Source organism: Microcebus murinus, chromosome X (assembly GCF_040939455.1).
Source record: "Microcebus murinus isolate Inina chromosome X, M.murinus_Inina_mat1.0, whole genome shotgun sequence".
NCBI lineage: Eukaryota > Metazoa > Chordata > Mammalia > Primates > Cheirogaleidae > Microcebus > Microcebus murinus.
Window position 1 is genome coordinate 15,633,959 of NC_134136.1, and position 288,358 is coordinate 15,922,316.

Below are 288,358 nucleotides of genomic sequence, written 5' to 3' on the forward strand. Positions count from 1 at the left end.
TAGTGAAATGCAAATCAAAACCACAAAGATGTACCACTTCACACCCATTACGGTAGCTATTATTTTTGTAAAAAGCAAATAACGAGTGTTGGTGAGAATGTGGGGTGGGGGGAGATTCGGACCCTTGTGCATTGCTGGTGAGAATATAAAATTGTGGTTTGTCACTGCAAAAAAAATGTTTGGTTGTCCCTCAAAAAGTTAAACATAAAATTGCCATACAATCTGTCAATTACACTTCTATGTATACATCCAAAGGATTGAAAGCAGGGACCTAAATAGACACTTGTAAACCCATATTCATTTTTCACAATAGACAAAAGGTGGAAACAACCAAATGCTCACCCACAGATGAATGGATAAACAAAATGTGATACATACATGCAATGGAATATTATTCAGCCTTAAAATGAAATGAAATTCTGGTACATTTCTCAACATGGATGAACCTTGATTACATTACGCTAAGTGAAATAAGCCAGACGCAACAGGACAAATATTGTATGATTTCATTTATAGGAGGTACCTAGAACATGAAAATTCATGGAAACTAGAATACAAGTTATCAGAGGTTAGAGAGTTGGAAGAATGTGGACCGATTGTTTAACGGGTACAAGAGTTTCAGTTAGGAATGATGAAAAGTTCTAGAAATGAATAGTGGTGATGGTTGCACAATATTGTGAATATACTTAATGCCACTGAATTATATAGCTAAAATGGTTATTATGGTAAATTTTATGTTGCATATATTTGTTACAATTTTAAAAATGGAAAAATCTTTCTAAAAAATGGAAAATTAATTCTTTGACAGAATTATGTATTTTCTCTTCTCTTAAGCAATCTTTGATTTTTTATCCTAACACTATGTAGTACAAAGATTAAGAACTTAAAAACACTGACTCCTAAGTGAATCTATTTCTTTGTACCTTAGAATTTGTGTATTTAGTCCCATTCTAATGGAAAATGGAACTAAATATTTAAAAAGCAAACAGATAATTCTGAAATTGTACATACATAATGTGATTGAACAAATAAGTAAATGGATGATGAATGGTGGGAGCCAGATCTCTCACTGTTTAAGGGGAAGATTTCAAACAAGCAAGGGTAGAAGGCTAGAATGGAGTGCTGTATTAGAGTTGGACGTCTTGGTGTGAACTCATGTTTAGCTTAATAAATACAGATGGATACATAGAGAAATATTTATAGATATGTATATATATATATATATATATATATATATATATAAACAAATTAGTATTTGTATATATATTTTCTTGCTCTGACAGCTAGGAGGACCTAGAAGCAATGACACCTCCCATTAGTAATGAGCACACCTAGTGCCCAGAAATTGGTTTCTAATACCATTCTTCATAAAAAGAACCAAAGCTCCTTAAATAAGTGGCCAATTCTTTGGCTGTAGCAGGGAACATCAAGACAAGCTTGGAGCATTTTGTAGGGAAGGGAGTAAGAGAATGCTTAAAACTCTCTCTCCTTTTCTCTCTCTCTCTCTCCCATCCCCCATCCCCTTCAACAGTGAAGGGGGTGGGTATTTCAAAGGGATGCGTGAGCCACTTGAAAGAACTACCAATGGCCAAAGCTAAAACAATTTGAACAATACAATAAAGTGGTATAAAATATGGTACTGGATTATAATCCAAAATATAAAATAAATGTCTATGACTCCATACTGAATCAAATAAATGATTGAATAAATAAATAAATGGTTAATAGATAAATCTCCCTTGAATAATAATTTCAAATAATTTACATAGATGTTCTGCATTCAAAGGGTTGAAGCATAATGCTTCACTCGTTAAGTAGGTTAGGTTGTGCTTAGTAGCTTGCTTTCAAAGAGTATAGTATGAAAAGGTGGAAGGGGGAAAGTAACTTTACAGTGGAGATATACGACAAACACTATGTTGGGCAGATGATGGAGGTTGACATAATTAGTAATAAGTGGTAAGTCATGTTGATAGCATGTACTTTTGATGTGATGTGTGGCCACTCTGTGGTCATCCTCCCCAAAACCGTAACCTCAGTCTGACCATGAGAAAAGCATCAGATAGACACACAGTGTTGTGAGGAGTCCCACATCACAAGAGACCACATGTGAGTGCTCAAGCTGACAGTCCCAGTCAAGGTATTGACTGACAGTAAGCATTAACCACCAGATGGAAGAGTAGATAAGCCTTGCAATGATTCCAGCCTCCAGATTTCTAGTATTTCACTTGATGTTCATTGTGGAGCAGAAACAGACCAACTCCTCTGTGTGCTGTATGACAAGAAACACATAATCCATGAGCATAATAGGCTGTACAGCCTAAGTTTGGGGGTAATTTTTTATGCAGTAATCATAACTGAAACAATCATAAAATTGAATTTCTTTTTTTAACAGCCTTATTGAGATATAATTTATATACCATAAAACTTATCTCAGTGTTTTCTTCAAATGTGTTAAGTTAATTTTTGTGTGTGATGTGAAGTAAGGTTATAAGTTCATTTTTTCTTTTTTGCATGTGGATATCTAGCCTCATTTGCTAAAAAGCCTATCCTTTCCCTAGTTGATTGCTTTGCAACCTTTGTAGAAAAAAAATTGACCATAAAATCAAGGGTTTATCTCTGGATTCTATTTTGTTCCACTGATTCATGTATCTATCCTTAGGTCAGTGCTATATTGCTTTTATGACTGTAAGGTTTTCCTTTTTGATACAGGGTCTTGCTCTGTCATCCAGGATGAAATGCAGTGGCATCAGCATAGCTCACTGCAAACTCAAACTGCTAGACTCAAATGATTCTCCAGCCTCAGGCTCTCGAGTGTTGGGACCACAGGTGTGCACCACCACACCTGGATAATTTTTCTTATTTTTTGTAGAGGTAGGGTTTAACTCAATTGCCACTTGTCTCAAACTCCTGGCCTCAAGCAATACTCCTACCTTAGCCCCCCGAAGTACTAGGATTACAAACGTGAGCCACCACACCTGGCATGACTGTAGGTTTATAGTAAGTTTTGATATTGGGTAGCATAGCCCTCCAAATCTGCTCGTCTTTCCAAAATTATTTAGCGATTCTAGCTCTAGGTCATTTGTGTTCTCATATACATTTTTGAATTGGGTTGTCAAGATCTTTTTCAAAAGCCTGCTGGGATTTTGATGGGAATCATGTTGAACATATTGGTCAATATGGGGAGAATTGTCAATTTAATAATTTCGAGCCTTCTAATTCATGAACATGGAATGTCTCTCTAATTATTTGAATCTTCTTTAAGTTTTCTCAGCAATGTTTTTAGTTGTCAATGGATAAGTTATATGCTTCTTTAAAAAATTATTTCTAAGTATTTTATGCTTTTGATGTTATAATGATAGAATTGTATTCTTAATTGCATTTTTGGATTGTTCAATACTTATATATAGAAACACAATTGAATTGTGTTTCATTTATCCTGAGATCTTTCTGCATTTGCTTATGAGTTCCAATAGGATTTTTTGTTTGTTTGTTTTTGATAGACTATACGGAAGATCAAGTCATCTGTATATAGAGATAGTTGTACTTCTTTTCAAATTTGGATGCCTTTTCCTTCATTTTCCAGCCTTATTGTACTAACCAGAATTTCCAGTAAATATTGAATAAAAATGGTGAGAACTTACATCCTTGTCTTATTACTAATTTTAAGAGGAAACATTCAGTCTTTCACAAGTAAGTATGATATTAGCAGTAGAATAATCATATTGTAGTCCACCTATACATGAGGAGTCATTTATTTTTTACTCCTTCCAAGATTTTCTCTGGTTTTGGCTGTTACAAGTTTGAGTATGATGTGGCTATATGTGGATCTCTTTGTGTTTATCCTACTTGACATTACTTGGCCTTCATTGATATGTAGATTAATGTTTTCTACCAAATGTAGAAAGTTTTTGACCATTACTTCTTCAAATACCTGCTTTCCTCCTTTCTGTCTTGCCTCCCCTTCTTGGATATCCATTGTATGCATGTTGATATGCTTAATGTTGTCCTATAGGTTGCTGAGGCTCTGATCATTGTTCTTCAATCTTTTTGTTATCTCTGTTCTTTAGAATGCATGATTTCTATTAATCTATATTCAAGTTCAGTGACTCTTTATTCTGCCATTTAAAATATGCTGTTGAGGAAATATAGTGAATTTTTCATTTCTGTTATTGTACCTTCAATTGTAGAATTTCCATGTGGCTCTTTCTTAAAGTTTCTATTTCTTTTTTGAGAGTTGCTATTTATTGTGTTATTTTCATCATATTTTACCTTAATTCTTTTTTTATTTCAGTATATTATGGGGGTACAAATTTTAAGGTTTGAAATAATGCCCTTGCCCTCCCTTCCCCCACAAGTCTGACCTTCAAGCATGACCATCCCCCAGATGGTGCACATCTCACTCATTATGTATGTATATACCTGTCCCCTTCCCCCCTCCCCCCTGCCAATGGGGAGAGACAAGTTATCAAATCCTCTGGGACACAGCTAAAGCAGTACTGAGAGGAAAGTTTATTTCCATAAATGCCTATACCCTTAATTCTTTAAAGAATGTTTTCTTTAATTCTTTGAGCATGTTTATAACAGCTTCTTTGAAGTCTTTGTTTGCTAAATCCAACATCTGGGGCCACTCAGGCAGTTTCTATTGACTATTCTTTTGTCAGATGTTGGATCACTCTTTCCTGTTTATTTTTATGTCCTATAATTTTACTTTTTGAAAACTGGACATTTTATATAATATATTTTAAGAGATCTGAATTTTTTTCCTGAAGGTAATTGTTGTTGCTAGTTTTTCTTCATTTATTAGTAACTTTCCTGGACTTAATCTGTGGGATTTGTCTCTCCCATGTTTTGGGGCCTCTGATGGCTCTGCTTATTATCTTAATTCTCATTCTTGCTTTTTAGCCTAGCTTCCTAGGGGTCATCCTTGTGTTTACATAATTTAATGGTCAGCAAATGACTGATCAGAATTTGTGTTCAAAGAACTTGAGTCATTAAGGCATTGCCTTAGTCTGTTTAGTGTTGCTATAAAGGAATACCTGAGGCTGAGTAATTTATAAATAAAATGATTTATTTGTCTCATGATGTTGCTGGCTGGAAGATTGGACATCTGGTGAAAGCATCGGGCTGCTTCCACTCATGTGGAAGGCAAACAGGATCTAGCATGTGCAGAGATCACATGGTGAGAGAAGAAACAAGAGAGAGAAGAGAGAGAGAGAGAGTGTGAGAGAGAGAGAGAGAGAGAGAGAGAGAGAGAGAGAGAGAGAGAGAGAGAGAGAGAGAAGGTGCCAGGCTCTTTTTAACAGCCAGCTGTCATGGAAACTAATAGTGAAAACACACTCATTCTCACCCCAGAGAGAGGATTAATCTACTAATGAGGGATCTACCCCCATGACCCAAGCACCTCTCATTAGGTCCACCTCCAACACTGGGTATCAAATTTCAACATAAGGTTTCAGGTGATAGACATCCAAACTATAGCAGACATCCACCCACTTCGGATGATTTGTGTGTGGTTTTGTTTGTATATAAAAATTTAGGCCATTGTCAAATACCTCCTACCTTTTAATTCTCACCAGATCCTTTCAGATCTTCGCTGTGCATTCACACAGCCTTCTAGACAGCCAAGAATAGCTCATGTATGATTCTCCCATCCAGAACTTCCCTGTTAAATTTCAGCTAATTGGTGGTCTGCCATTGACACCAAACAGGGCTACACCCTCAGGCTGGCATTACTGTTGGCTTTCCTTGCTTATTTTCTACCAAATTTGTTACTTTTACTGACAATGACATATAGTTTTAAATCATAAAATCCAGTTCTTTCACCCCAGATCAAGTTAGCTCCTGCTGCCAGTGACACTGCTGATTTCTATTGCTAGCTCTACTGTGATAGAACTACCTTACCTATTAATGCGGTGGTGAGATGGGAGCAGACTCAGACAAAAATACCAAAGACTTTCATTGTTCTTACTTGAAATTCAATTATTCATGAGTAAATATTTCTCTATTTTTGTTTGCCTCTATTCATTGCCAGAGCCCTAAAATTATGGTCAGCTTTTAAAAAAATAATTGTCCCATTTTATAATTATTTCAGAGCAGAGTATTTTTTTAATGTCCCCTGCACTATACCATAGCTAGAAGTTCCTACATTAAAAAAATAACTTGTAGCTTTGAATTTTTAATAGGTCTTGGGGCTTCTACCTAATTAGTCTGAACTAGTAAGGTATGATTATTCAATATATCAAATATTTGTTGAGCACCAACAGTAGGATTAACTGGGATTACATCCCTAATTACAAACACAAACACAAACACAATGACTTCTCCTACTATTACAATTTACTGTGTCTAAATAACAAATGGCCATGGTTCTGGACTTCAGTATGATCTTTAGTATGATTTAGGTGATCTTATGAATCACCTAGAGTGCCTACTAAAATGGAGATTCCTAGCCAAAACCCCAGATTCTGATTCAACAGGTTTAGGATAGAGTTCAGGAAACTACATTTTTAAACAAGCATCCTCAAATAATTCTGATGCAGTTGATCAAAAGACTACACTGGAAAAACACTGATATTAATATAAGAATGAAGGCTGTTACCTGAAAAATGGGCAAATATTCCAGCTTCTTTTTATATAGAATATCCAGATAATTGACACTGAAATTATTAACTTTGGTTTTTATTACACTCATATATGCCCTTCTTACACTATCATTTAAAAAATATTGATATAGTCTATTTTTTTAGCTATAGCTTTTTTCTGCTTAACATACTTTTCTCTTACCTTATCCCACCTCCTGTAATAGAACCTTTATTGTCAGGTTGACTCCTCTGTCTGACCACAGGAGTGATAAGATGAATTAGGCTTTTCCAATGGGAGTATCTCCTCTTGGCCAAAATGTTTAATCCAGAAATAAGCAAGTGACCTAAGCCAATGAGGAAAATTTCTAGGACTCTTAATGGACCTCAAGAAATTATATCTCTGTAATTGAGAAATATAAAGATAATGTAAGCTTCGACCTGCCACTACCGTGGGAGGAGATTTTCCAGAGGACAGAGCACACAGAGAGGAAATCAGAGTCAAGGAAATAAAGAGAGAGACATTCTCTGAGGGTGTGAAACCAGTCGTGCTTGAAGCTCTGAACTTTCCAATTACACAAAATACTATAATAGATTTCCTTATTATTTAAATTAGTTTGAGTTGGGTTATTCTTCATTTAAAACTGAAATTGTCATAATATATCTTGCCTTTGAGTAGGATATCCTTCTGCTTCTCTCATACCACCAGTTCCCTGCTCCTGGAGACACACACACACACACACACACACACACACACACACACACACATCTTTCAGCAGTTCTGGGATAGCTTCCATTTGAAAAGGACATACTGAATCTTACTTTCTTAGATCTTAATACAAATTTATAAAATAGAATTTTAACAAAAATAAACTATGCTATAACAATTAATGTCTGTAGATGATGTATGAAAGATTAAAATTCCCGAATTTAATCAAAACTGTACCCTCAGTAACTCAAAAGTTAAGAAACACACATATTTCAGCTTCCCCACCATTCTATGCTGTTGCTAGTGCTCCAATCTCTCTCACTTTTCTTAAAGCTTTAGTTGTTTTGTCTCCCCAGCCATTTCGGAACCCAGGTGTATCTTTCTGAATTATGGCACATCCTCATCTATAATCTGATTTCCTTAAATTACTTCACAGTGCCTTGTTCACAGTACCCTAATTCTGGAAGAGAAGAAGGAACCAAGTTGTAATTTCTTTCTTCCTATATTATTCCTTTAAAAAAATAGCATGACTCATCCTTAATCCCAGGAACCTAGAAAGACTTCCCCCATCCATCCATAAAAGCTTCTGTTGGTGGTAACTTGCTAATTATACTACTAGTGTCCCTTCTCCACCAATTCTACATTTTTGCAGTTATTCATTTATATAACTTCCTGCGTCCCTCCATTTCTCTTAGTTCTCCCTCCCTTCTTATAGATACAAAGTTCTATAAATAACAATATTTATGTCTGTTAGCTTAATCTTTTGCATGTTTCCAATAATAAAAGAAATATATGAGATTCAATAGCATTCATTCTCATAAGAATTTCAGTTCATTTCAAATATAAATAAATGAATATTTTGGAAAAAACATAAAATATGTCTTTCATAGTTGGAAAAATTTTAGTATAAATATAATATTACCTTTTTCATCACCTGGTCTTAAACAGGAAAGCTCACAGCCCTATCAAGCAAGAATACAATGACATTAACATTTGGACCTAATCAAGAAATGAAGCAGTTTTCACTTTGCTAGCAAATCATGTGCAGAAGTAAAATGTATTTCAATAAAATATCATTTTATGTTATACTTTAATTACTTCTGTTTTTATTAAACTCAAAACAAAGCAATGTGTTTTTTTGTGGGTCAATGAAAATGACTTTAAAAAATAAGGAATACATTAGTGATGGAAGTGGCACTTGGTCTGGGAAACATCTGCTGCTCTATCACATATCGTTACAGCTATATTTGATTTTCGACACAGAAAATTGTTTGCACCTGTCCTCAGCATTTTTTCCAGCACATATTTACAGCATATCATTAACACTCACTGTTTCCTCTGCTAAGCTACACTTTACACTGTTGAATCAGTGCTGCTATGCATGTCAAAAGAAGATGATTTAGCCATTTATCATTGTTCTGACAGCATTTAGGTACCTGGACTCAGGTATTCTCCTTAGAAGGCATTAGAATGGACTGTATGCACTGAGTACTATCAACCAGGCTATATAATTAAATCAGACAGAATAAACAATTTGAGTTGCATACTGATATTATGCACTTTCAAGGATACACTGGCACCAATGGTTGCATTCTATTGCCACATTATATCTGATTAAAGTTTAGAGCTGTTTGGAAAATATGATCTTCATATGCTCATTTTTGCACCACCAATTAAGCTTGATTAGCTCCACTTAGCTAAAATTTTATTATTTTGCTCGCTTCATAGTATCTTTAAGCATTGAACAGAGTCAAATCTCTTGCATTAGGTGAGGAAGAATGTGATCTATCTCTTGCTTCCTGGATATTATCCAGACTTCTTAGCAAACAACTTGGGCCTAATTGATCTAGTTTCCTGTTAGGACCCAGTTTTCATGGGCAAGATGGCCCACTTAAGATAAGACTCATTTAATTTTTGCTGAAATACTAGACTAGGCATTCATTTATCTGTTGGTGTAGTATACTCTGTGCTTCTCTGTGCACGTGAAAACTATGCTTACAAACCTCTTTCTCAGCAGCCTACATTATTAAACTAGAAGATTCTAAATATGAAATATGTTACTTTCTCTTAATGGAGGTCAAATAAGAATACTTTGCCATGGTGAGGTTATAGATGGCTTATCATGGCATTTCTACTCTAAAATTATTGGGTAAAAAATTCTACAGAAATTGTGCAACTAAAATTGTTCATTATGTTTTGCTTTAAATAAGTGAGCGATCCACATCAAAATCAAGCATTTGGCTACTATTCTCCCCTTTTAACTTAACCCCCTGAACTACCATCAAATGAAGAAGTCATTGCAAGGATGATAGGGAAAAGGACATAGAATGTGGCTACTATGCATTTATATTTATTTATTGCTTTTACAAACTCCAAATCACTAAAATTCCACACATTTTAATTGCCCTGGCCTTCGCACTAGATTTTCTGGATTCAAATCTTGGTTTTGCCATTTAATGTGTGATATTGGGCAAGTTACATAACCTCTCTGTGCCCATTTTCCTCATCTGTAAAAATGGGTAATAATAATACCTGCTTTCCTGGTTGAATTACTGTATACAAAGCACCTAATGCCTGTTCCAGAGTATGTACTGTGTGTTAGCTATTGGCTAATTATTGGTCTTAGTAAATCATAAAATCTAATTAATATAAGTTAAATCTTTATTTATAAAACACATATGCATTTTCTAAAGAGAAGGTTGTTTTGCTTGTTGTGCTTTTCCTGTTAACTTCATTTGTTAGATATTTCTTCTTACCTCTCCCCTGCTCTCAGATTGAGATTGTCCAGAATTCAAAAGTCTCATTTCAATAGGCATATATCTACCCCTAAGCACGTTAATGTAGAATGTGAGTAGCATTTGTAACATCCTGCCCATGACTCATTGACCCACTTTAACTTGGGTTCATGCCTAAAGCTGCAGTTGGATTTGGAAGTACTTTTACTGATGATCGATTTTAAGAGGCTATCTTCTCTTGAAATTTTACCAGTCTAAACTATATGGAAGATCCAGGAAGGAGAGTAAGTAAACATTTCCTAGCTGATAAAATGTGTAGGAGTTAGAATACTGTATTTTTACAAATAATAATTGTACATAGTATTTTTAAATTTTTTTTATTTCAGCATATTATGGGAGTGCAAATGTTAAGGTTACATACATTGCCCATCCCGCCCTCTCCCCTCGAGTCAGAGCTTAAAGTGTGACCATCCCACAAACGTTGCACATCTCACTCATTGTGTTTGTATATACTCGTCCCCTCGTCCCCCCTCCCACCTGCCTGACACTCGATAAATGTCATTCCTATATGTCCACTTAGGAGTTGATCCGTTAATACCAATTTGCTGTTGAGTACATGTGGTGCTTGTTTTTCCATTCTTGAGATACTTCACTTATAATGGGTTTCAGCTCTATCCAGGAAAATACAAGAGGTGCTAGATCACCATTGTTTCTTAAAGCTGAATAGTACTCCATGGTAAACATATACCACATTATATTAATCCACTCATGGATTGATGAGCACTTGGGTTGTTTCCACAACTTTGCAATTGTGAATTGTGCTGCTATAAACATTTGAGTGCAGGTGTCTTTTTCATAAAGTGACTTTTGATCTTTTCCATAGATGCCCAGTAGTCGAATTGCTGGATAAAATGGTAGATCTACTTGTATCACTTTAAGGTATCTCCATATTGCTTTCCACAGAGGTTGAACTAGTTTTCAGTCCCACCAGCAGTGTAGGAGTGTTCCTGTCTCTCTGCATCCATGCCAACACTTATTGTTTGGAGACTTTTCGATAAGGGCCATTCTTACTGGAGATAAGTGATATCTCATTGCAGTTTTAATTTGCATTTCCCTGATGATTAGAGATGTTGAGCATTTTATGTTTGTTGGCCATTATTCTGTCTTCTTTTGAAAAATTTCTGTTCATGTCCTTTGCCCACTTTTTCATAGGGTTGTTTGATTTTTCCTTGCTGATTTTCCTGAGTTCTAAATAAATTCTAGTTATCAGCCCTTTATCAGATGTGTAGCTTGCGAAAATTTTCTCCCATTCTGTGGGTTGTCTGTTTGCTCTCTTGACAGTTTCTTTGGCTGTGCAGAAGCTTTTTAATTTGATCAGATCACATTTATTTATTTTTGTTGCTGCTTTGATTGCCTTTGGGGTCTTCTTCATAAATTCTTTGCCTAGGCCAATATCTAGAAGAGTGTTTTCAACGTTTTCCTCTAGAATTCTAATAGTTTCACACCTAAGTTTCAAATCTGTTACCCAGCATGAGTTTATTTTTGTGAGAGGTGAAAGGTGTGGGTCCTGTTTCAGTGTTCTGCATGTGCTTATCCAGTTTTCCCATCACCATTTATTGAATAAGGATTCTTTCCCCCAGTGTATGGTTTTGTCTGCTTTGTCAAAGATTAGTTGACTATATGAGGATGGTTTTATATCTGGGTTCTCTGTTCTGTTCCACTGGTCCATGTCCCTGTTCTTGTGCCAGTAACAAGCTTTTTTTAATTACTATAGCCTTGTAGTATAATTTAAAGTCTGTCAAATTGATACCTACTCTTTTGTTTTTATTGCATAGGATTTATTTTGCTATACGGGGTCTTCTCTGGTTCCATATGAAGTGTAATTTCTTTGCCACCATACCAGTGTTAAAATGATCCATATATGAAAAACGGATCTTCTTATTTAAATAAATTGTGTGTTAAGAATTCTATGATTTTCTAATAAAAATTTGTTTTGCTAGAAGATGTTTCAAATCCAGCCCTCTATAGCTTACATAAACTTTTCATTTATATTCTTACCATTTTAATATAACACATCTTTATTTTGTTGTAATTATTCAATTTTGATCTGAATTCAGAATGCACAATTTATTTAAAATACTACCAAATGTGTTTTGTAATTTAGAGAAAACAATAGAGAGTTTTGACCTACTTTAAAGAAAGAAGACAAAATTGACAATCTTATAAGGCCTCTTCTAGTAGTAGGAGTTTATTTCCTTAGGTAGCATCTTTATTACAGGATCATTTATTGAGGTATTAATTTGGGTTTGTTCTCATAACCTGAAGACATTTTCTCTTCCTCATTCCAAGAAAGGAAACAAACTCTGTATTCTGAGTTCTGAGAAACTTGTTTCAGAGGATGGCAATTTTTAACTGACTTTGTGTTGATATAGAAGGGGAATTATAAGGTGTAAGATGTAAAGAAAACCTAGAACTGAAGCTTTGCTGAGAAGAGCAGATACATTATTCTAAAACACACAAAATTAAAGATTTAAAACAACAAAATTAAGAAACCCTGAGATGATTAAAACATAGTTTCTGCTCTCAAAGAGCTCATCAGTCTGTTAATGAGACCTGCAAAACTAGGCAATGTCAATGCTAGGCAATGTCATAGAGGTATAGAGAATGTACCTTAACTTGGCACTTAGCCTAGACTAGGAGTAACAGGAAAGGCTTGTGGAAGAGACGATGCCGAAGAGGCTTGATGTAGGAGATACCCAGGCAGAGAAGGGCATTCAAGAAAACAGAAAGAGCATGTGCAAATGCATAGAGGCAAGAGAGAATGTGACACCTTCAACGAACTGCAAATAATTCTGAATGATGGCACATAGACTGCAAAGGGTAGGGGTAGGGGTAGTTATTCGAAAGATGTTAAAATATTTTAAGCAGAGGAAGACGTGATTATGTTAGCATATTTATTTGTTAGAAAGATTGTTCTGATTGTACTGCATTAAAAAGATTGTAGGGGACCAAAGTGGAGGCAAGCAAAGCAGACCAGTTAGTAAGCTATTCTATGGGTCCAGCTGAGAGGTAATGATGTTTTTGGACCAGAGCAGTTGGAGATATATTCAAGATAAATGTAAGAAGTAGAAATCACAAGCATTTGGTCCAAAGAATTGATGAAGGTAGTAAAAGAGACAAAGGATGACAGGATGATTCCTAGGTTTCTGGTTCTGGTAAACAGGTTGGCTTCATGTAGGTGCCATTCATTGAGAAATAAGGGGTAATAGGAGAAAGAGAAAATCTGGGAGTAGGACGCTATGAAATGCTTCTTTTGATTTTGGTCAAGTTGAGCATAAGGAGTCCCCAGGGACATTTAAGTCAAGATGTCCAATAGGCAGTAAGATAGAAGTCCTTAGCAGATAGAGAACAACTGAAGCCATTGGATGGGATGGGATTACCTTGGGCGAGTGCGTAGATTGAGAAGAGGGCCTAGGAAAGTAGCAGAGGAATGAAGCAATCTAGCACGATGTATCATTGTCAACACCTCTCTTTATTTGTGGGGTGGGCTGATTTCCAGATTTGTAGTTTAGCCATACTTTTAAAATTCTCTTTGTAAAATGTGACTTTTCAAACACTGGTTTTGGCACAGGCCTTTAACTTATACAATGAATGGTCATAAGAATTTATTTCAAAGGGAAAACTTTCAGACATGGTTTACTATTATATTAATATTAATATACAAGAGTTCCCAGAGAATTAAAGACATAACTCTCCACAGTAAAATATAAATAAAAATAAATAAATAAACCTATCAACTTATTATAGTTAAAATATTAATATATATATTTACAATGATAACATTATAAGGCTTACTTTTAATATATGTTAAATATCCAAAGCATTAACAAAATGTGCCCATCGATGGATGAATAAAGAAAATGCAGATATATGCATAATGAAATACTATTCAGCCTTAAAAAGGAAGAAATTCTGTCATTTGCAGCAACATGGATGAACCTGGAGGACATTATGTTAAGTGAAATGAGCCAAGCATAGAAAGACAAATACTGTATGATTCCACTTATATGTAGAAACAATAAAAGTAAAACTCATAGAAGCAGAAAGTACAAAGGTGATTACCAGGGGTTGGGGGTGGAGGAATAAGGGGAAATGGAAAGATATTTGTCAAAGGGTGTAAAATTTCAATTAGGCATACATTTCAATTAGGAATACATTTTTGAGATCTATTGTACAGCATGATGCCTACTACAATTACTAATGTGATGAATATTTCAAACTTTCAAAATTGCTAAGAGAATAGATTTTAAATATTGGCACCACAAAAAAATGATAAGGTGATGTGCTAGCTACATTAATTCACTTGATTTAATCATTATAATGTGTATACATATATCAAAAATCACAGCATGCTCCATAAATATATAAGATTATTTGTTAATTAAAAATTTTTGAAGTATTAACAAAATAAAATTCACTCCAAATCCCACCACCTAGAGCTTACTACTTTAACATATTTCCTATACACCTCATTTCCAAGTCTTCTTTTTTTACCTATGTGTATTTGAACAAAATTAGGAGATACATTCACACACAATTTTTTTATTTTGATTTTTTTTCATTTAACATTAAAGTATGTACAGTGACATTTTGATAGGGTTTCTTTGGTTTGTTTCCAGGGACTGTTTTGATAAACAGCATTAATGGACTGTAGATAAGTCTACTTACAAGGAAAAGCAAGACAAGGGTTTTGTGCTATTATTTTAAAATAAATCAAAAACAATTTCACAGATCACCAAAAGAAGTTGCAACTGGAAGCAAAGAATACTCAGCATTGGCTACTTTCATGTCACATGGTCACCCTTATCTGGATGTGAGAAAGCTTCCATAGTAAATTAAGGCAGGGATTAGGGGGTTTTGAATGGCTTTTGAGTAGCAAATCTTCAGTGTTTGTCACATTAGATTACATTATCTCACAAGCTTTCACTGAAAAAAATGTTAAAGTTTTAAAATCTTGGATCATTGCATTGTCATTTTTACTTATAAACTGTAAACCTGTCACTTGGGAGCAATTTCAATGACAATTTCTCTTACCTTCAATAATAGTCACCTTTCAGTGACTGTTTTTTTATTGCTTTATTTTGAAAATTATTTGAGGATAATGACTGTCATTAATTTTCCCCATGGTGAGTGTGTTATGTGAAATTAAAGGGTTTAATACAATCTATCTTAGTCAATTTAACTCAATGAAAATTGAAATCCCAGACAAGAATTGTGCTAGAGATCAAGCTGGAAACTTACTGTCTAATGCCATTGAGGAGTGCCAAGTGATATATTTTCCCAGTGATATAGACACCATGGATCATCTAACCTAATTCTACTCTGAAAATGATAGTTCTAATAACAAAATGTTTTTCTGGGGTACACTACTGCAATTTAGCAAACTCCTTAACGTCAATGATAGATTTTGCAGGAGACAGGAAACTGAGGGTGCACACATGAGACTTGAGTGACTTAATTGAAACCTTGCTCCCTCACCTCCTCCTTTTCTTTTTCCATCCTCCTCCTTTTTATCCTTGTGTTCTTTATAGAGACCTTGAATCTAGTGCCTTATTATCATGAAAAATCTTGGGAAAGTCAAATTGATTTCTTGGAAAATTATAATTCCAAATAAATTTGAGAACATCAAGTTTTCTTCCTCAAAATGATAATATATCCTTCAAATATAAACAAGAGAGGATGAGAGAGGGATTGAGGGAAGGAAGGAGGGGGAGAGAGAGAGAAAGAGACAAGAGGGAGGGAGGGAGAGGGAGAGAGAGAGAGAGAGAGAGAGAGAGAGAGAAAGAGAGAGAGAGAGAATGCCTCGACATATAGTGGATTAAAGTAACTACGTCTTTTGGAGGAAAAATTCAGAGTAATGTAATTAAACAATGAACAATATTTATTAATAATTTCATAGTATAAATATTTGAAAATAAAGCTGAAATATCTATGCAAGATTAACCATAGTTCTAAAGCTGAGAAAATACAGACTAATAAGATAACTTTAAACCATTGCTGCTTTGAGTGACATTAATAACATATTTCTAAATGGAAAGAACTATTAACCACTGATCAGTCACCAGCACAGAATCATAATTTCTTTAGAGCTGTGTAAAACTGGAAAACTGGGCACATGTCATTCATAGAATTTCTTGACACATTAAATTTTTCTGAGGAAGAAACACACATTCAGTTATTCCTACATGTTTGAAATAACATTTATTTAGGGTCTACAATATGCCATATATTTTATATTAATTATTTTTCATTGCTTAATTCCATCATAGCAACATTATGAAACAAGTATAATTATACTTATTTTACATATAAAGAAACTGAAACTCAGGAAGGTGAATTCACTCAAAGTCACATAGCTAAGGAAGTCAGGGAGACAGGATTCAAGCCTAAATCTGTCTCACTTCAAAATCTCTGCTCTTCCCACAATATATTGCTCCCCATGAGTTTACATTAATGGTGTATAAATTACATTAATTGAGATTGCATATTTTTAATACACATCATACACATAATGATGTGTATTAAAAATATGCAATCTTAATAATGTTTTACAGATAAGTTGTTAAAAATCTCACTTGAAGTAGTATAAGGAGGCAAATAACAAAACCACATGATTTTTTCTTATTGATTTGCTTGAGTTCTTTATAGATTCTAGATATCAGCCATTTATGAGATGTATAGCATGCAAATATTTCCTCCCATTCTGTAGGTTGTCTCTTGGCTCTAATGATTATTTCCTTGGCTGTGAAGAAGCTTTTACATTTAATCAGGTCCCATTTAATTATTTTTGTTGTTGCTGTGATTGCTTTGGGGGTCCCCTTCATAAATTCTTTGTCTAGGTCTATGTCTATAAGAGTTTTTCCAAAATTTTCTTCCAGAATTTTTATAGTTTCATGCCTTACGATTAAGTCTGTTATCCGTTGTGAGTTAATTTTTGTGAGTGGTGAGAGGTGCAGACCCTGTTTCCGTCTTATACATGTGGCTATCCAATTTTCTCAGCACCATTTAGTGAATAGGTATTCTTTACCCCAGTGTATGTTTTTGTTTGCTTTGTCAAAGATCACATGGAAATTTTGGATGGTTTTATATCTGAGGTCTCTGTTCTGATCCATTGGTCTATGTCTCTGTTCTTGTATCAGTACCATGCAGTTTTGGTGACTATACTCTTGTAGTGGTCAATTGAAGTCTAGTAAAGCAATGCCTCCTGATTTAATCTTTTTGCTTAAGGTTGCGTTGGCTATATGAGTTCTTCTCTTGTTCCATACAAAGTGTATAATTATTCTTTCTAGATCTGTGAAAAATGGTGTTGGTATTTTAATAGGGATTGCATTGAATCTGTAGATCACTTAGGGTAATGTAGACATTTTAACAATATTGATTCTACTGATCCATGAGCATGGTATGTATTTCCATCTGTTTGCATCCTCTGTTATTTCCTTCCTAAGTGTTTCATAGTTCTCCATGCACAGGTATTTCACTTCCCTAGGTAAATACATTCCTACATATTTTATTTTCTATTTTGCTATTGTAAAAGATATCGAGTCTTCAGTTTGGTTCTCAGCTTGACTGTTGTTGGTGTATATGAATACCCCTGATTTGTGTACATGGATTTAGTAACCTGAGACTTTGCTGAATTTATTTGTAAACTCCAGGAGACACTTGACACTCCTGACACTTGGCAGAATCTTTGTGTAATTTCAATCAAGAGCATATGATAAGCAAAGATCAAAAATTTGACCCTGTTTGCCCCCACTTGGATATCCTTAATTTCTTTCTTTTGTGTGATTGCTCTGGCTAGGACTTCCAGCACTATGTTAAATAGAAGTGGTAGTAGTGGGCAATATTGTCTGATTCCAGTTCTAAGTGTGAATGTTTTCAATTTTTCCCTATTCAATATGATGGTGGCTGTGTGTCATGTATGGCTTTTAATATTTTGATGTAAGTCCCATATATGCCTATTTTGTTAAGCATTCTTATCATAAAAGGATGCTGAATTTTGTCAAATGATTTTTATGCATCCATTGAGAGGATCATATGGTCTTTGTGTTTGCTTCTATTTATGTTGTGAATTACATTTATAGATTTGCATATGTTGAGCCACCCTTGCATCTCTGGGATGAAGCCCACTTGGTTGTGATGAATTATCTGTTATATGAGCAGCTGAACGTGGTTTTCTAGGACTTTATTGAGAATTTTTGTATTTATATTCATAAGGGATATTTTTCTATAGTTTTCCTTTTTTGTTGAGTCCTTTCCTGGCTTTGGTAACAGGGTGATGGTGGCTTCATAAAACGTGTTGGGAGAAAATATTTGCTCTCTAAATATCTGATAAAGGTCTGATAACAAGAATCTATCTAGAACTTAAAAGAATCAACAATAAAAAAAGCAAACAACCCCATAAATAAATGGGCAATAGAAATTAACAGAAACTTTTCAAAAGAAGACAGAATAATGGCCAGGAAACATACAAAAAAATGCTCAACATCTCTAATCTTTAGAGAAATTCAAATCAAAACCACAAAGAGATATTACCTAACCCCAGTGAGATTGGCCTCTACCAAAAAAATCCCCCAAAACAAATGCTGACAAGGGTGTGGAGAGATGGGAACACTCTTACACTGTTGGTGGGACTGAAAATTAGTGTAATCTCTGTGGAAAAGAATTTGGAGGCACCTAAAGGAGCTAAAAATAGAAATACCATTTGATCCAGCAATAGGACTATTAGGCATCTACCCAAAAGAGGAAAAGACATTCTATAATAAAAACATCTGTACCCGAATGTTTATGGCAGCACAAGTCACTATTGCAAGGACTTGGAAACAACCCAAGTGCTCGTCAATTCATGAGTGGATTATTAAAATTTGGTATATGTATACAATGGACTATTAATTATAAGAAACAACAGTGATCTAGCATATCTTATATTTTCATGGATTGAGCTTAAGCCCATTATCCAAAGTGAGGTAACACAAGATTAGAATAGGCTCCACTTGTACTCACCATCAAATTGTTAATGACTGATTAACACTATGGTGCTCACATGGCAGTAATATTTTCCAGGGATTAGGGGGTTGGGGGTAAACTCATAACTAAAAGACATGGTGAGGATTATAGAGGGGAAGGGCATGTCTCTAACCCTGGCTAGGGAGAGGCAAAGACATAAAATGAAATCAAAATATTTGTACCCTCATAATACCCTGAAATAAAAAAAAAAATGTGTTGGGGAGGATTCAATCTTTTTTGATGTTATGGAATAATTTCTGCCGTTAAAAAGTGGGGGAAGGACATTAACAGAAACTTTTCAAAAGAACATAGACTAATGGCCTACAAATATGTGAAAAAATGCTTAATATCTTTAATCATCACGGAAATGCAAATCAAAACCACAGTGAGATATTCCAGTGAGAATGGCTCACTTAATTCCAGTGACAATGGCTTTTTTCAAAAAAATCCCAAAACAACAAATCTTGGTGTGGTTGTGGAGAGATAGGAACACTCATACACTGCTGGTAGGACTGCAAACTAGTACAACCTCTATGGACACTAGCATGGAGATATCTCAAAAAAATAAAAATAAAACTACCATTTGATCTAGTAATCCTACTACTGGGTATTTATCCAAAGGGAAAAAAAAGATATTCTATAAAGAAGACACCTGCACTTGAATGTTTATAGTAGCACAATTCCCAATTGCAAAAACGTGGAAGCAGCCCCAGTGCCCATCAATACATGAGTGGATCAATAAAATGTGGTATATAGGGTCTTCCCAACATCTTCTTCTAGAATTCTTAAGGTTCGATGCCTTAGGTTTAAGACTGTTATCCATCTTATCCATCTTGAGTGGATTTTTATGAGTGGTGAGATGTAGGGACCCAGAATTAAGTCCATAAACCAGTAGCAGCACCCCAGTCCTTGACAAAGTAGCCTGATGAGAAAGAATCAGCAAAAGAACACAGGAAACATAAAAGATCAGAGTGAAAAGTCAGCTTCACAAGAAAATATTTGATCTGAATCAATAGATACCAACTTACACAATATGATTAAACAGAAAGAGGAAGAATTCTGAATATGGATTGTAAAAAAAAACTCAATGGAATTGAAGAGAAAATAGAATCCCAACATAAAGAAACTATAATAACAATTCAGGAAAGGAATGAAAAATTCTAAAGAAATCGAAATACTATGGAAAAACCAGACATAAATCTTGGCAATGAAGAAGGCATTCAAGGAACTTCAAAATACAGTGGAAAACCTCAAGAATAGAATGGATCATGCAGAGAAAAGAATCTCAGAGCTTGAAGATAATGCTTATCTGATAGGCAAATCGGATGAAGAAAAAGAACACAGAAAGAAGAGACAAGACCGAAACATACAGGAAATGTGGGATTACATAAAGAAGCCAAATATAAGAATCAGTGGAATTCCACAGGGAGAAGAAGAAAATACACAAGGGCTGGAAAACTTATTTCATGGAATACTGTAGAAAAATATGCCTGGCCTGGCCTGAAATCTTGATATCCAGATAAAAGAAGCATATACAACTCCTGGGAGTCTCAATGTGAAAGGCAATGACCACATCACATAGTTAATAGGTTGGCCAAATTAAATACAAAAGAAGCAATTCTCTGAGGAATGAAGTGAAAGCAACAAATAAACTACAATAGGAAACCTATCAGACTAACTAGATTTTTCATCTGAAACCTTACAAGCCAGAAGGGCTTGGGTGGCCTATCCTTAATCTTCTAAAACATAATAATGCCCAACCTAGGCCGGGCGTGGTGGCTCACGCCTATAATCCTAGCACTTTGGGAGGCCGAGGTGGGGGGATTGCTCAAGGTCAGGAGTTCGAAACCAGCCTGAGCGAGACCCTGTCTCTACCAAAAATAGAAATAAATTAATTGACCAACTAAAAATATATATACAAAAAATTAGCCGGGCATGGTGGCGCATGCCTGTAGTCCCAGCTACTCGGGATGCTGAGGCAGTAGGATCGCTGAGCCCTGGAGATTGAGGTTGCTGTGAGCCAGGCTGACGCCACGGCACTCACTCTAGCCTGGGCAACAAAGTGAGACTCTGTCTCAAAAAAAAAAAAAATGCCCAACCTAGAATTCTTTAGCTAGCAAAATTAAGTTTTATCTATGAGGGAGAAATAAAGACCATCCCAGACAAGCAACCACTGATAGAATTTCCAAGGACCAGATGAGCCCTACAGGAAGTACTCAGAACTGCATTACACACCAAACAGTGCAATAGACACTCTTCAATGTAAAATCATTCAAGAGATAATGGCTAGAACTTGTAATTCATTATGGTTCAAGGAGTAAAACAAAACAACAGGATTTCACCCAACAATATAAATGGAAATGTACCTCGAATTTCAATTCTCTCAATAAATGTGAGTGGCTTAAACTGTCCTTTGAAGAGACATAGACTGGCAGAGTGGTTAAAAATCGACAAACCTAGTATCTGCTATCTACACGAAATGCATGTAACCCACAAAGATGTCTTCATGCTTAAAATAAAGGGATGTGAAACAATTATCCAGGCAAATGGAAGTCAAAAGAAAGCAGGGGTGGCTATACTATTTTCAGATAACATAAGCTTTAAAATAGCAAAAGTAAATGGACAAAGATGGACACTATATAATGGTGAAAGGGAAGATCCAACAAGAACAATTTACAATTCTTGATATTTATACACCCAACTTGGGAGCACCCAGATACATAAGGCAAACTTGTCTGATGTAAATAGCATTATAAACAATAATGCCATATTAGCAGAGTACATCAACACCCCACTGAATGAACTGGGCAGATCTTCCAAAGGGAAAAAAAGAAAGGAAATAATGGACTTAAGCAGAGTTGTAGAACAAAAGGGTCTGACAGAACTCTACAGAACATTCCACCGAAATAAAGTTGAATATACATTCTTCTCGTCAGCCCATGCAAATTTCTGTAAAATTGACCCCATGTAAGGCCAAAAATCAGACCTCAACAAATTCAAAAAGGTAGAAACTATACCGTGTGTCTTCTCTGATCAAAGTGGTATAATATTAGAGTTCAATTCCAACAGAAAGACTCACCACCTCACAAAGACATGGAAATTGAACAATCCATTGTTAAATAACTACTGGACCAAGGAGAAAATATATAGAGGAAAATCAAGAGTTTGTTTGATCTAAATGATAATGGAGACACAAGTTATCAAAACCTGCAGGATACAGTGAAAGAATACCTGGGGAGAAAAATAGCATTAAATGCTCAAATCCAAAAGACAGAAAGCTTAAAAATCAACAATTTAATTAACAGTCTCAAGGTATTGGAAAAGAAAGAGCAAATGAATTCCAAACCTAGTGGAAAAAAAGAAATAAGTAATATCAAAGTGGAACTAAATGTAATTGAGAACAAGAGAACTATACAGAAATCAACAAAACCAAAAGCTGGTGTTTCAAAAAGATAAACAAAATTGACAGCCCTCTTGCAAGATTGACAAGAATTCAAAGGGAAAGAACTCTAATAAACTCAATTACAAATGAAAAAGAAGAGGTCACAACAGACACCATGGACATACAAAACATTATTTTTGATTACTAAAACAACTTATATGCTCAAAAACTACATAATGAGGAGGAAATGGACAAATTTCTGGATTCATACAACCCCCCTAAGTTCACCCAGGAGGTAATAGAATTTCTGAATAGACCAATCTCAAGCTCAGAAATAACAGCAGCAATTAAAAGCTTCCCAAAACAGAAAAGTCCTAGACCAGATGGCTACACTTCAGAGTTTTACCAAACATAGAATGAAGAACTCATACCTGTACTACAGAAATTATTCCACAACATTGAGAAAGATGGTATCCTTCCTAACTCATTCTACAAAGCCAATATCACCTTGACACCAAAGCCAGGAAAGGACACAATAAAAAACGAATTCAGACCAATATCCCTCATGAATATAAATGCAAAAATCCTAAAGAACACTTTGTAAAATCGAATTCAGCAGCATATCAAAAAAGTAATTCACCATGACCAGGTGGGCTTTATTCCAGGGATGCAAGGCTGGTTCAACATATGCAAATCTATAAACGCAATTAACCTCATGAATAAAAGAAGGACAAAGAAAATATGATTCTCTCAATAGATGCAGAAAAAGCATTTGACAAATTTCAGCAGATCTTTATGATAAAAACTAATAAGAAAATAGGCATAGAAGGGTTATACCTTAAAATTATCATGTCCATTTATGATAAACCCATGGATAATATCATACTGAATGGGGAAAAATTAAAATCATTCCCACTGTGAACTGGAACCAGACAAGGTTGCCCACTAACTTTACATCTATTCAACATTGTCCTCGAAGTCCTTTCTAGAGCCATTAGACAATAGAGGGGAAATAAGGGTGTCCAAATGAGGGCAGATGAGATCAACCTCTCGCTCTTTGCCAATGATATGCTATTATAGCTAGAAAACACCAAGGATTAGACCAAGAGACTCCTAGAATTGATAAATGAATTCAGTAAAGTCTCAGGATACAAAATCAATGCAAATCAGAAGCATTCATATATGCCAATAATAGTCAAGCTGAAATTCAAATAAAAAACACAATACCTTTTACAATAGCCTAAGAAAAAATTAAATATCTAGGAATATATTTAACGAAAGATGTGAGAGACATATACATGGAGAACTATGAAACTCTAAGAATAGAAACTTTAGAAGATGTAAACAGATGGAAAAATCTACCTTGCTCATGGATTGGTACAATCAATATCGTGAAAATACCCATGCTATCTAAGGTGATCTATAGAATTAATTCAATCCCTATCAAAGTACCATCATCATTCTTTACGGATCTAGAAAAAAATAATTCTACACTTTGTATGGAATCAGAGAAGAACCTTGTTTAGCCAAAGCAATATTAAGTAAAAAGAACAAACTCGGAGTTGTAAGTCTACCAGACTTCAAGCTGTACTACAAGGATATAGTAACTAAAATAGCACGGCACTGGCACAAGAACAGAGACATAGACCTTTGGAACAGGACTGAGAATCTGGAGATGAAACCATCCCCATATCGTAATCTAATCTTTGACAAAAAAGACAAAAATATACACTGAGGAAAGAATCTCTTTTCAATAAATGGTGCTGGGAAAACTGGATAGCTACATGCAGAAGAATGAAACTGGATCCCCACCTCTCACCTCTCATACAAATCCATTCAAGATGGATAACAGACTTAAACCTAAGGCATGAAACCTTAAGAATTCTAGAGGAAGATGTTGGGAAGACCCTTTCAGACATCAGCCTAGGCAGATAATTTTTGAAGAAGACCTCCAAAGCAATTACTGCAGCAACAAAAATAAATAAATGAGATATGATCAAATTCAAAAGCTTTTGCACAGGCAAGGCAACTATCATTCGGGCGAATAGGCAGCCTACATAATAGGAGAAAATATTTTCTCTCTACACATCTGATGAAAGGCTGATAACAAGAATCTATCTAGAACTTAGTAAAGTCAACAAGAAACAATCAAACAACCCCATAAATAAATGGGTAAAGGTAATGAACAGAAACTTTTCAAAGAAGGCAGAATAATAGCCAGCAAACATATAAAAAACATGCTCAACATCTCTAATCATTAGAGAAATGCAAATCAAAACCACAATGAGATAACACCTAAACCCAGTGAGATTGGCCTCTATCAAAAATCTCCCAAACAACAAATGCTGACTAGGGTGTGGATAGATGAGAACACTCTTACACTGTTGGTAGGACTGCAAATTAGTGCAACCTCTGTGGAAAAGAATTTGGAGGTACCTCAAATAGGTAAAAATAGAAATACCATTTGATCCAGCAATAGCACTATTAGGCAACTGGCCAAAAGAGCAAAAGACATTCTGTAATAAAGACATCTGCACCTGAATGCTTATGGCACCACAATTCACTGTTCCAAGGATGTGGAAACAACCCAAGTGCCCATCAATTCATGAGTGGATTATTAAAGTTTGATATATGTATACAATGGAATATTACTCAATTATAAGAAATGAGAGTGATCTAGCACCTCATATATTTTCCTGGATAGAGTTTGAGCCCATTGTCTCACGTGAGGTATCACAAGATTAGAATAATAGGCTCCACATGTACTCACCATCAAATTGGGACTGACTAATCAACACTATGGTCTCACATGATACTAATATTCTCTAAGGTCTGGGGGATTGCGGAGGGGCAGTAAACTCACAACTAAAGGACACAGTAAGCATTGTAGAGGTGTTGGGCATGTGTCTAATCCTTGCTTGGGTGAGGCAAAGACATAAAACGTAATAAAAATGTTCGTACCCTCATAATATCCTGAAATAAAAATAAATTAAACAAATGAAATAAGAAATCATTCCCATTTACAATAGTTACAAAAAAAATCCAAGGAATTGTCCCGGCCCGCGGGACCTTCTGTTACTCTCGGGGGCGAGGGGGACCGTGCCTGAAAGAGATGGGCAAGAGAAAGAAACGAGACCAAGCAAATGGTTGTCAAGGTCTACTTTACTTGGATTTTTAGTAGGTTTTATATACAGAAAACAAGGAAGTAGAAACAGAAAAATAGAGTGGGGGGATGATGAGGCTTGGGTGTGGGCTAATCAGCCCCAATCAGCATCTCAATGGCACCGAAAGCTATAATGCATTCTTCTCGGAACTATAGCTGGAGGGCTGGGTGCTATTTTCATCTTAGGCTATTTTCCGTGCGTAGGAAAAGTCAGGACAAGTCGTTGGAATGTGGAGGGTCTTAGTCTCCAACATCTCCCCCTATCTTTATTAATATGAGGGAGATTTACACAGGTTGGTGGAGAGCCTGTCTTAGGCTACGCGATGGGCTTCCGCGACCAGCACCCCAAATATAAGATCGGGCGATCGAAATGTCGGTGAGGCCTCTGTCTTAGGCTATGTAGGTGGCATCCAGCTCCGGCACTCCTGATTATGAAGTGTGCCCCCGGGCATGGACCTACAATATTCCTGTCATGGTGTTACCTCACTGCTGGTGGGGGTGTGCACCTGGTACGCGGCATCGCGATAATCCCGTCATGGGCGTCTCCACAGCTTTTGGAACCAACTGCGTTCTGTGTCTGAGGCAAGGTTAGAAAAATTTAGACCCTCTGTGGCTGAATGGGGAGACTCTGTATGGAGGTCTTCTCTGGAGCCTCTTTGTTCTAGCCGTTGGTAAAACACGGAGACCGATTTTTGTGTGGCTGCGTCTACCTGTGACTTGACAAAGTTGGTTAGTTTTTTGAATGCCGAAGGCCCAAAAGTGAGAAGCAACAAAAAACCTACAAATGGCCCTAAGACACTGGGAAGCAATGTGGATAGCCAGGGGGATGTGGAAAACCAATTTTGATACCATGCCTCACTTTGTTCCCTCTGTTTCTTTCTATTTTCAAGGCTTTGTCTAACTCTCTCAATGCTATCTTTTACCAGGCCTGTTTTGTCTGCGTAGAAGCAGCATTCTTTTTTAAGTGCTGTGCACAAACCTCCCTCTTGGAGGAACACTAAATCTAAGCCTCTTTTATTTTGTAACACTACCTCAGAGAGTGAAGCGAGGGACTCCTTAAGATATTTTAGACCTTGCTGTAGCTCTTGGAGGTCATTATCGATGGCTACAGAGAGCTGTAGGTATTGTTGATTGGAGGTGACTAGAGAGGCTATGCCTGTTCCAGCCCCTGTGGCACCAAGGCCTAGAACAACTGCGAGTGTTATGGCCGTGATGGGTTCTCTCTTTACCCGGGGCATTGTGGTGCCTCGCTCCCAAAACTGAAGTAACTCATTAGCAGGATGTACAGTGAGTCTGGGAAAGAGCATGACTAATACACAATACTCTCTATGCTCAAGAAACGTTGCAGTGACTACATATGGGGTAAGGCCAGAAGAACAAGCAAAATAGGAGGTGTTAGATGCCTGAATATACTGAAAAGTGGAGTTGACAGTAATTGACTGATTGCATATTTTCTCTAAGGGTGCGGGAGGGAGCATTCTTGGGCTAAGAAGGCAAAGACCTAGGCCTGTGACTTGGCTGAGCGTCAGGCCATCATGGGTCTCTAGACCCCATCTGAGTCTGCTGGTGTCATTAGTAAATAATGGCTCACCAAAAGTAGCGACGCCTTCATAGAAGGGAGGCCGGGGGGGGAGTAGCATACCCAACACTCCTGATATTCTGAATTATTGGCCTCTCGGATGGTCCTGATAGAGGCGTTGACTAAGGAGAGAATTAGTTCTGCCGAGGAAGGGAGCCCCTCAGGCAGGGTAGGTTGGTATAGGGAGGTGCTGAGCAGAGGAGGGGACACAATTGGGGAGGAGGGTAGGCCCCTGGAGGGACCGCGAGGCCGTGGTGGGTGTAGGTTGTTATTAGGGCCTAATGCGACCGTAGGACCTCTAGGGAGGCTTTTAATTAACTTGATTTTAAATGTGAGACCAATATCTCTCTCAGATATGTAAAGTCTGAGCCCCCATTCAAATCCCCTGGACTGGTCCCAAGGGACCTTTTTTCCAGCTTCGGTGAATGAAATTAACAGGGGTTTGCACCATTGGTTGTTACACTCTTTCTTAAAGGGGACTGGACCGCTGTTGAGGTGGTATGGGGGAGGGGATTTTCTTTTGACTGTTATATAGTCCCAGGAGGAGGAGGGGCTCCAGTAGGTATCACCCGTAGTCTCACAGCCCCAGGAGGCACAAAAGAAGTCAGGGGCATAGCCACACGCTTCAGCAAGAGAGCGGTCTCGATGAGCCCCAGGGCAAACATATATAGGGACCATGGTTAGATAGGTTCTTCGAACCCCAGAGCTACAGCCTGGCCGAGAACTGGTGTCTCGTTCTCCCGTGTTAATGGGTTTTACCTGTGGTGCAAAATGTGAGGGCGTGCCCCAATAGTCATGGGCTCCAAGGGCCAACACGCATAGGTCAACTTCTAGTGGATCCCATGGTGTAGTGGCGGAGAGGTGCGAGGAGGAATTGGCAACGTCTCCTGCCTCATTAATTATTTACCATGTATAGTTGTAGATCTGATGGATGTTGGTTGCGATGGTGCTCTTGATCATGACTAGAATCAGGCATAGGAGAGGCAGGGCCTTTTCTCGGGGAGTCATTGTATTTCTGGAAGAGAACAGAATTAGGAATTATTCTCAGGGGATTCCCTGGGTGGGTTATATAACTTAATCGCTCTCTCTGGTAGCCATCTGGCGTTTCCTGCCTGGGTATCGTAGATGCAGGCATGTCCTTTTCCCCATATGAGGACAGGGTCAGGCCCCAGCCATTTGCCTGTAAGCGGCTCCTTCCATAAGGCCTGTGCATAAGTATCTGTGGTGGATGGGTGCCAAAGGCGGTCGGCGGCCGTTTTACCGGCAGTGTCAAAGGTGAGAAAATTTAAAATGAACAGGGCATGATTAAGCAGGGTTTTGGAATTACCTGTTAAAGGGTACAAAATTCTTCCTCCCGATTGTAGTTTGGAGAGCATATTTTTTAACGTCTGATGAGCTCTCTCTACAATACCTTGGCCCTGAGGGTTATATGGAATGCCTGTAATATGCTTAATGCCTAGCTGAGCACAAAAGCTTTTGAAGTTAGAGCTGACATATCCCGGGCCATTGTCAGTCTTAATAACTTTAGGCTGAGGGAGGGAGGTGAGACAGGCTATAACATGGCTGATAACGTGGCGGGTGGCCTCGCCTGTTTGTAGGGAAGCAAAGATAAATCCACTGCAAGTATCTATAGAGACATGTATATATTTAAGCTTTCCAAAAGGGGGGTAATGAGTGACATCCATCTGCCAGAGCTCCCCAGGGATTAGGCCACGAGGGTTGACTCCTAGGTGTGGCTCAGGGAGAAGGGTAAAACAAGCCCTGCATTGGCAGACGATTTCTCTGGCCTGTTCTCTAGTGATGGAGAATTTAAGCCTGAGGGTATGAGCATTGAGATGGTGTAAATCATGAGCCTGGCCTGCAGCGCAGACAGGATCAACAGTGATATTGTGAACAGCGCCTGCAACGCGAGTCGCCTGATCAACAAGATTATTTTCAGCTACTAGAGGCCCAGGAAGGCCAGTGTGGGTGCGAATATGGCCTATAAAAAAGGGCGCGGAACAGGAGTGAATGAGTCTTTGTAGTTGCTGGAACATTTGAGTAGTATTGTTGGAGGGCCGAATATGAGGCACAGTTTCCAAAGAGGCGACAGCATGAGCAACATAAGAACTATCAGTATACAAGTTAAATGGTGACTGATCTACGTTTTTGAAGACTGCAACTAAGGCTGCTAACTCAACGAGTTGAGCAGAGGAGAATCTGGTGGGAAAACTGCGGACCTGGCCATTAATGCTATAGGCCGCAGTGCCTGAGGAGGATCCGTCGGTAAAGACTAAGACGGCTCCTGGAATGGGGGAGACTCTTGTTTTTTTGGGAAATATTACAGGCGTCTGATAGAGGAACTGAATTAATTTATCAGGGGGGTAATGATTATCTAGTTTGCCCTGGAAAGACGTACAGTTAACCGCCCAATCATCATCGTTCTGTATTAGCCACCGAATTTGAGAAGCATTATAAGGGAGTATTATGATATCTGGATCCTTTTCAAAGAGCTTAAGGGAGTTTTCTCGCCCCAATCGAATAATCTTAGCTACTAAGTAAGGGTAGGTGGGAAGGACTTTAGGGGAGGAAGCCGATAGGTGAACCCAAAAAAGAGGCTTGCCCTGCCAAAAGAGTCCTGTGGGAGAAAAGGGGGTGGGGAGGACAATGAAGTACAAGGGGGAATCTGGGAAGAAGTAGCCAATGGCCTGGGCATTTATGGCCTGCTCAACCAAATTAAGTGCTTGCTGCCCTTCTTTAGTTAGGGAGCGGGGAGAGGTTGGGTCAGTATCTCCCTGCAGGATGTCAAATAGGGGTTTTAACTGTCTTGTGGTGAGTTTTAAATATGGGCGAAGCCAATTAATGTCGCCTAGAAGATGCTGAAAATCATTAAGGCATTGAAGAGAGTCTTTCCTGATCTGTACTTTTTGGGAGAGGACCTTATTGGGGAATAATTTAAAACCTAGGAACAGGTGAGGGGGACAGACCTGAATCTTTTCGGGGGACAAGCGGAGGCCTCAAGCTTGTAAGGCCGAGACAACCTGCATAGTAACTTGATGTAGGGTTGCCTCGTCGGCTCCGGCAAAAAGAATGTCATCCATATAATGAATTATATATATTTGAGGATGTTGAATTCTAAAAGAATCAATTGTCTGAGCTACATATTTTTGGCAAAGGGTAGGGCTGTTGGCCATGCTTTGAGGCAATACTCGCCACTGGAAACGCGGGGAGGGTCCTATACAATTTACTACCTGAAGACTGAAGGCGAAGTGCTTACAGTCATCTGGGTGCAATGGTATGGAGAAAAAGCAGTCTTTCAGGTCAATGACTATCTTATAGTAGCCTCTGGGGATAGCTACGGGTGAAGGCAAACCAGGCTGGAGTGCCCCCATGGGAACCATAGTTTGATTAACAGCCCGCAAGTCTTGTAGCAGCCGCCACTTGCCAGTCCTTTTTTGAATGACAAAAATGGGGGTGTTCCATGGTGAAGTAGAGGGCTCTATGTGTCCGGCAGCTAATTGTTCCTGAACCAACGCTGTAGCTGCGGCTAGCTTGTTAGATGGGAGGGGCCACTGATTGATCCAGACAGGTGAGTCACTTTTCCAAGTGATTTTATCTGCCTGAAGTGCAGGGGGATCAATGGCCCTTACAAAAAATGTTCTTTGAACCCTAGTCCTGATCTGTCTGACTTAGGGGGCGTGGTCAGGGGTGCTCTTAGTCCCTGACCCTCCTTGCCTAAGCCCTGTCCTGGGAGGAATCCCTGTTTAAGCATTTGGCTGGCTACAACTTCATTGGGGCTGCACATAATGACATTTATTTGTGCAAGGATATCATGCCCCCATAAGTTAACAGGCAGGTTTGGGACTACAAAGGGTTGGGTGGTGCCTTTGTTTCCCTCAGGGTCTTCCCATATTAAAATTTTTGAGCTCTGGAGAGTATTATTAGACTGTCCTATACCTTGTAAGTGCGTAAGGGAAGGCTGCAGTGGCCATGATTGGGGCCAGGCGTCCTGGGCAATAACTGTGGAATCGGCACCAGAATCAAGAAGGCCTTCAAAAAGTTTACCATCTAACTTTAACTGCAGGGTGGATCGTTTTTTGGTGATAGCTTGGACCCAATAGAGATCAGAAGAGCCAGGGCAGGAAGCACCTCGGTTAGAGGCGATGGCTGGGAAGGATGTATTAAGGGGCAAGGGCAACGCCTGAGCTAAACGCTGTCCCTTAGAGACACACACAGGGCCGGTAAGCGCGCTGGCTAAGATGTTAATCTCCCCGGTAAAGTCACTATCTACTATGGAAGGGTGGACTATGAGCCCTGCAAGAGTAGAGGAGCCTCGGCCCAGAATAAAAAAAAACATATTAGCCGGTGGGGGTCCAAATGAGCCAGTAGGCAACATTTGAACACCATCTTCAGGTTTTAATATTGTGTCGGAGGAGGCACACAAGTCCACTCCTGCACTCCCTGTGGTCGCTCGAAGGAGTCTAGGGGCTGGGGATCCTCTTGTCGGCTGTTCCCCGAGGCTGACTGAAATTGAATAGGACAAGGGGCCCGGGGCTGGCCCCTCAGGCCGTTTCCCGAAAGGGGTGGCAAGGGATTTCCAAGGGCATCGGTCTTAGAACAGCACTCACTAGCCCAATGGTATCCCCTCTTGCAGCGAGGACAGATGGAGGGGGGCCGAGTTGGCCTGCCTGGTGGTCCACTGAGGTTAGGGGCAGCAGAGGAGGTGGCTAAGGGACACTGTCTCACAAAGTGCCCTGGCTGACCGCACTTAAAACAGCCTCTCTGCGCCGCAGTGCCTTGGATGGCGGCCCCAACCGCAAGCTGCACGGCCTGCGACACCTTATGGGCGAAGGGGTCAGCATCATTACACATTCTAATCATGTCATTAAGGTCTTTATTTTTGAGTTTGCCCCTGAGGATGGCCCTGCAAGCGCTGTTAGCATTTTCATAGGCCAATTGTTTAATAAGTTTATTATCGCCATCCTCCTGTCCGAGGGTCCTCTCAGCAGATTCTAAAAGCCTACCTACAAATTCACTAAAGCCCTCTTGAGCTCCCTGGGTGATTTTTGTCAGGGGAGTGAGAACAGATCCCGTAGAGGGAAGTGTTCGCCAGGCGCCGAAAGCGGCTGCGGCGGTCTGAGACAAAAACCCAATAGGGAGTCCCCTTTGGCGCTGTTCAGTGGCAAACTTCCCTTGTCCACTAAGTTTTTCAAGGGTCCAAGAGGCAGAATTGGGTTTTTTTAAATTATTAGTAGCCATAGTTTGACAGCGGTCAAGAAAATCGGCTTTCCACGAGAGGAACTTCCCGTGTGAGAGGACTGCCTGAACCAGCCTGGTCCATTCTCCGGGGAGCAGGTAGCTGCCTCCCGAGGCTGCCTCTAGGAGGGAGTAGGTAAAGGGTGCATTTGGGCCCATACGTCCTAACAGCAGAATTTAATTCTTTTAAAGTCTTAAGTTTTAGTCTGCGGAACTCAGTAGGCTCTGCAGTGGGCCCCGGGACTGCCTCCTCTGGGGGGTCATCACTATCACTTTCCCTTTCTCTCCCTTCCCTATCCTCATTATCTGAATCTTGGGGCGGGGACTGGCTCGAAGAAGGGGCGGTAAGGTCTCCTCGCCTATTAGATCTGGTAACTACTGGGAATGCTAGGGCTTTATGGGATGATTTTAAGGATTTTTTATGTAAGGTGACATGAGACTGGGCGGTCTCATGACGCGGGTGGCTAATGAAAACCGAATCTTTAAGCATATTTTGGAAGGAGGACAAGTCTTTGGAAAGCTGGGCAAACTCTTTCTGAAGTTGTAAAACATCCTTTAATTGCATAACCCTTTGACTTAAGTCTTCTTTGGTACGCAAAAGTAAGGGCATTGTAAGGGGAAGCATTAACGAAGGTGCGTAAATCTGGGGCGTGTAAGGAGGAGGCCATTCGGGATTGTGATATTGGGCCGATTCCTCTCTGAGGGTTGCCTCTTCTGCGGGGTCGAGGGACTCTCGGAGGGGTTGTTTTTTGAACACTGGGTAATTAAATGCATGAGGGGCTGTACCCTCGGGTAAGGGAGGATAGAGGGTCTTGGTGTCTGGCCTACTAATTGGGGGCTCCTCTCTAGATGTTTGGAGCTCAACTGAGGGGTCCTGAGGGGGCATATTAATACAAACTGAGGGGCAAGGGGAAGGACATGTTGGTCTCTTGAAATTATTAGAAGCTGGCCCTTCGGCTGTCTTTAAAGACGTTCTCGAAGCGGACCGAGACACGGGTCGGAGGCATAATTCTGCTACTGAGAGCAGCTGCTTTTTATTGGGGTCTGAATCTTCCCCTTCAACAATATCTCTGATTAGTCCCCAGTACGAAAAAACAGATACAGGGACAGCATCTGGGCCCTGATTTAGAAGTAAATCATTTAAATCTCTACCTACTTTTTGCCATTTGTGTGGGTGAATCTCAGGTCCACCAATAATAAACCAAGGACAAGCACGATCAATGAACACAAAAAACTTTACTAAGTCTTTTTTCTTAAATCTCTACCTACTTTTTGCCATTTGTGTGGGTGAATCTCAGGTCCACCAATAATAAACCAAGGACAAGCACGATCAATGAACACAAAAAACTTTACTAGATCCTTTTTCTTAACTCTATTCCTCTCTCTCTGAGTGAGGCCTTAAGATCCTTGATAAAAACGGCCTCTTTAGACAATGAATGGCCCATCTCGATGGGGTGACAATGTAAAAATTTACTCACCAGACCGTCGACTCTGTGAGTGGCAGAACGAGGGTCTCTGTAGGGTTTCCTTCGGCCGAAGAGCACTCCGCAGCGTCACCCGACAAAGGTCCGTACCTCGAGCCCCACGTTGGGCGCCACTTGTCCCGGCCCGCGGGACCTTCTGTTACTCTCGGGGGCGAGGGGGACCGTGCCTGAAAGAGATGGGCAAGAGAAAGAAACGAGACCAAGCAAATGGTTGTCAAGGTCTACTTTACTTGGATTTTTAGTAGGTTTTATATACAGAAAACAAGGAAGTAGAAACAGAAAAATAGAGTGGGGGGATGATGAGGCTTGGGTGTGGGCTAATCAGCCCCAATCAGCATCTCAATGGCACCGAAAGCTATAATGCATTCTTCTCGGAACTATAGCTGGAGGGCTGGGTGCTATTTTCATCTTAGGCTATTTTCTGTGCGTAGGACAAGTCAGGACAAGTCAGGACAAGTCAGGACAAGTCGTTGGAATGTGGAGGGTCTTAGTCTCCAACAAGGAATAAATTTAACCAAGGAGGTGAAAGACCTCTACAAGAAAAGCTATAAAATACTGATGAAAAAAACTGAATAGCACACAAACCAATGGAAAAATATCCCATACTCAGGGATGGAAAGAATTAACATTGTTAAAATGCCCACACTATCAAAAGAACCTACAGATTCAAAACAATTCCTATCAAAATATCAATGAAATTCTATTTTTTCTTTGCCAATAAGAAATTTTGATTTTTATATTTATAAATTAGTCATTAGTTTGCCTGCTTTCTCAAACATTTAAAATCCTAGAAACCCATTGTAACTAATAGCGTATTCCCAAGATACATGTGCCATTTTTGTGTGTGGGGGGTGGTTGTTTTTGTTTTTGTTTTTCATTTCAGGGTATTATGGGGGTAAAAATGTTTCATTTATATAAATTGCTTTTGTATCATTTGAGTCAAAGTTATGTGTGTCCTTCCCCTGATAGTTCAGTGACATTTTTTACAGAAATAGAAATAACATCCCTAAAATTCACATGGAACCAAAATACCCTCAACATCCAAACCAATACTCAACAACAACAACAAAAAATCTGGAGGCATCATATTAAGTTTCTTCAAATTATATTACAAAGCTATAATAACCAAAACAGCATGTTACTGGTTTACAAATAGACACATAGACCAATGGAATAGAATAGAGAACCCAGAAATAAAGCCACATGTTTACAGCCAACTGGTGTTTCACAACGCTAACAAGAATATACATCTTTTCCAATAAATGCTGCTGGGAAAATTGGATTGCCATATGCAGAATGAAAGTGGACCCCCATCTCTTACAATATAAAATAATTAACTTAAGGTGGATTAAAGACTTAAATATAAGACCTGAAATCATAAAAACTCTAGAAGAAAACCTTGGAAAATTATTCTTTACATTGGCCTAGACAAAGAATTTGTGATTAAGATCCCCCAAAGGTAACTGCAGCTATAACAAAAATTAATAAATGGGAATAAATTAAACCAAATTGCTTCTGCACAGCCAAATATATAATCAATTGAATAACTATACAACCTACCTAATGGGAGAATATACTCATAAACTATACATCAAACAAAGGACTAATATCCATAATATAAAGGGAACTCAAACAACTCAACAGCAAAATCTATATAATCCCATCTAAAAGTGAGCAAAGGATCGGAATGGACAATTCTCAAATGAATATATACAAATGGCCAACAGGTATATGAAAAAATACTCAATATCACTAACCATCAGGGAAATGAAAATCAAAACCACAATGTGTTGTCATCTTACCCCAGTTAGAATAGCTATCCCATTATGTTCTGAAATTTATAAATAAAAAAGACAAAAATAACAAGTCTTGAGGAGGATGCGGAGAAAAGAGAATTCTTATACATTGTTGGTGGAAATAAAAATTAGTATAGTCATTTGGAAAACAGTACAGATGTTTCTGAAAAAATTAAAAATAGAACTACTATATGACCCAGCAATCCCACTACTGGTTATTTATCCAAAGGAAAGGAAATCAGTACATCAATGAGATACATGTACCACCATATTTATTGCAGCACTATTCACAATAAAAAATATATAGACTCCACCTAAGTTTCCATCAATGGATGAATGTATAAATTAAATGTGATATATATAAACAATGGAATAGTATTCAACCATAAAAAGGATGAAAGCCTGTCATTTGTAGCAACATGGATAGAACTGGAGGTCATTATGTCAAATGAAATAAGCCAGGCACAGAAGGACAAATATTGCATGTTCTCACTTATATGTAGGAGCTAAAAAAGTTGACCTCATGAAGGTAGAGAGTAGGATGATGATTATCAGAGGTTGGGAAGGATGTGAGTATGGGGTGATAAAGGCAGGTTGGTTGATGGGTACAAACACAGTTGGAAGGAATAAGTTCTAGTGTTTAATAACACATTAGGGTGACTATAGTTAACCATATATTATATATTTCAAAAGAGAGAAGATGTGAAATGTTCCTAACATGAAGAGTTGATGAATGTTTGAGGAGATGTATATCCTAAATACCCTGATTTGATCATTACATAGCATATACATGTATCAAAATATCACATATACCCAATAAATATCAATTAAAACAATTTTTTAAAGTATAATAAAATTTTTTAAAGACATTTTGGGACACAAGGAATTTTTTGGAATAAATATAAATGATATTAAAGAATTATGGTAAATTGTCTTAAATGTGAAAATGGTATAAGTGGAAAAACCAGGATTAAAATCCAGATCTCTATGACTCTAAACTCCTAAATACAACACTGTCTTTTTTTTTTTTCAGCTGTAAGTCTTTTGGACAAGTTACTTATTCTCAGTTGGGCTCAGTTTTTCCATATATAAAATCAGGAGATTGCTCTAGAATTAAGCTTTCCTCCAGCTCAATCATTTTAGCCATCTTTCTTCTTTCTGGCATAATAAAGTCAGGCTTCATCCATGTCTTTGACCTTGTATATTAGAGATGCTCAGAAATATGTTTCCTAAATGAATGCTTTGTGACTGTTTCTTGTGATGTTCTTTCTATATAAATATTTAATGAAAAGAGCATTGTTTTCCTTATCAGTACATAATAAATAGAGCTAAAATGGGCTTGTAGATACACTGCATGGCTCGCCATCTTGGCTCTGCTGTATCCTGCCAATGTGTTCCTGCCACCACACTCACATACTGAGAGTGAAGGAGACAAAGGTAGGGATGTTGTGGGGTAGCAAAAGCCACCCCAATATCCCAGGAGAGACTTTTCAGGATCTTATGTCAGGAGACATAGTTTTGGGATCCCACTCATGGCTCTACTTAGCCCCTTAAATCTTTTTAATCCTATTTGTAAGTATGTATTGAACACTCATGATTTATGACATTTGTGGAAGATATTATTTCCTTTTTGATTTCCGAGGTTGGCTTACTCAGGCAGCTTTCCTGGGTTTCACTAAAGATCTATGTTTGCTTATTTATAACCCCCAGACCACATCTTGAATTCTGTGGTCTTACAACTTACTTTTAGACATCTAAGAAAAAGAACTATCCACTATACAGTGTTTTAGTCAAGAAGATTGTGGCCATGTGGTATTAGTGAAAAATATGAATAAAGAGATAGTTTTGAAAGATAATTTCACATAGACTTACTGGGGCAATCTGATATACATTAATAAATTATTTCTCCTATTAGGAGTGCACTGTATTCCCCAAATAATCTTCATTTTACATGCAACACACTTTATGCTAAAGATGCATTCCTGCAAAGTTGTGCTCAAACTGCACTTGTCAATCCATATCTTCCCCTTTACTTCAACAATTATTTTGGAAGTGCCTTATTTTCAATTTGATCTTCATTTGACAGTGTTTCTACTGTACCACACCTACCTCTCTTTGCCTAAAAGTTAATAGTATATGAAGAGTTAACATATACCACCTGGGAACTCCTAGGCACTCCTACTTAAAAGAAATCTAAATTCTTTAGTGAAGAAGAGAACCACTTTGTAATGGGCACAGTCACCCTCCAAATATGTGCTTTTTATATGTATGAAGATCTTCTTATAGAGTGTTCTTTTAAAACAAGATATGCCTGAAAATGTATTAGCATCTCAAGTCCTGCAGTCACAAATTATTTTCAAAAAATCTGCAAGACAAATGATATTCAAAGTTCAGCTTATCTGACCCTACACATTTCAAGTCAGGATTTAGAAAACGAATGATACTTCTTGTAGCCAATTATTTAAGTCATAATAAAAATTAATAGAGAGCACTTTTAACTTCTGCACAAAATTTTTTGTTGTTATTGCATAATCTCAACAAAAGGAAACGACTTTCTGGTACATTGCCCATTTCTGACTTAAAGATTCTAAACATCTTAGGGTATAGAACTTAGGGTATATTGTATGCTTTGTTCACTTACCTATCTGTAAAACTATTTTAAATGTTTTCATATTATGCTAATAGCTTCCATACCAACAAAGGTGGATTTCTGCAAAACCTTATATCAAATTTGAACTTAAGAGCAAGCATTTGAAGAGTCTTATTCCAGACATCACTTTTCAAACATATTTCTAAGGCAAATCCAAATCAAAAAGGACAGTTTCAGGTCACATGTACCAGAGGCATTAGGTGTAGTTAGCTTCACTATACTTGACTTCCCTTTTAACAACAGTTGCTTTTTACAGCACATCCCTATCAGATGAGTACTGCCTCTCCCATGGTTTTTCTCAGGACATTTTCATAGTGGTATGTTCGAAATCTATGAGATATTTCTCTGCCAAAGTTCTTCCTGGGTGTGGATAGATATTGGCTTTCTTCATTGTTTTATTCTTCCTTCTGCATGGAGCTTTGGACCTGAACACTTTATGACACTACTTAATCAGTAAAAATCCAAATCTGCACAATACACAAATGCATTCAGAAACAGACCTATCCATAGTGATATGTGTGACTAATAAAGTGAACATTCAGAGGGGCCATTGCTCGGTGTATTCCACATTGGTCACTTGTGGACAGTAATCTCATTCAAAGAGAACAAAAGTTTCAGACATCTGACTAATTTAGGTTAAAAATAGGATGAAGGGGAAATAAGAGAACAGGATATGTCTTCTCCAAAGAGTGCGGTAGTTGATACCAACAAATCATAAACAGCTTGACTTCAACAAGGAGTGATCTACATGCGATAGGGTCCGGCAGAACCCACAAAACTCAGTGTGTCCACAGAAGACAGGCTTATGGTATGGACCAATGTTTCTACAATTTAAGATGAACCTTCTGTCCTCAGTTAATAGTGAAAATATTTTTTTAAAATAGCTTCAGCCTTTGAAGAGTAATTTTCCTGTTCCCTCTGTGCAATGTTTGGGATCAAATTTGGGGGCAAGTGTCCTGTTGGGGAGAGCCTTGGTTTCAGGACTTGAACATGTGCACAGTTCTCACCACCTAGTGCCAGCAGATGGGAGTTGCTCATACATTTGCTGCCCTTGATGCAGGTGACCATGCGCCTGCACTCAAGCAGATGAAGGCATTTTTGGAGGTTCTCATAATGGAATTTCCCAGAAGTGTTTGTTTAGTTTAAATGTTTTGTTTGCAAGTACCAGAAATTCACTTGAGTTTCCTGAACATCAAAGCAGGGGATTTGATTATAAGGATACGGGAGTGTCTCACAAAACCCCAGGGCAGGAATGATGCTGGGCCTCAGAAAGGACAGGAACTTGGAATTAGAAAGCTCTCAGAAACCAATTCTAGGTTCACCTGGTAGTCCTGTGTCTCTCATCACTGCTTCTTTTTTTATAAATTGATTTTCTCTGCTCCACTGTCCACATGGTGGAAAATATGGCTGCCCATAGGTAGAATTTTGTGTTCTGGGTCAGGTACACAGAAAGTCAAAAATTCTTTATGGGTCCCAATGCCAAAGCATGTCAGTGACCTGTCCCCACCCTAGATCAAATCTACTGGGCCAGGGGAGCAGGGCTATGCAGGCAATGCATAGCCATGAGCTAGCCATGAGCTAGGAATTTTTAGGTGCTAAGGACAAGGATGAATGGCAAGGTCTCTGCTCTTAAGTTGCTTACTGTCTATGAGACAGAAATAAAATCAGAAAACTTAGAATCCAATGAAGTAAGGGCTGTGTGAACAGTACTATTGGTAATACAGAGGAAAAAGTAACTTTGCTAAATATTAGCAGTTGAAGTAAAATTAAATCTGGGTTTAAATGCAGAAAAGAAGTTTGTTAGGGGAAAAGGTGTGTGGTGGTAGCAGAGAGAGGTTAGAGCATTACAGAAGAAGAAATGATATATGCAATAATGAGAAGTTCATTGTGTCAGAATAATAGAATGCGAGGTGGAGAGGCAAATAAAATGACAAGAGATGAAGCCAAAGAGGAACATTTTCATTTGGCAGAGGTGATCTTATATGCTATGTTGAAGATGTGAGATTGTACTTTATACACAAAGGTTTTTTTTTTTTTTTTTTTTTTTTGAGACAGAGTCTCACTTTGTTGTCTAGGCTAGAGTGAGTGCCGTGGCATCAGCCTAGCTCACAGCAACCTCAAACTCCTGGGCTCAAGTGATCCTCCTGCCTCAGCCTCCCGAGTAGCTGGGACTACAGGCATGCGCCACCATGCCCGGCTAATTTTTTTTTTTTATATATATCAGTTGGCCAATTAATTTCTTTCTATTTATAGTAGAGACGGGGTCTCGCTCTTGCTCAGGCTGGTTTTGAACTCCTGACCTTGAGCAATCCGCCCGCCTCGGCCTCCCAAGAGCTAGGATTACAGGCGTGAGCCACAGCGCCCGGCCTACACAAAGGTTTTTAAGGAGTGATATGATCAGGGCTCTTATGGGTATTTATTTTTTAGATAAAACTCTGCCACTAGCAAGGTGAGCAAATACAGTTCATTATGATGAGAAAGAATATAATCTTACTACTAGTGGGTCATAAATATATTGAATTCAGAGGAGCAATGCAAGCCTTCCTAACTGTGTGACCTTGAACGGGTCATTTTATCTCTTTATGTTTCAATTTCCTTATCGAGTTCCTCATCTGTAAAATAGAGAATGATAATAGGACCTACAGATTGTTTGTGGTCATAAGTATTAATACTAGAGTTCCTGGTACATAGTGGGCACTACAAATGTTACCTGTCATTTTTTGCCTGCCTTCTGTGTCAGGATCCCAAGCTCTATCTTGTCACAGCCACATTTAGTGCAGGCTAGGGGATACCCACTCAAGAGTTTCACTCTCACTTAACTGTGGTATATTATTAAGCTTACTGGCCTCCTTTATGACAATTGGTAAGCATGAGAAGGAACCCAAGCAGTGGTTTCTGCCTCAAAAGGTAATTGGAGTGGAACAGAGAGTCTGGTGTCAGGGAGACCAATTATAATAGTTAATCTGAAAGAGAATGAGAACAGTGGATTGAGGGAATAGAGAAGAGGAGGCTGTGAGCAGGAAGATATTTCTGAGATAAAAATCAATAAGATTTTGTGCTCAACTGGATGTGGGAGTTAAGGAAGACTGAGAATTTGTAATATAACATGTGTATAAGAAAAATTAATAGATCTTTTAATTCTACTGAATCAACTACTTTGATTTTTAAAAAGCTCTTCGGAATTTCAATTGATTTGTTCATTTGTTCCATTGGTAGCTCTGGTTGGATAAAAATAACTGCATTGATCTCCACTCAGTAATAGCCCTTCAAGAAGGATAGGACATCTACTGCCCCATCAGTGACAATTATTGACAGCAACAGTGAGACTGACAGTAAAACTAGAACTATATATATTTATTTTATTTTTTCCAGCTTTATTGAGTTATACATGACATATATAATTGTATATATTTATGGTAACAATGTAATTTTTAAATATGTATACATTGTGAAATAATCTAATGTACAGCATGGTGACTATAGTTAATAATACTGTATTGTATACCTGAAATTTGCTAAGAGTAGAACTTAAGTGTCCTTACCGCACACCCATACACACATGGTAACTGTGAAGAAATGCATATGCTAATTAGCTTGATCATGGTAATCATTTCATAATGTGTACAAATATCATTTCACAACGAACTATATTTTTAATATAGGACAAAGATTGAATTTTTGATGTGGATAATTGGGGTGTGCCATATGGCACAATATAAAATTTTAGCCTAGTTTTTAAAAATATATAATCATATTCAGCAGATTCTCATAGAATAGAGTTGCGAACCCAAATATGTACAGGTATGAGGAAAGTTTCCTGTATGAAAATTAGTAGCAGCCTCCATGTTGCAATGTCTAAAAACTGCCTAGATAGAAACGTTTTCGAAGTTAAAAACTATTAACAATTTTATCATTGATATTTGTCTAATTAACAAAGTGGTAATAAAGTAGGCAATCTAACTTACAAGAATATATATTTCCCCCACTCCATGATGCTGAATAATGTTATTTTTATTTTTAATGGGAGATAGACTCTGTAGAAGTTTATTCTTCCTGAACTTGCCGTTGTGCCAAAGAGTTTACTCAATAAGACTGACTTGCGCTCCCTCTCTTCCTTTATCCCTCTCTATCTTTCTCTGTGACCTATAAAATCATAGACCATAATAGGTAACAACTTCAAATAGGTGACCCTTAGAGCCTGTGGTTTCAGAACATTCTAAAACAAAGTGTGTAAGACTGAACAGAATGCTATAAGTCCTCCTTTTCCAAAATAGGGAAAGGTAGTTATGTTGTAAAGGAAGATGCAATGTGTAGGCAGGTTATTGTTATTATTAATCTATAGACTCTTATCTGTTATTTAAAAAATTACTATGAAAAATTTTAAACACAAAAATCAGAATAGAAATAACTTCCTCATATTTCATAACCTAGATTTAACCATTGCTACCATTTTGTTATATTTTTTCATATATTTTAAAAATATCTAACATGTTGAAAAAAAATTATCACACCCACACAGTTAAAATGAATTCCTTAATATCAACTAACATCCAGGCAATGTTTAATTCACTTTGTTTCAATGTTTTTCTTTTTTTTAAAGGGATTTAATTTGTTCAAATCAAGGTCCAAACAAGGTCAGCATGTTGCAATTGTTTGATGTCTCTAAAATATCCTTTAATCTGTAAAAATGCTCCTTCCATTTATTTTCTGTGCCAGTTAATTGTGGATAAAATTGGGTCATTTTTCCTGTAGAATATTATACATTAAGTCTTCATGGTGTTATTTAACATGCTCTTCTATCCCCCTCATGCCTATAAACTGGTAGGTAGATCTAGAGGCTTGATGAGATTCAGGTTATTTTTTATTTTTAATTTTTTTCCTTTTATTTCCTCATATTATGGGGGTACAAATATTGCTGGGGTTACATATCTTGCCCCTGCCACCCCTCCCTCACTCCGCTATGCCAGAGCTTCAAGTGTGTCCAGCCCCCAGGTGGTGCGCAACGTACACATTATGTAAGTACACACCCTTCCCCTCCTCCCCCCTTCCACCTGCCCACCTCCCCATAACAGTTTTTTTAAGGCATTTTGATTACAATGTATATCTTTGCCTCTCCCTAAAATGGGTTAGATGTAATCCCTTCCCCCCCACAATGCTCACCACATTCCTAAGATGTGGGTCTCCCCCACCAAATCCCTGGTGAATATTACCATTTTTTGAGTACCATAGTTTTAATTAGTCAGTACCAATTTGATGACGAGTAGATGTATAGCCCCTTTTCCAGATCTTTTGTCGCCTCACTTTGTATAACGGGCTTAAGCTTAATCCAGGATAGCATAAATGGTGCTAGCTCACCATTGTTTCTTAGTATTGAGTAATATTCCATTGTGAGCATATACCACATTTTAGTTATCCACTCATGAATTGACGGGCACTTGGGTTGCTTCCATGACCATGCAATAGTGAATTCTGCTCCCATAAACATTAGGGTGCAGATGACTTTATAATAGAGTGACTTATGTTCTTTTGGGTAGATATCCAACAATGCTGTTGCTGGGTCGAATGGTATTTCTATTTCTAGCTGTTTGAGGTATCTCCAAATTCTTTTCCACAAAGGTTGCACTAATTTGCAGTCCCACCAGCAGTGTAAGAGTGGTCCTGTCTCTCCACATTCTCCTCAGCATTTGTTGTTTTGGGATTTCTTGATACAGGCCATTCTCACTGGGGTTAGGTGGTATTTCATTGTGGTTTTGATTTTCATTTCTCTGATGATTAGAGATGTTGAGCATTTTTTATATGTTTGCAGGCCAATATTCTGTCTTCTTTGGAGAAGTATCTGTTCATTTCCGTTGCACATTTCTTGATGGGGTTGTTTGATTTTTTCTTGTTTATTCTTTTAAGTTCTAGATAGATTCTTGTTATTAGACTTTTATCAGAAGTGTAGAGAACGAATATTTTCTCCCACTCTGTGGGTTGTCTATTTGCTCTAATGATCGTTTCCGTGGCAATGCAGAAACTTTTTAATTTGATCAGATCCCATTTGTTTATTTTTGATGCAGCGGTGATTGCCTTGGGGCTCTTCCTCAAAAATTCTTTGCCTAGACCAATATCTGATAGGGTTTTCCCAACATCTTCTTCTAGGATTCTTAAGGTTTCATGCCTTAGGTTTAGGTCTGTTATCTATCTTGAGTGAATTTTTGTGAAAGGTGAGAGGTTGGGATCCTGATTCGCTCTTCTGCATGTTGCTAACCAGTTTTCCCAGTACCATTTATTGAAGAGAGAATCTTTTCCCCATAGTATATTTTTGTCTGCTTTATCAAATATTAGGTTACCATATACAGATGGTTTCATCTCTGGTATCTCAGGTCTATTCCAGATATCGATGTTTCTGTTCTTGTGCCAGTACCAGGCTGATTTTGTTTTATAGTACAGCTTGAAGTCAGGAAGACTGATGCCTCCCAGTTTGTTCTTTTTACTTAAGATTACTTTGGCTATACGTGGTTTTCTCTGGTTCCATACAAAGAGAAGAATTATTTTTTCTAGATCTGTAAAGAATGCTGGTGGTATTTTGATGGGGATTGCATTGATTCTGTAGATCACCTTAGGCAATATTGACATTTTAACAATATTGATTCTACCAATCCATGAACACGGTAGATTTTTCCATCTGTTTAAATCATCTGCATTTTTTTTAGTGTTTCCTAGTTCTCCTTGTATAAATCTTTCGTATCTCTCAAGTATACTCCTAGATATTTAATGTTCTTTGGGGCTATAGTAAAGGTATTGCATTTTTTATTTAAGTTTCTGCTTGATGGTTCTTGGCATATATGAATGCTTCTGATTTGTGTATATTGATTTTATACCCTGAAACTTTGCCGAATTCATTTATCAAACCTAGGAGTCTCTTGGATGAATCCATGGGGTTTTATGATTCTGTCAATAGATGCAGAAAAAGCATTTGACAAAATCCAACATACCTTCATGATAAAAACTCTTAACAAAATAGGCATAGACAGCCCATACCTTAAATTTATCAAATCCATTTATGACAAACCAACTGCTATATCATTTTAAATGGGGAAAAATTGAGATCATTCCCTCTTTGAACCGGAACTAGACAAGGATGCCCACTATCTCCTCTCCTATTCAACATAGTGCTCGAAGTCCTAGCTATAAAAATCAGGCAAGAGAGGGGTATTAAGGGCATGCATGTCAAGGCAGATGAGATCAAACTCTCACTCTTCACTGATGATATGATATTATACTTATTTTTTATTTTTATTTTGGTAAAAATTATTCCCAGGTAATGCTGTATACTTCCTATTTCAGTACACCAGGAAGGAAGCCTATAATGTCTGATTTTCTACTTGTATTAATTTAAGATTCATCAGTAGGTTCAGGTGATGTCTGTCTGCATCAACCTTTCAACTAAAGGTTTTAGCAGCCATTGATAATCATTGCCTAGGTCCACTTTTATACTGTATTTGTTTTACAAAATGGTGATTTTTCTAATTCTGTCATTCTTCATGTGTTTATTAATTGTGATTCTTCTATAAGAACTTTCCTTCAACAACTATTTGGATAACCTGAAATACACTCTTTACAGGAATTATAGGAGAATTGCTTTTTTCTCTTTATTAGTCTCTAGAATAAAAGGTTAGTGCCTTAGCAATCTTCACTGCTGGTCAGTGAGGTTCCTTTGCTGTTTTGGAGTTTTGTTATAAACACTTGATGTTCAAATGCTTTCATCTATGATCAATGGGAGTTCCTTCAAGTTGTTTCTTGTGTCTTTTTGACATGACACCAGTAGCCTTTGCCAACATCCTAGCTAGAAAATATGTATTTTTCAGAATGAGAAAACTCCATCTTGAATTTGTATTGATTTTGGGGTTGCAGTTGTGCCTTTTTAAAAGATGAGCTTTATTGAGGTATAATTGATATTCAAAAATGCACATATTTAATGTGTACAATTCGATCAGTTTGGACATATGCATATATTGATCTGATTTAAATTAAAGATCACAGGGTTTTTACTTATCTTTGCTCTTATATTATCTTTTTCCTGTTCTGAATATTGGTTAATAACCATATCAACATAATTGATTTATCACACCATAAATATTATCACTATTTCCAAGATCATTAAATGAAATTCAAGATTTGTGTTGTCTACCCCATCTCCATCCCTTAGGATATATACCTAAATCTAAATACTGTGTTTTAAGTTCACTTGATTCTCAATATAGATATGCCAACAGCACAGTACATGGTTATATTCAATGGTTTCAGTTTGTTTTGATATTTTAGGAATTGTTTTTGACTTCAAAATCAAAACTATCAAAATCAAAATCAAAACAAGGTACAAAGACATCTACCTTCCATCTCTGTGCCCTGCTTCTTCCCTTTCCCAAGAGGTAACCATGTAAATATGTATGCTTTTTAATATTCCTTCCCTTCTTACATGAAATGTAAATATACACATACTTCTGTGTATAGAATTCTTGTGTCACTTAATGTTATATCCTAGAGATTGTACTACAGCATTTGCTTCCTAATTCCATTTTACAATTGCACAGTACTCCATTGTAATAGATGTATCATAGTTTATCTAGTCACTTATTATTACCTGTCATATCTTAACTGTACCTTATAAAAACATTAATGTAATCCAAAATACGCAGTCACTATTTTTGGAGGTCCTATATACTACCCAGGAATTTGGTGTTAGATTACTAAACAGATTAATCTAAAATTTTTAATAAAGTGATACATTATCTTATAAAAAGTTCTAAAACAAAAAAAATAAAATATGTAGAAGTATCCTTTTATTCCTCCTACTAATCCTAATCTCTTTTTCCAACATAACTAGTTACCAGTTTGGTATGTATACTTTCTAAACATTTCCTATGATGTACACATATATGCATGTTTTAATTTTTATACAAATTAAAATACTCTGTGACTTGCTTTTTAAACATGTTGGAGATACATTGCATATAGATGCACCTCACTTTCTTTAGCAAGTACATGGTATTCAAAACTATTAAATGCATGCATTAACAATTTAAGCCAGACTGTTTTTAATGAACATTTATTTCCAAAATTTAAAAAAATGCTATAGTGTGGAATCTTATATTTTGTGTACATATATAAAATATTCCATAAGCTAGATTTTTAGAAGTGGAAATGCTTAGTCAAAGGCTATTTGCATTTGAAGTTTTGACAGGTTCTGCCAAATTACCCTTTGAAAAGGCTTTAACCAATTTATATACTCTTACCCACAATGTATGAGAGTGCCTTTCTCTCCTCTGACTGTTATCAATCTTTTTGATTCTATCAACTTGATAAGCAAAATATACCTCCTGGGTTGGTCTGCATTTCCTTGATTGTTATGAAACTGGAAATTATTATATAACCTTAAAATGTTCATTTCCAGAGCTTTAAGGGTAGTACTGGAGTATTAAAATGTGACTTCAGTGAAAACCTGGGCAAACTTATTTTACTCTTTTAAAAATAAAAGATGCTATGTTGATAATTCTTTTTATTTTTTTATTTCAACATATTATAGGGGCATAAATATTAAGGTTGCATATAATGTCCTTGCCGCCCTCCCCCCAAGAAGTCTAAACTTCAAGCGTGACCATCCCCCAGACAGTGCACATCTCACTCATTATGTATGTATATACCCACCCCCCTACCCCCTCCTACCTGCCCAATATCCAATTAATGTAGTTCTTATGTGTCCACTTAGGTAATTAGTTAATACCAATTTTCTGGTGAGTATAATGTGGTGCTTGTTTTTCCATTCTTGGGATACTTCACTTAGTAGTATGGGTTCCAACTCTATCCAGGAAAATACAAGGTGTGCTATATCGGAATTGTTTCTTAGAGCTAAATAGTACTCCATGGTATACATATACCACATTTTATTAATCCACTCATGGATCGATGGACACTTGGGTTGTTTCCACAGCTTTGCAATTGTGAATTGTGCTGCTATAAACATTCGAGTGCAGATGTCTTTTTTGTAGTTTGTCCTTTGTTCTTTTGGGTAGATGTCCAGTAGTGGAATTACTGGATCAAATGGTATATCTACTTGTATCGCTTTAAGGTATTTCCATATTGCTTTGCACAGAGGTTGAACTAGTTTGCAGTCCCACCAGCAATGTAGGAGTGTTTCTGTCTCTCTGCATCCATGCCAACATTTATTGTTTGGGGACTTTTTGATAAAGGCCATTCTTACTGGAGGTAAGTGATATCTCATCGTGGTTTTGATTTGCATTTCCCTGATGATTAGAAATGTTGAGCATTTTTTCATGTTTGTTAGCCATTATTCTGTATTCTTTTGAAAAGTTTCTGTTCATGTCCTTTGCCCACTTTTTGATAGGGTTGTTTGATTTTTTATTGCTGATTTTCCTGAGTTCTAAGGAGATTCTAGTTAGCAGCCCTTTATCAGATGTGTAGGATACGAAAATTTTCTCCCATTCTGTAGGTTGTCTGTTTGCTTTCATGACTTTCTTTGGCTGTGCAGAAGCTTTTTAATTTGATCAGGTCCCATTTATTTATTTTTGTTGCTGCTGTGATTGCCTTTGGGGTCTTCTTCATAAATTCTTTGCCTAGGCCAATGTCTAGGAGAGTGTTTCCAACATTTTACTCTAGAATTCTAATAGTTTCATACCTTAGGTTTAAGTCTGTTACCCAGCGTGATTAGATTGTTGTGAGAGGTGAAAGGTGTGGATCCTACTTCAGCCTTCTACAAGTGGCTATCCAGTTTCCCTAGCACCATTTATTGAATAGGGATTCTTTTCCCTAGCTTATGTTTTTGTCTGCTTTGTGGAAGATTAGATGGCTATATGTGGATGGTTTTATATCAGGGTTCTCAGTTCTGTTCCACTGGTCAATATTCCTATTTTTGTGCCAATACGAAATTGATTAAATCACTACAGCTTTGTAGTATAGTTTGAAATCTGGCATATCAATACCTCCCATTTTGTTTTTATTGCCTAGAATTGCTTTTGATATATGGGGTCTTATCTGGTTCCAAACAAAGCGTAAAATTATTTTTTCTATATCTGTGAAAAATGATGTTGGGATTTTAATAGGTATTGCATTGAATCTGTAGATCAGTTTGGGTAGTATGGACATTTTAACAATGTTGAGTCTGCCACCCCACGAACATGGTATGGTCTTCCACCGGTTTATGTCCTCTGCTATTTCCTTCCTTGGTGTTTCATAGTTCTCCCTGTAGAGGTCTTTTACCTCCTTAGTTAAGTATATTCCTAGGTACTTCATTTTCTTTGTTGCTATTGTGAAGGGTATTGAGTCTTTGATTTGGTTCTCAATTTGACTGTTATTGGCGTATAGGAATGTCTTTGATTTGTGTGTATTGATTTTGTATCCTGAAACTTTACTAAATTCATTTATCAATTCCAGAGTCTCTTGGTTGAATCCTTAGGATTTCCTAAATATAATATCATATCATCAGCAAACAGTGAAAGTTTGATCTCTTCTGCCCCAATTTGGATACCTTTAATTCTACTTTCAAGTCTGATTGCTATAGCCAAGACTTCCAACACTATGTTGAATAGAAGTGGAGATAGTGGGCAGCCTTGCCTGGTTACAGTTCTAAGTGGGAATGCTTTCAATTTTTCCCTATTCGTTATGATGTTGACTGTGGGTCTGTCGATAATTCTAAAAAGAGCAACAGTTTCTAATATATCCTAGAAATGGAAATAAAAAATTAAGAGCTAGTATTTCATCTTTTTATGCTCTCGAACAAATCCTCTAGTGAATTGGTGTGCTTTTGCTATATTTTACCACATATGAAAATACTGAATAGAACGATTCACTGATGCTTCTAGATCAGTTACAGTATCCACCTCCAAAAAATGTTTCTTTTAGGGGCCAACTGTCTCATTGATAGGAGGCAGATTTACACATGTAATTCCTATTAATAGAAGTTACCAGCATAAATCCCCTGCAGTGAAAGGCGAAATGACCCTACACTCTACCAGGATCCAAATTCTAATGATTACCTGTTAAATGGTCCTGAGAGTCATCACCAGAAAAATCAGATGTGGCAAGGGCATCTTATTGCAGTCCCACAGCTAAACTGTGCATTAAAGGAAAGAAAAGCAGCCTTCAAAATGAGACTTGAGATGTTAAGTGCTAAACCACTTAACCAGTGTTTTAAAGAGCCTTCATTAAAGAAGGGAATTCAAACATTAAAGCACTTGTTTAAGAAAAAATATTTTGAATATTGTATGAGCTCCTAGGTGCTTGAAGGATAATACGACCACTTGTTTAAAAATTCAATTAACCTTATCTTTCTTAAACTTGATTAATAATCTCACAGATAAATTGCCAGTTTTCAGATTCCCGTTATCTTTTGAATGTGTCCTGACTCAGGAGCTTTAGAAACCACTTTAAATTGACAGAAAATGTCAGTCCGCTTTAGTTGATTCAATAACAAATCATAGTTTAATGATTTCTGCATAAAAATAACAGCAGTAATCTCATGTCTATTGCAAGTAAGTTGTTGGGGACTCAAATCCCTCAGAGGAAAACATTTCAGGTTCTCCTTCACCAAATAAATATGCAAAACATTTCAGATTCTTATCCTCTGAGATGTGAAAATAGTTTGTAGGCAATTAATGTACTGTAAAGTCATAGCCCATGCCTCACAGCCTCCAACAGCACTGATTTAAAACAGAAAAAAAGTACTAACTGATCAACACTGATGTGCACATATGTATTAACATTCATCGGGTGTCGGGCAGGTGGGAGGGGGGAGGAGAGGTGGGTATATTCACACCTAATGGGTGCGGTGCGCACCGTCTGGGGGATGGACACACTTGAAGCTCTGAATCAGGTGGGGCAAAGGCAATATGCGTAACCTAAACATTTGTACCCCTGTAATATGCTGAAATTAAAAAAAAGAAAAAGCATATACAGAAAAAAATAAAACAGAAAAAGGTCTCATTCACTTTTGATATTGACATTAATGCAGGCATCTAGAACAGTTCACTATGTAAATCAAATCAATGTATTATTTGATAGCCTTTCTCACAAACTTAACACAGTTGGCAGATTCCTTGAAACAAAACCAAATATACAGCTAGACAATTAACTGAGTATTTAATAGTCTAATCTCAAAAAATAAATCGGGTTCAGACAATCTTCAATTTCTTGGCACATATATAAACTTTTAATATTAAAAAAATGAAACCATGCGTGAAAGATATTGAAAATCTTTATTTCCTCTGATAACTGTTACAGTGTGCTAATTATGAATAATCATATATTCATGCTTTTTGAAATACATATAAGAAAATTGAGTAAAAAACCAAATTATTCAATACCAACAGCAGTAAATAACTTATTCACAAGAAAATTATTCTAATTCATACTTTAAAGGATCATTACTATTTAGCAATTAAATTTCAACACTTTTTTTTGGAAGTCTTTAGGACTTTAGGCAAAGGGCTGCCAATCCAAGGAACAACGGCAGTGACAAAAGTTAATCATTTATATGGCCATTATTTTAGACAAAGAGCTGCCAATCTCAGAAACTAGGAGAATTCTATAAGTTACCCATTAATGTGGCCATTTTACTATGGACAACAAAATATTATTTGAGATGAAGAAAATTGTAACTTCATTTTCCTATAGAAAAATATATAAATTGATCTTAAATGTATACAGTATATATATATTTCTGGGCAGGTACACCAATTATAAAAAATACAGTAGCAACACAGGATTAGTTATTGGTTCTCATACTGATCATTAAACTGAGTGGTATTACCATTTTTGGTTAATAAGAAGCATGTATAAACATTTTAAATACATGAATCAAAATTCTTTGATAATAGCAATTTTCAAAATTTTAATTTAGCTACTGAAAATTTTGCACTAGGTACAACATATGACTGCAAGCTTAAGGTTTTACAATCAAAAGGTTTTTCTTTTTTTTTTTTTCACTTAAAACTACAAAAACACTTATTTGTAGTAATTAAGATAGTGGAAGAGAAAGCTCTTAGAATAATTTCTATTACATTCTGAGGCAGTAGGAAATATCTAAAGTTCTCTAACAAGGTTTTTAGCAGTTGTGCAATATTTTAATCATCACTAATCATATTCAGGAGCTTTTAAGCATTTCAACAGTATTTAATAAATAACTCAGAAGATTCTGATGCTGGTTGATGGATAAAACAGGGTAAAATATGGCCTGCAGCATGAGACAACAAACTATTTTCTTCATTGTGCTACATATGGACAGCTGCAGTAAGACCATCAGAATTTTTCTTGTTATTCTAGGCCTACTCTGATTGTCTGATTACATAAATGTGAATGCTGTGTTCAAGAGGCCTTAACTCTACCACTATAACAAAGTACAATATCTTTATTAACACAATTTACCACAATTGTATTCAGACTCAATGCCTTCATCTATTGGAAACTTTAATATTGCTGGTATTGAGGGGCAGGACTATACCTGCTATACTCATAGATATGTATGAGGCATTTAGTACATGCCCTGACAGGTTTCAAGAAACATGATTTGACTTAAGAAAGATCTGAATTCCTGTAGCAAAGTAGGTTATAATGTGATTCTACTGTCCCTGATTTGTGTGACATTATAAAAGGGGAAGAAAGGGAAAGAGGACTAAAGATACAAGGGAGGAACAGCCTGAGAGGCTGGGAAGTTTTCCTTATTTTCTGGATTCAACAATATCTTTGGGGATTTGATAAGTGAAGCAAGAGCAACATTTCTTGGTACTTTCAATGTTCCATGAATCTGTGACCTGCTAGTTTCTTTTAAGATCTTCTCTGAAAGATGCAGCTGCAATGTGTAAGGACTATGGAGCTTTCCACTTTATCCATGACTTCCCAACAGGCAATACTGGCTAGACTTTGAGACGAGAAACTTCAAGTTTGTTTATTTATTTACAAGCAGCTATAAGTGTAAACTATTGCTCAGAAAAAGTAGATCATCAGAGCTTGGCATTTGAGAAAATTTAAATATAGGCACTGTCACTGCAACTAGATTTACTGACTATGTACAGCCCTAACATTTTTATGTGGAGTGTATATTAGGGTTTACCAACTGTCATACTCTATTCTAAGTCCTTGGTGGTTTCAGTTTACCTACCAGAAAAGGAATATGAAGAATTTATAGACTATTTTCTTTAGTAAGATTTCAAAAGCACAATTCCATTTGTTACGTTTACTGGTCCATAAGACTAAAATACTCATTTAAGAAATAAATTTTCATTTAAAAAGCTTAATGCAATAAAAATGCTGTGATCTATTTTGTTCAGAAGTCGACAGCCAGCAATTATTTGCTGCATGAGATTTTTGATACTCATCTCCAAGTCAATGGGAAAATTCTGAAAAATTTTTTCTTCCACAAAACCATACTAAGAATGGTATTGCATTTATCTTTATAATAATTCTCATAAAGTACAGGGGATACTACTATTTCCACTTTACATAGGAAGAAACTGAGGCTCAGAAGTTAAATAATTTGTCTAATATCATCAATTGGATTGTATTGCCTAATACAATAGCAATAGAATAGCCAGGACTAAATTAGGCCTGTAGACAATTAGGTTAGTACTCTAGTTACTTGACTAGATAGAATATTTAAATACCAATGAGCTTATGAAAACCTTTCCCTTCATTCTTTCATTTCTTCCTTATTGAGCTTTCCCAGTGTGGAAATAATTCACATACAAGTATGTGAATACTTGCTAATATTAAAAAATACTATTGATGTTTGTAAAAAATGTCTAAACACCTCAAAATTAGCATTTTCAATAATTCTTAACATAGAAAACAAATCTGTGTTTTAAGCATAGGCTCTTGCCTAGATCATGATACTTAAGATTATCTCAGATGAATCTATGTATGCTTTTATCATTATATCATGATGTTCATATCCTTAAGAAAAATATAATTGTAATAATCAAAGGAAATACGTGAATTGATTCTGAAGATATGGCTGTCAAACAAATATCCAAAGTGGCAAGCAAAAGTTGTTGTTATTCAATAGAATGATTAACAATGCATACGGTAAATTTCATATCCATAGCTCTATTCCTGGGAATCCTTTTAAAATTTTTATCTGCTAATCCCACAGGTTTGGTATCGTAAAACAGGCAAATCAATGTGCTTTACAAGTGTTCTGTGTTCTTGGAATGTCCTCCTTAACAAAAATCCCCTTTTGGATATCAATGATTTTGTTTTTCCTTGTAGTTCTGTATGGCAACTGGCTGCTGCTTTCTAATATTTTTCAAACATTCCTTCCATCAAGACTCTGAGGCCAGACGGAATATCCAAAGTGGGGTTTCCAGTTTGTTGTATATACATTATTCAGGGGACTCCTCTGGGTTTCCCAAGTTTGTGCTTTCCTTGGGAGTTTCTGAGTTAGCCTCTGGTATGGCACTGGATTCTGAAGCCTCTGATTGTAAACTCTCTCCATCAAGGACAATGTCTTCAGGGTTTGGTGGAGGGGGACAGAAGTCTTCATTGGGGCAGATTTGCTGGAAAATTGTTTCAGCCTGGCCAGGGAAGAAAAGACAAAACAGTTTGGGGATATCAGCTTTAAAATGTATGTGCATTTCTGGCACTATCTAAAAAAATTAACTGTCACCCTTAAAAAATTCTTTAAGCAGGTAAAAATACTTTACTAGAATACATGAACTTCTAAAAGTCTGCTTTCATAATTCTATGACTTTTCTCCCTCTAATTCTATACATGCATTCAGGTCTACTTTTCAAAGATGGCAGTACTTGATCAGGTTCATTATCAAGTTCAGATTGTTGAGAATTTAAGCACATTTGTTCTATACATCAACAGAAATTCAATTTCCCTTGATATTCTTGATATAATTTCCCACATAGCCTATTTGTGATATTCATACAGTCTAATTTAACATATAATAATTTCAGTAAGTCACTGCCCAAATCAAGAAAATTCTTCATTGTTTGCTCAACTATGTGCTTTTCTGATATAACATCCCTCCTCCCCTGGGCTTTAAGGTGTTTAAGCTCATGGATTCTGAGTAGATATAGTCTCTGTGCAAATGCTGGCTCTGCTAATTAGCAGCTATGTGATTTTGGAAATGCTTACTCAACTTCTGAGCTTCCTCATCCATAAAACGGCAGAGAATACAGTAGCTATTATCATTATTACTAATAATAACATAAGTAAAAATGTCAAAATTTAAGCTGAGCTTAGTATGTTAGGGTAAGAGGAAAAAAGCAAATATGTTCTTAACAAAAACCATATATATATATATATACACACACACACACACACATATGTATATGTATATATGTGTATGTGTGTGTATATATGAAGTAAATGTAGCAGATAGCATTGTTATTCTATTCTAAACATACTCCTGTTTTTTGTAAGATGAATATACTTCATTGTGGATAAGGATCCTTCCTATGCTAGGGAGCTTGCGCTCTATCCTACTGGAGTCATTAAAGGATTTTACATCATGTGCTTGTTTTAAAATCTATGTTTTTCTGTACCTCTCTCCACCCTTCTTCCCAAAGTACACACAAGGTTATCCATCAGGCAGAGTTGACAAACTATATGGTCCACAGGCCAAATCCAGCCATCTCAAAGTTTAACTGAAACACAATCACATTGATTTGTTTAACTATTGTCTATGACTGCTTTTGCACGATACTGGCAGACCTAAGTAATTGCAATAGAGACCCTATGGGCTATAAAACCTAAAATATATACCATTTGGCTATCTACAATTGATAGACTCCTGCACCAGGTGATTAAAACTGATATTATTTGTGGATGAGTGGAAGGGCAATGAACAAAAGCTTTTGCACTTCGATATGGATTTGAAAGAAGGGACAGGGAGAGGAAAACAGTTCCTTTCCCTCTTAGGTATGCTTCAAGGGTATGTTTTTAAACATGCTATTTACTATGGATATATATATATATATATATATATATATATATATATATATATTCTTTTTTAATTTTAAAATATTTAATTGACAAATAAAAAATGTATATATTGTATATATTCAAAGCACGCAACATATGATTTGATATACACTGTGTAATGATTACTAAAATCAGTTAACATACCCATCACCACCCATACTTATCACTGGGTATGTATGTTTGTAGTAAAGATATTTAAAATCTGCTCTTATCAGATGTCATGTAAACAAGCCTGTTATTTGTAACAACATGAGTGAACTTGGAGGACATTATGGTAAGTGAAATAAGCCAGGCCCAGAAAGCTAAATACCACATGATCTCACTTATATATGGAATCTAAAAAAGTTGAACTCATAGAAACAGGGAGTAAAAGTGTTTGCCAGGGGCTGGCGAGTGGCGGAAATAGGTAGATGTTGGTTAAAGGGTATAAATTTTCAGCTATAAGATGACTAAGTTCTGTGGACCTAATGTACAGCATAGTTAATATAGTTAATACTATAAAACTTCATTGTTTACTAAGGATATTTTGAAATTAAACATTAGAAATATCTGCTTTGCTCTCTATCCCAGGAATTGACCATATTCCTTTGCTGGAGACACTTAGCCCCTACTGTAGAAGCAGGAGGACTTAGGTCAAAGCCCCTACCTCACACTTCAGATCATTAATAGTCTTTTTGTCTTATATGTCTATCTTATCTATCTGTAGAAGTTCTCCCTCCTCTTTACTCTTTGGTTTGCCTCTGTAATCCATCTCCATGCCACCTTCAGAGGGGTCTTTGAAAAATAAAATTCTGTTTATTCGCTTTCTGGCTTAAAATTCTTCAGTGACTCCTCATTACCAACAGGAAAAAATCCAAGATCCCCACTATGGCATACAAAAGCCTTCAGGCCTACCTTCTCTGGTCTCATCATCTACCACTTCATCCAATTTCCTCTCAGACTTTTTGCTTCACTAATACCTGTTTATTTTTACTTTCTCAAATACACCATGATGTTTACATCCTGGACTGATGCAGAGGCTATTTTTACACCTGGAATGTTTCAATTATGCTGTCTTTGATTTGGATGGAGTCTTGCTACTCAACTATTATATTCCTCTTTGTAAGGTTCTCTGACTCCTAGATAGAGCTCATTAATCTTCTGTGTTACTTCTAGTCTTTTGGATATTATGATATATTAGTGCATATACCACACTACACTGTCATTTGTTTACATGCTTTTCTCCTTTAATGACAGTGATTCCTCCAGAATTACAAGGATGTTTAGTCAACTTTGGATCCTTAGTATTTGGCATAGAATAGAATGTCAATAATCTTTTTTATTATATAAATGTAAGAACTTTTAACTTATATAAAATTATATTTTATATAAATATTGTATATAAATATAGTAATTATTCTAATTATTACTACTACTACTTTTACTTCTACGCCAGTTCCTCTGTGTCTAGTACCTTGTCTCCCTTTTGACTCCTCCTCATAGGATAGATTTTCCCCTGAATCCCAGTCTCTGTGGCTGGATCCCACTACTTATGTTTCCATATATGTCTGTCATGAACAACCTGCCTAAGATTGCCACCAGTTGCAAGCTACCATACTACCCTTGTGCTCTAGCTGCTTATAGAATTCCCACCTTCAGCCCATCTGTCCTTGCTCTTGCTGATGCCAATTTCCTATAGCTAGACTCCATCACTTCCCAAGTCTCTCCTCTCTCTAACTGTTGGAACCACTTAGGCCGACTGCCAAGCTGTGGAAGGTCTATTACATTAATTCTTCTTGATCTGCTACATTTCATTTGCCAACTAAACCCAGTTCTAAGCCCAGAGTAGTTGACTGGCAACTTTTAATCCTCCTAACCCTTTTAAAGCCAGAAGTTAGCTCAAAGGATGAAGAGTTTCATGTGCTTTAAAATTATAAACGGCCAATTACATTGTGACTTGGTATCCTTATACTGGGAAGTACAGAGAGGACAAAATGAATTATCTAAGATATTTCTGTTTATTTAACATATATCTACACAAAACAAAAATAAACATTTTGTCAATCTGGCACTTTCATTTAGGATGTATCCTTATTGCTAAGTTGAAAGTAGCATAGCACATTGGATGAGTGTTCAAACACTGGCATCCAACAAACTTGAGTTTATACCTTCACTCAAAAACTTTCTAGCTATGTGACCTTTGGACAAGTTATTTAACCTGTTTGGGCTTTAGCTTACTCATCTGTAAGATGAGAAAGCCATGAATAGTTACCCCATAAGATTGTTTTGAGGACCAAAGAATATATATGAGACACTAAGGATAGTGTCTGACACATAGAAAATGCTTAAGTGAATGGTAGCTACAGAAAATATGACTCTGTAAAAATTGCCCTCTCTGTCAATGACATGAGAAAGCAAATGACATTGCAGTATGTGACCAACTTGATAGTTCATACAATCTATAAAGCTAGCCCTCAACTTACTAATGGACTGTGTACCAAATGTTATTGAGTTACTAACCTGTCCATAAAACAATGTTCTAAATGGTGGTTAGATTGCCAGCCCAACCCTACATCAGTCAATTTAACCCATTTTATACCTGAAGTATAATATCAAGAACATGGTATCATTTATTGTTGTTCTCATGGTAAGGACAGCTGCTAGCAGTTGGGGGCTCCTAAAGGAGAAGCTATCAATGTCTTTGGAGTGGGGACTATGGACCAGTCTGTTCATTAGTATGGGTGGGTAAATGGGACGTTACCTTCTATCAAGAAAAGAGATGTCAGATGTTATGTTCAGAAAAACACTGAAGTAACATAAACTAGAAAAAACTAGCAAGTCACAGAAGGGAGCACAACTATCACTTAGCATCATGTGGTGACAACAGGCAATGTCTTGGTGTGCTTCTGCACACAATTTGAACTTTTGGGTATTAAACACAGATCACTTTATTATTTTCAGTGTATCTCTAAATCATAAATACTTTCATATGAACACAGGGAGTCAGAAAGAAATCTGCAGGGGCTTGTATTTTCTACACAGACAAAACCTAGGTGAAGTTTTGAGAGCTTTTATAGATAATATTCTTCATTTGGAAAACAGAAATCATCAATTACTGATTGGACTAATTGCAAAATATATTAAAATTTCAATGCAGTTTATCTGAATAAACTGCAATAAATATTACTGATGCTCTTTAAAGTAGACATTATAATAACTTTTCCCAAAACTGAAATATGAGGTTAAAAGCTATATAACACATTTCTAACTACTTACATTTAATAGCACATAATAATTAGCACCAAAATTAGTATTATACTGTTTTCTACTATGATAACACTTTATCCCTGAAGGGTATCTTCTTAGGAAGCAAATTACCTCATGATAAAATTATCCCTTAACTATAATCTATGATGCAGTTTAGCTTATAAGCCCTTATTTAAAAGGCCTTACACTTTGGTTGAAAAAATTAAGTTCATTCAGAGATAAAAATAAACTAAGTTACCTGGCTAAAAACTAGTTTGCAATTTCTCCTTGCAAAAAATTGGAACATCAAAGTAAAAATGATTTGATTAAATCATAAATGCATACATTGAGCCAACTTGGATTCCTATTACACTAACAGAGTGAATGATGGATGAGATGTGACTTCCTGCTTTTGTTTGGTGTCACTGGCTACATGTGATTATCCAGGATTACCATTAGACTCTGAAGAATTCTGGCAAAAATCTGTATATGTCTGGATCATGGTCATAGTCATAGCCTTGCTGCTATGACTAAAAAATAGATTAAAGGCTCAACAAGGTCATTTGTGACTATAGGATCCTTGCCACTGGTGAGAATGAAAGTTCCATCTGTGATCTGAGAACAATGTTAAATTACCCATTTATTGACTCAATCGACATATGTGTCAACTTTACCTGTGAAAAGTTTAGACTTATGCCTCAAAAAAATATTTTCTGCTTTTTTCTTCCTATCAAGGACAGGAATGTATTTGTATATGCATCTTCAGCTACACCAACCTTTTAAGACAAAACTGAGGAACACCACTGCCTTACCTGTTTCACTGCATTATCATTTCCTAAACCACAGTCTGGGCCAGAGCAGACATAAACGTTGGATGGTAAATCATTGTAACAGTTTCTGCTGATGTCTGAAGAATCTCTCATATTGAAGTAAAGAGCCCACAGAAGTCTTGGCTTTTCAAATTCTTCATTTTCTAAATATAGAAATAAATTTTATCTACATTCCAAAACACAATGTTTGTCAACCACAACACTCTATTAACAATTAAGCCACAACTAGACATTGTAGTAAATCAGAGCTTTGTATGTAAACAATTAGTAAATTTGAATCCACAAATTCTAATATACATGTATGGCTTTTCAATCTAAGATAACTTAAATTTTAAAAATTTGGGAGGCCGAGGTGGGCAGATCCTTTGAGCTCAGGAGTTCGAGACCAGCCTGAGCAAGACCAAGATCCGATCTCTACTAAAAACAGAAAGAAATTAGCTGGACAACTGAAAAAAATATATATACATATATGTAAAAAATAGCCGGGCATGGTGGTGCATGCCTATAGTCCCAGCTACCTGGGAGGCTGAAGCAGGAGGATCGCTTGTGCCCAGGAGTTTGAGGTTGCTGTGAGCTAGGCTGATGCCACAGCACTCTAACGTTGGCAACAGAGTGAGACTGTCTCTAAAAAAAAAAAAAAATATTTTGCAAGCTCTGCCGGGGATGTGTGGAAAAAGGAAAGTTTTCACCCCTCGGTGGAAGCTCTCAGTGGTCTCCAGCTGCTCAAGCGCTGTCAGTGAGGGAGCGGAGGAGGGAATGAGCTCGATCCTCCACGTATCCTCCCCAGGGGGCTGTAGCGGCTCAAGCTCCACTGGGGACGCTCGGAAAAGGGAAAGTTTTCACCCCTTGGCAGAATTGCTCAGTAGTCCTTGGAAGCTCAAGCGCCACTGGTGAGGGAGCTGAAGAGGGAAGGAGCTTGGGGAAGCCTCCTGGCAGACCCCAGTGACTGAAGTCCCTCCAGGGAGGGGAGGGAAGAGAGAGAGAGATTGCTCCCCAGGCGATGTCCCCCGGTGAGGTCAGGCAGTCCCCCATCCCATCCAGCTGCCTCTGTTTTGCGCTTAATGAACAGAACCTGCCCTGGCAGGGTGGATCTAGGAAAGAGAGCGATTTTCCAGCTCTGACTTGGGACAACCGTACCCCCAGGCACGTTCTGGGGTTTTGAGCTAGGTGCTTCTCTACAGACTACACCCCTGGGTGGAGTAGTGAAACAAGCCATTATTTAAGCTGAAACCAGAGGCTGGACTGTTATCTCCTATTGCTTAGTATCCACTGCTGGCCTGTTTTTTGCCAAAGGCCTAGATCCCTCCCCTGAAAGGGTTTAGTAACAGCTTCTTTAGACTGATACCCAAGCTGAGACTCAAGCCCATCTCCTGGAGGCGACAGGGCCTTGGTAGACAGGGCCTTCAGCCAAAGGATAAGCCACTAGCTCTGGAAGTGCACAGTGGTGAGGGAGTCTGCTTTTAGGGCTAAGACTGGCTGGGATGTGGAAGGTCTTTGTCTGCGACCAGGCCTCTGGTATTCTGTAGGGAAGGGCCTGACCCCTCATATGCAGGAGCAGAGCATCCAGGCAGGTTGCTCTCTGTTCTGTGTCCCTCAGCGCCCCTGGGCAAGGCCTCTTCAACAGCACTCAGTCTTTTACTTCACACCAACCAGATAAACCCCATCCTTGGAGGGGTGGAGTAAAAAGAGTTGATACCCTACTACAGCGAGTTGGTTTGGATCATCTGTTAAAAGCAGAATACAAGGGCTTGTCCTTGGTATCCAGGCAGTTGCCAAATTATAGGCTTGTGTTCTGAGAAGGAAAATCTCAATGAGAATCCCTAAAAATTGCACCAAAAGACACTTTCCACCAGGAGCTGCTATACATATGCAGCAAATGTTCTCTGAATATCTTTTTAGTAGCTCACCTCTAGCCACAGATCAAGCAACCTCTGAAGTAATCTCTTAGGTTTGCTGATACCTATTGCTTATCTCACCCCAACTAAATAGGTAACAAGGCCCAAGGATCCCCTGGGAGAGGCACGGTACTCCCCAAAGGCTGAGAGTCCTGTATATCACATTTAAGGGTTTAGAGCTCATTACGTAGGTATTGGAATAGCTTGATAACCGATCTTTCCACGTAAACCACAAGCAACAAAAATAGAGAATAAACTCATAAGTCATCACAGTGCCTCTCTCTTCATACTAGTAGTTGATAGGGGAGTCACGCTCACAAGAGGAATATAATTCCAGGGAGTCTAAACAAGGGATCCAATCTCACTAATCTCTATTAAAATATGATGGAAAAACAACAGGTCAAAGATAACCCAATACACTCAAACTTCTCTAAGACATTACAGACCCAGAGCAAATATCCCCAGATCTGCCAAATCGTCCCTCTGGAATTCCAGATTTTAGATCATAATTGAGTCCTTGCACCTCCGATCCTTGATAAAGCACCCAAATGAGAAAGAACCAGCGAAATATCACAGGAAACATGAAGGAGCAGAGAGAAAGGTCACCTCCAAAACAAAGTACTCATTCTCCATCATCTGACACCAAGTTACAGGATATGAGTAACTGACGGAGGGAGATTTGTGAATATTGATTGCTAGAAAACTAAATGGAATTGAAGAGAAAATAGATTCACAAAATAGAGAAACAACAAAACAAAACAGGAAATGAATAAAAGCTTCTCCAAAGAAATTGAGATTATCCAGAAAAAACAAACAGAAATTCTGGCAATGAAGGAAACAATCAAGGATCTCCATAATACAGGGGAAAGCCTAAAGAAGGGGATGGACCATGCAGAGGAAAGAATCTTAGAACATGAAGATTATGCCTTTGCTCCAGACAAATCAATGGAAGAAATGGAACACAGAAACAAGAGACAAGACCAAAGTTTATAAGAATTGTGGGATTACATAAAAAAGCCAAATCTCAGGGTGATCAGGATTCCAGAAGAGAAGAACATTCACAAGGGCTGGAAAACTTATTTCACGGAATACTGGAAGAAAATATGCCAGGCCTGGTCAGAAATATTGATATCCAAATACAAGAACCACACAGAACTGATGGGAGACTCAACATGAAAAGGCAATCACCTCGTCACATGGTTTTTAGGCTGACCAAAGTAAACGTGAAAGAAACAATTCTCCGTGCAGCGAGACGAAAGCAGCAAATTACCTATAAAGGTAAGCCTATCTGCATAACAGCAGACTTCTCATCTGAAAACTTAAAAGCCAGGAGGGATTGGGTGTCTATCCTTAATCTTCTAAAATAGGACAAAGCCCAACCTAGAATTTTTTATCCAGCAAAATTAAGTTTCATCTATGAGGGAGAAATAAAGTCCTTCTCAGACAGGCAATCACTGAAGAAATTTGCAAAGTCCAGACCATCCTTACAGGAAGTTCTCAGACCTGCATTTCTAACCGAACAGGGCAATAGACACTCCTCAAAGTAAAATCTTCAAAGAATTAAAGTTTAGATCTTGAACTACATGATGATGGCTCAAGGAGTAAAACAAAGCAACAAGTCTCAACCCAACAATATGAATGGTAATCTTCCTCCAGTTTCCATCCTTCCAATAAATGTAAATGGCTTAAACTGTCCCCTGAAGAGACATAGACTGGCAAAGTGGATAAATATTCACAAGCCCAGTATCTGCTGTCTACAGGAAAAACATCTAACCCACAAAGATGCCTTCCAGCTGAAGGTCAAGGGATGGAAAACTATCATCCAGTCAAACAGAAGTCAAAAGAAACCTGGGGTAGCTATACTATTTGCAGATAGCATAAGCTTTAAAATAGCAAAAGTAAAAAAGGATAAAAATTGCCATTTTATAATGGTAAAAGGGAAGATCCAACAAGAAGATTTAACAATTCTTAATATCTAGGCACCCAATATAGGAACACTCAATTACTTAAAGCAAACATTGTCTAATCTAAACACCATGTTACATAACATTGCCATAGTAGCAAGGGACTTCAACACTCCACTGATGATCTGGATAGATCCTCCAAACAGAAAATAAACAAAGAAATAATGGACCTGAACAAAGCCCTTGATCAAAAAGGTATGACTGATCTCTATAGAGCATTCCATCCAAATAAACTTGAATTTACATTTTTCTCAGCAGCCCACGGATCCTACTCCCAAACTGACCACATCCTAGGCCGCAAATCAGATCTCAAAAAATTCAAGAAAAAAGAAATTATACCTTGTATCTTTTCTCACCATAATGGTATAAAATTACAGTTCAATTCTATAGAAACACTCAACGCCTCACAAAATCATGGAAACTAAACTATCTATTATTGAAAAAATATTGGGTTAAGGAAGAAATTCAGAGGGAAATCAAGAATTTCTTCAAACAAAATGATAATGGTGATACTTCTTACCAAAACCTGTGGGATACAGCAAAAGCTTACCTGAGAGAAAAACTAATAGAAAATAATGCTCACATCCAAAAAGCCGAAAGCTTAGATACTGAAAACATAATGAATAGCCTCAAGGAACTGGAAAAAGAGGAGGAAACAATTTCCAGTCCTAGTAGAAGAAAAGAAATAACAAAAATCAAAGCAGAAAGTAATGAAATGGAGAACAAGGTAATTATACTAAACATCAACAAAATCAGACGGTTTTTTTGAAAAGATAAACATAATTGATGGCCCTCTTGCTAGATTGACAAGGACTCAAAGGGAAAGGACTTTAATAAACTCAATAGGAAATGAAAACAGAGAGATCACAACAGACACCACAGAAATACAAAACTACAAAACATTATATTTGACTATTATAAAAAAGTATATGCCCCAAAACTACAGAAGGAAGACAAAATAGATAAATACCTGCATTCAAACAACCTCCCTAAATTCACCCAGGAGATAACACAGTTCCTGAACAGACCAATCTCAAGCTCAGAAATAGAAGCAGTAATTCAAAACCTCCCCAAATGGAAAAGTCCTAGGCCAGTTCTACCAAAAATACAAAGATGAACTCATACCTATAATACAGAAACTATTCCACACCATTGAGAAGGATGGTATACTTCCTAACTCATTCTACAAAGCCAATATCACCTTAATAACAAAGCCAGGAAAGGATACAACAAAAAAGAAAACTATAGACCAATATTCCTCATAAATATAGATGCAAAAATCCTAAATAAAATTTTAGCAAATAGAATTCAGCAGCACATCAAAAACAAATTCACCATGATCACGTGGGCTTTATTCCAGAGATGCAAGGATTGTTCAACATACTCAAGTCTATAAATGCAATTCACTTCATAAATAAAATCAAGAACAAAGACCATATGATTCTGTCAATAGATTCAGAAAAAGCATTTGACAAAGTCCAACACACCTTTATGATAAACACTCTTAACAAAATAGGCATAGACAGCTCATATGTTAAATTTGTCAAACCCATCTATGACAAATCCACTGATAATATCATTTTAAATGGGGAAAAATTGAAATCCCTCCCTCTTCGAACCGGAACTAGACAAGGATGCCCACTATCTCCTCTCCTATTCAACATAGTACTTGAAGTCCTAGCGATAGCAATCAGGCAGGAGAGGGTTATTAAGGGCATTCAAGTGGGGGCAGATGAAATCAAACTCTCACTTTCACCGATTATATGATATTATACCTAGAAAACCCCATGGACTCATCCAAGAGACTTCTAAATTTGATAAATGAATTTGGTAAAGCTTCAGGTTATAAAATCAATATACACAAATCAGAAGCATTCATATATGCCAAGAACCATCAAATAGAAACTCAAATAAAAAACGTAATACCCTTTACTATAGCCCCAAAGAACATTAAATATCTAGGAGTATACTTAACAAAAGATACAAAAGATTTATACAAGGAGAACAACGAAAAACTAAAAAAAAGAAACTGCAGAAGATTTAAACACATGGAAAAATCTACCTTGTTCATGGATTGGTAGAATCAGTATCATTAAAATGTCAATATGCTCTACAGAATCAATGCAATCCCCATTAAAATACCACCAGCATTCTTTACAGATCTAGAAAAAATAATTCTTCACTTTGTATGGAACCAGAAAAACCTCGTATAGGCAAAACAATCTTAAGTAAAAAGAACAAACTGGGAGGCATCAGTCTTCCTGACTTCAAGCTACACTATAAAGCCCAAATAGTTAAATCAACCTGGAACTGGCACAAGAACAGAAACATCGATATCTGGAATAGATCTGAGATACCAGAGATGAAAACATCAGTATATGGTAACCTAATCTTTGATAAAGCAGACAAAAATATACAACGGGGAAAAGAATCTCTCTTCAATAAAATGGTGCTGGGAAAACTGGTTAGCTACATGCACAAGAGTAAATCAGGATCCCAACCTCTCACTTCTCACAAAATTTCACTCAGGATGGATAACAGACTTAAACCTAAGGCATGAAACCTTAAGAATCCTAGAAGATCTTGGGAAAACCCTATGAGATATTGGTCTAGGCAAAGAATTTTTGAGGAAGAGGCCCAAGGCAATCGCCACAGCAGCGAAAATAAACAAATGGGAACTGATCAAATTAATGGGAACTGATCAAATTAAAGTTTCTGCATAGCCAAGGAAACTATCAGTAGAGCAAATAGACTACCCACAGAATGAGAGAAAATATTTGGTCTCTACACCTCTGATAAAGGTCTAATAGCAAGAATCTATCTAGAATTGAAAAGAATAAACAAGAAAAAATCAAACAACCCCATCAAGAAATGGGCAACGGAAATGAACAGAAACTTCTCCAAATAAGACAGAATAATGGCCGGCAAACATATAAAAAAATGCTCAACATCTCTAATCATCAGAGAAATGAAAATCAAAACCACAATGAGATACCATCTAACCCCAGTGAGAATGGCTTATATCAAGAAATTGCAAAACAACAAATGCTGGTGAGGATGTGGATAGACAGGAACACTCTTATACTATTGTTGGGACTGAAAATTAGTGCAACCTTCGTGGAAAAGAATTTGGAGATACCTCAAACAGCTAGAAATAGAAATACCATTTGACCCAGCAACAGCATTGTTGGGCATCTACCCAAAAGAGCATAAGACATTCTATTATAAAGACATCTGCACCTGGATGTTTGCGGGAGCAGAATTCACTATTGCATGGTCATGGAAACAACCCAAGTGCCCATCAATTCATAAGTGGATAAATAAAATTTGGTATATGCTCACAATGGAATATTACTCAATTCTAAGAAACAACAGTGAGCTAACACCATTTATGCTATACTGGATTAAGCTTAACCCCGCTATCCAAAATGAGGCGACACAAGATATGGAAAATGGTCTACACATCTACTCACCATCAAATTGGTACTGACTGATTAAAACTATGGTGCTCAAATGGTAGTAATGTTCACCAAAGATTAGGGGAGACTCACATCTTAGTGATGTGGCGAGTATTGTGGGGGGAAAGGGCATACCTCTAACCCTTCTTAGGGAGAGGCAAAGATATACATTGTAACCAAAATGTCAAAAATGCTCTGGCACGTCAGGGGTTAGCGCTGCGGGGACAATATATGTAACCCTAACAATATCTGTACCCCCATAATATGATGAATTAAAAGGCAAAATAAAACAAGAAGAAAATTATTTTGATCAGTAAGTTAATTAGATTTAAATTCAATTATACTGCCTTGGATTTCTATTACTTCTCCTCATGAGTATCAAAGTGCTTATGATCATATGCATCCCTAAATTATCCCTATGAAGCAGGAAGATAAGATAAGTTGATTTTCTTACGTTTCAAATGGACACACTTCATAAATTAAATATTACATCAATGGTGTGTGTGTATACATATATGTTTTAAACTATGTATATATATATATTAGCAATATATATTCAGAATATATATGGGAAATATATATGTGTATATATATGGAATGTATTTGTTTTATACGTATAATATCCAAAATAAGCAAATATACAGAGACAGGAAGGAAGTTAATTAGTGGTTACCTACAGCTGAGGGCAACTGCGGGTAAATGGGGTGGTAATCACTAATGGGTATGAGTTTCTTTTGGAGGTGATGGAGGAGTTCCAAAATTGACTATGGTTATGTTTGGACAATTCTGTGAATATAATAAAAAACTAAGTTTTTCACTTTAAATGGGTGAATCATATGGTTTATGAATAATATCTCAAGAAATATTTAAAAATTATATATATATATTTGATTAATGCTTTGATGTCATAACTCACATTCTAATGCTTTGTCTTACTGGATTATAAAATTAGTGGTAACCAAATAGCAAAGATGAGGTCATTATACTGAATGTTATTTTGGGCACATTTCTCATTTAACTGCAAGCTAAAAAAGTATGCTATGCATGAGCTAGGATCTAGAGAGGTATGCAGATGAAGATGCAGACTTAGTCTTGCCCTCCACTCCCTTTCCTTGGTTTCCTAATACAGGGTCTAGCACACAACAGGTGATAAATAATTTCTGAAATGATTTTAATCCTCTTTTCAGGTATAACCAAAGTATGTAGCCATCCATTTTTCCCAGCACCATTTATTGAATAAGGATTCTTTTCTCCACTCTGTCAAAGATCAGATGGCAATATAAGGATGGTTTTTATATTTGGGTCCTCAGTCCTGTCCCACTGGTCTCTGTCTCTGTTCTTGTACCAATACAATGCTGTTTGGTTACTATAATCTTATAGTATAGCTTGAAGTCTGATAAACTGATGCCTCTCAATTTGTTCTTTTTGCTTAAGGTAGCTTTGTCTATATGGGGTCTTCTCTGGTTTCATATGAAGAATATAATTATTTTTTCTAGATCTGTGAAAAATGATGCTGGTATTTTAACAAGGATTGCATTGATTCTGTAGATCACTTTGGGTAGTACAGATATTTTAACAATGTTGATTTTGCCCATCTATGAACATGGTATGGTTTTGCCCATCTATGAACATGGTATGGCTTTCTATCTGTTTATGTCCTCTGGTATTTCCTTCCTCAGTGTTTCATAGTTCTCCCGATAGAGGTCTTTCACTTCCTTTGCTAAATATATTCCTAGGTATTTTATTTTATTTGCTGCTATTGTAAAACGCATTGAGTCTTTCATTTGGTTCTGAGTTTTACTGTTGTTGACATACAGGAATGCTACTTATATGTGTACACTGATTTTGTAACCTGAGACTTTGCTGAATTTCCCAGCAGAATCTTTGGGTTTTTTAGATATGTGATCATATCATTAGCAAAGAGCAATAGTTTGACCTCTTCTGCCCTCATTTGGATGCCCATGATTTCTTTCTCGTGTCTGATTGCTCTGGGTAGGACTTCCTACACTATGCTGAATGGAAGTGGTGATAGAGGGCAACCTTGTCTGGTTCCAGTTCTAAATGGAAATGCTTTCAATTCTTCCACATTTAGTATGATGTTGGCTATGGATTTGCTGTATATAGCTTTTAGAATTTTTAGGTAAGTCCCATCTGTGCCTATTTTGTTAAGCATTCTTATCATAAAAGGATACTGAATTATGTTGAATGCTTTTTCTGCATCTATTGAGCACATCATAATGGTCTTTTGCTAGGATTTTATTGAGAATTTTTGTATCTATATTCATAAGGGATGTTGGTCTGTAGGTTTTTTGTTTTTTGTTTTTTTTGCTGAGTCCTTTCCTGGCTTTGGTATCAGGGTGATTTTGGCTTCATAAAACATGTTGGGAAGATTCCTTCCTTCTCGATTGTTGTGGAGTAATTTCTGTGGGACAAGAACCAGTTCTTCTTTGAAGGTCTGGTAATATTCAGGTGTGAAACCATCTGGTCCAGGCCTTTTTTTTAAGGAAGGTTTTTAAAAATTACTGCTTCAGTTTCAGTACTTGATATTACTCTGTTCAGGAATTCTATTTATTCCTCACTGAGCCTAGGAAGCTGTGTGCTTCTAAGAATTTTTCTATTTCCTCCACATTTTCAAGTTTATGTGCATAGAGATTTTTATAGTATTCGCAGATGATACTTTGTATTTCTGTGGTGTCAGTTGTTATTTCTCCTTTGTCGTTGCTTGAGCTTATTAGAGTCCTTTCTTTTATCCTTCTGGTTAATCTAGTGAAAGGCATGTCAATTTTATGTTTTCAAACAACCAAATTTTGTTTTCTTAATCTTCTGTATAGTTTTTTGTTATTAATTTAATTTAATTCTGCTCTGATCTTGGCTATTTCTTTTGTTCTGCTGGCAAAGTTGGATAGCCACATGTAGATGACCATAACTGGATCCGTACCTCTCAACTCTCACAAAAATCAATTCATGATGGATAACAGACTTAAACCTAAGATGTGAAACCATAAGAATTCTAGAAGAAGATGTTGGAAAAATCCTTATAGACATTGGACTAGGCAAAAAATATACAAAGAAGACCCCAAAGGAAATAACAGCAACACAAAAAATAAATACATGGGACCTGAGCAAATTAAAAAGCTTCTTCTGCACAGCCAAGGAAACTATCATCAGAGTGCATAGACAACCCACAGAATGGGAGAAAATGTTCGCATGGTACATATCCAATAAAGTGCTGATAACTAGAATCTATACAGAACTCAGGAAAATCAACAGGAAAAAAAAATCAAACCACCCCATTAAAAAGTGGGCAAAGGACATGAACAGAAACTTTTCAAAAAAAGACAGACTAATCGCCAACAAACATATGAAAAATGCTCAACATCTCTAATCATCAGGGAAATGCAAATCAAAACCACAAGGAGATATCAGTTAACTCCAGTGAGAACGGCTTTTATCAAAAAGTCCCAAAACAACAAATGTTGGCATGGATATGGAGAGATGGGAACACTCTTGGTGGGACCACAAAATAGTACAACCTTTATGGAAAGTAGTATGTAGTACCTCAAAGAACTAAAACCAGAACTACCATTTGGTCCTGCAATTCCACTACTGGGTATTTACCCAAAGGAAAAAAAGACATTCTATAAAAAAAGATATCTGCACTTGGATGTTCATAGCAATACAGTTCACAATTACAAAGATGTGGAAACAACCCAAGTGTCCACCAATACATGAGTGGATTAACAAAATGTGGTATATGTATACCATGGAGTACTACTCAGCCATAAAAAATTATGAACTAATAGTCTTTGTACTATCCTGGATGGAACTGAAGCCCATTCTTCTAAGTAAAGTATCACAAGAATGGAAAAGCAAGCACTACATGTACTCACCATTAAATTGGTACTAACTGAACAACACTTATGTGCACATATGCAAGAAACATGGGGCACTGGGCAGGTGGGAGGGAGGATGAGGGGATAGGTAAATTCATACCTAATGGGTATGATACATGATGTCTGGGGGTTGGGCATGCTTGTAGCTCTTACTTGGGTGGTACAAAGGCAATATATGTAACCAAAGTGTTTGTACCCCAGTATATTCTGGGGAAAAAAAAAACAAAAAACAAAGTATGATGTGCTTGTAAGGTCCAACCTTATTAACTTCAATGCCTAAAGCCTATTTCTTACTATCTTGATAATAATTTCTCTGCCTCTCTTTAGAAATGTTATAATTTTCTTTGGTTGGAACATAAAATATTGTTTTTAATATATTTATTGTCCATAGAGTTTTCTACAGTCAGCTTGAATCTGAATAAAAATCCAAATTCTGTATAATAATAATAGATGTTAATGAACATCACCCAAGACCATGAGGTACCTTGTGAATCATAAAGAAAATGCTAAAGGTATAATTATCTAGTTAATTATTGTTATTATTAAATTGGTAATCAAGGTCGTTCTCCTAACTGCAGTATTCAATTTAACCAGAAAGCCCTGTTCCCCAATTCAGGACAAATAGGATTTTGTTATATTTAAAGTGTCTCTATTGAAAGAACACCAAATATGCATTAAGTATTTTTCTAGTTCATCCTAAACAATCTATAATTATTAGTGTGATAAGATGAAGAATCTCTGAGTAGAAGAAGTGATCTGTTATAGTGTTCCCATTCTAAAAGCTAAGATCTATGAGTCTAAGATATCACTAACTTCATGTTGGCACACATTAGGAGGTAAGATCTATTTACTGACAAAATAAAGGAACATAAGGAATTCCTATTTCATAGCTAAAACCATATGGATATTAGTAAATTGACTGGTGAATTTAGTCTCACTAAATCTTTTGGAGAAGATACTTAAACATACCATCTATGATATGTGACACTAGATGTGTAGAGCATTGCTGAGAAGTGGGCTAAGGTCTGGAAGGCCTTTAATACTGCCCAGCCCATTTCTAAGCATATACTAGGAGAACTTATCTTGTATTTCACAAAAGATTTAGCTCAGAGAAGTGCTTTCACTCAATAAAATTGGAGAAAATGGATGTTAATAGATACCAATAGATCAGGGGTCCTCAAACTATGGCCCATGGGCTACATGCGGCCCGCTGGGTGTTACTGCCCCCGCTGCCTGTCCTGCTTGGCAGCCAACTTGTCCTGGGCCCACTGTGCATGTGTGAAATGTGCGCTGCAATCTCCAACAGCCCTCCAACGGTCTGAGGGACAGTGAACTGGTCCCCTGTTTAAAAAGTTTGAGGACCCCTGCTAGATTATAGGAAAAAAATTCATAGAAGTTGAGGCTTTGAAAAGAAGCCATGAGCAAGGTAAAAAGTTGACACAGGCTGAAGATAAATGCTCTGGATACAAGGGAGTTATCAGGCTTTGACCTTAAAACCTTTAAGAGACATATAATTGCTTCATCTTTCTTTGAGGTCAGCTGGAAAGCAGAGAGATAGCTGGAAAAATAATATACAGTTGTGAAGTGCACAGTTGTCAAAAAGTATTACAGTTACTGAGCTTTGGCTAGGACTGCATCCCAAGTTGCCAGAAATAGAATTGGTTTTCTGTAATAGCCCATTTCATTCAATTAGACAGTATAAATGACTAAAGATGAAATAGGTAGTTTACAATAAGATCTTGGTTAATTTAAACTAGAGTAGGCATATAGTAAGGTAGGCAGAAGAAAAGCAACTATGGCACACCAAATAAAAGTAAAAGTGGTCTACAGTGGCATGCCATGTTCAGGGAGTAGTGGGGATTGGCATAGGCCTGACTGAGTCTAGACACAATACACACAAAAAGGAATTAAGATATGATATTTGCCTTTGCAGCACAGTAATACTTACTGTTACCAGCCACCGACTTCAAACTACATCTATAAGGGGAATTTCTGTTTTTAAGTAGTGCTGCTCTTTGAGATACGAACTGAATGAGATGGAAAGAGACAATTCCACATGCCGTGTGCAAGGAGGGAAAAAGAGAAAGAAGACGGTGCAGTGATGATACGACATTTTAGACATTTCAAGGTACAGTACTAATGAAATTCTTACTTCAGTTTTTATTGAAAAATCTCAGTTTTTTACGTAAAATAAGAGACCTCTTAGGATAGTTCTACTAGTGAGTCTGGAATATACTGCTCATTTTACAAACCTCTCTCAGTTCTTTAAAGGATATCTGGAGCCTGGAAGAATTAATGTACATGAGCGGTAAGGAATCATCTCATTTTTTCACTGCAGAATCAGGTTAATTAAGCATAAAACATCTGAAATTTTTTGAACTTAGAAGCACAGAAAGGTTTAGAGACCTTTGATTCTCTTAAAGGAGCCTGATAGGGCTATTAGAAGTATTAGTATGACTGCTTCTTGAGCTAGAGTGTATCTTGTGAGCTCTGGCTGGTACCTTAAAAGTGAAAAAGTAAGGAGAGGGAATACCTTCAGAACCCTACTGGAATTTCTCAGATACATTGGCAAAGTACTGTAGTTGAGAAGAGAATATCATCTTTTCCAAGAAATGAACTTCCTTGCTAGGTGACTAGGCTGACTTTCACAAAGGCTTATGAAGGACAGTACCACACAGAACGCAGAACTCAAATAAAAAGAAAATGAGCTCAATAATGTTATTCCTTTGGTACATGTTTTAAAATAAAATATTTACAATGATCTAAAGCATAAAGTTTCATATGATTGTCACATAATCAAAATATAATAAAAGCCATCAATCTATGAAAATATAGGCTTCTGCTACAGAGAATATACATTAATGTATTAAAAGTTCATATTACCCATAAAGTTCCCTCTTCTTCATTTAGGCAGGATAATGAATTGAGTTCTCTTCTCCAGGTGACTTTGCCTCTTTGACCTGCCATGGCCCAGTGCTCACTTTATCTGGTGATTCATTTTCAATAACTCCAACAGTATTTGTTCTGACATTTTAATTAAAATATGACCACTACCTCATCCTGATGATAAAATGGCCTATGTGTCAGTGAAAACTAGCTTTTCAGTGCCTCAGTGCACCTGAGGACCCCTCTAAGCACACGGTTCCTACTAAAGAATTTCACTCAGGTTCTAAACAATACATCATTTCAAAACAGGATCACTTTAACCATTAAGATTTATGTTCAAAAATCTAAAATGGCTAGAGGATGCCAAGTAATGAACATGTAATTTTCCCAGCTTGATTTAAAAAAATATTACATGCATTTAAAAAGTGAAAGTACAACAGAAAAAGTATAAAAAAAATTCAGAAATGATAAAGAAATTCAAGTTCAAGGTATAGTGGTAATCAAAGACAAAGGATAAACTATGACTCCTTATTAGGTTAAGAATATCATCATGTATTACAACTTTGTGATTAAATTTTTAACAATAATCCAAACATTTATATGAGACTTTCAAATTAAGAAAATATAAATATGAGACAAATTTAATTCAACACTAAAGTGAAGTTTTCAGATTGAAGGACTTTATTCGGGCAGTTCACAAAAAATGAATTATATTGAAATAAGCTCCTGAGAACAGAATAGTCTCTTGCCTTGTGTAACTATAGATGCCCCTTTATGCACCATCTCTGCATTAAGAAAACAGCACACATAGGAGATGAGTCTAAAGGAAATAGAATAGGTAGGAGGAAATAATGGTTGCCTGAACAACTGTAACATCCAAAGAAAATGAAGACATATGAATCAATTGTAAATGGGATTTCCTGACAGTCATTTCTGTGCATATAAGTATGTATGCATATAAATGACTTTTGCATTTACTTATGTTTTCATGTGTATGTGTGTGATGTATATTTTTCCCGGAGATTATAGAATGAACTTTTCCCCCATGTTTGGGCAGACAGTGGGCTCAACTATCTTAGTAAAACATGTGAATTGTTGTTGAATACATCACATTTCAGTTCGGGTTGCAGAAACCTTCACTATATACCAAAGAGAAGTATGATGGTTATATTACCTTTCTATCATGAATCAACAATTATTTTTCTTACCTGTCTCCATTTCGGTATATGGAATAAACAATTTCTGCACAACTGGTTCTAGATCTTCTCTTGCTGTTTTAGAAGATGTACAAGTCAAATGAACCAAGTCTGTTAAAAAAAAATATTTTGAGTTTTTGCTTATCACAAATCTGTTTTACTCATATTTAAGGAACTAAGCCGGTATCATGGGTAACAGAGGACTGAGAAGTAATGGCTCGTGTCTTTGAGGTGTTTATAATTTAATGATAGGAGGGCATGTAAAAACCTTAACATTGTGCTATATATGTTGAATAACAGCTAAAATGTGTTAACTAATAGCTAAAAGAAATCACACTAAGACCCAAGAAGTAACAGTTGATGTTAATTTTGTAAAACTAAGAGTAGAAAAGCTTAGAAAATCACTTATTCACAGAAAAGAACTTAAGTTATACTTATGATATTCCTAAAGAAGATGGATAAAGGATGGCTGAACAAAATATTAATAATTATGTAAAAAAAGACTGAAAACAGAGTACTTAACTAAGAGAACACACTTCCTATACTTCAGACAGAACCCACTTATACATATGCTTTGCTGATAAGTTAACAAGAAATCATTTATGCATTACAGGGTTCTATAAAAACCTTTTGGGGTAATACTTTTGGCTTAGTTTTAATAACATATATACTTGAAAGCCCATAAAATGGCACAGATCAAAACAGTCTATAATATTTTTAGGAATTCAAAATCACTTTCCTTTTTCATTTACAGATTCATGGGGCCTGGACCCTGGAGAATATTTGCCTTAGAGAATACCATGTACAAAAACGGCCCTTCACTTCTGGTGAAATACTGTAGCCTAATTCTGTTAGAACTCCTAAAGGCCTATACACAAAGGTGAAGGAAGGATGAAAAGTTCTATGTATTATAAGAAATGATTAAGGGCATCCCTAAATAAGAGAAGTGCTTAAGGTTCCAGAAAGGGCTCACTTGGGGTGGGATAGAATAATGGCAAAAAGAATATATTAGAGAAGAGTAAATACTGAGAAATTCCTCCCCCTACTATACCAGTAAAAAGGTCCACCCACTTCTTTCCCAAGAGTTTATTTTCAACTATTAAAATTTTTTTTAACCCCAGGAAGATAGGTCGAATTTTATCATGGAAGCCATTATTCGAATAAGACTCTCATTATCAAAATTCACCCCATATACAGCTACTCTAAATTATATCTAAGCATAAACTGAGGGACTCTTAATAACCAAGGAGCTAAAGTCAAATTTTATAGATACTCCCCTCCCAGGTCCACCAAAGAAAGTAATATTCTAGGATGGTTCCTGAATTATTTATGGCCTAATAAAATATCTACCTTATTTAAGCATGTTTTAACATGAATTTAACAATGATTCCCATTGGTTCTGAGAATGTAGGATATATGGTACTAATTATTTCAAAAGGAACTTTACAACAAAATTATTCCTGATTAAATTTTTCAAATGCTGTATGACTTTGGTGGGGTAGGGTTTAAACTCCCTGGATAATTACTGAAACAGGGTGTGCAACTACAAAGGTCAGAAATCCACACGAGTGAAACTGTCCTGTCTCTCCTCCGACAGTCTCATAAAATACCAATGCTCATGCCAAAGCTCTCAATTTTCCAGTTCTTTCCTGTTTGATTAATGTTTGTTAGGGAAAAAGCTTATGAACATGGATATAAATAACTATATTTTTAAAAAAGATCTTAATGGCTAAACTATTGGTTCTGTGAAACAGGATATATATTTTAAAGAAAAACACTTAAGCATATCCTTATGTTTCTTACCAACATAACGGAGTTCAGTTCAGGTAATGGCAGCAAAAATTTCTAGTAGTGAAGTCAAATTACTATTCTGTGATTAATAAATTTTACAGCATTTCTTAGAAAGACAAAGATAATCATAATCTGAAATCTAATGTCTGTACCTTGACTCTGCTTAGAGGGTACATTATTGATCTACGAATTTAAGGCATGAACAACTATTTTTCCCCCTACACTTCCTGCTTTTCCTATTACCTAGGTTACCTCCTTGTGTAGGTTACTCTGAATTAATTTTGGTCCTCTTCAAATTGGAGGTTGTTGATTGTGTTTAACTCAGATTATTTTCAAAATGTATTTATTAACCTTCATACCTCTTGTTAGTCCTTTGCTAGCTTTAGAATTGACTTTTCTTGTCAAATTCAACTTACATTTACAGTGAGTGTCCAATAATTGTTTGTTGCTATTAACAATTCACTTCCCTATTATGGACAAATATTAAATATTCACATGCTTAAATAGACATGCATGCACACATCGATATATCTATGTACATAGACTCATGGGGAATATCTATTTTCTGGTATGAAATGTAGGCAATTACCTGATCTACTAGGAAAGAGTCAAGGGAAGTACCATTAGATAATCTTCAGATTATTTTAATATATCTAAGAAATGCTTACAGATACATTAAGATATATCTATAAAATTCCCAAAAGAATTCAAATATCTAAAATTGACTATATAGCTGACATGCATATGTCAGACATTATTCTAAGTATATTACAAGTATTATTTAATTTCACCAGTGCAACAGCCAATTATTATCCTCATTTTGCAGATGAGAAAACACAGGGACAGTGAGTTTAAGCAGATTTCCCAAAGTCATGAAGAGCTAGGATTAAGAGAACTGGAATTCAAGCCCACATTGTTTGCCTGTAGAGTACCTGCCTCCAGTGGCTAAATGGTATTGTGTAATTGTAATAATCTCCTGTAGAAGCTGTAGTCAGTCACTTGTCAGCAGTCTTCAAACTGGGATGTGCATGAGGATACAGGAGGACTTCTCACAAGGAATAATAATTACAAGGGAGTTACCAGACGCTCAATTCCACCTCCTTCCATTTTATTCAGTAATGTATTTCAAAAAATTTATTTATTGTGTTTAATAATTATTTATCTGTTGAAGGTTAGGGTCGAGACACGAGAACCTCAGGAGTGGGACAGGACTTTGCCAAAGAGCAACCTGTGGACATGTCAGTTCACAAAGGCTGCTCGACCTTGAGGGGGACATTCCACCTATCAGGGATGTCTGCAAACAGACCCCCATCTGAGGGCTATAGCCTGGATGTCTACAAACAGTCCAGGGTTGGGCTTATAATCCAAAGGGAGAGAATGATCAAAGGATGTCAGCCCAGTAGATAAGAGCAGTTTGCTATTCTAAACCTGAGGCAATGTTCCTATCTCTCTCCAGAGTTCATGTCTCAGTAAATGAGGGACTGGATAAAGTAGAAAGAAGTTGGTGGTCTCTTTGTTCCCGTTTAGATTATACCCTTTACTGCTAACCCACAAGCTTTTCACATGAAATCATTGTAATCTATAACATGAAAAAGAGAATAAAAATGGGTGCTAGACTTCAGTTAGTACCACCTGGCTCATAGGAATGCTGGTGGTTCTGTGACTTCTCCACACCCTTTCACCTTACTTTTTGTGTCCATGTCTTTTGTCTCTCCCATGTGTAGCAATGAACACTGCCTGGGGATACAGTTATATGGGGGGGTCATGAACCCCCAATATTTATCAATATTGCTATATATTTATGAAAGTTGGATTAATTTTATATAAATAATAATTGTATTAATTGTATTAACCAATTACCTATTGCCCTAGGAAATATTTAAAAATTCTATTTCTATTTTTTAAAATGAGTGATGGTGGGTATCACATATTTCTGGTACTTAGATACCACTGAATACATTCAAAAGAGTGCAACATTTATAATGTTAGAAATTATATTGTCATTATTTGAACCTTCTGATGAAAAATTATATTTGTCAATTTACAAGTATTCAAGGGGTACAGGAACAAAAAGTTTGAAGACCTTAAGGCTATCAGGTAAATGCAAAACAAAACTGTAAAACATGTTGTCACATTTCTACTAAAATTTAACTCTCTATGTCAAATACTTCTTTGCATCCTGTGACTTTAATTCTTTTCCACAAAATTAACTTACTGAATAAAGGCTAACAATGACCATAAATTAGATCAACAGGCAAATGCTTTCCTAAAAATATCACATTTCATTAGTACTAGTTGACAACTATTAGTAAAAATTGTGCAGGATGCAAGAGAAGTGGAAACATTTCCCACAGGCATCATGTGAGATTATAACTGATCGAAAAAAAAAATTAAAATCCTAACTCTACCTTTTGTAAACTATGTTCCTTTTGCTTCATTCAGCAACTGCTTAAAGGACTAAAGGGCTAAAAAGATTACAAAATTTATTCTCTATTATAATTCTTCCATTGGCAATATACTTAGATTTGTATTGATATTAAAGAAACCTTTATGTTTGCTTGGATTCCCAGAACATAAGGGTAGTCCTTAAGAAACTTTGATGAGTGGAGTGCCAATTATGATTAGCATCATTGAAAAAAAGCACCTGAAATTTAGAAGTCAGAAATCACTGAATACAAAACTAGAAATAACAACATATTTTCAATTTTCCAAAACTTGAGTTTCAAACACAGATCTCTCTCACAAGTTGCTGTTTTGAAACAGTGAGAAGTGGGATTTCTATTGAGAATTTACACAACTATAATAATGAGCACATTAAAAGTGACAAATCTAATGTTCATAGTATAGGATGGCTATGTGGGTCTGGTATTACTTCTTTTTTTACATCTACTTGGCCAAGTCAGTGTTTATCTCTCTGGCTTCAGTGTCCTCTTGATTAAATAGAAGGGGTGGAATTAATTCATCTGTAAGATTTCTTTTAGTCTTAAGTTTTATGAAGATAATTCCTTACTCAACAGCCATAATTCTTTCAATGATGACAGGTTTTAAACCAAATACTAATGGCATTACAATGTGAATGTAAAACCAAGGAAATGCTTGCTGAAAAGGGTAGGAAATCTATTCCTCAAGTTTGTGAGGTTTCCACGCACAGCAGTCATTTACTCTATACGAGTAGGGGAAATTGTTCCAAATGTATTTAAAGAATCTTTATGTAAGGCTGGTCATCAAGTGTGTTTTGCTGTGCAACCTAACTAGAAATACATTTATAGAGGGATCAATGTGGGTCATAATTTATCTTTCCTGTAGGAATAAAGGCCATATGCAATTTATATAACAGAAGTAAGAATATATATCAATAAGTTAGAAAAGGTCAGAAACACATTTTCTTTATGGTACCAATCGAGGAACTGAGATTGATGATATATGGCATATAATTTAATTTTTGAATCCAACCATGAAAAACTTCATAGTCTGCTTATACTTTCTCAGTAGAATTTAAGAAAAAAGAAAAAAAAACTCAGAACGTCAACCTAAGATCAGGAGGATAAAAGAGTTCACTTGCAAAATCAAATCTATACTAATGAAAATAATTTAAAATGTCACAGTTTCAAAAAGCAAATAGAAAACAGAAAAGGCACTGATATTGAATTTAAATCATTGTCTAAATTCATTTTTATGAAAAGTATATAACATTTTCTTAATATGGCTGTAAAAGCAGAAAAGAGTACATAAACCAGTACCTACATAAAATTTGGCTTATTATTATATATTCATAAATATCATATCACAGATAAGTAACAACCTATAGTATCAAATCCCAAAATAAAACAGCTGTTACTGTTTGATTATATACAAAATTAATTTCAAAATGCCTAGAATAAGTACTGTAAAGAGTGTGAACTTTAACGTCAAATGGAAGGGCTGCAGAGATGATATTTTGCTCATTTACAAGTGATTTTAAAAGAAAACAAATCTAATATTAAATTCATTTAAGATATAAAGTGAGTAGAAAATAAATATATAAGGTATATCCTGAAAGATGAACTATGTTTGTGAAAAAATATGACTTGTTTATCTTGTAAAAACACAATAAATAAATAAATAAATTTAAATATTTTACAATCTCAATAACTTGAACCAAATTAGCTGAGAGGGAAATTTAAGTTGATTTATAGATTAAAAAAAAATGTAACTGCATTATAAAAAAGACACAATAATTAGGCTAACCCAGGATTTCTAAGAAAAACCCTGCATTACCAGATAACAATTATTTCCTACCAGCATATAAAAATACCAGCTTAAGCAATATTGGCCTGTTTATATTGCTATTATAGTAATACTTCACTTATTCAGAGATCTTTGACATACAGCCCAGAGCCAGGAAGTGCAACTCACCCTCTCCCCAATTAGGCATTTTAACAACCAAGATAGATGTTACAATGCCCATACACTAATATAATCACCCATTCAGGACTTAGTTATGTTAATACTACATGCAATTTTTATAAGCTTTATTATCCTGTTTTCTGGTCCTCTGCAGATTATAAGCAGCAAATAAGGGTAAAGTGAGGTTAATAGAAAATGCTGTCAGAAAGATCATCATGCCAACTGAATGGAAATAGCCTAACAGAGGGAAAGGAGGAAGACATATAAAACATAGACCCAAGAAATGATAAAAGCACAATAGTCATTTAGCATAGTATCAAATAGACCTAAACACCTCAATAGGCCTCAAAGGCATTACTGGATTATAAGGGACTATAATCAATGATGTTCCTGATAACCCTGTTATAAAGAAAAAGGTTGAAATATGTTTAGTATATCCAGTAGAGACTGGCAAGGAAATGTGACACATGCTAGAAAGGTAATTAAGAAAAAAATTATTAAAATAACATTTCAGGTTTAAAAGGATATATTATAGCTATCTGAAGAATAGATTTGGAGAGACATTTTTAAAAGGAAAATATATCTTTACATATAGATTGCCATGGCTAATGAAAAATGGACTATACTAGGTTTAGATATAAATTAAATCTAGTACTTAAAGGTACAAAAAGACTTAAAGTTTTACTAAAAAACTCCATATTTTCTCTAAAAGCCATTATTTTGTCATAAGTATGTCTTATAAATAAGTTAATTTGTTCACGAATAATTTATCTTTAAAATACATTTCTTTATTAAACAACTGAACTCTAATTAAATAACCAAATTCATATCATTTACTTTCTATACATTTCATTTTATTGTTAATATCTTTGAGGAATAGGTACAAGTCACAGATTCTCATTGATACATATTTAGATTATATTTGATTTACTCAGGTATAACTGTGTTAGTTACAGTGGTTGCCAACATTTGTCAGGTGATTCTTCCAACAGGAAGAGTGATGAGTTTAGTTCATGATTTCATCATTACAACCTCAATTTTAAGGGCAAGTGAAGGCACTTGGTTCCACTCAGCTAGCAATACTGATTACACTCCTGTCACTTATACTATTGGACCAAGTCTAGATGTATTTGTCTATTTACATAATTATTTGAAGGGAAAATAAGTCACAACAAAACTCAGTTAATGATTTAAAAAATATAAAACTTATACAACATTTAGAATTTAGTCTTCTTAAAAACTATTTTATTTTTTGATTTCTATAAAACCATGAGCAAATGGATGATCATTAACAATTTAAGATAATTATTATACTATTATTATAAATATGGGAAATACAACATAGCTAATCTAGATATATAAAAACAAGAACATTCAAATAGAATGGTAAAAAAGCCTTCCATCAAGAATTCTAATTGAAACAAATTCTTCTGAAGATGCCTTTTTTCCTAAGTATGAGTAATATCAAATTCCATACACCCTTCCTTCAAAAGGTGGGCTCCTATGCCACAAATAATCATATTCAGTATTGTCAGGTTTTTTTGTACTTGACATGGAAAATAATGAAATTATGTTTCTAAATTATTCTGTGAAGAATCAATTGTGTAAATTAAAAAAAAAAAAAAACTATTCTTTTGTGTTCAGGATATCCTTTATTCAAAAGGTTCAGGAAAAAAAAATCCTTAAAAGAGACTTAGAAGTAAAAGTAATCAGGGAAGAGAATGATTGTGTACTATTCTAAATGAAGTACTTTGCCTATGATCAGGGAGCTTCAAAAGAGGAAAATAAATGAGCTAGGAATAGGTTCGGATACATAAAATAAACACATGGTATATTTGCCCCCCCCTTTTTTTTTCTTGAAACAGAAAACAAATCAAGAGAAAAGAAAATGGTAGTTTAAAGCCTTCCATGATATTATCAGGCTAGCTCTGTTTCAGAAGACAGACCAAGAACAGAACAACTTGCAATTAGTTGTGACATCAATGACTCTCAATTAGAGTAGCAGCAGGAAAATACACCATTAAAGACCTTTAATGTCCAAGTTACAAACTGCCCCTGAACTTTTGTGAACATGCCCAAAGCTTACGAAAAGAAGGAGCAAAATAAAAAAGAAGCCAAATTTTAATTAATAAAAGCAAATGAATGATAAAAATGTCAATTTCTATCTCAGTGTTATTTCTTAAATTTTGTTATATATTACATCAAACATTAACTTTATTATAACTATTAACTGGGACTTTTAAAATAATGAATGTTGTAGGAAGAATACATAAAAGATTTAAAAATGAACATGAACTTCTCTTCCTCTGGAACAAGGCAAAGTACAAATAATAAATTTGAAGTTATTTCTTTCAGTCAACCTTCCTAGTATAAGCCTTACTACTGAGAGGCTAAAAAACCAAAGCCAGTTCATTTGTATATACTGCTGGCTTTGTACTAATAAACTGATTAAATTATAGTAAAGATCATGGAGAGTTTTATCACAGAAGAAACAAGTGATAAAACTGGAGTAGGAGAAGGCTGTAGAAGTAAAAGGATTTTAGACATTTCACTTAAAATAATGTTATATATCATCAAACATGCATGCAAGACTGGTGGCTTTTCCCACACACATGTAAAATGTGAACCACTGAGGTTGTTCAATTTGTATGGGATCTTTCAAAATAATTTAGACTAATTTCTAATGAAGAAACCAAGCCCCAAGAAATTAAGAAACCTGTCCAAGGTCAAATAACTAAATTGCGGTAATTCTGTAGACTCCTAGGCCAATATTCCTTCCACTATACTAATAGTCTCATTAAATTCATGGAAAGTCAAGCTAGAAATTGATTCCCTCAATATTAGGTAATGAACCAAAAACAAAACAAACACCCAAACTTAAAATAATTTTTCGTTATGATTTCGTAACACATAGAAGGCTTCCCAGAAACTATAGTTTTCGACTTTATGTCACTTTAGAAACAAGACTTTGACATATACTTACATTGTGGAATGATTAAATCATGCTAACTAACAAATCCATTACCTCACATACTTATCATTTTTTTGTCACAAAATCATTTAAAATCTACTCTTTTGGCAATTTAGCTTAAGTACTAAGGATACAAGTAGTAAGCCATGGCTCTGTTCCTCATATTGGACAAGAAATACAACAATAATGATTACTCTGAGAAACACTATAGCATGGTGGTTAAAAATGTAGGCTCTAGAGCTAGAACACCTGGGTCTGCTTCTCCCTTATCTACTTCTATGACCTTTGAGAAATTATTTGACTTTTCTTTGCCCCAGTTACCTAATCTGAATAACAGAGAAAACAATGGTATCTATCTCACAGAACTGTTATGAGGAATAAATTGAGTCAACCTATGTAAAGTACATAACAGTGCCTGCACATAATCAGTGCTTAGTATATTTTAGTCATCATCATTATCAAAATAGAATAAAGGTCAACTGTGAGGAAAGTACAGGGATCTATCTAAACAGAGGAGCAAAAGCCCAACTGCATGAATGAGTCAGGGAAAGGCTTGGGAAAGAAAGTAGTAATATTTGAACTAGGAGCTGAAGGATGATGAGCCATTTAAGTGGTTGGCAAGGCCACTCTAGATGAAGGGAACAGTATGTGCAAAGGCACAAAGGTAAGAGAAAACATGGTACTACAAAAAAAATATTTTGCTATATGTAATATCCATAATCTAGCATATTAGCAATGTATTTTTATTATTAATAACAGCTGCTATTTATGATATGCTTACTCTTTGGCAGGCATTGTGTTAAGTGCTTTATAAACAGTGAATCTTTACAAAAGCCCTAATTCACTTATATCCACTGGCACACAACATTTATTGGGAGCTCAAATATTTGTTGAATGACTATGATCACAGAATTTTAGGACGTTGTTTTCTTTACTGTATAATACAAAAAGCCTATAGTTCTACGGTTGGCACAATGTTTATGATTTATGACCAAAAAAAGCAAAGTATATAAGGGTAGCATTATTTTTTTAAAAAAATTTTCAGCATCAGCTTAGTGATAGGCTGCATGGTCCCTGAATTAGAAGAAATTATGTTTGAATCCCTGCTCTGCCACTTACTAAGGTGTGTCATCTTAGGCAATCTAAGTAAACTCCCTAAGTCTTAGTTTCCTAATCTATGAAATGGAGCTAACAGCACCTACTTCATAGGGTTAAGAACTGTATGAAATAACGAACGGAAAGTGCTTAGCCCATTACCTGGCTTTCAGCAAATCCTGTATGATGCTATGATTATTATAATGTTGCAAAGATAAATATCATTATATGACCTTAGGTAAGTGATTTTGCTCTCTCTCTGGTTCAGTTTTCTTCTAAGTGGGCCTAAAGAAGATTTATAGAGTACTTTAGTGTCCCCTTATCCAGCTGACTGACAGTCCCTGTGTGTGTGCACACTATAGGAATGATCAGACAAGAGTCAGCCTCATCACAAACTGCTTTGACAGATGCTGTCAAGGAATACACTTCATCTAAAGTGGTGATCTCTTATGCTTGAAAAGTACAGAGATGCTCTTCCACCATTTCTTGCCACACAACATTGTACTCTGAAGAATTTAATAATATGAAGGAAGAAAGGAAGTTCTTTGACCTTTTTCATAGTGATTCTGTGAATAAACATACCTATTATATGAGATAATTACTAAAAAAAAAATAATAGATGTCAAATGCATATTAGTATTTCCCCCCAGAGAATATACTGGAAATTAAACAACATCAAAGTTCTAGGAAAATGTCCAGAGGATGTTTAAAATAATTATGATATTGCTTATTAAAGAAATGTGAAGGTCACAGTACCGCTTCATACTACATACAACCATAGAACAGAAAATGCATGCTTTGTCCTTCTCAACCACTAAGAAGCCTTTTCTGAATTAGCTGACCTGATGAATATGTTTGGGGATGGGAGAAGACACATACACACACAGATTAATGAATTAAGTAGGGACAGAATCCAGATGACAAGGAAGAAGCCATGTGGGAAAGGGCTGACTTACTTAAGATGGGTCACTGATTAGTATAATAAGTTGCAAGGCAATTTGAAAAACTGATTTAAATTTGAGGAAATATTTAATAAGATAGGAAGATTTGATAGAAATTAAGGAGAATGAAAAATAGTCAAATTTAATGACCACCTGAGACATTTACATATCATAGTAGTCTGGAAATAAAAACACCAAACTGTGAATTCAATTATACATAATCAAACCCATAACAGTAAGACATCTGGGATAATATGTCAAATTTTGATCATATTATTATACATTTCCTTACACACTGTTATACATATAATCTTTTATCTTTGTGGCATAAATGCCTATTTTTAATTCACATTGTAGAGAAATCAGAAAATCAAGGTAAACAAATAGAAAAACTTAAAAGTTAGTTACATATCTTCCCATAGTTTAGAGATGATCACTGATGTTATTATTTGGTATATACTCCTTGGAATTTGTTTCCTATGCACTCATGTCCCTATAAATGCACACATATATGTGTGCATATAGATACAAAAACACACAAATATATTCACTCCCACAACACAAAATGAGTTTAGAAATTTTACTCATAACAGAAAATTTATATAAGGAAATCTTATATTATCATTATAAATAATATGAAATTGCAAAGTTTCTTATACACAATTTTTAAGGACAGGATCATGTCCCATATTTATCTTGAGGCATTTCTAGATCAATTTAGACCACAATGGTCTATGTCTCTTCCATTTAACACTTGTAGCTTGTATCCTTAGTTTAGATTACCTTGCTTTGCTGTATTTGTTTTTACTTTATTTATGTTATTGATTTTCTCTTCCCCAGTACACTGAAAGCTTCCTGCGATCAGGAATTGTTTATTTCTTTCTGTCTCATTCTCAAGACCTACAAGAATGCTCTGTAGCCTATAGTTTAAAAAAAATGCTTAATGAACTTAATGAATACACTTGCAACACATAAGAGCAAAAGTTGATACCTTTATTATTTATATTGTTCTTTTCAATTGATAAGAAAAAGACAAGCAATTCAATAGACAAATTAATAAAGGATTCACAAAACAAGTATAAATATCCAATAAACATTATGAAAGGACGTTCAGTTTATGTGTTATGAAATGTAAATTCAAATAAAATATTATTTTTCAACGTTCAAATTTGCAAATGAATTTTGATAATACCCAGTTCTTTTGAGGGTTTTGAGAAACGAACATGCTTGCTTATAAACTGCCACTGGATATGTAAATTGGTACAACTTTGGGCGGTGGGGGAGCTTTGACATTGTATTATTATATCAAAAGCCTAAAACTCTAGACACTTAGGGACTTTCACCTCCAGAAAGAAGAAAGAAAGGAATTTTTCCCAGTTCATCCTGACTTTAGCTAAAAATCTTGGATATAATATATATAACAACCATAAGAAGACCATGAAAGGTAAAAAGAAGAAAGCAGACTGGCTAGGGATCTTGGAATGAAAAGAACAAAATGGCAGCGTTTTCTGGGTTTTGTCTCATATATCCCAGACTAAGAACAAGAGAAAATGACAAACTAGAAATATCAGTGGGCTCTAAAGTCCAACACACCTTTATGATAAAAACTCTTAACAAAATAGGCATAGACGGTTCAGACCTTAAACTTATCAAATCCATTGATGACAAACCAACTAATATCATCCTAAATGGGGAAAAATTGAAATCATTCCCTCTTCGACCCAGAACTAGACAAGGATGCCCACTGTCTCCTATTCAACATAGTACTTGAAGTCCTAGCTATAGCAATCAGACAAGAGAGGGGTATTAAGGGCATCCAAGTGGGGGCAGATGATATCAAACTCTTGCTCTTCGCTGATGATATTATATTATACCTAGAAAACCCCATGGATTCATCAAAGAGACTCCTAGATTTAATAAATAAATTTGGTAAAGTTTCAGGCTATAAAATCAATATACACAAATCAGAAGCATTCATATATGCCAAGAACCATCAAGCAGAAACTAAAAAATGCAATGCCCTTTACTATAACCCCAGGGAAAATTAAATATCTAGGAGTATACTTAACAAAAGATACGAAAGATTTATACAAGGAGAACTACGAAACACTCAAAAAAGAAATTGCAGATGATTTGAACAGATGGAAAATATACCTTGTTCATGGATTGGTATAATCAATATCATTAAAATGTCAATATTACCTAAAGTTATCTATAGAATTAATGCAATCCCCATCAACATATCACCAGCATTCTTTACAGATCTTGAAAAAATAATTCTGCACTTTGTATAAAACCAGAAAAAACCTCGTATAGCCAAAGAAATCTTAAGTAAGAAGAACAAACTGGGAGGCTTCAGTCTTCCTGACGTCAAGCTTTACTATAAAGCAAAAATAGTTAAATCAGCCTGTTACTGGCACAAGAACAGAAGCATTGATATCTGGAACAGATATGGGATACCAGAGATGAAACCATCAGTATACGGCAACCTAATATTTGATAAAGCAGACCAAAATACACAATGGGGAAAAGAATCCGTCTTCAATATATGGTGCTGGGAAAACTGGTTAGCTACATGCAGAAGATTGAAACAGGATCCCTATCTCTCACCTCTCACAAAATTTCACTCAAGATGGATAACAGACTTAAACCTAAGGCATGAAACCTTAAGAATCCTAGAAGAAGACATTGGGAAAACCCTATTAGACATTCATTGGTCTAGGCAAAGAATTTTTGAGGAAGAGCCCCAAGGCAATCAGCGCTGCATCAAAAATAAACGAATGGGATCTCATCAAATTAAAAAGTTTCTGCACAGCTAAAGAAACCATCATCAGAGCAAACAGACTACCTACAGAGTAGGAGAAAATATTTGCTCTCTACACTTCTGATAAAGATCTAATAGCAAGAATCTATCTAGAATTTAAAAGAATAAACAAGAAAAAATCAAACAATTCCATCAAGAAATGGGCAATGGAAATGAACAGATATTCTCCAAAGAAGAAATAATAATGGCCTGCAAACGTATTAAAAAATGTTCAACATCCCTAATCATCAGAGAAATACAAATCAAAATCATAACGAGATACCATTTAATACCAATGAGAATGGCTTGTATCAAGAAATCCCAAAACAACAAATGCTGGAGAGGATGTGGAAAGACAGGAACACTCCTACATTGCTGGTGGGACTGCAAATTAGTGCAACCTTTGTGGAAAAGAATTTGGAGATACCTCAAACAGCTAGATATAGAAATACCATTCGACCCAGCAACAGCATTGTTGGGCATATACCCAAAAGAGCGTAAGACATTCTACTATAATGACATCTGCACCCGAATGTTTATGGCAGCACAACTCACTATTGCAAGATCATGGAAACAACCCAAGTGTCTGTCAATTCATGAGTGGATAATTAAAGTTTGGTATATGCTCACAATGGTATACTACTCAATTCTAAGAAATGGCAGTGAGCTAGCACCATTTATGCTATCCTGCATTAAGCTTAAGCCCATTATCCAAAGTGAAGTGACACAAGATCAAGAAAACGGGCTCCCACTTTTCTGTCTAACCACATTTTTCCATCTTTTAGTAGCAGCTCTACATTTCCCCATTTAAGTTTTCCTTAACTATGCCAAACCAGATTAATATTCTGATTCTCAAAATCCGTACAACACTTTGAGTAACACGTAATTTAGGTTTACAGAACTAAAAATTTTTTCTAGCTAATGATATCATGTTTCCCTCCTATGAATCCCTAGAGTGCACTGTTTGTTGGCACCTCTCTTATGGTACTCGTTTGCATATTCTGCCTCTTATAGCTACTTTTGTGTTTCTCTTATCTGTCCAACTAAATTATGAGTTTCCTAAGGTTGGGGCTTATATCTTATTCATCTTTATCTACCATAAAATTCTTAGCACAGTATATTGCACTCAGTTAATAAATTGTCTTGTTCCATTAGGTGAGCAATGAGATTATGAACATTTCAAATCAGGCATCTCAGCTTCTGCTTCTTTATAATGCCTACAGTATACAGTTTAGGTCTAGCCACATTATGTAATCTATATTTGTTGATTCCTGCTTAATGAAATGTCTTTAAGAAGTATGTCATATGGGAGGAGAAAATGGTGGATTAGGAGTGACCTCCTGGCACTCTGATCTCAGAGTGGGAGGTGAAGAAAGTGGATAACACGTGAGTAGATCATGGTCACACAGGATCAGCTTCATGGATCTACAGAGAAGCAGCAAGGGACAAGCAGCACTGCGAAAATGGAGGTGACTCAGAGAATCTGGCACAAATTTCTGAGAGAGGGAGCTATACAATTGGGAGGAGAGTGTGGGGCTGTTGCGCTCATTGACCAGCCGGCCCAGGCAGTGCAATCTGACTCACAGGGGGATGACTCTTCCTTCACCGACCTCCACCCCCATGCAGGCAGGGAAACTCCTGACGTCAGTGAAAAGAGGTAACACGGGCCATCAGGCAGTGCAGAGTGGAGACAGGAGCAGGAAGCATTTCTAACTCTCCTGTGCACTGTGCTAGGTACACTTGGGGTGGGGAAGGGTATGGACTGAGCAGACATTTCCCAGTTCTGCAGGAGAGCGCTTGGTGACAAGCTTCTGACTTCAGGAGGCCGCAGGACCAGAACAAGAGAGGTGAACACCATAAAGGAGGCTCTGCCCTCGGAAATCACTGAAGATCTTGCAGGCACAGGGTAGGACAGAGTCCAGACCCCTGTTTCTGATTAGTCATGTGTCAGTGTGTTAGGGAAGGACTGGGCTGAGCAAGAGGATCTTAGAGACAGCGTGCCAAACCCAGCACAGTTATTAGCAGTACACTTGCTTCCGGTGCTGGCTCTCAGTGGGTGGGCAGCAGCCATTTTGAGAATCCATAGCCTAAAATTGCTGAGGTGCATGGCCCTGGCAATGGTCTCAGGGTCTCGGACTTCTTGCCTACCCTAGCCCGGCTGAGCTGGTCTGGCACTTGGAGAAGAGTAATGAGAGAAGCCGATCTCTCCCCCAACCCAGACCCAGGTCTATACATGCCGGTGGCTCAAGCCTCACCTGTGAAGGGGCGGACAATGGAGAGAGGTTGCTTTCATGGCCAAGTCACCAGGTGGACTCGGGTGACTCAAGCTCCGCCTTTGAAGGGGCGGAAAGGAAGAGAGGTCACATTCTTGGCTGAGTTGCCAGGTGGACTCCAGTGGTCCCCCGTAGCCACCAGCCGCCTGTGTTCCCGCCAAAAGAACAGAGCCTGCCTTAGCAGGGTGGAATTGCGATGGACACAGCTTTTCCAGCTGTGACCTGGAGCGACATTACCACCCACACTTTACTGTGACTCCAGCCAGGTGATTCTCGTCAAAGCGACAGACTCCACCCCTGGGCAGAGTTATGAAAGGGGCCGTTTTTTCAAGCTGAAACCCAAGGCTGGACTGCCTCCTCCTCTTCGCTTATTATCCACTACTGGCCTATTTTGCATCAAAGGGCCACATCCCTGCCCTGAAAGGGCATAGTAAAAGCTTTTTAAGACTGCTTTACAAGCTGAGACCTGTGATCACCTCCTTGCTGTGACTTGGTAGCCAGGGCCTCCAGCCAAAGAAACAGTCCCCACCCTTGGAAATGCAGAGTGGTGAGGGAGACCACTTTCCGGGCTGACACCCGCCTGGGTTTCGGATGGCCCCTGACTGGGACCAGGCCACTGGTATTTCCCACAGAAAGAACTGACCCCACCTCTGCAGGGATGGAACAGCAAGGCAGGTCGCTCTCTGGTCTGTGTCCCTCAGTGGCCTTGGACAAGGCTTGTCCAACACCCTGAGGTTTATACTTCATACCAAGTAGACAAACCCCTTCATTAGAGGGGCACAGTAGTAAGAGTAGCCACTTCCTGGGTTGAGATGCCTGGTAGGCCTACGAAGAGCCTTTCCACCAGGCCGGTGGGTTATCTTCCCCTCTGGCAGGGCAGACTTCACCTCTGGAGGAAGGGATAAACAAGAAAAGACATTTTCCACGCTGGGATTTGTGGCAGTCTCAGCCAACGCCCCCCCCCAGCCCAGCAGGACAGACTCAGCAATGGAAAGAAGGGAGAAAGGAGAAAAGTTGCTTTCCCTGTATGACTAGCTTGAATCTGAGGGACCTTGGAACAGAGCAAAAGGGGACAGATTGATTACCTGGTATAGTGGGTTGGTTTTGAACATCTGATAAAATCAGAACACAAAGGCTTGCCCTTGGCATGCAGGCTGTAGCCAACTTAGGGGCTTGTGGTCTGGGAAGGAAAATCTCAACCACAGTCCTTAGCAATTGCACCAAATGACACAGCCCACCAGGAGCTGCTCCACAAGAGTGGCAAACAAACTATGAATAACATATTAGCAGGTCCCCACTACCTGCCGATCAAGCAACCTCTGAAGTATACTCTCTTAGGCTTGCTGGTACCTGTTGTTCTTCTCACCCCACCTAAAGTGGTAACAGGGCTCAAGGAACCCTTGGGAGTGGCATGACATTGCCCAAACACTGAGATACCTGTATATCCCATTTGGGGATTTAGAGTTTATTACAAAGATATTGGAATACCTTGATAAGTGACTCCTCCACGCAAACTACAAGTAACAAAAGAAAGAGTTACCTCATAACCCAACACAGTGCCTCCCACATCAAACTATTAGTTGATGGCAGAGTCATGCACACAAGAGTTATCTAACTCCTCGAAGTCTAAGCAAGGGATCCAAACTCACTAATCTCTGTTGATGGCAGAGTCATGCACACAAGAGTTATCTAACTCCTCGAAGTCTAAGCAAGGGATCCAAACTCACTAATCTCTGTAAACAGAGGATAGAAACAGCAGGTCAAGCATAACTCAACAGGCTAAAATTCCCTTAAGACAATACAGGACCACAGAACATCTCCCCATCTCTGCCAAGGAACATCCCTTTGGAATCCTAGAATTTAGTCCACAAACAAATCCCACCACCGCCAGTCCTTGACAAAGTAGCCTGATGAGAAAGAATCAGCAAAAGAACATAGGAAACATGAAAGATCAGAGAGAAAAGTCACCTTGAAAAGAAAATACTCAATCTCCATCAACTGACACCAACTTACACGATATGCTTAAACTGACAGAGGAAGATTTCCAAATATGGATTGTAATAAAACTCAATGGAATTTAAGAGAAAATAGAATTCCAACATAAAGAAACCACAAGAACAATTCAGTAAATTAACGAAAAATTCTCCAAAGAAATTGGAATACTACGGAAAAACCAAACAGAAATTGTGGCAATGAAGGCAGCATTCAATGAAATCTAAAACACAGTGGAAAGTCTCAGCAACAGAATAGATCTTCCAGAGTAAAGAATATCAAAGCTTGAAGATAACACATATGCACTAAACAAATTAGAGGAAGGAAGAGAATATAGAAACAAGAGATAAAACCAAAACATACAAGAAATGTGGGATTATGTAAAGAAACCAAATCTTAGACTCATAGGGATACCACAAGGAGAAGAAGAAAATTCACAAGGGCTGGAAAACTTATTTCACAGGATACTGGCAGAAAATATGTGAGGCTTGCCAGAAATCTTGGTATCTAGATACAAGAAGCACACAGAACTCCTGGGAGACTCAATGTGAAAAGGCAATAGCCAATCACCTCATCATGTGGTTATTAGACTGACCAAAGTAAACACATAAGAAGCAATTATCCGAGCAGTGAGATGAAAGCAACAAATAATCTACAAAGGAAAGCCTATCAGACTAAATACAGATTTCTCAATTGAAACTTTACAAGCCAGAGGGATTGCATGCCAATCCTTAATCTACTTAAACAAAGTAAGAACCCATAATTCTTTAATCCGGCAAAATTTTGTTTCATCTACGAGGGAGAAATACAGTCCTTCTCAGACAAAATAATCACTGAAGGAATTTACAAAGACCAGAGAAGCCCTACAGAAAGTACTCAGACCTGCCTTACACACTGAACAGCGCAATAGACACTCCTCAAAATAAAATCATTCAAGAGTTAAAGGCTATAACTTGGTCTTCATGAGGGCTCAAGGAGTAAAACAACAGGATTTCACCCAACAATATAAATGGAAATCTTTCTCAAATTTCAATCCTTTTAATAAATGTGAATGGCTTAAACTGTCCTCTGAAGAGAAATAGAATGGCAGGATGGATAATAATCCACAAACCTAGTATCTGCTGTCTACAGGAAACACATCTAATCCACAAAGATGCCTTCCAGCTGAAGGTCAAGGGATGGAAAACTATTATCCAGGCAAATAGAAGTCAAAATAAAGCAGGGGTAGCTATACTATTTTCAGATAACATAAGCTTTAAAACAGCAAAATTAAAAAAGGACAAAGATGGGCATTTTATAATGGTGAAAAGGAAGATTCAACAAGAAGATTTAACAATTCATAATATTTATGCACCCAATGTAGGAGCACCCAACTACATAAAGCAAACGTTGTCTGATCCAAATAGGATGCTAAGCAATAACCCCAGAGTAGAAGGGAACTTCAACACTCCACTGAATAAACTGGAAATATCCTCCAAACAGAAAATAAGCAAAGAAATAATGGACTTAAACAGAGTTCCTGAACAAAAGGATGTGACATATCTCTACAGAACATTCCATCCCAACAAAGCTGAATTTACATTCTTCTCAGCAGCCCATGGAACTTTCTCCAAAATAGATCACATTGTAGGACACAAATCAGACCTTAACAAATTCAAAAAAATGGAAATTATACCATGTATTTTCTCTGACCATAGTGGTATAAGATTAAAGTTCAATTCCAAAAGAAATAATTACCACTTCACAAAGTCATGGAAAATAAACAATCTTTTGATAACTATTGGGTCAAAGAGGAAATACAGAGGAAAATCAAGAGTTTGTTCGAATTAAATGATAACGGAGACACAAGTAATAAAAACCTGTGGGATATAGCAAAAACATACCTGAGAGGAAAACTAATAGCAATAAATGCTCACATCCAAAAAACAGAAAGCTTAGAAATTGACAACCTAATAGACTCAAGGTATTGGAAAAGGAAGAACAAATGAATTCCAATCCTAGTAGGAGAAAAGAAATAACTAAGATCAAAGCAGAACAAGAGAATTATACGGAAGATCAACAAAACCAGAAGCTTGTTTATTGAAAAGATAAACAAAATTAACAACACTCTTGCTAGACTGACAAGAAATCAAAGGGAAAGGATTCTAATAAACTCAATTAGAAATGAAAAAGGAGACGTCACAACAGACAACACAGAAATACAAGACATTATTTTTGATTACTATAAAAAACAATATGTCAAAAAACTACACAATAAGGAGGAAATGGACAAATTCCTGGAAACATACAACCTCCCTAAGTTCACCCAGGAGGTAACAGGATTTCTGAATAGACCAATCTCAAGCTTAGAAATTGGAGCAACAATTAAAAATCTCCCCAAATAGAAAATTCCTGGACCACATTCAGAGTTTTGCCAAACATACAAAGAAGAATTCATTCCTATACTGCAGAAATTATTCCACAACATTGAGAAAGATGGTATCCTTCCTAACTCATTCTACAAAGCCAGTATCACCTTTATACCAAAGCCAGGAAAGGACACAACAAAGAAAACTACAGACAAATCCCTCATGAATATAGACGTAAATATCCTCAACAAAATTTTAGCAAATAGAATTCAGCAGCACATCAAAAAAATAATTCACCATGAACAGGTGGGCTTCATTCCAGGGATGCAAGGCTGGTTCAACATACACAAATCTATAAATGCAATTCACCTCATAAATAAAAGAAAGGACAAAGACCATATGATTCTTTCAATAGATGCAGGAAAAGCATTTCACAAAGTCCAACACACCTTTATGATAAAAACTCTTAATAAAATAGGCATAGATGGCCCATATCTTAAAATTATCAAGTCCATTTATGACAAACCGACAGCCAATATCATACTGAATGGAGAAAATTTGAAACCATTCCCACTTTGAATTGGAAGTAGACAAGGATGCCCACTATCTCTACTTGTATTCAACATAGTGCTCGGAGTTCTAGCTATATCAATCAGGCAAAAGAGGGATATTAAGGGCATCCAAATAGGGGCAGATGAGATTAAACTCTCACTGTTTGCCAATGACATTCTATTATATCCAGAAAGCCCCACGGATTAGTCCAAGAGACTCCTAAAATTGATAAATGAATTCAGTAGTTTCAGGTTACAAAATCAACACACACAAGTCAGAGGTATTCATATATGCCAATAACAGTCAAGCCTAAACTCAAATGAAAAACACAATACATTTTACTATAGCCCCCCAAAAATTAAATATCGAGGAATATATTTAATGAGAGACATATATAGGGAGAACTACGAAACACTAAAAAAAGAAATTGTAAAAGATGTAAACAGATGGAAAAATCTACCTTGCTCATGGATTGGTAGAATCATTATCATTAAAATGTCAATACTACCTAAAGTGATCTACAAAATTAATGTAATCTCCATCAAAGTACAATCATCATTCTTTACAGATCTAGAAAAAATAATTGTACACTTTGTATGGAACCAGAAAAGACCTAGCCAAAGCAATCTTTTTTTCTTTTTTTATTTCGGCATATTATGGGGGTACAGAGTTTAAGGTTTCAATAAATGCCCATTTCCCCCCCTCCCCCCAAAAGTCTGAGTCTCCATCATGACCATCCCCCAGATGGTGCACATCTCATTCATTATGTATGTATATACCCGTCCCCCTCCCCCCTCCCACCTGCCCAATACCCTATTACTGTAGTACCTATGTGTCCACTTAGGTGCTACTCAGTTAATACCAGTTTGCTGGAGAATATATCTGGTGCTTGTTTTTCCATTCTTGGGATACTTCACTTAGTAGTATGGGTTCCAGCTCTAACCAGGAAAATATAAGATGTGCTATATCACCATTGTTTCTTAGAGCTGAATAGTACTCCATGGTATACATATACCACATTTTATTAATCCATTCTTGGATTGATGGGCACTTGAACAAACTTGGATGTATCAGTCTATCAGACTTCAAGCTATATATACTACAAAGCAATAATAATTGAAAGAGCTTGGTACTGGCACAAAAACAGAGACATAGATTTTTGGAACAGGACTGAGAATCCAGAGATGAAACCATCCACATAGGGTAATCTAATCTTTGACGAAGCAGACAAAAACATACATTGGGGGAAAGAATCTCTTTTAAATAAATGGTTCTGAGAAAACTGGTAACTACATGAAGAAGAATGAAACCGGATCCCTACTCTCACAAAAATCTACTCAAGATGGATAACAGATTTGAACCCAAGGGCATGAAACCTTAAGAATTCTAGAAGAAGATGTTGGGAAGACCCTTTCGGACATCGGCCTAGGAAAATAATTTTTGAAGAAGCAATCACCGCAGCAACAAAAACAAATAAATGGGATCTGATCAAATTAAAAAGCTTTTGTACAGCTAAGGAAACTATCATTAGCGCAAATAGCCTACAGAATGGGAGAAAATATTTGCTCTCCACACTTCCGATAAAGGTCTGATAACAAGAATCTATCTAGAGCTCAAAAGAATTAACAAAAAAAATCAAACAACCCCATCAAGAAATGGGCAACGGAAATGAGCAGAAACTTTTCAAAAGAAGACAGAATGGCCAGCAAACATATAAAAAATGCTCAACATCTCTAATCATTAGAGAAATGCAAATCAAAACTACAATGAGATATCACCTAACTCCAGCAACATAGGCCTCTGTCAAAAAATTCCCAAACAACAAATGCTGGTGAGGATGTGGAGAGACAGGAAGACTCTTACACTGCTGCTGGGACTGCAAATTAGTGCAACCTCTGTGGAAAAGAATTTGAAGATACCTCAAAGAGCTAATGATAAACATACCATTCAATCCAGCAATAGCACTATTAGGCATCTACCCCAAAGAGCAAAAGACATTCTATAATAAAGACATCTGCACCCGAATATTTATGGCAGCACAATTCACTATTTCAAAGATGTGGAAAAAACCTAAGTGTCCGTCAATTCATGAGTGGATTATTAAAATATGGTATATGTATAGAATGGAATATTAATCAATTATAAGAAATGACAGTGATCTAGCACCTCTTATATTTTCCTGGATTGAGCTTGGGCCCATTATCCAAAGTGAGGTAACACAAGATCAGAAGAATAGGCTCCACTTGGTACTCATCATCAAATTGGTACTGACTGATTAACACATTGGTGCTCACATGGTATTAATATTCTCCAGGGATGGGGGGTAAACTCACAACTATAGGACAGGGTGAGCATTGTGGGGGGATGGGCATGCCTCTAACCCCCACTAGGGATAGGCAATGACATAAAACGTAACTAAAATGTTTGTACCCTCATAACACCCTAAAATAATAAAAAAGAAATATGTTATATGATATCTAACAGTGCTGTGCACAGAAGTTTTGGCACATACAGGCAAAGGAACAGAGAGATAAAGTAGGCCTTAACTTCAGTCTCATAAAGAAATGAAATGAATTGAAAATTTATACACAGAAAAAGTTCAGTAATTAAATTTAGAATCTGAAGGAAAGTGTTATGGTCTGAATGTATGTGTTCCCCCACAATTCATATGTTGAAAACTAATTCTCAATGCTATAGTATTAAAAGGTGGAGTCTCTGGGAGATGGTTAGTTCATGAGGGCTCTGCCCTCATGGATGGAATTAGTGCCCTTATAAAAGAGGTCCAAGGCAACTTGTTGGCACCTTTCCCCACGTAAAGACACATAGAAGGCACCATCTATGAGGAATGGGCCCTCACCAGACACTGAATCTGTTGGTGTCTTGATCTTAGACTACCCCACCTCTAGAATCGTATGCAATAAATTTCTATTGTTTATAAATTACCCAGTCTAAGGTAATTTGTTATAGAAGCCCAAATGGATAAGACAGAAAGTAAAGAAGAAAATTAGCAATAAAGAAAATAAATATTATAAAAGTAGGTTTCCAATAAGCTTAAGAAAAATTACAGCAAGAATTGGAAAGTCATAGAAATTCCTTCATTAGAGAACTAAAAAATTATGTTTGTTAAGATCGTTAGCCACAGAAATGTTTAGAGGCAAGGGGAAAGTATGAAATGACTTACTGTATGACCATATACTGTATGAATACTAAGAATAATAAAAAAGGGAAAATCTGTATAGATACAACCTTGAAAACTGTAATAGCTGCCCCCTTTACTCCCTAAATAAACACAAAAGACAAATAACCAGATTCTTCTATGCTTACAAGTGCCTTTCATGCATGTCATTGTTGAAGAACATAACTCAATGATGCGAACAGCAGAAGTTCCTGGTTCCTCTGCTGGTACTGTCAAAATGGAAATCTAAAAAGCAGAAACAAAATATCAGGCATTGCTGTTAGATCTGATTTTCACTCTTCTATCATTAGTGTTGCTAACTTTCAAACTTAGTATCTTTTTCCAAACATTCCCTGATGTCTGAAAAAATTTGGTTTGTAAGGATTTAATTTTGGAACAGAATTTGAAACATGTAACATGCACCTATATGTCTTGATATCTAGTTTCTGCATTATTTATATTTAATATTTATATGTCATATACATCATGTTCATAAAGTTGTCATAGATAATAAACATTTCAAATATCTTTAGTAATTTATTAAGTCTTTCGCTTACTACAGGTTGAGCATCCCTAATTAAAAAATCTGAAATCTGAAGTACTCCAAAATCTGAAACTTTTTGAGCACTCACATGACACTCAAAGGAAATGCTCATTAGAGCATTTCAGATTTTAGTTTTGGATTAGGGACCCTCAACAAAGAAAATATTTCAAAATCTGAAAAAATCCAAAATCTAAAACACTTCTGATCCTAAGCATTTCAGATAAGAGATACTCAACTTATATTTTCAAAGAATATAATTACAATTTATTAATTCTGAAATATATGTACTTTGGTGTTTGAAATCAGGTCATAGTAAATCAATTTTGACTATATAATGGCTAAACATAATAGAGAACACTAAAAATTAAAGATGTTACCAATCTCAATGATATCAAACCAAGCAAAGTAAGTATATACTGAAATATTTCCAAATGAATTATTTCAAATTAATTTAAGACTCCATTAATAAAACTAGAAATTCAGAATCAAAAGTGAAATGTAAAATTATTAAGTAATTTATATGCAGTATGCTGTCCTAGGCACTACTAATATGCTATGCGGCTTTATATTTAAAAGACTTTAAATCACCTTCAGATTACAGATTATAAAGTTTCAATATTAATCCTCAATCTAATCTTCAATCTGAAGAAGTTATATCCTCTCATATAGGAAATACTTGCCAAAAGGGGAAGCCTCATTTGAAGTGCTGTGCTAGATTTTGAGTGGGAATGTCACATTGATAACTCACAGACGAAACACCTACAACACATTCTAAAAATAGAAATTATTTCAATAGTCATCACTATCTTGCTTATATGTGCACTTTAGGGCTCAAGATATCTCAAAAAGTGAGTTCCCATGTTCTTTATAACCCACTTTGTCACTGTTCATGATAGAAAATGTTGTATTTTAGCATTAAAAAGAGAAAGAAGCCACTAAGACACTGAATGCTGTATAATAATTAAATGAATACAACTAAAAATGTGATTATAATTGGAAAAGTATCTTAAGGACTGCACTATCATGTAAGAACTTCTTTTAGTTCCTACAACTGTCATTTTTTTTTTTTACTGAGATATAATCAGTAACCTCCTACCACCTGAACTATGAGAAGTTAACTGTCTTAAACTTCACAGAAATTACAAAAGCCATCAAAAGAGAAGAGAATTCCCTCAACCCTCTACTACTACTTCCATAAAATTTACATGGATCCACATCTATTCTTTCCTCTCTTATAGTCTCATGGTTCTACCTATGCCTCACAAATGAAAAAAAAAAGGAAGAAAACTCCCTATAGGAAACAAGAAAGGAAGGCCAGATGTACACTTTAGAATCTAAAGGTTAAGCTGATCACTATGATGACTATGTGAAGGATGAATTTGAAGAAGATAAGATGAGAGGTAGGGTGACCAGTTAGAAGGCAGAGATGATGAATCCCATAACTGGAACAGTGAGAATAAGGACTTAGAGGCAGATCAAAGCAACTTTTATAGGAAGTACACGGAAGGACATAAAGGCTGATGACATGTCAGAGAGGGGAGGAAGAAGTTGTTGTTGTTGTTGGAAGGATATCAGTACTATTCAGAGAGGTAGGTAAGGAACATGGATGATGAGCAGTTTGGAGACGGAAGATGGTGAGTTCAGCTTTGTTCATGTTCCATTTGATAGATGTCCAGCAGTAAGTTTAGTATGTGGGCCAGATATTACTGGGAGATATAGAAGTGGCTGTCACCAAGATTTATGTAGAGTTGAAACCATGAGAATATACTGAGTCATGTAGCAAGTGCGCAAACACAAAGATATACTGTGGGCTGAGGGAAGAACCCTGTGGAGCCCTGATATTTAAGGACAAGGTAGAGGAGTAGAGCCCACTCAGGAAACAGAGAGGGAATAGAGTCATGAGAAGAACATGGAGAATACAGTGTCATGGAATCCAAAAGAGTACAGAGCTTCAATATAAAGGGGGAAAAAAAAAAAAACACTTGTCAAATGTACCAGAGGAGTTCTAGCAGACAAGACCCCAAAATTATCCCCTATCCCTATTATGAAATTATTAATAAACTTAGCAAGAGAAATTGTGGCAGAAATGTGAGGGTAGAAGCCAGGTTGGAGTGGTTTAGAAATGAATAGGAGGTAAAGAGCTGGAGACAGAGAGTGTAGACACTGTCCTGAAAATGTTGGTAACAGAATGGAGAGACTGGATACTAGCTAGAGATGGGGGCAGAGTCACAGGAGCAGGGTTTGTTTTTAATTTTTATTTTTGGAACAGAAAATGTTAATATATACATATGAGTTAAGGGGAAGCTGCCAGTAGTGGAAAAAGGCTGAAGATACAGGAGGGAGAGCAGGCAATAAAGTGTGAGTGGTGTGTTTGTGTGTAGCAAGGGTACTTGTCAAAGGGGCTGGATTTGGACAAGCCTGGGAGACCCCTCATTCATCCCTAGGCTGGTGTACATACACTGTGGGTGGTAGGGCATGAAGTCAAGGGCCACTGTGCATGGTGAGTGGCCTTGCTTTTCTCAGTGAAGTGGGGCTGAGGTGGAGGGGGTGAAAAGAGTGGGCAAAATAGTAGTGATTTGGGCTAGGCACTGAGAGGAGAGGGAGAGGGAGCTGTCCGAAGCCAGTGGAAGAACTAACTGGCGGTGGGTGCTTGGGGGTACAGCTGAATGAGATTGGCAACCATAACTTTGTGGCGGTACCTGTCTGGTTGTGCAGTTTTCTCAAGCAGTCATCAGTCGTCCATTTATAGATTACAGTCTTACCCAGGGATGGTATTTTCCTTTGTGGGTACAATAGAAGGACACAGTGATGTAGAAATTGAGGGTATTTGAGAAAGGGCAGGTCAGAAGATCCACCATGAGGTCTAGGGCAGGGAAAAAGGAAGTGGGGAGAAGGGAGACAATAAAATAGAACCAAATGGAGAGGACAAGGAATTGTAGGGCTCTTGATAGGCTGAGTGGAGGTAAGAGAGTGAGAAAGCTGGAAGGATAGAAGCAGATCAATGCCACTATAGATGCATGGCCTTCTGACTCAACTGGGCCATTAACACTGCCCAGCAATCTGACCGTGATAGGTCACTCTCCAACTGTTCATGGTGATTATTTTACATTTTTCTTTGAGATCTGACCCATCCGCACTCACACACCCCCGTTCTCAGGAGATGACGTCACCTTTTTAGCAATTTACAGAATAAATGGAACCTATCAGATGGGAACTCCCAAATCTACAAAGGGTCCTGCATTGACCCTTGTTTCAGTATCTTTCACAACCCAACTAAGGGCAACACTTTTGCCTACTCTCTGAATTTCATCCTCCCTGGCCTCTGCCTAGATCTTCATCCATCAGTTATCCTCCTTCTTGCCTCGGTGGTATCTTCAACCTCTTCCTCTCTACTGGCTCCATCCCATCAGCTGGAATATATACTAATCTTTTAAAGTAAAGAAAAGCCCTCTTTACTTCCACCTCCCTCTTCAGGGACCAGTCTCTCTTACTCTTCACAGCTTAGCTTCTTCAAAGATTCGTTTCTTCTCTCTTCACTTTTCTGCCACCCTGGAACCCTTTGAATCACTCACAAAGCTCAGGATTTGACAAGAGATACAGACAAGTCAAACAGCAATCACGGGACAGTGTGATATGATAGCTGCTGTACCATTTCTTATACCACACTCATGCTCACATGTGTCACACTGAACTATAATTGCTATTTATTTGTCTGTATCTCTATCCTCTAGACTGTACATTATTTGAGGGCAGAGATGTTATCATGGTTACCAATATATCTTCAGGACCCAGAACACTGGCTGGCAGGTAAAAGGCACTCCTTATTTGCTGAATGGTTAAATGAAAATATTGATGCTTACACATATAATAAGCATATTTGGGGGCTTTTGTATAGAATGTTCATTTATTTGTTTTATAAGAGAAAACTTCCACTTAAAGAATTTTAGGAGCCTATTTTTAGCAGTAGTATAAAGAACTGACAGTCACATCTACTGAGTAAGCTAATTTTATCAGTCACCATAAAATATAGTCAGAAGGAGAACTGGGTATACCCCGGGAATTTAAGTCATCATATTGAGGAAAAATCAGAGACATAATGACATTTCTATGGAAATGAAGATGATGAGGAGAAAGAGGGTACTGAAATGAACAGTGGTGGTGAGGAAATATAACTGGGAGTGTGTGTTGAAATTCATTCATACCTGGCCTAATGGTGGATTACCACCATTGCTGTAGGGCTGGCTACTATAAAGTCTTTTACCCCAAGATTTTTAAATATATTCTCTGGAGATTCTTTTTCTTCCCATAACAATACATTTTCAATTTCACAAAAATAATTGTCAAAATCTAGTATATAGCCTAATTTCCCTAGAACAAATCTATTGTATAAATGTGATTATTTGTTCTGATAGATAGAAATATTTAAGAAACCAAGGCTATTACATTTTGCCATCAAGTATTTTTTTAAAAAACTCACTGAAAAGTACTATAGGTTAATGTCCTAATCCAAAATCCAAAACTTTTTGAGTGCTGACATGATGATCAAAGGAAATGCTCATTGGAACATTTCAGATTTCAGATTTTCAGATTAGGAATGTTCAACCAGTAAATATAATGAAAATATTCCAAAACACACACATACACACACACACACAAAATCTAAAGTTATGGAAAAACAAGCACCACATGTACTCACCATCAAATTGGTTTTAACTAATCAACACCTAAGTGCACATAGAGCAATAACATTCACTGGGTGTTGGACAGATGGGATGGGGGAGGGATGGTATATACACACATAATCAGTGCATGCCCATCTGGGGGATGGGCATGTTTGAAGCTCTGACTCGGGTGGGGCAAGGGCAATATACATAACCTAAACATTTATACCCCCATAATATGCTGAAATAAAAAAAAAAAAAACACTTCTGGACATAAGCATTTCAGATTAGTGATATACAACCTTTGGTACATATGGCTTAATACATTTTATTTTGCCAATATTGACTTACACATATTACCACATAGATTAAATTGGCGACAATGTTATTAAAAAGTAGAGAATTCAATGAGATATCACCTCAAACCTGTTAGGATGGCTGGCACAAAAAGGCAAGAGATAATAAGTGTTGGTAAAGATGTAGGAAAAAGGGAACCATGGTACACTGTTGATAGGAATATAAATTGGTACAATCGTTATGGAAAACAGTATGGAAGTTCCACAAAAAATTAAAAAATGTAACTATCATATGATCCAGCAATCCTGCTTCTGGGTATATATCCAAAGGAAATGAATTCAGGATTTCAAAGAGATATCTGCATTCTCATGTTCACTGCAGCATTATTTGTTGCAGCCAAGATTTAGAAACAACCTAAGCATCTGGCAACAGATGAATTGATAAAGAAAATATGGGGGGAGGGTGCACATGTACACACATGTGCACAGAGGAATATTACTCAACCTTTAAAAAGGAAATCCTGCCATTTGTGACAACACAAATGAACCCACAGGACATTGTGTTAAGTGAAATAAGCCAGACACAGAAAGACAAATACGATATGATCTCATTTATATGTAGAATCTAAAAAGTCAAAGTCATAGAAGTGGTGGTTGTCAGGGGCTGGGAGGTGGGCAAAATGGGGAAATACTGGTCAAAGGGTACAAACTTTCAGTTATCCAGGAAGAATAACTTTAAGAGATCTAATGTACAGCATGGAGACCACAGTTAATAATACTGTATTGTATACTTAAAATTTGCAAATAGAGGAGATCTTAAATGTTCTTAGCACAAAAAAGATAACTCTGTAAAGAGATGGGTATGGGGCCGGGCGCAGTGGCTCACGCCTGTAATCCTAGCACTCTGGGAGGCCGAGGTGGGCGGATTGCTCGAGGTCAGGAGTTCAAAACCACCCTGAGCAAGAGCGAGACCCCATCTCTACTATAAATAGAAAGAAATTAATTGGCCAACTAATATATATGGAAAAAATTAACCGGGCATGGTGGTGCATGCCTGTAGTCCCAGCCACTCGGGAAGTTGAGGCAGCAGGATTGCTTGAGCCCAAGAGTTTGAAGTTGCTGTGAGCTAGGCTGATGTCATGGCACTCACTCTAGCCTGGGCAACAAAGCAAGACTCTGTCTCAAAAAAAAAAGAAAAAAAAAAAGAGATGGGTATGTTAATTAACTTCATTGTAGTAATCAGTTCACCATGTATGTGTATATTAAAGTAGCACTCTGCATACCTTTATATATACAACTTTTATCTTAAAAGCATAGAACTGAATTTACCTGTTGATCTGAATCTGTTTTTAGTACAGATCTATCTGTAATCAGGACTGCCCTGGAGATCTGCCTGTAATGCACAAAATAGTAAAGTGGTGATACAGATTTCATGGATAAGTTTCATTTATAGTTATATAACCACCAGAAGGCAGTTTTAAAGATTTAAGTCAGGATAAAAGTGTCACCTCCCCAAACCAAGTCAAGTTCTGCTTTAATCTTTTCTTGGCTCGTGAAAGAAGGATGTGTGACCTACAGACAAACTCCAGCTGAAGCAAAGGAGTTGAAATGATGCTAAGTACCTCCAAAACCAGACTCTGTAAGAGTGGTAATATACAGACTGTATCTTTGGTTTGGTATACATTTGCATGTTACTTGAATAACAAAATCATATAGAAATGTCAATACAATCACACAGCTAAATTTTCCTAAGTTTCACCTTCTTTTGACTAATGATTAGAGGGCTGTCTTACCTGTATTGCACATGTGAGCATGTGTTCTCAGAAAAGTAACTGTCCTCCACAAGGAAATGCTTAGAGATTATTCTCTGACCACAATGATCTATGATTGCTTTACATCTATAAAGAAGATAAGTATATCAAAAAAGTTTACATTAATGATTAAGAAAATGAACATAATCAGCTACCAGTTTTTAATCTAATATCAATTTCTTGTAAAGACAAGATTTAAAAATTGCCTACTACTCTGCCTTTTCTGATATAAAACTGACACTAAATTATAGAATATATATTTTTGCTGCTATTTTAAGGTCTTTTGAACTATAAAATTAACACAGAATACAACTTAAATACTTTTTTGAATGCCATTAATAAAAGTAAAGTTAGGAGAAATATTAATAGTATAATTTTAAACTTTCCCAATGTTTAGGAACATAGAAGCTTTTCCTTTGTTTAGAAAACAGGCTATTATTTTATCTTTAACAGCTCTAAGAGGGAGAGAAAAGTTGATTAAATATCTTGTTATATTTCACAGCTTATAAAACCCACTAAAGGCTTTTTATTTTTGTTAAGTGTTGCTTTCTCTTTTATTAAAGAATAGCTATCTGGTCACACATTTGATGTTTGAAACAGAAAATAAAGGGATGTAACTTCTTTTAATATCTGTTTTCACTTTACTTCAAAGGATGATCATAGAAAGGTTTCTTTCAAGTGCTGTTTCCAAATAAGGAAAACACTATGCACAGACATTACCAGGGTCTCTGTCATCTGATATGTGTTGGGACAATGAATCATACAGAACCCTCCATTGACCTTCTTTCAATGTGTCTAGATAAAAGGATAAAAATTAGAATCCATCTCCTTGCAGTGCCACAAGTTATAAATGTACTTTATAGGGCTCATTATCCAAACTAATGGACTAAGGGCGACATCCTTGAAATGGACTTACCAGCACTGACAAAGCCAGTATGCAATATTTCAGGAACAATATGCAAATGACTGTGTGTTTGGTATATCTTTTTATTATGGAAATATCAATTTACTTTTGTCACAGTTTCTCCTTTTGGGGCCAGAATTATTTTATCAGAAATACACTTATATGTTGCCCTCATAAAATGTAAGCAAATAATTTAAAACTCATATAGTATTTTAAATATACTGTTATAAGTTCAATAACTCTAAAATTAAATTAAATAAGTGATATTTACCAGGCATAAAGGCATTTTAAAAATGACTAAAATCCAAGAACAATGAGAGGAATTTAATTTGTATTTCCTAAAGGCAGTTTATGATAAGCTGATATTCTTTAATAAATGCCATACCACTGTCGTCAGGATAGACTATGATATTTACTCATGTTATATGTACATATGTTTTAACCAATTAACCATATTTTAATATAACATTTGCTACATTAAATTAATATTTATGTGATTGTTTCCATCTCATGTCTACTTCCTTTCTCTTCCCCACTTGTTTTTATCCATATCTCTTCACATTTCATTAAACTATAGCTCTTGTCTTATAAAATACTTAAGTAGATATAAGATATTTATACCCAGATATTTTCCACAATAATTATTTAAAAACCAAAAAGGTAAGTTATTCATTCAGTCTCCTATTTTCAAACATTCATATATCACTTGAAACACAATGTACTTCAGGCAATGGAGAAAAGAAATCTTCTGTCATTAAACACTGACCCCTATTTGTCCTGTAAGCACTAACAAGCCTTTTTATTATCTTTAATTCAAAGAATTATAGAAAGTCAAGAGGAAATAATTTGGGCAGGAAAAAAGGCGGTGTTAAATGTTCTACATCTTGATAGGGGCTTGGGTTATATGGATTTATCATTAGTACTTAAGATTTGGATACTTCACTATATGTAAATTTTATATTAAAAGAAAAAAGAAACAAAACAAATATTGACCTCTAGTTAATGATGTGCATGTTGAAGTGTTTACGGGGAATTTTACTTATGATCTGCAATTTACTGTGAAATACATAAAAATGATGAATCAACAGATGGATAGAGGGATGGATATTTGGGTAGATATGTGATTAAGCAAGTATATTGTAGAACATAGGTGGTAGATATACAGGTGTTCACTCTGAAATTATTTCCACTTTGGTGTAAGTTTGAAAACATTCATCATAAAATGTTAAAACTGGAGAAGGGGTATTGGTGTAAATCTTGGACTCAAGTGTAATTCTTTGCAAAGGGTTCCCATTTAAGTAAACCACATAGTTAAACCTGGTCCTCAAGCTTGTGGAGACTTCCTTGCTTTGTGGGCTTCTAAACACTAAAAGGGATACTTTGGTGGTAGCTACACCTTTGGTGACAAGTAGACGTTAGTTTCAGAAGTTACAGTGTTAAAAGGAACCACTAGGGATTAATCAAAAGGTAAGTATGTGATGTGATGACTGTGAGCTCAACTATTCAAAGATAATATACTAATAATTATACCTATTTATGCTGAAGCTTCTGATGAAACAGTGATTTTCAAAGGAGGAGGAGGAGAAGGAAGCAAATCAGAATCACACCTGGGGGACTTTTTCAAATTATAAGTACCCCTGGAGATTCTGATAAGCTCCCAAATCCCAGGAAAGAATCACTTCCAAGCATGCCACTGCTACTGTTTTATCTTTATATTGTGCTACGCAGAGAAAAGTGAAGGGCTACAGACACAGACAAAATATTTCTGCAGACACTGAGGTGATGATTGCATATGCCCAGTCTTGGTATAATAGATGATAATAACATTATTACCACCTTATTGTCTCACTCTGAAGTACTAAGGCTCTAGGCCTAAGCAAAGCTGTTAAAACCCAAGACATGTTTAAGTAAGTGATAAGATTTGTTTTCCCCTCAGATACTTGACTTACTGTCATATATCCAGCCTAATTGGGAGAACAAGGAAGAAAAGAGTATTGCTTTCGGACCTAGACTTAGTCTTTGCATTATAAAGATTAATATAAAAAATCAGATGACATTTAAGTAATGGAAAACAGCAAAATGAAACAGCGCTGCCAGAGACATTAAAACACCCTCCTGCCCATCCCTCCTACATAAACCCAAGGAGGTCATTAAAGATTAACAGCATTTAGGATTTAGTTGAGGGCCTTGCTGAGCCTCATAAATAGTAAATTGAAAAGGAACATGACAGTTGCTCCCAGTTATAGGAACACAATGACCAAGCTGATCATAAGAATCACTGAAGCCAGACAGAACATTTCTAGAGTGAAGCTTTCTAAATTAACACATCATAATAGTTATTGAGTTCTTGGTTCAATGATAGTAGGGTATAAATAGAAAAATGATGATAAGGAAAAAAAAAACATACAGTAAGATGAAAACTCAGTATCTGGAATTTGCCCCGAAAGACAAAAATAACATTAAAACAGGTATCCAATCTCTATGACTTTCAGAATTAATATCCTAATTATATGGTGGAAAAAAATCAGAAATCACAAGTGAAATAATTAAGAGGAAAATATATTAATTAAGGAAATTAGAAGATTCCCAATCACTGAAGGAAAGAAAATAATTTTCCCTAGTCACTATGCCCTTCTGAGGTTTTTCAAACAAATTAGTTCAAATGCCATGCCATCCATGAAACTATCCCAAAATGCTTTCCACTCATTTTTCTTGGGTGAAAATCCACTCCAATAGTTTTAAACAACATTAACAGGTAGATAACTCTTAAATCTATGGTTTTCTGCTCTGACCTTTTTTTAGCTCTATATTCAATTTTTAACTGTCTATTATCTATTTCTTTTTGGGTAGACTCCAAGCTCCCTTCTGGTAAATATTTAATTGACAAATAAAAATTGTATATATATTATACAAGGCATACAGAGTGATTTGATATATACATACACTGTGTAATGATTACAGACAAATTAATTAACATATCCATCACTACCCATAGTTACTATTGGGAGGGAGTGAGGACACTTAAAATCTTCTCTTGACAAATTTCAAGTAAATAATACAATATCAATACCAAAGCCCTTTTTAAAACTAGTATGCCCCAAGCTAAGTTTATCATGGTTCCTCACCTGCTCCCACTCCCTGGAATCCCTATATCAGGTGATGGCATAACCAGTAGAGTTTCCCTACCTCTCTCTTCCCACATCTAGTCTGCTATAACATTTTGATTCTACCTTATAAATATTTGTTGAAACTAGCCTCTTCTCTCCAACCCCTGGATACTACCTTAGACTAGTATTATGTCTAATAAGACAGTGGACTGCTAACAAACTGGTAGTTCATTTGTTCAACATAATCATAGGGTATAACAACTATGTGACAAGCACTGTTCTAAGAGGTAAGAATAAAAATGTCTTGCCCTATATGCCTCTAATTCTTGCTTGGGCGAGGCAAAGACAAAATATATAACCAAAATGTTTGTACCTTGATAATATCCTGAAATAAAAAAATAAATAAATAAAACCAGCAAAAAAAAAAATCTCAGTTTAGCAACAAACTTTAACATTTTGATATTTTCAATAACTAATGTGAAATAAATTATTTTACCCATTTACCATAAAGACAAATCAAAGCAAAATGCAAAAAAAAAAAAAAAAAAGAAAAAAAAAGTCTTGCCCTTGCCCTAAAGAAACTTCCAAAATAGTAAAGTTTCACACCTAGACAATTTTAGGACAATGGCAAAGTCTAGTGATTAGAGATAAGGACAGGGCATTACAGCGTATTAAGGAAGGTACCTAACTCGGCTTAGGGTGGAAGGATGGAGAATCAGAGAATGCTCCTTGGAGGAAGTGATATATTTGCTACTTTTAAAGGATGAAATACAGTTAAGCAAGCAAATAAGGAGAAGAAAATCTCATGTAGAACGACAGCAGTTGCAGGGGTAGAGAGGCCAGTAAGAGAAGAGTAGGTACAGAAACCTACAAACAGTTCAGTATTATCTGACAATAAAATGGGAAGCAAGGAGGGAAGAGAGATCAGCCCAGAGAGGCAGGCACGGTCCAGGTTGCAGAGTCTCATGTGTCGTGTAAAAAGGTCTCAGACTTTATTCTGAAGTAATATAAAGCCACTAAGGCTTTTTAAATAGGGAAGGAAGGAACCAGATACACATACTGAACAGATCTCAATATGTAATTATCTTGTTAATGTATTTGTTGTATAACGCCCCCCACTGGACTATAAGCTCCAGGAGAACAAAGACTCTGATTGTCTTGTTCTCTGCTGTATCTCCAGTGCCTGGCACATAAAAAAACCTAATACTTGGTGCACAGATGGGTGGATGGATGAATGATGGAAGTATTCTGTATATGTAAACAGTAGAGAGACAAGAAAAAAAAAAAAAGATACAGCATCTCTGATTAGGAAGTAAAGAATCGCTTCCCATCACAGTAATTCTTTGAAATCACTTCCAGAATTACCAACTTAAAAGCAGCAAATCTAATCTTGTTTAAAACTACCACTGGGGCCAGGTGCAGTGGCTCATGCATGTAATCCTAGCACTCTGGGAGGCTGAGGTAAGAGGATCATTTGAGGTCAGGAATTTGAGATCAGACTGAGCAAGACTGAGACCCTGCATTTATAAAAAAAAATAAATAAATAAAAATAGAAAAATTAGCCAGGCATGGTGGTGTGTGCCTGTAGTCTCAGTTACTTGGTAGGCTGAGGCAGAAGGACTGCTTGAGCCTGGCAGTTTGAGCTTGCAGTGAACTATGATGATGTCACACCACTCTAGCTGGGGTGACAGAGTCAGACTCTGTCTCAAAAAAAAAATAAAAAGATAAAATAAAATAAAACTACCACTGATTATAATCCAAACACCTTACTGCAGCACAGAAGGATATTCACAGTAAGTCTGTCTTCAGTAGATTCTAAGGTTTCCAATTACATTAATAATTGCTATTAGATAATATACACTAAGCTCTTGCAATGTATAACAAATGGCTCCACAAGCATTATCTGTTAATATTCATAATGATCCTGTGAGGTAAGTACTGTCAGTTGTCTCACTTTGTAGATAAAGAAACTGGGTCACAGAGAAGTTATACAACTTGCTCAAGTTCATACAGCTAGTAAGTGACAAAGATCCAAATCCAATCTGTCTGACTTTAGAGCTACACTCTTTACCGTATTCTCTTTGCACACAAGGACAGGGTCCATGCTTCATTCACCATTTTACCCCCATAGCAACTAGCATGGGGGTTGGCAGAGGTTAAATATCGAGAGTATGATCACTACCATTTTGCAAATGGGGCATACTAAAATCAGAGCTTCCACAACAACAAATGGTATTGAAAGTCAGTCATGTCATGCTTGGTCTAATATACTATTCATTACTAACTTCCAAGTATCTGGAAAAGGCATAGCTTTTCCTGACATCAGAAAAAGATATCTCCAAGATTTCTATAGTAGGAAATCTAGTAAGTGAGACAGTTGAAGCACTCAGGGAACACTAGCTGAAGTAATTCTATTAGGATTATTGGTTACAGGCATATCTGGTCCAAAGTTATCTCTACCTTACCCTAATGTCAAATATGATATAGATAATTGGCCAAATCTAATTTACAGGAGTTTTACCTGGTCAGCGTAGCTGCAAAGGAAAAGACAGCTATTCAACAAGAGCATTTGGTGTTTCTAAAAGCAGTCAACAGAAGACTGCAGTATTAGAATTTAGTGAGAAGGTATATAAAAGAACCACTGATACATACCTATGTCCTCTGAAATTAAGAAAGCAAAGCTAATGGATTAAACAAAAATGAAAAATAACATCTAGCTGCAAACAAGTATGCATTTGGTTATATATTCCATATACCATTATTTCATGTGCCTCCTCAATGCCCTATTTCTTTTCTCAAAGTTTATACAGTATTTTGGTGTGTAAGTACCACATTAAATTGAATGCCATGATCATTTATGCTTTTATCAGCTTTCCTAAATGGAAGGTAGAATGCACCAAAAAGGCTTTAATTAATCTTTAATCTCCATTCATTCATTTAACTTAAAGTTATTGAGTATAAGAAAGCTGCCCTGGCTCTGGAGATTTAATAGTGAGATTCCGCCGTTTCTTACAGAGAACTAACTTATCAAATAATCATATAAGAGGACCTGACGGGGCTGGCAGAGAGTTGTGATCTAATCCAGTGTCCCCCAACCTGTTTGGTATCAGGGACCAATTTCATGGGTGGGAAGCAGAGCTCAGGCAGTGATGCAAGAGAGTGATGGGGAGTAGCTATAAATACAGATAAAGTTTCTTTGCTTGCCTGTTACTCACCCCCTGTCATGTGTGGCCCAGTTCCTAACAGACCACAGACCAGGGGTTAGGGACTGCAGATCTAGTCTGTGGAATTAGGATATATATTTAGAACTTTCACATAAATGTGAGTAGCTCTTAACTACATTAAAGGAGGAGATGTCACGTGTTCCACATAGAAAACTTGGGAAAGAAAGGCAAACTAAAACTATAAGGGGACAAATGCAAATCTCTGCAGATTCCTTACTTAATAGTCTAATTTTACTTAAAATAAACAACTGTCTAATTCAACCTAGACTCCTTGAAAAGAAATGTATGCTGGATATGCCCAACTATAAGGTCAAGGTTTTTCCTGCAAAAAACTATCCCTCATTTTATATTCAAGTCCTGACAAAATACATCCTATTACTGGTATCACTCTCAATTATTTGATTTTGAATGACAAAGTAGTGTTTGGGAAAGATACATTAACTTGAGCCAACCCAAATCAATGCTAGCTTTAGATGTTTATAGAGACCCTTTGACTTGATAGATTTTTTTTTAAAGAGGCAAAAATTAATATAAATTTGGTTATCATTACTGGAGATTAATGTAGAATTTTCAAGTATTGCTTTTCTCTTAAAACTTAAAGATCATTTAAGCAATTCAGTATAGTGAGAATACAGTAGATACTAGGCATATTATGAATGTAGGTCCTTTTAAAAACTGTCCTATTACAGAAATTCATATATAGAATTCAAAATGGTTGTATCTTCAAAAAAAAAATCAAGATGGACAAGAAGATGATGTTCACTGGAAAACTGAGTTCGACTAATGTAATAATATATATAATACACAATATATAATATATAATAGACAAATAGACATTGTGCTATTTATATTCATAAAAATAGACACATACAAGTTGTTCAATTTTTTTGAATTTCTGACTAGGAATGAAAATTAGCCAATATGTGAGAATGGCTTATATTTGGGGATATAAAATATTTTAAGATCATTTATTTCTAAATATTAAGGAAAAGTATTTTTTAAGAACATTAAATAACTCAACCAAAGCATGTCAAATTTGGAAAGAGAGTTGTAGATTACTGCAGAGTCCATGTCACTCATCTTACAGATAAAGGAACTGGCCCAGAGAAAAGGATGTGCCTACTATCATTCATGGCACTGATGGAATTCCAAGTCTTCTTTCATCCCAGGACTTTCTGACCTTTACTCATGCCTTAGGAGCTGTTAAACAACAAATGTTATGCTTGAGGTCTTTCTATGAAAATATAAAAGAAATGTCATATTAGAAACAGTCTACCTATATAAAATTCATATTTGATTGCCAGTATATCTGGCAGGTTCATTTTGATAAGGCCTTAGACTGAATTAAGACCTAGAGCCCTCAGTCTATCATTGAAAACAATACCCTTAGCTAAAGCCTCAACTTTACAGTGTTTCTCAGTGTCATCTAAGGACTTCCTACATTAGATTCACTTAGGGTACTCTTTAAAACTGCAAATTTCCTGGCTTCACCCTAAGCATATTACCCAATTTCACATTCTAAGGGTGAGACACCAAAATCTGCAGTTTTTACAAGCTTATCTGGTAATTCTTACAGGCATGAAAGTTTGAAAATTACCAGTCCACAGATATTTTTGTTCACTAGATCTTTAGCCCTCAGCTATCTGTTATAACTAGAATGTGTACCACATAATAAAAAGAGTTCCTCTGTTTAGACTATGTCATAAAAACTAGGTCAAAAGTAAAGCAAATGTAGCCTTGAGTTCAATAAATGCAATTCCTGTACTAGCATACTGATTTTTTTAAAAAAACAAATATGAGCCATGCAAATTCTTCATTTCACTGAGAGTAACACGTGAGACTGAAATGGGGCCCATAAAGGATCTAAGCAAATAAGCACCAAACAAGCAATTTATTATTTGGGTCTCAGTCATGGGAACAGTCTTGCTTCAAAATAAATTCTTAAGGAGAAATGGCTCTAGGCATCATAAAGACAACTATATTCCTTCAGGACTTTCTATAGAGCTCACCATGAGCCAAGATCTAGAAGGAGCATATCCTGGGCTTTTAGGGAAAGATTTTTCACCCTAGGTTAGCATGTTTCATTTATGTAGTATTTTTCTGTTAAAGAGCTAAAGGTACTTTAAAAGTCTTTTAAACCGTATGTCAATTTTATCTTCTTACACTACAGAATTACAATTCTAAAGCAAGTTCACTAGATATTACATGTTTCTAGAGTTTTTTCTTCACCATACCCAAAATACTAGTTATTACACTATAACTAGTCTATGAGAAGTTAATAGACATTTTATGCCACTTAGACTATACGTTATTGTAAATGAAAAAAGCAATTTAAAATTTATATTATTTAAGCTTCCAGTTCAAGATACTAATGTATTTTATGACTTCAATAATACTATTTATTTACAAACCCCCCAAAATAGTCATCCAAGGTCAATAGATGATTGAGAACATGTAACAAAAAAAGAAAAACAACTATTTAAACAGCTCCCAAAACTTGATCCAGTTGACCTTAAGTTTCAATATGAAATCTAGAAATTGTAGAATATTTCATTTAGTATAATTCAGACAAACACATATCTTAGTAAATAATAAATCTTAGAAAAATATAACTGAAATATAAAAAACAGAGATAAATAGATGTGCTCAGCTTTTAAAAAAAAAAAAACAACGTAAATTCTTATTTCAATCTTAAACCAGTTTGTAGGCCTGATACTGCTGTAAAAGAACTTATCTGCAGATAAGAGGGCAGCATAGTTTATGACAACAATCTACCTAAAAACTCATTAAACTCTTTTCTCTTGGAGTGACATGCATTATCAGCAGAGATTAATCTGATGAGTCTTTAGGTGAGCTCCATTTTTAAAAATGTAATAACAGAGGGCTTTGTTGTCATCTGATGAAAATCAATTAGAGAAGGTAAGGCCACAAGGAAAACTAACATCACTCATCACCCACCCCCGGCAGCTGAAATGATTTGTCTTCCAAGCTTGGATGATCAGGAACTACAGTCATATTGCAGGGAAATTAATTTAGTTTCTATATTCTGAACTCACTTTCCTTGTTCTGGAGGACCTAAACACAAATTACTTTTAATCAAGGTTGATATGTTATTAATACCAAGGAGGATCTTTGAAGAATCATTTTTTTTAATAGACTTTAGCATTTTTCACCTGTGTTTGAGGTGTAAGAAGGCTACTTATCATCCTTACCTTCTGGATTCTTTGTCCACTACAAGGCACTGTACTGAATGGCGAAGACAATAGATTCCACCAAACACAGCACACATCCTGAGAATAAGAAAATGACAATTATGATAATTTGGTTGAAAACTAAGGTAAAAGAATTTTAAGTATCTTATATTTAATAACTGATATTATAGAAAAAGCATTTTGGTAATTATTTTCTCTATCATGGTATTAAGAATCTCTCAGAGGGAAGATTAATAATATCTTGACACAGCAGAGGTGCTACTGTTAATAATAAAATGTTGATCCCTAAAACTGTGACCAAACTGAAAGTGTCCCTGAGCAGGGGTTAAATATCCCCCCACAAAATTAGCTCCTGACTACCTAAGGTACATAGACCACAAAAAGATGCAAGAGGCAATGCATGAAACATCTAACAGAAATCACCATAAAGAAGTGTGAAGGAAGAACCAAACAGAGAATAAATTTGGGAGACTACTGGAGATTTTACTTACCATAAAAGAAAGAAAAATCTCCAGTAGCCAAAACTAAACTAGGGACTGAAAACTAGAGCAGTAAGCATATAAGTTAATGCAGTAGAAGCTCTAAGGAGTTTGCCTATCCCAGTAGTAATCTAAATGCTTAGGTTTTAATGCCCATGTAGTGAGAGGGGAAACCTTTAAATCCAAACAAGACACAGAGTAGAAAAGGAGATATTCTCCTATAAACATCTGAATCCTTAAAGGGCTATATTTCAGTTAAAGGGTGATATAGGAAAGAAATCCATTTATTAAAAGAGGGAGAAAACAAACAAACAAAAAATATCCCTGTTTCATCTTAAGCCCTAGTTGGAGGAAGATTACATCTCTGTATTTGTAACCAGTGGTTTTTCCTCATACAGGTTGAGGGTTTGAAATTACACTACTACATAATCCAAAAACCCCTTAATCAATAAAATATCATGAAGAGCAGCTCTGGGTCAGTGAGTAGCACTCCTGGAGACTTGGTAGAAGAAACTGCTAAAGCTTTCCAGTGGGATGAGACTTCAACCTAGGCCACATAAAATGGCCACAGATAGAGTCCCTTGATGATGTGTTTATAATCTAAAATCATATAACACATGAAGAAACATATCTTACCTTGAGTGAGAATTAACAGACACAACAACAAACTCCCCAAACTTTACTCAGATACAACTATCTGACTGAGATTATAAAATGAGTATGCTTAAAATGGATGAATCAAAAACATAAGAATAACTGAATGTCCAGAAAGATGACTATGGTAGGCTCAATAATGTCCCTCACCCTCTCAAGATGTCCACATCCTAATCCCTGGCACCTATGAATATGTTATAGTACATAACAAGAAGGACTTTACGGATGGGATTAAATATAAGGATCTTGAGATGGGGGGATTATCCTGGTAGGTACAACAGAATCACAAATATCCTTAAAAGACAGAGGCAGGAAGGTCAAAATCAGAGAAGACGACGTAAAGAGGGGGACAGATGTCAGACTGATGCCACTGCTGGATATAGGGGCACAGGCCACAGAATGCAGGCAGCCTCTAGAAGCTATAAGAAGCAAGGAACAGATTCTCTGCTAAAGCCATGAAAAAGATGCATCCTGGCTGACTCATTTTAAACTTCTGACTTCTGGGACTGTAAGATAATAAACTTGTGTTGTTTTAAGTCACTAAGTTTGCTATGGCAGCAATAGGAAATTAATAGAAAGACTCATGAATACATGGAAGTGATTATGACAGAAGTGGCATTACAAACAAGTGAGTAAAGAATATACCATTGAAAAAATAATTTGAGGACAAAAAGGTTATTCATGTGGGGAAAATAATTATATCCCTACTTTATACCATATTCAAAATTAATTCCAGGTAGATGAAAGTCATCAATATAAAAAGCAAAACATTTAGAAGAAAATATAAAAGGATATATTTATGAGTTCAGGGAAAGAGATTTCTTCAATAAGATGCAAAAATCATAAAAAGATTTTTAAAATGGAGTACTTTAAAATTATAAACATCTGAACGAGAAAAGAAAGTAAATTGGGAAAGAGATGTGCAGGTATATTACTAAATGTTTACACATCAGTTTGCATAACAATGTGGCAGTATCTAGTAAAGTTGAAGATGCACACATCTACAGTGTTGAAACCCTATTGTTAGGTATAGATCTTAGAAAATCCCTCATACATGTGTATAAGAAGATGTATATAAAAATATTTGTTGCTTTACTATTTTAAGGCAGCATACTGTAGTGGTTACAGGAAGGCTCAAGATTGCCTGGGTTCATATGCCACCTATTCTACATACTAGATGGGTTACCCTGATATCTAGCTTTCATGTATTCTATTTTTCTTATCTGTAGAATAAGAATAGAATTTATTCATATAGGGTTCTTCTGGGGATTAATATTTTAAAGAAGTTAGTATCTGGCTCACGGTATTACATAAGTGTTCATTAATTAAATAAATTAAATAGGTACTGTATTATATATCATACAACCCAAATATCCATCTAGAGAATGGATAAATGAACATGTGGTACATTTGCATGTGCAGTAAAGAATTTCACCTTGCCCCCAAAGAGGTCTAGCCTTGGTCTTTGGCTTCTAGAAGGTGATCTCTAAGCCCTTGGAATCTCATGCCTGAAAGGAGTCTGTTTGCCTGGGGCCCTGGGTCACCAGTCTAACAATATGGTTCAGGGTTAGGGTTGGCCACACCAAATAGTCTTAGTTTTGGGGCTGGCCATGTCAGAAAGACCAACAATATGATTTAGTGTAGGGACTGTGTGTCATGCATAAATCAGTCAACTTCCAGAGAGGTTAGAGACCGAGATCAAGACCAAGGACAATCAGTCATGCCTATGTGATAGACCTCCAATATAAACTCTGAACACTGAGGCTCAGGTGAGCTTCCGTCACTGGCCATACTCACGTGTATGTACACATGTACTCATGTGTATGTACACATCAACCTTTGGAGAATAACACTGTTCTGACTTCATGGTGAGAAAACTGGAAATTTCACATTTGGAACCTCCCTGTGCTCCATTCTAAGCAACTCTTCCCTTGACTAATTTCAATCTATATCTATTCCCTATAATAAAGTATAACTATGAGCATAACATCTTTCAATGGGTCCTGTAAGTCCTTCTATCAAATGAAAACTGAGGGTGGTTTTGCAAACTGCCTGAACTTGAAGCTGGTGTCAGAAGTATGGTGGTCTTGTTGGGACTATACCCTCTATTTGTACAGTTGCCTAACCTCTCATATCATACAATGGAATGTTATAAACAATTTAAATGAATGAACTATGGCCCCATCTATCAACATGGATAAATGTCAAAACATGAAATTGAGTAATAATAACAAGTTGGGGAATAATACTTCTAGAGTTACAGCATTTATAAAAAGTCTTCAGACTTTATACACAAAATAATGCTATATGTCATTTAAAAGTGTGTCTGTATGTATAAGCACATATATGTGTGTGTGTGTGTGTGTGTGTGTAGTGCACAACCATTTAAGAGAATTATAAACACCAAATTCAGAATATTAGTTCCCCTGGGAAGGAAGGGACTAAAAGTTACACTGAAGATTTCAATTACTCAGTTTCTTAAAAAATATACACTTAAAGCAAATATGGAAAAACGTTAAGATTTGATAAAATTGTGAGTACATGGATATTCTTTATATTATTTTCTGTACTTTCTGAAATATCCTAAATATTTCATAATCTAGATATGAAAAATTTTTCATATCTAGATTATGAAAAATAGAAATGCATGGTAGACAGAAGTGACATTCTCTAAGTATAGCATGATATTCTATTCTCTTTCTAAATTCAATCATTTTAGTGGACATGACAAAGCTAGCTATGGTAGGTAAGAGGTTAGGAATTAATTCCCTAAGGTATAGAACACCACTGTTACAAGGAAATTGAGTTTTTTTTTTTTTTTTCCCATTGAGAAATTTAGAATAAAATAATAAAGGTACGGTACATTACAGCAAGCCAGCAAAATTTTATAGACTTGAAACCCTGTTAAGACTACAAATTTTACCCAGGACACCAGCTATAAAATATTCATTCTCCTTTCTTATTAATCTTATTCACCAGTCACATATCAAATCATGGAAGAGTATTTATTAATTTTGCTGCTACACCTGGTACTACTTGAGACATTACACTCTATCAGATTCTAAAAAGGGTTAGAAAAAATCATCTTTCTGTTAGACAGTGTAGGTATATTTGCCAAGTGGTATTCTGTGTCCCGCTGTTAAGAAGGGAATGTAGACAGAGAGGAATCTGATGTGACAATCAGCCAAGACAATCAGCCTGATTTTCACTGTCAATTTCCTATCAATGGGGAAAGAGCCTACATACACATGAAATATTACTGGCTCATTACACATCAAAAGGCTGATTCAGATTAAGATCCCAAAATAAACCAGCAAGTTAAAACTACAGAGCACATAAATACTATTCTCATTTGCCTGGGGATACCTTTATGTCATGTCAGTGGTACCACCAATGATTCCAAGATCCTTGTAAGCACCTATAGATGAGCTATTGCCAACTAATTGAGTTTTTCAGTCAGATGGTCCATATTTGCACACACATACACAGACACACAGAATTAGAGAAAACTTAATCTTATTGTATCAATTTCCCATTGGGGAAAAACAATTATTTATTTAGGTATTTATTTTTTTACAAACTGGATTTGCAGTTATTTTGTATTTCTTTTTCTGAATGTCTTATTTTATTTTTAGATTTCAGAATATTATGGGGGTACAAACATTTTGGTTACATATATTGCCTTTCCAACACCAAAGCCAGGGCTACAAGCATGCCTATCCCCCAGATAGTGCACTCTGCACCCATTAGTTGGGGATTTACCCATCCCATCGACCCCACCACCACCTGCCCAGCACCCAATGAATATTACTTCTATGTGTGTGCCTAAGTGTTCATCAGTTAGTACCAATTTGATGATAAGCACATGTGGTGCTTGTTTTTTCATTCTTGTGATACTTCACTTAGTAGAATGGGCTCTATCTCCATCAAGGATAATACAAGAGGTACTAGTTCACTGCTGTTTTTTATGGTTGAGTAGTACTCCATGGTATGCATATACCACAATTTATTAATCCACTCATGTATTCACGGGCAGAGGACTTGGGATGTTTCCAAATATTTGCAATTGTGAATTGTGCCACTATAAACATTCCAGTGCAGGTGTCTTTATTATAGAATGACTCTTTTTCCTTTGGGTACATGCATAGTAGTGGGATTGATGGATCAAATGGTAGTTCTATTTTTAGCTCTCTGGGGTATCTCCATATTCTTCCATTCAGGTTGTACTAACTGTAGTCCCACCAGCAGTGTATGAGCCATTCCTATCTCTCCATATCAATGCCAACATTTGTTTTGGGACTTTTTGATAAAAGCCACTCTCACTGGAGTTAAGTGACATCTCATTATGGTTTTGATGTGCATTTTCCTGATGATTAGAGATGTTGAGGTCTTTTTTTATACATTTGCTGGCCATTATTCTGTCTTTTTTTGAAAAGTTTCTGTTCATGTACTTTGCCCATTTATTAACGGGGTGGTTTGATTTTTTCTTGTTAGTTTTCTTAAGTTCTATGTCGATTCTTATTGTCAGCCCTTTATCGGATGTGTAGCATGCAAGTATTTTCTCCCATTCTGTAGGTTGTCTATTCACTCTGATAGTTTCCTTGGCTGAGCAGAAGCTTTTTAATTTGATCAGGTCCCATTTATTTATTTTTGTTGCTGCTGTGATTGCTTTGGGGGTCTTCTTCATAAATTCTTTGCCTAGGCCAATGTCTAGAAGAGTTTTTCCAACATTTTCTAGTTGAATACTTATGGTTTCATATCTTAGGTTTAAGTTTGTTATCCATTGTGAGTTGATTCTTGTTAGAGGTGCAGATCCAGTATCAATCTTCTGCATGTGCCTTTCCAATTTTCCCAGCACCATTTATTGAGTAGAGATTCTTTTCCCCAGTGTGTATTTTTGTTTCATCAAAGATCAAATGACAATATGAGTATGGTTTTATATCTTGGTTCTCAGTCCTATTCCAAAGGTCTCTGTTCTTGTCCCAGTACCATGTTGTTTTGGTCACTATACTCTTGTATTATAACTTGAAGTCGGGTAGATTGATGCCTTCCAACTTCTTCTTTTTCCTTAAGACTGCTTTTGCTATACAGGGTCTTTTTGGTTTCATACAAAGCATATAATTATTTTTTCAGGATCCTCAAAAAATGATGTTGGTATTTTGATAGGGATTGCACTGATTCTGTGGATCACTTTAGATAGTATGGACATTTTAACAACATTGATTCTGCCAATCCATCAGCATGGTAGGGTCTTCCATCTGTTTACATCCTCTGCAATGTCTTTTCTCAGTGTTTCATAGTTCTCTCCATATAGCTCTCTCATCTCCTTAGTGAAATATATGCCTAAATATTTAATTTTCTTGGATGTATTGTGAAAGTTGTTACATCTTTGATTTGATTCTTGGCTTGACTCTTACTGGTTTACATGACAGCTACTGAAAGCTACTGATTTGTATGTGCTGATTTTGTATCCTGAGAATTTGCTGAATTCATTTATCAATTCCAGGAGTCTCTTGGTTGAATCTTTGGGGTTTTCTAGATATAATATCATATCATCAGCAAAGAGTGAAAATTTGACCTCTTCTACCCCCATTTAGACAACTTTGATTCCCCACTCTTGTCTGATTGCTCTGCCAAGGACTTCCAGCACTATGTTGAATAGAAGTGGAGATAGTGGGCAACCTTGCTTTGTTCCAGTACTAAGTGGGAATGCTTAGAACTGGATGCTTAGAATGCTTAAAACAATTTTTGCCTGTTCAGTATGATGTTGGCTGTGGGTTTGTCATATATGGCTTCAGTAATTTTAAGGTATGACAGAACTATCCCTATTTTGTAAGATGCTTTTTCTGTGTCTATTGAGAGGATCATATGGTTTTTGTTCTTGCTTTTATTTATACGGAGAATTACATTTATAGATTTTTGTATGTTGAACCATCCTTGCATCTCTGGGATGAAGCTTACCTCCTCATGATGAATTATTTTTTTGATATGGAGTTGAATTCAGGTTCTAAGATTTTATAGGGAAGTTTTGCATCTATATTCATAAGGGATATTGGTCTGTAGTTTTCTTCTTTTGTTGTGTCCTTTCCAGGCTTTGGTATCAAGGTGATATTGGCTTTGAAAAATGAGTTGGGGAGGGTTCCATCATACTCAATGTTGTGGAATAATTTCTGCAGTGTAAGTGCCAGTTATTCTTTGTAGGTTTGCTAAAATTCAGGTGTGAACCTATCTCCTCTGGGACTTTTTTTTAATTGTAAGATATTTTTATTGCTGCTTCAGTTTCAGTGCTTGATATTGGTCTCTTCAGCAATTCTATTTCTTCCCAATTCAACCTAGGAAGGTTGTGCATTTCTAATAATTTGTCCATTTCCTCGTTTTCAAGTTTTTTGGCATAGAAATTTTTATAGTATTCAATGATAATGTTTTGCATTCCCACGATGTCTGTAGTGACCTCTCCTTTTCATTTCTAATTTAGCTTATTAGAGTCCCTCCTTTCTATTTCTGGTCAATCTAGCAAGAGGGCTGTCAATTTTGTTTATCTTTCCAAAGAAACAAGTTTTTGTTTTATTAATCTTCTGTATAGTTTTTTGTTATCAATTTCATTTAGTTCTGCTCTGATCTTGGTTATTTCTTTTCTTCTGCTGGGTTTCAGATTGGCTGGCTATTCCTTTTTCAGTTCCTTGAGACAGTTTATTAGTTTGTTGATTTGTGATCTTTCTGTCTTTTGGATGTGGGCGTTTAATGCTATTACTTTTCTTCTTAGGAATGCTTTTGCTGTATCCCATGGATTTTGATAACTTGTGTTCCTGTTATCATTTAGTTTGATGAATCTTTTGATTTCCTTCTGGATCTCCTCCTTGAGCCAATTGTCATTCTGCAATAGACTGTTTAATTTCCATGGCTTTGTGTAGAGGTGAGTGTTTCTGCTGGAACTGACCTCTAGTTTTATTCCACTGTGGTCTGAGAAGATATGTGGTATAATTTCTATTTTCTTTTAATTTGTTGAGATTTGTTTTGTGGCCTACGATGTGATCAATTTTAGAGAACGTTCCATGAGCTGATGAGAAGAATGAATGTACATTCAACATTGTTTGGGTGGAATATTCTGTAGATGTCTGTTAGGCCCATTTGTTCTAGAATTCTGTGTCAGTCCATTGTTTCTTTACGTATTTTCTGCTTGGAGGATCTGCCCAGTTCTATCAGTGGGATGTTGAAATCCTCAGCTATTATGGCATTGCTGTTTATCATGTTGTTTAGATCAATCAGGATTTGCTTTATGTATCTGGGTGCTCCTGTATTGGGTACATAAATATTTAGGATCATTAAATCCTCTTGTTGGATTTTTCATTCCACCTACCATATTCCCTGGCCTAGTCAGAAATCAAGAAATCCATGTACAAGAAGCAGGACTCCCGGGAGACTCAATGTGAAAAAGCAATCACCAGTCACATAATTATTAGGCTAGCCAAAGTAAACACAAAGGAAGCATTCCTTCGAGCATTAAAGTGAAAATAGCAGGTAACTTAAAAAGGGAAACCTATCAGACTAACAGCAGATTTCTCAACTGAAACCTTACAAGCCAGAAGGAACTGTGGACCCATCTTCAGTCTTCTAAAACAGAATAATGGCCAACCTAAAATTCTTTATCCTGTAAAACTAAGCTTCTTATATGAGGGAGAAATAAAGACTTTCCCAGACAAGCAATCACTGATGGAATTTGCGAACACCAGTCCTACCCTGCAGGAAGTACTCAGACCTGCATTATACACTGACCAGTGCCTTAGACACCCACCAGTGTAAAATCATCCAAAATTTAAAGTCCAGAACACTGATTGCACAATGGCTTGAGAAGTAAAACAAAACAATAAGAGTCTATCCAACAGTGTGAACAGAAATCTATCCCAAATATCAATCTCTCAATGTGAATGGCTTGAATTGCCTATTTAAGACACATCAGCTAGCTGAATGGGAAAAAAAAAAAAAAAAACACACACACACAAAAAAAAAAAACAGGTATCTGCTATCTCCAGGAAATGCATCTTACCCACAAGGACATATTCAGACTCAAGGTGAAAGTATGGAAAATAAATTTCCAAGCAAATGTAAACCAAAAGAAATCTGGGGTAGCCATTCTTATAGCAAATAACATAAACTTTAAAGCAAAAAAAGTAAAGAATAAAAAACAATTTTTAAATGTCTTCATTCCAAGAAAAACAAAGGAATCAAATTCAGAATCAACTGGAAGTTATATATGGTTTAAAAATTACTAAACATTATGTCACCAACTATTACTATATTATCAAAAGCCTAAGAAATCCACTTAACTAAAATTAAATCTAATTTTCTATAAAGACCTCCTATTATTATAATATTTATGAAATATATTGTTACTTTAGTATATAATATTATCAAGTATCCTTTTGTTTGAAAATTAATTTTTATGAAGTTTAGGCTAAAAATTTTTTATGACATTTACATGAAAAATACATTTAAATATAAAATGTAATAGAGGCATATATAACTCCTTGCTTTAGTAAACCATCAAAAAATTGCCTGGTTTTCAATAATATGATTTATTAATAGTGACATATACCATATGGAATAAACATAAGAATGTAAATAAAGTTAAGAACTGGTTAGTGTAAATGACAGAAATTATTATAGAGGAAGAAATGTAATCATGAGATACAATCATGATAATCCAACTAAATTTCCTCTTAATTTTAAATTCTTCAACTGCAAAGGTATTATATATAGTTGCATGTGCATATACATTTTTCATACTGCCTCTAATTAGGTTTTTTCTCCCATACTAAGTTTGCCTGTTGGAAAGGGTAGATATGTGTAGCTCATAATGGTGGTATTTCTCCTCTCTTTCATCTCTGTATTTTCTTCATGTTATCTTATGTCCAAGTGACAAAAAACAGTTGTTTGTAATACGTGCCACAGGAAATGAGGGTATTGATAAAGACTCCTCTATATGGTATTCTTATCAGTCATTTCCATAGTTAGTCTTTCTAAAAAAAGGTTTTAGCTTGAAGGAGGAGAGGACTTCTTGGTGACAATGAAGAATTCAGGAAACCTTTTATAAGTGGGTAAGGAGTTCTTGGAGCTGCATTCAAAACTCAAATAGCATTCATTTACATGAATTATAGAAGGGAATTATATTGAGGGAAATAACTATTCACTACACAATGGTCTTTGGTACACACAGCCAATGATAATGATAATACAAATAATAATCATAGCTAGCATTGAGTGTTTACTACATGCCAGATTTTCAACAACTCTATGAGGTACAGTTTGACAAATTTAGAAACTGAGGAAGAGAGAGGTCAAGTGACTTGCTCAAATTCATTTTAGTAAATGTTATTGCTAGGATAAAAATCCAAGTAATCTGGTCCCAGAGGGTACTCTGTTAACCATCCTACTAATCTGTCTCATTGTCCGTATCATCTTTTGGGAATTAAGAAAGATAGCAACATAGAGTCAGATGATCAAAGTTACTGTCAAATTCCTGTCAAATTGCAAAGATTATTACAGGATAAAATAATCCCTCAGGTTCTATACATTCTGGTTTCCCAGAAAGCATGTTTATTCTCTGTCTACACATGTTAAAATAAATGGATTATGTGTGACTTCGCTTCAGATAGAGCATAAACTCAAAATAAGTATAACAGTGGGAAGGTTTTTCTTTACAGTACCTTACAAATTACGAATTCCTTGTAATTCATGTTTTTAAAAAGTGATTTATAAAGTATATTGGAAAACTAGGAATTTTTAAATAAAGAAAGTGCTGCTGCTGGGTGCGGTGGCTCATGCCTGCAATCCTAGCACTCTGAGAGGCCGAGGCGGGCGGGAGGTTAGGAGTTCGAAACCATCCCGAGCAAGAGCGAGACCCCGTCTCTAGTAAAAATAGAAAGAAATTAATTGGCCAACTAAAAACATACATAGAAAAAATTAGCCAGGCATGGTGGCACATGCCTGTAGTCCCAGTTATTTGGGAGGCTGAGGCAGAAGGATCGCTTGAGCCCAGGAGTTTGAGGGTGCCGTGAGCTAGGCTGACACCACAGCACTCTAGCCCAGGCAGCAGAGTGAGACTCTGTCGCAATAAGAAAGAGAAGGAAAGAGAAGGAAAGAGAAGGAAAGAGAAGGAAAGAAAGGAAAGAAAGGAAAGGAAGGAAGGAAGGAAGGAAGGAAGGAAGGAAGGAAGGAAGGAAGGAAGGAAGGAAGGAAGGAAGGAAGGAAGGAAGGAAGGAAGGAAGATAAAGTGCTGTGAGTAGAAGGTAAATACTTTACTATGAACTTTTTGGAGGTAATAAGGCTCCACATGACATGTTTTCTTTCAGTGCATTAATAGCAGCCTAGCAACCTAAGGGTTAACATGCTTTAGTATGGACAATTAGGATGGACAACTCTGAGATGCCAGTCAGGCCCCAGCTGTGGTGCAGTTTATAGTGGCCATCTTGGGGCCCTAACATACTGCCTGGCCAGGCAGCTCTGTATACCTCTCTTCTATAGGGCAGTATGAAACCTAAAGGTAAGCAAGTGTATGGTTTATGGGACTTACCTAAAAAAAAAAATCTATAAATGCACTAAATACACCAAGTAGTACTGCTCCCAAAAAGTCACTACATATATTTAAACACTTTATCAAATGCCATTAAAAACAAATCAAAGAAAAAAGGTTTGCTACAAGAGAAAAATCTGAGTGACCAATGATCATCATCACTGTGCTTTAGTGACACCTCAGCTTAAATTGTAAACTGACAAAGCAGCAGTTCCATTCAACAGTAATTAGGCACACCTAAGTGCTGTGAGATACAATAAGACTTCAGTGATTGTATCTATCTATATAAAGTTAACTTTGTTTCTCCTAACTATATTCATGGATGTATATTCATCATAACACTATATTTAAAATAACACATTGAATTTTCTATCATGTTGACTCAGCACCTGGTGGTTTAACAAATGTATGCAGGGAGACCCATATGTACATGTGTATTTATTTTTATATGCTTAAATACACATACACATGGGGAAGAGATCTCAAAAATCTTAGTGCTGTTTATACACATACCATAAATGCAGTTTTATTATATCTTGTATATCATACAGGATGTTTATGGGTTATGTACTTATATTGCATATTTATATTACTACATCATGTTTAGTGGTACATGTTTATACTACTAAGCAGGGTGTTCACTTATACTACCATTTGTCCTTTTTTTTTTTTTTTCTTAGTATTTGGTATTTTTTTTCAAGCAGAAAGTAGAGGGAAGAGGTGCATTTGTATGGTGGGTATCAGAAGTGAATGCTGCATTTTGCTGTAGTGGGTCTGCCTCTTGGGAAGGTAAAACAGGGCAGCATATGTCACAGCATCATCTCTCCTTGAGATCCCTGCTAAGACTCAAGCTATTGGCATTCAACTAAGCGCAGACTTCCTATTTGCCCCAAACTGAAAGCTTTCTCAAAAGCAGCAGCTAAATACAGATGCTCCTTGACTTACAATGGGGCTTACATCCCTATAAATCCACTGTAAGTTGAAAATATCAATGCGTTTATCAGGACATAACCCCATGAGAGGCTGATGAGCACACTAAATGTATATCACTTTCATACCATCATAAAGTCAAAAAATCTTATGTTGAATCATAGTAAGTCACAGAGTATCTGTAATAGGCAATGACTATTACAAGCTCAGGAAACAGTTATGTTCATAACAATCCCAAGCCAGGCCTCATCAACTGCGATAAGCTCCTTGGATTCATTATCTATGAGGTTTTACTCTATTGAGCAAGACCATCAAAAATGCCCTCCAATTAGTGCTCTACTATAATCCAGCCTCATTCAGAGTGGTCCAATATGGCCAAAACGGCAAGCCCTGTTACCAGTCATGGTGACAGAACCCAGTGGAGCTTGTTTGGCAAGCAGTGATCACCAAAATAAAAACTACCAACATAATAATTGAAAATAAAAAAAAATAAGAAAAAAAATTACTAGGTCACTAGAAGTGTATAATTTCAGTCATCACATGCAAATTGCACAGGGATCAGCTCTTAGAGGTGGTTGTAAAATCAACGTCGACCTTCTAACTCTGAAGTAAGAATGCCCAGGTTCCTTTCCTGATCCCATTTACTAGCTGTGTAACTGAGCTTCAGTTCTCAAGATTATAAAATGGGGATAATAATACCTAATGCATAGAATTACTACATGGATTAAATGAGTTAATACACATAAGTGCTTACTCTGTGCCTAGTATGTGGTAAATGTTCCATACATTGTAGCTTTTATTATTTGCCACCTTCTGTAGCAAAAGGGAAAATGATTACAGATTGTATCACCCATGTGCGGTTTGTAGGATACATTGCTCTTACTATGTCAGCATCTACCTCCAGGCGTTCAAGGTCTGTTGTTTCTATCAGAATTTAAGTAATCAGGGCACATGGGCAATTCAACTATTTTCTTTGGAAGGGCCCATGACAGTTCTAAGAGAAGTGTTAATGCTGATAGCAACAAGCATTGAAATTTACTCTTTCATTCGCAAATATTTATAAAAATAGGACTACTATGCACCAGAGGTAGTTCTGGGCACTAGGGATACAAAAATAAGCAGGACAAATGTTTGTCCTAGCTGTTATGTAACTTATCTAGTGCAAGAAAGAAACAATAGAAATAACATAATAGTAAATAGTGGTGAGTGTTCTGAAAACAACAAAACAGGATAATATAAGGGTGATATGGGGGTTGGAACAGGAGAATCCAAGACAGACTCTTCAAGGAATTGATATTTGAGCTGAGACACAATTGACCAGAAGAAACTGACCATGTCAAGGCATTTGAAGAACATTCCAAGAAGAAAAAGCAAATTTCAAAACTTGAAGTGCAAACTGGTTGAGTGCATTTGAGTAAGAGAGAGAGGGCCAATGGAGCTAGAATATAGCGAAATAGGTAGAAATATAGTACAAAATGAGGTCACAGAGATAATCAGGGGCTAGATTATGCAAGGCTTTGAAGGCCACAGTGAGGACCTTGAATTTTACCCTAAGTACAATGAGAAACCACCAGGTTTTGAGAAGGGCAGCAACACGATTTTATATATATATATATATATATATATATATATATATATATATATATATAAAATAGATGTATCTAGCTGTTGCATAGAGAATTGTCAAAAGGGCAGGAGGGGAAGCTAGTTATTATGTCTACTATAGACAAAATGAGAGATGACGGTGACCTGAAGCAAGGTAGTGGCAGTACAGATGAAGAAGAGAGATTGGATACATATTTAAGACGTAAAGCTGACAAGAATTACTGATGGACTGGATATAGAAGACAGATGTCCTCTTGAAAACAAGTTTAAGGTAATTTTATGTTCATGATAGCAATCTCCCCGCCCCCCCCGCCCCCAGAAATGTGTAACAATCAAATGAAACTGCTCAAGCCTGGTAGTCTTCCTGTACAGGTATTGCTTGGAGGGGTACTCAGGAAGCACTCTTTCTCCACCTGGGGAGTGATTATTAGAGCCAGCTAGTTGTTACCAACCTCAACAACCACTATATATCCTGGCTTTTCATCAAGATTACTATCTAGTACTCTGGGTACTAATTTCTAGATAGGAGGGCACAAGGAACAGATTAATTGCTGTGCCTTCAAGGAGTTACCATGGACCTAGAAGAACACACCACTGTTGATAATTCAAGAAATTATCTTGTACAAGTCTCTGTGTGTCCAATAGTACTTTTGGTGCAGATTTCACACTCAAGGAAAAGGCAGATGGATTGACCTTTAGGCACTGCTGTCATTATTAGAAGGCATAATTATCATGATTAATCTAGAAAAAACTGTCAACATGCAACGCATGACTTACAGAAAACTCACTTCCAGAAATGGCCTCTATTTTATAGATCTTAGCCATATATCTAGCTTCTTCTGTTCTTGATGACATTCTGTAGATGATATATTCATTTTTTTCAGCTTTCCCAACAGTTCTTAAATTTAACCTTCTATAGGAAAGTCACAATAAAACTATATATTGGATGACAGACACAGATCTCTATTAATAATTCCATGAGGGGTCCAGAATAAATTAACATAAATTATAGAATATAAATCATCATTCAATATTTAAAAAATAAACCCTTCCAAAATATTGGTGGTCAATTTATATGCTTGGGTCACAACCTAGACTCCCTATCTACAGTTCATGTGTATAGTGGCTCCCTGGTTTGTACAAGGGCCAGAACCACAGTGCTAACTCAGTGCTTCTTCAATATAGCTTATCACAATGACATCAATGAAATCTGTGATGGGAAAGCACTGGTACTTCCTGACTACCCTTTAAACATATTATAATCTAAACCAGGCTTTTAATAAAATTGAATTTTTCAGTTTAAATACTCAGGCTAACAGCCCCATCTTTATTATGCCGCATCTTAAGCAAATTCATTTAAAAATATTCAACAGAAAAAGCCCTTGGTTCAAACTTTTGAGATGTAGCAAACAAGTCTACAATAAATCTACTTAGTCTACAGCCATATCACCCTGAACCCGCCTGATCTCATCTCATTTTGGAAGCTAAGCAGGGTTGGGCCTAGTTACTACTTGGATGGGAGTAAACCTACTTAGACTCTGTTATATTTCTTTTTATCAACCTCCTTTCTCAGCCTCTTTTTCTGGTTTGATGTTCTCCACATGATAAAATTCATTTCTGGTTTGAATAATCCTTATTTAAATTCTTGTTTCATTTTACAGCCTAGTCTTGAAAATTCAAATTGTATGAATAATACACAGGTAAAGAGGCATCCATCTTAAATCCAGACATGAATATACTTACTTTATTTCTAATGCCCTTCATGGCTATGCCCAGCATTATGTGGATCTTTCTGAATGCAGAACCAAGAATATCCAAAACTACTGTCTTCAGGGAAGCCCTATATAACGACTCTTAGATTCTTTTCATGGGTTGAAAATCATTTGCAAAGACAATCTTCTTAGAGACAAAGCCACTCATGCTATTTTCCTGCTTTTTAATATGACCCTTGTGAAATAGTCCCTCAGTTAATACTCATCAGCTTAGCATTTTACTATCTATAAGCTCTCAATGTCAACTATAAATTAGAAGGTGGGTTGGAAATGGATTGGGGAGTTAGTTACTATGCTGACTCTCCAGTCATTTATAAAATGTTAATAAAAAGACAAAAAAAAAAAAAACCCTAAACATTGATTCTTCAGAAAGCCTACTGTAAAAATCTCCCCATGCAAGTAAGAGCTCTTTTAAACCCCCCCCTCCCTCCCTCCCTCCCTCCCTCCCTCCCTCCCTCCCTCCCTCCCTCCCTCCCTCCCTTCCTTCCTTCCTTCCTTCCTTCCTTCCTTCCTTCCTTCCTTCCTTCCTTCCTTCCTTCCTGTGTTTAAACTAGATCTCTGTGCATGACTAAACATTATCCCCAACCCCATGGTGAGAGAACATTTATTTTTTCAAGCAGTCTTTGGTATAAAATCTTATCAAAGGCTTTTTGAAAATCCAAATGTTCACTGGCTTGCCTTTGTTCACACCTTATTTACCCCTCCCAAAGAGCTCTGTTAGATGGCTGAGGTATAACTACCTCATAAAAACCATGTTCTTTCCTTCTGTGCGTTATATGCTCAAGAATTTCACCCTTTAGCTATTTATTACAAATTTGACTATCATGCCAAAGTAATAGTTAGCCTTACTGCTCTGTGGTTCCTGAGCTGTTTCTTCAAACCATGCACCCTCTACACCTTCTCCACTCTGCAAATCAATTCATTTCCTTAAACTGCCTCTAAAACTGAACCTCTGTTCAAAACTGTTAACATTTTAAACTGAGATGGTTCACATACAAAAGTGACCCAGACCTCTAGGATCACAAATACTTTTAATTTTTTCCCTTTGTTGGCATGTGCCAACTTACATAATGAAATAAAACAAAGGATACTCAGTTATGTTAGGCAAATCCTAGGAAAGTCCTGCAAGCCTTCTCAACTCAAAGGTTAATGGTACTAGTCAGGGACTGAAGGTAGAGCTGTCAGTCATTACTCATCCAGGGCTGTGTATAGACTGAAACTGCTCATATCAACCAAGTAGCCACCTATTAAGGGTCCTACACTCTGCACCAGTTTGACAATAAATGCAAAAGCATAAGTCATAGATATAGCCTTCTGTTAAACATATGACACAAATTATGTTAAGTGAAACAATCAGAGAAAAATTAAAGACTGAACTATCTAGTAGAGACTAGAAGTATAATAAGGGAGTTCAGAGAAGAGATAAGTCAGCCTGCATTGGAGGAGGAGTTAATAGAATTTCACATGAGGAAACCTTTAAAACAGCTTATTCTTATTGAACATCAGAGAGGATAAACTACTTGCCTAAAAGCACACAGATTCTAGAAGCCAGAGGTAGTGGAAGAAGATCTGATGACTTGCCCGAATCATGCCTGGAAGACGAACAGGTAGATGGTTGGCAGGGGAGGGGGTGTACAGGGGGAGGCAGATCTTAGAAAGTAGTAAAATATGAGAAAAGGCAGAAATGTGTGAATGTGTACGCATACCTGAATGACTGAATGGAAATGCAAACTGAGGAATGATACAAAAGAGCTGAAGGATTAGATGACAATAGAAGAGGGTTAAAAAGCACATAGAGGTGTTTGGATTTGCCACTGGATGTGACATGTCAGTTTGGTGGAGGAGGAGGAGGAAGGAGGCAAATACTGGAGGCAGGAGTGTGGCTAGGGGTTGTAGAAGGAATCCAGCAAGTGGTAAGTCCTGGACCATGGCAAAAGAATAGAAACTGAGGAAAGCACCCCCTGGTGGAGAACCTGCAGCCTTCTGATTTCAAGATTGTTCTTTATTAAGCACCAAAGGAGGCAAGAAAAGCTTCATCTTTCTCAGTTGTACCCCTTTCAAAAAAAAAAAAAAGGATATGTTCTGTGAAATTGGATTCAGTCAAAAGGCTGCAGTTAGAGATACAGAAGGCCACAATGTGGCCTTAAGGCTGCAGATTCCCCACCCGTCTTGGGAGAAGAAAAATACCACCCTGGAATGTTTATGGTTACCTTAAGGGGTGCTCATTTTATACAGAAAGTCAAAATCTAATTCTAGACTTCTGAGATGGTAGATGTATAGCATAAATTTACTACCTACCACAGTTGCTAACTATGAGTTTGTTGCAATGAAGTAGTATTTTAGAATAGCCATAATATTTTTTTAAAAACTCAGCTTGATGAAAGATATCTTCTTAAATATGCAAAAAAAAAAAATTGTTGTTCACCTATAGCAAGTAGTTGATAAGTGGAATAAATCCAGCCTTTAGATATGTTTAGTTTGGCCTCACAGTTTTAAAAAAGTTACCTTTGCATAAATAATCTGGAGCTCTGGCTTCATCGAAAAAGAGGAAAATCTGCATCTGGCAACACTGGGCCTGCAATTGAGACCTATAGCCACATAATAGCTGCTCCCTTTAGTGAATCTATAGTTCACATTGGCCTCTGCCACTCCCTGGTTGTCTTCTTTCAGCCCACTTCACTTCCTTTATATGACCTGCATGGCCTCTGTGAACATTTGTGATTGCAACTCCTATACCTCAGTTGCTCACTAAGTTTTATTCTGATATTCACCATGTCATGAATGTCCTATATTAGTAAGGATGTTGTATGTTAAAATTTAAAATATGTCCTTCTTCTAAAAGAAGAGGATATCAATCAAAGCCATCAAAATGCAAAAATTAGGGTTGGTATAATTCTGAGTGTTTATTCATTTTACTAGCTTTAGAAGATATGGAAAGAGAGAAAGATATTTAATGCTCTGAGATGGCCACAATTTATTCTTGTGAAAACCAGTATAGGGTTTCCATTTCCAATTGACTATAATAAGTAATAAATGTAACTTGATAAACTGTAAGTTTAGACTTACCTCATCTTCTTTAGATTTAAAAAAAATCTGCTTATCAGATGAGAGCTAATGATAAAGGAAAATTTAAACCTTATTCTGAATTACTCTTAGAATGCTCATACATTTTATAATTCAGTTATTTACCATTTAATACCAAGACAATGTCTACACTTTTCCAAAGTTTGGGTGAGTCCTAAAATTAACATAATGGAAATACAAATTTGAAAACCAGCAATGGGCATTTATTTGAAATTAATATCTGAGTCTAAAGACTGAGTAAAATTTTCCTCACGTGTGAACATGTCTGCTTTTGTCACAATTAGAGGGTTTTTTGGAAAGAAAATGTCACTTTCAAGTACACAAAATAAAGTAATTATACTGCACAGTAATTTTTAAAATGACAAGTTGTTTTCTAATTTTACAAAGTCTTGTAAATTTATTTTTTTCGAAAATAAATTCACTTAATTTTAATAGGCTCTAACATAGTGTAATGCTTGACTGCACAAAGCCATGGCTAGAACTTGTTTTTAGTATCACCAACTACATGACAGGAGTGGTCAAGACCTTCCATTCCATCCACACAACTGTAAAAAATACAAAGTTCAACAGCAAGGAATTTCCCATTCATTCCATTTTAATTAAAGTTAAAAAGAACATAAGAATTCATGGAAATGGTTTCTGAGAAATATTACATGAGGTACTAAGTCGAACAAGACATAGTTTTTTTGTGTTTAAGTTTCAATTATTAAACTGCCACTTCAATACTTGTTTATAACAAGCTCAAGGAAAATTCACAAAAGCATCATAATATCCATATATTATTCAGATAATTGTATATATCTGGAATATAACCTAACTCTTTGATGCTATTAACCCCAAACAACAGACATTTAAACCAATATAACTCTAATTAATTGAGTACTGTTTCCAACAATGAGTCAGATTTTACTGAAAGAGAACATACCAACACTGTACTGAATTTCAACTTTGCCCTGGTGACATCAAATTGTATTACAGATAAATTAAGAGTTGTGAATATTTTTGGCTGGTAGCCCCCATCCTACATAGCCTTTAAAAAAGCAATTTCAGTTACTATCAAGGTAGGAATCAGTAGTTATAATTTTTTTAATACAGCTGCAAAACAATAGGACCCATTAATAGCTGAACTTTTGACAGCACTATTCAAGATGATTTATGAGTTTGTATATAATTTGATTATTCTATTAATTCTGATGATTACCGCTTCAACTAATAAAATGAAGGTCACTTCCAAAATAAATCTTCATTACATTTCACAGGAAGTAACTGCCTCTAACTAGTTGTTTTCCTTAATTAAAAACTAATGTACATAACAAGAAAGAAGATAGGCTTCAGGGTTAGTGCATCTGCTGCTACAAGACAAATATATTGTGCAGATGCAATGTATCCAAGACAAACCCAACAAAATAGAAAATGTCTTTTCACTCAGTAACTTTATTTTCAAAACAGAAGAGCTGTTTTATATATAGTCATTTGTACTAATTTTAAAGTTATAAAATAACTGAGTTGTAATAATGCTTTAGAAATTGAATACAAAGAAAAGAATCTTTAAAAATATATTTTTAAAATTTTTAAGTGTAAAATGTAAGGCAATGTTTTCACTTCTAAAATTATATATGTAGGATTCTGTATATAAAAAAGGAACAGTAGGTCTTTGCCTTAATCAGTTTTCCCTGAAGGTGGCAAGAGACTGTCTCTGGCCCTTAAGATAAATACTGGGCACAAGGCCCTGACAGGCTGGAGGGAGATCAGAGGAAAAATGGCAAGGGCTCACATTAATATATTATTCTCAGTTACTCTATTTTTATACACAGAACATTCTGTGTCCTGGATTTGATGCTTCATTTTATTATTATTTTTTTCAAAGTTCCTCAGCCCTTTAGCTGAGGTCCTATCATCAAAGCTGTTGAATCACACAACAACATCAAACCAATAAAACAAATTAAATATGATGCATATTTTCCCAAAGAAGTCAAAAGTAATTTTAAAACTCAGGAAATAATATATCAAAAGATAGCAAGTTAAGAAATTATGGAAGCATAGTGATGTTGCCTAGAGAGCTCTTCTCTCAAATCTTCAAAAACTCATGCCTTCTGTTAACACTACATCCTCAATGCCACCCTTTTGAGTAGCCTTACCTGACTATCACCATTTCTAAAGGAGCATCCCTCCCTACCCCTGGCAACAGGCACTCCCTGCCCTATCGCCCTATTTTCTTTTCTTCACAGCACATTTACTTTCTTAAATTGTATTTGTCTATTATCTTTCTGTTCAACAGCTCTCAACATTCCTCTACCCCAGCCAGGGACTTTCTATTGTTAACAGTGAGTGTATCCCTGACATCTACAAAAGAGCTAGGATAAATATATTCAGTATTTAATGAATTCTAATTTTTATTCTAATTTGCATATGATAAAACAGAAAGCCTGAGGTTATAGTCAATTGCCTCCTTAACTTTTCATGTAACAAAATGCTAGCTTTAGGCCTTTGGTAAAAAACTCCTTGCTAACCCATACCTAATGTGCCTTAAGTGTGTTTGTGTGTGTGCGCATGCGCATACATAAACACATCTCATATGGCTATCAAACAATGTTAGGAAGTCACATATGTATTGGTGATAAAAGACACAATGAACTATCTCCACTCTTACTAGGCCCCTTGTGTGACAAAAGTACTTATTTGCAGGACAGGTTTAAGGGCTCAATCTTTGGCCAGGGAAGAGACTTGTTTTCAAAGGGGACACAGTCAAGGGATAGAAGAAAGTGATCTAAGAAACAGTACAACTCTCTAAAAGTTTCTAAGGTCTAAGTTACTTTTTGTATTTCTTTTAAAGGTTTGTTTTAAATACCTGTAATGTAGAAAAGGTTTATTTCATTGAAATGTCTAGTTTCTAACTTAATAGTCATAATAACTAATATTCTTTACTCTTACAAAAAGTAGCATATAAACATCAAATTGTTTTGTTTTCCTACATTCCAGGGGAAAATGCCTCAACTTCTATGGTTTAATCTGAGATCTACTCTTATTCCCAGTTCTCATGAGAACTTTGTTATAACACCCAAAAGGAAAAAAATATAAAAACAAACAAACAAAAAAAGAGAAGAGAGAGAGATGGAGAAAAAAAAACAAAAAACGATCTCCTTTCTCATAACTTAATTTCCCTAATATATGGACTCAAGTCATCACCTGTTACAACTCTTCCTCTCAAGGGTAATTCAAATTTTTATCAAGTTATTTGTAAAAGGGTCAGAGTTTCTTCCTTTGTCAATAAACTACATAAATATTGAGAAAACAAAACATAATTGAGACACTGTAAACCATGACAGGGAGAAAAAAGCTTTAGAATTTTCAAGCTTAAACAACAACAAAGTTGTTTGCAAAATGACACAACATATTGAGCAATCTGGAGGAATTGTTTTAGCTTTCAAGCATTAGAGCAGTATTGAAACTATGCATAAATTAAGGCTGGGATAATAATAACAGGATAGTCAATGCAAGCAATTTTAAAAACAAATCAAGTCAAGGCAAATCAAGGTAATTCTGATAAAAATAATTATCAATTTAATTTTTATGTTCTTCATACCTTCATTAATCTAAATTCTTTATCACAAGCATGCATTAGTTTTATAAGAAAAATATTTTCTTTGGGAAAAAAATAAAAGTTAACTTGCTGCAGGGTACAACCAGAAATTGTGCTGTAGCAAGTTAGGAAAGAACATAGCAGAGAATAAACAGAATACTATGTTTACTTAATAAAGGCACTGCCAAAGTATACTTACTCAATTTGCTTTATGAAACTCAAAATATGTAAAAAAAATCCATAACCATAGAAAATTACATTTCATATATCTTAGATACTATTCTTTGCTTCCCCCAAAGACTTCCAAAATTATGTTTTCCTTTTTCCTTAAAAAAAGGAAATAATGGCTGTTAATAAGCCAATTTCCATCTAAGAAGATCAATAAAAGCCATCACTCCAATGACAAGATCTATTATGAATTTCATGCTTAGTTTAACAATATAGTGGTTTCAACCTTGGCAGTCTGAGAAAGAGTGCTGTGCCGCAAGCCCATAGGAGAAAAATAAAGTGGCATCATATTGGGACCTATTTAGAGCCTATACAGCCTTTCGTATCTATGCCAAAGCCCATAAAAACTCTGGATACATCCTTGGGAATGGGTCAAACATGAAAATGTAACCATCATGTATGCTGAAATAAAGAGTTTGAGAACTGATTGTTTAAATATTCAATTCTTGGCAAAACAAAAGGTCATTGTGCCACAAGAGAACCTCAATGCTCTCCAAGTATCTTTCTTGCACTATGCATCTGTGCTTCGCTGCTTCAGTATCCTTCTTTTTGCTAGCTTGATTTCTGAAAAGTTTTTTTCCTCATGCCATTTCAACATATAAATACTATTTTCCAAACTGACATTACAGAATTAAAGTCATGTATGTTTGAAAACTTAACTTTGTATCACCAGGGAAAATAACCCTATTTATGGAGAAATATTACCCATGGTTTCTTTGGTATTTTCCAGGGGAACAAATTGCCCAGAAGCTCAAGTTTAATCTACAAGGTTAAGAGATTAATATTTCTTAATCTCACCATAAAAAGGTACTTTAAAAACCTTTATGCATTCAATAGTCAGGCCAATTTTATTAGTACATTTCTATAATTAAGGCTATCAGCATAAAGAATGGCTAAATTGAACAACAGAAACATTCATTCAGTTTGTTCATCTGGCTATAAAATCAATAAACACCAGTGTGTTTATTGGAGCCTTAAAAAAACCACTTGCAAAGTTTACATGTTCAAGGAAAATCATTTTCTACTCTAGATTATTCAAAAATAAAGCAATACTTCTTGTCTCATGTAAGTTTTGACATTATATTATAAAACAGAAACTGCACTGGACATAGGTAGTACAGTCTCATTATAGCCAGAATGTTTAAGTTAAAATGTAAAAACATTACATTACTACTGACTCACACTTAATTTATCTGTACCATACAGGCATTGCCTTAGTTTGCTGGCCTCAGAGAGCCCATTTCAAGCATTAAAGTATTCATATCCTAAACAGACATTAACACATTGACTGCCACATGAGGAAAAACAAAATCCCTGGGGCCATGGTATTTTATTAGGAAAATAGAATCAAAACTTCAAAAACAAAATGATCCTAATTTAATGAAAAGATTATTTTTTTATTGTTTCCTGTTATGTGAGTTATATGCAACTTGAGAAATAGTTCATGCAGCTCCCAAGATAGAGACGTGTGAGTTACATATGCTTCATGAGGCCCTGGGCTCAAAACCAGCATGAGTTAAATACAACTCACACAGCAGTTAATGTGTTAGTAGTTTTTATTTCTATTTTTGGAGCACACACACACACAAAAAAAAAAAAAAAAACAAAAAAACTAATGTTTGGTTATCATCTGTAGCTGCTTGTGAAAGAAGTATATCATAGCACAAATACCAGGATGCAGGGAAGAGTAACGTTTTTGGTCCTCAGCAAAAAAGACAAGCAAGACAGTTAATTTAGAGAGGGGAATAGGTGCTACACTAGATTTGGGACAGTAGCAGCTCTGATCTTGGTACATTCCCCTATGTTACAGGACCACTACGGCCTGACAGTTAAAAGTAATTCACACCTAACGGGTAAAATGCACACTATCTGGGTGAAGGACATATTTATAACTTTGACTCAAACTGCATAAAAGCAGATTATGTAACTGGAACAAGTGTACCCCCGTAATATTCTGAAATTTTTTTAAAAAAGTGTTCATTATGAAAACATCAAGGTGGTGAAAACACTCCAGTTAGAAGTCTGGCTCTCAAGTTGTTGAATATTTGGGACCACTCTACTATATCTAAGTCTGAATTTAAAGCCAGGCACGGTGGCATGCCCCTGTAGTCCCAGCTACTCAGAAGACTGAGGCAGGAGAATTGCTTGAGCCTAGAAGTTGGAGAATGCCATATGCTATGATCATGCTATGCATAGCCATAGCAATCCAGCCTGGGCAACATAGCGAGACCCCAATCTCTACAAATAAAAAAATTAAATTAAAAAAGAATCTGAATTTATATATTCACAACACAGTTTAGATATTATTTTATTTTAATTAATAATGGCTAATATAGTGCTTATCATGTGCCAGGTATTGTTTAAGAGCTTTCCTTAATTTTTATAACCACTCTATGAGTTAGGTACTATTACTCCCTTTTTATCCAGGAAAAAATTGGAAAACAGAGAAGTTAACCAGTAAGATTCAAACTCAGAAAGTCTGGCTCCAGGGTATGTGGTCTTTACCACTACTCCATGCTATGCGCTATACAGCCTCTCATGATACAGTAAGTTAAAACATAAAGTTACGATCAAAGTTAATAGTTCATTCAATAAATGTGTACTATTCAAAATAGATTATTTTAGAGTTAATTTCCTCTTTAAATGCACCCAAAGAGTAGGGGTCTATGCATATAGGACCACGATGAACAACTATGGGATCAAGAAACAGTATTTTCAAATTCTAATAGTGTCAAAAGAGATTTACTTAAGAAAAATAGCCACACAGAGTCAAATTTTTCTTTTAAAAACTCCAGATGGAAAGCAAAAAGTTTCAAAGATATGGCTGTTTACAAATACATGTGCATCTGTATGATAAAATCTAATATATATGAAATAATTGAAGGATACTAGTCTAAGTGTTTATTAAAAACTATACATTTACGACTTTCAAGTGTTGCCACGTAGTACACTAACTGAAGATTGCAAGAGTCATTTCAAAAAACTGGTTGAAACTAGTTTGGTTTCTTGAGCAGGTATAAGAAGGTAATATGCCTTCCTGCTAGTGCTACTAATCTGTTTAGCAAACTGTTCACATACAGATTACAAAGTAAAATCATTCACATAGTTATGAATTCTATGCTGGTAAGAGTAAAATCAGAGAAGTTTCACGACGTACAGGCATACATTGCTTAACGACAGAGGCACATTGTGAGAGATGTGCCGTTTAGGCAATTTCATCCCTGTACAAACATCACAGAGTGTACTTAGGCAAACCTAGATCCTGTTGTTCCCAGGCTACAAACCTCTACAACATATTATAGTACTGAATACTGTAGGCAACTGTAACACAATGGTATTTATGTACCTAAACATAAAAAAGGTATAAAAAACACAGTATTATAATCTTATGGGACCACTGTCATATATGTTGCTGACCAAAACATCATTATATAGTGTGTGACTGTAAAAGTATATATATATTTTTTTTGTTAAACCTTTTATTCTACTTCATTAGGAAAGTGCGAACCTACTGCCTAATTTAGGGGGAAGGCAAACATGAATCATGAAGAGATAGAGAAATAAGGAGGAGAAATGGCCAAAAGTTATATTAATTTAGTCCCCAAAAAGATCATTTTTTAAAAATTATTTCTCTAGTACATGAAAAAAAATCAGTTTCTGTTCTGCACTATTTAATTTTTTCCATGGTAATATGTAATCCAATTCAAAAACATTTAATTTATTAAGCATCTACTATGTGCCCACCAAAGTCCTAAGCAGTTAACTGTGTATGAGTAAAATACAGAATTTGATAATAATAAAAAATTATAGAGTACCCATTCTGTAGAAGCCTATGTGCTAGGAACTATAGGAAAGAGACAGCGGACTTTTATAGAGCAAATATATGAACAGACATAAATTATTAGGTAATTTATTTACAAAATTAAATTTTAATATCAGACCTGGTTTGTACAAACTAAATGAATGGCCCATAATATATAATGTTTCAGTAATCACCAAAACATTCATTCTAACTACCAAGACTATAAAGTCATATAACTTTTATGTAATAATATTTTATACTCTACATTAGTGTTGGAAAATATTCAATGTACTTTCCTTTACATCATGCATTTAAGGCTCAAAGTAGCCCAGAGCAGAGGTAAGATTATATTACCTGCTCCTTAATATAGGTAAAACAATTGAGGCTCTGAGAATTTAAATGGCATGTTCAAGTCCATGCAAATAATAACACGACAGAACTAGAATCAGAACCCAATTCTGAGACTGACACTTCTGTAACACATGGAAAATCTTATAAAGTTCATAAAATATGACAAGGAATTTTATAAAAAGACTCAGTTTTTGAGCATTCCCTTATAAAGTAGAGCTGATGAAGAATTTGAAATGAATAGCTTTGCTACAATTGTGTATAATCACATTAATTGGACTATATTGATCTGAAATAAAAACAAACTTAAATAGGGGAATAGTAGAGAACACATGGAAACCCAGCAAATAAAGCCTTGGATCTTTGTATCTGGCTGATTTTCTTTTCTTTTTTTTTTTTGTTTGTTTGCTGTGTTTTGTTTTTTTCTTGAATGACAATCTTCAATTTAGCTTGAAAATAAACACACTTCACATATTATTTCTATTACACCTGTATAATAGTATATTGGTTCTAAAGAGATGGGTCAAAAATTGTTCTGAATGATCCTCAAAAAGTAAGTCTGTGCAATAACATAGTATTACATTTCTGCTTAATCAAACTAAAATTTCAGCTCTGAACACTCATCACCCTCGCCGTATAAGGAGCCAACCACCTTTCATTCTAATACAAATTATTAAAACTATTGTAAGATCTGCAGTAGTATACACATGTAACATGGGAAGAAAATTGGATTGGATGAGTTTTTGTACCTATCTATGAGGATAATCCAGTATCTGAATTAGTTAGCACTGAAGGGGGGCTATTATTAAAACAGAAATTAAAACTGTATTAATAATATACTCATGAGAGTCACAATAAATCTTCCATACCATACACTTAAATATAAGTTTTAATAAGAGGTTATTCCCAAATTAAAAGTCTTTTTTCTGTCAAAACCTGAGGAATAATGCAGGCAAGGACACAAAAGCATTCCATTGCTTTATTAACGACAGTGCTCACTGATCTGTGAATAACCTGGAAAAAAATGAAGATTATTGAGTTACTTTACCAATCTATCCATCCATCACCACAGAACAGGTTTCAAAATGATGGATTATCTCACCACCCTGCTGTTTATCCCACACAACACTCTCTCCTCAAGGGAAAAACAAACAAATGATCATATAAACATAATCATGCTTACCCTTTATTACTTATTTATCATCTGTATGCCAATATAAACTATTAACTATAGCAAAATTGTCTTTAAAATCATATGTGAATGATTCAGACAATAAGGCATGTTGCTGTGTTTATTTTATTTTCCAGAATCCTATAGTTTAGAAAAATTCTTTTCAAATAGCAGTCCTCAAACTTTGGGGACACAAGCTTTTTGTTAGTCTTTTCCACACTGCTCTTCTAATTTAATAAGGACAATTCTCAATGGAGATAGTACATCTTGGTGGTTCCTAATCACTTTTATGAGGAAGGCAAAGAGTCATAGACTCCTTGGAGACACTAACAGAGAAACTATGAGCTTCCTTTCTAGAAAAATGTAGCTATGCACATTAGACACACAACATTTGGCATGTAATTTCAGGGTATTCACCTCTTAAATTTCTGAACTCCAAGCAATTGATTCCAGACATTGGACAACAGGTTAAAAAGCCCTAAATTTGAAGAACTCCTCTTACTCTATCCAGCCTTCTGTTACTGTTGATTTTAAGCTGGGATATGTTTTTTAAGTGATGGCTATTACATTTGTTTATTCTATAACTGAAGATGGCACCTACTCAGGAGGTTGAGGTGGAAAGACTCCTTGAGCCCAGGATTGAAGATGGCCAAATAAAAAAAAAAAATTAAGAAGATTATAATTACACCCATGTCCTGTATAACAATATTTTGCTCAACAATGAGCCACATATATAAAGGTGGTCCTATAAGATTATAATACCGTAATTTTTTTTGGCAGTTCTGCTGATTTGTATAATACCGTATTTTTACTGTATCTTTTCTATGCTTAGACACACAAATACTTACCATTATGTTACAGCTACCAACAGTATTCAGTGTAGTCACAAGCTGTACAGGTTTCAGCCTAGGAGCAATAGGCTACACCATATAGCTGAGGTGGGTAGTAGGATGTATCATCTAGGTTTAAGTATACTCTATGACGTTTGTGCAATGACAAAATCACCTAATGACACATTTCTTACAACATACCTCTGTCATTAAGTCACATGACTCTACACATTTTTAAAATTATGTGGACTGAAAAGTAGAAGAAGATATACCAAAATGTTGAGTGTTATCGATAACAGGTGATTCAAGTTCATTCTTATAATAAATAATACGTGTGTTTTTGTTTTCTAATATTTCTGCATATGAAATATTTCTTCCATAATAAAGACATAATTTTAATGTTAAAAATGACACACTAACAATAGGAAAATGGTTAAATAAAGTATGCTACATACATCCACATACCAGACTATTTGGACACTAAAATAAGTATATATATGTACACATTTATACATATATGTCTGTACAAGCATGGAAAAAGTAGGAAGACATACAACTAACTTAACCATGATTAACACTAGGGGTGGAATTCGAGGTTGGGGAATGAGGCTCATCTTTCTTTATAAAACTGAGGGAGGGTGTATATGTGTGCCTTTCTGTTTCTAATATTTTCACTCTTTTTCTAACTATTAAGATATGTTACACAGAATTTTGCTTTTTAATGGTTATTTAGTATATCCTATATGCTGGATACTTTGCTAAATATTCTCCATGAACTAATCCACTTATTGAAATGCCAAACTATTTTAAACTGTTCTGTTCCTTAAATAAATTTTACATTGCTCCAAATTATAGAACCAAAAATTGAGTAATAACATTCTAAGAAAGGACTGTAAGAAAATTTTATTCTCCCTGACTTTCAACATATAACTAGTCTGGGAGCACTTGTTAAAGAGAAAAATCACACATGTCCATTATATTATTGTGTAGACTACAACAATTCAATATATACAGACTATACCAATATTTCTCAAACAGGGATGGTTTTGCCTGTATAGGACCTTTGGCAATGTTTAAAGACATTTTTGTCTGTCACAAATAGGTGGGTGAAGGTAGTGGCATCTAGTGGGTAGAAGTCACAAATGCTCTTAACATTCCACAATGCACAGGACAGCCCTGCCCCAACATAGAAATGAATTATTCTGCAAAAAATGTCAATAGTGCTGAGATTGAGAAACTCTAGCCTAAACCAAGAGCCTCTGGAACAATTATATATCTCAAATATATGCACCATGTTAAATGACAGGTAGAATCAGACCACTGCTGGTTCCTGCCTCAGAGTAGAACCCAATTTTCTTGCTCTTTTCTGAAAATGGATGGGTTAACAGCAGTCTGCAATTCCTATAACATCAACAAAGTGTAGTCGGCCTACTTTGATCAGATTAGTTTCATGTCACACTTAGGAGGCTCCTGATTATTTCTGAGTACTGACAGAATTCATAACCTGATTGTACATTTTGGAACCTGATAAAATATATCTTCTAATTCTCTAATTGGTCCATGAATGTACATTTTCTTTCCTCAACTAGATTGCATGTTTGACAATAACATCAATGTCTATGCCATATTCTTTTTTCATATAGTATACATCCACTATACCCAGAAGAGTATTAGGCAGATAATAGATGCTTTAAAAAGCAGCTGTTGAATTAAATGGGAAGAAATAAAAAAAAAATCAAATTTACAACAAATGATACAGATGCTTCTTTACAAGTTTTTGATCACTTTAAACCCTTTTTTTTCTAATTAGAATTGAACCCAGAGAGCAATTCCCCTGCTTGCTTCCTTTACAGTAGTATTCCCTAAACTGGCAGCATCAACAACACCTGCAAATTTTCATGCCCTACCTCAGATCTACAAGTCAGAGATTCCAGCAATGGAGCCCAATAATCTATATATTAATTACTGACACACATGAAATCTTAAGAAATACTCTACTATTTCTTTAACACAAAATTTCTTCACTTACATAAATCAACCTACTATCCATTCATTTATCCATCAAATACTTAGTAAATGACTAATATATAACCAAGCATTTCATTGAGGCATTCCTGTATAATCTCCTAATATTGGGGTTATAAAAATTATACTTTGAGGACAACACTATTTAACTAATCAAAACAGGGTCAGAAAATCTGCCACTTATTTTTGTAAATAAAGTTTTTAGAATGCAGCCATGCCCATTCTTTTACATATTGTCTATGACTACAAATATTAGGTCATTAAATATGGAATGTCCAATTTCAAATCAAAGTTTAGTTTATTATAACTCAAACAAGTAGTACAATTGATCAAAGGATGTGCCTAAACTATCAACACAGTTTTGCCATCCTAAGGGTAGCTATTTACGCCAGCAGCAAAGAAGCCTGGAGAATGAGTGGCAATGAAATCATGAAAGGCGTTTTCCACAGCTTGTTAAGAACTGAATATTATTCCTTGCAAGAAGTGGTTCATAGCCTGGAAGAAGTGGTAGTCAGTTGGTGCGAGGTCTGGTGAATACAGTGGATGATAGAGAATTTCCAAGTCCGGCTTCTGTAGTTTGAAAAGCATTTTTTTTGCAACATGTGGTCTTCGAAGAGGACTGAACTGTCTTTACTGACCAATGTCCACTGCTTAATTATAAGCATTTGCATCGTTTCATCTGATTAGTTGCAGCACACATCCACTGTAATCGAATGACCAGGTTTCATGAAGTTGTGTTGGATAATATCAGTGCTAGATCACCAAACAGACACCATTAGCTTTTTCTGATAAATATCTGGTTTTGGACTGTGTTTCGGCACTTCATCTTTATCCAACCACTGTATCTAACATTTGTGATTGTCAAAAAGAATCCATTTTTTATCACACATAACAATATGTTGTAGAAATGGTATGCCTGTATGTCGTGACAACAAAGAAAGGCAAGCTTCCAGACAATTTCTCTTCTGATGCTCGTTTAATTCATGTGGTGCCCATCTATGCAGCTTCTTTACCTTGCCAATTTGTTTCAAATGGTCCAATACTGTTGAATAGTAACATCAAACCCTGCTGCTAATTCACGTGTATGTTGAGATGGATTCACTTCCACTACAGCTTTCAGCTCATCATTATCCACCTTGGTCTCTGGTAGCTTACGTGGCTCATTTTCAAGATTAAAATCACCAGAAGGGAACTTCTCAAACCATCAACATATTGTGCATTTATTAGCCACATCCTTCCCAAACACTCGTTGATATTTCAAGCTGGCTGCACAGCATTGGATCCATGATGGAACTCATATTCAACAATAATACAAAGTTTTAATTTATACATGGTTTCACAAAAATCACTCTAAAAACAATTTGAGAGATAATCCCAAGCCAAAAACCAGGTGTTTGAAAGAATGTGGATGTACCTTCACAATGAAAATGAAACAAGAAGTGTCAATGTGAAAATGTCAGAGATAACAACTGTCAAACTTAAGACTTAAGGGAACCAGACATTTCATACTTAATGACCTAATAGTTTTTGATGGAGACCATATGACCTGAACTATTTACAATCTGACCCTTTATGGAAGAAATTTGCTTATCAAATTAGATCACTAAATACGGTTAAGGCTCCAAGTCTGCCTCATATTTTCCCTGGTGGCATTCTATAACAGCAGCAATATTTAAAAGAATCATAGTAACAACAACATTAATAGTAATAACAGCTAACACACATGTAGTACTCTCAAAGGCAGGCACTGCTATGAGTACTTTCTAAACATTAACTCATTTTAATCCTCACAACCTTTGAGGTATTACTATCCCCATTAAAAATGAAGAGTAAAGAGAAGTTAAATAACCTGCCCAACAATAAACACCTACTAAACAGCAGACCTGGAATTTGACCCCATTGGTTTGGCTCCAAAATGTATCCTCTTATTCACTATTCTATACTTATTAATTCTCCCCCATATGACTGGGGTATACATATCTGCTTGCATCTATCTTATCTAAAGAGGTGCCTGTAAATTTTAATTCTAATAATAACATTTTCCAAATTTCCCATCTCCCCCACGCTACCACCCCAGAATCCCTAGTCTTTAGATCCCAGAAGTACTCTTATATTCACTTTTTGGGACATCTTGTTTTTATAAGCTCTTAAGGAATGATTGGCTGAGTAAAAATAAATAAATAATGAAAATTTATGACAATGGTTCTAAATCCTTATTTTTAAGTCATGGATGCCTGTGAAAAATATGATGGAACTATGGACTCTTTTCATAAGATGTATATGAAACATTTTGTATATAAATTCCAAGGATCTATGATTAAGAAATTTTTGCCTCTCAATGCAGCTCTCCTCAACTGCAGTGTTGCAAAACAATAGTGTGTTGTGATTCTATAATCAAGCTTTTCACACACATACACACACACGTTTGGACTCATCAAATCTACCAATTAGACACAGAGTCAGATTCCATACCTACATTTAGGTATATCATGTGGTTATATGACACTGTGGGAGGAAACCAGTGGGGTTGGGGGCATGAAACAGATTGATGTTAACTAGTCTTCAAAGGGTATAAAATCTAACTTTACTGGGCTCCTCAGCATTAGTGCTTATTAAACTCACAAATCCAGGTTATAGGAGTAGGGAGGAGACAGAATTGTTCATGGTCTATTTTTCTTTTTACTTTTATTAATTAGGTAAAATGTGGGATGTTGAAATAATTTCTTTATTCATCTAAACTTGTATTTCCTTTGGGCACAGAACTGGAACATGTTTCTAGAATACTATAAGAATGATCTTTATTAGCTCTACCTTCTTTGGGAAGTGAATATACATTGACAGTGGGAAAACAAATCATAGTAAATTACAAGTTGTTAAAAGATGAAAAATACCATAAATATAATAAAATCTAGGAAAATAACATAATATTTTTATTATCTTCCTTAATTTTTCCCCAAAAAAGCCATTTAAAAATTATATAATAGGTGAGTCATGAAGAATGTCAATTGACATCTGGTTTCTAACCTCAGCTTTTTATCTTAACCTTTCTCATTTATAAAATTAGACAACCAGTCAAAATAATATAAAAGGGTTATTTCCAACTCTAACTTTTTTTGGTTATACTACTACTAGCTAGCAGAATAGTAGGGTGGCTATTACAAGAAAAGAGATGAAGAAGAATGCAGTTGAATTAAAAAAATAATGTACTACTGAAAAATCTAGATCCATAATCTAACTCCAACTTGTTAAGATAGCGGAGCAAGAACATTGGGAACAGACACTAAAAACTCATCTCAGTTTTGCTCTTTCTGACTTTGCAAGCAGATAAAAACTCTTTAAATACTTCCAACAGTATGATCTTAGGCCAATTTTAAGACTTTTCATTTTCTAATAGGCTGGTCCAAGTAAACAATGTTTCTTAACTATCTGAAAATTCCCTGAAGAAAAAAAAAACCTAGTTATTATAGAATAATAATTTTGCTCTGAGAGATGTTTTCTACTGTGATTTCTCCAAATGGAAACTATAAAACATTCAGTAAAATGTATTTACCTTCTGATCTTGAACTTTGGACCAAAGAAGGGGATTTTTTAAAAGCAGAGGAAAAAAACAAAATAATATAAAGTACCTTAGAGTCTACATTAAAAAAAAAAATTCCATGGTTATGACAGAATCACAGTGGCATCTATGTGTCTCATTTTGTACATAGTTCTTCCTGTCATCAGTAAATAAATGCATCAAATGGGAAATTCCCTTTCCATTCCCTCCATGCTACTCCTATAATCTTGATCAAGTTACTTAAAGATGCATATATCCATTTATATATTTTGGATTTGGGGTCTTCCCTAATTATCTTTTAAAAGCTATACCTTAGATATCAGCTTGTGTTTCACAATTTTTGAGGTAGCTATCATGTCTATTGAATTTTCCAGATACAATGCTCAGGAAAATGTCATTTGAGTTCAAACACTTGGTAAAAAAATTGTTTGGTGGTGATAATTTATATATTTACTATATAAAATGTATATTACATGCTAAAAGTGAAACATACTCATCCTTCATATTTTAACAATCCTACCACATCAAAGGAAAAAATGAGATCAAATCTAGGTCAATGAAAAATGGAAGACTGGATTATCTAGTAAATTAACAGTTAAATGCCCTCTTTTTACAAAATCAAGTAACAATCTCTGGGCAGTGCAGGTCCACCTATAAAAAAATGTAACATTTATTTGCTCCCACAGGTACTGCTCCACTTCACAGGTTATAAAAACATGACAGAATATATAATACCTATTCTGAACTAGAAAGTAGTTCTAAGGCTACTATTAATATGTTACCAACCACACAGATAACAGAAATAAATTAGGGCTTGAAAAGGACTTCTGTTTGGAAGATATATTTTGGCTGTTTAAAAACCTATATACTGCATAAATATCCTATACAGCATGCCGGCAAAAAATATCAACTAACTAATATGTAGTAAGGAAAATTCTAAGGTTTGCTATACCAGAAAAATATATAGGTTTTGATGATTTTTCTCGCAATATGGTCCAATTTATATGTTCTGACATATTAATGAGCACTAGGTAGCAAAATAAATAAGCTTCATTTTCTTTGCTAAAAAAATCTACCTATTTAAATTGATAAAAGCGTCAAAGGGCATTTATCCATGAAAGTTATCTCTAGTAGTTAAATTGTTATACTTCTTATGCAGAATTCATGTAGAATGCAAGGATGTGACTTACAAATGTCTTTGAATCTTTCACATAAATATGCATACATACCATTTATAACATTCGCCTTGATAAGAACACACTGTAACTGGCTGTGAGAAACTCTTAAGAGGCTTATATTAATACAGAATATAGAATGGTGGTTAGAAATCACAGAACAGGTGACACCTTATTCTGATAACCTGGTGATAAAAAGTATAGCCTATGATGTATATAGATGGTGGTAGTGTTACTACTTTAGGATATAAACAGAACAGTATATATATGAAATTATGAAGCATTATGCAGGGAATCCAATATAAAATTAAAAGTTAATATCCCTAGTCTAAGTAAACTATTTTTATTATAGTTCACATATAGACTCACCTATATAAAATGCAAGAACTCAGAGTTACCTTAATTAGCAAAAAAAACACCAACAAGTTTATTACTTCAAACACCACAGCAAAAGGGTATTTTTGTTGTTTTTACTTATATATACATTTAATTGCATCATTCTTTGAAAGCACACTTCAAATTAAAGAGGATGAAGTATAATTTTTATAACAAACATTAAATCTGAGCCACATGCACAATATTAAGATAGGTTCTGCAAAGGATAAAAGATATTGAAGGTTGATAAAATCTCAGCCTTAAAGAGGTTACAACTGTCTCTGGGAAAAATGTTTTCTTTGTCTAGGATTCAATACATAAGTGTCTCATTCTGAGATTTTATATCAGGACAAACAAACATAACTTTTGAAGGTTTTTTCCTTTAAAAATGAATAAAACTCAAATGCATATTTTAAAAATGTACAAATTAGGAAAAAATATAGAGGTTTTGTGAAAAAAGAGGAATAAAGTTAAATATTCCATTTTTATAAAAGCACTAACTAGAAAGGAAGCCAGTGAGCTTCAGGTCACTTCTCAGTTATCTGTTAAGTATGTCTCTATTCCTTATCCTAAGCTCCATGGGAGTGAATACCAAGAGGCAACATGAGAGAAAACAGCATGGCTCCTTTGAATCAAGCAATGATACAGAAAGAGCGAAGGAGTAAGAAGACCATAGAACTTCTCTCTTAGTTTCAATTGACAGAAGGCCTTCTGGTCCTGGGGGACATGACACCTGCTATCTATCCCTACATTGACTGATAATCAGAGGAAAAAGAACTTATCTAGAAATGCATAGACCTATCATATTCAGAAATAAGTTACTTGCAAATTTATAACATTCTCACCTACATTCATAAAATAATGTATTTAGGAAATGTAAATTTGAGAATACCTACTTCCAGTAGTATATTGGACTGGATATTGTGAAGGGATCTCTTGTTAATACCAGAAAAAAAAAAAAAACACTAGATTTTGCATGAAACAATTTTTATTGCACTGATGAGACTAAAGGAAGAGGTATGTCCATGGGAAATATTCCATCCCCCAATATAACCACATACACATAACATAAACCCTGAGCTGAAATAAAAGCTTTGCACAATAAATACTGCAAATAAAAAAAAAGAGAGAAAGAGAATAAATAAGCCTGTGCCAGTATCACCACGTGGTAGCTATATCTGGAGCTCCATTAAGTGAAGGACCCCAAAGAAAACTAAAGTGGTCCCAACTCTGTAGTGTCTTATGGATGAAGCAAGCACAAATAATCCCTCAAGGAAAGCTCCCTTAATTTGGGTCCCCAGATTAAAATCAATGAAATATAAATTCTCAGTCAAAGATAAGCACCACACAAAAAAATAAGCCTTTACAGTGAATAAGCAGAAGCAATACATGGTGATATTAAAACATTATGAACTTTAAATATTAGAGTTTTCACAAAGAGAATTAAGATATCTACTGATGAAATGTTTAAAGAAACAGAAGAAGGAATTTCAAAAAATGAACAAGGAAAATATCAAAAATGGCAAAGAAGATGGGGAAGCAAAACTTCTAAAAATGAAAGATAAAAATACTAAAATAAAATGAATGGGTTAAACTATAGACTAGTCACAGATGAAGAGAATTAATTAACTGGAATACAGATCATAATAAAGTACCCAGGATGCAGTCAGAAAGATAAGGAGATAGAAAATACAGAAGAAAGATTAAGAAATATAGAAGAGAGAATGCTAAGTTCTAAAACATATCTATTTGGGATTCCAAGAAGTTGAGGAGAGAGACAATGAAGGAAAAACAATACTTGTAAAGATGTACTGGCTGATAATTTTCCAAAATAATAAATGACATAAATTCACAGATAGAGGAAACAAAATATATTTGGTTGAACCACATGGAACTGTAGGTCAAAAATGGTTGAATATTGTTAATTTCACATTGTTTACCTTATACTAAGCTAGATAAATACAAAGAAATCCACACCTAAGATTCACTGTAGCAAAAAAGCTAAACAACAAAGACGAACTATCTTAAAAACTATGTGAGAGAAGAGATATCACTTATTGAAAAATGACAAATTAGGCTGTCATCAAACTTTTCAGCAATAAAAATAAACACAAATGACAGTGGAATAAAATTTTAAAGTACTGAAAGCAATAAAAAAAAAACAACAAAAAAACCTTACATCATAGAGTTATTTACCCTGTAAACCTTCACTCAAAACAAAAAGGCAAAAAAAAAAAAATATTATTTTCAGATACACAGAAACTAGGAAGCATTTACTACCAACAGATATTAACTAGAACTTTTTAAATTATATACTTCAGAAAGAAGGAACAGACTCCTTTTAACAGGACTCATCCTGCTGGATAGAAGAGATTGTCAGATGGGGTTAAAGACATGCAATAATGTTATTCAGAGCCCTAAATATTGACTCAGAAAAGTTGAAAATTAAATTATGAACAAAGATATAACAGGCAAATACAATCATGTGTTGCTTAACAACAAGGATACATTCTAAGAAATGCATGATTAGGCAATTTCATTATTGTGCAAACATCACAGCATGTACTTACACAAACCTAGATGGTATACCCTACTACATACCTAGGATATATGGTACGGTCTATCGCTTCAAGGCTATAAACCCCTATAGCATGTGACTGTACTGAGTACTGTAGGCAATTGTAACACAATGATAAGTATTTGTGTATCTAAACATCAAAACATAGAAAAAGAACAGTATTATAATCATACGGAACCACTGTCCTGTATGTGGTCCACTGTTGACTAAAACATCATTATGGGGCACATGACTATAATAAAAAGTTGGATTAGCTATTTGAATATCAGGCAAAATAAACTTCAAGATTTAAAAAGCATTATTAGTGATGGAAAAGTCAGTAGATAATGTAAAATATTATATCCACTGGGAAGATTAAACAATTATAAATTTCCATGAGCTCAATAAATTACCTCAAAATAAAGTACAAATTGATACAATTATGGGGAGAAATTGACAAATCTAATGTCATAATGGGATATTTCAAAACACATTTCTCTATTATTGATAGATTAAGGAAAAAAACTCAATAAGAATACATTTTTTAAATTACAACTTGAAGCTTGACTTATTGGACCCTGAGACCAATAATTAGAGAACCCTATACCCAACAACTATATAAACATATTATTGAGCACACATGGGAAAATTATAAAAATTGATGACATACTAGGCCATAAAATAAGTATCAACAAAGCTCAAAGAATTAATAGCACAAAAGAATATTCTGTAGCCATAGGCAATTACATGTGATGCTAAGAGCAGGAGAATCAACCAAATTAGCTATTTTAAAACACCTGATAATAATTCATGGGTCAATGAAATAATCATAATGAAAATTAAAACACTTAGCACTAAAAGATAATGAAAATAATATATAAGAAATGTGTTAAGTGGCTAGTGGTTAGAGAACACTATAATTTTAAATGTTTATATTAGAAAATTTTAAAGATAAATACTGAACTCATTGAATTTTAGCCTAAGAATTGGCAAGAGCAGGGAAGGGGAAGGATAAGCTAAATAAAATCCAAAGAAAGCAAAACAAAGGAGATAATTAAGAGCAAAATTTAATGAATTAGGATACAAAGATATAAAAACCCCAAAGTTGATTCTTGGAAAACATAATAGAGAGGTTGCTAAATTTGCCATAGGTTACATGTCTATTACATGGAGAAGTAGGACTTAAATCCAGGCAATCTTGTCTCTACAGTCCAAGTTCTTAACTACCTCCCAAAAAAGCTACATATAAAAAAGATAAGTACATTTCACTATATTAATCTTAATGTCCTCCATGTACCTCAAATACCATAAGACAAAATACATGCAACATATATAAGTGAGAAAAGATCAGTATTCAGAGTAAATTTTAAAACTCCTAGAAATCAATAAGAAAAAGACAACAACCCAATAGACAAATGGGCAAAATATACCAATAAGTACTCCCCTGAAGAAAAAATATGAATGGCCAATAAATATATGAGAAAAGGTTCAACTTCATAGGTAATCAGGGAAACACAAAATAAAAATACAATGTGATATTTTATGTGAGTTAGACTGACAAAAATTTTAAAATGTTGGCAGAGGTAGAGCTATGGGAATTCTTATATATTGCTAGTAGGATGTAAATGGTACAACCCTCTGGAGAAATAATTGGGCACTATGTTGTGAAGTGTTAAACATTCATATAGCCCATGACTTGGGAATTCCACTCCAAGAGAAACTCCTAGGCAAGCTCTTGAATATGTATATCCTAAAATGTACTCCTAGAAACATACTCCTAGAGAAACTCTAGGAACATGTAACCTACAGAAACTCTTGAACACATACATATATCCTGAAACAACACAAGGATGTTAATGTCAAAAAACTGGGAACATCCTGTATTCACCAACAGAAAAATGGAAAAATAGTATATTCAAAATAGAATACTATATAGCAATGAAAACAAATCATAATTATACACAAAGATGATGCTTTGAAACATAACATTGAGTAAAATAATGTACAGTATCTTATTTTTATAAAGCTCAAAAACAGGCCAAACTAAATATAACATTTAGGTGGGTAGGTAGGCAGGTAAATAGATTAATAAAAAGTAGAACAACAAAGCATATGTTTGCATATACTAAATCTTAAAAAATCTCAATTTTGCCTACCTAATATTCATCTTTTATTCAAGTATCACCTTTAGAAGAAACAGGAGAACCAATGCCAAACTTACCTGCAGAAACACTGGGGGAGTTCTCCTAGGCCATATAAAGGAAATAAAAATGGAGTGTTTCCATACCGCCCAAGACAGTGAAGAAAGTTTTTGGTAGCTTTGAGACCATCTATGGTACTGCTGGATGTCTCTGATGTCATTGCAATCGAATGCAGGACAAAATATTGGAGGTTGGGGGTTAATTTTTGAGTTTTTAAATATTCAGAAAATGTAATCTCCTCATAGGCTATGAAAAGAAAGATGAAAATATATCAATTAAAATCAGAACTAAACTTATATTTAAAACCACCCTACAAAAATAAGATCAAATCTGTTTAAACTTCACAAAGAACACAGGTGGTATTATTACATTTTGGAAAGTGATGGATGATCTTAGAAAAAAGAAATAGAAACAATTTCACTATCCTATTTGGACTGATGGTACAATTTTTCAGTGTTAAGTGATGAATTTTTGTTTAGCATTTTATGGATTTAAAAAGCTAGAAAATCATTAAATAACTCAAATGGGTTGCCATGGTCGGCAGTAATCTCTTAATTAATCTCTTAATTATCTCTTAATTATCTTAAGTAATGTCTTAAGTAATCTCTTAATTATCATTAAAACTATAGAATACCAATAATTGCATCTGAAAATATTAAATATGACAAAATGAACATTTATTGGTGAAAATTATGAATAGGTATACATTGCAAAATGTATACATCCCACTAAAACTTATAACAATGAACTAAAAAGTAATGAAACTAATTTCTGTGTGGCTACTGGAATCAGTCTTAGTGCCATGTAATCACACATCAAAACATAAGGAACCCTTCCCTACAAATTACTCCTTTAAGAACAGAAAACAATGTAACTGAACTGTTAGTGGTTGGAAATGTAATCCTATGACAAAGACAAAAACTTTACGGAAATAATTTAAATAAATAAAAATTTACTGACAGAATGTGTTTACATAGCCGCAATGGAGTATCTAGCAGACTTTTAAGCCTTAGAGCAAGAACTAGATTTTTATTACTTCATCAAAGAAAACAAATACTACTACACTTCTCACTGTAACTTTATAAATGAATTAGCAATAGCATAGTCAATTTTTGGATAACATTTCCAGCCCATGCACTTAAAGTGTAGTGCACAGCTCTGATACTATTGATAAAATGGTGCATTCAATTTTCAACAAACTGTAATTAGCTCCAAATCACAAAGTTAGATGGATCAAAGCCAAGACTAGAAACCATGCCTTCTCCAAATCCAATGTTTTTTCCTGTGTTCCATCTAGCCTTTTATTTTTTAAACAATCAAAATGAATAGTTCAAGATTCCAAGCAAAAGCAGTCCTGAATAATGATGAACTATACAGTTTTTTTAATTATTGAGAAGAAAAAATAATGGAATAACAAAGAGGGAATGTCATCTATGAAGAGCCAGTTGACTATAGTATTTAATAACAAGAATAAAAATTAAAATCTAGCACAGCATTTCTGCCATGATGAAAACATCTGTACTGTAGCCACAGTAGTCACTAGCCACATGTGGCTACTGAGCACTTGAAACACAACTAGTGAGACTGAGGAACCGGATTTTGTATTTTATATAATTTTAATTAATTTAAATAGCGATATGTTGCTAATGGCTAATCTATTGTATAGTACAGAATTAGCATTTTAAAACAGTAATAAGTGGCTCGCTAAATCAGAACAAGCACATTAAAATAATAAGAAAGCTCAAATAATTGGAGAACACAATTTAATGAAAAACAATACCTTTATATTCATCAGGATGCTCCTCAAATTCCATACAAAACGTAAGAAATTTCATTAGCATTCGTTTTTCTATCATAGTAAGTTGTTTGCTGTTAAAGACATCTGCTCTAGAACAAGGAACCTGAAAAGTATTATGATTTTAAGTTAAGAAACTGCTCCCTAATAAATTCCAAATTAGATTTTTCCCCTTTATGTATATAACAGGATTGTTATTTCCATTCTAGTCAGGCAGCTTCATGTTACCTTCCATCAGTACTAATGACATCTCTGTTAACTTCAGAGCTAATTAACTTACAAGCTTTCTTAACTAAATTCTGCCAAGTTGCTCTTCATGTCATTAAAAGGCCAATGGTGTGGCACCCCTAACAGGGAACAAATCTAGCAGTGCTGCCTGAAAGTAACACTTTCTCAATACTAACATCAAGCTGCATAACTCCTGAGAGAATTAACACAAGAAATTTTAACTGAGCAAATATTACTTTTTACATTTCTAAATTACCATGCAGGATTGGAATTTACTACTCTAAAAAAAATCTCATTTGGCCGGGCGCTGTGGCTCACGCCTGTAATCCTAGCTCTTGGGAGGCCGAGGCGGGCGGATTGCTCAAGGTCAGGAGTTCAAAACCAGCCTGAGCAAGAGCGAGACCCCGTCTCTACTATAAAAAAATAGAAAGAAATTAATTGGCCAACTGATATATATATATAAAAAAAAATTAGCCGGGCATGGTGGCGCATGCCTGTAGTCCCAGCTACTCGGGAGGCTGAGGCAGAAGGATCACTCAAGCCCAGGAGTTTGAGGTTGCTGTGAGCTAGGCTGATGCCACGGCACTCACTCTAGCCTGGACAACAAAGTGAGACTCTGTCTCAAAAAAAAAAAAAAAAAAAAATCTCATTTGCCTGTCTTTCAAAAACAAACTATAATAACTTAAACTCATAGCCAGTTAGAATACTTAATCAATCAGTATAATACCTGTTCCACTCTTCCTTCTCGAAATGCAAGAATCCTGGTAATATTTTTAAACTCTGCATATCGACTGACATTAGATTTGATTAGAAGATCAATTAGCAATCCTCGAGAATACAGCAGCTATACAAAGATAACATATGACAGGATAAAAGGTAAAACAGTGGGAAAATGTATAAATACTAAATAAAAATACATAATTTTGTTATGTTTTAAATTTATAAAAAGTATACTTATAAATATTATATAACACAATTTATTACAGGATTAAAACTGATTAACTAAAATTAATCCAACAAAGTGCAATCAAAAAGTTTTTTCATAACTTGTTTAGCAGCAAAACCTGATCCAAACTGATTCAAGGCTCTTCTTTGTCCCATATAATGTAAATATTCATACATTTCACTGCAGAAATATTAATGTGTTTAGTTATAGAGAGCCTCCTCAGATCCTGCTAAGAATGTTACCTAATACATAGCATATCAGCATATGCACTGTATTATTAATACATCCTAAAATAATGATTTAAATCTAAATGACAGAACACACTAGGCCCCAAGGGCTTTGGATAATAGACCATACACCTATATAAAGCCAGGCGCTTGTAAGAAATCAGCTCAGTGGACCACCACACCCCACCAAAAAAAAAAAAAAAAAGATGTATGATAGATTTCCACTAAAAAAGTCAAATCACAAGGTCCCTCTGTAATCCTAGAAATCTAGGGTTATATGAGATACGCCTTTCTCAAAAAAGTGAGGATGATGGTTATTGTAGGCATGTATGTGAAGGACTGATTTAATCTTTCAACATCTCTAGCAATTGAGAGTGACAACAACAATAATTTAAATAGTAACTTAACCATATGGTTAAAAGCAACAGGTTTGGCTATTTCCTATATTAAGATATCGTTAAATAATGTCTATAACTTGATAAATGTTGAAAATGCAAATGCTACATCTATAATAAGTGGAAGAATTTAAAATAAGCTTTACTACACACAAAAAAAGGGAATCTCCAAAATCAATCTAAACCATTAGTCTGAGTATCCAAGTAAAGACTTTTAGCAAATCAATACCAGTTAAGTAAAATTTTATAAGTTATTATATTAGTTCAACATTGTGCAGAACAAAATTGACATCATTTTTTTAAACTAGTCTATTGCCCTGATTAAATATGGCATGTTACTTCATTATCTTCTTCCTAACATACTACACAACTGATAGAGTCTATGTTTTAAGGAAAATATTACCAAGTCCTAATTCTATAATAATAATAGACACTTCAAAAGCCTATTTAAAAACATAAACACTTAAGATTCAATGATCCCTCAATAGCCATACTACTTTCACAAATATTAATATATAAAACACAAAAATGTATTATTTAGTAAGATTTAATAAAGCTTAAGATTTAATGCCAGCTTAAAAAATAATGCATTTAAGATATCACTGAAGAATGAAAACAAATTTCATTTAAAATTATACTGGACTTTTGTTTCTGAAGCTCAGAAATAATGAATGTGTATTATATTTAAACCTAAGCCTGTTTTTCAACACTAAGTGATCTGCCACAGTAATTTCACAGTGATGAGAGGCTAAAGAACACTTTGAAACAATGGGAACTAGATTTAATAATTAACAATTTTTGCTTCAATTGGAATGTTGGCTCCATAATTATTAAGGGTATGGATTTAGTTAGAAATGAGTTTTAATTGTAAGAATTTCATCTTTGACCATTTTCTCTATTAGTCTGAGCAGTATTTAACACTTTACATATTTTACTTACCTAACCTACCCTAAGGTATTACCTTTGAAAAGTGTATATACATGGATATGTTTTGTAAACTGTAAAGCTTCACAGTATTTGTTAATTATACCATAATAACTTTGAGATGGAATGCATGTAGAAATATCAAGTAATTTAGAGATATAGAACTGAACTTCAGGAAAGAGGTAGGGCTTAAGATAGATATCTGGCAATCATTCTAAATTTAGATGTGATAACTGCAATGATCACAATAGATGAAATTTCCAAGGACTGACTGACTGTCCCAACAATATGAAACATACTGCTTTTGATCCAGTGGGCAATGAATAAATGTTCACTGAATGACTAATATTCTTAAAACATGGCAATAAGGCCGGGCGCTGTGGCTCACGCCTGTAATCCTAGCTCTTGGGAGGCCGAGGCGGGCGGATTGCTCAAGGTCAGGAGTTCAAAACCAGCCTGAGCAAGAGCGAGACCCCGTCTCTACTATAAATAGAAAGAAATCAATTGGCCAACTGATATATATATATAAAAAATTAGCCGGGCATGGTGGCGCATGCCTGTAGTCCCAGCTACTTGGGAGGCTGAGGCAGAAGGATCACTGAGCCCAGGAGTTTGAGGTTGCTGTGAGCTAGGCTGACGCCACGGCACTCACTCTAGCCTGGACAACAAAGCGAGACTCTGTCTCAAAAAAAAAAAAAAAAACATGGCAATAAACTTCCTATACTGCAATGGTTATACATTCTGTAGATACTTCTGTTTTTTGTAGAATGACTATAATAAATGATTATTGGTTATTCTGCGTATGTATGAACTCATGAAAACTCTGCAAGACAAAGTACAACTGCCTTAACTGCCTCTAGACACGTTTGTTTTTTATTTACCCATGAAAATACCCAGAAATCTCCTTCAGAATCTCCTCAGATGTATCAGTTTCTAATTCAATTGTCTTTTTCCTCCCACAACCAGCATTCATTTTTCTGTACAACTGAATAATTTTCTATACTAATTCCCACGATTGAAACAGCACTATCTTCTACTCTTTTCCTTTGTAAGATATATACTATATTTCAGCTAACGTTAAGAGTTAGAGACTTTTAGGAAATACCCTTGATTCTTAACCACATTTACATAATTTCTTTAGATAAAGCATTCCAAATTTTGAGTAACTAATTCAAAATGGTATTTTAAGAGCAAAGGCCATTTATTATTTGACTACTTCAGTTTTTTATTTTGTTTTTTAACTTATTTCATAGAGTACTGCTCATTATAAAAAGAAAATTATCAGTGAGCTAGGATTAAACTTCTATCCAGAGACAAATAGCCAAGATAATGTGGGAAAATGCTAGATTTCAAAGTATAGCAGGGTCTAAGTAGATGGAAAAGGTGGGAGAGACAGTGTAGAAATATGAAGTAGGACCAAGGCAATAGCCGACTCAGATTATGATAGAATCAGAAACAGTGCTATAATGATAGAAAGAAACATGGATAGTAAAAAGACATTCATATTTTCAGGCATAAAGCACAAAAGGAACAGGATATGGAATTGCATCAGCAAAATGTGAGTGGTACACCTTAGTCCCTCTCTGTCCCTTACCACTTGGAACTTAAAGTATGTACATTAGATGGAAAAGAGTAGTTTTGAAGCAAGTCTGATATTATTCACTACCCTCTCCTACTTCTCGATTTCTCATTGTTTGCCTTCAACTTATAGGATTTGGTCTGTGTTTTTCTCTACTTTTACCTAGTTCTGTATTGTAACCCTTTAAAGGTCATGATCTTTTATCTTAATAGTTTTCCATTCTCTTGTACTCAAATAGCCATGCTTCCTATAAACCAAATGCAACACTGTATCCTTCTAAGACCCAGGGATCTCCTCTAAAGTGACACTGTATTAATGTTAGAATTAAGGACAGAAATATAATCAAAGACAACAGCATTCTTCCCAGCCTTCCTGCCTCCATCACTATTAAATTATCCTCTGAAGCCCTCCAAACCTGAACATCTGATTTTCAAACAGGCATAGATTTATTCAGAATATTCATCATCATACAGATGTTAAAATAGTTACTATATATAAAGACTAAAAAAGTTTGATGTTAACTGACTGTAAATAACATGGATTTGTAAACAGGTTCATTAGAATTTTTCTTTTGATAGAATTCATTGTCCATGCATTAGAAGAATATTAGGATATACTATGTGCTGTAGTACAAAAGTATTTTTCAAGTACAAAAGTATTCAAGTATAAATTAAAAACATATTCAAAGCATTTTAACATGAGCATTTTAATGTGCTTTTAATCAGTAAAGAATATTTTAATTGAATTATAAGTTTCTGACTCCTATCTCTTTATTAAACAAATGCTCTATACTTTAGAGGATAAAATTATAAAACTTGGATTTTGGGGCCCAGATGCTACTTTCAATCAATCAGAAGTTATTATTGTTCTATAATAAGATGAGTAAAATTGGTACTTACCTTTGATACCAAATCAATATTAAATCTCCTGCCTTCTTTAATAATTTGTGAGTATGTAATCCTATTTTTCTTTGGTTGCTCTGTGGTATCTTCTGTTATAGGCAAATTTTCACTTGTTTCCTCTTCTGAAGTTGATGGCACACAAGTTTTATTATCACAGTAGTTCTCTTTCTCCCCTGTGGCTTCAGCATCATTTACTTCTAGGGCACTCTCTGGATCACTACTTGGAGTTTGTTCTGCGGGCATTTCACAGCTCACAGTGTTTAATGTCTCATCTTCTGTCGGCAGGCAGGCAGAATCTGCAGCTTCTGTGGAGTTTGCAGATGTCACATAAGCGTGATTTTTCTGCAGTGCACCAGCTTCTTCAACATCTTCATGCAAATCCTGACTAATGAGAAATCACAGTAATAATCAATACCACGCTTTTGAGAATTCTACCCTGCTACATTTTTATATTGCTTTAACTTTCCATGGCAAATTTGATTCCTTTTCCCCTATTATCAAATTCAGTGTATGTTTTGTGTTATGTGACCCAGACATTAAACATTCACCTGTTAAGGTTTCAATATAATATGAAATATAATTAAGGTTTGAAAAATACCCATAAAAATTTCAGGGTTTAGGAGGCCATGTCACATGTACATTTCTGAGAATTTAAGGTAGACAGAGAAATTGTATTTTAGAAGCAGATCATCACAGTGATTAAGAACATCCTTCAGAATTAACAAATTTGGGTAAAAACCTTGAGTCTATGACTACTCAAGCTCTGTGCATTTAGACAAGGTATTTATCCTCTCTGAAACCACTTAAATTACCCATATATAACATAGCGATAATACCACCTGCCTCACAAGGTTGTTTTGAAGATTAAATGAGGTATCGCATGCAAAGAAGCTGGGACAGTGCCTGGGACAGCAAATATTCAACAATGATAGTTATCAAAGATGATTATTATTGAGCAATTCTTGACTTGGTAGTAAGACAGAGGTACCTTTAGTAAAGTGGGCAAAAATATGCCATGAAAAGTTTACTTAAATAACCCTATCACAATGTGGTATACAACAGGATCTTTCTGTATTCTTTCCTGCCATATATTGTTTTAGTATTGATATCTATTACTCTACTGGAAGCCCCATTTCCAAAGTTATTATTACAGTTAACATTCTTAGTTCATTATTGTCTTGACTGATGCAAAAGACTCCCATTCAGTCTGCCTGCATCATAAATTTCTCCATGATATTTTATATTCCACAGAACCCATTATTTTCATTGAGTTACCCTACTGTTCAATACTTGGCCCAGTGCCTTGTATGTGATAGGTCTTGGCAAATAAACATCTACTAGTTGACTGCTCAAGAACTAACAATAGCCCTTCCTTGTATCAAATCTAACCCCCACCCCATAAAAATCTTCCTTTTCCTATCTCCAAATCAAATCACCTTCTTTATTTACTAATCTTCTGGTTTCATCTCTATCTGCTTTCCAACATGGCATCTCTAACTCCCAATTTATAAACTCTCATCTTCATGTTTTAGCCCATATCATTCGTTTCTTCTAGGGTATTCTTCCCACTCCCCACAAAAATCACCATCCCCTATTCCCAAACATAATCACAATCTTTAACAAACTATTCTAAGAAGAAGTTTACCTTTCATTTTCAAGAAGTCTTCCTTAAAGTAACCACATTCATCATTCTATTACTCCATGCTCCCATAATACAAATGTGCAGTTCGCCTTACATTTATTTATCAATTCCTTTTTAATGGTCCTTTGGGTTGTCCAGGACACGCTTTATGAACTAAACTTAATTCTTAATTCTGAACTAAACTTTAATTCTTTTAAAGGAAGACCCTAATACTTCTTCTTCTGTGCCCCTCACAACACTACTGCACTGCTCTTTAGATGTGGTATCTAATAAATGCTTGATGAATAAATGGTTTATACATGTAAAGGATTTTTTAAAAAATATGAAACAAACTTATTGTAGAACACACACACAAAAAAATAGGCCAGGAAAAAAACATTGGATGATAAATTTAAAAGTCTGGGTGCAGCAAAAAAAAGTGCTTTATTAAAATTAATACAATATACACTACAACAAAAAAAGGCCAGTGAATGAATAAAATAACACTCAAATATCAAGAAATAAAATGTCACCATCTTTACTGTTATAGTAATTTGAATGAAATCTAATTTAAAAAAGGAATAGATAGCATTAATGACAATACTTTTCAGAGCTAAGAAACTAAAGTGGGAAAACCATCCAAGTTCTAGTCCTAGGTGCATTATGGTGGAGTTCTCTGGCAAGTCATTTAATCTCTCAGATTCCCCACCTATAAAATGCCAATTAGTCCATCTGCCTTGCCTTTCATGAGACCTTTAGAGACTGTTACAAGATAAATGAGCTAACATACGTGAAAAGTAATTTACAAACTCTAAAACATTAATCAAATATAAAATACTAATCAGGTATAAGATATTGTTAAACTGCCCACAGGTCAACGGTCAACTCAAAACATGTGTGCCTAGGTTTTCTGCATTCAAGTGATGAAAGCTCTTTGGCCACATAAGCACACAAGAGTACCACTGCCATTAACAACATTAAAAATGAAGAATGATAATGTGACATATGATTTATAGATTTTCTACAGAATTGTTCATGCTCTGTATTCACTTTCATTATTTTGAAAACCAATAAAACTAAAGTGTGTTCTATGAGGGATCTAAGGTGAAAACTCTCAGCAAAAGTTTCACACCTAAATTTTAAACTAAGAAATGACAGGATAATTCATTACAGTTCACAGATAAGACAGAATATGGCAACGTCTCTTATTGCAGACCATGATGATGACACCATGAAAACTGAGCATAGCAACTGATCTAGTCAGTGGCTATTATATTCTGCACAAGGGAGTTTTACAGAGTGAATAAAATACGTTAACGAGTGCTGGACAATCTGGAAGATATAAGTCAAAATATTTAATTAAAGGTGTAAGTGTAAGGAAAGAAATTATTTTTGGAGAATTTGTTCTATATCCATAAAGTACTGTTTTACTGTTCTCAACATCACAATTTTGTGAAATTCCTAGCACTATGGAAAACACAAATAACAAAAACACAATATTGTCCTCACTTTCCAATAAAAACAACCACAGTATTTTTGGAGTTCTCCCAAGGTTAAAGTTAATACCTAACAAGAAGGTATAATAACACCAGAAAACTCCTAATACTCCACTTGATTCCTCAGTAAGCAAAATTCCGTTTATCAAAAAGCACCATCTTGCCCCAAATGTAAAACCTTACAAGAGATATTTTCTTAAAAATATATTCAACCTTTCACAGAAATCTTCAGAATAAAATAATAGCTCAATTTTATTATTTTTAGAAGTATTTGAAAAGTATAAAAACACATTTGCCAATTATAAAATAATGTGGCTGGATCATAAATCCTCAAACGAACCTTTGAATTCTAAAATATTACAATGATTTTAACATATATTGATGCCCTTTGACTTATAATGGGGTTACACCCTAGTAAACCTATCATAAGTTGAAAATACTGCAGGTCAAAATGCATTCAATACCCCAATAAACCCACTATAAAATTGAAAAATCTTATGTCAAACCATCACATGCTGGTGACTGTAAAAAAAAAAACCAATGTGTGTCATTAGTTCTTATAAAACTTGTCACTATCAAAATGGATTTCACAAATTAAATCTAATGTCATTTGCAATGCTAATTTGAATTCCAAAGACCATTTACAATACAGTATAACAACATATTTGAGATAATTTTTCCTAACTACAACTGCTAAATACTGCTTTGTATAAGTGTATTTTTTATTAATTGCCAAAATATGTATATAACTCTGAGATTTGGGGGTAAAAATTCTGATATTATCTAGTTCTACTTATCAATTAATAGCACTAATGAAGGAATACCTCCAAGAAAATGTGTGTTTACTAATGCCTTGCAAGTCAGTCTTTTAGAAGAGTCAAATGAAAAACTGCCAACCAGCTGGTTAATTTATTTAGCACAGGTGTTCACTATTTATTTTTTCAGCCATTTGCACCTTTTCTTCCCCAATACAGCCCGTTGCAGAAATTGTATTCTTCTACTTTGAGGAATATACTTTGTTCTAAGGCCATTCATTTCTGATTTACACAGTATATGTTATACTGCTACCCAGCTGTTTATTCCTAAAATAAATGTTTAATGGCTACTCATAATAACTGCAAAAATCAAACTACCCAAAAATTATTCTAGAAAATAGTAAAATAAAAAAAATTAAAATCAATTTTGAATTAGTACAATATATTGATAGATATATTTCCCGATTTGTTACCAACTTAAAATGTTAACATATACCTTAGAATATAGTTGAAATATCAACTTTTTGTCACATTACTTAAGAAGAAAATTTCATGAGGTAGTGTACAGTAGGCACTGTTGGGTGCTTACTCAACAAACATTATCTTCCTTTCTCCTTGTTACAAGAGCCCCAATTTTGTTCCAGTATCAGATAGAAGGTTCTCGTCCTAGGGAATGGATCATGACTCATCAATACCACTTATGGTAATTTTACTTCCTTTTCTGGTGATTAAGGGGTGAGCATGTTTAGCCAATGAGATAAGGAAGTGTCTCTGCTGTGAGCTCTTGGTGAAGACTTCCCGATATAATAAAAAAAGTACAAACATGTTAGAAAAGACTCTCCCCCCCCTTTTTTCATCTTTAGAGATTTTCTGTTATATGAGAACCTATCTGGAATTATGGCAATCATCTTGCAACCCTGGAAAGAAAGCTAAAAGAAATGTAGAGTAGCTGCTCCAGTGCTCTGATGTGCTTAAGCAGCACAATTACAAATCTTCTAACTACCCACCCACCCATCTATTTGTTTAAACCACTTTTAGTTGGGCATTGTGTGACTTCCAGCCTAAAATAAACTTATATATACACAATGATGAGTAGCTTCCTGTAAATTGTAAAAGTTCCAGATGATTTTACATCTCTTTTTTTTTTCATTCCTTTCCTCTTGTTAGTATTATTCCACTGGTATTATTGCTCAAGAAGCTCTCGTTATTTGTACAATTTTTTTTCATTTCGGAATATTATGGGGGTACAGATTTTAAGGTTTCAATAAATGCCCATTTCCCCCCCTCCCCCCAAAAGTCTGAGTCTCCATCATGACCATCCCCCAGACAGTGCACATCTCACTCATTATGTATGTATATACCCGTCCTCCTCCCCCCTCCCACCTGCCCAATACCCTATTACTGTAGTACCTATGTGTCCACTTAGGTGCTACTCAGTTAATACTAGTTTGCTGGAGAATATATCTGGTGCTTGTTTTTCCATTCTTGGGATACTTCACTTAGTAGTATGGGTTCCAGCTCTAACCAGGAAAATATAAGATGTGCTATATCACCATTGTTTCTTAGAGCTGAATAGTACTCCATGGTATACATATACCACATTTTATTAATCCATTCTTGGATGGATGGGCACTTGGGCTGTTTCCACAGCCTTGCAATTATGAATTGTGCTGCTATAAACATTCGAGTGCAGGTGTCTTTTTTGTAGAGTGTCATTGGATCATTTGGGTAGATGCCCAGCAATGGGATTGCTGGATCAAATGGTAGATTAACTTGTATCCCTTTAAGGTATCTCCATATTGCTTTCCACAGAGGTTGAACTAGTTTGCAGTCCCACCAGCAGTGTAGGAGTATTCCTCTCTCTCCGCAACCACGCCAGCATTTATTGTTGGGAGATTTTTTGATAAAGGCCATTCTCACTGGGGTTAAGTGATATCTCATTGTGGTTTTGATTTGCATTTCCCTGATGATTAGAGATGTTGAGCATTTCTTCATATGTTTGTTGGCCATTCTTCTGTCTTCTTTAGAAAAATTTCTGTTCAAGTCCTTTGCCCACTTTTTAATGGGGTTATTTGATTTTTTCTTCCTGAGTTTCGTGAGTTCTAAGTATATTCTAGTTATCAGTCCCTTATCGGATGCATAGGATGCAAAAATTTTCTCCCATTCTGTAGGTTGTCTGTTTACTTTCATGACTATTTCTTTGGCTGTGCAGAAGCTTTGTAGTTTGATCATGTCCCATTTATTTATTTTTGTTGCTGCTGTGATTGCCTTTGGGGACTTCTTCATAAACTCTTTGCCCAGGCCGATGTCTAGGAGAGTGTTTCCAACTTTTTCCTCTAGAGTTCTAATAGTTTCCTACCTTAGGTTTAAGTCTGTTATCCAGCGTGAGTTGGTTTTTGTGAGAGGTGAAAGGTGTGGGTCCTGTTTTAGCCTTCTACAGGTGGCTATCCAGTTTTCCCAGCACCATTTATTGAAGAGGGATTCTTTACCCCAGCGTATGTTTTTGTCTGCTTTGTCAAAGATTAATAAAGAAATAATGGACTTAAACAAAACTGTAGAACAATTGGATCTGACAGACATCTACAGAACATTCTACCCAAAATCCACTGAATATACGTTCTTCTCATCAGCTCACGGGACATTCTCTAAGATTGACCATATCCTAGGACACAAAGAAAATCTCAAGAAATTTAAAAAAATAGAAATCATACCATGTACCTTCTCAGATCACAGTGGAATAAAACTAGAAATCAACTCTAACAGAAATGCACATTTCTACACAAAAACGTGGAAATTAAACAACCTCCTACTAAATGATTACTTCGTAAATGAAGAAATCAAGATGGAAATAAAAAAGTTCTATGAAGAAAACGACAATGGAGAGACAAGTTATCAACTCCTCTGGGACACAGCTAAAGCAGTTCTGAGAGGAAAGTTTATCTCCATAAATGCCTATAACCAAAAGACAAGAAGATCACAAATAGACAATCTAATGAAACGACTCAAAGAGCTGGAAAAAGAAGAACAGACCAACCCCAAACCCAGCAGAAGAAGTGAAATCAACAAGATCAAATCAGAACTAAACGAAATTGAAAACAGGGAAGCTATTCAGGAGATTAATAAAACAAAAAGTTGGTTCTTTGAAAAAATAAACAAAATTGACACACCATTGGCTAAGTGTACAATTTTTAAGTTAAAATTTTAGATTTCAAACTAAATAAGTAGAATTTAGATTCCTGTTATAAAAAAAAATCTTTATTTTTGGTATGAATTCACTAGAGAGTTGGTTCATTTGAATCTACCCAGCAAATTTTTATCCTACTTTAACATGATGCAAGAAAATGGAAAGCAATGTCCAATAATATGCAAAAATTAGGGCAGAAAATGTACAAGTTATTGTCAATATTTTAGAAAGATAAAAATCTCTTCTCACTAAAGAAATTACATGACATTATACAATTAACAAACAATAATCTTTTACCTAATAATAATTTGAGTTTGTGTGACTCAAGTGCGAATTAATGTATCATTTCTTTAATCACCTGTTGAAGATTTAAAACTAGAAATAGCTACTTTTATTCTCCCATATAAACTACAAAAATATTCCATAGCAAGATAGGGGAACTCTCATATATGGTGGGAATGTAAATTAGTATAGCCATGATGGAAAATAGTTGTAAGGTTCCTCAAAAAATTGAAAATAGATCTTTTGTATGATCCAGCAACCACACTACTTGGCATATAGCCAAAGGAAATGAAATTAGTATGTTGAAGAGACATTTACACTCTCATGTTTATTGTAGCACTATTCACAATTGCCAAGATTTGGAATAAACCTAAATGCCCATCAGTGGATGAATATACAAAGAAAATGTGGTATATATACACAATGGAATACTATTCAGCCATTAAAAAGGATGAATTCCTATAACATGTGGCAACATGGATGAGCCTGGAGGACTTGTAATAAGCCATGCATAGAAAGACAAATACTGCAGGATATCACTCATATGTGGAATCTAAAAACTTGATCTCATAGAATTTCAGAGTAGAACAGTGGTTACCATACACTGGGGACCAATACGCAGGGAAGGAGGAGATAGAAAGAGGATGGACAACCAGTATGTTACAGTTAGATAGGAGGAACACATTCTGGTACTCTATCACACTGCAGGGTGATTACAACTAACAGTTATGTATATTTCGAATAGAAGAGTTTGAATGTTCTCACAACAAAGAAATGATAAACGTTTAAGATGATGAATACACTTATTAGCCTGATTTGCTCATTCCACAATGTATACATTTATGGAAACATCAAATTGTACCCTATAAACATGTACAATCATTATGTCAATAAAAAAAATTCCATGGTGTATAAACTACAGTAACAACAACTAAAGAATACTGGATTCATTCAGGAGGACGAGGCAGGAGGATCACTTAGCTGAGTTTGTGACTTAACCTAGGCAACACAGTGAAACCCCATGTCAAAAAAAAAAAAATCAGATTCATCCCGTATCTTCCTAACACTGGGAATTAGGCACTTTAATTTCCCATTACAGATATGACTACTTTATAATACCATATAGTATTGTAGTAAATTAAAGAAATAAATGTAGTTCCTTAGGTACTAGTCTTTACAAAGAAAATCACTTGATGGGATAGCTCCCTCAATATGCAGGTATGTGTTTACCTGATGACTGAAATACAACAGGATACAATGGAAATACTACAGGTTTTTGAGTTAGATAAACATGACTTAAAATTCTGGCTCTGCTATCTCTGGCTGTCTCTGAACCTCTGGTTATTTGGCAATTAGATATACCTACAATTCATGCACATGACTGCTATACAGAATAAATGAAATTAATATGTAAAGCAACAAGCTACAGCAGTTGCCACAAAGATAATATCCAATAAATGCTAGTCCTCTTTTATTTCCCCTCCATAAGTCAATTGTGTTATCACAAAAATTCATTTCAATAAAAAGTAATATTTGTATAGCAAAAATATTTCTAGGTCCAAACCAGTAATGAGCCCATTTATTTTAAGCAGCACTCATGATAACAAAGCTCTGGCAAAACAATCCAGATAGTTGTTTAGTTTATGATACTTGATTTTATCCTATGATAATATACTAATTACTATTTATATTTTAGTATTTAGCCTAACTTTGCAATAACCCAAAGTATCCAATTTAAGACCTTAAAATGAACACCTCAAAATATTTTTGAAAATAAGTAAACAGCAATCAAAAATAACAACCCTATGTGTTTATGTTAGAATACAGTATTATTGACTTGCCATGTGCTTTCAGGTATTTTCCAAGCAACAGTGATGGGTGTGCATTGCTCCATTTACATTCTTGCGCAGTACTTGTAATCAAAGATAAAAAAATCAGAAGGCTACTGGTATGGCTATGATATTGTTTATGGCTAACAAATAGATATTTTAGTCTTCTTTGATGTCAAATAACCAAGTGGCATATGTGCAAATCAAACCATAGATTTTGGCCTAATGAACACTGACGCTATAAATAAGCCAAGTTATCTGATCAAAAATGGAAGACAAGTCATTTATTTCACCCTTCATATCATTATAAAGTTATATTTACATAATATTAATATCTTGGGAATTTACAAAAATATTTAAAATAATATCTCATATATATAGTGCACCAAGGATTCAAGTCTGACTTCCATTTATTTGCTTGATACAACCAAATACAGTAGACTTTTGGTGTGAATGACCATTGAAGGGTAGGACTTTTAACAATGTGTCATTTGGCCAGATTGTGGATTTGAATTGCATATGCTGAAAGAGTAATGTGCAAGAACAATATATTTAGCAAATGAAAGACTAAATGATTGATTAGCATTAGTGTATAATAATAAAGTCCTCATAATAAATTCCTTTCTGGGAAAAAAGGCTCATTAAGTGAGCCTAAGGATAAGTAGAAAACACAATTAACCTGAGGCGTAAGACTAAGGACAGAAAAAATATGACTCTCAATAGAAAACTGATTTTTTTTTTTTGAGACAGAATCTCACTCTCTTGCCTGGGCTAGAGTGCCGTGGCATCAGCCTAGCTCACAGCAACCTCCAACTCCTGGGCTCAAGCAATCCTCCTGCCTCAGCCTCCCGGGTAGCTGGGACTATAGGCACACACCACTGTGCCAGGCTATTTTTTTCTATTTTTAGTTGTTTGGCTAATTTCTTTTCTATTTATAGTAGAAATGGGGTCTCGTTCTTGCTCAGGCTGGACTCGAACTCCTGAGTTCCTGCCGCCTTGGCCTCCCAGATTACAGGCGTAGGCCACCTCGCCTGGCTGAAAATAGATTCTTAAAAAGACAGCCAGTGGAAAGGAAAGCATAAACTCTTCCTTTTTGCCAAAGACATGATTCTTCAGTTAGAAAATCCCAAGGAATCCACAAAAAAATTTCCAGAACTAAGTTAGTTCAGCAAGATTTCAGGATACATCCAAGATCAACACATAAAAGCAAGTACATTTCTAGCTATTAACAATGAACTTGTTAAACCAAAATTGAAAAGACAATATCATTTATAATTTCTCCCAAAATTAAATACTTAGGTATACAATTAATAAAATATGTACAGAATCAGTATGCTAAAAATTACAAAATTCTGTTGAAGGAAATCAAAGACAAGCTCCATAAATGGAGAGATATACCATGCTTATCGACTGGAAGACTCAAAATAGTAAAGATGTCAATTCTCCCCCAAATTGATCTATACCTTTAATGCAAATCCTATTAAAATCCTAGCAATGTTTTCTTTTTAGAAATAGACAAGCTTACTAAAACATTCATATGGAAAGGCACAAACTCTAAAATAGCTAAAACAATCTTGACAAAAAGTAAATTGGGAGGAATCATTCTACCTGATATTAAGATCTATTTTACAGCTGCAGTAATAAAGACAATGTGATATCAGTGGAGAAAAAGACATACAGGTCAATGGAACAGAATAAAGAATCCAGAAATAGACCCACCCAAGTATAGTCAACTGATGTTTGACAAAGGTGCAAAAGTAATTCAATGGAGGAAAAATAGCCTTTTCCACAAATGGTGCTGGAGTTACTAGATATCCTTAGATTGGGGAAAAAAAGAACATTGACCTAAATATACAGCATAAAACTATAAAACATTTTACAAAAATAGAAACTTTTCAGTATCTGTGGCTAGGCAACAAGTTTTCAGACTTCATCCCAAAAGCATGATCTACAAAAGAAAAAAACTGGACCTCACCAAAATTAAAAATATTAGCTCTGCAAACTATCCTGTTAAAAGAGGATGAAAAGACAAGCTACAGATGGGGGGGAAATATTTTCAAACTACACATCTAACAAAGAACACCTATCTAGAAGAGATAAAGAACCCTGAAAACACAACAGTAAAAAAAACAATTCCATTAAAAAATAAGACATGAACAGACACTTGACCAAAAATGATATCTGGATGGCAAATAAGCACATGAAAAGATATTCAAAATCACTATCAGTAAAATGTAAATTAAAGTTGCAATGAGATATCACTACATACCTATCAGAATGGCTAAAATAAGAAAGTGACACCACCAAATTCAGGTAAAGATATGGAGAAACTGGATTACTCATATATTTATTATAAGAATGTAAAATGCAGCAGCTCCTCCAAAACAGTTTGGCAGTCTCTTTTATTATAAAACTAAACAAGCAATTACCATATGACCCAGCAATTGTACACTTAGGTATTTTTCACAGAAAAATGAAAACTTTTGTCCCATATAAATGTTTACATAAAAACCTATACACAAAATTACATAGCAGCTTTATTTGTAATAACCAAAAACTAGAAACAGTTAAGGTATTTTTCAATGAGTGAATGATTAAACAAAATGTGGTATATCCATACTATGGAATATAACTCAGCAATGAAAAATGAACAAACTATCGATCTATACAACAATCTGGATGAATCTCCAGTAAATTCTGCTGAGTGAAAAAAAGCCAATGCCAAAAGGTTACATACTATACAGTTGCATTTATATAATATTCTCAAAATGACAAGATTATAGAGCTGGAAAACAGAATAGTGGTTGTCAGGAGTTAGGAATGGTGGGGGTGGGTAAGGAGGAAATGAGGTATATTTATAAAAAGGCAGTAGAAGGAATCCTTGTGGTGACAGAATTTTTCTATAACTTGACTGTGATGGTGGATACAAGAACCAACATGTGATAAAACTGTATGGAACTGAATACACACACACAAACCCTATATCCACAAAATGTAACATGAACAGCAATAACATATATGCTAAAAAAGAAAGCAAAATCAAAAAGGCAGGAACCTGTACCCTATTTTTCATTATTTACAAAAGGGTATTCACAAAGATTTTGTGATGTATCCCTCACGAACGTCAAAGATCTACTACATAGTGATACTCTTACTTACCCAGCAGTAAATAAAATTTTCTAAATAACTTTTCTTTTTTTTTTTGAGACAGGGCCTTGCTCTGTTGCCTGGGCTGGATTGCAGTGGCATCATCATAGCTCTAAGCAACCTCAAACTCCTAGGCTCAGCCTTCCAAGTAGCTGGGACTACAGACACACACCACCACACCCAGCTAATTTTTTTACTTTTTGCAAAGACAGGGTCTCACTCTTGCTCAGGCTGGTCTCGAGCTCCTGGCCTCAAGGGATCCTCCTACCTCAGCCTCCCAAAGTGCTAGGATTATAGGTGTGGGATATCCTGCTCAGCCAGTAACAATTTTTTAACTATTTTTAATACTCATCTTTCTAAAATGTGCTTCAAATCTCCCTATTTTTTCAAATGGAGGATAGAGAATATTATTTACCTTTTGCCCAAAGACTCTGGGGTATGATTATAATCATCAATGGTTATAGTGTGCCATAATATAGTGATGTCCTTGACAGATCTTCTGTTACGAAAAGTCATTTACCCCTACACTAAAGGGGCAAATGCTCTCAGCTTGCTGATGCTGTTTTCTTCTTCGTTAGTCTATCAACTAGCACCTAAAATAGCAGCATATTAGAAACCCGAAGAATTTTTGTGATCACCTAGTCCAAATTCTTCATGTTCTACTAATGGTAAAACAGAAATCCAAAGTGGACACATCTCTTGCTCAGTATCACACAGCAAGTTAAATCATAAAGGCAGGACTATAATCCCTATTTCGGTGTGGTTCTCAGTGTGCTTGCCTCTAGTAGATACCCCTTTCCTATTTGCTGCTTTAATAGTAGAAAAAGCAGAAGATAAGGTTGTCAGAAAATTGTATGAAATAAGGCTTTTAAGTTAGTGGCTCCTAGGTGATCACTGCTCATATAAAGTAAATCATCGTGACAGCTGTTTTGGCCATAGCCCCTTTCACATAATTCCAGGTTTGTGGCCATCATCCAAAAGATTAAGGATGCCACAATCTGGCTGAGGTTAAATGAGGTATGGTTATTCCCATTTACCCATGTGGTTAGCACCTACTATAGATAAGTAGATTTTCTGTACAGTCCTCTGCTTCCCTGGATGCTCTTGAGGCTCTTCCTGCTTACTATGACACTAATAAACAGCTAAATTTTCCAAGTGAATGAAGACATATAGAACATTATTCCAGTTCACCTCTTGCTCTAATTGACAAGGAAAGGAACATATGGCAGAGTCCTATTTGCTGTTTTAAAACAAACCTTCCACTGATATCTTTTTATTATAGTTTCTCACTTTGAGAACTTCCAAAAATGAAACTCAAGAGATCAGGAACTGAAATGACATGATTTCTTCTGCACTCAAAATGTGTCAGTTCAGTCATTAGAAACTATTAACCTCAGTTATCACACAGAGTATAGAAATCAGAGGCTTTGAAGTATCAAAAAGTACATCTCAAAAGGCCACAGTGTGACTGTCACTATATGGTAGTCAAGTAATATTTATATACATACAATATCACACAAAGAAGTTGCCAAATATTTATTCCTAGTTTCATTAAACATATGATTTTCCAGTTGAAACCACCTTTTGTTGTAAATCTTTCTGCACAGGCCCTGAAAAATGTCAGTGAGCTATATCTTTTCATAATGAATGTCATTTAGCATTATATAAATTATAATCTATATCTGACACTTAAAGGCTGTGCTTTTACAGAAAATCATAGAACATTAACTGTATATTTATGGGGAAAAAACTAGTTCCCTGAAAGATACGAACATAGATTTCTTATGAACATAAGAAATCAAGCTCAAGTTCCCAAACTTTTCACGGGCTCAGGTAACACTTACCACTCTGCCACAACAAGGATGTGAAAGATGTAGAGCATATCCTGAAGAATCCCGAGTTTATTGGAACAGAAGTTTTAATTACTATTAAAGTGCCTGACAGGCTGATGTTCTAAGCCTCTGGACTCTATAATTACTAAAATGATTGCACTTAACTATGTGATTATTAACTTTCAACCTGTCAACCGTATGTTATTTGAAAAAATAATAAACTATTCCAATTATTTTAAAACAATTTATCACTTGGAGGAAGACACTTAAAGCATTCTAATTTTCCACTGTCCTAATTTACAAAACTATGTAACCAAATGTTATAACCACTCAGTTTAATTTTTTTAAATTAAAAATTATAACCTTCTATTTACTTATACTGAATATTATCTAAGAAGGATAGTATAGTTGGAAGAATACTAGGATAGGAAAAATAATAATAATAAAAACCCTGGGTTTTTTAATCTTAGGCTCTACTACTCTCTAGCTTAGGTATGGCCCTGCCATTTTCCAAGCCATCTGATCTTCAACAAGTTACTTAATCTCTTTGAGCTCCATTGAGGATTTTGTAAAAAATGCAACAAATATCATATACCCTACCCTAGCACAGGATTGTTGTGAAGATCAAATGAGATAATGCATTTAAAAGATTTTGCCAAATTGTAAGGCATTGATGTAAGATGTCTATTGTTGTTACCTAAACAGAGAAAACTGAAAATTACACTTAAAAACAAGTAAAACCAGCCTATCAATGACTTTCAGCAACCAATGCCATATAAATAAATCCTTATTATAGGCTTCTGAAGAAGAGTGAAAAAGAAATCATTAACTTATTATAGTTTATCCTAAATAAATACTTTTCATACCTAGCATAACAAAGTACTTCCACATGTTGAATGGCTTTGTCTTTCCTGCTAAGAGCAATGGCTTCTTCATTTTCAAGGATCTGCTTTTGACATGTTAGAGTTTCAGTCACAATGTCATTGTTTTCCTGAACAAAAAACAGATAAGTTTTAATTAAAGTGAGCAGTTTGAACCTGGAATTTTCTGAGAAACTTTACATTTTGTCAAAATTCATGCATTTCTTTTTTTTTTTTTTTTTTTTGAGACAGAGTCTTGCTTTGTTGCCCAGGCTAGAGTGAGTGCCATGGCGTCAGCCTAGCTCACAGCAACCTCAAACTTCTGGGCTCCAGCAATCCTTCTGCCTCAGCCTCCTGAGTAGCTGGGACTACAGGCATGTGCCACCATGCCTGGCTAATTTTTCTACATATATTAGTTGGCCAATTATTTATTTCTATTTGTAGTAGAGATGAGGTCTCGCTCTTGGTCAGGCTGGTTTCGAACTCCTGACCTCGAGCAATCCGTCCGCCTCGGCCTCCCAGAGTGCTAGGATTACAGGCGTGAGCCACCACGCCCGGCCTCATGCATTTCTTTTTATCCCATCAAAACTCAAAGAGAAGGATATCACTTTAGAGTCACCAAAGTGATGCTGACAGAGTATGCCAGCTTCAAAGGAAGGATAGGAAAACAATGTGTAAAAATCTATCGGAAACTAGCTCTGGTTTACAGATTTCTATCAGGATATGTGACATTCTGATACAGTCATTTGGACATGGCTGTTTCATATTGCTTAAAGAACTAACCCTCCACCTGCTTAGAATCAAGCATATCTGTGGTATATACTAATTGTTAATAATAAAAAAGGTGTCTTTTCTTTTTACATTTGGTTGTCAAAACATCAGCATCAAAATAACTTCCTTCATTTTATTTACTTTCAGATCTTTGAAGGTTAGTCACTAGCTATGTCAAATACTGATTACATGTAAAAGTATCTTTGAAAGGTACTCAGCTCTATATAACTAAGGGCTTTATAATAGTCAATCCCTGAATATTTTATATTCAGAAAAATAAAAACAAGAATGTATAATAAAGCATGTAACCTCTCACTTGAGTCTGAAAGTGGTCCCTAAAAATTTTCAGTGATTCCTAATTACATTATATGGAGAAAATTATGTGTACGGCAGTATTTGAATAAAGGAGATTTTTGAAGATTTTTGAAGATATCAAAATATACGTTTTTTCAAATGCCAAGGATCAATTTTTAATCTGTTTAAAATTTTAAGCTGTTTAATACACATCTTTCTCAGAGAAAACGTCTTGATATACATTTTGAAAATGCTTATATATACTCAAGAAACTAGTAGTGAAATATAACTATAACATTTTCAAGTACATTCATCACAGAAAATTTCTGAAGCTACAAATTTCATAAAGTAGGACAGTAATTATTTTTAAAATGCTTTGTTACCCTAAATTTAACATTTTAAACTGAAGAAAAGTTGTGGCAGATGGTTCATATTATAAAGTCTAACATTAGATAGTACTAAACATCCCACATAAATAGAAAAAAACATAAAGTACAAGAACTCTGAATGTGTAGACATAGGGTCTGAGAAAAGAACCATGGACCAGGGGAGGGGGAGTGAAGGGGAAAAGGAGATGGTGACAGAGTCAAGATTCTGGAGTAAAACAAGCATTAAAATAAAAGAAACTTCTTTATAACAATGTTTTTATTTGAACAAATCTAACACATTACCAAAATTTATTTTCAAAAATCCCTTCACTCACCAAAACTTTTCCATTATGACAACTGGGGTATTTGTTGTTGCTGTTCTGAGAATCTAGACTTGTGGGAATTTCATTTCAAGCCATATATACCCATTTGCATAAAATTAGGACAATTTTAAAAATCTGTCTTATAAAAACTGGTAAACTCTATAACATAACCCTTCATATTATGCTGTAAGTGCTCTCTAAAAAGCTTCTTTACAATGGTGTTTAACATCGATAGTAGTGAGAGCATACTCTTAGAAAAAAGAATTACTGAATTTACACTTAATCTCTTTCCTTGCTTTTTCTTTTTGCCGATTCTGTCAGATGACCTCTATAAAAGCAAAATTACCACCGACTGAGATCATTTTAAATTTAATGTATCTTCCCCAAATAGTTGGGGTTTTCTTATTTTGTTCAAAATATATTCGTATCTCTTTGAGGTATCTCCATATTGCTTTCCACAGAGATTTTACTTACTAGTTTGCAGTCCCACCAGCAGTGCATGAGTGTTCCTATCTCTCCGCATCCACGCCTACATTTATTGTTTTGGGACTTTTTAATGAAGGCCATTCTCCTTAACTGATCAACACTTAAGTGCACATACAGTAATAACATTCAAGGGGTGTCAGGCAGATGGGAAGGAGAATGAGGGGATGGGTATATACACACCTAATGGGTGCAGTGCGCACCGTCTGGGGGATGGACACACTTGAAGCTCTAACTTGGGTGTGACAAAGGCAATATATATAACCTAAACATTTGTACCCCCATAATATGCTGGAAAAAAAATGAAAAAAATATATACTAACTAAAAGAGTAACTATTAAACATGGTATTTTATAAGGAGCTGGGATATTTTTTTCTGCAAGATAATTTTGGGGAAAAAATCTTGCCTTATATGTGGGCATATAGAATAATTAGGAAATGGTATTAAGTATATTCAATTTACTCTTCAGCCAATATATCTATTTATGTTTAAAAAATGATACCTATATGATAAAGGCATCAGAAAAATATTAGCTGAAAAGGTGACTATGCATTTATTTTGTTAAATAAATGAATAAAAATAAAGTATCTAATCCTATATTACAGATAAAATTTACAGTTTTCTTCAAAGCAGGATTATTACATAACACAAAACACAACCTAGCAAATCAAAAGTCAGATAAGAACTTTACCTGATATTCCTTTAGCCAGGACAACAGTCCTGAAAACGTAAAACTGGCCCAGTTTCCTCCATAGTAGCTTCTCCTGTAACAGTAAAAAAAAATAAGAGTAAAGGATGTAAAAATCAAGTCACTGATCTTCATGAACACACAATCCTTTACCATGAAACTCACTTCTAACATTATTGCCTCAAGAGTTCAAAATACACATAGTTGGGATATTGACATAGGAGGAAGTGGTAGGATAAAATAAAAATGAGCCTCTCAGATCCCAAAGGAAATTTTTCATTGTTTAAGGATTTAAAACATAACTTGGGTTCCTTAAAGCATTCTCTACTGATCATGTGAACAGCTTGACATGAGCATTGGGCTCATGTGAACTCATATGAATGCATATGACTCCTGGGTTGGCAAAACTGGCTAGGAAGAAAAGCTTGATAGATCTCAAAGCAAGTCACTGAAAAACTAACTGCTGAATTTTCTGTAAGTAGTTAAATCTATACCACCACCACCAAACCCATTACCAATATCAAACACAAACACACACACACACACACACACACACACACACACACACAAACAAAATTGACTACTCTGGATAAAGTGGAAGGCCCTGTGCTATTCTTAGCCTTCAGGGCCAAAAATATCCATAAAAGGAGATCCTGAAATACTGTTACTGACATCACACCAAGACTTCTGCAATAAGTAAAACAGGAACAAAATTCCTACTGATAACTGGATGTGCTATTAATTTTATTCTTCATTCCACAGTCCTGTGAAGATCACTGTTTTGGAAAACCCAGAGGTCTCCTAACTAGGATCCGATAAACCTTATAGTCACTGGACTTACATGCAGATTTTCTACAATCAGAACTCTCTAGTTCTGCACTGCATATTGGGCTTTCCAATTCTTATAGAACCATTTACATTTACTGACACTGTATGATGAACCCCAAAGCACACTTGATTGCACCTACAACATCAATTCTGGATCAGGGTGGGAGGGATTCTTGGTTTTGTTTCCATTTTCATTTTTGCTTCTTTTTCTCTAATGAAATAAACATCCATAAAAACTTTTTAAAATTAAATAAAAATAAAACCTTTGCTATATCTAAAATTACTCTTCCATAATGCTACTGGATATCATATCAAAATTCTGATATGTTTCTTCTCAATCAATTGTTGATAATCACCACCTTGCTCTAACAGAAAAAGGGATTAAATCAAACACATATGAAAGTAAGTTTATCAACAGAGATCACTACTGTACTTATATCTGATGGCTTTCTCAGGGATAATGTAAATTCATACATTGTCCAGAATCTCCAGTGGGCTTTAGACAGAATAGAATTCAGCTTACACTAGCAATTCTAGATGGCCAACCCTCACTACTACCTCTTCCCATCCTCCAAATATATAAAACTCAAGAAAATTAGAAAATACCCTGGATGTTACAGGGGGAGAAACCTGAAGCCACTGGCTCTATATTTTTTATTGAGATCTTTAGATTTCTTTTGAATCACCATAAGGTCGTAAGTGAGTAGCACTGACTAATGGGTGAAAGCATCAAGAGTAAAGTAAAATTTTTTTCAGTGGATACACCAATTTATAAGTAATAAATATATCTCAAAATCTAGCATTGCGGGTAGACAAAAGTTTCTTAGAACACACGAAACAATAAAAACTATTGATATATTAGACTTTATCAAAAACAAAAAAAACTTTTCCACGAAATGCATCATTTCAAAAAATGAGTGAGCCAGGCACAAACTAGGAGAAAATATTCACAAAATATATATGATAAAGTCCTGGTACCCAGGATATATAAAGAACTCTTTCAACTTAAAAAGACAAATATTAAAATTTTAAAGTGGGCAAAGAAAGGGTTTGAACAGACACTTCACAAAGGAAGTGGTTAATGAGCACATAAAAAGATGCTCAAAATCATTAGTCACCAGGTTAGTGCATATTATAATAAAATAGCACTAAAAATGAACATATAAGATACCATTGCACATCCACCAAAAGAGTTAAAAAGACTGACAATACCTGGTGTTGGTGTGGATAGCCAGAATATCCTTAAATTTTGGTGGGAGTGTAAAATGATAAAAATTCTTTGGAAAACTATCTGGCCATTTCTTAAAAAACTAAACATATATTTACACTATGATCCAGTAATTCCATTCCTGGGCAATTACATGAGAAAAGCATATATTCACAAAAAGGCTTTTATACAAGTCTTTTCACAGCAGCTTTATTCCTTAGTAGCCCCAAACTGGTAACAATCCAAGTACCCATCAATGGCAGAATGAATAAACAAACTGTGCTTTGGTATATCCATAGGATACATACTGTTCACCAATGAAAAGGAATAGACTGATATATACAGCATAGATGAATCTCAATGTTATGCTGAGCAAAAGCCTTAGCCAAAAGGAACACATATTGTCTGATTCCATTCATATGAAATTCTAGATTAAGCTAAATTACTTAATTTATAATGAAAAATATCACAAGAGTGACTTCCTTTGAGAATAGAAGGGAAGTCAGGATTTGACTGTGAAGGGGCATGATGGAACTTTGTTCTTTATCTTGATAAGGTTCTTAATTACACGAGGGTATGCATCTGTCAAAAGTGATTAAATGGTACACTTAAGATCTGGGCATTTCACTGTATGTAAATTTTATCTGAAAAAACAAACAAATATTGAATTCTAATTAGTGATATGTATGCTGAAATGTTCAGGACTGAAGTTAATAGATACGTACAACTTATCAGACATATAAAACAATAAGATGGAATGACAAATGGATAATAAAATGAATACATAGGTAGTTATGTGATAAAACAAATGCACCAAAATGTTAATTGTAGAATCTACATAGATACACCTATGGTCACAGTATAATTTTTTCAAATTTTCTGTATGTTTGAAAATTATCATAAAACATTAGAAAAATGAAAGAAATCTAAACACAGGTTTTCAAACACTGACCATGATGTGTCAATTTCTAAAGTATTTTCTGCTATTATTATCATTAAATGCCTAAGAAAGCTCTAAGAAGGGTCATCTTGCTGTTTCTTTCCATTATTGACTTGAAGTCAGTTCATGGTCAAAATCTATTTTTCTCCCCTATACCTGGTCACTTGGTTTTTGACAGAGCTAATTGGTTCTAGTATTTTTCCATGCAGCTCCCATTTTCAACTTTTCCTGTTGATGTACTCTTAATATCACCATCTGGTGATTTCATCCAATTATGTATGTAAAAGGTGAGAGACACGGTTTTGATTACTGTGGTCTTTCTGACAAAAGAGGGTAACATTATTACTAGTAAACCCACTATAAATCCAGTACAGATTTTGACTAAATTCATTGTAGTATTTGTATGGTTCTAAATATGGTTTATAATATCCCATAAAGACAAAGACAAAGACTTTAGGTATCAAAATCAATATGACAAAAAGAAAAAGAAAAAAAACCAATATGACATTCTAATATGCTCTCAGGAACAATACTGAAATATAAATAGCAAAAATTAAAACCCACAAAATATTTTCCCAAGATTATCTTTAAAGATATAGCTTTAGAACTCTGACATTCAAATTCAATTTATAAAATATTATTTCCATTAGTTTTAAAACTGCTTCTGTAGGGAATAATAAGACTAGGTTATTGGTTTTTTTTTTTTAAACCTCAGAGATACGATTTACTTTAAGGACAAAGTGAGGCCTTCCTGACTGAGAAAAAAATAAGAAAAGGGGGTACAGCACATTTTCTCCCAATTTTGTGTCACAACTGCCTCTGTACACTGAGCAAATGAAAAAAGTACTTTATGATGGAGTATGAAGCTTATCTCTATTGCTGGGAACACTATTTTATATGATCAAAAAGGCTTGCTTAAAGCTAGTCTCTTTGTGTAACTAGAAATGAGTATTCACAGTATTTAAAGAGCAAACATAAAATTAATGTCCACACAATGGGAAAGTGACCTAAAATTTTCAACTAAAATAGTAAAAATCGCAAACAGGTTTTTTTTTAATTTTCAAAGACAGAAAAGCTCAATGATTATGATATCGAGGTATAGTTCTCCATTGAGTGTAATACTGACCTTGAAGTTATAAAAAACCTTGTTTCCATCTCTTTAAAGTGTCACATAGCTTGCTCAGAGTGACACCTAAGTTTTACCAGTTTCTGATAAATAAGGAAATGAGTTACACAACTGCCCTACTAATACCAATAAAGAAAACAACAGAACAATATAGCAAAATATAGTATTGAAACAGTAACTCGAGACATTTCTCATCCTTTACATAGTGTTTAATGTTAAAGCAACATTATTTTGTTTAATGTCTCCTAATAGAAAGAAATATATTATAGGTAGATATAAAAAAAAGTTGAACTGTATGAGTAAGCAAAGCATTAAACCCATTAATTAGAGCCTATTAATTAAATCCTAACAATCTTCTTTTTCATTGTGCATAATTACAATTCAGTGTTAAATATTCAGCAGCAGGCATAGCTACATGATGCTAAACTACATACTGTATTTCACAATGGCTTCCGCAAATGAGTCCAAGAACACTGACAAAAGATGGAGCTACTGACATTCAGGCACATTCATCTGGGAATCGTTTTAATTACTAAGAAACTCAGGAGTTGAAAATGTTTTCAGGCAGGTAGCCTATGGGATCCAAGCGTGCTTGATGGGAAAGAGAAAGCAGCATAGCTCAACCTCCAGACTGCCCTATTCTACCTTCACTGCTCCTATAATTCCTTTTCCTAGAATAGTAGTAATACCACCCTCCACCGACAAGCGGTTTTAATTTTCCAAGTTGTTTTCACAACTATTGTCTCATGGATTCTTGCAACAATCTTGTGGGGCAGATAGAAAGGGTGTTATTTCATAGATGAGAACACTGAGGCCTGCCAATGTAGAAATTAGTCACTGGTCAAGGGCCACACAGCTACAAACGGCAGAACTGCAATTGAAACTCAGTTTTCCTGAACGAATAATGTCCACTGCAACATAAAAATTCCCAAACTTTTAAGCTGGCTAGCACTATGTAGTCCATAGGATATTGTAATGGTAGCTGTAGTTCCATGAAACCAAACTCTTAAATATCAAATAGCACCTGGCGCTGATTATTAAATTGACCTTTTCCAAAATGTATCCCATCAATAACATGGGCTGCTTCTAGGTGTTCTAAGAAAAAAAAAATGGCATAATTAAAAAAATAAATTTGGGAAATGCTAGGCTTAAAAATTTAAACAACAACAACAACAACAAAAAAAAAAATGATTTGTTCATACCATGGCTTCTCAGCACAATTAAGTATGTTAATTTGTATAGTAGTTCTCCAAGAGGGAGCTATGGGAGTAGGTGGCATTTCACAAATTCAGCTGAACAATAAAAATGAACATCTTTTTTTAAAAAAGCATTTTGAAAGCATTAGAGTTTAACAGAACAAATTTTGAGAAATGCTGCCTTTAATTCATGTTAAGGGGAAGGATAAAAATAGCATACTATATACACTGAGCCTGACATTTTATATTCACTATTTCATTAAGAAATCACAAGAATCCTGAAAGATCAGTGTTATAATTATGCCCATTTTACAATTAAGGGGGAAAAAAACTGTGAAGTTGAGTATCTTGTCTAACTCACTCAGCTAGGAAATGGCAAACCCTGATTTAAACCCGGGGCATATCAGGCCCCAAAGCTTGCTCTTTCCACTATAAAACACTGCCTCTTATAACCTACAAGATTAGAATCTTTAACCACTTCAGTATGGTGCTCACTGGCCATGAAACCTTGTCCACAGCCGGCACTCTTAGTCCGCACGATAATTTGTGCTGTGCATTAATGACGAATCCGTTTTGCTCTTGTGTGATGAGGAAAGCTTGAAAGCACTGAAAGCTTGTTTTACTTTACAAGCAGCTTTACTTGTAATGTAAATCAGAATAGGTAACACATACATATATGTTTTCATTACGTTATTTTTAAATGTTCACAATTTTATTTTGATAAACGAAAAATTAGAAAAGTCAAGTTTTGTTATTAACGTTAAAGTCGACACTTGGCCGTGCGCCTTAACATCATGGCTGCCGGCTAAAGTCGACGCTCAGCTGTGCGCATTCATCTGTGGCTATCGACTATAGTTGACGCTCATACCGAAGTGGTTAAAATTATAAACATGAGCATATAATACAAATCCTGGAATCTGATTTACTATAAGTAAAGGCAGTGGGATCTGTTTACAAACACCAGATGGAATAAAGTCTAATTTTTGTTTTGCTGCCTCAATTCATTCAGACAATGAAAATGGGATAATTACTTTATGACTATGACTATAGAGCTGGAGCTGGAGCAACAACTCATTTCTAGGACCTAAAAAGCAACTAATTGTATTGCTTCACTCGTATTTAATGTGCATGAATATTTTTAGTATATGACGGGAACAGGAAAATAATAGTCTTACGGTCTACTGGTATGTATTTGCCAGCTACTATTGAGTACAATATACTATGTACATTAAAAGAGGCTCTATTCCATTTAAATTTGGTTGGAGTACTACAAAGAGTCATGGTATGTCACTATCTTCCTGGTGACAAATAATAGAACAGGCTAGGAGATATGCTGGATTTACCCCCTACACAAATTCTCATGTTCTCATTTACTAAAAAGTTCCACATACCTGCTACAAAAGAAAGCTGAACTCTTTTCACCAACCCTTCATTCCAAGGCTGTCCTTTTTACAATTGATAAAAATTCTATATATTTATCATGTAAAACATTTTGTTTTGAAATGTTATTTGGTTTTAAAAGAGTCCCATCAAGCGACAGGAAGTTGCCTTGGCAATCAGTTCAGTCTTCCAGAAAGAAATAACAAGCTGTGTTCCAGTCACAGGAGAGAGACCTTCCTATGTTTGGAATTATTAGTCATTCCACACTAGTCCACCCATTCAAATTCATTTATAGACAACCAAAGCAGGTAGATGAATAGATAATATTCAAAGGTTGCCCTTAATTCTTCTTTCCCTCTGTGATCTCATCTGTTTCCACTGATTCAATTATCACTTCTTTGCTGATGACTCACAAATTGATATCTCCAATCTGGGCTCCTCTGATGAGCTCCAGACTCCTTTATTTCTAGTCAGTTGAAAAACAGATCATGAGTCATCAGCTAATTGGACATCTCCCTTAACTAAACATCCCAGATGCATTTTAATCAATACATGTCCAAAAGACAAATTTATTACCTGTCCTCCACCCCCAACTTGGTCATCCTCTTGGTTTCCTCATCTCAATAAATGGCATCCTTATAGCCACCTAAACTAAAAAAAAAAAAATCTTGAATTTGCTTATCATTCCCTCTTTACATGTCAATTCTCACTAATTTCTCAAGCCCCTTTTATCCTTGCCATCCCTACCAATGCTGCATTATTTCAGGCCTTCATTATTTCTTCGCTTGTCTATTACATTAGTCTCATCAAAAATTTTCTGTCTAGTTCTTCCCCTTCCAATTCAATCTTCACACTAGTACCACTGTGATCAGATCTTGGCAGACCACATTATGTCATTCTCTGGCTTAAAGATGTTTATTGCCTCACTAATGCTTCTAGAGGTGCACCCAAAATCCTTAGCATAGCTACAAGATCCTTCAAAACTGAGTGCCAACCTCAGTCTCTAACCTTATCTCTGGACATCGTCCTTTTCTACCATGCATCAGCCATAACTTCACACTCAACATTACCTGAGTGACCCAAGTATCTGTATGTCTCTGCTTTTATTAGTGATATTGCCTATGCCCTAAATGCTGTTGCACCATAAAACTAATGATAGAAGTAGTCAAAGCAGTCAGGACTACTCAAATTCAATATCATCTCCTTTCTGATGCCTTCAGCTCTCCAACGTATAACCAAAAAAACTCATTGTTGTGCTTCGATAGCTTTGAACATATTTCTGTAAGAGTTTTATCACACTGCCTTATAATTAGATTACGTGAATGCTCCCTATGACTAGACTAAGAGCAACTTAAGGGCAAGGACAGTAGCTTGCTCATCTTTGGGCTCTCAATTCATTATGATAATTGTTAACTAAGGGAATTATTACCATTAATGCATTGGTATTAATCAAGGCTTTGGGACCAGACAGACCTGGACTCAAATCCTACCTGGGCCTCTTACTAGCAGCATGACCTCAGTCAATAATCTAACAGCAAAAACAAAGACCACATGATTCTTTCAATAGATGCAGAAAAAGCTTTTGACAAAATTCAACACCCTTTCATGATACGAACACTTAAGAAAATAGGCATAGAAGGGACATACCTAAAAATGATACAAGCCATATATGACAGACCCATAGCCAACATCATACTGAATGGGGAAAAATTGAAATCATTCCCACTTAAAACTGGAACCAGACAAGGCTGCCCACTATCTCCACTTCTGTTCATCATAGTGCTGGAAGTCTTGGCTACAGCAATCAGACAGGAAAATGGAATCAAAGGTATCCAAATAGGGGCAGAAGAGATCAAACTTTCACTGTTTGTTGATGATATGATATTGTATCTAGAAAACACCAAAGATTCAACCAAGAAACTCCTGGAACTGATCAATGAATTTAGTAAAGTCTCAGGATACAAAATCAATACACAGAAATCAGAGGCATTCATATATGCCAACAACAATCTAACTGAGAACCAAATCAAAGACTCAATTCCCTTCACAATAGCAACAAAGAAATTAAAGTACCTAGGAATAGACTTAACCAAGGACGTAAAAGACCTCTACAGGGAGAACTATGAAACACTGAGGAAGGAAATAGCAGAGGATGTAAACAGATGGAAATCCATACCATGCTCGTGGATCGGTAGACTCAATATCATCAAAATGTCTATACTACCCAAACTGATCTACAGATTCAATGCAATACCTATTAAAATCCCATCAGCATTCTTCACAGATATAGAAAAAATAATTTTACGCTTCGTATGGAACCAAAGAAGACCCCGAATATCAAGAGCAATTCTAGGCAACAAAAACAAAATGGGAGGCAATAATATGCCAGATATCAAACTATACTACAAAACTGTAGTAATTAAATCAATATGGTATTGGCACAAAAATAGGAATATTGACCAGTGGAACAGATGTGAGAATCCTGATATAAAACCATCCTCATACAGCCATGTAATCTTTGACAAAGCAGACAAAAATATACGCTGGGGAAAAGAATCCCTTTTCAATAAATGGTGCTGGGAAAACTGGATAGCCACCTGTAGAAGGCTAATACAGGACCCACACCTTTCACCTCTCACAAAAACCAACTCACGTTGGATAACAGACTTAAACCTAAGGTATGAAACTATTAGAACTCTAAAGGAAAAAGTTGGAAACACTCTCCTAGTCATCGGCCTGGGCAAAGAGTTTATGAAGAAGTCCCCAAAGGCAATCACAGCAGCAACAAAAATAAATAAATGGGACATGATCAAACTACAAAGCTTCTGCACAGCCAAAGAAATAGTCATGAAAGTAAACAGACAACCTACAGAATGGGAGAAAATTTTTGCATCCTATGCATCCGATAAGGGACTGATAACTAGAATATACTTAGAACTCACGAAACTCAGGAAGAAAAAATCAAATAACCCCATTAAAAAGTGGGCAAAGGACTTGAACAGAAACTTTTCTAAAGAAGACAGAAGAATGGCCAACAAACATATGAAGAAATGCTCAACATCTCTAATCATCAGGGAAATGCAAATCAAAACCACAATGAGATATCACTTAACCTCAGTGAGAATGGCCTGTATCAAAAAATCTCCAAACAATAAATGCTGGCGTGGTTGCGGAGAGAGAGGAACACTCCTACGCTGCTGGTGGGACTGCAAACTAGTTCAACCTCTGTGGAAAGCAATATGGAGATACCTTAAAGCGATACAACTGAATCTACCATTTGATCCAGCAATCCCATTGCTGGGCATCTACCCAAATGATCCAATGACACTCTACAAAAAAGACACCTGCACTCGAATGTTTATAGCAGCACAATTCATAATTGCAAGGCTGTGGAAACAGCCCAAGTGCCCATCAATCCAAGAATGGATTAATAAAATGTGGTATATGTATACCATGGAGTACTATTCAGCTCTAAGAAACAATGGTGATATAGCACATCTTATATTTTCCTGGTTAGAGCTGGAACCCATACTATTAAGTGAAGTTTCCCAAGAATGGAAAAACAAGCACCACATATACTCACCAGCAAATTGGTATTAACTGAACAACACCTAAGTGGTCACATAGGTACTACAGTAATAGGGTATTGGGCAGGTGGGAGGGGGGAAGGGGACGGGTATATACATACATAATGAGTGAGATGTGCACCATCTGGGGGATGGTCATGATGGAGACTCAGACTTGTGGGGGGAGGGGGGGCAATGAGCATTTATTGAAACCTTAAAATCTGTACCCCCATAATATGCCGAAATAAAAAATATTTTATAGTTTAAAAAAATAATAATAATCTAACAGAAGTTACTCTTTAAAACCTCAGTTTCTTTAACTGTAAAATAGGAATGGAAGTAGTTAAGGCAGTGCCTACCAAATAATAAGTTATCAACATCATCATCACCATCCTCTTCTTGCAAAGTACGGACACAGGAGAATATACCTAAAGGAGTCTCCATTGCCTTTTTGCTGGCAATTAACATAATCCAGAGCCAGGCAGGCATTGCTAGGTTCACTGACAACCCTGAGAAGAAGAGAAGCAGAAACAAGAATGGGAACACAGCTGAGAGGACAGAACTGACAGATCAAAGGATTAAGGACTACAGATTCTCTAGCTGTCTTTCTCACCCTGCATCCCCTACTTCAAAGTATTCACAGCTCCTTAAATTTAACCCTTCCTTTGTCATGGAAGGGCAAATCAAATTTTGCTTTCATTAATGGAAGAAAAAAGAGAAATTAGAGTGACAGAAAAAGCTTAAAGTTTTATTATTGCTGTAGATCAGGCGTCCTCAAACTATGGCCCGCGGGCCACATGCGGCCCACCAAAGACATTTATCAGGCCTGCTGGGTGTTTTTGCCACCGCTGCCTGCTCTGCTTAGCAGCCGACTAGTCCCAGGTCCACAATGCACATGTGTGGAATGTGTGCCGCACTTCTCCAATGGCCCTCCAACAGTCTGAGGGACAGTGAACTGTCCCCGTTTAAAAAGTTTGAGGACCCCTGCTGTAGATCATTCTATTTCCAGCTGTGAAGCTGACTGATATTCTTCAAACTCCCAAGGAGCTGGCAGGAACAGCTGCCATTTCAAAGTAAAAGAAGACCAACAAAACAACACACTAAAACAAAACAAAACAAAACAAGGAGGAGGAAATATTTAAGAGAAAAACATTTCTCTTTCTTTTCAAAAGAGGAAGAATCCTAAAGACAAACAAACTGAAGGGGAGGGCAGTGGGGCAGGTAGAAGTAGTACATTCAGTTATCTTTGCTTGTAGTTTTCTAGTTCCCATGAAAGCTATCCTAATTCAAACTCACTCAATAAAACAAGTTAAAGTTTCTAATATCTAGAGAGAAGCTGATGTTTCATAATTTCTGCAAAGAGCTGTCTCAATCTAGCCTTTGAGCTCTATGAAAAGTAAAATCCTTCTTATGCAAGAATTGTTATTTACAAATGAAATTCCTGTCATACAAATTTCAGTGACCTAAAGATAAAATAAAATTTGTTTCAAGACCATACAAATTCATAAATTATTTCCAAATATTTTTCCCACTCTGCTCTCCAAAATAGGGACCGAACAAAAAACACTTGTACCCCCTAAATCTACTGAATTTTTTTAAAAAAGCTTTTGTTGAACTTGCTACATTTTATCATCAGATGTTGCCAGCCACACCTCAAATTCTTACGTGTAACCCACTGGACCCTCACAGTGACCCTTGAAGGTAAACTGTGCGCTAGACCCATTTCATAGGAAAAAAAAAAAAAGAAGACAAGTCACATAACTAATCAGTGACAGAGTCATAATTTGAACCAGGTCTCCTGACTAGGAAGCCCAGTTTGTTTTCTAACCCTACAGCTTATCTTAGTGAAAAGAGCATAAGCTTGGCAGTCAAATGAACCTAGATTTAAAACCTGGTTCTTTTCCTTATTAGACATGTGATATTGGACAAGTTATTTCAATTTCCTGAGTTTGTTTCCCCAACTGCCAAAGGAGGGAAGTTATACTTATTTTAGAGAAACATAGTAAGAATTAAATAAGTTAACACTTGTATAGCACCAAGGAACTATTCAATAAACAGTAGTTCCTGTTGATTCCAATAGCACACAACATTTTGAATGCTAGATTAGGTTAAGCAAATGAAAATCACTTTCACCAATAATCACACGCATCATGAAATATCTCTTCAACATGGGGTGAAAGGGGAAGGAGAAAACTATGGTAATGCTCGATTCATAAACATTTTTCTCACCCTTATGGGGCAGCACTATTTTCTTTCTTTTAATCTAAATAGATAATTTCTTCTAAGTGAGGTTATATTTTCTTTATTTCTCTATCGCTTTATGTTAGCACTGAATCTGAAACCTCTAAATTACTTATCTTTAAGCTACCTTATTTACACATATGTGTATTTTGGTAGAATGGAAAAAGCATGTTATTTTATTTTTGCCTTTCAGAAAATATAAACAAGCCAACCTCAATTTCTACAAGTTAAAGCCACTAAAAAGAAACTTCAGAGAAGTATCTGCTGAATCAATAATGGTTTCTTTTTTTTAAGAGCTAATAATCATTGAACATCTATACAAAGTATTTTTGTCCTTTCATTACAGAAGCAGGGTATCAAACCTAAATTTCCCACTTAACTCTCCATGTGTACAGTTAATTTCCAGGGCAGAAAAATGCCATAAAATTGATTTGCAGACAACTACAAAAGAAATTTCTGAGGTGAGTCAATCAGGTAGAGCTTTATTAAGCCACGAAAATCTGTTTCTACTAAAAAATCAATTAACTCTTTGTATAAAAGGAGTAAGGGGGAAAATGATGGTAGCTTTCAAAAATCTTCAGAGTCTCATCTCCACAGTGAGAAGTCAATAAGAAATTATGGTGGCCACTCCCACTCATTCTACTCTCCTATGACCAAATCTAAATGATGGCCCTACTTTTCTTTTGTAGTACTCCCCATTTTTCCTTTATAGTAGAATTTATCATAAAATTTGGGCATGTTTCATGTTTGTATCTGCTACTAGGGTCCAAAGTCTATCATGAGGGTAGGAGTCATAATCTGTTTTGTTGTTTACCTCTTGATACACAGGGACTAGAAAAGCACCCAATTGCTTTGCTCTTACAAATGGTTTCTAATTATAATTTATACATTTCTTAAGAAGTAACAATTCTTGACTAATTTTATGGTCTCCTAACTCAGTGCCACTACTACTACTAATAATAATGAACAAGGACATAGAAGAAAATGGATGGCAACATGATGTCAAGTCAATGGCAGAGAGATAGTAAGCACAAAAATCCCTCATTTCACTCCCCCCACCACTACTACCTACCCTACCTTAGAGAAACCTGAAAGAAGAAATTCTAACCCTCTCTCAAATGTGAAGAAGCTACAAGAAATCTTGATAATCTTCAATGGCAGTATGAGGACTTCAAACCACACTTTGAAATTGACTATTAGCCATAGCTCTACAACTCCCAAGAAATCTACTGGGATGACTTTTTCTTATACATTCCTATATGATCCCATTTAGTTTTGTAGTTTTGCTCAACTATTTATTTAAAAAAAGGTTTTTGTTGTTCTTTTACTGTTAGTTCTACAACATGCTATTAAATAATATTTTATATATATATTTTTTGAGACAGAATCTTGCACTATTGCCCAGTAGAGTGCCATGGCATCAGTTTAGCTCACAGCAACCTCAAACTCCTGGGCTCAAGTGATCCTCCTGCCTCAGCCTCCCAAGTGGCTGGGTAACTAAGATCATATGCTTACATCACTACACCTGGCTAATTTTTTATATTTTTAGTTGCCTGGCCAAATTTCTTTCTAATTTTCAGTAGAGACAGGGGTCTCACTCTTGCTCAGGCTGGTCTTGAACTCCTGAGTTTAAGCAATCCTCCTGCCTCGGCCTCCCAGAGTGCTAGGATTACATTATGAGCCACCACGCCCGGCCACTAAATAAGATTCTTAAATGTGAAAAAAAAAAAATGAGTAAACACATAGAGATGATGGTGAGACACTATTATGACATATTTTCACTACATCAATTCAATTCATTTTATCCTTTTGCTCACGTATTCATTCTTCTGTCATGAAACTTTATCTCTTAACTCCTCCAGACAATATATACCAAACCATTAGCATACTAGGAGTCATTAAAGGTCTCTTGGGAGTGGTATGTGGGAAAGGTGACATGTATGCTTTTCATATACAGACACTCCTCGACTTATGATGAGGCTGCAGCCCAAAAAATCCATCGTAAGTTGAAAATATCATAAGTCAAAAATGCATTTATTATACCTAATATACCAAACATTAGCCTAGGCTATTTTATACATGCTCAGAACACTTAAATTAGCCTACAGTTGGGCAAAATCATCAGGCAACACAGTGCACTGTAGAGTATCAGTTGTTTATCATTGTGATCACTTGGCTGACTGGGACCTGCAGCTCACTATTGCTGCCCAGCATCACAATAGAGTATTGTAGCACGTATCACCAGCCCAGGAAAAGATCAAAATTCAAACTTTAAAGTATATTTCCTACTGAATGAGTATTGCTTCCACACTATCATAAGATTGAAAATTTGTAAGTCAAACCATCATAAATATGGTACTGCCTGTATTAGCAGTCTCTTGGGAGTGCTTGTGGGAAGGATGCCATATATATTTTTATGTATATGTATATATGTGTATGTAATACATAGACAAACGCATTGCCTGGATTCTTATGACAAGCATATATATATTTATAATCACAGAAAAAATTTTTTCAAACCCAGAAACAGAAAACGACTCCAGAGAAAAAGATAACTGGTCATTTTTATCATAGTTCTTAACTAGACACAACTCCTACCTAGAAAAAAAAATTTCATTTGTGAGACCAAAGAGAAATGTAGCCTAAAAACTGATAGACATGTAATAGTGACATCATCAATGCTTAATCTCTTAAGATACTACTACTTAGATGAAAGTTCTTATTTGTTCAAATTGTTAAAAGTTTAACAATATTTTCAACTTTTAGAAATAACAATATGGTTATTTTATAAAATTTTAAAAACTATATTTATCATAATTATTTGGACTCATATCATAAATCCACTAAATATTTAATATAAAGAGATTTGAAGACTCCAAATGTTGAGCATTTTGTTTTTAATAAAGATTCTAAGGCCGGGTGTGGTGGCTTAGGCCTATAATCCTAGCACTCTGGGAGGCCGAGGCAGGAGGATTCGTCAACGTCAGGAGTCTGAAACCAGCCTGAGCAAGAGCGAGACCTCGTCTCTACTGTAAATAGAAATAAATTAATTGGCCAACTAATACATATAGAAAAAATTAGCCAGGCATGGTGGCACATGCCTGTAGTCCCAGCTACTTGGGACGCTGAGGCAGAAGGATTGCTTGAGTCCAGGAGTTTGAGGTTGCTGTAAGCTAGCCTGACGCCACAGCAGTTTAGCCCAGGGCCCAGTCTAGCCCCCCCCCCCCACTTTTTTTGTCTAAAAAAATAAGACTCTAAGAAAAACTAAATTTAAATGAATTCTTTGAGATAGCATCATTGTTTTCTATTGATTTAGTTTATTTTCTCTCTTTATCTAAAGTTGTATATAACAGAAAGTGAAGGCTGATAGGAAACAAAATAAACCAAACAATGACATTTAATCAGGAAAAAAGATCAACTGAGGTCAGAGGCCATGTAGATGAACAATTGTTGGTAGTAGATTTTGGTCAAATACAAACTTCTGGTCTTTTTGCACCTCTCTTTATCAACTTCAAGTTTAAAATAAATGCCAATCTCTACATTTTGAATTGCAAATTTCTCTTCTAAATCATAACATCTATTCTTGAAATTTCACATGTCAACAGCTCATTAATATCTACAGTAAATGTAGCTCTCTGAAAAGAACCACAGATTTTACATTTATTGAGACAGATAGCTGGCACACAAAAATAGAGCTCCTTCAATTACAATATAGCAGAAGTTAACTTTAGTTTAAAATCTGTCTACAGAAATTTTTGACAAGACAATGAAGTGACTATTTTGAATAAGATTAGCTGCTGTTGATAGTGATGCTTACACAGTATTTATAAATCAACAGAGGTTGTGCTTGGTATTTTATAATGGCCCACTTCAAAACCATCAACCATCATCACTTGAATGGAATATAAATGCAAATAATGGCAGAAGATTAAAAGTTCTAAGTTGATCTTCACAAAGTCATGAATGCAACATATGCACGTAAAAAACTCAACGTGCATTTTTATTTGCTGTTATTCTTATAGCTTGATGTCATTTAATATTAATGTTTAAATATAAGATAAGCTTTAATGAAAATAAGAAAAATAACACTACTCAGTGGCTCATCAGGATGAAACTGTATTTCATTAGTTCCGGCTACTATTCTACTGGCTACCTAAATAAGTCTTTCTGCCAAAAAAAAATCAGTTTTATTGAGGCCCAGAAATTATACAAGCTCAATAAATCAAACTGACCTTGACCTTGTGACAGTTGTTTACATTAGAGAAAAAGAAAAATATCAGTAATGTAGTACAGCCATTATGGAAAACAGTGTGGAGAGTCCTCATAAAACTAAAAATAGAACTACTATCTGATCCATAAATTTCATTGCCAGGTATATACCCGAAAGAAAGGAAATCAGTATAACGAAGAGGTATCTGCATTCCCGTGTTTATTGCAGCACTATTCACAATAGCCTAGCCAAGATATGGAATCTACCTAATTGCCCATCAACTTAGGTAGATGAATGGATAAAGAAAATGTGTTATATATACATAATGGAATAATATTTATCCATAAAAAATCAAATCATGTCTTTTGCAGTAACATGGATGGAACTGTGGGTCATTATGTTAAATGAAATAAGTCAGACATCAAAAGACAAGTATCACATGTTCTCACTCATATGTAGGAGCTAATAAAGCAGATCTCATGGAGGTAAAGAGTAGAATGATGGTTACCAGAGGCTAGGAAGGGAGGGAGGGCTTAAGAGAAGTTGATTAATGAATACAAAAATTAAGTTAGATAGAAGGAATAAGTTCTAGTATTTGATAATACAGTAGGGAAATCATAGTTAACAATAATTTATTATATATTTCAAAATAGCTAAAAGAATTATAATGTTCCCAACACAAATAAAAGATAAATCTTTAAAATGATATCCCAATTACAATTATCATTACACATTGTATACACGTATCAAAATATCACATGTACCCCTAAAATACATACCACACTATATCAATAAAAACTACAACAAAAATAAATAAGAAAAATATCATGAGACAATTTTACAAATATACAAGTGTGATAAAAATTGGGGACAATGCCTTTTAAAAAAAAATAGACATTTATAAATAGAAACCATATAGTTGTTTGCATTTTGCTTAAAACAGAAAATTGGTAACAGCTTAAAAGGCAAGTGTAAAGAACTCACTAAATAAATCATAGTGTGTGTGTCTGCATAAAAAATACTATGCAGCCCATAACAGCTAATTGAAAAATCCTATTTGTGGCATGTCAAAGTACTATTAAAAATGAAAAAAGAACATCTTTTGTAATAAAACTATATGTATCTATAGCAGAGATTACTACCTGTCTACCAAAATCTTCCCTTCTCCCACAGCTGGGTGTAGACATGACCATCAAGGTAGAGGTAGGTTTTATGCCTCCATAAAACTATATGTGGGAGTCCACTTGCTCAAGGCTTCTTGGGCACAGCTCTGGGACACAGTCATCAAATTTGACACAGAATAAACCTCTTTAAATTAAAAAAACTTTATGTGGATACTTGACTAAGTTTTTGTCCGGGGAATATGAACACAGGTGATATATGCTACTCTAGGTCCACGCCTTAAAAGGACAAAGGTCTGTCCACTCTCTATGTCCTTCCTGGAAGGTGGAGCCTGGGCAAACCTGTGACCCAGTTTATGCTCTTAAAACAAACAAAAAACCCTAGGGGGTGGTAAAGGTACCAGATAGAAGGAACTCAAGTCCTCATGCAGTAGAGCCGCCCCCCTCTTAGCTCTGGACTCTCCACGTTTGTTTTAACCACAAAATATTTCTAGTAACTGTTATTCAAGCCACTGTGTTTGGGATCTTTTTATTATAGCCCCTTATTGTTTCATTCTAACTAATGTAGTATGATAGAAAAGTACCATAACTAATGTTCATAGCATGTATATTCAAAAAAGTGATAGCAGTAAGCTTTACTTTGTCTCCATGATGGAATATACATGTTTTATTTTGCAATAAAGAAGAATGAAAAAGCAGGATTGTAATAAATTTTAAAATATAAATAATATTTAATTTTTCTCTGCTTCTTATTTTGCTATCTTCCCTTAATGGAGAAGACAGCTATTGTACAGTTAAATATATAATGTGTATTTTATATGAGCTAAAAAATTCTCTAGAGCACAGGTCAGTAAATTATTCCTGTAAAGGGCCAGATATTAAATATTTTAGGTTTTGCAGGCAAGTTAGTCTCTGTTGGAACTACTCAACACTGCCTTTGTATAACAAAAGCAGACAAAGACAATACAAAAATGAATGGGCATGTCTGTGTTCCAATAAAACTTTATTCAAAAAATTGGGCACCTGGCCTGTAAACCAGTTTGCCAACCCCTTCTTTAGAATATAACTCTCACTGTTCCATATTATATAGATTGTTTTAAAACATTAAACAAAAATAATAGCAAATAGTGTTCATTCTCCATGACTAGAAAAATCTTAAAAAACTGAAAATCTGAAAAGTAAACCAAACATGTTCTATAGAAACTTTCATATCCTATTCTTCATAGGAATGAAAAGTAAGCTCTCCTCAACCGTACACTGTTACCAAATGGCATTTATGAAGTATCTACCCACAGATGGTACTCTACCAGACATCAAAAGCAAGAAAGGTCCTTCATTTGCCAAGATGATGCTAGGACAGATTATCTTTAAGACCAGCCTGGGCAACATACCAAGATCCCATTTCTACAATTTTTTTTTTTTAATTAGCTGAGCATGGTGGTGTATGCCTATAATTCTAGCTACTAGGGAGGCTGAGCCAGGAGAATTACTTGAGCCCAGGAGTTCAAAGTTATAGTGACCTATATTGTACTCTAGCCTGGGAAAGAGAGCAAGACTCTGTCTCTTAAAAAAAAAAAAAAGTCCACCTAAACAGATAAGAGACTGCATTAACTATAAACACAAACAAAAAAATGCTAAAGCAATCAGAAAGATAAGAGAATTCATCTGTAAAAGAATGACATTAAACTAGCAGCAGACTTCTCAAAAGCAAGTAAAGAAAATAGAGGACAAAGTGCAGGAGGAGAGAAAAACCACTGTTCATATGCAATTACAGAACCAACTAAACTGTAATTTGAGATCAAAGGAGAAATAAAGATACTGACAGACAAAGACAGAATTTACCACTAACAGATTCAGGTTGAAAGAACTTCCAGAAGCAGGACATTGGCATTAGAATGAAGAATAAGCAAAGAACCTGGTAAACCCCAGGGCAGATATCTAGATAAACAATGACTGTCAAAAAATAAAGTAATAACAGTGATGAACAAAAAGGGTCACCAAAATGCTATATAACAAGAAATGTGACAAAGGGGTGATTTTTGTATTCCTTGAGAAAAGACTTTGATTAGAGGTTTACTTCGAATATTTATATAAAAGGTTAAAGCTTTTTTATTCTAAAAAGGAAAATATAAATTTCATATATAACTCCAAACCAGGTATAGTGAGGAAGGGTATAAATATACTTCTAACTATTTGATGAAAGGCCAACAGGAGAGAGAAGAAAAGTAAAGAATAGGCAAGGTAAAGAGCATGAAATAAAATGGTAGAAATGTATCCAAATATTTGTGAATCACAATAAATATAAATGAACTAAATCCAGTTAAAGGACAGTTTGCCAGATTGAATTAAGACAATAAAAATCAGAAATATGCTGTCTTCAAGAGGTACATCCATGACATGAACATACAGAAAGATTGAAGATAAAAAGGCAGAAAAGATAACCAGGGGAAAAAAACAAGGAAACCTAATGTCATTATGTTAATTTCATATAAAATAGTCTTTAAAGAAAAAAGCATTATGTGGGAAATAAAATAAGAACACAAGGAGCAACTACACAAGGATACCCCTATTAATATATATTCAGAATACATAAAGGTAAAATTAATAGAATTACAAGGAAAAATAAGAATTCTACAATCAGGATAGGAGATTTTAGTATATTCATCTACAATTAATTGATCAATTAGATAACAGAAGTTTTGAACAACAAAATTAACAAATTTGATCTAATGAACATATAGAACTTCATATTCAACAAAGACACAAAACTATTAAAAAATCATTTTTAAGTAAAGCAATTCAAAAAGATACCAAATAATTGATATCATGCAGAGCTCATTCTCTGACAATAATGTAGAAATCAATTCTAATTTAAAAAAAGATAAAGTTAAAAAATGTATTTAGTTAGAACATATAAAGAACTCTCAAAACCAAATGGTAAGATAAACAATTCAATTAGAAAATAGGCAAAAGACATGAACATATTTTATCAAAGAGGATACACAGAAGGCAAATAAGCACATGAAAAATGTTTAAGATCATTAGTCATTAAGAAAATGTGAATTAAAACCACAATGAGATATCACTACACACCTATCAGTATTACCAAAAAAATAGTCACAACACCAAATTCTGGCAAAAATGCAAAGGAACTAGATCACTAACACACTGTTAGTGGGAATATAAATGGTACAGGCACTCTGGAAAATAGTTTGGCAGTTTTTTTTAAAAGTTAAACATGTAATTACCACATGACCCAGTAATGGTATTTCCGTGAATTAATCCCAGAGAAATAAAAACTTCTGTTCAGACACACACACAAAGAAAATTACCTATGAATATTCACCCGGCAATTTTATTTGTCATAACCAAAAAACAGAATCACCACAGATGCCCTTCAAAAGGTAAATGGCTAAACAAACTACGACCCATACATTATATGGACCACTACTCAGCATAAAAAAAGGAACCAACTATTGATACATGCATGCAACAACTTGGATGAATCTCCAGGGGATTATCCTGAGTGTAAAAAAAGTCAATGCCGATAGTTTATATACTGTACAGTTCCATATTTGAAATGACAAAATTATAGACATGAAAAACAGATTAGTTATCACCAGGGTTAGGAATTGGGGATGGAGGGGGTGGCAGAAGAGGGAGGTGGATATGGTTATAAAAAGGCATCAAGAGGGATTCTTGGTGTTAAGTGCTTGTTATAACTTTTTCTACACTGAACCTAATATACTATAAATACTTAGCATATTTTTCTACAACTTCTTTCTCTGGATGGTATATTGTAGAGCATGTAAAGGTAACAGTAGCTGCTTCTGGGAGGTAGAACTGGGGCTAGAAAGCATGGGATGTAGGAAGAAAAAGCACATTAGATTTACTTTCTGTATTTTGTTACCACTTGCATGTTCTGTCATGAGTGTTGGAATTACAGACTTAATAAAGATGCTGAAATTTAAAAATATATTTGGAAATTTAAAAACATACCTGTAAATAAATAACCAGTGGAGCAAAGAAGAAATTACAATGTCTATTAGAAAATACTTAGAACTCATGGAAGAGAGTTAATGTGGTCCTGAGAGGGAACTATGTAGTTATAAATGTTATATTAAACAAAAAGGAAAGCTTAAAAATAAAGAGCTAAGAATTTAATCTAAAAAGTACAAGAATGGTTCCAAGCCAAAGAAAGTACAAGGAAACAATAAAGATAAAAGTAGATATTAATTAGATAGAAAATAAAGATATCACTGAAGGAGTCAACAAAGCAAAAGCTGGCTCTTTGAAAATACTAATAAAATAGACAAATCTCTGCCAAGAAAGATCAAGGAGAAAGAAACAGAGAAAAGGCACAAATAAGATAAAGAATGAAAAAAGTGCATAATTACAGCTATAGCAGAGTATAGTGAGCAATGGAGAGTGTCATATGTGGTGCAACTAGAAGGAAGAGAGTGGCCAAGTATTGGCAGCAGTAGTGGAAACAGAAAGATCAATAAAAAGATTATTGGAGAAATCCAGTGGTAAATGATGGTGGAATGAACTGGAAGAAAGAGGGGAGATGGAGAAAACTAGGTAGATTTGGGTTGTTTTAGAAGTCAAGATGACAAGATATGCTGAAGGATTAAATATAGGTTTGATGGAAAGACAGAAAAAGATTAAAGATAATTACTAAAGATTAAAGTTAGTACTCCCTACCACAGCATACAAGGTCTTCACAATATGGCTCCAATTTAATTCTTCTAGTGTCAACTCTCATGAATCCAATTTACTTAGCCTACCTTTCAAGAGTTACTAAAATTCTCACCATTCACCTAGCATGCCATGCCCTTTCAATAGTTTCCCTCTTTCTGAAATGCTCTAATCACTTGTCATCTTTCAAGACTCAGCTCAAACTTCACCTCTGTGCAGTTTTCCACAAATCTCACACGTATATCCACTCCATTCTCTGGCTTCCCACTGTCTGCATCGAATAGCAGCAGTAGTAGGAGTAGGAGTAGTACAGGTTGAACATACAACACCTGAAATGAAAATCCAAAATCTGAAATACTCCAAAATCTAAAACTTTCTGAGCACTGTCATGACATTCAAAGGAAATGCTCCTTGGAGCATTTGAGATTTCAGATTTGCAGATTAGAGATGTTCAACCAGTAAGTATCCTGCAAATATTCCAAAATCCAAACAAAATCTGAAATCCAAGAACAATACTGGTCTCAGACATTTCAAATAAGGGATACTCAACCTGTTGCAGCAGTATTGTTAGAGGAGTATTAATAGATACTGAGGGCTCCCTATGAGGCACTGTTATAAACCCATTACATATAATAGATTATTACATATAATAGATTATTACATATAATAGATTATTTGACTCCCATCAACAATCTTATAAATAAAGTACTATTATTATGTCTTTTTCACAAAAAAAACAAAGGTATAAAAAGATTAAATAACTTGCCAAAGATTATAAACCTATTAAGTGGAGAAGCTAAGATTTGAACACATGAATTCTGGCTTAAAAGCCCATATACAACTTCCCAGTGGAGCCAAAGGATAGGAAGTTGGTGGAAATACAAAATAGTGGAGCCACTATGGAAAACAGTACAGCAGTTCCTCAAAAAATTAAAAAGGGAACAACCATATCCTCCTCCAACAATCCCACTTCTGGTTATTTACCCAAAATAATTAAAATCAGGATCTTGAAGAGATACTTGCACAGCTATATTCATAACAGCATTATTCACAGTAGCTAAGAAGTGGAGCAGCCCAAATGTCTACCAACAGATGAATGGATATACAAAATGTGGTATATACATATAGTGGGATATCACTCAGTCCAAAAAAGGAAGGAAATCTTGCAATATGTGACAAATGGATAAACCTTGAGGACATTATGCTAAGTGAAATAAGCTATTCACAAAGACAAATACAGTATCATGAGTCCACTTAAATGAATGAGGTATTTATAGTAGTCAAATTCATGGAGACAGAAAATAGAATAATGGTTGCCAGGGGCTGTGGGGAGGGAGGGTAGTAGAGAATGGGGAGTTATTGCTTAATGGTTACAAAGATTCAGTTTTGCAAGATCAAAAGAGATCTGTTGCACAACAACGTGAATATACTTAACACTACTGAACTGTATGCTTAGAAATGGTTAAGATGGCAAATTTTATGTGTTTTAACCATAATTTTTAAAAAATTACTTTATTAAAAGCATGTCCACAGAACAGATATATAAAGTACCACTTTACATGTAAAGCAGAAATGGCAGATAGGGCTGGGCAAGTAGATTGAACCCAACTATGAACAGTCTCAACTGTTAAAATGAATATTAAATGAGAAAATATTGAAACCTGGCTCAGATCAGGAAAACATTCCATAAATGTTCCTTTCCTTCAGACTTTCTCCTCCATGGAATGGAGAGATATTAAGACTTTCAAGGAGTGAATTCACCAGATTTATGAAACTCCACACCCTTGTGCTTTTCTTCTAAACCTTTGGCTGTTTCTTCTCAATCTTCTTTGATGACTTCTCTCCATTTGCCCATCCCTTAAAAGTTGCTCTTGCCTGAATTTCTATCCCTGCCTGTTTTGTGTTTCACTATATTCACTTTCAGGGTGATTATATTTACTTCTTTGTTTTAACTACCATCTATTCACAGATACTTCCCAAATCTCTTATCTCTAGCTCTAGATCTCCCACTCAGGCTCCTAATACACATACCCAACTAGATCTTTCCACCTAGATATGCTAACTGGCACCTAAAACTCAACATCTTCAATTCTGAATACATTATCTTCTCTTCCCCCAGCTCTATTCCTACACCTGAACATTCTCTTGAATTCCTCACATAAGTAAAGGAAATTGGCACTACCATCCACCATATATTCAAACCAGAATCCTGGGTATCATTTGTAATTCCTCCCATTCACTAGCCTACTATATCTGATCCATCACCAAAAATTTTTGATATAACCTCAAATCCTTCTACCTTTTTTTTAATCCTGATTGTCACTACCTTATTTCAGGTCATCTCTCAACTATACCATTGCAAATAGCCACCTAGCTTGTCTGCCTACCCTTCTCCAACCAACTCTCCACTGTATTGTCCTATAATATATATCTGATCATTTCATTCCCATGCTTACAAGCATTCAATAGCTCTTAAATGTCTATAGGATGAAGTAATTCCTTGACCTGAGCTTGACATAACTTTGCAGCTTCATCTTTCTACCCCAAATTCCAACTCATCCTTGTTCAAAGACTCATATATTCTCTGTGCCAATCATACTCAATTACCTGCAGTTTTCCAAACAGGTTATGCTCCCTTTCATCTCTTAAGTCTTTGTACATGTTGCTTCATCTGTCTAAAACATCTTTCCCAACTCCATCCTTACCATTTCATCTCATCCAATGAACTCCTACTTGTTCAAGACTTGGCTAAGGTGCCAACATCTACAGGAAGCCCTCTCACTGAGTTAGGTGTCCTGCTATAGTACCTTATATATACATACCCCCATCAAATCACTTACCATAGCACACATGTCTGTTTACTTCTTAATTTCCTTTCTTACACTGTGCATCAGTATCTTATCATTCACCTTTGTATCCTTAACGTCTAGCATAATTCCTTGCACAAAGTAGATGCTCAATAAAGATGAATGAATAGTGATAGTATAAAAGCCTGATGAAACCAAAACCCAAGGTTGCTGACTGCATACTTTAATTTTTAGCCACAGATTATATCTCTAATAACAGCCATTTATCCACAATGTGTATGACATCGATAAAGGTAACTCATCACCAAACTGACCATCACCAAACCCACAAACACACACACACACAAAAAAATATATGCACTAATATTTATCCATTCATTCATCAAATATCTAATGTACACCAGAAACTATGCTAGGTGCTGGAGATACAAAGATGAATAAGATCTGTGATTTAAGAGTTTAAAGAATAGTGGGGGAGACAAGAAAGTGAACAATTAAGAGTGTGATAAATGCTATGATTCTCTTATACTCTTATATAGTGTTATAAGATCCCTGGCATAGTTGTGACACATACCCAATAGTGTTAGAGGAAGGAGGATTTCTCTGAAGAGGTGGCATGTAAGACAAATGTTGAAAGACAAATAGAAGTTAGCCAGGCTGAGGGGAGAAAGAGGCAATCCAGGCTGAAGGAATAGCTTATGCAAATCCCAGACAGAAAATAGGAAGATGAAGTGATGACTACGATATGTTCAGCTACTGTTAATTTCAGAATTGCTGGTGACTACAGCTAAAGGTACAAATAGAAGAGATAAGGCTGGAGGTGTGACCAAAGCCAGATCATAGAGGGCACTATATGACATAAAGAAAATTTGGGCTTTGTCTTATAAGCCAGTTATGTCTAAACTGACCCAGACCCATTCACTTCAACCACAGTAGCTCTGTTTTTCATCTTTTGACGTTGTTTATGTTTCCACATTAGATTTTTTTTTAACTTGGAAAATCACTAACATAGGCAGCAGAGAAACACAGAAGGATTTCATGCAGCACAGTGATGTGACTGGCTACAGTGTGGCAAATGGCCTAGAGGCCTGGTGATTAGTCAGGAGGTTCTGAGCTTACCCAACTGAGAAAAGACAAGGGTCTGAACTAGGGAAGTAGCAGTAAAAGGGAGAGAAGGGGATATGGTAGAGAGTTACTAGAGTTATGTTTTCAAAACATGTAGCACACTACCTGGAATAGCTTGATAAATATTAGCTATTATCATCATCATCATCATCATCATCATTATCATCATCTACAGAACCTGGTGACTAAATAAATTTGAAGGCTAAAGAAAGAAAATCAACAGATATTCCCAAGTGTCTGAGTTAAGTAACTGAATAGATGATGTTACCATTCCAAATGACTAGGAATAAGATGCTGTTGTTTATTGGGTTTTGTGTATTTTAAGGTGAAGATGGAGGTGATGAATTCAGTATTAGCATGCTAAGTTTAAGGTGCCTGTGGAACATCTAGATAAAGATGTCAAACAGTAAGGTACATGGAGAGATAGGGCTCAGGACAGATTCAGATCAGGCGATATCAATAATGTAGGCAGGCAATCATTACCTTCAAATAATGGTGCCCATATGAGCCCCCAAATCTAAGCTTAACATCTGAGAGAATCAATACCTAAATGTATCTGAACTCTCAAAAGCCACCACGCCCGAGGATGTACAACAGAAGAAGAAAAAAGGCGTGTCACATTGAAATGCTATTTTTATTAAGCTATTAATATAAGGTCTGAAGACAACCACATTATCAAGTTTTTCTAATTGATTGAACTGTTTACTAAAGTAAGATCTAGCTTCTCATACTTTTTTGTTAGAGCCAAATTTAGCAGTGGGGGTTGTATACCAACTTAAGTGACTAATGTTAGTAAGTTCTGATAATCCACTACCACTGGACCACCAAGCTTCTTATACTGGATCAAACTTTATTTTTGGAATACCAGTAAACCATATGTGATTTCTAAAATAGTCTTCATTCTGGGAAGACCTTGGGTTTTGCAATAAGAAAACACACAATAAATTAGAATGTAAAGTCAGACATGTACTAGGCGAGGTAAAGTTAGAAAAGTTACTTAATGTCTCTATGCCCCACAGTCCTCAGCTGTTAACTTGGGATAACACCACTTACCTTACTTGGCTGTGATGGGAATTAAGTTATATAACGTGCATAAAAAAATTAATATGGTGACTAGCACATAGTGTGATTTACACAAATAATAATTTTTACTATCACTCTACCTTTGACAAATGTGCAGGAAGTATTTTATTTTTAATTTTAGATTAACTAAGGTTATCTAAAATAAATTTGAATTTATATTTTAAAGTATAATGACCCAGTACCTGGGTTTTCAAGGTGGCAGATTTTTTTGACATGTGAATCCATGCTATTTCAAAAAGACTGAATTGAGAGATTAATACAAGCAGTTGTGTATACAACAGTGAAAGAAAATTCCAAAAGCAGGACCTGTATGAAAATGAATCCACTTTACAAGGGCATACCTCTAACCCTTCTTAGGGAGAGGCAAAGATGTAAAATGTAACCAAAATGTAAAAAAAGAAAACCCTTTATCGGGTGGTGGGCACGTGGGAGAGGGGAGGAGGGAATGGGTATATACTTACATAATGAGTGCGATGTGCACCACCTGGAGGATGGACACCCATGAAGCTCTGACACGGGGGGTGGGGGAGTGTGAGAGGGGTGGCAAGGGCAATATATGTAACCTTAACAGTATTCAGTATTTGTACCCCTGCAATATGATGAAATAAAAAGAAAAAAAATCCATCCAGTAACTAAGAGTTAATACGCTTTCAAAATAAATTTAGAAAGGGATAAATGTAAGTAATTAATGCCACTTTTTAGATTCCTACATATTTATAATGGGACAATATATGAGAAACCACTAGAAACAATAACAAATCTAATTACTCTTTGTATTCTGGCATTCTATAATCACTGCAGTTTATATGTAACAGAAAATAGAAAGCCCATTTCTTCTTCTTTCTTTTCTGTTCCTATTCAATAAACATTTAAAGTGCAAAGATACAATGGTCAAAAGCACTACATAGGCAGGTGGAAGATTAGGGAGTTGTTTTTTTTTTGGGGGGGGGTGCAGGAATGGAGAGATTTAAACTATACTTTATCTTTAGTTTTCCATCAACTTCCTTTTTACCACCATATTTAAAGGGGAAAAAAAGAGAACAAAATCATAGTCAAGACTTTTCTAAGTTTAAATTTCAATGAATTTTAAGAAAGCCATACTCAAAATCTACTGACTGATTTTTCCAACAATCAAATATGAAGCCTAAAATACAACAGCATATATAGGTTGTATACACCCACAAACACATATAAGAAAAAGGGCAATGCCAGATGATTGCAGTCACTTAAAAAAAAAAAATTAGAAAAAGGGCAGGTGTGATATTTCCAAGCCTCTTAGAGAATTACTTATTGTTAAAAAACAAAATTACTCATGAGAAAAATAAAATTATGATACATTTGGTTTATTCTCAAAAGAAACAGATCACTATTTCACAGACTAGTAAAACTTATATGTTATATATTTCACATAGTATTGGTAAAAAACAATTCCAGTCCTTTTCCTAACTTAAGTTTATATATGATGTATAGACACATACATATTATAGACATACATATGTGTGTTTATTTAAATTTTAATATTGTATAGAGATACTTAGGAAGTATTAAATGCTGCCACTGATATACTTACGAATCAAGATGCAAAACCCTCTGGCCACTTCTCGAACATGCAGCTGCAATGATGGATTCAGGCAAACCTATAAAAACACATATCTATATGATTTGGAATGTAGAAATATATATATTTTACACAAAATGTTTAATACATCTCATTGCTGTATAGAATAGTTTAAGAAGACATCCATCCTTGTGTTCAAAATTATAAAGTTTATATTAATTACACTGTTAGAAATTTTTTAAACATATACCACTAATACTGAAATTTTTATTATGTGAAAGAGATATTATAAAAAAACAAGTACGTAAATTCTTTTTATCTACAAATTACCACACATGAACAACTGTAAACACATTGTTCACATAGCACTTTGATATTTAGGAACCATGTTTATACACTAGCTCATGTGATCCTCCCAACTATACTGCAAGATAAGCATCTGTATATGCATTTTAGAGATAAAAAAAAGAACCTGGGTACAAATATGTTAACTTGTTGCTCAATGCTTAAAAAAAAAAATTCTGAAGTTGAAATTTGAACACAGACCTAATTCCAAAGCCACAATGTCTCTGAGGGGGAATGGCACATGTTTTTTAGTTTAAGAAATATGTTTGCTAGTTTAAAAAGAGACCATTTACAATATAATATTATAATATTTTAATTTTTGATCAATATAGCAGCTTGAAAACAAAACATTACTGCTTTAGAATCAAATTTAGTCATATCATAAAGCTGATTATGTTTAAAGGATAATATATTACTATAATCAGTACCAATAAAAAATAAAAAGTTGCCAAAGATAATGCTTTTATAACAAAACATTCAAGTTTTCACCTACATTTGATAACTAACATTCTATGTTGTAAGTTCAAGATTATTCTAAAACTTTTTTTTCATAAGATCTACCATTGTAATAGAGGCTAATAAATATTTTTGTATCATACAGTAAAGCATGTTTTAGAAGTTTAGTGTGATTCTATAGTGTTACCACTATTAATAACTCTTTATGATGAAACATCTTGATTCTCTTGCATTTTTACCCAGTAGAAAAGAAACAGCACCATTCTTTTGGCAGTGGTTTAAACTGCACAGTAAGCATCAAGGATTTCAAAAAACAGAATGTTATCTTTTTATATAAAAAGCGATATGCATATGGAAATAATTTGAGATAGTCAATCTCTAGTTAAAAACCACATTAAACACACACTCCCAGCTGCCTGCACAGAGGAACTAGTTTTCCAGTGTCTGACACTTTGTCAGTATATAATTTTTGGTTCAAAAAAAGTTCTGACCAAATGTACTGAATACAAACATTAAATATCGATTACTGGAAACAAGACATTATAGAGCTCCAACCTTAACTTTGGATATAATTCAAGAAAAAAATACATAATTTTGGGAGTAGAGGGAAATAGGAGAATGAAAGTTTTAAATAGCTAAGCATAGTTAGTTGTTCAGCTAAAACTATATTATTCAAATCTTAAGACTATCTGAACTTTTTGTTGCACTTGAAATAACTCTTCTTGTTAATGAAATGCAGTCACTATAGTGCTTTAAAAACTGATAAGTGGCTTAGTTAAAAGGACAACAGCAAAGAAATACTCAGGAAGCAGAATTAGCATGTTAAAGATTAATGCTCTTACATGTAATGATGACAGCATTAATAACAATATCACCAAACATGAGTGTAAGGTCTTATGTTTCATACCGTATTTTCACATACATCATCTTATTCCTCATTATAATTCCAAGAGGAAGGCATATTTCACATATTTTCCATGTGAAGAAATGTATTCAGAAAGGTTAAATAACTTGCCAAAGTACTTTAGTAATTCCCTATCTCCAATTCAAATTACCATGGTAATTCACTATCTCCAACTTGGACACAAATTTGAGAATGAGGATTTAAGGGCAGTACAGCACATAATGAAACAGTCATGGTCTCAATCAGACAGACCTTCGTTTTCTGCTTAACTAGCTGTAAGACCTCATACAAGTCACTTCTCTAAACCTTTGTTTCTTTAACCATCAACGGGAATATCACCATCTACCTAATAGGATTGTTCATTTGTTAGCAAGGGTACTTGACCTATGAACACCATCTACGTTTATTATCCTTCAGAAAGATATTTTAGAAGCACCAAACTTCCATCTAACACCACTCCAAATATGCACCTATTTCCACCAAATGCCAACTCCAATGGTGAACAACAATAAAATTACTCTCCTTTCTTGGGCCCAAAATACTTTGGGTAGGCAGACACACATGTAGTTATTTCCATGGCTGCAATCCACACTGTCAGAAGTCAAGTCTGCTGACAAAGCAAAGCCAAGAATGGATTTCAATACTCCATATGATCTGAATCCAAATTACATAAAACCAAAATGACTATCATGTGTTTTTTTTTTCCCTTAATACTTCCATCAAGACCAGGGGTCCTCAAACTTTTTAAACAGAGGGCCAGTTCCCTGTCCCTCAGACCGATGGAGGACCAGACTATAGTTTAAAAAAACCCACGAACAAATTCCTACGCACACTGCACATATCTTATTTTGAAGTAAAAAAAAAAAAAATGGGCAAAAACACCCACATGTGGCCCACGGGTTGTAGTTTGAGGACACCTGATCTAGACAACCCCATAAGTTTGTGAAATTGATAGGCTGTTCCAAGGTTAAACGGTAAGGGCCTATCTTCATGCTTAGAATGATTAAAATAACAAACTATTAATAGAGTTAGCAATGTCTTTATGGCCAAGATTTCATATTCTTTCCCACTCATTCAATAAACAGAGTTCCCTGAACATAGGAGGCACATAGATTCTCTATAGATAGCTGCTGAAGAAAAGGAGAAAGAGAAAATGGGAGAAGGGGAGAGGAAAGGAGTGATAGATGGAAAGAAAAAAAAAATAAGGCAATTCCTGGCCTAACAGAGCTTAGAGTCTAAAGAACAAGAATTTTAAAAACTTAAAATAATGTGTTTAAAACTGTTGTAGAAACACAATGGAAAGAAACACTCCCTCCCTAGAGGGGAGTCATGGAAAGCTCCCAAGAACAGAAGACACTTGGTGGGTCTTTCAGGATCTATATCAACCCAAAATGAACAGTATAAAGGAAAAAGGGAAGTGGAAGGGAGCATTCCTGGCAAAGGGTAAAGGGAGGGAGAACCAAAAGTTTAAATGTTTAATGCAATTCTATAGTGCTATGAATTCTTTCACTAAAATGAAACATCCTGATATCCTTGCATTTTTACCTAGTAGAAAAGAGACAGCACCATTCTTTTGGCAAGGGTTTAAACTACACACTAAAGATCAAAGATTTCAAGAAAAGAGCCGGTCACAATGGCTCATGACTATAATCCCAGCACTTTCGGAAGCCAAGATGTGAAGATCGTTTTAGTCCAGAAGTTAGAGACCAGCCTGGGCAACATAGCAAGACCCCTACAAAAATAATTTTTTAAAAAATTAGCCAGGCATGGTGGCACAGGATTGTAGTTCTAGTTATTTCAGAGGCTGAGAGAGAGGATTGCTTGACCCCAGGAGTTCAAAGCTGTAGCGAGCTATGATCGTGCCACTGCACTCCAGCCTGGGCAACAAAGTAAGACTCTGTTAAAAAGAAAAAATAAAAAAAGAGAGAGAGAGAAAGAAATAAAAAGGAAAGTTATTGTCTTCATATAAAAAGCAATATGCATATGGAAACAATTGGCACAGTCAACTTAAAAAAGAGCGATTGGACTGGACTATTTTACTTAGCATAATGTTTTCCAAGGGTCATCCATGTTGTAGCATAGATCATTATTTCATTATTTTTTTATAATTAAGTAGTATTCTAATATATAGATATACCACATTTTCTTTATCCATTTTTCCATCAATGGACATTTAGTTTATTCTCACATCTCTATTATTGTGAACATTGCTGCAAGAAACATAAAGCCAGTCACAGAAGGACTAATACTGCCTAGTTCCACCTGTGTAAGGTATCTAAGATAAGCAAATAATACACTCAAAGAGTAGAATAGTGGTTGCCATCAGTTTAAGGGAGAGGAAAATGGGGAGTTGCTAATCAACAGGCATACAAGATGAATAATTTCTAGAGATCTGTTGTACAACATCATATTCATAGCTAACAACACTATATTGTACACTTAAAAATTTGTCAAGAGGGTAGATCTCATATTAAGTGTTCTTACCTCCATAAAACAAAAATTAAAAACAAAAAGTAGTTGGAGCCAAAGTGTGGGGTCTGAACTTGAACCTCTAAGCAATAGAGAGTCTTGAAAGGATTTTAGCCAAAACAGCATGATAAAATCAGTTTCAGAAAAAAAAAAAAACTCTAGTCACAGCAGTAAGAATAAACATGTATAAAACTGAAGTTTGGGGGCTTTTTAAAAATTCTTATTTAGGAAAAGTTAACATACTTAAACTATTTGATCTTACAGCTAACTTAGTAAAATAAGTAAAATGACCGCTTGTTTTGTTTAAATTAATATTTATGAGATGAATTTTAATAGCACTCAAATCCTTGATTAACTGCAAAATAAAACCTCTTTTAACACTTAACAAAGTGAATTTCTGAATCGTTACTACAATTCACACAACATTCTTGTGAGGCATTGACATGAAACATACATAGGCTTATAATGGACACACTATACAGTCTCTCCCATGAGGAAAAGCCAGAGGTGAGTTAGAAACAATCTAGGTCAGGGTCAAATCACAAAGTATTCCACTGGAAACACTGTAAAATGTGTTAGTACAAATATATAAGTACAGTGCTTTCAACTGGAAAATGGGGCTAATGATACATCCCATAGAGGTATAGGGAAGACGTAGTACAGAATGATATGAAACACTTTTACACAGTACCTCCTGGCAAATCCCTGACATTCAATAAATGTTGATTCTTTTAACCCCTCTTTCTACGCCTCCAATATGATTAGTTATTTGAAGGAAAAAAAAGGCTATCACTTGCTTAAATTAACTTCAAAGATCTAGCAACTTAAAATTATTTTTTAAAAAGTCTAATAATAGCCTTTTCTACATGAATACTATAGAAGTTCATCAAATATTTAATATCATTTAAACATTTCACATTATTAAATATTGTCAATAAATTCATGAGTGAAGTTATACCAAAGAACTTTTGCTCTGTCATAGTATATTATAGGAAACATATAATTCTGATGTAACACCAACAACTTTGGCAACTCATTTTTATTAAACACAAGTAAACATCAGGTATTAAATTATCATTTCATAATAGTTGTAATGAGGGAAATTGAGGTTTTCTCCATCATGCCCTTCTCAGTTACAGTTCTGTTATAAAATTGAAAGCTAGAAATACATACACACACACATATGAGAAGCTTATGTAATGTTATATGAGCATATACCAACGTGTATAGTCCCAGCTTTCTGCAAGTTTCTAAAACCTGTCTAGATAAAATAGAGATGTTTCATTGCCAACTGAGGGAGGTAGGCTAAAAATCAGGACCAAAAAGACATAAAATTATTATTTTCAAGAATCTCACCTAAAATATATAGGAATGAAATGATTACTAATTTTTCAAAATCTTCCTTTAATCAACACCCTTAATGTTGAACCTTATCACTTACAAGTATAATATTTAGGTTAGTTATAAGAATTCTAGAAGAAAATGCTGAAAAAACTCTTCTAGATATCGATCTAGGCAAAGAATTTATGAAAACTACATAGCAATCAAAGCAATAACAAAAATAAATAAATGGGACTGGATTAAATTAAAAAGCTTCTGCACAGCTAAGGAAATAATCAACAGAGCTAATAGAAATAGACAACCTATAGAATGGGAGAAAATATTCACAAGCTATCCATCTGATAAAGAGCTAATAACCAGAATCGACAAAGAACTCAAGCAAATCAACAAGGAACAAACAACCCCATTAAAAAGGAGGCAAAATACATGAACAGAAGCTTTCCAAAAGAAGATAGCCAATAAACATGAAAAAATGCTCAACATCACTAATTATCAGGGATATGTGAATTAAAACCACAATGAGATATCACCTTACCCTTGTTTGAAGGGCTTTTAATAAAAAGTCCAAAAACAATAGATGCTGGCAAGGATGCAGAGAGAAAGAAACACTTATACACTTTTGGTGGGATTGCAAATTAGTACAACCTCTATGGAAAAGTATGGAGATTTCTCAAACAACTAAAAGTAGACCTACCATTCAATCCAGCAATCCCACCTACTGGGTATTTACCCAAAGGAAAAGAAGTCATTTTATCAAAGACACCTGCACTCAAATGTTTATTGCAGCACAATTCTCTATTTCAAAGATGTGGAATCAACCCAAGTGTCCATCAATTCACAAGTAGATAAACAAAATGTGATATATGTATACTGTGGAATACTACTCAGCCATGAAGAAGGATGACATAAGGCCTTTTCCAATTTGGATAAAACTGGAGACCATTCTCCTAAGTGAAGTATCTAAAGAATGGAAAAACAAACACCACATGTGCTCACTATTAAACTGAACTGATGAGCACACATGTGCACAAAAGGAAGTGAAACTCAGTAGAAATCAAGGGGGGAAGGGGGGAGAAGGGGATGGGTGAAAACATACCTAACAGATACAATGAACACTATCTGGGTGATGGGCACACGTATAACCCTAACTGAAGCATAACAAAATCAATACATGTAACCAAAAACATCTGTACCCCTACAGTATTTTGAAATTAAAAAAAAAAAAAGAATTCCTCAGCAAAGTGACAAATTAGGGAGATCCCTAGATGCATATGAGGAAGAGCTCTGTATTCACAGGCTTATCTTGACAATGTTTTCCACAATAAATTTATGATAGGATTTTTTTCAAGCATAATCTAAATATAAATAAAGATTACTTTATTTACAAGAAAAAAAATCACATTGTACATCTTGAATACATACCATTTTTATTTGTCAGTTATACTTCAATAAAGTTGAAGTTAAAAAAATAAACAATCTTAAGGAGCCTCAGCAAGAAGTAAACAACAAAAATATTTAGGTTAGTTCTCCATGACATATTTTTAAAACTGTATTAGTATCTGGAATTGATTTTTCCTAACACTATACTTACACAAGATAAACATAAAGTACTTACACCACTCCCATCATATTGAACAATAAATAATAGATTCCCCTGACAGGACTTTGATGACCTGGCAAAGCCCGAGTGCTTTCAGCCCAAATCATATGAAACCATAAATCACTCTTTATTTTATAGAACATTTCAAAATGGATTCCTGCTTTCTACCTTGAAAGTCATTTCATGTGTTATTTATAACCAGTGAAGACCAGAATGGAAAGAAAATTACATAGAACTAGAAAATTTACTGTGGCTCCTTTTATAAAGAATAACTTCATTTTCAAGAAAAAAAAAATAGAATTATCAGCAAAGAAAAATTTTTACATAAAATAAGCTTTTAGAGAGGCACATCTTTTATTTTACTACTTACACAACTCTATACAGAGACCTTCTACATCATCATAAACAAATTATAAACAACATTTGGTATAAAACTGACTAGCTTGAGCAATGCAAAGGTAAGACTACATATTAATACTTAACTCATGTTGCATCCACTCCAAAAAAAATGACATCGCAATATTAGGCAGAAACTGAATTTCAACCAGGTTCAAGTAGTCTTGTTGATTCCTATCTTAAATTCTATATTCAAAGTTCATATCTTAAGTCTACCTTTTAGTGGCTACCTTAACACATAGAATGCCACACTAGGAAAAAAAATGTTTTTCTTTGGGGCCATGGCATTTTATTACAAAAGAAGTATAAAAACTTTGAAAACAAGACAATCCTTTCTAATTTAATGAAAATTTGTTACTTTTTATTGCTTTCTGTGTTTCAGTGACATGCAACTTGAAAAATAGTTCATGCAATTCACCAGGTACAGAGACATGTGAGTTAACTATGCGTCAGGAGGCCCCGGGCTCAAAACTAGCGAGAGTTAAATACAACGCACATGGTAGTTAATGTCTTAAAAAGATAAAAACTTGCAATGAAGTACCCTAAGGAACCACCAAGACTTACAGATAAAAATATTGTTTTTAAATTGATAATGATTTTTATTCACTTTGACCCTCCACAAAATACCAAACATATTAGTAAATGTAGTAATTTAAAATCTACAGACTTCTTTCTCATGAGAGAAAATATTATATTTATAGCTACATAATTTTTAGAATTTTAGAAAAAATACACTATCCATTAAAATAGCAACTTGGAAAATTACTGTTAATTTTTAAAAATTCAATATAGTATGAGCTTTTAGAAATGCCTAACAACAACAACAAAAAAAACCTTTCAGTATTCAGAGTACTGAATTAAGAGTCAAGAGGACTGGCTTCTTTTTTTCAGGTATATACTAAAAATCTGTGACCTTGGGAAAGTCACTTAACCATTTTGGAATCCAGCTTCCTTATAGATATCCTTATTAAATAAAATGCAGGGCTTGGAATAAGTGACCCAAAGATTTGTTTCAAGTTCTGAAAGGAGAATTCTAATGCTAGATCAACAATTTGGCTTCATTGTTCAGTCAATTACTTGAAACATAAAAATAGGATTCTGAGAAGATGACAGCAGTTGTCGAATCCTCCCTAAGACTCCCATAAAAACACACAGTGCAACCAGGACACCAAAATCAAACCCTCAAGGACAACATACAAACAAAGCCAGATGATAAAATATCCTCACAAATCCCAAAATGCAGGTGGGTTGTTGGGGACTGACATTATACTTTTTTGCCTTAAGAATTAAATTTAGCGAGTAATGTACGTGCTCTGCCCAGAGCATTTGAAAGTAATGTGTTTTGGACAGGGTTCTTGTGACAAACAAGGTTGTTGCCTAGAGGCATAACAAAAGGACCTGAGTTTCTGCACTAAGGCAAGAGCTGCCTAGCCCCATGGCAGTGGGGATCTGGAGGCCACACGATAAACACATTGTTCCTTTGATTGCTGCTTAGCCCCGTAAGATGGCTGGTTAGTCAATGACAGGTAAGATCCCTCAAGGGAGGGGTGACATAAGCCAGGCACAGCCACAGGGGATCAGCCTAAGGGGAAGTGGGGACAAAAAATGCCCCCTGTGGCTGCCTTGCCCAACCTTGCTAATCTCGGTCTGTGATCTATGCCTGGTGCCTAGAGCAACCACCTAAAAACCTTGAGTCAGGGGATATCCGTGTCCTTGAGGCTATGTGTTCCGGAATTTATGGCCATTGCTGTAATGCCTGGGTGGTTACATACGAAAAACTACCTTTAATTTTTTAGAATATAAAAATAAACTGACTGGTGCATTTGTCACTCGAGTCATGTAACCGTCTTTGTGTGTGCGTCTGTGTTTTTCTTTTGTGTTCTGTGTTCATTCCCCATCCTGTAAACAGGCCACGGCAGTGGGTCATTACAAGTGAATCACTGTAAGACTCATATGGTATCAGAAAGTATGTAAAAGGAAATGAAAAGACAAATTTATGAGAGCCCTGAAAGCCAGAAAACCCCAATATTGCTATCAAGTACTCACTGAAAGCTTGGCAAGCCATTCTGAGAATAGCAGCATAACCTGGGAAGGACTTTGCAGGCTTCCACTTGTGGGTAAACACAAAGGAATGGTGGGGGGTAGGTCTCCAATATGAACTTAGGAAAGTGACAAACCAAAGTCTGCTTCTAGACAAATCCCTGCACTGAGGAGTAACTGTTAGGAACTTAATCCAAATCCAGCAGAACAGGGAAAAGAGGGGCAAAAGAAATAGAAGGTCCAGACAAAACTAGAGAAGGGTAACAGAGCCAGCAGACCTCAGGCTATGTGTTTTATTACCTCATGAAAACACAGGAGAGAAAGATCTAGAGCAGCTAAGTTAGAAGAGCTATCATGGCCCATCCTTCCTATTAAAAACACAGGGAAAACTCATTTCACTTAAAAATGAGCAACACAACTCACAACTAAAGGACACGGTGAGCACTGTAAGCATTGTAGAGGGGAAGGGCATGCATCTAACCCTCACTAGGGAGAGGCACAGATATAAAATGTAACCAAAATGTTTGTACTCTTATAATTTCCTGAAATAAAAAAAATAATCCTTAATTTTTGTCAATTACATCGGCCAATACAGAAAAGAATTTTAATATGTAGTACTGAAAACAATATGAGTAAACAAGTATTCTTTATGGGGTTTCAAATAAAAGAGCAAGATTGGAAAGCAAAAAAAAAAAGAGCAAAAACAAAAGGATCTCAGTTGAATCTCATTCAATGCATATAAAAAAAAAAAGAGAATAAGGAGCAAAATAACATCCCAACAATAATGAAAGAATATCAGAAAGACAACCTCACAAATCAGATGAAAACTATTAACCTATCTATGTGATTATGTGCTAAAATTTATAAAAGAAATTAAGGAAATAGCTCTGAGAGAACAACATAAATCAGAATTAGAAAAACTCAAAAGTGAAGTAATTAGAGAATAGGAACATTTAAAAAAGAATGAAATGAGTTAAGAAATTAAAGAAAAAAATCATTTCAGAAATAACTAAACTAGAAGGAGCACAAAAACAATGAAACACAATAGATAGATGTTTTAGGAAAAATTGAAGATGAGTGGTCACTCTTGCCTGTGAGCTCTCATGTGGCTTTGTGGTCTCCGTGCACTCCCCACTGATACCCTAGGCTGTGCAGGTTGTGGGGACGGGTGTGTCCCAAGGATCTCCCACTGAGACATGTTATTTCAGAGCAAAGTGTTTCCTAAACTGTGGAACATACAGCATGTTGTGTTTTAAAAGGACAGCTCTTATCTTTTAGATATATTCTGAAATATTTACAGACAAAATGATAGGATATCTGAGATTTGCTTCAAAATAATCCAGGGTTGGATGGTGAAATGACAAACAAGGTACACAATACAGAGAAAACAAGACTGGCAATGAGCTGATATCTGTTGAACCTAGGACACTAGTACATGGGGGTTATTTTATTCTGCCTTTTTACATTTGCAATTTTCTATAATAAAAAGCTTAAAAGTAAAATAAATAAAATTTAAAACCGAAATTTAGAGAACCAATAAAAGATTGGGCTTACAACATACAATGATTCCCTGAAAAACAGAGGGATAGTATTTATTTAATATTCTGTTTTTTATTTAAATAGAGAAAACTATATCAACTCAAATTCTCTTAAAGGTTTTATTAAGTAATGTAAATATTTGCTATAGACCTTGCCCATGCCAGGAAATGAAATAAGCAGTCTCTACTATAATTAATTTTTACTTAATTTTCTTAACACTAATATTTCTATTGTATCATTTTTTTGTGACCACAATGATCTTTTCACAGCAAAGGAAACCCCAGCCAAGCTCTCTTCAAACTTAACATAATATTTAACTTGTGATGAGGAAAATAAAGTTTCTTTGTTAAGAACATATTTTACTTATGTGCCACAGAAGAAATATGACCTTTATTGTATTACTTATAAAGCTACGAGTCTAAAATAGATAAAAGAGACTGAGTGCTCATTTGAAGAATGTTATAAAATCACACAAAAATAACATTTTCCCTTATATGAAAGCCTATCATGAAATCTATTTTTTATAAATAGAGATAAAAACTTATAAACTTTATGAACTAAATTTGAAAGTAGCTATGAATTTGTTCCTTTTAACTATATAACATACCTTAAGATACAAATACTTCAAATTAAGTCGACAATGTAGTTTCATTATGAATTTAAGAGAAAATTGCCTACATGCCATTGAGAAAACACTGAGGATAATTATTCATCCTGCATATTAAAAAGCTGAACAGTGATTATACCAAGTTTATTAAAATAAAACAGGTAAAGGATAACATTTTGTCTAATGAAAATTATAATATTACATTAAGAATTTTACATACTATTTGAAAAAGGATGAATCAAAATCAATGTAAAACATTCATGAATCACTTTTCAGTTTTTATACTTTAAAATATTCAAAATACTTAAGCAGCTTGACAATTACATTTATTTTTCATTTCTTCTCTTAAATTGTAAATATAATGCACTGCTAAAGAAAATATTTGAATCACTCAATCTCTAACAAAAAAATGTTTTCATTTTTCCATTATTTTCCAGTCTTTCTCCACATGTATACATGTGGCAGCAGAGGATGGGGAAACTGAAACAAAGAGAGTTTAAGTAATTTGCCCCAAGTCACATCCTCAGTAAACGGCAAAATTAAAATTGGAACCTAGACAGTCTGAATCTAAAGTCTGTACTTTTTAGTACTAAACTGCTTCAGGGTACCTCTTTGTCCATCTCCACCAAGCAACCTTATAATTAATTCTGTTTCCCAAATAACCTGATTCTAAGAAGTGAGTACTCTAACTGATGGACATCAATAATGCTATAAAGATATGTTCTACTTTGTAAATTAGGAAACATATTCAATGGCAGCTAATAAATGTAGAAGGAATCAAAGATCAGAAAAAAATCATTTTGCAAGTCCCAATGAAAATACTTACAAAAGAATTACCAATTGATGTTAAAATAATTATGTGAATTGTTGATATCAAACTGAACATATGTACAGTGCCAAATGAACAACATGCAGATTATTTTGTATACACAGGGGAAAACATATCTATACAATCAGGGCATCAGACTGTCATCATCCCAATCCAGGGTCAACCTTAGCAACACTCATAGTGGGATCAACCACACTATTATGTATGTTTTCTGGTATTCTCCAACATGACATCCACATCACCCAAGATGTATTCTAGCCAAAAATGTTACCCTTGAATGCATCAAGTCGTTAAATATAACTTTCAGTTTACAGGAAAAACACAGGATAGAGGAATAAGGTAAATTATGTTATAAGGAAGAAAGCATCCCAATCTCAAAGGTAGAACACTCTGTAGGGTCACTAACCCTGTTTCTGCAACACCTACCATTAAAAAGAAAGAACTACACTAGAATAAAACAGATTTTACAGGATATAACCAGAAGCAATGCACGGTACTGAATTGGACACGAATTTGTACTTATCAGCCATAAAGAGTATGTGGGTGGGGAGTTGGGCAAAGTTAGATATGAGCTGTGTACTAGAAATAAAAATGTACTGAAATGGATGGAAAGGTGAGAATTGATGACTGAAAAAAACTTGCACAACAGTATGTAGAGAATAATCTTATTTTTGCATGAATGTGTGTGTTTATGACATTATATATTTCCTGGGGGGAAGGCTTGAAAAGCTGAGAACCAAAGGGCAAAAAAATACATTTACTTTGGTGAAGTGGTATAACCTAGTGAAGTTGAAGATTTGCAAACCTAAGAATACTATATAACAGCAGTGTGAGAGTATGTGTGTGTGAATGTGAGTGGAAGTCACACTACCTGCATCTGTAGATGAATCTAACAAGCATAACACCAATCAACAAAAGCAAGTCAAAGAATACATATGGTAGAATTCTGAAAGTTATGCAAGGTTCAAAAGCAGGTAAAATTAATATAGGCCAGGTGTGGTGGCTAACACCTGTAATCCTAGCACTTTGGGAGGCGGAGGAAGACAGATTACTTGAGGACAGGAGTTTGAGACCAACATAGCAAGACCTCATCTTTACAAAAAACAGAAAACTTAGTTGGGTGTGATGGTGCATGCCTGTAGTCCCAGCTACTTGGGAGGCCGAAGAAAGAGGAATACTTGAGCCCAGCCCAGGAGTTTAAGGCCACAGTGAGCAATAATGATGCCACTGTACTATAACCCAGGCAACAGAGACACTGTCTCAAAAAAAAAAGAATATATTATATATCATTTGGAGATACATATACACATGATAAACCACTTTACAAAATACAAGGGGACAACTAATACAATTCAGCATAAAGATTACATCTTCAGGAAAGGAAGGAGGGGATAAGATGATGGTGGGGCAAACAGGCACATGGGAAAATTTTAAGATACTGGTAATGTTTTGGTAATGCTTTTTTCTTAAACTGTGTCACATATACAGGCATTCATTTTATTATTGTTCACTGATATATATATATATATATATTTGTAGCAATGACATTTTACAATAATCAAGAAGAAAGTTGTAAACCAGATCGTGGGCCACATCATAAGACTTCATGTTCTACCAGCAAGCCCACCCCCTTTGAGATATGTGGACTCTTTAACAAATATTTATAATCTTTTCAAATTTTACTATCACAATTTTACTATCACTTGTGTAGTTTAAAATGGATCCTGCAATCCTTGTAGCTTTTTACTTCTACTGAATAATATCCTTAGAATAAATTCTCAGATCTGGAGTTAGTCTAGGGAATAAATATACTTACAACTCTTAGTACAAACTCGTAGTACTTTGCCAGAGTGTCCCAATATATATATCATTAGCATACCAACAGAATACAACTTGGTCAGCAAGTAGTTATGACTCTTTTAATGTTATTAGGAATTATTAGGAATTTGGCCATTAATAAGAAAAAAAGTTCCCAGCAGTTTGTTACTGGCATTTTCTTTTGTCTCGTCTGTTTACATTCTCTGCCCATTTATTTATAGAGATCTTGATGTTTTTCACAGAAATTTAAAGGAACTCTTTATATGTAATTAGTCATTTGTTGCATTGTAAATACTTCCACTGTTTTCCATTTTCTTTTGCTATTTTTCACAATAGATGCTATAGTGTTTTACACATTTAAATGTAAAACATTTTTTGTGATTTCTACAGTTTCAAAGAGGGAAAGTTACCAGTTTCCCTAGAGATCAGATAACCCACTCTATTCCCACTTTATACTTCTCACTTTAAAACAGACTACACTGAAACAGACTCTCGGATTACCAGCAAAAGAGAAAATCCAAAAATGAATCATCACCTGGAATTGATAAATGAATTCAGCAAAGTCTCAAGATAAAAAAATCGATACACATGGATCAGTAGCTTTCATATATGCCAATAGCAGTCAAGCCAAGAATCAAATCAAAGACACAGTATCTTTCACAACAGTATCAAAGAAAATTAAATATTTAGGAATAAATTTAACTAAGGAGGTGAGAGACCTATATAGGGAGAACTACAAAACTGAGAAAAGAAACTGCAGAGGATGTAAACAGATGGAAAACCCTACCATGCTCATGGATTTGTAGAATTAATATTGTTAAAATGTCTATACTACCCAAAATGATCTACAGGATTCTGTAAGAAAATGTTGGAAAAACTCGCACGGACATCTGCCTAGGCAAATAATTTATGAAGAACCCAAAGGCAATCACAGCAACAACAAAAATAAATAAATGAGACCTTATCAAATTAAAAAGTTCTGCACAGCCAAGGAAACTATCATTAGAGCAAACTGACAACCTACAGAATGGGAGAAAATATTTGCATGCTACATATCTGATAAAGGGCTAATAGCTAGAATCTATATAGAACTCAGGAAAATTAACAAGAAAAAATCAAACACCACCATTAAAAAGTGGGCAAAGGACATAAATAGAAATTTTCAAAAGAAGACAAATAGCCAACAAACATATGAAAAATTATTCAACATCTCTATCATCAAGGAAATGCAAATCAAAACCACAATGAGATATCACTTAACTCCAGTGAGAATGGCTTTTATCAGAAAGTCCCTAAACAACCAACGTTGACGTGGATGCAGAGAGATAGGAACATTCATATACTGCTGGTGGGACTGCAAATTAGTACGACCTCTATGGAAAGTAATATGAAGATACCTCAAAGAACTAAAAGTAGAATTACCATCTGTCCCAGCAACCCCACTACTGGGTATTTACTCAAAAGAAAAAAAGACATTCTATAATACAGACAGCTGCACTTGAATGTTTACAGAAGCACGATTCACTATTATAAAGATGTGGAAACAACCCAAGTGCCCATCAATACATGAGTGGATTAATAAAATGTGGTATATGTATACCATGGAGTACTATTCAGCCACAATAAACAATGGTGAACTAATAATACTTCTTATATTATCCTGGATGGAGCCGGCGCCCATTCTTTGAAGTGAAGTATCACATAATGGAAAAAGAAGCACCACATGACTCACCACTAAATTCACAATAACTGATCAACACTTATGTGCATATATGGAAGTAACATTCACTAGGTGTCAAGGCAGGTGGGAGGGGGGAAGATTGGATGGGTAAATCCACACCTAATTGGTGTAGTGCGTACTATCTGGGGGATGGGCATGCCTGTAGCTCTACTTGGGCAGTACAAAGGCAATATATGTAATCAAAGTGTTTGTACCCCCATAATATCTGTAATGAAATAATAACAAAATAGGAAACTAAATATTAATGTATAAGGACTTACATAGATATTGATAGAGCCATAGGTTGAGGATAATATAAGAAAAATTATACTTATATGCAAAGGAATAAAATGATAATGTTGATGGAAAATGCTGTAAGCATGGTTGTCAGATTTTCTTTTTAGAATATGTCATAGTAAAATTGACTTTCATTTACTAAGATAGTGAGGGTAGGAAGACAATTTATACATATATAGGAATAGTAGTGAAACTTGGTATGAATTAAAAGTGTTGCTATATATTATCACAAATTAACAATAGAAAATTAACTATATTGGAGATCCAACAGTGTTTTTAACCCTTTTTCCTGTGATAAATTTTGCCATATTGATAATTAAAACCTTCAATATATATAGAATTCCATGATGAGACATGTGTTTTCAAAAGAAAAATATCCCAGGCAAGAGAAAATCAGCTGATAGACATTCCATATCAAATTTATCTATCTGATATGAATTACCATAGCAACAAATGAATCTAGCCTGTCTGCTACTGGTCTTGCAGGCTTGCAAATATTTACAACGGTGACATTTCCCTTCTCCTAGTGAAACTAATAGTGATTATCATGACATAATTCACATGGCTATAGCACTTTACAGACTGTAAGTAGACACATGAATTATCTATTTTTATTTTTGCAAAAACTCCTGTGAGGCAGGCAGGGATGATGTATTATTCCCACTGTGCAGACAAAGCAAATGAGGCTCAGATACATGATAGACATCCTGACATCAGACTGAAAATAAATGGTAGAAACAGTACCTCCCTCTTTTTCTAGTCCTATTAATCTTTTTGAAGATATGTGTATGAGAGTTCATCTTTTTCTTCTGTATAAAACAAATGAATGGATAAAAATGTTTATGTACATTAAAAAATTAAATTTAAAAAATTAAAAAAGAATCATAGGAAAAAATAAAGGAGGTATTTCAGTTCAGCAGCATAAAATTATTAGTTTAATTGTGTTAGGATACTCAACTGGCTAAAGATTTAGGAGGGAAAACTCATACTCTAAAGAAAATTAATTTCAGGTGAATTAAAATTTAAATGTAAAAAATAAAATATTGAAAAAAATAAGAGCTAATATTTACTTAATCTTGGAGGAAAGAGAAGGACTTTCTATGCATCTCCCCAAAGGCAGAAATCATAATGTTTGACAGATTTGACAACATAGAAATTATCAACTTTCACACTAGATACCACCATAAAAATAGAAGGCAAATGTAGAAAATACATATGATAAAGAATTAAGTTCTTTAGTGCATAGATAACTACTAAACGTTGATAAAAATAGTCATGCTGGAGACTCAGACTTGTGGGGGGAGGGGGGAAAGGGCATTTATTGAAACCTTAAAATCTGTACCCCCATCATATGCCACAATAAAATAAATAAATAAATAAATAAAAATAATTAGTGACCCAATGAAAAAGTGGGCTAAACCAATTTACGAAGGAAATGTAAGTGACCAAAGTACATATTAAATATTCAACCTCACTTATGATCTCAAAAGGCAAATTCAAACAAAGGAAATAATGTTATTTGTCTATCAAGTTGACAATAATTAAAAATAAGATATCCATACCCAACACTGAAAGAAATGAGAAAATAAACATTTTCATACTCAGCTAGTGAAATTATATGAAACTTTCCTTAAAGTAATTCATCAATATAAATCAGAAACATTATCAACCCACCCTCTAACAACTCAATCCAGAAATTACAGTAATAGTTATTTATCCTAAGGCAATAATTAAATATGTACAAAAGATTTGGCTACAATGTGTTCATCACATCATTAGTTTATAAAACTAAAAGACTGAAAACCTTAAATGTCCAACAAAAGTCGATTATTTAAATAAATGACAGGGTAGCCATATAAAAGAATACTTACTAATCAGCTATTTTAAAACATTTAATAAGATTTTTGAAATGACAAACTTATAGAGATGAAGAATAGATTAAGTGTTGACAGACCTTAGGGATGGGGGAAGGAGAAAGGAGTCTGTGGCTATAAAAAGTACTCTTAGAGATCCTTAAAATGAAACTTCTTTATTCTGTATCCTGACTGTGGTGGCGTTCACACAAATCTACACATGTGATAAAAATTCAGAGAATTAAATACATACAAATATACACAAGTACATGTAAAACCGGTGAAATCTAAGGAAGATCAATGGAGAAGGTCAATTTCCTGGTTGTGCTAAAGTTATATAAGATGCTGTTTACCATACGGGAAAACCACAAGAACACTATACAGGATATATAATGCCTTACAATTAAATGTGAGTGTACAAGTATCTCCAAATAAAAAGTTTTCTAAAAAGGATACAGAGGAAGAGCATTTGGCTGACATGGAATGATGTACATGGCATACTGTGAAGTGAAAAACAATAGGTTTCAAAAAGCAACGATGATAAGACACATTTTTATAAACAAATGTACACATACATCCATACACACAAAGAGAAAATAGGTCTGGAAGTAGATGCATAAAAGTGTTATTAGTTTTTTTTGTTTTTTTTTTATGGAGGACTTATGCATTTTTATTTTAAATTTTACTAAAATCAATAGTAATCAAGACAGTATGATACTGGTATAAGGATAGACATACAGATCAAAGGAAAACATCAGAGTCCAGAAATAAACCTTCATATATGGTCAACTGATTTTTAACAGGGGTGACGAGACAATTCAATGGACAATAATCTTTTCAACAAATGATTCTAGGACTAGTGATATCTTTACACAAAGGAAAGAAGTTGTTTGTACTTTTCCTACACCATACACCATATACAAAAGCTAACTAAAAATTGATCATAAACCTGGCCGGGCGCAGTGGCTCACGCCTGTAATCCTAGCTCTCTGGGAGGCCGAGGCGGGCGGATTGCTCGAGGTCGGGAGTTCAAAACCAGCCTGAGCAAGAGCGAGACCCCGTCTCTACTATAAATAGAAAGAAACTAATTGGCCAACTAATATATATAGAAAAAATTAGCCGGGCATGGTGGCACATGCCTGTAGTCCCAGCTACTTGGGAGGCTGAGACAGAAGGATCGCTTGAGCCCAGGAGTCTGAGGTTGCTGTGAGCTAGGCTGACGCCACGGCACTCACTCTAGCCTAGGCAACAAAGTGAGACTCTGTCTCAAAAAAAAAAAAAAAAAAAATTGATCATAAACCTAAGTAGAAGAGCTAAAACTATAAAACTCTTTTTTCTTCATTCCTTTATTTTTTTTTAACATAACATAAGCCAGGTTTATTCTTTCTATTAAATTTAAGCTAACTTATATAGAATGTCATATATGGGAACTTTCTAATTATACACACAGCTTATATACCTGGTAAGAAAATGTGGGTTACCAATGCAATGGGAGGCAAATGATGTGTTGGAAATTATTACTTTCTTTCTTTTTTTTTTTTAGCGTATTATGGGGGTACAAGTGTTAAGGTTACTTATATTGCCCATTCCTCCCCTCCCCCCTCAAAAGTGTTAGTTATTATTATTATTTTTTTTAATGAGTAGGCCCTTGGAGAAAAAAGCTATTACCATACCCATCTTTTCAATTAAGATGCATGATGCATCCATCCATTGTAAGCCTAACAGTTGCTGAAGACTGTAGGAACCTAAGGAATAGCCAACCAAAGAAAGGCTTCATAAACATGACAATAAATCCTATACTTTATCTTGAAGTTTTAATTTACAAATGAAGAACACTAAAAATGACAAAAATGGCAAACCCCAGCACATGCACAAATATTTCAGTGAAGAAATTATGTATTTTAGGACCAACGAGGAATTCCTTCTGAAACAAATTACATCTTAAAATGTGACTGTAGTCTTTGATCCCATTTCTTGCCAGTGCTTTAGCGCTGTGATCCCCAATCCCAGAGCTGAGGATTGGTACCGCTGCTCCGGCTCCCGCTCCCGCCCCTGCCCCCACCTCTTCCCTTGTCCCTGGAAAACTTGTCTTCAAGAAACTTATGAAACTTGGGGGTGGGGGTTGCGCACAGCAGGAGGTGAGCGGCCAGCGATCCAAGCTTCACCAGTATTTACTTACAGCCACTGCCCATAGCTCACATCACTACCTAAGCTCTGCCTCCCCACCCCCTAACCCCCCCCAACCCCGTGGAAAAATTGTCTTCCATGAAATGGGTCCCTGCCTTGGTGCCCAAAATTGTGGGAAACGATGCTTAGCGTTTGTGATTCTTTCTTCAGTTTTAAGGGATGAACACAACCAAGTCACTCTGTTCACGTTAATCAAAAAATGGGTTACAAACTGACACAGATGTCATGATGCTGTCAACAATAAGGAACTGACATCATGAGGCTTTTATAGGCACTAAGGATTTTAATGTCAACAGTGGTAACTCTCCAAAATGAGAGACCAACCACAAATCTAGGACAAACTGATCTAATTTTGATAGTATAAGTATTTCTTCACTTGGAAGAATCCAACAAGCTCAATCTAATACCTAAGCTTTAGCCAGGACTTCAGTCTTAACTGTTTGACATAGGTCAAATGTAGCTAAGCCTCAGGCTCCAAGTTTGTAAAATGGAAATGATACAATATCCACCACAGATAAAGTTATTGTGAGAATTAAATAACACACTTTAAGGGCTTAGCACAGTGGTTGACATATAACAAATACTAAAGAATATTTTTCATGTATTTGACAGTGTGTTGTAGGTACTAAAATCAATTATCTAATTGTCATTTATTTTGCTTACATGGCTCATGCCAAAGTAATACAGTTTATAGAAAATAAGGATTAGAACCTATAGCTTAGTATCTTTCTTATATACCTCATATCCATGTATAAAACTTTATTTCTCTATACTTCAGCTTGTATAAACTGTTCCATGATAATGATTTCAAATCTATATAAAGTAGTATAACAAATGTGCAAATTTAGATCAAAAAAATATGACCCCAAATATTTCAAAACAATATAAAATGACTAAAACTGCCATTAACTAATGGCCATTATAACTCAATAAGAACACTGGTCTGGACAAAAAGGACATGTGAAAATACCAATAAGGAGAAAAAGAAGACTTTAGTACTTTTTACAATGTGATAAAAACCAAGTTAGTCAAGTAGTACATTACCAACTTCAGCTCTTGGTAAAATCCAACATGAAACACTTACATTAAGGCAGGGCATGGTGGCTCAGGCCTATAATCCTAGCACTCTGGGAGGCCGAGGCGGGCAGATTACTCAAGGTCAGGAGTTCGAAACCAGCCTGATCAAGAGTGAGACCCTGTCTCTACTATAAACAGAAAGAAATTAATTGGCCAACTAATATATATATAGAAAAAAAATTAGCGGGGCATGGTGGCACATGCCTGTAGTCCCAGCTACTTGGGAGGCTGAGGCAGTAGGATTGCTTGAGTCCAGGAGTTTGAGGTTGCTGTGAGCTAGTAGGCTGACACCACAGCACTCACTCTAGCATGGGCAACAAAGTGAGACTCTGTCTCAAAAAAAAAAAAAAAAAAAGAAAGAAAAGAAAAGAAGAGAAAAGAAAAGAAAAAAGAAAGAAACACTTACATTAAGCACCACACTGGTCAAGCTGCCCCTGGTCTCTTATTTGCAAACTATTAAAAAAAATAGCCTTATTATGAAAACAAGCTAACTTTCATAATCATGCTCTGATAAATCAATATCTGTGATATATTATCATCTCTTTTTACACTGCCATTTTATGAAATTTTTTTAAAAAGCAAAAAAATAAGAAATCAATCTTTCAAAGTGTCCTCATTTCATTGGCGACAATTAAATGTCCCCCAAATGTTTCCAATCTCTGTATACTGTATGTTACAAAATGGGCACTGATGGTGATTTTTAGTCTATTTTACTTTTAAATCTATTTACATATGTAATAGGCACAGCCTAAGTTTTCAGTTAAAAGTCTTTGCACTTAAACTGAATAGCAGATGATTTAGCATGAGTTAACAGGTCAATTATATGGAATTATAATTGTTTCTGTGCATTGGGATTTTATGTTAAACATTAGAATGTGATGGTGAGCATCCATATTTGATTTTAATTGCTGTAACCTGAGTTATCAAAAACATCATGAGAACACTGGAGAACATAAGAAAATGACATGAGGCATGGGAAATGAAAACGATGCTATAGAGGGAACTGCAGTAACAGATGCGGCTCTCTCTGAGGGACTGGCTCAAATTTATGATTTACAGAGAAGGGTAAGCATCTCCCAGTGAGTCTTCTCCAGAGTTAGATAATTCTCTTTACTTTTCTAAGTATTGAGAGCAGAAAAGACATGCTCTTCCATCAATAAATGCCTGAAGAAGTACAAAGCATTTTTCAGAACAACAAAATCTGTAGGCTTTCTTTAGCATTTCTTACACTGACAAGGAAATGTTTCATACTATGCCCCAAATAAGACAAATGCTCAATCTATTAAAAAAAAAACTATAAGCAAAACAAATGATAAATAATGCAAGCTGGTGAACAAAATACAAGGAAAAAAAGCCTGTAAACCACCAGTTAAGAAATCTGATAGAAATAGTGGTAACAGACACAGTTTTTCCCACCAAACAGCCAATGAGAAGAGGAAGATGAATCAAATACTTGAATCTTTCCATGGCTCACCATGAAAATCATGAGCCCTTCCTGGAAAGCATTCAGACAGTAGTAATGGTAACAAAAGCACCTCAATATGGCATTATGGGCCATAAAAATCAACTACATTTTCTGAGCACCTACTAACAATTTTATAGGAATTATTTCATTGAATTCTCAACACAGCTCTGTGAAGTTTATCCTATTTAGAGATTAAAAATTGAATCTTAAAGAAATTAAGGACCATGTCTATGGTGGCACAAGAGGCATAACTGGGATTCAAATCCAGTCTATCTGATTCCAGAGCCACACTATCAATTGCCACATTATACTGCTCAAATGAGATACAGATGTCAAAATTAAAAAAAAAATGTATGGAAGGTTCAGCATTTGTAAAACTAAACAACTTTCGAAATACCATTTTCACTCCTACTATGTTATTGAGTTGACCGATATTCTCTGGACTTTACATCTTTTGCCCCTGTCCCATCCATCCATCCATCCATCCATCCATCCATCCATCCATCCATCCATCCATCCATCTATCTATATAACATTCATCCTTACTACCTTAATTACATGTATTTTGATATATTTATCTCTTTTTTAAAAATGCTGGAATTTCATCATCCACAAATAGGTAGTATCTTGCAATTTAAAAAAATCCCACTCTAGACAATAGGTGTGTGGATTTTGGAAATACAGGGTAAGGAAGTATGGATATCCTGTGAGGTAAGAACCACATACAGGCATCCTTGGAGAATATTAAAGGAGATATATAGGAAAACACTTGTGTTGAGTCTGGTACAAATGATTATTTGGTAATTATTAGTGTTCATGACACATCCTGCAACATTACTATTCTCCAAAGTTTAGAGAAGTGAAGCTACTCCACCACCATTATAAACACTATAGTCAATGAGCTATGTGAGCCAAGGTTAACTACCTTAATGTTTCAATTCACCATCAAGGAATGAGACTGCAAGCTGCCTATGTGACCTTTCCTGAGAAAAGTAGCTTATCATTTTCAAGAGAATGTTTTTATAATCATCCATTTCAATAGAAAAATTTCTAAAGTCTATTAAACACTGACTTGACTTCTTTAAAAAACTATACAGAATTTAGTCTTTTCTCAAGGATGGAGTATCATAACTAGGCATACACAATGGAAATTATAGATCTGGCAGATCCACATCTTAGAGATTATCTAATTCAAATCTCACTTCACATCTGTGCAAACTGATGTTCCAAGAAATTTTGCAAGTTGCCTAAAGTCACACAGTAGGAAGGTCATTTGATTACCATACACCGTGCCACCACATCTATTATTGTACTATGCTGAGCACTATCTAGCAAAGTAGTCAGGATTTAGGGCAATATCTCTTATAATTTCCCCTACATTTGTTATTTTTGTTATCCCTTCTCTTTTCCCATAATCTTTAACAATAAAACTCTAGGAGGGTTCGATGGCTCATACTTGTAATTCAAGCACTTTGGGAGACTGAGGTGGGAAGATCACTTGAGGCCAAGAGTTCAAGACCAAACTGAGCAAGATGGCAAGAATCTGTCTCTACAAAAAAAAAATTTTAATTAGCCAGACATGGTGGCCCATACCTGCTGCCCTAGCTACTTGGGAAACTGAGACAGGATTGCTTGAGCCCAGGAGTTCAAAGCTGCAGTTTGCTATTATCTCACCACTGCACTCCAGATTAGGCAACAGAGCAAGACCCTGCCTCTAAAAAAAACTGAAAAAAAAATTTTAAAAGACTGCTAAATCAAAAAGCATCTATATGCTTATCCTCTGCAGGAAAAAAATTAAGCTAGGCTACTCAACTGCCCATGTTAGAGGAAACACTCCAAAAGATAATGTGTGTGGTGTGCTTTAAAAAGGAAAGGGATACAAAGTGAATCTCTATATAGACTTCAGAAAGAAAAGAGGATGCAATCAAAAGCCTACATTGTCTTAAACACCTTTGGGTATAGGACTGTCAGGAAGCCAAAAATTTCCTGAGAATAGGCAATACAGTAAACTTCACAAGGACAGGGACTAGGTTCTCAATAAATATGGGTTGAATACCCTAATAAATGAGGGTTTGTCACTACACTAAATGGTACCAGGCCATTGTGCTGTTTGATGTAGGTTTGGATTTTAGGTATTTCTTTCTTCCCTTTCCTATACAGATATGAACTGCTACTTACACCTCTAATAGTGCCCCCCCAAACATAGTCTTTACAGAAATTGATAATACTCACTTTATCTTCCAATGGAATGATGCTAATATGTCCTGAACTTCCTAGAATTATTTCTAAAATAAGAATGAATATATTCTAAGTGAAGACCTGAGGGATTTCCCTATGCATGAAGCATGCCAATATTATCACATATGCCTTATAACTTCTACCTTGCCTGTTCTTCTGTTGAGTTCTTGGCTGTGTTGCAGATTAGACAAGCTGCCAGATAAGTCACCTCCAGAGAGATGTTATGTTACTGAGACTATTTTTAACCTAAAACCAATGATATGTCTCCACAACCCTCAAAATTGTCAAATGACTTTTTAAATGGCAAAATATCCTGAAAATGGTAATTGTGGACCAAAGCTGAAGACCATTTAGACACATGATTTACATCCATTTTTGTCCTCTCCTTTGAGACTAAGTTGGCCCTCCTTCTTTATTCCATTTTCTTCTCTTTTTCCACAGTTCAAATACTTTATCTTACTCCTCTGCCTCTGTGTGTTCAAGAGATATTTCCTATATTTTCTGATCAGAAAGCAATGGGCTTAACTACGAAAATACAAACAGAACTTCATTTTTTTCCATAATCTCTTGAAAATAGGATCTTAAGAAGTTTCCACCTGTTACAGAAAATGAAAATACAAATTAATCAAGATCAAAGGGATTATAAAATATTATTCTCAGATGATTCTACTTGATGAAGCAATTGTCCCTTGATGCCATTTTAACTGGAACTAAATCTGCTAAAAGAAAAACTACATCTAAGAGCCTATTTCATGTCTCTGATTCATGCATAATTAACTGTGCTTCTGTTATTAAAACCAAATCTGTGAAACACTGCTTTTCCTATAATTTACTCAAAGTGGTACTTAAATAAAGCAAACACATTTTAAAGGCTACTTTCAGCAAACTATTTCAAAAGAGATACATTCCAAACACATTAACAAATAATTCCAATTAAGTAATTAATTTTAAAACCCTCAAGTTCCTAGGTAACAGAAAGGCAAAAATACAGAACTCAAGTATGGTATAACAACTATTCTAAAATGGATATTGTTCTCAGTTTTAGGATAGACTGGAAAGAAAAAAACAGTCTACTGGCCCTTCCAGCTGTCACTCAACCTCTGTTCATAGTAGCTACAGCCAGGTTATCTGCAGCCATGCAGATATTTTCAGGCTGGGAATAAACATATCCTCACTATTGTGAAAAAAAAATTACCCAGGTATTTTTGGTTCAGACAATATCTTAAAGGCTATATAGCTTATCCACCTATATTCAAAAACAAGGAAACTGAGGCTCAGAGATTAAGTGCCTGTCCCTCTCAATTCCAGCAACTCACATAACTATTTAATGGTCCAGCAAGGTATGGAACCAAGTTTTCCCAATTATTTCTATTAACATGGGTCAGCTGTGAGGGTCAGAATAATTGGCTCTCTTTCTGGGAGGGAACGGGCCTTTGGAAACTTACCAGTTGTGTGATCTTGAGCAAATTATTATACAACCTTTCAATCCCTCTTTTCCTCACCTATAAAAGGTAGAGAATATCTAACAAGGTTCTGAGGCTTATGTTCAGCTTCTAAAGTGCTTAGCACATTGATTAAGAAATTATAAGCACTCAAAAACTAGTAGCTATTATTTTCACCCTCACCCTGGAAACATGGCTGCTCCCACTCTTTGAGAAGAACTGAATTCATTAACACAATGGACAAGGTCCCATCCACCAGAGCTTCTCCGGCCTACCACATTCTACAGACAGAAAACGTCACCCAATAACCTATTTCATACTATCTAAAATTCATCTCTTACACTGTTAAGAAAAACAAAATGTCAATCGCTGCCAAATGTCTTCTGCCAAGTGTTGTATGTTAAATTTGTTAAACTAGAAATTGCAGGGGAGTTTCTGGCTTCACCCAAAACATAGAGAACAAGCGATGGAAAACAAGGGGAAGATAAGGTCACACACCAGGACCTTGGAACTCAGGATCTGGAACTCAGCACATTTAGTTGTGGGTGGATAGGTAGGTGGTAGAAAGCAAAGTGCTTTCCTTCAGCAACATAAAGCAGGAATAATGGCTACCTGAACAAAATACAATTCCCCAGGCTTCTCAACACAATAGAATAGAATCCGTTTCCTTTCCCTAGTAAATTAATACACACGCGGGCAATAACTGAGCATGTTTCTTGTAAAACTGAGGATTAAGCTATATCCGAGCTGCACTGTACCCTAGGATCATATGAATATATGGAAAAGTCGTATGAAATGGCGAGACAAAATGGGATTATCACCTTGAAATCAACAAGGAAGAATCATTGTCATGCCAAAGGCGTCTCCATTGATAAAATCCCGATCCTCCATTCTTATGACACTGCAAACCCACCTCCCTCTAAGGAAATTAACAGGAATCACCGCAGCAACCAACCTCAGCAATCGCCATCGACCACATCGACCCTTACTCAAATGGCGCTAAGCATCGCGGGTGCAAGCCCCTCCCTGGAGCTGCCAAGTCCTGCGGTGACTCCAGACTACCTCACTTCCTTTCTGTCCTCCCATGCTCGACCCCTGGCATTTCTCGCCAACTCTCGCCACTGACAGAAAAAGTATGAACAACACAGATTTCCTACACTTTGTCCAGGGAGTACCAGGGCCACACATACCCGTCCCTATTACGATCACATCAAACTCCGAAGGGAGATTATCCGCCATCTTGACAGGAAATGTGTCATATGATTGTTGCTTGTGGAAATGAGATCAAGTTGAGCATTCCTTCGGTAGAAGGCGGAAGGGAAAACAGTGCATTCTGGTTATTGTAGTTTTGGGTGGAGGCTACAAGTAGGCTACGACGGTATTATATTTGAAATGTTTACGTGAAATCTAAAAGCTCGACTCATTTTCCATGCTGAGTGCAGTAGGTCACTTAGACTGGAGGGTTGAGGTAGGAAAGAGATGTAGATTTTTATTCCGCTGGCAAGGATGAACGTGGGAAGACTTGGGTACCCACTGGCAATGTTGAAGCAAAAATTGTTAGGAGACGCGGAAGGCGGAGTGAAATTGAAAGGGGCTTGCTCTGTGAACAAGAGAGATTTTCATTCCAGCCAGGAAAACTGTCCTCTTGCGAGTCTGTACTTTCGTGTTGGCCCCTGAGGCACGGTTTTTCACACCGATACTTTCAAACTATATTCCGTATCTTTTTTGTTTCTGTATCTCCCCGAGAAAAACCTCTCACCCTAGTTTCGCCAAAATCACCACGTCCGCATTTGTTCTACTTAGTCCAAACAGCCAACTTGACAATATATATTTGCAAAATTAAACTTGCTTTACAGGAGGAAAAAAAAGATATGAAAGCATAGTGGATGCTTAATAAGCGTTTGTTTAGTCTGAATCTGATTTTCCGCACGAATAAGACGAGTTCATGAAAGATTCTCCTAATAAGCTACTGGAGAAATGATTAGGATAAAATGGCCTCTATATTAAAGTAACTCCATTTGATGAGGGGCTTTAGGTGGCCTTAGTCAAACAGCTAACATAACTCTCGTAAGTATTTTCAAGGTGTGTTGCTTCCCATCCCCCATTATTTAAAACAGTTTTTCTGTCTGACAGCACTGGGGGGGGGACGGAAGGGGGTGCATGAGAATGAGTGAGAATACTTTTTTGAGCCCAGAAATCACTTGTGTAGTTATTTTTCAAAAATTTCACGATAAATCAAATAAGGGGTGCAATAGTGGACCTTCTCCAACACCACCTGTCCTCTGAGATGCTTGGGGTTCCCCGGACACATTGTTTACTTTCCAGTCTTTGTGATCATGCTCATGCTGTTCCTTCAGTAGAGATGATCTTCCCATTCTCTAGATAACATTTATCTCCAAGATTCTGCTCTGCTCAGCTTCCACCTTCTCCTCCTTTCACCTCCTTCCCATATTGGCTAAGTTCCCCTACACGATGCTACCATTCTGTCATAACCTGCCATATTGCACTGAAATTGTTTGCATTTATATCACTTCCTACAGAGTACACATACTCTCACACATACACAAAAATACACACCCAGATTTACAACACCATAAATTATAAGCCCCTATACAGTATGACAGAGACCATATCTTGTTTCTCTTTTTGCCTCCTGCACCTAACCTAAACCTGGTGCATAGTAAGGATTCAATAGATGTTTGATGAACTGAATTTAATTCTGATTGTCCTAATAGGTGGTGAGCACAATGGGGACAGGGACTCACCTTTATATCTGCCATGATTATTATGTCTTATATTTTGAGGATGTTCAGTATGTTTGTTAATTGTCAAAAGTTCCATGAAAACTCTTTAAAACTGTATTTTGCTGGGGTTTTCTTGCTGCATTTCTCTTGCATTTTGCTATAATAATTGTATGTATTTTACTAATTTCTTGTATGGATTATCCTGCTGTATTAAACAATTCTCTTGTGATATGGTCCTCTGATTGATGCTTCAGATTCCTCTAAAAAGTATAATGTATTGTTCCATAAATCACTCTGCCTTTTGCCATGGTATGAAAAGAAAGTTTTGAGTATTATCAGAAGTGAAATAGATCTTATCTGTAGGACTCTTGATACATAAGTAGAAATGGAAATTAAATTAAATAAGGTTCTTAGAACTATATTTGGCTGGTAGTAAGTACTCAGTAATGTTGTTAGTACTAGTAGTGGTAGCAGCAGTAGTAGCAATCATTGTGAGCATGTGTGATATACCAATTTCACCAATCATATTTGCAAAAATGAAAAGATTGATAACATACAGTATTGGTAAAGGTATCAGGAAGCAGGAACACTCATACACTAGTGGGAGTGTAAGTTGGTACAATTTTTTTGGATGACAATTTGGCAGTATCTGTCAACATATTAAATGCTTGTACTTGGTGATTTAGCATTTTCTCCTTTAGAATGTATCCTACAGACTGCTTAACTTTGTTTATTTGTATTTTCAAGGATATAACACCATATATCATTTTGAGATTTTGCCAACTTTTGAGTTTTAAATTCATGTGACTAATAAATTACTTTTCATGTTAATCGTTAGAGATGAAGCATCATAGCATAAATAATCTGTTCTTAAATAAAATATAAATTCTTTCCTCCCAAGATGGCTTGGATATTAAACATAAACATATTTGAGAAAGGCTTATATTAACCCATGGATTATGAAAGTTAGTAGTAGGAGGACAGGGATATTTGTTCACCGAACTATCCCAAGCAACTGGAAGAGAGCCTGTAATATAATAGAAGCTTAATAAATATTTCTTAAATGTCAAAGGGCTGGAGATCTACGATACTCTCCTATAAAGCCCTTTTTAATACCATGGTCAGCCTTTTTCTTAAAGCCTTTTCCCAAATGTGTTCTGGCCAAAACAATTCTATAGAATATTAGCAGGAATTTCATCATCAAATATAGTTAGAAAGCAATTAAAGTTAAAAGATTTCTTTACAGGAGGACTTTTTCAAATGTTATAATACATATACATATGAACTTTGAGGATTTCATAATAACTTTTAAACCGTAGTACACACTCTGGGAAACACTAGGCTGGACTATTTATTAGTCTGACCGAGTTTGATATTTCTCATGTTCTCATAGATGATGTGATTGCCCCAATATCAGTAGGACATGCACAGCAAAATGTTTTCTAGGAGTGGTAATGAGCCAGACACACAAGAATTATTACATACCCTTCCTGGATGTCGTAGTACAGTTTATGCTCCAGCAGTCACATAATTTTACACACATGTACATGCACACACACACGTACACACACACACAAACTGCATCCACTACCATGGAATCTCATTGTCAACATATTATAAACAACCAGACAGATCTTCTACCATAAATAAAATCAGATATGTCAGATGAATCTGTAATATCCTAAATTATTTAAGAGAGCTCCTTAGAAAATAGTTATGTCTGTAAAAGTGTATATCCCTTAACACTGTGAAAAATGAGCAACAATTCAGGAAGTAGATTATTAACACTTTATTACAAGTTCCAGGCTTTAAAAGAAAAAAATTAATGCAGAACTAGTGTTAGAGCTTGCTTTGAATTAAAAGTTTTGTCTCTAAGCCTATGATTATAGTGGTGGTAAAAATTCATAAGCACAAATACTCTAGATAATAAAACATACTTAAAAATGGAGAAAGTCCACTCCACTGGAGAAAAGTAACCTCAAATTACATGTAGTACTTTTGTGAGCTTACACACCCCTTGAAGAATTTTACAGTGTACCCAGATGAAGTTAAACTTTTCCATTTCAAACATGTACAAATACTATTCCATCATACCATTTTATGTTTATAAAAATTCAATTTCTTTGAGTTCCTGTTTATTTCCCTCTTTAAAAGATCATCAATGTCATGACAGCAATCATTTCCACTATATTAGAAATATCTTTTAAGGTGCTACTTTTAGTAACAAAATGATTATTTGTACTATTGTATCTGTTAGCTTCTTCAATACAGAAATATTCGGAACACATTTCCACTTTTCATAGTCCTTGCAAAACAAAACAAAACATAAAACTATGAATAATTTTGTGGGAATTACATGAACCTTTATAGAAAGTCTTGCTGTTCTTCTTTTAGCTGTTTAATTGTAATGTCACAGTAACAGAAAGCAGCATACCCAATTCTGCATGGATGAATAAGCACATTCAATAAGGAAGATTTAACAGAGTAAATCAAACACTGGATTAAACATTTTCTGCATAACAGACCACAAAATGGGCATTCATTTTACCAATGGATCGTTGGCATTAGAAGCGAATAGAAGTGCGCACGGACATAATTAAACTGAATATTCAGTGGCCTGATTGCAAAGTTTCCTAATATTTTATCAAACTAACATCCAGTTAATTAGAATTGCCTAAACATATTCACACACACACATTGAAAAGATTAAGTATAAACACTATTCATTTGCATTTCATCGTTTAATAAATTCATTTGTTTTCTTCTGTTTTATTATCCCCAAAGTTTGAATGTAGTACATTTTCTGTATGGCTTCACAAAGTAAAAAGTTCAAACACAGGGAAATATGCAATATGGAGTGGTTTCACATGTAATTGTATTTTATTTTTCATTTCTGATAAAATAAAATTATTAAAGATATATTTTAATCTCAAAGTGCAAGCTATTTCCCCGAAATTTGCTGACAAAACCTCACCTCTGAATTTATTACATGGCTACTTATAGTAAAATTTTAAAATAGCCTGCTATTTTTGTATAAGTAGTTTCTCCTATTATTTGTGTTTTATTAGTTCATTTTCTTTTTACTATAATGCATTCATGTTTTATTTCAATGCAGAGCATTTTTAATTAGTCTTTATCAAGAAATGGCTGAATAACCCAGATTCAAAGCTTTTTATTCTCTCTAATTCTCAAAGATAATGTTTAATTAAGTCTATGTATGACTCAACCATTAAGAATACGAAGAATCGCTTCATATTTGGACTAACTTTGTGATAAGTTTGAATATAACGAGGTCATTTGAACTGTATTTTATATTTCATGTAGGTATAGAACAGGAATTTGGAAAGAAATAGATGACACACCTACTAAAAAGCAGCTATTGTCTCTGTATTTCTGTGATATTGCTGTCTACCATTGCCACAGTACCTTCTCGTGGAAGCTACCCTTCCCATAGCCCTGCCAAAAGTTAGCAGTCATGTTTTCAATACCACGTGACTTTAAGCCTCTAACCACAGCTGAATGAAGAACAAAGAAGAAAACTGACCTAAGAGAATCCATGGCTTGCAAAGATTTATGCCTAGCCTTGCAGCCTGTTTTAAAAAGATAACCTGGGCCAATCAGATTCCCTTCCCAGGAAATTCTTTAAAAATGCTATAGATAGAAGATGCAATATAACAGAAGCTGAAAGAAAGGACTGAGATTTGTCTTGATGTAAAATGGGCTAGAGCAGCCATTATACGAGGCATCCATCTTGTATATGGGCCACAGTCAAGATGAATACTGAAGGAAGTCAGCTGGTAGAGAGAAAGGAGAGTGGAGTTGCATTGCAGAGAGATGTATAGTTGCCATGAGAGCAAGAGCAAGTTCCTGCTCTTGTGAGAGAAGAGCTTCAGTCTCAGTGTCATAAAGAATGGCTGTGTTTTGTTTTCTATCCTTTGATTCCTGCAAACTCTGTGAGTCCTTATAACAACAGCCCATTTTCTTAGTTAGCCAGGGTGAGCATTGCAAGCAAAAGATTTTTGAACAAAAGGTTTTAAAGCATGCATGTAGCCAAGCACAGAGATGGTTCTCTAAAACTGTTTCTCTACCTAAAAATTATAGCTGAAAAGAGTTTTTATAAATAACTGTTCAAATATTAGAGATATTGTAATCTAAATATTGATCAGGAAAATATGTTGAAATAACATATGTTGAAAATAAATCTTAAGTGATCTGTCTATACTTTGCATTCAGTTTAGTTCACAGCCAAATTATTCCAGGCAGTTAGAAAAAGCTATCCTATTTTAAAGATCCCTAGAGAAGTGTATTTCATTCTTTTTTGCCCCTTTCTTCACTGTTAGGAAACCCTATCAATGAAATATTGATTTCTATAATTTTTAATGTTAAGTTTGGCATTCTCAGTGATAGTATCACATTAATATGACATCATGAAATGATTAGAAATAAAACTGCTAAAACCAATTCAGCCTAGCATTCAAAACCCTCCATGGAATGGTTCCAATATATGCATGGTATCATAAGGGGTCAACTAAGGGGGACTCATAGGCTCCCTTGGCTTTGCAGAGAAGAAAAGAAAATGTTACTGTGGCAAATATTATAGAACTATCAAAACATGTGAAAATACAAAACACATTAATAGTGAAACCACAGTTGCAATCCTAATTTCCCTCAGCATTATACAAATTATAAATTTTTATCAAGATAGAAAAATAAAAACTGCTGCAGCCAGCCTCCAAGATGATCCCCATGGTCCCCACACCTTGGCATTAATGCCCTTGCATAGTACCTTCTCACATCAAACCAGCTGGCCTGTGTACAAATAAGATTTTGTAGAAATGATGGAGTGTGACTTCAGAGGGCAGTTCATTTAAGACACTTCAATTTCCACTTTACTCTATCTGGTATCACTCACTCTGGGAAAAGCCAGCTGCCAGTTCATGAGGACACTCAAGCAACTCTATGGAGAGGTCTATGTGGCAAGACCTTCTAGCCACATGCAGCAAGGAATCAAGACTTCTTGCCAATAGTCATGTTAATAAACCATGTTGGAAGTGAATCATCCAGCCCCAGTTAAACTTTGAGATGACTGCAGCTTCAGCTGACATCTTAACTGCAACTTCATGAGAGACCCTAAAGCAGAAGCACTCAACTAAGTTGCTCCTGAATTTCTGACTCACAGAAACTGTGAAATACTAAATGTTTATTATTTTTAAGATACGAAATTTTAGAATGATTTCTTATTCAGCAATAAATAACTTATAGAAAAATAAAGCACTATAATCCATGTGAAGATGACATTCCAGTCATGCCATCTCATGGAGAGAACTGCAACTGCTACATCCAAGAAATCTATGCCCCCACAGTATATCAAGTGTTTTAGTCAAGCCAAGGCCTAATCTCACCTTCCCAGCTTTATCTACCACTACTGCTCCCCTATCTATACTCTATAGTCTGGCAAAACTGATATATTCACTATTCCCTAAATGTTTGTATGTCTCCATGTCTTTCTTTAAATTATTTGCTCTGACTAAATAGCATTCTTTTTCTTTTTTTTTTTTTTTTTCCTGTCTATGCTGTAAAAATCACACAGTTCCTTCAAAATCCCCCTTAGGTGCCACTTGCTTCGTGCAAGCTTTACTGATCTCCCAAACTGGATGATATCTCTTCTTCCCTTTAAGTCCTTAGAAGTCAGGACTGTTTTAGTTCCAAGTGACAAAATCCCAACTTGAACTAGCTTAAGCAAAAAGGGAATTGCTTGGGTCACATAACTGGTATAGTCGAGGTGGCAATGGCTTAAGCATGACTGGGTCCTGAGGATCAAACAATGTTTACTTTCTCTCCCCACCCCCTCACCTTTCTCTCTGTCTCTTGGTCCTGCTTCCTTGATTCCCTGTGAACAGGATTCCATAGGCAGTCTCTCTAATTGTCAGGGAAAATAACTATTGGAAACACATACTGAAATTCTTACAGTTTGTTATGCAAAAACTAGAAAGCCTCTCTTTCTCTAGGTCCTTATATTAGAAGAATCTGATTGTTCCTGTATGTCAGGGTCCCAGCAGGAATTGAGGCCACACACAACCTCGGTAATTTGTTGGCAGGGTTTGGGGAAACCAACAAAGAATTGTGCAGCAATAACAACAAAAGATGTTGAGAAATATGATTTAGGAATTAATGAAACATGGCTCATAAGATCATTATTCTATTGTATAACCCAATAGTACTGTATTAAAGACAGAAACAGGAGTTTGCAGAGTTTTGCCCTGAAGGAATGTGTGAACTCAATGGTTCACTTATTAGAGGCTGCTATCATGGGAGAGCTCTCAAATCTCCGGTAGGAATGTTTTTCAGGAAGGCTTCCCGGTATCTCAAAATCTGTGAGCTTCCCTGAGTCTTGAAAGACAAGACAAGGCAAATATGGCCCACAAATGGGAGCTGGAGACAATGAGTGCACTTTGCCCACAGATGAGCCCCAGTGGTTATAAACAACCTGTTTTATAGAGGTGGATTTCCTGCTCTCTCCTGTCTTTCTACCTTTGAGTCCACCATAACTAATCAAAAAAATATAGAGTCACTATACCTCTTTTATTTTACCTTTGTTAATTGACAACTACATCTTAGAATTTAGAAGTTAATCCCTGAAAGACTTTGTACCTGTTTGTTCACCTAGATTTTTTTAGAAGCCCTTTGAGAGGATTTTTGACCCCAACCCACTACCTGTATCCCCTAGCAACAGCATTCCCTGATATGCAAATATATTACCCTGACAACTGGTAATTGATGTCTGTGATTATAAAAACCTGTATGAATCTAACCATATTGCTGGCATTTATGGGGATACACCAGTCTCCTGAGTACCCCACTGTGTTATATCTGATCTTTTTATATATATAAAACTATAAACTATACCTTAGTCTCTGTGTATTCTTTTATTTCTCTCTGTTGCCTATCAATTTCCTTATCCTCTGTGGAGACCCCTATCTTAGGGATTTGGCTCCATGGGGAGAAACAGCTGATCTCCTCACGGGCCTGCCTCAACTACTCCCCTGCAAAAAGAGAGCTGTTATCAACCCTAGGCCAGAAGGGGTAAGGAATGGTAACAATTATCTGAACCCAGAGAGGGTAGCTGTATGGAGAAGGCCACCTGACAGGTGCTGTGACTTCAGTAGAGGAATGTAGCCAATTCACAGAATTCTTGCAAGGAAAGAACCACATGACTAAATCTCTGACCTCATTTTACTCCCTTCTTTTTATTATTTCTCTGGACTCCCCATTATCCAAACCTAAGAAGAAGACAGGGGCGAAAGAAACCCACTGATGTATTTCATAAAGGTCAGCCTCCCAGAGATCACAGCAGAGAAGAAAAGAGTGGATAATAGGTCTGGAGTACTGAAGGAAAAATATCCAAGACACTGCTTGGGTCATGTGCCCACATATAAAACAATCACTGTGGCACAGAACAGGCTAGTCTGATTGGCTAGCTTGGGTCACATGGTCACTCAAAAGGTGGGGTTGAGGTGGGGCAAAGTGACCAATAATGAACAAAACTTTCAGAACTATAGGTTGACATAAGGGTGATACCTCAAAAGAAGTGATGTTGGTATAAATAGTATGTCCAATGAAAACCTAATGCTGCTTTAGACCTTTTGGGGGGAGCACTTATTAAATTCAGTATTAAATTATAGTTATTTCTGACTTCACTTATCTCACTTGCCAGATTGAAAGCTTCTAGAAAACACAACTTATGTTTTTTTGTGATCTTTGAGTCCCCTGCAGTACTGACCACAATGCCTATAACATGACGGTTCTTAAATAAAATTAATGAAATATTTTGTATATGTATTTTGAGAGCAGTTAAAAGAGATACAAGGTAAAACTCTTATTTTCATTCTATTTTGAGAAGTTTCATATGTTCCAAGTTAGCTCAGAGATGTCTTTTTAAAATCCATGGAAATGATGGTTGATTGGTTGGTTGGTTGATTGACTGGTTTGTTTTTCTTCTTATATGTTATACCAGAACTTGCATCTTAGGCACAGATACCCTTATCTTAGAGTGACATGATGTTAGGACTAACAATCTGCTAGATTTTCTCAACTGGAAATCTTGACTCCCGAGGTACATTTTCTGCACACACGGAAGCTTAGCTCCATGTATCTATGGCTGCCTGTTTCTAAGTATTTAGGCCTACTAAGAAGTTGGTTTGACCTTTGCCATAGATGTTAAGTGGTGATGAATTGAAAGAGATGAAATATACTATACCAAGTGATATTTTTCCTAACAGAAATGTTTAAATTATATAAACTTATGTGAAAAAAGTATTTGTTAGTCAACTGGAAAAATAATTTCCTTAATTATACTAGAGGTACATTTTTATTTGAATAAAATAACAGTTCTGTGCAAATGTCATATTAATGGCATAGTTTGACTTGCTATAATGTAATGCTGACAGAATTATGCATATAATCTGATAAATATTAGTTTAAGATCAACAAAAGAGGACATCAATTGTTGTAACTAAAATGATAAGTTGGTCATTGCTATTCATTTGTAAGGTTTCTGGCTCCATTAGGCTTATTTTTAGAATAAGAAATAGTGTCATGGTAGTTGAGGCATGGATAATATGGGAAATGTTTGGGACAACAATCATACGAGTTACAATTGTGAGAAGATGTTCAAGCACAGATATAAAGTGATCCTAACTTTGGATTTGCCATGGATAAAAGGAAAAAAAAATGAAAGAAAGAAAGAAGCCAGAGTTTAGAAATGCCCTCAAATTTTTTCTTTATGTATCCCCAGTTTTACACATGCACATACTCCTCTATTATATTTTTTGTTGTAAGCCTTTTTTTTTTTTTTTACTATTGGAGAAACTGAAACTGTGATGGTTAGTATTATGTGTCCACTTGACTGGTTTGAGGGATACCCAGATCATCTGATTTAACATTGTCTCTAGGTGTGTCTGTGAATGTGTTTTTGGACAAGATTAGCATTTGAATTGATGGACTGAGGAAGGCAGATGGCCCTCTCCAAGTTGACAGGCATCATCAAATCTGTTGAGGGTCTGAATAGAACAAAAAGAATTTTTTTTTCAACCTCCCTCTGCCTGATTGCTTGAGCTGAAATGTCAGTCTTCTCTTACCCTGGGCACTCCTGGTTCTCAAGCCTTCGGACTCTAACTAGAATCTACACCATTGGCTCTCTGGCTCACCAGCCTTTAAACTACACCACTGGATATCCAGCTTGCAGATGGCAGATTATGGGACTTCTCAGCCTCCACAGTTGCATGAAACAATACCACCTTAGACTAAATGTCTTGATCTTTGTATCTATCTATGCCTCCTATTGGTTCTGTTTCTCTGGAGAGCGCTAACTAATACAGAAATGATCAAACAGCTTGTACAAAAGATATTTTTTTTTCCTCAAGTACTTATTTATTTTTTAATTTATTTATTCAAGATATTTTTGGGGTACCAACATTTCGGTTTCATGTAATCCTGTTTGCCCCACCCAAGCCAGGGCTATAAGCATGTCCCTCCCCCATACAGTGGGTTCTGTTTCCATTAGTTGTGGGTGTACCCCTTGACGCCCCTTGACCAGCACCCAATGAGTATTACTAACATATTAACACCTTAGTGTTGGTCAGTTAGTACCAATTTGATGCCAAGTACATGTGGTGCATATTGTTTCATCTTGTGATACCTCACTTTGAAGGATGGGCTCAATCTCTATCCAGGATAATATAAGAGGTGCTAGATCACCATTGTTTTTTGTAGTTGAGTACCATTCCATGGTATACATATACCATATTTTATTAATCCACTTATGTATTGATGGGCATTTGGGCTGTTTCCACATCTTTACAATTGTGAATTGTGCTGCTATAAACATTCGAGTGCAGATGTCTTTATTATACAATGTCTTTTTTTTCCTTTGAGTAGATGCCTAATAGTGGGATTGCTGGATCAAATGGTAGTTTTATTTTTAGCTCTTTGAGCTGTCTCCAAGATACAAACTCATAGCCTTTCTGAGTTCTTGTTTTAAGTGTCCAACTTATAGTAGGCCTTTAGCTTCTTCAATATCTTTTTATTTTATAGTGTTTTTATTTGTCTCTTTCTTCTCTTTTCCTCATTTTATCTTTTCCTAATCTCATGTGGTATATTACTTTTTCTTTCCATTTACGGAAGGTTTTTACTGAGTACCTATTATAAACAAAGATGAACAAGAGAGGTGAGGGGTGATGATGGAAAAGATGGACACACACAGATGTTTTATAATATAGCCATAAAATGAACACGATAAGAAAAATGTAAATAAAATAGTACAGACCTGTAGAATAAAGATCAATTCATTCTGTTAAGAAGGATGGGAGAAGGCATTGAAGAGATGGAGGCATTTGGACTAGGCTGTAAGGAAAGAGTAAAATTTAAGCAGATAAAAATGAGTGGGAAGAGCATTATAAACAAAAGGGATAGGCCAGCCATGGTGGCTCACTCCTGTAATCTTAGCACTCTGGGAAGCTGAGGTGGAAGGATCCCTTGAGGTCAGGAGTTCGAGACCAGCCTCAGCAAGAGTGAGACCCCCGTCTCTACTAAAAATAGAAAGAAATTACCTGGGCAACTCAAAATAGAAAAAAATTAGGCAGGTGTGGTGGCTCAAACAAGTAGTTCCAGCTACTGAGGAGGCTGAGGCAGGAAGATCACTAGAGCCCAGGAGTTTGAGGTTGCTGTGAGCTAGGCTGATGCCATGGCGCTCCAGTCGGGGCAACAAAGAAAGACTGTCTCGAAAATAATTAATTAATTAAAAACAAGAGTGATAACATGATCCAAGTTATTAAGGTGTCAATGTGCATCAATGGGTTTGAGAGAGATAACCGATATGGCTGTAGTAGGGAAAAAGGGGAAGAATTGGTAAAAGATGAGGTTTACAAAGTATGTTGCAGAGATATCATGGAGCTGTCGAATGACAGGCTAACAGTTTTGGAAATTATAGACAACAGGAAGCATTGAGAGATTTTGTATAGAGAAAGGCAGAAGTATACCTTTAGAAGAAATTTCTGCTGGATGTATAAAGAATATAGTAGAAAGGAAATGAAAGGCAGAAAGATAAGTTGGGGGGCTACTACAATAATTAAGGAAAGGAAAATTAGTGACAAATCTAGGCAATGGCAGCAAGAATGGAATAAGAATGGATTTGGGAAACTCATCAGTAAAAGTAACAAGTCAATCAATATATTGAGGAGTGGATATGAGGAGAGTGAGAAGTCAGACTTGACCCTAAATAATTTGAGAATGGCAATGACACAAAAGAAGATCTTTTTTCCATTTCAATGGTAATTTTAATAGTTTCCTTATGAATCAGTTCCAAATATATTAGAGAGTAACTATCATTTTCTTAAACTTTGTAATTTACAGTCAAATATATGGGTTATATAGTACAAACATTTCCCTATATCAATCACCTTCAATTGGAAAGTTCCTTTCCCTTTCTTCTTCTTTTTTGTTTTTTTTTTTTTTTGGTTATAGTCATTCCTTTTATTTATTTTTATTTATTTATTTATTTATTTATTTATTTATTTATTTATTTATTTCAGCATATGATGTGGATACAAATGCTAAGGTTACGTATATTGCCCATGCCTCCCCTCCTCCCTCGAGTCAGAGCTTCAAGCGTGACCATCCCTCAAATGTGGCACATCTCACTCATTATGTTTGTATATACCCATCCCCTCCTCCCCCCTCTCACCTGCCCAACACCCAATAAATGTTATTCCTATATGTCCACTTAGGAGTTGATCCGTTAATGCCAATTTGCTGGTGAGTACATGTGGTGCTTATTTTTCCATTCTTGCGATACTTCACTTAGTAGAATGGGTTTCAGCTGTATCCAGGAAAATACAAGAGGTGCTATATCACTATTGTTTCTTAAAGCTAAATAGTACTTCATGGTATACATATACCATATTTTATTAATCCACTCATGTATTGATGGGCACTTGGGTTGTTTCCACAACTTTGAAATTGTGAATTGTGCTGCTATAAACATTCGAATGCAGGTGTCTTTTTTATAGAGTGTCATTTGATCTTTTCGGTAGAAGCCAAGTAGTGGAATTGCTGGATAAAATGGTAGATCTACTTGTATCGCTTTAAGGTATCTCCACGTTGCTTTCCACAGAGGTTGAACTAGTTTGCAGTCCCACCAGCAGTGTAGGAGTATTCCTATCACTCTGGCATCCATGCCAACATTTATTGTTTGGGGACTTTTTGATAAAGGCCATTCTTACTGGAGATAAATGATATCTCATTGCACTTTTGATTTCCAATTCCCTGATGATTAGAGATGTTGAGCATTTTTTCATATGTTTGTTGGCCATTATTCTGTCTTCTTTTGAAAAATTTCTGTTCATGTCCTTTGCCCACTTTTTGATAGGGTCCTTTTATTTTTCCTTGCCGATTTCCCTAAATAAATACTAGGTATCAGCCCTTTATCAGATGTGTAGCTTGCGAAAATTTTCTTCTGTTCTGTGGGTTGTCTGTTTGCTCTATTGACAGTTTCTTTGGCTGTGCAGAAGCTTTTTAATTTGATCAGGTCCCATTTATTTATTTTTGTTGCTGCTGTGATTGCCTTTGGGGTCTTCTTCATAAATTCTTTGCCTAGGCCAATGCCTATAAGAATATTTCCAATGTTATCCTCTAGAATTCTAATAGTTTCAAACCTAAGGTTCAAGTCTGTTACCCAGTGTGAGTTGATTGTTCTGAGAGGTGAAATGTGTGAGTCCTGTTTCAGTCTTCTATATGTGGTTGTCCAGTTTTCCCAGTACCATTTATTGAATAAGGATTCTTTTCCCCAGTGTATATTTTTCTCTGCTTTGTCGAAGATTAGTTGGATATATGAGGATGGTTTTATATCTGGGTTCTCTGTTCCACTGATCAATGTCCCTGTTCTTGTGCCAGTCACAAGATCTTTTAATTATTATAGCCTTGTAGTATAGTTTGAAGTCTGGTAAATTGATATTTCCTATTTTGTTTTTATTGCCTAGGATTGATTTTGCTATATGGGGTTTTCTTTGGTTCCATACGAAATCTAAAATAATTTTTTCTATAACTGTGAAAAATGATGATTTTTTAAAATAAGGATTGCATTGACTCTGTAGGTCACTTTGGGTAGTATATACATTTTAATAATGTTGATTCTGCCAACCCATGAGCATGGTATATTCTTCCACCTGTTTACATCCTCTGCTATTTCCTTCTTCAGTGTTTCATAGTTCCCCTGTAGAGGTCTTTTACAGCCTTAGTTAAATATATTCCTAGGTACTTTATTTTCTTTGTTGCTATTTTGAATGGAATTGAGTCTTTTATTTGGTTCTCAATTTGACTGTTGTCAGCATATATGAATGCCTCTGATTTCTGTGTATTGATTTTGTATCCTGAGACTTTACCAAATTCCTTTATCTATTCAAGGACTCTCTTGGTTTAATCCTTGGGGTTTTCTAGGTATAATATCATGCCACCAGCAAAGACTGAGAGTTTGATCTCTCTGCTCCCATTTGGACGCCCTTAATTCCACTCTGCTGTCTGATTGCTATAGAAAGGACTTCCAGCACTATGTTGAATAGAAGTGGAGATAGTGGGCAACCTTGTTCCAGTTCTAAGTGGGAATGTTTTCGGTTTTTCCCCATTCAGTATGATATTGGCTGTGGGTTTGTCATATATGGCTTGTATCATTTTTAGGTAAGCCCGTCTATGCCTATTTTGTTGAGCGTTCTTATCATAAAAGGATGTTGAATTTTGTCAAATGCTTTTTCTGCGTCTACTGAGAGGATCATATGATCTGTGTTTTTGCTTCTGTTTATATGGTGAATTACATTTATAGATTTGCATATGTTGAACCATCCCTGCATCCCTGGGATGAAGCCCACGTGGTTGTGATGGATTATTTTCTTGACAAGCACCTGGATTTGATTGGCTAGGATTTTGTTGAGAATTTTTGCATCTACATTCATAAGGAATATTGGTTTGTAGTTTTCTTTCTTTTGTTGCATCCTTTCCCGGTTTGGGTATCAGGGTTATGTTCGCTTCATAAAATGTGTTGGGGAGGAATCCTTCCTTCTCAATGTTGTGGAATAATTTCTACAGGGTAGGCACCAGTTCTTCTTTGTAGGTGTGGTAAAATTCAGGTGTGAAGCCATCTGGTCCAGGACTTTTCTGTTTAGGAAGATTTTTTATTGCTGTTTCAATTTCAGTACTTGATATTTGTCTGTTCAGGAATTCTATTTCTTCCTGGTTGAGCCTAGGGAGGCTGTGTGTTTCTAAGAAATTATCCATTTCCTCCACAATTTCCAGTTTGTGTGCATAGAGGTTTTGTAGTATTCATAAATTATATATTTTATCTCCATGGCATCCATTGTAATTTCTCCTTTATTGTTCCTGATACAGCTTATTAGAGATTTTTCTTTTCTATTTTTTGTTAGTCTAGCCAAAGGTGTGTCAATTTTGTTTATTTTTTCAAAGAACCAACTTTTTCTTTATTAATGTTCTGTATAGTTACCCTGTTGTCAATTTTGTTTAGTTCTGATTTGATCTTAATGATTTGACTTCTTCTGCTGGTTTTCAGTTTGGTCTGTTCTTCTTTTTCCAGCTCTTTGAGACAATTCATTAGGTTGTCTACTTGTGGTCTTTTTGACTTTGGGATATAGGCATTTATGGAAATAAACTTTCCTCTCATGACTGCTTTAGCTGTGTCCCAGAGGATTTGATAACTTGTGTCTCCTTTGTCATTTAGTTCAAATAATCTTTTGGTTTCCATCTTGATTTCCTTGTTTATGAAGTGATCATTCAGCAGAAGGTTGTTTAGTTTCATGAATTTGTGTAGAAATGAGAGTTCCTGTTAGGGTTGACTTCTACATTTATTCCATTGTGATCTGAAAAGATACATGGTTTAATTTCCAGTTTTTTAAAATTGTTTGAGACATGCTTTGTGTCCTAGAATATGGTCAATCTTAGAGAATGACCCATGAGCTGATGAGAAGAACATATATTCAGTGGTTTAGGGGTAGAATGTGCTGTAAATGTCAGTCAGGCCCATTTGTTCTAGAGTTATGTTTAAATCCATTATTTCTTTATTGATTTTCTCTTTGGAGGATCTGTCCTGTACTGTCAGTGGGGTGTTAAAGTCTCTGACTACTACGGTGCTGTTGTTTATCCATTTGTTTAGGTCAAGTAGAGTTTGCTTTATGAATCTGGGTGCACCTAGGTTGGGTACACATATATTTAGAATTGTTATATCTTCTTGTTGAACTGTACCCTTCACCATTATATAGTGACCTTCTTTGTCTTTTGTTTTCTTGATTTAAAAACTAAGTTATCTGTAATCATCACCACCACGCCAGCTTTCTCTTGGCTTCCGTTTGCTTGAAATATTGTTTTCCACTCCTTTACCTTTAGTCTAACTGCATCATCGCATGTTAGATGTGTTTCCTGAAGGAAGCAGATACTTGGATTGTATTTTTTTTATCCATTTGGCCAGCCAATGTCTTTTGAGTGGGCACTTCAAGCCGTTCACATTTATTGAGATAATTGATAGGTGAGGCAGATATTTGTTCATTATGTTGGGTTGAACTTTGTGGCTTTGTTTTCTCCCTTGAGCCATTGTGGTATCCGGGCTTTGATCTTTAGCTTTTGAATATATTTACATTCTTGAGTGTTTATTGTGCTGATCCGTGGGTAACATTGTTTTGATTACTTCTTGCAGGGCTGGTCTTGTCTTGGTGAATTCCTTCAGTCTTTGCTTATCTGAGAATGTTTTGATTTCTCCTTCATATACAAAACTTAGTTTTGCAGGGCATAAGATTCTAGGCTGGGCATTACTCTGTTTCAGAAGAGTGAGAATGGGGCTCCAGTCTCTCCTTACTTGTAAAGTTTCAGTAGAGAAGTCTGATGTTTTTTGGATTGGCTTTCCTTTTTATGTTACTTGCTTCTTTATCTTACAGCACATAGAAGGGCCTCTTTAGTTGATATTTTGGTCAGTCCGATGACTGCATGTCGTAACGTCTTCTTGTTTGCATTGGATCTCCCAGGGTTCCTTTGAGCTTCTTGAACTTGTGTCTGGAGATTTTTAGCAAGGCCTGGGAAATTTTCCTCTATTATATCTTCAAATAGCTTATCCAACCCTTGAGTGTTTTCTTCTTCCCCTTCATGTAACCCTATCACTCTCACATTAGGTTTCTTCACATAATCCCACATCTCTTATAGGCTTTGCTCTTTTCTCTTGTTTCTCTGCTCTATCTCTGTGACTAATTTATTTAATTGGAAGGTGTTATCTTCAGTCTCTGAGATTCTTTCTTCTGTTTGATCTACCCTATTCTTGAGGCTTTCCACTGTGTTTTTAGTTCCCTGAGTTGATTCTTCATTTCCAGTAGTTTGGCTTGATTTTCCTTTATTATTTCAATTTCTTTAATGAATTTGTCTTCCAGGTCCTGGAATTTTTTCATGGTTTGTTTGTGTTGGTTATCCAGTTTTTCTTTCAAGTCATTGAATTTTCTTATAATCCATGTTTGAATGGATTCTTCTTCTGTCATTTTAGTGGTCTGATTTTGGTTGATGTCCACTTCTATGGGGCTGGTGTCCCTCTTTGGGGGTGTGCTTTCTGTTTGAGTCTTCATATTTCCAGAGTTCCTGCACTGATTTCTTCCTATCTGGATTAGGTGTTGCTTCTTACCTTTAGGTTTTTGTTTGTATAATGACATGCCCTGTTTATTCTCTGAGCCAGTAGGTGGTGTTTCTGGGTTAGATCCAACCACACCCTGTATGATGAGTGAGTAGATGCCATAAAAGTGTGTGCAGAATGACCTCCCTGTCAGTTGGTGGTGCTTGCTGGGAGAAGCAGGCCACAGTGTTGCTTTGGGGTTCTGTAACCAGCTCCTGCTCCTTTGGAGAGGCACTCTAGTGCCTCAGGTGGTCGGTGGGGCCCTCAGACTTCCAGGTGTGTCCTTATTCTCCACCTCAGTGGGGGCTGGTCTAGAAGTGATTCTGGGTGGATCTGGGTTGGGTAAGCCTGCCCTCAGGCACCACCAATGCCGTTAGCAGGGGTCAAAGTTCTGTTCTCTGCTTCTGGGAAAAGCTGTCAGGGAGGGGCTGGAATGGCCCCACTCAGTCAGAAAGTCTGTGTGTGGGGGTGGGTCTGTCTGAGACCTGCAGTCTGGAGCAGGCCTCACTCCTTCCCACTCTCCCCAACTCCATGGCTTCTCCTGGGCTTCTGCCAGCACGCCAGACCTCACATCACCGGATCTCCCCTGTTTGTGATATGGGTCAAGAGGTTCCCTGCACAGAGTTGCTGCCTGGGCTGGGCACACGGCCTCTCCTTGGGAGGAGGGTTGCCCTCAAGCACACCTATCTGACCCTGAAGGCACACACACCTTAGTAGGCTTGTTCACAAAAATCCCTTCTGTGCCCTGGGGCAATGCGGGACCTGGGTGCATGGGATCTGTTCTGCAGATCTGACCTCTGGGCCCAGAAATTCAATCCCTGACCCCACCAGGGAGAGGAGTGCCAGTCCCAATTCATCCATGGGAGCCCAAAATGGGTCGATGTCTCTTACCCTCAGGGTCTGCCCCATTCTCCTGGGATCACCAGGCCAGCAGCACCTGGGAGAGCTGGTGGGTAGGGAGCTCTCCATCTGAGTACCCCTCAGTCAGCTGAAGGGCCCCAAAATGGAAGGTCCCATTCCCTGGAGATGCCTCTGACTGGTGGCTATATTGTCTCTCTCAGCATCCATGGTTAGGGAAGTGGAGGGGAGAATGAAGCAATATGGCACCTGCCGTGCGGCTCAGGTCTGTGCACACGGAGGTGCCCCGAGGGAGTTGGGAGCCTAGTGCCACATCTGCTACAGGCTTACCGCTCACTAACAGTGGCTGTCTCTTGGCTGGTGCCCCCAGGTCTCTCCAACAGCTGGGGAGCCCACCAGTGGTCCGAGATGCAAGGGAGGGAAAAGTTAACTGCTCCACATACCCTTGCCACTGGTCTCCATGCTACTCGTGAGGTCTCTGCTTCCAGTTCTCCTCCTCAACCTCCTCCCGCAGAATCTCCTGTAGTCTCCAGTACCACTCCTTCTGACCCTTGTCCGATGTATGCTCATCTGCTTGCTTCTTTCTTCTAATTTCTTCTAAAATCTGTCTTTTTTGAAGAGACACTGTGTGGCGGTGTTTCTCATCCACCATTGCTCTGCCCCCCGGAAAGTTTCTTTCTTTATAAAAGAATAAAGTCTTGCCTTCCCAGTAAGTGATTACTACATATGTTTCATGGAAGAAAAAAAAGACAAAATATTTATCAATGTGAATTTGCTTCTAAACAAAGCAAGATACATTTTCATCACTTGTATTTTTATATTTTTTATATTTTCAAATTATTTTCTAAACACTATTGAAGACATCCTGCAGGAAGAGAAGAAACAGGAAAAACAAATGGAAAATTAAACAATGGTAACGTGAATGAAATTGCAAAGAATAATAAAGCTGAACTCACCTGGGTACATGAGATTTTTCAGGGAACATTCACCAATGAAACTTGATGGTTTAACTGTGAAACTATTAGCAGTAGCAAAGATGAAGATTTTCTCTACCTTTCTGTTGATGTGGATCAGAATACATCCATTTACCCACTAAGAGACTTCAGCAGCACAGAAACACTGAGTAGTGAACAAAAATATTATTGTGAAACATGCTACAGCAAACAGGAGGCCCAAAAAAGGGTGAGGGTAAAAAAGCTGCCCATGATTTGGGCCCTACACCCAAAGTGGTTCAGGTACATGGAGCAGCTCCACAGTTACACCAAACTGTACTATCAGGTGATCTTCTGTTTGCAGCTCCAGCTCTTCAACACCTCCATAGGTGCGGTGAACCTGGACCATATGTATGACCTGGTTGCTGTGGTCGTTCACTGTAGCAGTGGTCCTAATCACAGGCATTATATTACTATTGTGAAAAGTCACGGTTTTCTGGCTTTTGTTTGATGATGACATTGGAGAGAAAATAGATGCTCAAGCTATTGAAGAATTTTGTGGCCTGATGTCAGATATATAAAATAATTCAGAATTTGTATATATTGTATTCTATCAGTCGAGACAAAAACCTAAAGAACTGTGGGACTAATTCAAGCAGGGGAAAAATGTTCAAAGCGCTGTTACCTGGTTTCTCTTCAGACTTTCTTCTTCCCCAGCAGTTCACTAATAGTATCACTCAGATGGTCTGGCTATGTTAAACTCTCTCCCTTTTTTTTTTTTTTTTTTTTTTTTTTTTTAGATGCAGCACTATTGTTGGTTTTATTTCAGCCTGAGGTAGAGTTAACTACAATCAGATTGTAGGAAGATTTATATGAATAACACTTGCTAATTTTATGATTGGGTTAAAGCTTTACTCCTTATGTCTGGTTGAATAGAATGACCTTTCCTATGAATGTCTACGGTCTATTTTGGGTGTTTGCTAAACTTCTAAATAGCTTCCAGGGTCTCCTTACAATGCACTCCTTTAACTTGTATCTGGAAGCATTGCTACTCATTTTCAGCTTCTCTGCTCTTTTCTGACACAAGGACAGAGAATTGGATAGCTGTTCACCTTTTAGGGCTGCAACTGTAGCTCTAAGTTTGTGCGAGTGAAATAACCTCAATACTGAAATCATCCTCAATGTGGAATATGGTGAAGAGATGCTGTTCGTGATGGCTATCGTCTGCACTGAACTGTGCTTTCCTAAATAGAATTCCAGGGGCTAAGAAGGTATGGAGGTCAGGGCAGGCAAAGCCAAGAGGAAGAAGGTTTTGGGGGCAGTGAAAATTACTTATCTTTCTACCAAAACCAAGTTTTAGGAAAACAACTCTATGCTGTTTATTTTTAGTGACACTTTTTTTCTGTATGGCCCCATAGGTTGTATTTATACTGTATCTGGCACTGTTAAGCTTTTCAAGGTATCTCTCCAATCCTGCTGATGTTTCACAGTTTGTGGCTGCAGGGCTGGCAAAACTCCCCTTAGCCAGTCAGCACTGACGTTCTATATCAGGAGTAATAAACGCACTGCACCTTTACAACCATTAGCACATTGTACAACTTATTTTTTTAAAAAAAAAATTGTGTCTGTTTACCGAGGCACTATTAAGTCCCAGGGCTAATGAAGAATCTTCCCTACACGGTGTATTGGCATTAGCTGCATATTTAAGTGGGACCAAAGAAGATTTGATCAAGGCTACCACATTGCCCCTTTCAGGTAGGCACCATTCACATTGTAGTCCATGTAAATGGCAACCCCTGGAGTTGTGCAGCACACAGCCTGCACAGCCATAAGTAGGGGTCCTGGCTTCAGATTCTTTCCTGTAATAAAAGTATCATTTCCTATTACTAACCAATAGAAATTTTAATGACACTGATTTCTGAGATAAATAGCCCATATAGTAAAGAAAATAAGAGAATAAAATTCCGGTAACAGCCAGTAAACAGGTAATGAATAATAAATCCAGTGAAGTGACTAGGGCTGTGTGTTTAAATGTTTACTACACTGTTTCATTTGCATTATTACAAGAAGCAGTTGTTTGGGACTAATAGGAGGTTTTTTGTTTTTTTTTTTTTCCTGTCCTGAAATAATGCAATAATAGCAGGTTTTAAACTAAAGTAATGAACAAAATATCATAGACATTCAAAGGAAGGAGGTCTTCCTTCTGCTCAGAGGGCTGGGAGAAGTCTTTAAGGATATTAAATCACAAAAGTCAAGATATATTTGAAGACCAGGTTTGTGTGGTTATAGCTAAATAAACCCAAGTTAAACATATTTCTTCACATAAATATTTTTAAGTAATAAAATCTATATTCTTGTTATCCTTATAATTGTTAGGTAATAAAGCTGACATTTTTCCTTGATGTGATTAATATGTAAATTCTTACATGGTTCATTAAAAATTCACACACAGAATGCTGATTAAGATATTGACAAATGTAGATTGAAACTAGCTCCTTCATAACATATAGTCTAAAGGCAGAGTTTTCAAATGGTAGAATAATGTGTAATTTTGAAGGTATATTCATTTTAAAAACTAAATGCAATGAGATGTGTTAATAATATTATAATTGTCACCATTTCTTAAGGGGTGATCAGACACTATGTTAGGCACTTGTAATATATTATCTCTAATCCTTTGAGCAACTTTACAAGGTAGATATATTTGTTTTCATTTTACACATTAGGTAGCTGAGGTTTACAGAGGTATAAAAACATTGAAGACATATTTTCTATATTGAACTCCCTCACACATAACTAACTTTTTAAAGCTCACTTGTTGACTACATATCCCATTGGTACAATTTGACTGTATTTAGGTCCCCACAAACCTTGACACAAAACTCAAGTCTTTCATTGGCTTTCACAAGAATTCTAGTCATACTGGGCATATTGTTGTTTGTTTTTGTGTACTTTTTTGTTTTGAGTTTTGCTGAGCATTTATGAAAACAGAGAGGATTACATTACATATTGCATAGCATTTAGTGACAAAAATCCCCAGTGGGCCTGTGTCTCCTTACAAGTTCCCCTGGTTGCATCATGAATGTGTATGCATGTAAGGAGAGGGAAGGGGGGGCAGTTCTTCTGTACCCTCTTTCTTCTCACTTTCAGTCTTCCTCCTTACTGTCCAGGCTTGCTGACTTGGATCTTCTTTGATCCAAGATTTTTTCCCTTGGACCTTTAAATCTTGCTCCTTTCTTAAACATCATTGTTGAAATCTGTCTTAGCCCTTCTAAACTCATGCAGCAAATACTAATTGTATTGTCCCAAAAGTCAGATATGAAACTTCAAAACTTTTATTTTACTGTAACCCTAATTAGCTCATGAATCACATTTTGTTACATGGCAAAAAACTTAAACCAGCCAGTTCAATATAACTCGGCACCTCTAGTTTTTAAATGTGATTGGATCAGGATTTGAATTTATCATTTCTTCCTTCTTTTGTCTTCAAAGCTGTTTCCGTCAACACTGTCTTGATCCCTTCTTGTGGACTTTAGGGCACTCAGCTGCTTCCATGCACCACATTGAGTATGTATGAGATATGCAGGCTATCCCCACCCCACCCCAGGTCTGTCTTCCTAAATATCTCCTACTGTCATTGCTAATCTACTGCTAAGGTACTTCCCTATGAGACTTAATTTTCAGGATAGTACACCTTGGGAAGCTAGACAGTTGTCTCCTGTGCTCTGGGTCCTACCTTCCTCCACCAAAAAAACCTCACTTAATGGCTGATGATACAAACACTATGTTCTCAGCTTTGGCACTGTATATAAATTTCAGAATTCTAAGAAAATTTCTCTTTATCAACCATACTTGGCTCTTATAAATCAAAATGCTTTGACTTTTAGATTATCATGTCTGCAATGTTTTAAAATCCATTCAGCAACTCAATTGGCTTCTTTGTTCTGAGACAGGGCCATTCTGCAAGCAAAGGCGGGGCATATAGAAAGCTATCTCTGTTGCCCAATTAGTGTAAAAGGGTTTCGGATCATGGAAGAGGAGCAGTGGAGATGAAACATGTCAAAATATTAGCTCACAATACTTCACATGCACATACTCAGGAGCTCAACAAATAAAGGTCCCTAAATTCAGTATATACCCTCCCTAGAAATCAGTGGGAAATTAAAAAAATATATATATATCATTTCTAGTATACAATAATATAATAATAACATTGAGACATAACACAATATTCATTTACTGGAGTAAAGAAAGAAAAATTACATGTGTGGAAATGAATGTACATTTACATGCATGTTCCATTGAAACTCTCTATATTTGTTAATTTTCAAAAGCAAGGACGTCCAAAGCATTACTATAAATTGTATTGCCTATTCTATGCTCCTAGGATGTAAGTTCCATGGGGGCAAATATTTTGTCCGTTTTGTTCAATGTTTTTATCCTTAGTGATTAGAATAGGGTCTGGAACAGGGGTCCTCAAACTTTTTAAACAGGGGGCCAGTTCTCAGACCGTTGGAGGGCTGTTGGAGAGTGCAGCGCACATTCCACACATGCGCACTGTGGGCCTGGGACAAGTCGGCTGCTAAGCAGGACAGGCAGTGGCTGCAAAAACACTGGGCGGGCCAGATCAATGTCCTTGGCGGGCTGCATGTAGCCCGCTGGCCGTAATTTGAGGCCCCCTGGTCTGGAATGTACTAGGAACTCAATAAATACTTGTTGCATGAATGAATGCTGAAATTTAAATTGATGGCTAATAACCTGGATTTTATTAGTTTAAACAAAAGTAGTAACACTCCATCACCAACAACAACATAGTCGTTGCCCAAATTTTTAAATTGAAGTATTTCATATAAAAATACAGATTTTGAGGCTTTCTTGAAAACTTCAGGGATATGGCAGCACTGGATCCATAGTCCCATGTGGCAACTGCATTGAGTAGCATATTTTATTTCCAATTCACCAAAGTCCCTACTGATACTTTGTCTCAAATATCTCTCTTCCTTCATTTATATTACCTGCCAGACCTCCATAGTATTTGTGTTTATGATCCCTTCTTAAAGTCATTAGTTCATTATACACATACACACACAAAATAGAATTATGTTGAGATATTTACTCTTTGACAAAAATGAAACAAATGTCTCATCAGGAAATATATATTTTATCCATTATCTGATTTATTATTTTCAAAAATTTGAAATATAAAATTTGTTTCCAAAAGTAAAAATAAGCTTTCTACATAAGGTTTTCAAAATCCACAAAAATATTCTCCATTATTTACCAATAGGTCTTCTTTTTTTTTTTTTTAGGTCTTCTTAATTGCTTGAATCCTTCCCAAATGGCTTAGCTTTCCAAAATCTTCAAGAAAGAGAACAGGATGTCCACTCACTGCCCCCCACGATTTTCCTCAGAAGGGTTGTTTTTTACCTGCCCCCAGTTTCTCTGGGCTCCTAAATCTGTCAGTTTATTTGTTCAGCATGTTCTCTGGAAGCATCTTACTTTGTTCTGGACACTTTATTGAGTGCCCTTGAAGTTTTCTGGGACTCTTCCTTCATAACATGATGGTGAGAGTGGTAAGATGTAAGCCCACAACTTATTATTCCTCACAGACTTCAAGATGATGCATTTCTATCAGAAAGAAAATCAAACTCAAACTCCTTGAAGTCTAAAGGAGAATTTATTAACTTGTGTATCTGAATATCAAGGAGTATGGCCCAAACAATGTCAGTAGAACTCCACTTCCCTCTATTTTTCAGCTCTACCTTCTGTTTTGTCCACGCCTTTGTTTGTTTGTTTGTTTGTTTTGTTTTGTTTTGTTTCAGCAGATTATGGGGGTACAAACGTTAAGGTTACATACATTGCCTTTGTCTCCCCTTCCCTCTCCAGTCAGAGCTTCAAGCATGACCATCCCCCAGACACATCCATGCATTGCACTCACTATGTATGTAAATACCCATCCCCTCCTCCCCCCTCCCACCTGCCCCACACCCGATAAATGTTTTTCTTTTTTAACATTTCGGTTACATTTTATATCTGTCCACTCCTCTTTCAGACTGTGGTGGCCCCCAGCAACTCTAGGCTCTTCCCTTCTAGTGGTAAGGTGGCCACGGCAGCTTGATCCTCTTGATATTCACAGGTAAACAAACTTTCAGCTGGGAAGATCACTTGCTTTTCCTCCAATCAACTCAGTAAAAGTTTTACCATCTCCAAATGGGCCATGTGCCCATCTCTGAACCAATCATTGTGGAAATGTGAAGTTCTGGATGGCAAGAATCAAGTGGCATAGGTGTCTTCCTCTGGAGCTTGGGATAGACTCAGCTCCACCTTAAACGCATAAACTGAGTAGAAGAGAGAATAGTTACTCCAAGAGAAATGACGGTACATTTTTGTCACAAAGTGGTGATTGATTCCTCAGCAACAAAAGTAATAGCAGTTTGATAATGGGAAAATATATAGGGTTACATTTTCTATTTTACCAACATTTTAAACTTACATATAATATTATTTATTATTTATTTATTTTTGAAACAAGAGCGTACTCTGTTGTCCAGGCTGGTTTTAAACTCCTAACCTCAAATGATCCTTCGGCCTTAGCCTCCCAAAGTGCTGAGATTATAGATGTGAGCCATTGCTTCCACCCATATCTAATTTATTTAAAATCCTGTTAATTGCTTTCACATCTTAAAATTCAAGGACTTTACTAATTTACATTATTGTTTATGGTTTCTGGTGGTTTAAAATATGGCCTTTATTTTATCATTTTTCAGTGTTTTGTATTCATAATTCTGTTAGCATATTTCCTACATTCCTATGGTAGAACTGGACAGCATAAACAAAGGAGCCTCTAGGAAGTGCCTGTTCCAGGAAGAAGGCCTAAGATTTAGTGCTTAAATAACATGCAAGCTATTAATAAGAAAGTCATCATTAGAGATTGGCTTCTTATATTTTAATCTTCCTGCAACTGTCTTAGGCCACACTTTTTAAGCCTAAATTTTGTTTCAGTAGCTCTCAAAACTACAAATCATACCTAAACCACCTTTTTAAAGTATCCATCAGAAAGGTGGACAACAGGAAATAAACTATTATCATGCTTGTCACTTAAATTTTCCAGCTCTTTGAGGATAAAGCCAAAATCTGTGGGGTCTAGGCAGAAAATTTACTGGAGGGCTACTTGGGAAAGATTTTCAACTGGGCTAGGAAGACCAACATTGCTGTCTTGGGTATGGATAACTGGTTCCATCTCAGCTGGCATCTATATCTAATTCTCAAGGGTTCTATTTGTAGTTGTAGGACAAGACAGTAGTCCCTTCAGAGAAGTGGAATAAGATTCAGAAAAAGGGCAGAAACTAAGTAAAATTGACTGAGATTACATATGCATGTAAGAAGGAAAGATTGAAGCTGGTAAAAAATGGAGTTACCTGTGGAGACTGAACCACAAGGCCTACTGAATTTTGATTTTAGGGTAAGAGGTCTCAAGCTTCAGCATGCATCAGAATTACCTGGAGGGCTTGTTAAACAAAGATTCCTTGGAAAAGAAAATCTTGTATATATACATAGTAGAATACTATCCAGCCATATAAAAGAATAAAATGTTGTCATGTACAGCAACATGTATGAAACTGGTACTCCCTATGTTAAGTGAAATAAGTCAGACACAGAAAGATAAACGATGAATGTTTTCACTCATGTGGAGGCCAAAAAAGTTGAGTGCTTAGAAATAGAGTAAAATTAGGGCTATTAGGGGCTAGGAATGGTAGGGAGGAGGAGAGATTAGGGAAAGGTTGGTAAAGGGAGACAAAATTATGGCTAGAGATAAGAAATAAGTTCTAGTGTTCTATAGCTCTGTAGGTTTACTATAGTTAACAATAATTTATTGTATATTTTCAAATAGCTAGAAGAGAGGACTGTGAATGTTCACAACACAAAGGAATAATAAGCATTTGAGGTGATAAGTATTCTAACTACCCTGATTTGATTATTACACATTGTATACGTGTGTCAAAATATCACTCTGTACCCTATGAATATGTACAATTATTGTGTGAATTAAAATCTTTTAAAACTTAAGAAAGATTCCTAACTTGATAAATTTGAAGTGGGGACTGAAAATTTGCCTAGGATTGTTTTTACAAAGTTTCCAGGTAATGCTGCTGTTTGGGGGGTCTTCACTTTGAGAACTACTAGATTATGACAACAAGACTAATTATAGACTCCCATCTTCTGGTAGAAATAGAGCGCTTGGTAAAACGTTAGGCTTGGTTAGAATTGTTTTAGGAGGGAGAAATATTAAATCTATAGTTTGAAGGTCACAATATCTAAAGCTTTGTAGGGCAGAGTAAGTGGGAACTGATATCTAAACAGTTGTGTACTGGAGCCTCCTCATACTAGCTCCCAAGAGCCAATGTCCACATCTCTTCCCAGCTCCAAGTTCAGTGATGTCAGGTTGGTAGCTTGAAATTGTCCTTGTTGGAAGATTTATACCACAAATATTCACCAGTACATTACTGTCTACAAGTGATATTGAGTGCTGATATATGCATAAGGTCACCCTACACACCCTATAACCTGAAAACCCCATCTTTTGAGAATGTTCATTCCAAATACAATTATAGTCATCTCATTAAAATTATGTGGTATTGGCCAGGTGTGGTGGCTCATGCCTGTAATCCCAGTGATTTGGGAGGCAAATTGGGAGGCAACACACCCATTATGTGTGAATTTACCCATCCCCTTCTCCCCCCTCCCACCTGCCTGACACTCAATGAACGTTATTTCCATAGGTGCACATAAGTGTTGATCGATTAGTACCAATTTAATGGTGAGTACATGTGGTGCTTATTTTTCCATTCTTGTGATACTTCACTTTGAAGAATGGACTCCAGCTTCAACCAGGATAAAAAGAATTACCTCCCAATTCAAATCACAGGTAATTCCAATGATTTGCAGGAGGATAGTTTGAGGCTAAGAGTTTGAGATCATCCTAGGCAACAGAGCAAGGCCCTATCTCTACAAAGAAAACATTTTTCTTAATTTGCTGGGCGTGTGGCACATGTCCACAGTCCCAGCTACTCAGAAGGCTGAGGAGGGAGGATCACTTGAGCACAGGAGTTTGAAATTACAGTGAGCTATAATTATGCAACTGTACTCCAGCCTAGGTGACAGAGCAAGACCCTGTCTCAAAAAAATGTATGTGGTATTATTCATTTAACAATCATTATTGAACACTGGCCATATGTCACAAACTGTGACAGATTCTGGGGAGACTGCAGTGTACCAGAAAAAAATAGTCCTTGCCTTCTTGGAGCTTACACAATTTTAAAGAAAAGAAATATTGACAGAAAATGAAGAGTATATTAATCCCTATGTCTGGATCTTTCTCTTGGTATTCAGAATCATAGAAAGGTCTGACTCAGAGAGGAAAGATATCTAATTGGTTTAGTAAACCCCAAATCACATGTGTAAAAGAAAAATGATCAATTTCCTTCCAGCACCTCTCCACTCCATTCCCAAGGTAGTCAATGGGGTAATAAATGTTAATATCCTAGGCTTTCTCTTTCTATGTATTTTCCCCAAATAATAAAATGCATGCAGGTGTGCATGCATATGATGAATATTATGTATTTAAATCATTCTCATTCACTTTAACAAAAAGGGTGATATTTTGAAGATTATGCCGCAATTTCTCTTATTTAAGTAAAACCCTTATTTTAGAATAGTTTTAGACACACAAAGCTATTACAAAGGAAGTACAGAGAGTTCCCAAACATCTCACATCCAGTTTTCCCTATTATTAGCATCTTATATTAGTTATGGTACATTTGTTACAACTAATGAACCATAAGTGATGCATGATTATTAACTAAAGTCCACACTTTACTCAAATTCTTCTCAGTTTTTCCCTTATGTCCCTTTTCTATTCTGTGATTCCATCTAGCATACTACAATACCTTTGGTACTCATGCCTCCTTAACCTCCTCCTATCTGCGAAAGTTTCTCAATTTTTTTCTAATTTTCAATGACATCATCAGTTTTGAGGATTACTGGTCAGTCATTTTGTAGAATGTTCCTGAATTGGGGTTTTATTATTTTTGCTCGTCATTAACCACTTCTGGTATGGTATGACCAGTGTTATAGAGCAGGTTCTAAGACCACACAGCCTGAGTTTGGATCCTGGGTCAGCTACTAAGTAATTAATTATGAACAAGTTAATTAACCTTTTTGTACCTTGGTTTCTGTAATGGGGATGATGGTAGTTCATATTTGCTACATTAGCTTTGAAGATTAAATGACTTAAGTTATATATGCATTAGCTAAATAAATAAATGATATTTTAAAAAAAGAAAAGAAATAATTGTAATGTAAGTGATTTAAATTAAGTGGTTGTGTAAATACATTACCAGTGAAGAGGATAAATTGTTTTTAAAACTCAAAACAATGAAGAAAATTCCTAATAATTATCTTTACAAGCCCTGGAGCACAGAATAGTGTAATTATCAAAATTATTTATATCTGTTGAAATTTAGTATATATTTAATATGTTTACTGCAAGTATTTAGTGTAGATATAATTATTTTCTATCTGGCTCTCTCCAATGCCATGCATTCAAATTTAGAAGCAGTGTGGGTGTTTACTGCTTCTTATGTAAATGTTCCCTCATTTCTAGACACAGAGTTCATTGGTTTCACTCTGTGTATCTTTTTTTTTTTATTTTGGCATATTATGGGGGTACAGATTTTAAGGTTTCAATAAATGCCCATTTCCCCCCCTCCTCCCAAAAGTCTGAGTCTCCATCATGACCATCCCCCAGATGGTGCACATCTCACTCATTATGTATGTATATACCCGCCCCCCTCCCCCCTCCCACCTGCCCAATACCCTATTACTGTAGTACCTATGTGTCCACTTAGGTGCTACTCAGTTAATACCAGTTTGCTGGAGAATATATCTGGTGCTTGTTTTTCCATTCTTGGGATACTTCACTTAGTAGTATGGGTTCCAGCTCTAACCAGGAAAATATAAGGTGTGCTATATCACCATTGTTTCTTAGAGCTGAATAGTACTCCATGGTGTACATATACCACATTTTATTAATCCATTCTTTGATTGATGGGCACTTGGGCTGTTTCCACAGCCTTGCAATTATGAATTGTGCTGCTATAAACATTTGAGTGCAGGTGTCCTTTTTGTAGAGTGTCATTGGAACATTTGGGTAGATGCCCAGCAATGGGATTGCTGGATCAAATGGTAGATTCACTTGTATCGCTTTAAGGTATCTCCATATTGCTTTCCACAGAGGTTGAACTAGTTTGCAGTCCCACCAGCAGTGTAGGAGTGTTCCGCTCTCTCCGCAACCACGCCAGCATTTATTGTTTGGAGATTTTTTGATAAAGGTCATTCTCACTGGGGTTAAGTGATATCTCATTGTGGTTTTGATTTGCATTTCCCTGATGATTAGAGATGTTGAGCATTTCTTCATACGTTTGTTGGCCATTCTTCTGTCTTCTTTAGAAAAATTTCTGTTCAAGTCCTTTGCCCACTTTTTAATGGGGTTATTTGATTTTTTCTTCCTGATTTTTGTGAGTTCTAAGTATATTCTAGGTATCAGTCCCTTATCGGATGCATAGGATGCAAAAATTTTCTCCCATTCTGTAGGTTGTCTGTTTACTTTCATGACTATTTCTTTGGCTGTGCAGAAGCTTTGTAGTTTGATCATGTCCCATTTATTTATTTTTGTTGCTGCTGTGATTGCCTTTGGGGACTTCTTCAAAAACTCTTTGTCCAGGCCGATGTCTACGAGAGTGTTTCCAACTTTTTCCTCTAGAGTTCTAATAGTTTCATCCCTTAGGTTTAAGTCTGTTATCCAGCGTGAGTTGGTTTTTGTGAGAGGTGAAAGGTGTGGGTCCTGTTTTAGCCTTCTACAGGTGGCTATCCAGTTTTCCCAGCACCATTTACTGAAGAGGGATTCTTTTCCCCATCGTATGTTTTTGTCTGCTTTATCAAAGATTAGATGGCTATATGACGATGGTTTTATATCAGGATTCTCACATCTGTTCCACTGGTCAATATTCCTATTTTTGTGCCAATACCATATTGATGTAATTACTACAGCTTTGTAGTATAGTTTGATATCTGGCATATTAATGCCTCCCATTTTGTTTGTGTTGCCTAGAATTGCTCTTGATATTCGGGGTCTTCTTTGGTTCCATACGAAGCGTATAATTATTTTTTCTATATCTGTGAAGAATGCTGATAGGATTTTAATAGGTATTGCATTGAATCTGTAGATCAGTTTGGGTAGTATAGACATTTTGATGATATTGAGTCTGCCGATCCACGAGCATGGTATGGATTTCCATCTGTTTACATCCTCTGCTATTTCCTTCCTCAGTGTTTCATAGTTCTCCCTGTAGAGGTCTTTTACGTCCTTGGTTAAGTATATTCCTAGGTACTTTAATTTCTTTGTTGCTATTGTGAAGGGAATTGAGTCTTTGATTTGGTTCTCAATTAGATTGTTGTTGGCGTATATGAATGCCTCCGATTTCTGTGTATTGATTTTGTATCCTGAGACTTTACTAAATTCATTGATCAGTTCCAAGAGTTTCTTGGTTGAATCTTCGGGGTTTTCTAGATACAATATCATATCATCAGCAAACAGTGAAAGTTTTATCTCTTCTGCCCCTATTTGGATACCTTTGATTCCATTTTCCTGTCTGATTGCTGTAGCCAAGACTTCCAGCACTATGCTGAACAGAAGTGGAGATAGTGGGCAGCCTTGTCTGGTTCCAGTTCTAAGTGGGAATGATTTCAATTTTTCCCCATTCAGTATGATGTTAGCTATGGGTCTGTCATATATGGCTTGTATCATTTTTAGGTATGTCCCTTCTATGCCTATTTTCTTAAGTGTTCGTATCATGAAAGGGTGTTGAAATTTGTCAAAAGCTTTTTCTGCATCTATTGAAAGAATCATGTGGTCTTTGTTTTTGCTTCTGTTTATGTGGTGAATTGCAATTATAGATTTACGTATGTTGAACCATCCCTGCATCCCTGGGATGAAGCCCACTTGGTCGTGGTGGATTATTTTCTTGGTAAGTGTCTGGATTCGGTTAGCTAAGATTTTGTTGAAAATTTTTGCATCTATATTCATTAGGGATATTGGTCTGTAGTTTTCTTTTTTTGTTGCATCCTTTCCTGGTTTTGGTATCAGAGTAATATTCGCTTCATAAAAGGTGTCGGGGAGGTTTCCGTTCTTCTCGATGTTGTGGAATAGTTTCTGCAAGATAGGTATTAGTTCTTCTTTGTAAGTGTGGTAAAATTCCGGTGTGAAGCCATCTGGACCAGGACTTTTCTTTTTAGGGAGATTTTTAATTGCTGTTTCTATTTCAGCTGTTGAGATTGGTCTGTTCAGGGAATCTATTTCTTCCTGGTTGAGCCTAGGGAGGCTGTGTGTTTCTAGAAATTTGTCCATTTGCTCCGCATTTTCCAGTTTGTGTGCATAAAGATTTTTGTAGTATTCATAAATTGTATCTTGTATCTCTTTGGAATCAGTTGTGATATCTCCTTTTTTATTCCTGATGGAGCTTATTAGAGATTTCTCTTTTCTGCTTTTCGTTAGCTTAGCCAATGGTGTGTCAATTTCGTTTATTTTTTCAAAGAACCAGCTTTTTGTTTTATTAATCTCCTGAATAGCTTTCCTGTTTTCAATTTCGTTTAGTTCTGATTTGATCTTGTTGATTTCACTTCTTCTGCTGGGTTTGGGGTTGGTCTGTTCTTCTTTTTCCAGCTCTTTGAGTCGTTTCATTAGATTGTCTATTTGTGATCTTCTTGTCTTTTGGTTATAGGCATTTATGGAGATAAACTTTCCTCTCAGAACTTCTTTAGCTGTGTCCCAGAGGAGTTGATAACTTGTCTTTCCATTGTCGTTTTCTTCATAGAACTTTTTTATTTCCGTCTTGATTTCTTCATTTATGAAGTAATCATTTAGTAGGAGGTTGTTTAATTTCCACGTTTTTGTGTAGAAATGTGAGTTTCTGTTAAGGCTGATTTCGACTTTTATTCCACTGTGATCTGATAAGGTACATGGTATGATTTCTATTTTTTTAAATTTCTTGAGATTTTCTTTGTGTCCTAGGATACGGTCAATCTTAGAGAATGTCCCGTGAGCTGATGAGAAGAACGTATATTCAGTGGATTTGGGGTAGAATGTTCTGTAAATGTCAGTCAGACCTAATTGTTCTAGAGTTTTGTTAAAGTCCATTATTTCTTTATTAATTTTCAGTTTGGAGGATCTGTCTCGTGCCGTCAGTGGGGTGTTGAAATCTCCGGCGATTATGGAGTTGCTATTAATCCATTTGCTTAGCTCCAGTAAGGTTTGCTTTATGAATCTGGGTGCACCTAAGTTGGGTGCATATATATTTAAAATTGTTATCTCTTCTTGTTGGACTGTGCCCTTCACCATTATATAAAGACCCTCTTTGCCTTTTACTGCTTTTGTTGGTTTAAAAACTAAATCGTCTGAAATTAGAACTGCCACACCAGCCTTCTTTTGGCTTCTATTTGCTTGGAATATTGATCTCCACCCTTTTATTTTTAGTCTATATGCATCCTTACAGGTTAGATGTGTTTCCTGAAGACAGTATATACTTGGCCTGTATTTTCTTATCCATTCAGCCAGCCTATGTCTCTTGAGTGGAGAGTTTAAGCCATTCACATTTATTGAGAGAACTGATAGGTAAGGTAGATTACTGATCATTCTGTTGGGTTGGATGTTGTTGCTATGATTTCTGTCTTGAGCCATTGTAATATCTGGCCTTTAATATCTTTGGGTTTTGGTTGTTTTTATATCCGTGGGTTATTATTATGATGTTCCGTGCATAACGTTGTTTTAAGTACTTCTTGTAGGGCTGGTCTTGTCTTGGTGAATTTTCTGAGCCTTTGCTTGTCTGAGAATGTCTTTATTTCTCCTTCATATATGAAGCTTAGTTTTGCAGGGAATAATATTCTAGGCTGGGCATTGTTTTGTTTCAAAAGAGTGAGAATGGGGCCCCAGTCTCTCCTTGCTTGTAAAGTCTCATTAGAGAAGTCTGATGTTATTCAAATTGGCTTTCCCTTGTATGTTACTTGCTTCTTTTGTCTTACAGCTCTTAGAAGGGCCTCTTTAGTTGATACTTTGGTCATTCTGATGACTGCATGTCGTGACGTCTTCCTGATTGCATTGAATCTCCCAGGGGTCCTCTTAGCTTCTTGAACTTGTATATCAAGAGTTTGAGCAAGGCCTGGGAAATTGTCCTCTATTATATCTTCAAACAGTTTGTCCAACCCTTGAGTGTTGTCTTCCTCCCCTTCTGGTAAGCTTATGACCCTCACATTAGGTTTCTTCACATAATCCCACAGCTCTTGTAGGCTTTGCTCTTTTCTCTTGTTTCTCTGCTCTATTTCTGAGACTGATTTATTTAATTGGAGGGTGTTATCTTCAAGCTCTGAGATTCTTTCTTCTGTTTGATCTACCCTGTTCTTGAGACTTTCCACTGTATTTTGTAGTTCCTTGAATTGATTCTTCCTTTCTCAGGAATTCGGTGACACTTTTCTTCATTGTGTCTATTTCTTTTCCCATATCCTGGAGGCTTTTTGTGGTTTCTTTATGTTGGTTATTGAGTTGTTGTTTCAGCTCGTTGAGTGTTCTTATGATCCACATACGAAATTCCTCTTCTGTCATATTGGTTGCCTGATTTTAGTTGGTGTCCGTTTCTAGGGGGCTGGTGCTCCTCTTTGGGGGTGTGTTTTCCATTTGGTTCTTCATATTCCACTGAGTTCTTTCACTGATTTCTTCCCATGTTGATCAGTTGTTGTTTCTTTCCTTAAGTTATTGTTTGGGTATTCACACACCTTGTTTAGTTTCTGAGGCGTTAGGTGGTGTCTGTGGGTGAAATTGTACCACTCCCTGTATATTGAGTCAGTGGGTGCCGTGGAAAGGCTATGCAAGATGCTGTCCCTGTCAGTAGGTGGCGTTTGCTTGGAGGGTCAGGCTATGCTGGTGATTTTGTGTCCTGTTATCAGCTCTTGTTCTGGGCAGAGCTGGGTTGGGTAAGCCTGCCCTCAGGCCGTTAGCAGGGGTCAAAGTTCTGTACTCTGCTTCCAGGGAAAGCTGTCATGGCGGGGCTGGAATGGTCCTGCTCAGCCAGAAAGTCTGTGTGTGGGGGTAGGGATGTCTGAGACCTGCAGTCTGGAGCGGGCCTCGCTTCTTTCCACCCTCCCCAAGTCCGCAGCTACTCCTGGGCCTCTGCCTGCATGCCAGACCACAATCCACCAGGCCTCCCTGGACTGTGATGTCAGCGGGGAGGTTCCCTGCACAGCAACGCCACCTGGGTTGGGGGCACGGCCTCCTCCTGGGAGGAGGGTTGCCCTCTAGGACGCCGGTCTGCCCCTGTAGGCACACACACCTCAGTAGGCTGTTCACGTATAACCCTTCTGTGCCTCGGGCAATGCTAGGCCTTGGTGCAAGGGATCTGGTCTGCAGGTCCGACGTCTGGGTCCCAGAGTTCAAACTGTATCCCCACCAGGGAGAGTATACCCGGTCCCAATTCACCCACAGGGAGCCCAAGCTGGGTCTATGTCTCTCAGCCTCTGAGTCGGCACCGTTCTCTTGGGAACACCATGCCAGCATCACCTGGGAGGGCAGGCGAGTAGGGAGCTCACAGTCTGAGTTCCCCTGAGTCAGCTGTAGGGTCCCAAATGGGAAGGTCCCGTTCCCTGGAGGTGCCTCCGGCTGGTGGCTGTATTGTCTCTCTGGGCAGCTGTGGGTAGGGTCGGCGGAGGGGACGAGGAGGCAATATGGCGCCTGCCGTGTGGCTCGGGTCTGTGCACATGGAGGTGCCCAGAGGAAGTTGGGAATCTGGTGCCACGTCTGCTACTGGCTCACTGCTGGCTGGCGGCGAGGGTCTCTGGGCTGGTGTTCGCAGGTCTCTCCACCTGCTGGGGATTCCACCAGTAGTCCCAAATGCAGGGGAGGGGAAACAGCAAATCCACCTACCCTTGCCGCTGGTCTCCGGGCTGCTCCGGTGGTCTCAGCCTCCAGTTCTCCTCCGCAGCCTCCTCCCCTGGAGTCTCCCGGGGTCTCAGGTACCTCTCCTTCCTGCCCTTGTCCGCTGTATGCTCGTCTTCTTGCTTCTTTCCTCTAATTTCTGCTAGAATCTGTCTTTTCTGCAGAGACACTCTGTCTGGTGGTGTTATTCGTCCGCCATCTTGCTCCACCTCCTCCTTTTTTTTTTTTTAATCAATATGTCTCACTTTATTTTGTTTTTATTACTCTTAGTTTTTTTTTTATTTCAGAATATCATGGGTGTACAAATATTTTGGTTACAGAAATGGCCTTTGCACCGCCCAAGTCAGAGCCACAAGCATGCCCATCCTCCAGATGATGTGCAACACACCCATTCTGTGTGAAGTTACCCATCCCCTTCTCCCCCCTCCGACCTGCCTGACACTCGATGAACGTTATTTGCATAGGTGCACGTAAGTGTTGATCGATTAGTACCAATTTAATGGTGAGTACATGTGGCGCTTATATTTTCAGTCTTGTTTCAGTCTTTACTTTGAAGAATGGACTCCAGCTTCAACCAGAATAAGAAGAAAAACTTGTACCATTTGAGAGAAAACAGACTTAGGAAAGAGGCTTAAAGGTGCTTAAAATATTTGCATTTTTTAAAAGAGTAGATATATGTTAATTTCAAAGAGGAAGCTTTTTAACATGGCTTAAATCTCCTGTTTCCTTTACACAGAAGAAAAATTTTAAAGATGTAACTACTTAATCTGTGTTAGGATAAGCCTATAGTACAGAAATTATTCCACAACATTGAAAAAGATGGTATCTTTCCAACTCATTCTATGAAGCCAAGATCACCTTGATACCAAAGCCAGGAAAGGACACTACAAAAAAAAAAAAAAAAAAAAAAAAAGAAAACTACAGACCAATATCCCTCATGACTATAGATGCAAAAATACTCAGCAAAATCTTAGCAAATCGAATCCAACAGCACATCAAAAAACTAATTCACCACAAGCAGGTGGGCTTTATCTCGAGTTGAAAGGCTGGTTCAACATATGCAAATCTATAAATGCAATTCACCACATAAATAAAAGCAAGAACAAAGACCATATGATTCTCTCAATAGATGCAGAAAAAGCATTTGACAAAATCAACCACACCTTTATAATAAAAACTCTTAACAAAATAGGCATAGATGGGACATACCTTAAAATTATTAAGGCATATATGATAAACTCACAGACAATATCATACTGAATGGGGGAAAATTGAAAACATTCCCGCTTAGAACTGGAACCAGGCAAGGTTGCCCACTATCTCCACTTCTATTCAACATAGTGCTGGAAGTCTTTTCTAGAGCAATTAGACAAGAGGGGGAATTAAAAGCATCCAAAGGGGGGGGGAAGGAAGAGATCAAACGCTCACTCTTTGCTGATGATATGATATTATATCTAGAAAACTCCAAGGATTCAACCAAGAGACTGTTGAAAGTGATAAATGAGTTTGGTAAAGTCTCAGGATACAAAATCAATACACAGAAATCAGAGGCATTCATATATACCAATAACAGTCAAGCTGAAAATCAAGTAAAAAACACAGCACCTTTTACAATAGCTTCAAAGAAAATTAAATATCTAGGAATATAATGAAAGAGTAAGAGATATATACAGGGAGAACTATAAAACACTAAGAAAAATAATTGTAGAAGATGGAAACAGATGGAAAAATCTACCTTGTTTTCATGGATTGGCAGAATCAACATTGTTAAAATGTCCATGTTCCCCAAAGTGATCTACAGAATTAATGCAATCCCTGTCAAAGTACCATCATCATTGTTTATAGATCTAGAAAAAATAATTCTACCCTTTGTATGGAACTGGAGAAGACCCGTATAGTCAAAGCAGTCTTAAGCAAAAAGAACAAACTGGGAGGTATCAGTCTACCAGAGTTAAAGCTGTACCTCAAGGCTATAGTAACCAAAACAGCATTGGAATAGCATAAAAACAGAGATATAGACCTTTGGAACAGGATTGAGAACCAAGAAATGAAACCATCCTCGTATTGTCATCTAATCTTTGACAAAGCAGACAAAAATATACACTGGGGAAAAAAATCTCTTTTCAATAAATGGTGCTGGGAAAACTGGATAACTACATGCAGAAGATTGAAAGTAGATCCCCACCTCTCACCTTTTACAAAAATCAATTCACGATGGATTACAGACTTAAACCTAAGGCATGAAAACTTAAGAATCCTAGAAGAAAATGTAGGGAAGATTCTTTCAGACATCAGCCAAGGCAAAGAATTTATGAAGAAGACACCCAAAGTGATCACAGAAGCACTAAAAATAAATAAATGGGACCTGATCAAATTGAAAAGCTTCTGCACAGCCAAGGAAACTATCATCAGAGCGAACTGTCAGCCTACAGAATGGGAGAACATATTTGCTTTCTACACATCCGATAAAGGGCTGATAACAAGAATCCAGCTAGAATTAAAAAAAAAAAAATCAACAAGAAAAAAATCAAACAACCCCATCAATAATTGGGCAAAGGACATGAACAGAAACTTTTAAAAAGAAGACAGAATAATGGCCAGCAAACATATAAAAAATGCTCAATATCACTAATCATTTGGGACATGCAAATCAAAACCACAATGAGACATCACCTAACTCCAGTGAGAATGGCCTTTATCAAAAAGCCCCCAAACAACAAATGCTGGTGAGGATGTGGAGAGATAGCAACACTCTTACACTGCTAGTGGGACTGCAAATTAGTACAACCCCTGTGGAAAATAATTTGGAGATACCTCAAAGAGCTAAAAATAGAACTACTATTTGATCTAGCAATAGCACCACTAGGCATCTATCCAAAGGAACAAAAACATTCTGTAATAAAGACACCTGCACTCAAAAGTTTATAGCAGCACAATTCACAATTTCAAGCATGTAGAAAGAACCCAAGTGTCCTTGAATCCATGAGTGGATAAAATATGGTAAATGTATACAATGGACTACTACTCAATTACAAAAAACAATGGTTATCTAGAACCTCTTATATTATCCTGGATAGTGCTTGAGCCCATCCTCCAAAGTGAGGTATCACAAGTATGGAAGAATGAGTACTACATGTACTCGCCTTCAAATTGGCACTAACTGATCAACAGTAAGGTGCTCACATGGAAGTAATATTCATTGGAGGTTGGCAGGGATGGAGGTGGGTAAATTCACAACTAATGGATGTGGTGAGCATTGCATTGGGGAAGGGCATGCCTATAATCCTGGCTTGGGTGAGGCAAAGTCATAACATGTAACCAAAATGTTTGTACCCTCATAATATCCTGAAATAAAAAAGAAGATATAGTAGGGTATTTTCTGAAGTAAGCAATGGAGAGAAGGATAGGAGTGGGATTTTAAGGAATCCTTGACCTGAACATCAGTGTTGCCCTTAGGCTATCACCAAAGCACCTCTCTATCTCTACTCCCTTGACTGCCAGAACTTGTCAGGCTCCAACAGGAATGTAGGGATGGGCAACAGTCTGTGCTTTTTGCTTGGTGAGTAAGGACATGAAAAGATAATATCATTTTATATTATTCTAAGGTTCTTATTACTATTTTTTCAACTGCGTAATTCATATTACTTTGTCTAAAATCTTATCATTATATTCTAAGACTACACAAAATAAGGTCCTTTGACTAATACCAGTCACCAAACTTTTACTGGTCTGGGATAAGTACAGAAATTGACAGTAAACATCTAGAAACTTTTATAACAATTTAACAGAGTAATTTTATGTATTTTGAATATAATAATAAAAAACTGGAACTTGATCAACATCTCCCCATTTCCCCCATTCCCCAACCCCTGGCAACTATCATTCTACTCTGTCCTTCTGTGAGTTTTACTATTTTAGATTCCACATATAAATGAGATCATGAAGTATTTGTCATTTTGTACCAGGCTTATTTCACATGATATAATGTCCTCCAGGCTCATCCATGGTGTTGCACATGGCAAGATTTCCTTCTTATTTAAAGTTAAATAATACTTACATACACACACACACACACACACACACGCACACATACATATGTACCACATTTTCTTTATCCATTTATTTATAGATGGAAATTTAGATTGTTTCCATGTCTTGCCTATTTTGGATAGTACTGCAATGAATGTGGGAGTGAAAATATCTCTTCAATATACTGATTTAATTTCATTGTCTAGTTATGCAAGATGCATTAATTCAAAAGATCTAATGTACAACATGGTGACTATGGTTAACAATATTGTATACTTGAAATAGCAGATCTTAAGTGTTCTCACCAATAAAAAAATGGTAACTATGGGTAACTATGTGATGTGATGGAAATATTAATCAGCTTGATTGTGGTGATCATTTCACAATGTATACATATATCAAAACATCAAGTTGTATATTGTAAATATATACAATTTTTATTTATCAATCATATCTCAATAAAGCTAAAAGAAACAAAATATTGTAAATAACTGCAGTGGCTCATGCCTGTAGTCCTAGCACTCTGAGAGGCCGAGGCAAGAGGATTGCTTGAGGCCAGGAGTTCAAGATCAGCCTGAGCAAGACCAAGACCCCCATCTCTACAAAAAAAAAAAAAAAGAAAAAAGAAAAAGAAAAAGAAAAATTATCCAGGTGCAGTGGCATGCCTGTAGTCCTAGCTACTCTGGTTGCTAAGGCAGGAGAATCACTTGAGCCCAAGAGCTTGAGGTTGCAGTGAGCTGTGATGATGCCACTGCACTGTAGCCCAGGTTACTGAGCAAGTCTCTGTCTCAAACAAAACAAAACAAAACAACAAAACTGAAGCTTGTATTTTTTCTTTTCTTCATTTCATTTTCCTAGCAGTCATTCTTATTATATTTTACAAAGTATCAGCCTACAATTTATTGCAAGTTAAAAATATACTTTATAAAATATGGCTTGAGAAGCAGTGGTCTAAGCAATCTTAAGGTCAATGTACATATACTACCTCTCAAAGTGTTGATAAAGTGCTATTTTGGAGGGCAGATCTGAAGCGTGAGCAACAACTTACCCTTCTTCCTCTCTTAGCCAGGCTTCTACTTTGGGGCAATAGCAGGATGGCAAGAGGCCTAAAAATAAGAGGATAATGATTGCTACAATACTTGTCCTTCTCATGCCATTCATTCCTCCTACATACTGATTGATGTCTGTGACACACTGAATGATGACAACTGAAATACTCTGGGACACTTATATACTTCTGCTCTAGCGATTTCATATTTACTGAAAGTCACTTGTTATTTGTTTCGAGTTGTTATTATTATAATTTTGTACTTTGATTAAATATTATACATACTGATGGAACATGAGTGTAGAAAAAGTGTTGTTCTATGAAAACTGTCAGGTGTGGGGACCAGATGTCAGATCCCCTGTATTCCCTGGTTATTGGTTCCCAGTACTGAAGAATGGTCACTAGTACTGAGTTGATGGAACGAATGAGCAGACCAAACAGATGCAAGCAAACAGAGTGCAAGCGTTTATTAAAACATAGTATATTCCATAGAAGGAATGGGTCAACCCCCAAGAGTGAAGGAGACCCTGAGTTTAATAAGATTTCTCCCTTTATGTTGATTCCTTAATTCTATAGTCAGTGGAAGGTGGAATAGTCATGATTTTTCTTGGAAAAAGATGGAGAATTTCTGGAATGGCGAATCTCCCCCTTTCCATCCTTGTATGGCAATTTCCAGGGATTGCCATGGTATTTGTAAACTGTCACCTTACTTGTACGTATGCTTGAAAGACCCTCATTTGTGGCCTTGGTAATATCTGCACTTTGTGGCTTTTCTACCTTGTTCTGGTTGGTCAGTCCTTGGAGACCCCTTAACACATCATCAGTTCCTTCTTGGAAGCCCCACTTCTGGTCAATTTGTTCCTCCTAGTAGACAAAGCATCTCCTAATGTCATCTATTTCTCAGTGGAACTCCCCACTCCAGACAAAGCATCTGTTTCCCTTCCTCCTTGTCCCAACCCAAGAAAAACTAAGATAAATACTTCAGAAGGACTCAATAAATTTAGTTGCTTTAAAAAAGAAACTTATGTTGAATTGGGGAAAAACTGCCACAAAGTGAAGAAAATCAAAATCTGAATAATTCTGTACTTAAACATATGGACAAGGGTCTTTAATGTTTTTTTTTATTTTAAAGAAAGAAATTTAAATAGAATAGTAACTGTACAGAACTTTAATTTGCAGACATAATTCAAAGAAAAATTCTTGATTCTATATCAAAATATTGGCAAGTAGGCCGGGCGCTGTGGCTCACGCCTGTAATCCTAGCTCTTGGGAGGCCGAGGCGGGCGGATTGCTCAAGGTCAGGAGTTCAAAACCAGCCTGAGCAAGAGCGAGACCCCGTCTCTACTATAAATAGAAAGAAATTAATTGGCCAACTGATATATATATAAAAAATTAGCCGGGCATGGTGGCACATGCCTGTAGTCTCAGCTACCCGGGAGGCTGAGGCAGAAGGATCACTCGAGCCCAGGAGTTTGAGGTTGCTGTGAGCTAGGACGCCACGGCACTCACTCTAGCCTGGGCAACAAAGCGAGACTCTGTCTCAAAAAAAAAAAAAATATTGGCAAGTTAATACACATTTGTATTATTTACAATTCACCAGAATGTTTAAGATATGTCACCTCTTTTACTAATTTTTTTGGTAATCAGTATATACTTAATATATTTAAATTTTACTTTATATACATAAGAGCACAACCAGATTAACCACAATTTCAAATTTTATCACCAGCTATTTTTGTCATTTTATCACATTTGAAAATATTCACTCTTACATTGTACAGTGGCCTATAAATTTGTTTAGACAATACTAATACAATACTAATTCAGTACCTTTTTTCTTTTTTAAGGATCATAAAAAATGTAACTGAATATACTACTTTATTGAATATACTACTAAAGATACTTCACCTTTTGCTTATAGCCTCTGCATTGAAGATTTATAGGAATGTTTTTGATTAACTTTCAAATCTTCCCACTACTTCCCTTTTCAAAGAAATATCATTTTTGAAATAATTTGGGTGAATACATATCAAAAACTTATTCACAAGGCTGTATTGCCATAATTACTAATTTTAGCAAGTCTCCTAAATATATTCTGTATCAGTTTTCTTGATTATAAGATGTCAATAATATGGAAACATTTTTATATAAATGAACATTTAATCACATCAGTTTCCTTTCAACCCACTGAAGTCATCTAATGATGATTATTTTGTCCATTTCCACTGGTTGGTGGGAGGCTCTTTCACTAATGGCTCCTGTGGTTTCCATTGCATCATTTTTTCTCACCAGTTTTAGTTCATTTTAAGCCTAAAGAATTGTCTCTTCTATTTGGCCACCCTGAAGATGGTCTTCTAATTTTTTAACATATAATTATGCTTTAACTATACTCAGATTCTTATTTGTAATCTGTCCTATATATTTTCTTTTTTATTTTTTCTTTTTATTTTTTTATATATATTTTCTATATGCAGCATTTTTAGGAATTTGCTCAAGAGCGTCAGAAATCTGTGTGCAATATTCTTTACCTCTCGTGTGGACTCCCACATACAGCCAGTCATTCTTTCACTAATTTTTAAATGTAATATCCCAAATATGGCTTCTAATCATATCTTTTAAGAGAGTTTCTACACTGTAGCAAAAAAAGCACAACAGGTGCTCAGAGAAGTGAGGGACCATTTTGTACTGGAATGGCAGATATTACATCATGGAGGGCTTGGAGAGACCCTAAAAGATGTGCAGTATTGAAGAGTATATAAGTTCAGGAAGAACTGTAGAAGAAGTATCAAGAGAGGAAGGAATGAGCATATTCATGGAGGGAACAGTGGTGCCTGATCCAATTTGAAGGAAGATTCATACTGGCAATCATAAACTGTTAGATTAGCTAGGATAAAGTCTATGACCTGATAACAGCCATTCTAGTTGAAGCTCTCAGCTGAGCTCTAGGCACAGTTGCATTTAAACTATTTTGGGCAGTAACCTATAGTAATAAATAGATTTTAAATAGCAACACAGTACACACATGATATATTATATGTACATTTCATGAAACATGCTTATTCTAATTATAGTCTAAGTGCTCTGGTACTTTCTATTCAATTCAATTTCATTAAAAATGCTATTTGTTATCCACTAACTTGATTTCTGTATCCAGTACCCAATAATTGGTGTGACCCTCAGTTTGAATTGTACAATATAGGGAAGTGGTTCTCAAAGAGAGGTGATTTTACCCCTCAGTGGACATTTGACAATATCTGGAAACATTTTTGGTTCTTGAAATTGCGGGGAATAAGGCGGGGGCCGGGAAGGAGGAGAGCTGCTGGGAGTTTGCTCCAGAAATTGTATTTCCATTTTTCCTTATAACTAAAACTCAGGTAGTTTTTGTGTTATCATCCTGCAACTGCCAATAAGTAAAGATGGATGAAAATTCACTATGATTTTCTATTGCTAGGTACCCTTAATTCCCTCCCGTAACACAAATGTACAGAAACAAGAAGTAAAAAATCCTGGAGCCATTAATTCAAGTACCACCTCTTTTAATATTCTTAGAAGTATATCCTAAAATGGTTAAGCTGTCACTGTCAAAATTCTAAACCTCGTGAGCTAACTATAGAATGGTTAACTAAATGCAGTTTATGTTTTCTTTATTCCACATTGGTGTTCTATTTAGATGGCTTTGCATATGCCAATATGCCTTTCTTGAGGCCATGAGTAACACTGAATATGTTAACTCTGCTATAAATTTTGTGACACCATAGAACCTTGGAGTTTTTAATAACACTGGAGGGTAGAACAGGGGAGGGATGTAATAAAGAAAAGGTGTGGTTTCTTTTATTGAGAAATTTACAATATAGAAAGACAAAGATTTGGTGAGTCAAAAAATATTCAAAGGAAAGAATTTATTCACACAGCAGCATACAAAGAAGTGTTCATTGAGTATCTCTCTCTCTCTCTCTCTTTCTCTCTCTCTCTTTCTCTCCTATCTCTCTCCCTCCCCTTGCTCTTGAGGAAGCTAGCTAACTAACATAGTGTGAGTAGCCTACAGTGGTACATGTAGCAAGGAACTAATCAAGGACCTGGCCTGCCAATAGCCACATGAGTGAACTTTGAAGTGGACCTTCTAAGACCTGTCAACAGGTACGAGTGAGCTTAGGACTGGATCCTCCTTCAGTGAAGCATTAAGATGGCTGCAGCCTCAATCAACACCTTGAGTTCAGCCGTGTGAAAGATCCAACCAGAGGACCCAGTTAAGTTGCATCCAGAAATTGTGAAATAAATGTTTATTGTTTTAAGCCAATAAATTTTCAGGCAATTTGTTACACAGCAATAGATAACTAATACAGACTATTAAATTCTCCAATTATGATTGTGGAATTATCTATTTTCCCATTTAATTTTGTCAATTATTGCTTCATATATTTTCAAACTCTCTCATATGAAACCCACATTTATGATTGTTACATCCTCCTGGTGATTAAACTTTTATCACTATAAATATTCTTCTTTATCTCTTGAATTATATTTCATCTTGAGGTCTATTTTATCAGATTAATATGGCCATTCTGATCTTCTTATGATTACTTTTTGTAAAATATATCTTTTTATATCCATTTACTTTCAAACCATTTATATCTTTTACTTTTAAGTGCATATCTTTTAGTCAATATACGGTTGGGGTCTTGTTCTCTTTTCATCCATTTTGACAATCTCTACCTTTTACTGGAAGTATTTAGTTAGTAATTTTTAAGATAAAATTATTGACATGTGTTTGACTCTAGCAATTTTTTGGTGTTTTCAATTTGCATCCTCTGTTTTTTGTTCCTCTTTTCCTCCTTTCTTGCCTTTTTTGACTTATCTTAATTTTTTAGAGTTCAATTATTATTTCCTGATAAATATTTACTTATAATTCTCTGCATTTTATTTCTTGGTGATTTCTCTAGGGCTTACATTATTAGTCCTTAAATTCTACCATCTATTTACAATTAATAATGTCTTTTCTCCTATATTTGTTATATGTATTATATCTATATACATTATAATCATCACAAGGCAATGTTATCATTTTTGCATTAGTTATGCTTATAAAGCAATTAAGAAGCGAAAAATTTAAAAACATTTAAAAAAGAGCAAAAAATTTTAAAAAATATTCCTTGCATTTACTCAGATATCTACCATTCTGATGCTTTTTATTCTTTTGTAATGATCTGAGTTTCTATCTGATATTATTTCCCTTTAACCTGTAAAACTTCCTTTAGCATTTATTGTAAAGCAGACCTGGAATTATCTTAGTTTTCTTTTATCTGAAAATATCTTTATTTCCCTTTCATTTTTAAGGATTTTTTTTTTTTGCTGGATACAGAATTATGGGTTAACAGTTTTCTTTACTTTAGCACTTAAGAATTTTTTCTCCATTCTTTTCTGGCCTCCTTCCTTTCTGATGAAGTAAGGTGTTAACTGGATCATTGTCTTCATTACACCCCTGCCCCATTCCTTCCCATTTTATCTTGTTCTTGCTACTTTCAAGATTTTCTCTTTATTTCAACTTTTTTTTTTTACAGAGAAAAGTATATTTTATTGGCATTTAGGCCTAGCACAGTCCAATTCAAATAAAACAGAACAAAGTAATTTATTTAA

The 288,358-nt window shown here is 35.8% G+C and overlaps 1 protein-coding gene and 1 pseudogene across 2 annotated transcripts; one reads left to right on the forward strand and one right to left on the reverse strand.

Annotated features, from left to right (window-relative positions):
• Positions 1-51,608: 51,608 nt before the first annotated feature.
• On the reverse strand, positions 51,609-240,629 carry CHM (CHM Rab escort protein). Of its 2 annotated transcripts, XM_012784563.3 has the most exons (15): positions 240,564-240,629; positions 212,763-212,829; positions 183,668-183,740; positions 180,743-180,867; positions 165,728-166,115; positions 161,485-161,601; positions 160,515-160,635; positions 158,755-158,980; positions 117,793-117,870; positions 107,328-107,432; positions 106,864-106,927; positions 100,183-100,279; positions 75,719-75,817; positions 60,397-60,557; positions 51,609-54,939 (listed from the first exon to the last, which is right to left on the reverse strand). In XM_012784563.3, the coding sequence occupies exons 1-15, from the start codon at positions 240,610-240,612 to the stop codon at positions 54,748-54,750; spliced, it is 1,962 nt and encodes a 653-aa protein (XP_012640017.1). In that variant the 5' UTR covers positions 240,613-240,629; the 3' UTR covers positions 51,609-54,747. The 2 variants fall into 2 exon arrangements, with proteins under 2 accessions (XP_012640017.1, XP_012640018.2); XM_012784564.3 differs by lacking the exons at positions 212,763-212,829; positions 240,564-240,629 and adding an exon at positions 190,918-191,954.
• Positions 240,630-260,410: 19,781 nt separating this feature from the next.
• LOC105882296 (ubiquitin carboxyl-terminal hydrolase 46 pseudogene) lies at positions 260,411-261,259 on the forward strand (annotated as a pseudogene).
• Positions 261,260-288,358: the final 27,099 nt, after the last annotated feature.

Bases quoted from the DNA above. Each gene is read 5' to 3' on its own strand.
- CHM (XM_012784563.3), bottom strand. From the start codon at position 240,612: ATGGCGGATAATCTCCCTTCGGAGTTTGATGTGATCGTAATAGGGACG. The intron at 158,981-160,514 runs GTATTGTTTTTC...TTCTTTTCATAG, and splicing joins GCATCCTGATGAATATAAAG to CCTATGAGGAGATTACATTT. The intron at 75,818-100,182 runs GTAAGCATAGAA...TTTTTTTAACAG, and splicing joins GACATGCATGAAAGGCACTT to ACTTGGTTCATTTGACTTGT.